The sequence below is a fragment of the Haliotis cracherodii genome, unplaced genomic scaffold (genome assembly GCF_022045235.1).
Source record: "Haliotis cracherodii isolate W230 unplaced genomic scaffold, xgHalCrac1.p SCAF_21, whole genome shotgun sequence".
Lineage (NCBI taxonomy): Eukaryota > Metazoa > Mollusca > Gastropoda > Lepetellida > Haliotidae > Haliotis > Haliotis cracherodii.
Window position 1 is genome coordinate 1,367,759 of NW_027266277.1, and position 272,242 is coordinate 1,640,000.

Below are 272,242 nucleotides of genomic sequence, written 5' to 3' on the forward strand. Positions count from 1 at the left end.
TCTAACTAGTATGTCTTTACGATTATTACCAGTAATGAAGTCTAAATATAGTCCATATTTTGAGCGATTATCTTCATAAATAGGTCAAACAAGAAAGAAATGAATTTCATTTCCAAGTGCCCTCAAATTACACAATGGACTAAACCGGAGTGTCTTATCGATGGTATCCCCCCTGCCTATAATATGCATAATTCCCAGTTCTCCAATACGTAAAAGGGTAAGCATACGCCGCTTTTCTTTTAATAATACATTGGATAGAGACGGTTCAAGTGATAATGATGTCTTAAATGATGAATACAGTTCTAATTTCGAGCATCCAGACACTTCAGAATACCATGTTTGTGCATGACAGTCCTTAACCCTCAGTATAAACTCACTTATAAAATATTCAGGATTATCAGCACCATGAAATACCTACACATGTCAGAAGCCATGAGAATATAACATATTCTTAATAGCAGAAACCCATGTATTCCTACCAACAGCATCATACATATCTAACATATCGTAACACCGTTTTAGAAAAACTATCTTGAGACATATTAAGAAGCTTAAACCAGTATCTTAATAATCTTGTGTAAGAATCAACATAAATACCATATCGACCACATTCTCCGATCACTGCAACATTTGTAGAATTGGAACTAATACCCAAAACAGATTTACAAAACTTGGCTTGGAAATGTTCGAGAAACAACTATTTATGAACACCCCATATCTCTGAGCTATATAAAATAATAGGTTTAATCAGAGAGTCGAACATTTTAAACAACACTTTAGGAGCGATATTTCGAAGTATATAAGTGAGCTGTTCGACCAACACAGCCTGTTTGAAAATGTAATACCCAAATCACTGTAATATGTAGAAACCTTGACAGGTATATGCCCGAGTTTCCATGTCTCGAAGTTCCTGAACTTACCACCATTACCAAGAACTAAGAAATCAGTTTCATCCATGTTAACTTTAAACCCCATTTGTGTAATACATCAATCTTTTTCTGCAGTTCAAGAACTGAAACTTCAAAAATACACAGGTCTTCCGGTATCATTACTACTATCATAAACTACGTTTATAACGAACACGCTTATAACGGACTTCTGAATATAACGAACTGTTTCTTGGTCCCGTCCATTTTGTGTGTATATGTTGTACATATGCTTATAACGAACTACGGTTATAACGAATTAAAATTAGTGGTCCCTTTGAGTTCGTTATAAACCATAGATTCATAAACACGTGCTTATTATTGTCGAGCCGTACAATGGATTTTTAGCAGATATTTTTTTTATGATAACGGAGGGGTTATAACCGCTTTTACTTACAATACTATATACTGCTTTAACCCTCTCATTAGAATCAGCCAATTTGTCTTTTAACTATTTTCTTTTCATGACTTTGATGAAGCCTAGAAGTCTTTGTGTTCTAAAATTTATTGACTTGCCGCACCCATACACACTCGCATTGGGAATATATCAATTTGAATTAATGGATACCTTATCTGTTCAAATCTATCCACTAATCGTAAGATCTGCCGGATCAGTAAGTGTCTTTGTACTGGATCAAGTCTTCATATATAATTAACTGCGTGGCAAGTCAACCCGTAGTGAAACAAATTTTCGTTTTTAAAAAAAAGAAAACAACCATGAAGCATTTTTCCATCTTGTGACTTCATCTTTGATGATTTCAAACACTATTTTCGCTAACTTGCGCACATATAAACGTAACAGTAATTGAGCCAATCAGGCTTTAGGTATAAATGTACGATGACATGCTCATCGTACAATAACAAGCTCATCGTATATTTTGTGGATCCTGAAAATTATTAGATCAAATATACGAGTTTTCGTATAATTTGTCGTTGTAGTATATGACAGAGACACAAAGAAGACGTTCATTACCCAGTATATTGTGGGGGCGGTCGGGTAGCCTAGTGGTTAAAGCGTTCGCTCGTCACGCCGATGACCCGGGTTCGATTCCCCACATGGGTGATATTGCTTGAATATTACTAAAAACGGCGTAAAACCATACTCACTCACTGTATATTGTGCAGAGACGTCATACGTTAAATACGTGCATCCCCAACACGTTTACCGGCTATTAATAGACTGATCCGAATACAATCAACAAAGGGAGGCAAACCACAGCAGGTGATATTCACACTCCCCCAAAGTCCGGCCTACCAAACATGTGTACATGCAATTTATACACCAAAAGACCAATTAAAAGAAATATAATACATTATATTATAACACATCTTATAGATTTCCATTGGTGGTATTCTATGCAGGAGGGGCGTAGGGGAAGACGAGTGGTTAAAGCGTTCGCTCGTCACGCAGAAGGCCCGGGTTCGATTCCCCACAGGTGTACAATGTGTAAAGCCCATTGGTGTCCCCCGCCGTGGTATTGCTGGAATAGTGCTAAAAGCGGCGTAAAACCACACTCACTCACTCACTCACTCACTCACTCACTCACTTATTGTATGCAGGAAATGGAGCCAAGGTGTTCGGAGTGCCAAGCCTTTAAACACAAGGCTACCTCCCAACCAAAGGAGAAGCTACTGTTACTCTTCAGCTCGTCATGCCGAAGACCCGGGTACAATCTCAACATGGGTACAATCGCGACAGCGTAATGTTGGATTAATGCTATTCCGAGAGCTTTGACAGGGTTCTGTTGTTCAAATCGCCAAGTGTTCCGATGGTCATGTCTTGACATAGACAGCATTGGGTTCCCACGGTTAGATATCGCAGATGTAATCGTAAACGAGACACGACACGAGACATAACAATTCAGTTGGAACGAGGACAAAACCACGATACATCACCTGCTCATATGACCTTAGTGATCGCGTCGTTTGATTTAAATAATCAATGAACCTACAAGTATCTGTCTATTGTGTGTTTGCTGTTAAGTGTGTGTACTGTACCGTTTCCGATGCATGATTCTTACCTACAGTGACGACGTTTAGATGAACATATGTTGCAAAGCTCTCCTGCGGTTAATGGGGATGGATCTCCGAAGACGCCTTCACATGTATTTCAAGACGGCGCTGAAGGATTTGGTAATCTTGCTGTTCCAGGTACTACCTCTGTGTGGTGGACATACTTGCACAGACATTAACAATATCAGTACTGTTCAGACAGACACTGCTCTCCTGGGCTCAACGTTTCTTACTATACCGAACATTGGTGTCATCGGCTGTGCAAGGCAGTGTCTGCTGAGAAGACGGTGTAAGTCCTTCAACGTCGCCCTAAGCAGTTCAGAATGTCAGCTGAATGAGTTGTCTACTTCCGGCAGTGTGGCCAGCAACATTGTCGGTGTTCAGAACAGCGTGGTCAGTGACATTGACCAATGGTCAAGAAGAATCGCCGGAGCCTGTCAGAACCACGCATGTCCAAACAACTCTGTGTGTAAGGTTTACGACAACGGAACTTTGTTTTGTCAATTTGAGTGTAGTGATCCGCCAAGATTAACTAATGGTGTCATCTCACCCAACACAACCCAATATGACATTGGGACAACTCTGAGCTACAGCTGCGCGGGTGGGTATCTAAGGAGCGGTGAAGCGGTCTGCCAGTCTGCAGGAACATGGTCCAACTTCAGCTGTCAGATCGGATGCCAGGGTCTCCCAAGAATCCTCAACTCCGTCACTGGATCAATCGGTAACCTTGACCTATGGCAAGTCGGCTCCAGTCCCGACATCACATGTTCACCTACTGAAGGACAGATCGGGAAGGTCAGGTGTCAAGCAGATGGGACATGGTCGACAATGAAATGTGTTCGGGTGCTGCGGTCTTGCTCCGAGGTCAGAAATTGCAGTTTGTTTTATGGTGACGGCGAGTACTGGCTATTTCCGGAGATATTCAACAACACGGCCGTCAAGATGTTTTGCAGCGGAATGAACTCTACGACTCCAAAACACTATGTTACATTACCTCGTGAAACGTTCTCCAATTATTCAGACACCAGCTGCCGAAGTGACCAGTTCGCATCATGTGTTTCTCTCCGTTACAACAAGATCCGAATTGACAATATTGACACAATGACAACTGGATACGAAGGACTCACGGACCATACGTTTGCTAACAGCAGTGACTGCGAAGTAGCCGAATACGCTGGGGCATTTGACTGTAGCTTAGACCCTTCCTGTACCGGAAACGAGGGGAGACAATTCAAAATAGACATTGGTCAAACCGGCCTAGTTATCTCCCCTGAAACACAATGGCTTGTGAAAAGTGGCTACGGTAATGTGACGATACAACGATCCGACAATAACCGAATCATCAACGGAAACTGCGTCACCAACTGCAGCTTCTGTTACGTGAAGGACGACAATTTATCCTACATCCTGGATGAATCCTTCACCCCGAGTCCGAGCAGCGCTCGTGTACCGGTCTGTCTGGCTTCCTCATTTTTGTAGATTTAAAATGGTGTGCCTACTTTCAGATAAGTGCCTAAATTCAAGGAGCTACTTCAGAAACGCCAGTCGTTCAAACTATCGTCAGAAGAAACGACACTGTAAAACTTAAAATAAATATCAAAAGATATTTTTGAAACAAAGAAATGAAGACTTTGAAAGTGCAGATGGACATCCCGCAGACATCGTCTAACTTAAGGAAATATCAAAGACTATTTAAAAGTAGGTCCTTTCTTGACCTCTGACTATTCGTTTACCTAAACTGTGTTTAAACCTATATCCGCTTGTTAGTATTGATCTCTGTCTCCTGAAACCAGGTTCAGTTTTGGCCTATATTTCGGAATAAGAAGAATTCACACACAGATATGAAAAGGGATTTAACTTTTCATGATGTGGAACTTCGATATTCGATATCCGATATTCGAAAAGGGCACGGTGGCCCAGTCGTCGAAGGCGCCGCAATTCTCTGCGCAGAGTTGCGTCCCTTGGGCACGCCAAAAGCCTGTGGTTGTGAGTTCGAATCCCGGTTCGCCCCGATTATGATCTAGGTTTGGCAGCAACGTACCCGTGCTCTTGGGTTACAATGACACAGTGGCTATGGCACCTGTGTACCCCTGGACTGTTCTCTTCATATTCAAGAGCATTAACATATAAATGGAATGCCTGCTATTAGCCAAGCAGCATGATCGACATTCGTTGGTCAAAGATGTGATGAATTGACGCTTATCAAATCTAGTCCCTCACACACTGGATACCTGTACATGTATGTATATATAACTCCAAGGTTTTCAAAATGTTACTTCTTGCATAAGTGTTATCTTTTATCTCAACTTTTGACTTTTACCTAACCACGTTAGGGATTCGCTTTCCTTTGTAAGAATTAAGACAATGGCGTAATTCTGCATAGCGAAATCCGACTCTTCAGACAACGTTGCTATGTTGTGTTGCCTCGAATCGTGTAAAGCCTCGCGGAATAAGAAACACATTATTCAAACTTTCATTGATAGTGTAGGTCACTGTAAATTGCGTGTAGGGGCAGAGTTACGCCAGTAAGGCGTGTCAGAAACCTGTGGGCGAAGGTCCTATTGACTTGGTTTGTCCGACAACAGTCGCATGTGGTCTCTACGACCTTCCAAAGAGGCTTTCTTCCTACGTCAAGCTGACACGCCGTGATATAACTGAAATTATGTTCAAGAAGCATTAATACAAAGTCATTCGCTCACTCACCCACTGAGCTAAGTGTGTTTCTCTTGTCTTGTTGGCTATGCAATACAATTTTATTAAATGTGTACACCTGTGTATATTATATTCTAATATTGCATCTTTAGGATCGTGGAGCCTAAAATACTTTGTTGAGGATATGTAGATAATTTGAATTGTAGGAGAAATACAGCCTTCGAGGGTTGCCACGTCTGTCAACTCTGGATGTAACGAAATCGGCTATGTAGCTAATAGTCTTTAATAACTGCACAATAATATCCCAAAAGCAGACAGTTCCCTCGCTGAATATCGGATCAAAAATCTTAAAATGTGGGCTGGTAGGTTAGGAGGTTTGTAAACTTTTGTAACAGCATAGTCAATATTCACTCCCTAAAATACAGTAAGTGACTGTGGTTTACGCCGCTTTAGCAATATCCCAGCAATATCACGGCGGGGGACATCAGAAATGGGCTTAACACAATGAACCCATGTGGGGGAATCGGCGTGGCGTGACGAACGAACGCTGTAACCACAAGGCGACCCCGGCGGACACCCCCCCCCCCCCCCCCCCCCTCCCCCTCCCCCCCCCTCCCCCCCCCCCTCCCCTCCCCCTCCCCTCCCCTCTGAAAATGAACAACATTCCTGTTGTAAATATAGCGCAAGGACAGCTCGTGCCAATTCGACAACAATTCATGCGTGGTGTTCGTTTAACGTGTTGCGCTGTGTATGCACTGGTAATATTACTTGTGCGATTTTCTTACCGAAATATCTTATCTCCGCACATGCTTGTTGTTCTTCGTCCATCAATCACCGTTAGCAGCATAGAGTTTAAGGAATACAATTTTCTTTTGTAATTTTGCGGGAGGGGTTAAGTGTAAGTGATACGTGTATATAGTAAATCAAACAGAATTATCGGAGTGTTAGTGTTGTGGTGGGAGGATCACGAAAAGGTCTGACACAGACACAGGAACAAGTGTTTGATATAGGGAGCAACATCCCTCAAGCCACCGACCGTTACAGTTTATCTCTATATATACTACTGATACAAATTAAGGGAAATAAAAATGTCCAATACCGTGGCGTTGCATCTGAAAACATCTGATCACAATAAAATTTCATTTCATGCATGAACAGCACGTGATACACGTGCACGGAAGCCAAAGTATGTGAGCCTTCAGGGGAACTTACAATCACTAATGTAATTGATTTTTTTTTTTTTGATTTAAACATATTTATTCACAAGGAGTGAGCGGGATTGGGGGACAAGTTCTTCCAACTTAGAATGCCCTCTCCCTGGTATTTACAAAATATTCACAATTTCAAATTCAATATATATGCATAAAACATAAAACACTATAGATGAGAGAGAGAGAGAGAGACAGACAGACAGACAGACAGACAGACAGACAGACATTGTTGAATGAACAGTTCTTTACACAAATCTTTTAGTTGTACATATATAATGTTGTACTGCCTTAAATATAGCTTCATTTTCTGTAACAACGTGATCTGCATTGCCGTGTAACAGTAAGTGTACATCAATAGGTATGTTATGAACAATATGTTTAAGGCTGTTTAACATAATTTCACGCTGATGACTAAAGAATGGACATTCCATGAGATAATGATATGCATTTTCACATGTATTCGAACATGTACAGTTCGGGTGATCTTTTATACCAATTCTATATAAATCATAATTCAATTGACTGCACATGTATCTCAGTTTTGTGTGTAAGATATTATATTTTCTTTTTCCATAAGCGAAGTACGCAGGTGACGTGGGGTGGTGCTTTTGTAGCGAATTTTTAAAACAAGAAATCGTAGAATTTCGATCTGATAACGGAATAGAGTTCCACAATCGGATAGACGATGGGTAAAAGGATTCACACGAATGTCTTAGTCTTGTGACAGGAACACTGATGTTTTCAGAGTTTCTGAGACTGTATGAGTTTTTTGCTGCAACCGTTTTGGGTAGAATATCTGTTAGATAGGAAGGGGCCATGTTATGATTAATTTTGAAGAAAAGACAAAGTTTACGTTTCTTTCTACGCTCAACTAAGGGTTCCCAACCGGTTTCGTAATATAATGAATGCCGGGGGGCATATTTAGGTAGACCAGTTACAATGCGTGCAGCTTCTAATTGTAATTGTTCTAATTTCTCACTTTGTCCTTCGGTGCAACCATCCCAAACCTCACATGCATATTCAAAGTGTGGTCTTATGAACATTTTATATATATTGTTAATAGTATTTCTGTGAAGTAGATGTTTGAGTTTTCTCATTGAGTAAATCATCTTGGAAGTTGTTTTAATTATGGTATCTATATGACAAGACCATTTGCCACTGGCTTCAAGTATAACACCCAAGTGCTTATGACTGTTTGCAGAGCTGATTTCTTTTCCGTTGAAATATAGTTTTAGACCTCCGTTGTTGTCTTTGCGAGAGAATAGAACCGATTTGGTCTTATCGGGATTGTAAGTTATGAGCCAAAGTTTCGCCCATTCACTTAAGATTGCTAAATTTGTGCTTAAGGAACGTTCCAGTACACTGTTATCATTGGATGACATGCCAATCGATGTATCGTCGGCAAACAGTCTTGTCATACAGTCTAATTTATCAGCAATGTCATTAACATAAACAATAAAGAGTAAAGGACCAAGCACGGACCCCTGTGGCACACCAGCCTTCATGTATCTTGGTTTGGATATTTCCCCATTCACAAATACGCTTTGGCTACGATTACTTATGTAACTGGTGATCCATTTTAACAATTGGCCTTTTATACCATACCTCTCTAATTTATACACAAGCCCACTGTGCCATACACGATCAAAGGCTTTTGATACATCACAGAATACAATACAATAGTTTTCTTTGTTATCTAACGCTGTACAAATTTGGTGGTAAAGTTCTATTAGTTGATGGACAGTTGAGTGACCAGCCTGAAACCCAGATTGGTACTTATACAACAATTTGTTCTCATGAAAATAATTATATAAATGTTTGAACACTACTCTCTCAAACAATTTTCCTAAACAACTAATGAGTGATATCGGTCTATAATTAGAAACGATAGTGTGATCACCTTTCTTAAATAATGGTATAACGTTTGCTTTTTTCCACACTGATGGAAATATACTTGATTGTAGTGACATATTGAACAGTAAACACAATGCTTCGCTTATAGAATATACAGTTTTCTTTAATAATTTATGACAAATTTTATCCGGTCCGGAGGCTTTATTAAGAGGCAAACATTGTATTATGTCTTCAATTTCCTTTTTAGATATGATTATGTTGTTTATCTCTGTCTCTGTACGAAATGTGAAGTCGGGCATAGTTGTTCTTGTATCGTGGACATCAGATATAGATTGAAAATATTTATTCAGTTTCTCTGCCTTTTCAATATCAGTAAAAATTGTCGGGTGTTCGTCCGTATCATACATTTTAAGAGCGGCTATGTTGTTAGCTGAGCCAGAGTTCTTCACAACATAACGTAAAACTTTCCAGTAAGAGGGTTTGTTTTCTGCATGCAATTCTGATAGCAATTCATCGAGGTTTGAGTAAAAATGTTCTTTAGCGTGACATTTCATGTTATTTACTTTGTTCCTCTGATTTTTATAGGCCCGAATGTCTTTTTCCTTTTTACTTTTTCTAGCCTTCTTTTTTAATCTATCTCTTTTCCTGGATTCTCGTCTTAAACTGAAGTCATACCAAGGTTTGTCATTTGGACGAATGGTTACTACTTTGGTTGGAATGCATATTTTAACATATTTATTCAAGTATTTATAGAACAGATTACATGCTTCATCAACATTTGAATTTTGACTAAATAATTCATTCCAGCAAGTATTTTCAATGAGCGAATTGAGCTTATCATAGTCACCGTTTTTGAAACATGAAATTTCTCTTTTATATGCTAATTTTGTTCGCAAACCAGTGTCTATTTCAATGTAAGTTCCCCTATGGTCGCTAATTTTACTATCAAAATCAATTACACCACTGTCGATGACTTTTATATCTTCACTGATAATAATAGGATCCAATAAACTACTGGTATGGTTCGTAATTCTGGTAGGCTCGGTTATGATATTTTGTAGATTTTTCCTATTTATTAATTCATTTACGTTTAAGCTCCTAGACAATAACATGTTTTCATTTATGTCACCAACAATAGTAATCTTGCACGAAATATCCAGGGCATTTTCAATGCTATCATCTAAGCGAGTCCAAAAGTTCACTGAATTATGTTCAGGTCTGTAGACAGAGCACAATAAAATTGAGCTTTGAGGTAAGCATATTTGAATCCATATCGATTCGTCTTGCATGTTTTCTAATTCGTGTCTTCTTTTAAAAGATAACAGCTTATTTACATATATCATAACACCACCACCGAACATATTTCTGTCTTTTCGTACCGGTTCGTAATGTAATTGAGCTCAGCACACGCTTAATATACCACCGAGATGGTATAAGATGTTTGTCGAGTCTTTCCACATTTATAAGTTGCAACCTGGAACCCCAAAAGAGGAAAGTAAAGAGTCAGATTCTAGTGTCCGTTTCTGTGAGAACACGCTTAGGATTGTATCAACTGCAATATCACGGCGGGGGACACCAGAAACGGGCTTCACACGAGTAAACGGTTTAACCACTAGGCTACCCTACCGCCCCTCAACTGCATCGAATGCAAAGCGCAAGAATAAAAATAATTTTGCCCAAGCTTGTCTAATGATTTTGGCTATTATTTGTGATGATTACGAATTCACATAACCCATACTTGTACAAGAGCACGTACAGAATTGAATGGAACTTGGTCAGATTTACCTAATTTTGTAATCATATAGAAAAGAAACTGTGGGGTTAGGGTATAGATAGACATTTTGTTCATATATGTAGATACTTTCTAACGGTAAATAAACTGACCGACTCAGTTTGGGATAAATCTTTCCATGAGAATTAATTTTATAACTCCCGATCCTTGGCGAGAGGCTTTCAATAGAAGTTGACAAGGCACAAGTTGCGAGTCGGTGAATTAGAGTTTCCCACTGTCTTTATTTTTAAAAAATGTAAAAGTTGATGATTTCAGGTGGAGATGTCTGCACAGTCAGTCATTTGTTGACGTCACATAAAAACTAATGTATGACGTCAAGTTCAATTATTTTCCAAATTGCGCTGATACGAAGCAATCAATGAAACAAGTCAATCAGTATACTCAGTAAAAATCTCTGAAACTACTTTCTCATATATCCATGCCTCTAACGGCAATATCACAATATCGTAATATCAGGTCTTCAGGAACCCATGATTGCCGTAAAAGGCGACTATGCTTGTAAGAGGCGACTAACGGGATCGGGTGGTCACGCTCGCTGACTTGGTTGATGCATGTCATCGACCCCAATTGCGTGGATCGATGCTCATGATATCAATCACTGGATTGTCTGGTCCAGACTCGATTATTTACAGACCGCCGTCATATAGCTGGTATATTGCTGAGTGCAGCATTAAACAACAAACAAACAAACAAAAATCATTCATACATTGTTTCACACTAAAACAACCTTTTTTTTGTACCGTTACCTTCTTGGTGTCTTCAAAGTGCTGATTGCCATATGTGATGTCATGTATCTCTGTAATAAATATGAATTGAAGCTTCTGAATTGTATTTGCGGAATTAAATAGCTTCATAAGATAACTAAGGTAAGTTCAGATCACGGACATTGGCTTATTTTGCCATATCTTTTCTTTGTTTGAAGTGCTGGTCTGTCAATTTGATGACTCTGTTTTGCCAAATGAGAGGCTCTATCTATACTTGGCAACAGTTGACAGAAGCCAGCGAGGAAATCTTGAGTATATACATGTACACTTAATAAAAGAGAAATTTTTTTGGATACTTTTTTGTAGCATTCCCTAACTCGCTTTGTTTAGCGTATGTAAACAAGATACAAAAATGTATTGTACGCAGTCATACAGCAAGCAGATTTGTTCCTTGGTGTGGTTGAAAAGGGCATACAAAATATTTCCAATTTATTTTTGCTGCAATATTTTTTGCCCGTTTTGATTTCTTTATTCTCAATAGACATACTTTGTTGCTTTGTTTGTTTCAACAACATTACTTTTTAAGAGCTAATGTAATAATGATATTTGTAATAACCGACTTTTGATAAAATCTATTATATCCTTCATCTTGTGCCCGATTAATTTGGTCACCAGCAAAGGTTCCCTGGAACCTGTATTCTAACCCAAAACCCCACGAAGCATTTGGCAAACAGGGGCACGTGTGGCTCCAAGGCGCCGCGATTCGCGGTGCAGAGTTGCATCCCTGCGGCACGCCAGAAACCTATGATAGAGGGTTCGAATCCCGGTTCGCCCCGATTATGTTTCTAGGTTTGTCAGCACTATACCCATGCTCGTGGGTTTCACTGAAGTGGTAAACGTCTGATACCTGCATCACTTCGGGCTTTCCTCCAACATTAAGCTGACACGCCGCGATGCAACTGGAATACTGTGAAAAGCGGCATTAAACCCAACTCACTCACTCATTCACTCACTCACTCAGTAGGCAAACATGCATGAATGGTCCTAAAATCTTTTGTTGGATCAAATCAGTAACGCCACCCGTCAACTCTATGATTTTGGAAATCTTTTTTAACATATTTTTCACACGCTGCTTTTCGAAAAAATCTAAAACTAAAAATTGTGAAAGTGATTTTTGATATTATTTTTAACAGCTTCCCTGCTTTTCATTAAACTTCTCATATCTATAGGGAAGCTTTGCAATTCCAGTCAGGCAGAGGTTTTCTGAAGCTACCCTGAAAATCATTCACGGTAGCTTTGAGGTCATCGTTGTCGTCATAGCGCTTTAAGAAGGTGTTCTTTCAGTTTAGGTAACAGGTGGAAATCACTTGTTGCCAGGTCTGGCGAGTATGGAGGGTGAGGAAGCTATTCGAACCCACATTGTCGCACAGCAGTCTTTGGAAGTCGAGAGGTGCAACAAGAGGCATTGTCATGAAGTAGTAGAAATCCAGCAGTCAGCATTCCTCACCGCTTTTCTCTGATAGAATCTCTCAGGCGATAAAGCAAATCAGCATAGTAGGTACCGACAGTCGTCTTTTGACTTTCTAAGTAATCAACAAGGTTCACACCCTTTGCATCCCAGAATACAGTGGCCATAACTTTCTTCACTGAACTAGAAGAATTTAATTTCTTTGGTGTCGGAGAAGTGGAATGGTGCCATTCCAAGGATTGAGGTTTTTACTCGGGATCATCGTGGTAGACCCAAGTTTTAATCTCTTTTTGAATTTGACGAAACCCTCCTCAGTTAGCTCTAAACTTTATCTGGCAATGTCAGTTCCTTTCTCCTTAAGATCAGAATTTAGAAACTTTGGCACCCAACGAGCAGATATCTTATTCATCTGTAAATATTCATGAATAATAGTTTCAATGGATCCATGGCTAAGACCTTCGTCTTCCTCGTCTTCCTCAAGTTCAGCAATGGTAATACGTCTTTCTGACAGTATAAATGTTTCTATCTCCTTGGTTGAATCTTCATTGATGGAAGTTGAGGGACGTCCAGACCTAGGGTCATCATCAAGGCTTGATCTACCAGCTTTAAACATTGCTGGCCAACGTGTGACATGCGGTCACGAATTTCTTGGGGAATACTTTTCTTTGAAGTAAAAAACCTCATGACTGCTCTGTACTCGTTCTTTTCCATTTCTATGACCATAAGGACCCCTAGCACGTTCAGTTGGCTGTCGCTAATATACAAACTGCCCCAACACACCAAATACATTAAGAATGAACTACTCAAACAATGTACTACATTGACTAGTTTACTTTGTTATGGCCCATAGTTCAAAGTTAGTCAGGCTTAGACAAACTGTTGTTTGAATCGGACATTGTACTTCTGCGAACAGTGCACTTCGACATGTTGCATGTGGAAGGTTTGTTTAAACAATGTACGACCTCGTGAAAATGTGTCTTATTTACTCATATACACCTGTCAATATACATGTAAACACAATTTATCATCCCAAAACTGGTTTGAACGAGAGATATTGCTCGGGTGAGATCCTTGGAGATGTCGCTGCAATGAAATTGTAGCACAATATTTTGCAGAACAGTGTGATGTCATCGGTTACCATGGCGTCAGAATCAAATGACATCACAAATCTCTCTGCCACTGAAGCTGGTTAGCTCTTTTTTTACACTTGTTGTTAATGTTTATAACCACAATAGTTGGGCTTATGATTTTGAATGATCAATAGAATCTCACTCTTGTGTCTTTTGATATCAAATATATCAACCGTCATCGACAAAAGATTAAACGATTTTACAATGTTATCGACTTGTGTTGATATATTTGACACCAAATGACACTCGGATGAGTTTATCTGTATATGGTCAGAAAACAAAGTAAAGTCAGCATACTGTGTCTGAGTGGGTTATTAATGTTAAACTGCGGCATGGTATATCACTGGACCAGCAATAAAATCGGCAATAGCCCCGAGGAGTACAAGCACCCAGGCACGCAGGCACTCGCGCACATGCATGTCGCTCTACAAGTACAGTAAACTACGGTTATAACGAGCAAATGCTCTATTCGTAATTATGATAAATGATTCTCTCCTGTGATTGTAGGCTCCTCATTGTTTAAACCATTTTACAGTAAATGTGTTTTAGCTGCCCATGTACATTCTATGATGATTTCATATTTTTCTCCTAGCCTTCTTGTCGGAATAACAACACTTAAGATCTAATGTTATAATGTTATTTGTAATAATCGATTTTTTTATTTTATAATATATCTTATACCCGATTCATTTGTCACCTTTAACGACCAGCTAAGGTTCCTTTGCATCTGTTTTCTAACCTGGAACCCCACGAAGCAGTAGGCAAAACTGCCAAAATGAGCTTATGATATTTTGTTGGATTAATTAAGTGTTGCACCCGTCAACTCTATAATTTTGGTAATCTTTTTTAACATATTTTTCACACGCTGCACATTGTGAGGACATAATCGTTGATGAGTTGGATAAACTGTTGTTTAATAAAAAAAAAAAAAAAAAAAAAAAAAAAAAAAAAACTTGTTTGAGTCGAACCTTGTACTTATGCAAACAATAACTTTGACATGGTGCAAGTGGAAGGTTCGTTTGAACAATGTTCGACAGCATGACAAATGTCGTTTCTACTCATATACGGTTCTCAATATATAAACCCAATTTATCATCCCAAAGCTTGCTTCTACGAGATATTGCTCGGGTGCGGTCAAGCGATATCTCCTAAGATTCTTTGCAGACCAGTGTGAAACAACCGGTTGCCATGACGTCAGAATCACATGACATCACTTATCTCTCTGCCACTGCAGCACTAGAATATCCATTTTGCAAGCGATATGATTGCGTTTTCACCAAGTTCGAGATACACGCACTGCTAATACAGCCTCTCGCAGTCACCTGTCTGTCGAGCCACACCCGGATTTTAACCATGTGGTCAAAATTCAATGGAAATTGTTTGCCATTAGCAAAACGGATATGTATTGAAAAGCGCACAAGTAATTTCATCACTGTAAGTAATATTCCTTATCTCCTGAACATTTGGTTTTCACTTTATAAGTGTTATCACACATGCATCTGTCCTCGTTAATTAATCATCGCAGTATTTTGTTTCAAGTGGAGTGGACTAATTGTTCCAACAATGCAAAATCCCCTTTTCCTTCTCAACAACATGTTAGGTCTTACTATTAATGTAAAACAATGACCAAGGAGGCTAACATTCTTTATTCTTTCCCCAGAACATTAAACTTTCAATGACAAAATGTTTAAAGTAACAATCAAAGTCAAATATTCGTTAAGAGACATACAGTTGACAAATTCAATTTTAGCTTTTTCAGGAACATGACAGTTTCAGTGATTTATTCTTTCTGTCTCTGATGATCAGGGTAATTTCGGTAAACATTGTGTATGTTCTTTTAGAAATGTACCAATCTAAGTGATATTACTAAATGCGGTTCATACAGTTGTGTTTAGCACAATTCTCAGATGTAATTATCCTTTAATAGTCATGTGTAACCCCTTTTTCATCGGAATCACGACAATCCCTTGATTTTTCATTTCAGTGAAATGACAATAACACATTTTGTGTCATCGTCACCAGGTTCACTTTCTCTTACATTGCCCTTTGTCACACGAATCTCCTTTCTGCTTGTTGAATCTGGGCCATTCGCCTTGGAGCCTTGCAATCCCGTCCACGTAACAGTGCTCTGTGCACTCCTGGCACGGGTCACGCACGTAGTTGTACGTCAGGGATCCGGTAGAGGCCTTTCTAATGTAATCATCGATGTCTTGATCTCCGGAGCAGTGATCTCTCAGACGTTTTCGAATATCTTTAGATCGCCCGACATAGATTACTTTTCCGCCCTCTTTGATTGCGTAGATTCCTTCCACTTCATCTCCTGGCCACTGAATCTCCCTCAGTGGGAGGAATGTACCTTCAAAGAGGGCTTTGCATTTCTCCATAGTTGAAGCCTGCAATGTATGAGAGAGAATCGTACATGAAATGCTTCGTTATTAAAGCGACAAAATATTTATGAGACCTAATTATGACATATTTGCTCGTATTTACACACGATTCATTTACATGTTCAAAATCCGTCATGTCGTTCAGAGTTATATAGATCGTTGTTCCGTGTTGTCGGTGTGGGATAATCAAATGCAATGTACTGAGCAATTTATGGCAAAATGTTTTTCTTTCACTAACGATTAATATTCGATATTTCGATCACATGGTTCAAGAACAGATACAAAAAGGTACATTGAGTCTTGGATGCTGTGATTAGTTTGCCACAAGTTTGATAACGTCATCCATGATACACTCCTCCCTTGTACTAATAATGAGTAAAAATGTAAGTTAAATAATAAGTTAAATGTAAATTCCCTTCAGCTTTCAAATTTAATAAAGGTAAAATGTAAACTTCCCTTGAAGTACTAATGAGTACATTGACTAACCTTTCACTAATATACCCTTAAAAATGCAGGGCATACTTGGAAATAACTTACGACTTCCAAAATTGTAAGAGATATTAGTTTTTAGTAATAGTTGTAAAATAATGAACGTATTGGGAACACATTACAACCGGCATTGAAGTGTGTAAGTAGATGACCGCCAAGCATCTTAAAGGACGATAGAGTTAAGATGGGAAATTTCAAAGTTGATTTTTTGTCAGTTGTGTGTAATACTGCCACGATTTGTCAAAAATGCATTCACTCGACGTCTCGAGTCTCCTAATGGCGATTTGGTGGAGTCCCACTCCTCTTGTTCAGGTTCAGCCACCGTGGTCGGAGGCCTATAACATTGACGCACACGTCATAGCAGACACGTGACCAAGATGGCAGCAGCAGGTCGGTTTTCAAACCCAGTGAAAAAAACTCTTTCATCAAACGCACTATAAATGGATACTAGGTCCCAAAATTCTCCCAACACCTCCCTGGTATGCAAGCCGAAATGTCTACGCAGCTGAATTCGAACCAGTGCCTCCGAAGAAGAAGTCAAAGCGTAAGAAGAAATCCTCGTCAACAGACTCTGACGCAGCGAGAGACGACACCCCACTACCGCTGCCACGCACAATGAATACAGACGAACTGGTAAGACAGTCGCTAGAAACAGTGTACACTCCTCAAGCTTACCCCCCCCCCCCCCCCCCCCCCCCCCATACACCCGCCTGCACTTCTGCCATATCCACCACAACACACGCCTCAGCAGTCTACCCCTGCCATGGAGATGGCGGCCATCATGGCTAAACTGGATAAACTTGACACGAAACTTTCTAAGCTAGATGTGATTGAAAAGGATGTGTCAGATGCAACGTGGCTAGACTTGAAATTAAAGTTCAAGAGCTTGACTCCTTAAGATCACGAGTTGATGAAATGGACAAATGCACTACATTTCTAAGCGGAACTTTCAATGAATTCAGAAGTGAGAAAATAAAGATGCAAAGTGACATAAAACTACTACAGGACCAGATGTCCAAATGTGCCCCTGTCCTACACGACATATAACAAGAAAAAATGAAGCTAAAAGAAACTGATTGATTTGAAATGTCGCTCCATGAGGGACAACCTCATTTTCTCAAATATTCCTGAAACAGAGGCGTCCCCTTCACTTGAAAACTGCGAAAAGGTGCTGAAGGACTTCATAAAAACAGAATTAGATATCAATAGTGATCGTCTACACTTCAAACGAGTGCATAGGATCGGCCGACCCAATCGACGCACAGAACACAACAGACCTCGCCCACTTATAGCAAAATTCATTTACACACAAGAGAGGGTGATAGGCGCCTGAAGGATAAACCCTTCTCTATATATGAACAGTTCCCTGATGAGGTAAACCAGTACAGGCGTGATGTATTGGTCCCTGCACTAAAAGATGCCAAGAAACAAAACAAGATGGCGTTCATCAGTGTTGACAAATTGTATGTCAACAAAGTTCTCCAAACATCGGTAGCCCCACCCCCATATCGCCCCACCCAGGGTAAAACAGGACCCCGCTGAGGACACGACGGTGGTGAAAAGGCTAATGATGGGATTATATTGGGCGGACCTGATCAGGGTGTTAATTCTGATAGCCCTGTTCCTAGTTACCAGACAGTTAATGATGTTGTCGATACTCCCTCCTGTGCACCTTATGCTACTAAGAGCCATACCTATTGCGATGACAAATATCTGTCTGAATATATTACTCTAAATAACATCAAGGAACTTACTGCTGTCTCAATCTGTGAAAACAATAACATTACGAAGGTTTCCAATCCTAAGAGCAAATGGGCTTATACTTATGATAATGTCCCATTCGATAATGTTGAACACATAATTGATACTGATGACAGTGATGATGATAGCGATGATGATGATAGCGATGTTGAAGACGATGTAGATGATAACGATGATGACAGTGACGATGATGATGATGATACTGATGACAATGATGATAGCAATGATGATGATGATGATGATGATATGGTAAATCCTTTTGACAATTATTCAGTCTCACAAGGTTTAAATAATTTAATCTCCTAAGTTTAAATGTTTGCGGGTTGAGAAAGCGACTATTCTACCCAGAATGTGTTGAACTGCTCCAGGGACAAGATATTTTTGGTTTACAAGAAACTAAAACAGGCTTTTTATACGATTTAGAGATAAAAGGTTACTTTCTATTTACTCAACATAGAGAAAATGCTAGAAGATCAGGCGGAATCGCCATTGCTGTCAAAAATTGCTATTCTAAGTACGTATAAGTACTTGACAAAAGAAATGAGTATATCCTGTGGGTTAAAATATCAAAAATATTGTTTAGTACAGACAAGGATTTCTTTCTTGAGGTTGTATGTATTCCCCCGGACGGTTCAAGGTATTATTCTTCCGACGCTTTTTATGAATGTGAAAAAGATATTCTGGATCTGCTTAGTGAAAGCAAAAATATTATTTTATTTGGAAATTTTAACGCAGAAACAGGTTCTTGGAATGATTTGATTAGTTTCGATGAAAAGCTTCTGAAAGAACTTGATACGGATCTGGTTGAATTGTCTAGTGAATTTACACCGGAATATGTTTTTGATGGAAATTTTCCAAAATTAAGAATATCTCAGGATTTAGGTAAAATTAATAATCATAGATACAAGTCATGTGTAAAAACCTGAATTTGTTTATTTGCAATGGAAGAATAGGTGATGACGGTTCGGAAGGCAGAGTAACATGTTGTGACAAAAGTACAGTTGATTATGTTTTGTGTAGTCAGTCATGCTTATCTTTACTTACAAACCTGAAAGTTTTAGACCATAACCCTTTGTACTCAGATGTTCATTGTCCCATACAATGTTACCTTAAATCTTCCACAATGAATCACGAAACCCCAGCTAACGATAATCAACATTCGGATCAACTTACAAATGCCCCAAATCGTTATAATACTGACAAAAAAGATGATTTCATCCATGATATTGACTAGACGGTAATTGATAAAATAACAAAAAGGGCAGAGTCAGCGCTAAAAGGTCACGGTGACCCGGACAAGAATGTGATCGCACACTATGCAATTCATCTGCTGTTGGAGACGAATTTCACTATCTTTTTAGGTGTGAAGCACTTCTCCAACAACGACTTCTTTACATCCCACAGAATTGTTATATCTGGCCAAATATGTGTAAATTGCGTAAAACGTTATCACCTAAAAATATATACACTTTGAAACATCTGTCAAGATTCATCGTACATTTGAACTCATTATTGCGTTAAGGTGTCTAATTTTATTTCTTTTGATTTTTATTATTATTATCATTATTATTATTATTATTATTATTATTATTATTATCATTGTTGTTGTTTAATTTTTATTTATTTATTTATTTTTTTATTTTAGGCTTGTTACCATCTTGATCTGCATTGTATATTATACGTTGTATATATATATATACTCTTGTACCACCGTTGGTGGTTTTTCAGAGAAATAAAACTGAACTGAACTGAACTGACACCGCGCACGTGCTTTGCGAGGCCGCACGCAATACTTTCCGTTTAACTTTAGACAACATGCCAAATCATACAAGAAAATTATCAACAAATCCAGAAATAAACAGAAACTACATCAAGTCAGGTGTTACGTGATCGTTCTAAACATTCCCCAAAAGAATATTGGAGTCTGTTAAACCCAAAATCTAACGAAGATACTGAAATGCAACCCAATGCAGACGTATTTTATGAATACTTCTCTAACTTGAATACTGATCTAGATGATACACAAAATGACTTTGAAAATGAAAATAATGATCATTTTCAGAACTATGATATCAGTACTGTCAAAGCGACTGATTTATGACTACCATTGTCTGAAGTACATTTGACTCCAAAGGCAAATTACCCTGTAGCCATGTCTCCATTACTTAATTGCCATTACGTTTTAGGCGCTAATCCCCGTTGTTAATGAAGAAGAAGAAGAAGAAAAATGGTTTATTTAAGTGTCCAGCGGTGTATACATAAAATTACATCAATTTATACAGGAAGTAAAATATATTAAAAGATATACATCGCTCGGCCAGCCTGGGCCTATTAGATACTAATGTTCTTAAAAGCACTGCAAGTGCTAAAATAGTTATAGTGGACAGTGATGAATTTATTAATGGTGCACAAAATATGTGATAAAAGTATAATACTCGTACATTTATAACAAGCATTGCTATATAATGACATGTTTTATAAAATATACAGAGGCATACAATACTAGAATGGGTTTATGAAACGTTGTTATATAACCTACTTTTGTACATTGATTTAATTAGTGCAGCCACAGAATAGGATAAATTATCGCACTTCATAAGGAATGTGGTTTGATCTATAGGGGTCATGAGACAAAAATTTGGGCAAAGAGACGAGGCATAACCCCAAACATATTCTCGTTGATCTCCATAAAGATTACACGTTGTTAAGAAATGAACCTCGTCTTCGATACTGTTTGTATTACAGTGTTTACAAATACGATTATGTTTTTTGGTTTCAAGAAACGACCGAGTTCAATTTCCAGAGGGAGGGTGCCACATCTAAATTTAGCAAATATACTACGATGTTCTCTGTTGGCTAAATTAATGACATATTTGGAGGTACTTACAGACTTTTTAAACAGTCGATATGTTCTTAACTTAATACCATTTGTTAATCCTCTGTCATCCCAGAGCTGTTCCAACCATAATTCCTTATCCTTATTGATGAGTATATTTCTAGCATGGTCGAAGTCACAAGATAATAGATTAGTTATAACAGAAGTAATTGATTTCACATCGAATAATTTCTTAACTGAATTATCCCATGACTTACGAAATTTAGATGACCATATTTGCACTATATGCATTAGCCTGTTTTCATCTACCAAACTCAGCCTTTTCCAGAAACGTACTATCTCAAGTTTTTGCTTTGTATAGTTAAATGACCAGCCCATTTCCCCTCTTACTGCCAAATTAGGTGTTTTGTTGCCTACTCCCAGGAAAAAGCGGCAAGCTCTATTTTGGATAGCGTTAATACAACTAAATTCTTTGGTGCCCCAAATAGCTGAACCATATGATAAAATTGGTTGAACTAGGTTATTGTATAAAGTAGTGAATACATCATAATCCATGCCGCCCACCGCTTTAAACTTACTGATAATTACCCCAAGTGCCCTACTGGCTGATTTAGATATTTCTTTTGCTGTATAATTCATATCTAAGTTTTCATGTAACCAAAGCCCAAGATACTTATATGAATGAACAATTTCTATATTTTCCGCACCACAAGTAAAGTGATAGGATGACTTAACAGAGGATATGTTACGATAATGAACAATTTTTGTTTTTTTGCTATTTATTTGAAGGCGCCATTTCTTGCACCAATTGCCGACACAGGTTAACATTGATTGTAATGACTTTTCATCGGGTGCTAAAAGAGCGATATCGTCAGCATACAATAAAATACTGATTATAGAATTATCAATCTTTATTCCGCATTTAAGATCATTAATTTCTTTAACTAAATCATTAATAAAAACAGAAAAGAGCATAGGCGACAGAACACAACCTTGTTTTACACCGCTAAATACAGCGAAGCTGTCAGTCATTTTACCATTTATAAAAACCCGAGAGCTATTATTTTCATATAGCGATTTAACTGATCGGAAGAACTTTCCGTTTATTCCCAATCTATGTAATTTATACCACAGACAGTCGCGGTTCACACGATCAAAGGCTTTCATGGCGTCGATACAACAGACGTAAGTTGGGAGTTTAACAGATTTACGGTTTTTGATCATGGAGAATAAAGTATAAATGTGTTCCGTTGTACTTCCTTTACTGCGGAAGCCGTTTTGCTCTTCTGCCAAAATATCATTAAATTCCAACCATCTAGAAAACCGAGTATTTGCATGGAGGACCTCCTCGCGTGTTATAGATGCATCTAAAGAGCCTGTGTCCACAGTGCTGGTACAAGTAACGGAATCAGAAGATACACACTCCACTACGTGATGGAAGTGGTTATCATCGAACTGATCATATATGTCGCCATTGTATAATTTACAATAATCAGATTTCCACTTATCCAAGACTTTGCCCTTATCAGAGACAACCGTCCCATTTTCCACAACTTCCCAGGGGATAGAAGTACTCCTATCATTAACTATTCAGATTTTCCCGATGGCCTTCCAAAATTCCCTGGAATCCTTATCCTTATATTTATTAAGAAGTGTTTGTTGTTGTTGTCTCTGGTAAGACCGCTTCCGAGCCCGGAGCATTTTGCCAAAAGTTTTACGTTTAGATAAATAGTCACTTTTGAGTGATTTTCTACGAAATGGCGATTTACATTTTAACCAATCACGTTCGGCAGTAGAGACTGTATCCCACTGAGCTTGTAAGGCGTCACAACAGTAAGGTTTGTAAACCGAGTTACCCTTTTTACAAAAAGGCTTATATCGGGACACTTCCCCAATCTTATCCAGCTCTGTATACATACAATTCAAAAACTCGTCATATGCAGCGTCAACATCACGCTGGTCACCAAGATGCGATTCAATCATAAAAATTGTATCATTTAGGCGTGAAACGCAATCTTCATTTAACAAAAAATCACCATGAATTTTGCATTGATCATAACGCTTATATTCTTGCTCACTGTAAACAGACAATGGCTCACCAATCATATCATCCCTGGCTGGCAAAGGTAAAGCTATTTCGGCCAACAGAACAGAATGGTCGGGTACAACGTCAGGCACATTCGGCCCGGTAATAAGTGATGACATCTTAATTACTTTAAAGTCTTTAAATCTGGCCAAGTCCTCGTGTGCTGTCACCATGTAGTCCACAACTGAGCATCCGTTTTTAATGTAGGTAAAATCCTGCTGACCCAGACGGCCATTAATCAAACATAAATTCGCGTCCACGAGAAAGTCTATGAAAGATGCGCCTTCAGCGTTCAGTGTAGTGTCAATTATATCACGTTCTTCAATATTGTCTACTCCTTCTATGTAGTCTTTCCCGGATCCAACACGAGCGTTGAAGTCGCCACATATACATGGTGTTCCATAGTTTTGATATAAGTAATATTTCTCAAGTAGGGTATTGAAGAAAGCTTCTGCATTGGTGGCTCGCGTAGAGCCGGCTGGAGGCAGATAACAAACGCACAACACAAGATTGACGTCTCTTGCCGAGTTAGATGAAATCTTGAACCATATCACCAACCTCACCAACATTTCATTGTATATTGACTGACAGCCAAACTGGGCTACTTTGTCACTTCCCGTTAATTACTGTTATTTATAGAATGACATTTATTGCCTTAATTGTTCATCCCCTGAGTTGTGTCGGTACGTCACCCCGGAAGTCCCATGTCCAGAGCAATGGCATTGTATTTCCATTGTTCAGTACTATATATGTGCTACCATTACACAGTTACCAAGGTGTTAGTCAGGCTTGGTATTCCGAGTGCTGGCATAGGGACGACCTCGAGCAGGATGTGCCGCTCGTAGGAAACGCCCTGAGGTGAGCTGGAGCTCCGCTCACCTCTTGTACGCCTGAGCTGGAAGGTCCGTTCATCGCTGTGTTTGTGTTGTCAGAGCAGGTATTCCGCTCATTGTGCAATTGTTGTTTATTGTTAACAAGTTGTGCATAAAGCGTTCCGGGACAGTAATATCGATTTTGTTCTTATTCCCCCCAAGAGCTAATTCCCCGTCAACACAAGCCCGTTGACAGTACGTTGAATAATGAAATGACATTGCATTAAAAAACTAAAAAGGAACAAAGCTACAGCTCTTGATTTCGTTGACAACAACTATCTGATCGATACTATAGATTCTTTGGGTCCTCTTTATGTCTTGAATTTTAACCATATATAAGAAAAAAGGAGATAGTTTGACCCAAACTTTTACCGTCCAATTACTATTCTCAGCTGTTTCGGGAAACTATTTACGAGCATACTTAATGAAAGACTTACTAAATTTATTGAAAACAATAGAATTCTAAGTCAAGCACAAGCCGGATTTCGTAAGGACCACTCAACCATGGATAATATATTCTTTTTACACATGCTGATAAATACACTTAAACAATCAAAGAAAAAGCTATTCTGCACATTTATCGACTTCTCAAAAGCGTTTGACAAAGTCTGGAGAGTCGGCCTATGGCATAAATTACAAAAACAAGGTGTAAGTGGAAAATGTTTGAATGTTATCAAAAATATGTTCCGAAATATTAAATCATGTGTTTGCTCAAAAAACAACTTGTCAGACTATTTTGTAACCGCTTCCGGTGTGCGACAAGATGAAAACTTATCAACACTTCTATTCTCGCTTTACCTGAACGACTTGGAAAATTACCTATCCGCGGATAATTGTAACGGTGTAAAGCTTGACATACCAGAAGAACATTTCGATATAATTTTACAATTCCTTATTATCCTGTACGCCGACGACACAGTCTTATTTGCCGACAACGCACCTGAACTTCAAAAGTCCCTTGATTCATTTCACAAATATTGCAAAAAATGGAAATTATAGGTAAACACCTGCAAAACTAAAATATTAATATTTGGATCAGGAAACAAAATACCCAAGAATTTGAAGTTTTATTTTAGCTCCGTTTATTTAGAAATTGTAAATAGTTATGTCTATCTTGGTATTTTATTCCATCGAAACCGTCGTTTTGTATGTGCAATTAAAAACCTCGCTGACAGAGCTACAAAAGCCATGTTCTGCTTATTAAAAAGAGCACGGGATTTAAATCTACCCGTTGATTGCCTTCTCAAAGCCTTTGATGTTCGAATCTTGCCTATTCTAACCTATGGTTGTGAAACTTGGGGATACGAAAACCATTCAGTATTGGAAAGAGCACATTTAAAATTCATTAAACTTGCCTTCAATCTTAGGAACTCAACACCCGATTATATGTTGTATGGTGAATTTGGGAGATTTCCAATAAGTATACTCATATATAAGAGAATGATCTCATTTTGGCACAACCATATAAGCAATAATCGACCTGTTATAAAATTTTCAACCCTAATATTTAAATACTACAGGGGCGGTCGGGTAGCCTAGTGGTTAAAGCGTTCGCTCGTCACGCCGAAAACCCGGGTTCGAATCCCGACATGGGCACAATGTGTGAAGTCCATTTCTGGTGTCCCCCGCCGTGATATTGCTGGAATATTGCTAAAAGCGGCGTAAAACCAAACTAACTCACTCACTCACTCTTTACTACAATTTTAAAATTAAGAACCCTAAATAATAATTTACCGATTGAGACTGGCCGCTGGGAGGGAATCCCACGCGAATATTGCACATGTAAGCTTTGTACCTCCCCTTCCATAGCCGACGAGTTCCACTACCTCTTTAGATGTGAATATTTTGACCAGCAAAGAAAAACATTAATTGATAATAGATATCTAAACTGGTCAAACATTATTTCCTTTAAGCATTTGATGTCAAATATGAGAACTTACAATCTTAAAAAACTTTTTAAATTGTATTTTTGTATATATGTATGCTATTATGTTGCTCATATACCACCGGTCGGCGGTTTGAGTTAATAAAGAACTTGAACTTGAACTTATCATGTCCCAGGCTGTTCAATCTTGGAAAGGTCTGAGCCCATTGCTGGCCATGCAATTTTATGGATGTCGTGCTGCTGGAGGTGAACATTGAGGATTCGTGAAAACGAACGTCGACCCATACGCCTTTCAAACGGGACAACAAAAGGTGTCAGTATGTTGAGCCTTCCTTCTACAATATGGAGTGGGGTTCGTTCAGTCATAGTGATTCCATCCCACATCATAACTGATCCAGCGTCAAATCTCCCCTGAGGTCTCGGGTTGACATTGGCATGACATTGATTTCGACGTCGCCAGACACGACCACGCCTGTCAAGGAGTATTATAGACGATGGGGGTACTTGGGCACCATACCGGGACCAGTTCCAGCTCCTCAAGATGCTTCTATGGAGGTATTTAGTCTACCAATTATGTGACGACGATCTAATTCGCTGTGATGAGATGCTTCCCTTTGACACGCCAGAAATCTATGATTGTGTGTTCGAATCCTGGTTCGCTCCGTTATGTTTCTTGTTTTGTGTTTAGTTTTGGCTTTCCAAAGTGGTGAACATCTGAGAACTGCATCATTTCGGCCTTTCCTGCCTCAGTAAGCTGTCACGCCGTGATATAATTGGAACACTATTAAAAGCGGCGTTAAACCCAACTCACTCACTCACCCACTCACTCACTCTGGTTCAGCTGGTACCCATTTCTAACAGTAACGCAAACAATAACATCAATTACATACGTTTCCTGATAAAAATGACATTGAGATTTTTTATATTAGTTTAATATTATGAATTGGGGGGCAAAAGAAAGTATACTGTGCTTATTTTCCTTCATTCCTGCAACAAGTTAAAAACAAATAAATCTGTGACTGGGTTAGATTGTGTTAATTTGCAGCCACATGAAGCCTACCATACCGTCTTCTATATTACACGATACCATCACTTTTCTTGGAAAAGTATAAACGTGTACACGTATATAAGTATATACCGTAAGCTGTCAACACCTCTTCGGCTGTTGTTAGGTTAAATGTAAATCCCTTTGATCTATTAATAACTTAAACCCGAATTTTTCAGCTATCAAGCGAAGCGGTAACATTTTTAACTTCCCTTCATATAAGTAAGTAAGGTGTCAATTCCTATTGAATTATAAATGAGTGGCATATACAGGGCTATTGGGAACAATGACGTATCGACTTCGGAAAAAACTCTCCGAATTATTGTATTATATATGTGCAAACGTCCTTCAGATAAAAATGATTCAGATACCTAGTTATGAGTAAAAATATAACTTCTCTGTCGCTGCTAATAAGTTAAGAGTAAACTTCTCTTCAACTTATATTGAGTAAAATATAAACTTCTCTTCAACTAATAATTAGCAAAATGTAAACTTCTCTTCAGCTGGAAATGAGTAAAATGTAAACTTCTCTCTAACTAATAATCAATAAAATGTTAACTTCTCTTCAGCTAATAATGAGTAAAATGTAAACTTCTCTTTGGCTAATAATGAGTAAAATGTAAACTTCTACCCATGTAATACGATGACGGGCAGTTTGATTGACCTTCACCGTGTTTCAAGTGATTCTCGTTAGCGCCCCTCAAAATATCAAGTGATTCACTCTCAACTCATCCATAGGGACGAACACTTGTGACTGTAGTTATACATTGATATCTTCTGTGAAAATCAGACTCAGCAGAGAGAGACAGAGAGGGGGAATGGTACAAGTGTTGCTTACATTACGTTTGTGAACCGATACATTTTAGACATATTCTTTACATGGGTAGTGCGTGCTCTGTTTTCTACTGAATAAGGGTGAAGGTCGTTCCGTCGTATAAAATGCGCGGCACTTTGCTGTACAGAATGCGTCCTACTGAACTTAGCTACATGAATGAATTTAAATGTTTAAGAAATCGTTATCGACGTATGTGCAGAATAAAGAAGGAAGCCTTGAAAGAACATCTCATATCAGATTTATCTTTGTCTGATAATGAGTAAAATATAAACTTCTCTTCAGTTGATAATTAATAAAATATAAACATATCTTCATCTGATAATGAGTAAAATGTAAACTTCACTGCAGCTTTCCTTGTTTGTTTTCTGTTTTACATATATACCACCACACACTATGTAAAATATAATACAACATATGAGAAATAAAGGTGTCAGTGTTATGCCGTGATCACAACAATAAATGTTTACCATTAATGTTTTATGTAAATCTGTTTTCTCCGTTGAAATATTTGTTGGTTGGTTGGTTGGTTTGTTGTTTAACGCCGCACTCAGCAATATTCCAGCTATATGACGACAGTCAGTAAATAATAGAATCTAGACCAGACAATCCAGTCGTTGACATCGTGAGAATCGATCCACGCAATTACTAATAGGTCTTTACTGGAGCTATTAATGAGTAAAATTTTAACTTCTCTTCAACTAATATTAAGTGAAATGTGAAATTATCTTTAGCTGGCAATGAGTATAATGTAAACTTCTCTTCCCTTGGGTTTCACCAGCAGGTTCAACACTCTGGCCTTGGGCCTTCCTCTCACATGAAAACCCCATGTAGTGATATGACTGAAGTACTGTTCAAAACGGAGTTGGCCTGACAAGCTGACTCACAGACCTGTTTCTTAAAGAAAATTCAAATGAAATATTGAATACTTACCGAACACTTATCAGACATTCTCGAAATATCAATGCAATGCAATGCAGGTATCTGGGAACGGAGCTTGAACACAGCAATGGCGCGCAGTCAGCTTCTTGGAAAGATGGACTTATATATCCACCACTTGTGGGAGGAGCGCTACTCATGCGCATGCCACAAGGCATTATCCAACAGTATGCAGAGTCATGTCACGTGATACCCATGTGATTGCGATGACGGCCAGTTTGATTGACAGGTCCTTGCAAAGAAATCCTTCCCCGAGTGTCATGTTATACTCGAAACCCTCCTCAAAATATCAAGTGATACACTCGTCAAGTCATCCATATGGATGAAGACTTGTGATTATAGTTATGCACTGTGCATGCACTGTTTAACAGGGGTGCGGGTGGATCCGTCGTATAAATGCGCGGCACTTTGCTGTGCAGATTTGCGTCCACTGACTGGTGAATTTAGATACATTAGTGAATTTAAATGTTTAAAAAATCGTTATCCTGCAGAATCAAGGAGTGCTAAAAAGAACATCTCAGATTTATCAAAGACATGTAATAATTCAAACTGTTCTGGAGAGAGTTAGAGGAACTTAATAGTACCTCCAGTACATCTGAAAATCTATATCAAGAAAAGAGTGGGTGTCATATTTTGAGAACATTTAAAATATTAATAACATTGACACAGATCAAGAACATTTAGTCTGTGTTGTATACATCATGTATCTGATCATGCTAAACATTTGTGTAATATGTGTAAGGATAATGAGATGAATGCTAGTTAAATAGTAATATATCGGGAATGAAATCCAGCATGCATTCGATAATCACAAAGCAGCAGGGTCGGATGGAATTACTCCTGAGATGATAAAGTGCCACAAAAATGATCTTCCTCCTGACCTTCATACTCTGTACAATACAGTCCCGCAGAGTGGTCACTTCTCAGAAGAATGGGCAAAGAGTTTACTTGCTCCACTTTATAAAAAAAGGTACTAAAACCGATGTTAATAATTACAGGGGTGTCATTCACTGAAAAGTATAACCTATAATCTGAATAAGAGGCTTTCTTTGTTCTTAGGTGTATATGATATAATTCCTGGCAGGTTTTAGGGCTGGTTACTGCACTATGGATAATATATTTATTTTAGGGTGAATGATACAAAAGTATTTATCAAAGTCTAACAGTAGATTTTAATGCGTATTTGTAGATTTCAGAAAAAGCATTTGATTGTGTAAATAAACACTCCTGTGGTATGTTATGTTAAAAATGATACACATAGTGAACTCTTCAACAGTTTGCAGAACATATATTCAAAAGGTAAGTCTGTTGTTAAAATCTGAAATTGTTCCATTTCTAATTACTTTAAAACATTAAGTGGAGTTAAACAGGGATGTTTTTTGAGTCATTATTATTATTATCCATGCTAATCGTAGAATTGGAAAATCTGCTGCAAGACATTAGTGCTTTGGGTATATTTATCAGTCAAGAATTTATAAATGCTATTTTAACAGGTGGTTATATATTTGACAAATATTACAAAAGTTTTCAACATTAAAATGTCCATAGTCTTGACTGGTTCAAAATAAGTGTTCGAAACAAGTCATAGTTTCTCAAAAAGAATTTGACAAATAACCCTTCAAATATAGTCCAAAGATATATGTTATAATTTCATCGCAACCTGTTGTGCACTGCTTGGACTAACCAAGTCATTTCTTTGAAATCGAATATGTCATTTTCCATTGTAGGGGTGACAGGTTGTGGAAATAGCTTTTAACATTCTAAACAAATATATTTCTCCAACAAACTTTATTAATTAACATTCTGCTATTTATTTTACATGTGTAAGTCTTATTAGTTGGTTAGCAATCACCATGGATAAAGTTTTCTCAAACACTTTTTATCATGTGATCTTTTACATTCAATGGAATATTGATACGTTTTACATATTCATGAATATATATGTTTGCTATCGATGTGTTCATAAGCATGGTTTTGTGTGAAAAGGTTAAATATATTTAAAAGGGGTTTCCGTAACCTTTCTACTAAAAGAATCTGTTGAAGTGAACTTGCGTCCGTTTGCCATATCAGCATATTGTGGTCGAGTGGTCGAATCCCGTATTTGCCTTGACAATGATCATTGCACTGTTAACACAATACCCTGCTCGTGGGTTTTACAAAAGTGGTAAATGTCTAAGGTACACATTACTTCAGGATTTCCTCCAACATCAATACAAATGTATTGACAAAGGATAATAGCAATTTCAATAACATATTCTTTCAGGGGTGTAACAAATGTTTCTATAGGATCGTTCAGAGCAGTGTTACGTTCTCACTGAGTTGTATTTAACACAAATATCAAATGTACATTTTATTCAAATGAGCTATAGGTGCGCCAGGAGAATATCCAACGGAGCCATGCCAGTCCCCTGATATTTCAGTCCAGAGAATCACACATTTGTTTCCTTGTCACCGAGTTCACTTTTTCTTACATTTGGGTTGTCACAGGTATTTCCTTTCTGCATGTTGTACTTTGGCCATTTACCTTGCAATTGACCAATGAGGTGTACGTAGCAGTGATCATTGCACGGCTGGAAGGCGTCATGCACGTAGTTGTATGTTAGGGTCCTGGGATTGGTACCACGAATGTGTCTGTCGATGCGTTGCCTTTTTCCGTAGCAGTGTGACTGCAGACGTTGTCGTATGTTGATAGACCTCCCAACGTAGATTACGAATCCGCCCTGTTTGATTACGTAGATCCCATTGATCTTTCCTTTTGGCCATTTCTTCCAGTGTAGGCCTTGAGTATGAGTATTGAGTAGAAGGTATTGGCAATTCGACCTTGTTGAAGGCTACAACAGAGATAGGGAGACCTTATAACGCTTAAAGTTCTTGGCATATTTGCTCCCTCTGTAATTACTTAGATTCCATTGATTTTTCCTTTGGCCATTTTTTCCATTTTTTGCCACGAGAACGAAGGAATTGACACATGGCCTTAGTTGACTTCTACAATATATGAAAGTGAGTCATCACATGAAATGGAATTTTTTAATAAAAGACAAAATATATGTCAGACCTTATACCACGTAACGTATCTGACGTGTCAGGATCTTCTGGTCATGGGTTCGAATCCAAGATTGGTCCTTTACCTGTCAGCGTCATAACCTTGCTTTCACAAAATGGTTTAACAGTCTGCCCTTGGGCCTTCCTCTCACACGAAGCTGCCACGCCGTGATATGACTGAAGTACTGTCCTAAACGGAGTTGGCAAATTTCAAATGAGCCATTGAATACTTACAGAACACTTAGACATTCTTGAAATATCAGTGCAAAGCAGGTAATTGTGAATGGACCTCGTACAGTGCAATGGCGCGCAGTCAACTTCAAATTTGGGTATTAGCGGGGTTACAGGTTATATACAAGTTGGGTGTTTTTGCAGGATGACAGTCCCTTTTTTCTGAAAAGCTCGCTCACAGACCTGTTCCTGACACACATTTCGATAGAGATATAGAACATACATACAGAACAGTTAGACATTCTAATTAAGTCAAAAGAAGCAAGTAATTTTGCAGGACCTCGTACCATGCATTGACACACGCTCAGTTTCCTAGAAAGAATACTATTCCGGGTATTACCTGGGTATTCCCAGTATAATTTAAACAATGATACTGTGGACGTATATAACGCTGACGTGTCTCAGCCTATTTTTCTGCACCCACTGAACTGTATCACTTGTCCAAAAAAGGACACATTTGATATCAGATTTGATCATATAGTGTCATACATGAGGTATTTTGCATGTGCGATTATCACGGGGTGTGTTGTAACCAGACCCGTATTACACACCCAGTCGAATCATGTCGGACTGACATGGCTTGTCAATGGATTTTGAATGTGCGATCAATATTAGCCCATGCAATTACACACGCTCAGTTTCCTAGAAATAATACCTTTCCAGGTATTACCTGGGTAATCCCAGTATAATTTAAACAATGATACTGTGGACGTATATAACGATGACGTGTCTCGGCCTATTTTTCTGGACCCACTGATCTGTATCACATTGTCCCAAAAAGGAAACATTGTTATCAGATTTAATCATATGACGAGGTATTTTGCATGTGTGATTGAGCTGACATGGAGACGGTCTATCACGGGGGGTTTTGTAACCAGACCCGTATTACACACCCAGTCTGATCCTGCCAGCTAATATGGCTTGTCAATGGATTTTGACTGGGCGATCGATATCAGCCCGGGTGGAAAGAAAATCAGCCCTCAGTGCGTCGTGTGCTCGGATAGTTGTCTTGTGACATCGCATTCACTTTCAAATAGAATTATGGAACTAGGTGCTATCTTGTACTAAACAGGGGAAGCGGAAGGTTTTGTGAACAAAATGAAAAGCAAAAGAAAGCAAGAACAAGACGTAAAAGAGACACGAGAGCCTGCAGAGGTGGTACCCATCCATCGATGTTTTATTAATGGATATATTTTTCAAAATATGTTATGGTGTACAGAAAGGTTATTATATGGCAGTTCATATACCCCCATCAGCCCTCTGATACGGGAGGACGTGTGTCGTACAAGGATGACCTCGTTCCATTTATTTTGATTGGACAGCCGTGACCTCGGTCAAACCGGAACTACTTTATTGATTATAAACAATAACGAGACGTCATTTATTTTCTAACATTTTACTTCAGCGAGACAGAACTTAAGGAATTTCATGAAAACGAGAGACATTTACAAACACAAAATTTAACCAAACAGGAAAGTCCCAGATATGAAATTCGCTTGGCATGGAGCTAATACATATAACATATCATCGACTGATCTTTTACCTGTCAGCGTCATACCCTTAAATTTCACAACGATAGTTAAACAATCTTGGGCCTTCCTCTCACATTAAGCTCCCACGTCGTGATATGACTGAAGTTATGTTCAAAACGGAGTCGGGCTGAGAAAATTCACGCACAGACCTGTTCCCAACTCAAATTTCAAATGAGCCATTGAATACTACAGAACACTTAGACATTCTTGAAATATCAAGGCAGGTAATTGTGAAAGGGCCTTGTACAGTGCAATGGCGCGCAATCAACTTCTTGGAAATAATGCAATTCCGGGTATTAGCGGGGTATACTTAGTCTAAAGTAAGCAATGACGCCGTGGACTGATACAACGCTGACGTGTCTCTACGAACACGTGTGATTATATTTACACCTTGACATATTTATATGCAAACAGAATTATCTCTACAAGGTCTTTTTTAAGGTTATCTTACATGTACAGGTAAAATACAAGTGGGGTGTTTTTGCAGGATGAAAGTCCCTTTTTTCTCAAAAGCTCTCTCACAGACCTGTTCCTGACACACATGTCGATAGAGATATAGAATATACATACAGAACAGTTAGACATTCTAATTAAGTCAATAGATGCAAGTAGTTGTGCACGGAGGCCATGCAATGACACACGCTCAGTTTCCTAGAAATAATTCATTTCCGGGTATTACCTGGGTATTCCCATGACACCGTGGACTAGAATATCGCTAACGTGTCTCCATGAACACGTGTGATTATATTTATTGATATGCAATCCAGAATTATCTTTACAAGGTCATTTTCAAGGTGAGTGCGTGAGTTGGGTTTTAACGCTGCTTTTAACAGTATTCCAGTTATATCGCGGCGTGTCAGCTTTATGTGAGATGAAAGCCCGAAGTGATGCGGTGAAACCCACGAGCACGGGTATGGTGCTGACAAACCTAGACACATGATCGGACCGAACTGGGATTCGACCCCACAATCATAGGTTTCTGGCGTACCGAAGGGACGCAACCCTGCACAGCGAATCGTGGCGCCTTAGACGACTGGGCCACCCGTGCCCCCCATTTTCTAGGTGATCTTACATGTGCAGGTACAAGTGGGGGTGTTTTTGCAGGAAGATAGGATAAGCCAAAAGGGACTACTCTCTCACATTTCGCCAATGTACATTTTAGAGTAACTTTGTTCATACACTAACAGAGGTGCGGTTGACATAGTCGCCAAAGGCGCCACAATTCACTGTGCAGAAAGGTGTCCCTTTCACGTGCTATGGTCCAGTGTTCGAATCCCATTTTCAACTTGATAACGATCATTGCTTTGTTAACACGTTCGAGGGTTTTTACAAAACGACTGGACCACCCGTGCCCCCCGTTTTCTAGGTGATCTTACACGTGCAGGTTATATACAAGTGGGGGTGTTTTTGCAGAATGATAGGATAAGCTAAAAGGGGACTACTTTCTTACATTTCGCCAATGTAATATTTAAGCAACTATGTTCATAGATAGTGCGTACACTAATAGAGGTGCGGTTGACGTAGTCGTCCAAGGCGCCACAATTCACTGTGCAGAAATGTGTCCCTTTGACGTGTTATGGACGAGTGTTCGAATCCAATATTCGCCTTGATGGCAATCATAGCTTTGTCAACACGGTCGAGGGCTTTGTAAAAGCGATATTGCCACAATATACCAATATTTTGAAGAGATGAAGGTTTATTTTACGTTACTTTGGTAACCATGTTAACTACAGCATGTTGATCCTTTGTCAGTAGAGATGATTTGTTTATGGAAACGTCGAATCCATTCATCAGCATTTTTCATTCTTTACCATTTTGTTATCATTTTCATGTTGTCTTTACTTCCTTGGCTTTACATCGGGAGTTCTTCACACATAAATATATTTTTATTGACTAAGGATCATGGCAATTTCATTGATATATTTAAAAAGATATATGATATTACTAAAATGCCGTCAGAGCTGTGTTATTCCACTTCACTTACAAAGTTGTGTTCAGCACAAATCTCAGATGTATATTTCATTCAAATTAGCTATAGGTGCGACAGGTGAATCTCCAACGGCAAGATGACACTCCCCTAATATTTCAGTCCAGAGAATCACACATTTGTTTCCTTGTCACTGGGTTCACTTTCTCTTACTTTGTTTCGGGCTGTCACATGTATTTCCTTTCTGCATGTTGTACTTTGGCCATTTACCTTGCAATTGACCGATCAGGTGTACGTAGCAGTGTTCATTGCACCTCTGGAAGGCGTCATGCACGTAGTTGTATGTTAGGCTCCAGGTATTGGTACGACGAATGAGTTTATCGATGCGTTGCTTTTTTCCGGAGCAGTGTGACTGCAGACGCTGTGGCATGTTTACGGACCGCCCCACATAGATGACGAATCCGCCCTGTTTTATTGTGTAGATTCCTTCGATCTTTCCTATTGGCCACATCTTCCAGTGTAATCCTTGAGTATTTAGAAGGTATTGGCAATTCGACCTTGTTGAAGGCTACAACAGAGATAGGGAGACCTAATAACACTTAAAGTTCATGCCATATTTACTCACATTTACTCCTATTTACACAGGATCCCTCGTCATACCTCAAACTTAAACATGTCACTCGGATTTACACACATCTTGTCACCACTTCCTCCAGTTAATAATAAATAAAATGTACACGCACTTCTGCTGATAAGGAACAAACGTGTACGCACCAAAGCTAATCGTGAGTAAAATGTAAACTATTCGTCAACAAATAATGAATGAGTTGGTGAGTGAGCGAGTTTGATTTTACGCCGCTTTTAGCAATATTCCAGCAATATCACGACGGGGACACCAGAAATGGGCCTCACACATTGTACCCATGTCGGGAATCAAACCCGGGTTTTCGGCGTGACGAACGAACGCTTTTTACCAAAAGGCTACCCGACCGCCCCGAATAAATTAGAATCAGATTTTAACATGACTGTGATATGACTGAAATACGGAGCTGACTTAACAAGCTCACCCACAGACCTTACAAAAATGTTAAATGAGATATCGAATACTTCCAGAACCGATTCATTCGGCCGATGTTCATTTCAAGCAAGTAGAGTCATAGGTAGTGAATTCCTGTTCCCTATCTTTTAGGGGCACAGGATGACGTTACAATTCGCTGTGCAGAGTTTCGTGCCTTTGGTGTGTCATGAACCTATGCTTTTTCATACATTGTGAGGTTTACAAAAGTTGTAAACGTCTATGGCATGCATTACTTCGGGATTTTCTCCCTCATTAAGCAGACTCATCGTGATTTGAAGATTGGTTCAGTTACATCATGCCATCTTCATAAAGACAGAAAAAATGTTCAACGTGGCGCAGGCCATAGATGATTGCCCGGACAATGGATATCGCGTTGACCAATCATGGCTCACTATTTAGTACAGAGCTTCATTTCATTGCTTGAACTGACGAAGTATATTACGCCGCATGCATGCACTTAATTTATTCTTGTGAGTACATTTGTTCATAATTTACTCACCTAAGTAATTTTATTTATTTTTCATGATTTTGCGTTGATTACAACAAATATGTATATATTATCAGTTATAAAGGCAATCATGTTCGTAAAATTTCTGATGTCTCTCTAGATTTCATGATCGAAGGTTGTTATCTTACAATTGAAAAGATAGAAGGTACCTGTTCTTATAAATATGTGTAACATGAAAATATTTGCTAAAACAACGGCAATCAATGTGGTCGGACCAGACCCATATTAAAAACCCAGTCGGATCCTGCCTGGCTGATATGGCTTGTCAATGGATTTTGAATGGGCGATCGATATCAGCCCGGGTGGAAAGAAAATCATCCCTCAGTGCGTCATGTGCTCGGCTAGGTGTCCTGTGACATCACATTCCAAACAAGATAATATGTATTGCATTCACTTGCAAATAGAATTATGGAACTAGGTGATATCTTGTACGAAAGAGAGGATAGCTAAACGGGCGCGGAAGGTTTTGTGAACAAAATGAAAAGCAAAACAAAGTAAGAACAAGACGTAAAAGAGACACGAGAGCCGGCAGAGGTGGTACCCATCCATCGATGTTTTATTAATGGATACATTTTTCAATTTGATGTTATGGTGTACAGAAAGGTTATTATATGGCAGTTCATATACCCCACATCAGCCCTCTGATACGGGAGGACGTGTGTCGTAAAGGCTGACCTCGTTCTATTTATTTTGATTCAAACAGCCGTGACCTCGGTCAAACCGGAACTACTTTATTGATTATAAACAATAACGAGACGTCATTTATTTTCTTCAGCGAGACAGAACTTAAGGAATTTCATGAAAACGAGAGACATTTACAAACACAACATTTAACCAAACAGGATAGTCACGGGAATCAAATTCGCTTGGCATGGAGCTAATACATACAACATATCATCGACTGATCTCTTATCTGTCAGCGTCATACCCTTGGATTTCACCACGATAGTTAAACAACCTGATCCTGGGCCTTCCTCTCACATTAAGCTGCCACGTGGTGATATGACTGAAGTTCTGTTCAAAACGGAGTCGGGCTGAGAAAACTCACGCACAGACCTGTTCCTAACTCAAATTTCAAATGAGCCATTGAATACTTACAGAACACTTAGACATTCTTGAATATCAAAGCAGGTAATTGTGAACGGACCTTGTACAGTGCAATGGCGCGCTATCAACTCCTTGGAAATAATGCAATATCCGGGTATCAGCGGGGTATACTTAGTCCAAAGTAAACAATGACACCATGGGCTAGACGGTGACGTGTCTCCATGAACACGTGTGATTATATTTGTACCGTGATATATTGATATGTGTCCAGAGTTATCTGTACAAGGTCATTTTCAAGGTGAGTGAGTGAGTTGGGTTTTTAACGCCGCTTTTAACAGTATTCCAGTTACATTGCGGCGTGTCAGCTCAATGTGGGAGGAAAGCCCGAAGTGATGCGGGTCTCAGACGTTTACCACTTCGGTGAAACCCACGAGCACCGTTATGGTGCTGACAAACCTAGACACGAAATCGGGGCGAACCGGGATTCGACCCCACAATCATAGGTTTCTGGCGTGCCCAAGGGACGCAACTCTGCACAGCGAATCGTGGTGCCTTAGACGACTGGACCACCCGTGCCCCCCGTTTTCTAGGTGATCTTACACGTGCAGGTTATATACAAGTGGGGGTGTTTTTGCAGAATGATAGGATAAGCTAAAAGGGGACTACTTTCTCACATTTCGCCAATGTAATATTTAAGCAACTATGTTCATAGATAGTGCATACACTAATAGAGGTGCGGTTGACGTAGTCGTCCAAGGCGCCACAATTCACTGTGCAGAAATGTGTCCCTTTGACGTGTTATGGACGAGTGTTCGAATCCAATATTCGCCTTGATGGCAATCATAGCTTTGTCAACACGGTCGAGGGCTTTGTAAAAGCGGTATTGCCAAAATATACCAATATTTTGAAGAGATGAAGGTTTGTTGTACGTTACATTGGTGACCATGTTAACTACAGCATGTTGATCCTTTGTCAGTAGAGATGATTTGTTTATTGAAACGTCGAATCCATTCATCAGTATTTTTCATTCTTTACCATTTTGTTATGTTCATGTTGTCTTTACTTCCTTGGCTTTACATCGGGAGTTCTTCACATATAAATTTTATTTTATTGACTAAGGATCATGGCAATTTCATTGATATATTTAAAAAATCATGTGATATTACTAAAATGCCGTCAGAGCTGTGTTATTCCACTTCACTTACAAAGTTGTGTTCAGCACAAATCAAAGATGTACATTTTATTCAAATGGGCTATAGGTGCGCCAGGTGTATCTCCAACGGCATCATCCCAATCCCCTAATATTTCAGTCCAGAGAATCACACATTTGTTTCCTTGTCACTGGGTTCACTTTTTCTTACACTGTTTTGGGTTGTCACATGTATTTCCTTTCTGCATGTTGTACTCCGGCCATTTACCTTGCAATTGACCAATCAGGTGTACGTAGCAGTGTTCATTGCACGACTGGAAGGCGTCACGCACGTAGTTGTATGTTAGGCTCCGGGGATTAGTACCACGAATGTGGTCATCGATGTGTTGCTTTTTTCCGGAGCAGTGTGACTGCAGACGTTGTGGTATGTTGATAGATCTCCCCACATAGATGACGAATCCGCCCTGTTTGATTGTGTATATTCCTTCGATCTTTTCTGTAGGCCACATCTTCCAGGGTAAGCCTTGAGATTTTAGAAGGCATTCGCAATTCAACCTTGTTGAAGGCTACAAGAGAGAGACGGAGACCTAATAACACTTAAAGTTCATGCCATATTTACTCACATTTGCTCCTATGTACACAGGATTCCCCGTCATACCTAAAACTCAAACTTGTCACTCAGATGTCCATATATCTTTGTCACCACTTCCTTCAGTTAATGATAAGTAAATGTACAAGCACTACTGCTAATAAGGAACAAACGTGTACGCACCAAAGCTCATAGTGAGTAAAATGTAAACTATTCGTCAACAAATCATGAATGAGTTAGTGAGTGAGCGAGTTTGATTTTACGCCGCTTTTAGCAATATTCCAACAAAATCACGGCGGTGACACCAGAAATGGGCATCACACATTGTACCCATGTCGGGAATCAAACCCGGGTTTTCGGCGTGACGAGTGAACGCTTTTACCACTAGGCTACCTGACCGCCCCGAATAAATTAGAATCAGATTTTGACATGACTGTGATATGACTGAAATACGGAGCTGACTTAACAAGCTCACTCACAGACCTTACAAAAATGTCAAATGAGATATCGAATACTTCCAGAACACTTAGACATTCTCGAAATGTCACAGGAAAGCAAATAATTGTGAACGGAGCAGGTAGAGTGCGATGGCACACAGTCCGCTTCCCAGAAATAATTCAGTTCTATTATCAGGGTATTACCAGTCTAAATTAAACAATGATACTGTATATATAACGCTGATACGTCTCTTTATCATCACTCTCCGTCAACACTTGTGGTTATATTTATACCTTGATATATTCGTACACAAATAAGGAGTGGCTTCCCTTTGAAGATACACTGCATTATTTTTTTACATATCCTAACTTCAATATTTTAAGAAACGAAACGTGTTTCTTTTTGAAAGGCTACAGTTTCAATTCAGTGATTTACTGGAATGGAAATTCGGTCCATAGGTACACCATGTGTTCTGAAAGAATTGGACTGATGTAATAACTTTAGATCTAATTAAGATTTTGATATAAGTACGAAGTATTAAATAGTTAAAGACTTGCTTTTCTTTATAATTGAACACCTTTCCATCAACTGCACTAAACTGAAGGTACCTGCCCTTATAAATATGTGTAAAATGAAAATATTATTTGCTAAAACCATACTCACTCACTAACAGCGCATGACTGATACATTGAACAGTAACGAAATTTTATTCCACACATCATCCTTCCACGAATTATTAGTCAACAGTTTTTTTTCAGTTATAGTATAATTGGTTGATCCCTTGGTGTTTGACTCTTGGGTCAGTCTGAGTCGGATTCACATGTTCGTCTGTGATTGACGGGTAATCTCCAATAGTTGCCCATCTTGTGTTTTCATGAATATGAGTACATCGCTGGTCCACGTACCTGGTATTTTACTCTCCAGTCTCAGCTGTAGAGCTGTGGCAGCTATGCTTGATCTGTCGTTAGTCAAATTGTCGTTGATGTATATTTTCCCTTCGACTGATTTGAGCTTGGATCGTTGCTTGACGAATTCCTTCTTGTTGCGCTAGGACAGGAACTGGAGAAGTATTGGCCTAGGTTTGCTGTCAGAGTAGAAGGCCGGACCACCTGACCTGTGACCCTTCTCTTTTTCTCTCAGGTCAAGACTTTCCTCTATCTATTCAGTCAAGTTTAGCACCAGGGAATCTGTATCCTCACCGTCCACGAAAGGGATACCAAAGATGCCGACGTTATTGCGTCTGTTATACTGTCTCATCTTATTAATCTCTATATGTTTGATCTCAGCTTCAGCTTCAACTCGGCGATGGCACTTTCATTCGCTTTAATATGGTGAGGTCGATATCGTTCTAAATACAGGTGAACTGTCAGGTTTACTTCTGCGCGGTTGTTGGGAAAAGATGTTTCGTTCATAATAATAAATGTTTAAATTCTATATTCAAGTATGATTTTGATGGAAACTTCAACGTTATGAATTAGATAATCACCTGGGTATGACGGGATATTCCTAGGTATTGCGGGGTATTCGTGGATATTGCTGAGTAGTCCTGAGTATGAAGTGGTATCCTGGATATTACGTGGAAAAGGGGGTATTCCTGAATATTGGGGGGTATTCATCGACATTGTGGGGTATCCCTGGATATTCCTGGGTATGAAGGGGTATTCCTGGGCACGACAGAGTATTCCTTGGTTTCACGGGGTATTCCTGGGTGTTGCGGGGTGTTCCTGGATATTGCGGGGAATTTCTGGGTATGACGGTGCATTTATGGATATGACGGGGTACTCCTGTGTATAACGGGGTATTCCTGGGCGTTGCGGGGTATACGAATTCCTGGATATTGCGGGGAATTTCTGGGTATGACGGTGCATTTATGGATATGACGGGGTATTCCTGTATATTGCGGGATATTCCTGAGTATGAAGGGTTATTCCTGGGCATGACAGAGTATTCCTTGATTTTGCGGGGTATTCCTATGTGTTGCGGGGTATTTCTGGACATTGCGGGGAATTTCTGGGTATGACAGGGTATTCCTGGGTATTCCTGTGTATAACGGGGTATTCCTGCATATTACGGGGTATTTATGGGTTTGACGGGATATTCCGGGGGTATTCCTGGGAATGGCGAGGTATTCCTGAGTATTACGGGCTATTCCTGTTTATTACGGGGTATTCCTGGCTATGACGGGGTATTCCTGGAGATAACGTGGTATTCCTGAGTATTGCGTGTTTTTTCACGGTAATTGCTGGATATTCCTTGATATTGCAGGGTATTCTTGGGTATAACGTGATATTTCTGGGTACAACTTGGCTGTTATGGGGTCATGAGCACTGGTATGTCAGAAAGGATATTGTTGGAATAGGGCTGACTGTGGTGTTCAAGATTCATTAACTGATTGATTACTCATTAAATAAATATCTCAAGGTTTTATGGCTGTTGATTCGGCAACGAGATGGAAGTCAAGCGATCAAACTTAGCTGCCTCTAAAAATGATTTACACGAACAAGAGTGAGTGAGATGGATGTAACGCCGCTGAGGCAATATTTCAGTTACTTGACGATGTGACAGAAGAAAGCCAGAAGTGATGCTGCTGTTTTACGTTTACCACTTTGGTGAAACCAAAGAACACAGGTATGGGTGCTGACAGACCAGGAAACAAAATCAGGGCAAACTAGGATTCGAACCCACTGATTCTGACTGCGACTGCACAGGGCTCAGTACCTACCTTGGCTGCCACGAAGAGATTATCTTTACCCGCGAAGGAACACGGTTGGTCTGCTCGTCTGAGGCACTGCAATGTGAAGAGTTGCATCCCTTGGGTATGCCGGACACCTTTGACGGTGTGTCAGCGTCATACCTGTGGATTTCACTTCTTATCAATGCCCAGACTTTGTAATAAGTAACTTGGGGGAAACTGAGAAAAACTATCTGTGTAATTAGAGTTATTGTTACCTGCCAGATATATATGTTTAATCAAATCTTCCTAAGCTGATACAGGCAGTCATGTTTCAAGGATGATAATTAATCACATTGGTCTTCAGCAACCCATGCTTTCGTGAGAGGCGACTAACGGGATCGGATGATCAGGTTCGCTGACTCGGTTGATGCATGTCGTCGTATCCCAACTGCATAGATCGATGCTCATGATGTCAATCACTGGAATTCCTGGTCGAGATTGATTATTTACAGTCCGCCGTCATATATGGCGTCAAACAACAAACATGATGTACAGTAGAACATGGAAAAGCGAGCTACAAGGGACCAGAGAAATCAGTTCGTTATACAGTAAAGTACGGTTATAACGAACTCAAAGGGACTTCTAAGTTTAGTTCGTTATAACCGTAGTTCGTTATAAGCATATATACAGCATAACTACAGCAAATAGTCGGGACCAAAAAGTAAGTTCGTTATATCCGTCAGTTCGTTATAAGCGTGTTCGTTATAACCGTAGTTTACTGTATACATTGTTCGTTATATACGTTGTACGTTATACACGTTTTCGCTCGGAAACGTCCGCCATCTTGGCTAAAGCAAAACACAATACACATACACGTTTATATACGCTTCCTCCCGCATCTACACGTGATTCAGTTAAAAAGGACCCAATGATACAACTTCAAAACATTTTGATCCAATTGTAGGATCAATGTTTGTTTTACAGACAAGATTGGTCCAAATTTCAAGATTGACATAATGCAAGTTTAACAAGAATCGTCACCAGTGACTATGTTGATTCGCCGCTGATTGCGTACAGCCAATAGTGAGTGACACTTGACACTGAGTGAGATTTCTCAGTTCGCTTTTCACGTCTGATCACCAATGTCATCTAATTATGTCAGAAACATTCCAACTGAGGTTAACTGGAAGTCTAGCAGACGAGAAGGGGGGGGGGCTAGGGGTGTAACAAGCTTACATTTCCGCATTAAGATGTCTGTGTCCATCTATTGTGTATGTAAACATTATGACAGGGTCACTTCAAATAAAGCTCTGTCCGTGGGCCACAGCACGTGACAAGATAGGCCAATCAGGGCCGAGTATGGTGAACGGGTCGTCCGCGCAGCATGTGCAGATCAGCCTTGTCTTCCGTCCTGTGTGGTCGATCTGAACAAATGTTTAGCGTGTCGTCTGGCAGCCTTCCTTTTCAACACTTACATTCGGTGACAGGTGAAGAATGTTTGAATATACAACAAATGAAAATCCAACTGTAAGTAAAAAAATGACTTTGTATTCCATTTTCATCACAGTTTTTGTTGAGTGTGTCACATTAGAGTCAGGCCAGCATGCCCGACGCAGAGTGAGAGAATTCGGGTGGCTCTGGGAACCCCAAAGAGTAAGCACTTTCGGGGCAGGTTTTAAAATGCAAGTTAAATACTCTGAGCAAATAACACTTTCTGCATACATCGATAACTTTTACGAAATTAAAGCCTTGGGATTTGGTTCGAGTTTAAAACGGAGCTTCGTGGTCTTGTACTTGTTTCACCGCCGACTGACTGTTAAGTGTTTTGGTCTATCTCCGTGAATCAAAGTCTGGCTTCGAAACTGTCAAGGAGTATTTGACAGAGGAAATTGACAGAACTACTGTACGTAAACAAAATGCAGCCACTGATTTCCATACTTTGGCTCAGAAAGCTTTTCAAATCATTGATAAATTTGCGCAAAAGTACAGGAGGCTTATCTTTCATTCGCGAAGTTAACTAAGGAAGAGCTTTGTGCTGAATGTTTCTATGTTCTGTATTTCAAATCTGTCAAAGATCATTCACAAGTCACGTCGTTGAATAAGTGCAATAATATTGGACGCGACGTTAAACCCAATATCACCTCACCTCACCTCACCTCACCTCGGCAGATCGATCATAACGGAATATATATTTACATCATTTATTACATGAGCGTATGAGGACGGATCGTCAGCCCAACTTCCAAAACTGGATGTATTACATATACAAATTACTTTCTTATGACGGCACGTCAGCCAAAGTAGACACACACGTATATCAACCAACCCGACAGGGGCGTTACTGCTCAATGAAAATTCGAACACTTCAAATCTTCCCCCCGATCACGCATTCCTCGTCAGAATTGAATCTGCAAACAGAAACATACAAAAATATTTTGGTAAATTATACATATTGATAATGGATTACAAGTGTTGCTGCCGTGCTGACTAGCGAGAGACGAGCTACTTTACACGCCCCTGATCTCAAGACCCTTAACACACCCAAGCTCATAACCGCAAAGGAGAAAGCTGTTTCTCTCTTTTTCATCACGAACCCAGCCGAGAGAAACATCATTGATGTATGTCTGTATTTATGGGGGGCACGGGTGTCACAGTCGTCTAAGGCTCCGCGACTCGCTGTGCAGAGTTGCGTCCCTTGGGCACGCCAGAAACCTATGATTGTGGGTTTGAATCGCGGTTCTCCCCAATTATGTTTCTAGGTTTGTCAGCACAATACCCGTGCTTGTGGGTTTCACCGAAGTGGTAAACGTCTGAGACCAGCATCACTTCGGGCTTTCCTCCCACATTAAGCTGACACGCCGTGATATAACTGGGATACTGTTAAAAGCGGTGTTAAACCCAACTCACTCACTCACTGTATTTATGATACCGTCTATGGTTGTATTTTCCATTGTATTGAGAATGTCCTGCTTGGTTATAATTTCTAATCAAACTTTGACAGTGTTTCTCTTTCCCTAAAGATGAAGTCAAATTGGGTAACAAGAGTCGGTTGACAGGGTTGCAACAGTACAATTGACTGAATCCGTTATGGCACCAATGTGTTGTGAAATGGTGTGGACGTCTGTCGGAAACTGTGATGAACGGAGTGGGTATTTTCAAACCAAGACAGATGTGTTTTGTTGCCAGGTTTGTCAGCTCAGGGTATCTGTGTGTTGGTGATGATCGAGTGTCAGGAATATCTATATTGAAATATACCTTCATTTTCATCCTTCCATGTTACATTAAGTCTTCAGCAACCCATGCTCGTCTTAAAAGGCAACCATGCATGTCGTAAAAGGCGACCATGCTTGTCGTAAAAGGCGACCATGCTTGTCGTAAAAGGCGACCATGCTTGTCGTAAAAGGCGACCATGCTTGTCGTAAAAGGAGACTACGGGATCGGGTGGGCAGGCTCGCAGACTTGGTTGATGCATGTCATCGATCCCATTTGTGTAGATCGATGCTCATGATGTCGATCACTGGATTGTCTGGCCCAGACGCGAGTCACAGACCGCCGTTCTTCTGCTTTTTAATACTCAAAGCAATGTATCTCATGTATTCAATTGTTACTGTAAATCCTCCACACTATATATATATATTTGTACCATGTTCATTTTTCAGCCCCATGACTTGAGCTCAGAGGCCAGTAAAACGGGTGTACCTTTGCAGAATGATCCTGTTTGTCATGTTTCAATAAAGTTGTCAATAATGAACCAAATTATTCCACTGAACATAGGAAAGCTTTCGCACTTTTCTGGGCAGTACAACTAGGAACTTTATAGTCAAAACAGATCACAGGCCTTTGACATCAAAATCTAAGTGCGCAAGATCAGTATATATTCCTGTGGGAAAGACAACATTCCAAGTGACATTCTGTCCAGATTTCCCGTCGAAGATGTACCTAGATTTTTGTTAACATTTTTATTTGATGTTGCTTTATTTACATTCAGATGGTTCACCGTGGCTATTACATACTTGGCGTATCTGAGGTCGTTGGGCTCGGTGCCACACACATGGTGTTATGCATTCAAATTCTGTCCTGTGGCTAAATGTAATCATGGTCAGTTTTATATCACCTGTGTGTGTCAGTACATATGAAAAATCGTGTGCATGGAGGCCGATGACCCTTAAACACGTCAGAAACCTTGAAAGTGGGTTCGAATCCCGATTGTATTTCCAGGTTTGTGGGCACCATACCTATGCTCGAGGGTTTCATCAAAGTGGTAAATGTCGGAAGAACTTCATCACTTCGGGCTTTCCTCCCACTTAAGCTGACACACCGTGAAATGACAGGAATACGGTTAAGGGGTTAAACCCAATTCACTCTGGTTGCCGGCATGTTGTTGATGGATCAACAGGCGGCTACACATGTTTAAAGGTGGCTAGATAAAAAAATAAAATAATAATAGTAATTATGTGATCAAAAAGGATTGTGATATTCTAAACATAATGCTGTATGCGTATGTTGTATAACTTAGCTCTGTAGGGCCTTTCATCAGTCTTCCGAGCTAACGCCATCACTATCATCTTAAGAACTTAAACCTGTGTTTTTTTGGGCGGTCGGGTAGCCTTGTGGTTAAAGCGTTCGCTCGTCACGCCGAAGACCCGGGTTAGATTCCCGACGTGGGTACAATGTGTGAAGCCCATTTCTGGTGTCCCCCGCCGTGAAAATTGCTGGAATATTGCTAAAAGCGGCGTAAACTAAACTCACTCACTCAACCTGCGTTTGCTATTCCATCAACCAACTACTCTGGTTACTTTAGATACACTGTACAGTTTTAGGCAAGATGCATGGCCATACATTCAGGCTTACGCTTAAACCGAATTTAGACTTGAGCAAGGTAACGTTGATTATGGCGTCTTTGGGTTGGTATATGGATATCGTAGGTATCGTATAGCGTTTCTCAGATGGCGTCGGTCGCCCACGGAAGTAAGGGTCCAGAATTATGCCCTTCCTGTGAGTAAGTTTGCTTTGGCGATGTTGCTTAGTAGTGTCCCCAGTGTTTCCGATTTGGCTTTGTCACGTGGTCGCATGGTTGAATCGCGCATGTGTGGTTGCCATGAAATTCTATACTCACTGAGGCGCAAGTGTTAGCACATCCTGACTTGAGCTCAGAGAGGCCAGTAAAACGGGTATTGTGGGTGTTCGTTTGCAGAATATCATCCTGTTTTGTTTGTCTTCAATAAAGTTGTACCAAATTATTCCACTGAACGTAGGGAAGTTTTGGCACTTATCTGGGCATTACGGAAATTTAGAGAGCTAAGCCTTTGACATAAAAAAATCTGTTAAGTGCGCAAGGTGGTATTTTGAGCTTTCATATGTTTGATGTGGAACATATACCTGTGGAAAAAACATTCCAAGTGACATTCTTACTTTGTTTTTTGCTTGGTAATATGGTTTCTCATAAGGACCGGCACCGAGCCTGATGATGGCAAGTTGTGCACCATGACTTTGTGCGACCTGCATGTTATATAATCTGACGCGTTTGGGGTTTCCTCGGTGTCTCAGACGTATGCACTAGAGAAACTGTTTTGTCTTTCGACCACCATATCTAACCCATCAGGATCTAAAGCCTCTCATGATTGTCGTAACAGGCAACAAACATGATTTCACATTGCACCGATTCTTCTTTGTAGTCTGCTGCATTTTAAGAATTCATGGATCATTGTGCTCAGTTAAAGGAGAAAGCTGTGTGGCTGTTACACACAGAGGAATATGGATAATTTAAATTTAGCAATATCTTGTGTAGCTGAGCAGAATAAATGTTGTGTGCCAGGGACCAGTCTTTGTTATCCATTACACACCTTTGGGATCCGGGTAAGAAGTGGTCTTCAGCCAACCGTGTTTGTCATAAGAGATTGGGTGTTCATGCATGTCATCGTATCCCAATTGCAAAGACCATGTTTCACTGGCGCAGGCTGCTGTCATAGCTGGAATATTGCTGAGCCAGACATCGTAGATGATTAAAACAGACACTGAAAGACCGCAAAAGCAATTTCAAGCTAGCAATAACTTGCTCCCCCAAAATCGGGTTCTGGGGTAGAATAGGTCTTCAGCAACCCATGCGACTAACGGGATCGGGTGGTCAGACTCACTGACTTGGTTGATGCATGTCATGGATCCCAATTGCGTGGATCGATGCTCATGATATCAATCACTGGATTGTCTGGTCCAGACTCGATTATTTACAGACCCCCGTCATATAGCTGGAATATTGCTGAGTGCGGTGTTAAACAACAAACAACATTAATTAATTATCCCATTGAAGCGAGAGACACCGTGATTTTGACGAATTCAGTCAAACCAACCAAAACCGGGATATGAGTCAACCATCTGATCCCAAACAGCACTTTCCAATAAGATCATAAATAAAAAAAGAACACATTGTTTTTGTATGACGGTTTATAAATGCATGGTCAATAAATGTCCATTATATTGGACTACATCCAGACAAAGCATCCAAGTACCACCATTGCTTTAGAATGAAGGGCGAATGTAAAGAATCTTCATTTTAAACCTGAAACAAGAACTGCGATAAAACAATACCACTGAGAATCGGCACAGAACAAGCGTTGGAACACCCCAAAATTGGTCAGACTAGCTACAAATGTTACAAATTGCTGCCATGTCGTCTAGGAACACAAATGATTGCTAGCTTGAAATTGCTTTTGCGGTCTTTCAGTGTCTGTTTTCAGCATCTACGATGTCTGAGTCAGCAATATTCCAGCTATGACAGCAGTCTTCACCAGACAATCCAGTGACAATGACATCCCGATCTGCACAGATGATGCACTATATGGTATCCGACCTTGTGTCCTGACGGTTTATCTTAACTCAGGATGACATCTGAAAATATGCCCCACCGCAGTATTGTGGGATCTTTTTTCACATTTGTACACTTATCCTGCATTGCTACGTCTAAGGGCCAACCTGTGGCCGACCTGTCTCCGGATGAAATTACGTGTGACGATTCTGTGACATCACTTCCGGTTTATCATGTGGCAGATGTGGGAGGTTGGCCTTGCAATTGGCTTCGATTTCTGTCAAAAGGAAAAATGCAGTTAAAAATGGGTCCATAACATGTTGAAACTGGAACTGCCGCGTGACTGCTGCCGTCTGTTTTGAATGTTTGTCTTCTGATCCAGTTGCCCACATTATTAAAGTAAAAATAAGTGTGTGATGTTTGTTTGTTGTTTAACGCTGCACTCGGCAATATCCCAGCTATGTGATGGCAGTCTGTAAATAATTGAGTCTGAACCAGACAATCCAGTGATTGACATTGGGATACGATGACATGCATCAACCAAGTCAGCAAGTCGGACCATTTGATCACATTAGCAATGGTTGCTGAAGACCTATTCTACTCCGGATCTGTATGAAAACCATAGGAAAGAAGAATTAATTCCACCAATGAGTTGGTTCCAATGCTGCTGTAGTCAAATCTTGTTGCTATTTCACTGATTTGTGCACCACTACTTTTCACCAACAAAACAAGCGATGGCCTGGTTCCAGACAAGGAAACCAGCACGAACTCACACCAATCAGCCATCGCATTACATCAAATCTTTAGTGGCTGCCAGCTCTCCTCACAGATGTGATGTCAGACAAGTGAAGGGTTTGTACAAAGTTCATGCACAGTTAGTGCAGTTGACATCCATGAGTTATGAATGCTTCATTTCATTAGTTTCCAAAAGTAGACATGCATCAGTATCACACCACATAGTCGCCATGTGTGTTCACGAGTGAGATAAATGCTTCATTTCATTAGTTTCCAAAAGTAGACATGCATCAGTATCACACAACATAGCGACCATGTGTGTTCACGAGTGAGTGAGTGAGATAAATGCTTCATTTCATTAGTTTCCAAAAGTAGACATGCATCAGTTTCACACAACATAGAGGCCATGTGTGTTCATGAGTGAGTGAGTGAGTGAGATAAATGCTTCATTTCATTAGTTTCCAAATGTAAACATGCATCGGTATCACACAACATAGCAGCTATGTGTGTTCACGAGTGAGTGAGATAAATGCTTCATTTCATTATTTTCCAAAAGTAGACATGCATCAGTATCACCAATATAGCAGCCATGTGTGTTCACGAGTGAGTGAGTGAGTGAGTGAGTGAGTGAGATAAATGCTTCATTTCATTAGTTTCCAAAAGTAAACATGCATCGGTATCACACAACATAGCAGCCATGTGTGTTCACGAGAGAATGAGTGAGTGAGTGAGTGAGATAAATGCTTCATTTCATTAGTTTCCAAAAGTACACATGCATCAGTATCACACAACATAGAGGCCATGTGTGTTCACGAGTGAGTGAGTGAGTGAGATAAAATGCTTCATTTCATTAGTTTCCAAAAGTCGACAAGCATCGGTATTACACAATATAGCGGCCATGTGTGTTCACGAGTGAGTGAGTGAGTGAGATAAATGCTTCATTTCATTAGTTTGTAAATGTAAACATGCATCGGTATCACACAACATAGCAGCCATGTGTGTTCATGAGAGAGTGAGTGAGTGAGATAAATGCTTCATTTCATTAGTTTCCAAAAGTAGACATGCATCAGTATCACACAACTAGCAGCCATGTGTGTTCACGAGTGAGTGAGATAAATGCTTCATTTCATTAGTTTCCAAATTATAAACATGCATCGGTATCACACAACATAGCGGCCATGTGTCTTCATGAGAGAGTGAGTGAGTGAGATAAATGCTTTATTTCATTAGTTTCCAAATGTAAACATGCATCGGTATCACACAACATAGCAGCCATGTGTGTTCACGAGTGAGTGAGTGAGATAAATGCTTCATTTCATTAGTTTCCAAAAGTCGACAAGCATCGGTATCACATAATATAGTGGCTATGTGTGTTCATGATTCAGTGAGTGAGATAAATATTTCATTTCATTAGTTTCCAAAAGTAAACATGTATCGGTATCACACAACATAGCGGCCATGTGTGTTCACGAGAGAGTGAGTGAGTGAGTGAGTGAGATAAATGCTTCATTTAATTAGTTTCCAAAAGTACACATGCATCAGTATCACACAACATAGAGGCCATGTGTGTTCACGACTGAGTGAGTGAGTGAGATAAATGCTTCATTTCATTAGTTTCCAAAAGTAGACATGCATCAGTATCACACAACTAGCAGCCATGTGTGTTCACGAGTGAGTGAGATAAATGCTTCATTTCATTATTTTCCAAAAGTAGACATGCATCAGTATCACACAACATAGCGACCATGTGTGTTCACGAGTGAGTGAGTGAGATAAATGCTTCATTTCATTAGTTTCCAAAAGTAGACATGCATCAGTATCACACAATATAGCAGCCATGTGTGTTCACGAGTGAGTGAGTGAGTGAGTGAGATAAATGCTTCATTTCATTAGTTTCCAAAAGTAAACATGCATCGGTATCACCCAACATAGCAGCCATGTGTATTCACGAGAGAATGAGTGAGTGAGTGAGTGAGATAAATGCTTCATTTCATTAGTTTCCAAAAGTATCACACAACATAGAGGCCATGTGTGTTCACGAGTGAGTGAGTGAGTGAGATAAATGCTTCATTTCATTATTTTCCAAAAGTAGACATGCATCAGTATCACACAACATAGCAGCCATGTGTGTTCACGAGTGAGTGAGTGACATAAATGCTTCATTTCATTATTTTCCAAAAGTAGACATGCATCAGTATCACACAACATAGCGGCCATGTGTGTTCACAAAAGAGTGAGTGAGTGAGATAAATGCTTCATTTAATTAGTTTCCAAATGTAAACATGCATCGGTATCACACACCATAGCAGCCATGTGTGTTCACGAGTGAGTGAGTGAGATAAATGCTTCATTTCATTAGTTTGCAAAAGTAGACATGCATTGGTATCACACAACATAGCTGCCATGTGTGTTCACGAGTGAGTGAGTGAAATAAATGCTTCATTTCATTAGTTTCCAAAAGTCGACATGCATCAGTATCACACAACATAGCAGTCATGTGTGTTCACGAGTGAGTGAGAAGGTGAGTGAGATACATGCTTCATTTCATTAGTTTCCAAAAGTAGACATGCATCGGTATCACACAATAAAGCAGCCATGTGTGTTCACGAGTGAGTGAGTGAGTGAGATAAATGCTTCATTTCATTAGTTTCCAAATGTAAACATGCATCGGTATCACACACCATAGCAGCCACGTGTATTCACGAGTGAGTGAGTGAGATAAATGCTTCATTTCATTAGTTTCCAAATGTAAACATGCATCGTTATCACACAACATAGCAGCCATGTGTGTTCACGAGTGAGTGAGTTAGATAAATGCTTTATTTCATTAGTTTCGAAAAGTAGACATGCATCAATATTACACAGCATAGAGGCCATGTGTGTTCATGCGTGAGTGAGTGAGTGAGATAAATGCTTCATTTAATTAGTTTTCAAAAGTAGACATGCATCGGTATCACACAACATAGCAGCCATGTGTATTCACGAGTGAGTGAGATAAATGCTTCATTTCATTAGTTTCCAAATGTAAACATGCATCGGTATCACACAACATAGCAGCCATGTGTGTTCACGAGTGAGTGAGTGAGATAAATGCTTCATTGAATTAGTTTCCGAAAGTAAACATGCATCAGTATCACACACCATAGCAGCCATGTGTGTTCACGAGTGAGTGAGGGCTCTGTCAAAAGTAAACATGCATCAGTGTTACACTGCATTGCGGCCATAAAACTATTCATGTGACAATACTTTATTAACTGCATTGCAGAAAGACAGTTTCGGGGGAATATCGGTGTTCATGCAAGTTTCCTGTAAGTGGTGCATTACAATCTGATCTCAGTGATATTTTATGCATTTAAATAATTTGTAAAGAAACTTTCAAAAATTGTAATTTGGGGAGAAGTGTAAAAGCATAATTTTAGGCTCAAATGCGTTTTTACGACAACAGCGTAATGGTTGGCATCCCTGCATTTGTGGCAATGCGAAATAACTTACTCTGTCATTTTAGTCTGTGACTTGTTGACCTGCTCAGTGTACTGCAGTGTGTGGTCCTTGTTGCTGGCTGCGCCATTGCTGTCTGCAACATCATCAAATGAGTTCTGAAACAACAAAACCTACATCACTCCGACTTCTTACATAGACTTGGAAATAAAAAGACTTCAAATTTCCAAATTAACAATGATAAATATCAGCTAAGTTGTCATATAATACTGAAACATTTTGTCACTGGGATCAGACATGTAAAGCCCCATTGGGAGCCTATGTCAGAACACATCCCCTGTGTCCCATGCTTGTTGATGTGTGGAATCATTTGCTGTGGGGAGTCCAGGTCAGAACATATCCCTTGTGTCCCATGATTATTGCTGTGGGGAGTCCAGGTCAGAACACATCCCCTGTGTCCCATGATTGTTGCTGTGGGGAGTCCAGGTCAGAACACATCCTCTGTGTCCCATGCTTGTTGCTGTGGGGAGTCCAGGTCAGAACACATCCTCTGTGTCCCACGCTTGTTGCTGTGGGGAGTCCAGGTCAGAACACATCCTCTGTGTCCCATGCTTGTTGCTTTGGGGAGTCTATGTCAGAACACATCCCCTGTGCCCCATGCTTGTTGCTGTGGGGAGTGTATGTCAGAACACATCCCCTGTGTCCCATACTTGTTGCTTTGGGGAGTCTATGTCAGAACACATCCCCTGTGCCCCATGCTTGTTGCTTTGGGGAGTCTATGTCAGAACACATCCCCTGTGCCCCATGCTTGTTGCTGTGGGGAGTGTATGCCAGAACACATCCCCTGTGCCCCATGCTTGTTGCTGTGGGGAGTGTATGTCAGAACACATCCCCTGTGCCCCATGCTTGTTGCTGTGGGGAGTGTATGTCAGAACACATCCCCTGTGCCCCATGCTTGTTGCTGTGGGGAATGTATGCCAGAACACATCCCCTGTGCCCCATGCTTGTTGCTGTGGGGAGTGTATGTCAGAACACATCCCCTGTGCCCCATGCTTGTTGCTGTGGGGAGTGTATGTCAGAACACATCCCCTGTGCCCCATGCTTGATGTGTGGAATCATTTCAGAAGAGGTGCCCTGTACCCCATTCTTGTCTCTGTGAGGAGTCCTGTTAGAACAAGTGTCCTGTACCCCATGCTTGTCTCTGTGGGGAGTATGGGTCAGAGCAGGTGCCCTGTGCCCCATGACTGTCTCTGCGGGGAGTCCTGTCAGAAGAGGTGTCCTGTGCCCCAAGATTGTCTCTGTGGGGAGTCTGGGTCAGAGCAGGTGCCCTGTGCCCCATGATTGTCTCTGTGGGGAGTCCTGTCAGAAGAGGTGCCCTGTGCCCCATGCTTGCTTCTGTTGGGAGTCATGGTTTCTATTGAACTTTGAAATATTGATGGAAACATTCACACAGTCAAGCGGGACATGCTTGACGATGATTCTTTCACCACAATGGATTCAGAATGGAAGATCCCTACATGATATTGCATTAATACCTCCCCAGATCAGGACTGACAACTGAAGTAGGTTTGACTGATAGTGATAATTGGTTTAATTTCATGTGATGTGGATGCAATAAACCATAAGATGTTATCATCCAGAAAGTTGTATGTTCTCTTATTATCTATCAAGACAAAGCTAAAACATCCCTGGTTGCATCATAAAACACTATTCAATCACGCACTCATTTGTCGCATCAATAAGCATTTACAAACTATTTGTTTAATTAGGAGATAAACATACTGTGTTTTCAATGTAGACCTGTAGATTTAACCCCGCTAAATTGAATTTGGAACTGAACGCGGAGCGTGAGGTTTCAAATGTTAAATTTAGCGTCGATCCAGGCAATTGGTATCGATGACATGCATCAACCAAGCCAGCGAGCCTGACCTCCCGATCCCTCGTTCGACAAGCATAGTCGCCTTTAACGGCAAGCATGGGTTGCTGAAGACCTATTCTGAACCGGGTCTTCATGGGTAAATTAGTGTGGTAGTTCATGATACTGTATAAAGGTGACCAGTAGGACATCGATCATATGTATGAGCACTTTGATATTAATATTGCTCAATTTCCATCCCCTCGCTCACCCGATACCTAACCCTACTCCTCCACACTATCCTATCCTCGCTCACTCTCTTTCCATCCCTACCTAATCATTATTCCTCTACATAGTTTACACATCCTCTCTCCCCCTCTCTCTCTCCGCCCACATCCATCCACATTGCTTCCACATTCGAAATCTTTGCATTCCTACCTCAGAGCTAATTTTCACTCTTCACCGCTTTCATTTCCCCAGGAATGGACCATCGACTTATGAAGATAACTAACAGATCAGGTTCAAACATATAGTGATAATAAAAGCTCAGGAGAAAAACAACAACATCTCTTAAAGCAGTGGATTCAAGAGAAATAATTATACTGTGTACATACTATGGGTAACTAGTTTATGAAACAAACAACAACTAGTGATGAAGTTGAAATCGGGATGATGGTGGTGCATTTCTTTATCGGTCATACTATTATTTAACATTCTAAAACTGCTTGTGTTGAGATTAAAGGCGCCAATTCCTAGTTATTACATAACAAAGAAAGAGCACATTGTGCAGACAGCATGAGAAGCCACAACGGCCAAGTTCGGGTGCATTTAAAGAATATGTAATTACTTCATCAAGTAATAATTAATTTGTGAGTGTGTTGAAAATGTGTAATGAAGTAGAATAATTTGAAAAAGAAACCAATACATCTTTAGAGGGGTAGTTTAATAAAGAAAAATCATGCCCGGAACTAGTGTTTCATCTTCCAAGATAAAGTGCTTGTGAGTGCGACTGAGGGTAGGTGGAGTTACTCCCCTTATATAACTTATTAACAATGGCATTTCCATCCACTATTTCACAATCAGTTGACGAAATATGAAATAGCCCAAGTGTCGTGTGTATAATAAGACTGCGTAGGAGAGAAATACTCCAAGGGAAGTAAACATGCTGACACTGTAATTCGTGTTCTGTGTATGCAAATAACTTGTACTTATGTGCTGTCTTTTATTTCTAACCCTCATATATAAACCTGGATCATGAGGAATATCTCGAGGTCCGGAGGGTTCTGGGTTATCGAATGTTTTTTACCTAATTCACCCATCCCGATATTAGACCTTTTTAAAAAAAACCCGATTCGAATCAATATATTTAATGAAATAGTATTTCAAAATAGTCACACATGCTTTATCTATTAGTAGTGATAATTTATATTATATGATTTTCTGAGACATTTTGATCGATTACATGTATCAGCAGTGTGATATTGATATCTCTCTTGCACTTTCCATCCCATCGTTCATCCCATACCTAACCCTACTCCTCCCCCTATCCTATCCTCGCTCACTCTTTCCATCCCTACCTAATCACTATCCCTCTACATAGTTGACACATCCTCTATCTCCCCCTCTCTCTCCATCCACATTCCTCCATATTGCTTCCACATTCGAAATCTTTGCATTCCTACCTCAGAGCTATCTTTCACTCTCTTCACCAATTACCTTTCCCAGGAATGGACCATCGACTTATGAAGATAACTAACAGATCAGGTTCAAAACATATAGTGATAAGTAACCTCAGGGGAGAAAAAACCAATACATCTTTAGAGGGGTAGTTTAATAAAGAAAAATCATGCCCGGAGCTGGTGTTTCATCTTCAAGATAAAGTGCTTGTGAGTGCGACTGAGGGTAGGTGGAGTTACTCCCCTTATATAACTTATTAACCAATGGCATTTCCATCCACTATTTCACAATCAATTGACGAAATGTGAAATAGCACAAGTGTCGTGTGTATAATAAGACTATGTAGGAGAGCAAAACTCCAAGGGAAGTAAACATGCTGACACTGTAATTCGTGTTCTGTGTATGCAAATTACTTGTACTTACGTCCTGTCTTTTATTTCTAACCCTCATATATAAACCTGGATCATGAGGAATATCTCGAGGTCCGGAGGGTTCTGGGTTATCGAATGTTTCTTACTTAAATCACCCATCCCGACATTCGACCTTTTTAAAAAAAAGATTCGAATCAATATATTTAATGAAATAGTATTTCAAAATAGTCACACATGCTTTATTTATTGGTAGTGATAACTTATATTACATGATTTTCTGAGACATTTTGATCGATTACATGTATCAGCAGTGTGATATTGATATCTCTCTTGCACTTTCCATCCCATCGTTCATCCCATACCTAACCCTACTCCTCCACACTATCCTATCCTCGCTCACTCTCTTTCCATCCCTACCTAAACCCTTTCCCTCTACATAGTTGACACATCCTCTCTCTCCCCCTCTCTCTCCATCCACATTCCTCCATATTGCTTCCACATTCGAAATCTTTGCATTCCTACCTCAGAGCTATCTTTCACTCTCTTCACCACTTACCTTTCCCCAGGAATGGACCATCGACTTATGAAGATAACTAACAGATCAGGTTCAAAACATATAGTGATAATAAACCTCAGGAGAGAAAAAACAACATCTCTTAAAGCAGTGGATTCAAGAGAAATAATTATACTGTGTACATACTATGGGTAACTAGTTTATGAAACAAACAACAACTAGTGATGAAGTTGAAATCGGGATGGTGGTGGTGCATTTCTTTATCGGTCATACTATTATTTAACATTCTAAAACTGCTTGTGTTGAGATTAAAGGCGCCAATTCCTAGTTATTACATAACAAAGAAAGAGCACATTGTGCAGACAGCATGAGAAGCCACAACGGCCAAGTTCGGGTGCATTTAAAGAATATGTAATTACTTCATCAAGTAATAATTAATTTGTGAGTGTGTTGAAAATGTGTAATGAAGTTGAATAATTTGAAAAAGAAACCAATACACCTTTAGAGGGGTAGTTTTGTAACCGGGTGTGTTCATGAATAACAGAGGTCGTTATTTGTCGTGAGGATTTATTATCAGAACAAACAAACGCCCTGAAACATATTAAATGTAAAGATATATATACACGTAAATATATATGTATGTTAATATACACAAACACAGATATATAAGAGCACATCACATTATATTCATTCACATCGTCACACCGACGACATCATAGAAATAGATAGAACTCTTGCTTTCAACAAATACATTGAAGGATGTGTTATAACTTACAATAACTATATATACATTTGGACCCCTATACATGTGTAATAATATGATAAAAACAATTAATTAATTTCATCAATACACAAGAAAATACAAGCATACCCTGTAGATGAAACTAGGGCGGGAACTGTGTTCACCAACGCAATTGACAGGAATTATGGTACCTGAATCTAAATACAAATACAAAGACAAATATACTTACTTAGGTAAAACGGGTTACCTTAGAAAACATGAATTATGTGTTACACATAATATACCAATGAATGCTTTACATTATACATAAATAACATTGTCATAAGCAAACACATACATCATAAATACATACCCACTCGCTCATTCATTCTCAAATGAAACATTTAGGAAATGTGAAGATATACAGTGCTAACCTAGTTTAAACATTTCCAAGGCTGCAATTATATGACTACATGTAATGACCTATCTAAATATGTATTAAGACTGTGCAATACTACAACTGATTACACAAATAGATGCAAGTACATTATAACAATACGTACAGAAACATAACTAACCTATTTGGACGGTCTGAGATGAAAATACTACACAGAGCAGATATCTGTTGTCCGCATGGCAAGGTGTAGTGGCTGGTGTGCTGGTTAAATGTTGGGTGTTAGTATTTGAAACAAGGCAAATCAGGCGCAAGCTGTACTAAACAAAGGACCGACCCAAGCTACCTACTCTACCCCACAACCAGTAGAAGTTAAAATAAAAGAAAACTCCTCGCAAAGAACAAGTCGTTATGCAGGGCTGTAGAATACAGCAGCCATACAGGTTTATTTAATTTAATTCAACATTATTAAAGGTTAAAACACAATTTCATTACAAAACATTATATGTATACAAATAGATAAAATACAGAAAATATGCATATATACACCACTGCCACAGTTTAATAAAGAAAAATCATGCCCGGAACTAGTGTTTCGTAAAAACAGTCGTAAGAAATCTGTGTCTATGTTAGGAGCTATTTCATCTTAAAGATAAAGTGCTTGTGAGTGCGACTGTGGGTAGGTGGAGTTACTCCCCTTATATAACCATTCATCCACTATTTCACAATCAATTGACGAAATATGAAATAGCACAAGTGTCGTGTGTATAATAAGACTATGTAGGAGAGCAAAACTCCAAGGGAAGTAAACATGCTGACACTGTAGATGGTGTTCTGTGTATGCAAATTACTTGTACTTACGTCCTGTCTTTTATTTCTCACCCTCATATATAAGCCTGGATCATCAGGTATATCTCGAGGTCCGGAGGGGTCTGGGTTATCGAATGTCTTTGAATTTAAATCACCCATCCCTACATTCGACCTTTTTTTAAAGGATTTGAATCGATATATTTAATGAAATAGTATCTTAACCCTGTCACACATATTTTATTTATCTGTAGTGGTTATTTATATTACATCATTTGCTGAGACATTTCGATCGATTACATGTATGAGCAGTTTTGATATTGATATCTCTCTTGTATTTTCCATCCCCTCGCTCACCCCATACCTTACCCTACTCCTCTCCCATATCCTATCCTCGCTCCCCCTCTTTCCATCCCTACCTAATCCCTTTCCCTCTACATATTTGACACTTTCTCTCTCCCTATCTCTCCGTCCACATCCCTCAATATCGCGTCCACATTCGAAATCTTTCCATTCCTACCTCAGAGCTATTTTTCACAATCTCCACCACTTACCTTCCAAAAGGAATGGACCATCGACTCATGAAGATAACTAACAGATCAGGTTCAAACATATTGTGATAATCGTGACCAGGAGAAAAAACAGCATCCCTTAAAGCAATGGATTCAAGAGAAATAATTAAACTGTGTACATACTATGTGTGATTAGTTCATAAAACAAACAACAACAACAACAACAACCAGTGATGAAGTTGAATTCGGGATGATGGTGGTGCATTTCTTTATCGGTCCTACTATTATTCAACATTCTAAAACTGCTTGTGCTAAGATTAAAGGAGGCAATTCTTAGTTATAACATAACAAAGAAAGAGCACATTGTGCAGACAGCATGAGAAGCCACAACTGGCAAGTTCCGGTGTATTAAAAGAATATGTAATAACTTCATCAAGTGATAATTAATTTGTCAGTGTGTTGAAAATGTGTAATGAAGTTGAATAGTTTGAAAAAGAAAACAATACACTTTTCGAGGGGTAGTTTAATACGGAAAACTTATGCCTTGAAGTAGTATTTCGGAAAAGCAGTCGTTAAAAGCTGTGTCTATGTCATCAGCTTATATGTCTTCAAGATACAGTGCTTGTGAGTGCGACTGTGGGTAGGTGGAGTTACTCCCCTTATATAACCATTCATCCACTATTTCACAATCAATTGACGAAATATGAAATAGCACAAGTGTCGTGTGTATAATAGTGAGTGAGTGAGTGAGTTGGGTTTAACGCCGCTTTTAACAGTATTCCAGGTATATCACGGCGTGTCAGCTTAATGTGGGAGGAAAGCCCGAAGTGATGCAGGTGTCAGACGTTTACCACTTCGGTGAAACCCACGAGCACGGGTATGGTGCTGACAAACCTAGAAACATAATCGGGGCAAACCGGGATTCGAACCCACAATCATAGGTTTCTGGCGTGGCCAAGGGACGCAACTCTGCACAGCGAATTGCGGCGCCTTAGACGACTGGGCCACCCGTGCCCCCCGTGTGTATAATAAGACTATGTGGGAGAGCAAAACTCCAAGGGAAGTAAACATGCTGACACTGTAGATGGTGTTCTGTGTATGCAAATTACTTGTACTTACGTCCTGTCTTTTATTTCTCACCCTCATATATAAGCCTGGATCATCAGGTATATCTCGAGGTCCGGAGGGGTCTGGGTTATCGAATGTCTTTGAATTTAAATCACCCATCCCTACATTCGACCTTTTTTAAAAGGATTTGAATCGATATATTTAATGAAATAGTATCTTAACCCTGTCACACATATTTTATTTATCTGTAGTGGTTATTTATATTACATCATTTGCTGAGACATTTCGATCGATTACATGTATGAGCAGTTTTGATATTGATATCTCTCTTGTATTTTCCATCCCCTCGCTCACCCCATACCTTACCCTACTCCTCTCCCATATCCTATCCTCGCTCCCCCTCTTTCCATCCCTACCTAATCCCTTTCCCTCTACATATTTGACACTTTCTCTCTCCCTATCTCTCCGTCCACATCCCTCAATATCGCGTCCACATTCGAAATCTTTCCATTCCTACCTCAGCGCTATTTTTCACAATCTCCACCACTTACCTTCCAAAAGGAATGGACCATCGACTCATGAAGATAACTAACACATCAGGTTCAAACATATTGTGATAATCGTGACCAGGAGAAAAAACAGCATCCCTTAAAGCAATGGATTCAAGAGAAATAATTAAACTGTGTACATACTATGTGTGATTAGTTCATAAAACAAACAACAACAACAACCAGTGATGTAGTTGAATTCGGGATGATGGTGGTGCATTTCTTTATCGGTCCTACTATTATTCAACATTCTAAAACTGCTTGTGCTAAGATTAAAGGAGGCAATTCTTAGTTATAACATAACAAAGAAAGAGCACATTGTGCAGACAGCATGAGAAGCCACAACTGGCAAGTTCCGGTGTATTAAAAGAATATGTAATAACTTCATCAAGTGATAATTAATTTGTCAGTGTGTTGAAAATGTGTAATGAAGTTGAATAGTTTGAAAAAGAAAACAATACACTTTTCGAGGGGTAGTTTAATACGGAAAACTTATGCCCTGAAGTAGTATTTCGGAAAAGCAGTCGTTAAAAAGCTGTGTCTATGTCATCAGCTTATATGTCTTCAAGATACAGTGCTTGTGAGTGCGACTGTGGGTAGGTGGAGTTACTCCCCTTATATAACCATTCATCCACTATTTCACAATCAATTGACGAAATATGAAATAGCACAAGTGTCGTGTGTATAATAAGACTATGTAGGAGAGCAAAACTCCAAGGGAAGTAAACATGCTGACACTGTAGATGGTGTTCTGTGTATGCAAATTACTTGTACTTACGTCCTGTCTTTTATTTCTCACACTCATTTATAAGCCTGGATCATCAGGTATATCTCGAGGTCCGGAGGGGTCTGGGTTATCGAATGTCTTTGAATTTAAATCACCCATCCCTACATTCGACCTTTTTTAAAAGGATTTGAATCGATATATTTAATGAAATAGTATCTTAACCCAGTCACACATGTTTTATTTATCTGTAGTGGTTATTTATATTACATCATTTGCTGAGACATTTTGATCGATTACATGTATGAGCAGTTTTGATATTGATATCTCTCTTGTATTTTCCATCCCCTCGCTCACCCCATACCTTACCCTACTCCTCTCCCATATCCTCGCACCCCCTCTTTCCATCCCTACCTAATCCCTTTCCCTCTACATATTTGACACTTTCTCTCTCCCTATCTCTCCGTCCACATCCCTCGATATCGCGTCCACATTCGAAATCTTTCCATTCCTACCTCAGCGCTATTTTTCACAATCTCCACCACTTACCTTCCAAAAGGAATGGACCATCGACTCATGAAGATAACTAACACATCAGGTTCAAACATATTGTGATAATCGTGACCAGGAGAAAAAACAGCATCCCTTAAAGCAATGGATTCAAGAGAAATAATTAAACTGTGTACATACTATGTGTGATTAGTTCATAAAACAAACAACAACAACAACAACAACCAGTGATGAAGTTGAATTCGGGATGATGGTGGTGCATTTCTTTATCGGTCCTACTATTATTCAACATTCTAAAACTGCTTGTGCTAAGATTAAAGGAGGCAATTCTTAGTTATAACATAACAAAGAAAGAGCACATTGTGCAGACAGCATGAGAAGCCACAACTGGCAAGTTCCGGTGTATTAAAAGAATATGTAATAACTTCATCAAGTGATAATTAATTTGTCAGTGTGTTGAAAATGTGTAATGAAGTTGAATAGTTTGAAAAAGAAAACAATACACTTTTCGAGGGGTAGTTTAATACGGAAAACTTATGCCTTGAAGTAGTATTTCGGAAAAGCAGTCGTTAAAAGCTGTGTCTATGTCATCAGCTTATATGTCTTCAAGATACAGTGCTTGTGAGTGCGACTGTGGGTAGGTGGAGTTACTCCCCTTATATAACCATTCATCCACTATTTCACAATCAATTGACGAAATATGAAATAGCACAAGTGTCGTGTGTATAATAAGACTATGTAGGAGAGCAAAACTCCAAGGGAAGTAAACATGCTGACACTGTAGATGGTGTTCTGTGTATGCAAATTACTTGTACTTACGTCCTGTCTTTTATTTCTCACCCTCATATATAAGCCTGGATCATCAGGTATATCTCGAGGTCCGGAGGGGTCTGGGTTATCGAATGTCTTTGAATTTAAATCACCCATCCCTACATTCGACCTTTTTTAAAAGGATTTGAATCGATATATTTAATGAAATAGTATCTTAACCCTGTCACACATATTTTATTTATCTGTAGTGGTTATTTATATTACATCATTTGCTGAGACATTTCGATCGATTACATGTATGAGCAGTTTTGATATTGATATCTCTCTTGTATTTTCCATCCCCTCGCTCACCCCATACCTTACCCTACTCCTCTCCCATATCCTATCCTCGCTCCCCCTCTTTCCATCCCTACCTAATCCCTTTCCCTCTACATATTTGACACTTTCTCTCTCCCTATCTCTCCGTCCACATCCCTCAATATCGCGTCCACATTCGAAATCTTTCCATTCCTACCTCAGCGCTATTTTTCACAATCTCCACCACTTACCTTCCAAAAGGAATGGACCATCGACTCATGAAGATAACTAACAGATCAGGTTCAAACATATTGTGATAATCGTGACCAGGAGAAAAAACAGCATCCCTTAAAGCAATGGATTCAAGAGAAATAATTAAACTGTGTACATACTATGTGTGATTAGTTCATAAAACAAACAACAACAACAACCAGTGATGAAGTTGAATTCGGGATGATGGTGGTGCATTTCTTTATCGGTCCTACTATTATTCAACATTCTAAAACTGCTTGTGCTAAGATTAAAGGAGGCAATTCTTAGTTATAACATAACAAAGAAAGAGCACATTGTGCAGACAGCATGAGAAGCCACAACTGGCAAGTTCCGGTGTATTAAAAGAATATGTAATAACTTCATCAAGTGATAATTAATTTGTCAGTGTGTTGAAAATGTGTAATGAAGTTGAATAGTTTGAAAAAGAAAACAATACACTTTTCGAGGGGTAGTTTAATACGGAAAACTTATGCCTTGAAGTAGTATTTCGGAAAAGCAGTCGTTAAAAGCTGTGTCTATGTCATCAGCTTATATGTCTTCAAGATACAGTGCTTGTGAGTGCGACTGTGGGTAGGTGGAGTTACTCCCCTTATATAACCATTCATCCACTATTTCACAATCAATTGACGAAATATGAAATAGCACAAGTGTCGTGTGTATAATAAGACTATGTAGGAGAGCAAAACTCCAAGGGAAGTAAACATGCTGACACTGTAGATGGTGTTCTGTGTATGCAAATTACTTGTACTTACGTCCTGTCTTTTATTTCTCACCCTCATATATAAGCCTGGATCATCAGGTATATCTCGAGGTCCGGAGGGGTCTGGGTTATCGAATGTCTTTGAATTTAAATCACCCATCCCTACATTCGACCTTTTTTAAAAGGATTTGAATCGATATATTTAATGAAATAGTATCTTAACCCTGTCACACATATTTTATTTATCTGTAGTGGTTATTTATATTACATCATTTGCTGAGACATTTCGATCGATTACATGTATGAGCAGTTTTGATATTGATATCTCTCTTGTATTTTCCATCCCCTCGCTCACCCCATACCTTACCCTACTCCTCTCCCATATCCTATCCTCGCTCCCCCTCTTTCCATCCCTACCTAATCCCTTTCCCTCTACATATTTGACACTTTCTCTCTCCCTATCTCTCCGTCCACATCCCTCAATATCGCGTCCACATTCGAAATCTTTCCATTCCTACCTCAGCGCTATTTTTCACAATCTCCACCACTTACCTTCCAAAAGGAATGGACCATCGACTCATGAAGATAACTAACAGATCAGGTTCAAACATATTGTGATAATCGTGACCAGGAGAAAAAACAGCATCCCTTAAAGCAATGGATTCAAGAGAAATAATTAAACTGTGTACATACTATGTGTGATTAGTTCATAAAACAAACAACAACAACAACCAGTGATGAAGTTGAATTCGGGATGATGGTGGTGCATTTCTTTATCGGTCCTACTATTATTCAACATTCTAAAACTGCTTGTGCTAAGATTAAAGGAGGCAATTCTTAGTTATAACATAACAAAGAAAGAGCACATTGTGCAGACAGCATGAGAAGCCACAACTGGCAAGTTCCGGTGTATTAAAAGAATATGTAATAACTTCATCAAGTGATAATTAATTTGTCAGTGTGTTGAAAATGTGTAATGAAGTTGAATAGTTTGAAAAAGAAAACAATACACTTTTCGAGGGGTAGTTTAATACGGAAAACTTATGCCCTGAAGTAGTATTTCGGAAAAGCAGTCGTTAAAAAGCTGTGTCTATGTCATCAGCTTATATGTCTTCAAGATACAGTGCTTGTGAGTGCGACTGTGGGTAGGTGGAGTTACTCCCCTTATATAACCATTCATCCACTATTTCACAATCAATTGACGAAATATGAAATAGCACAAGTGTCGTGTGTATAATAAGACTATGTAGGAGAGCAAAACTCCAAGGGAAGTAAACATGCTGACACTGTAGATGGTGTTCTGTGTATGCAAATTACTTGTACTTACGTCCTGTCTTTTATTTCTCACCCTCATATATAAGCCTGGATCATCAGGTATATCTCGAGGTCCGGAGGGGTCTGGGTTATCGAATGTCTTTGAATTTAAATCACCCATCCCTACATTCGACCTTTTTTAAAAGGATTTGAATCGATATATTTAATGAAATAGTATCTTAACCCAGTCACACATGTTTTATTTATCTGTAGTGGTTATTTATATTACATCATTTGCTGAGACATTTTGATCGATTACATGTATGAGCAGTTTTGATATTGATATCTCTCTTGTATTTTCCATCCCCTCGCTCACCCCATACCTTACCCTACTCCTCTCCCATATCCTCGCACCCCCTCTTTCCATCCCTACCTAATCCCTTTCCCTCTACATATTTGACACTTTCTCTCTGCCTATCTCTCCGTCCACATCCCTCGATATCGCGTCCACATTCGAAATCTTTCCATTCCTACCTCAGCGCTATTTTTCACAATCTCCACCACTTACCTTCCAAAAGGAATGGACCATCGACTCATGAAGATAACTAACACATCAGGTTCAAACATATTGTGATAATCGTGACCAGGAGAAAAAACAGCATCCCTTAAAGCAATGGATTCAAGAGAAATAATTAAACTGTGTACATACTATGTGTGATTAGTTCATAAAACAACAACAACAACAACAACCAGTGATGAAGTTGAATTCGGGATGATGGTGGTGCATTTCTTTATCGGTCCTACTATTATTCAACATTCTAAAACTGCTTGTGCTAAGATTAAAGGAGGCAATTCTTAGTTATAACATAACAAAGAAAGAGCACATTGTGCAGACAGCATGAGAAGCCACAACTGGCAAGTTCCGGTGTATTAAAAGAATATGTAATAACTTCATCAAGTGATAATTAATTTGTCAGTGTGTTGAAAATGTGTAATGAAGTTGAATAGTTTGAAAAAGACAACAATACACTTTTCGAGGGGTAGTTTAATACGGAAAACTTATGCCTTGAAGTAGTATTTCGGAAAAGCAGTCGTTAAAAGCTGTGTCTATGTCATCAGCTTATATGTCTTCAAGATACAGTGCTTGTGAGTGCGACTGTGGGTAGGTGGAGTTACTCCCCTTATATAACCATTCATCCACTATTTCACAATCAATTGACGAAATATGAAATAGCACAAGTGTCGTGTGTATAATAAGACTATGTAGGAGAGCAAAACTCCAAGGGAAGTAAACATGCTGACACTGTAGATGGTGTTCTGTGTATGCAAATTACTTGTACTTACGTCCTGTCTTTTATTTCTCACCCTCATATATAAGCCTGGATCATCAGGTATATCTCGAGGTCCGGAGGGGTCTGGGTTATCGAATGTCTTTGAATTTAAATCACCCATCCCTACATTCGACCTTTTTTAAAAGGATTTGAATCGATATATTTAATGAAATAGTATCTTAACCCTGTCACACATATTTTATTTATCTGTAGTGGTTATTTATATTACATCATTTGCTGAGACATTTCGATCGATTACATGTATGAGCAGTTTTGATATTGATATCTCTCTTGTATTTTCCATCCCCTCGCTCACCCCATACCTTACCCTACTCCTCTCCCATATCCTATCCTCGCTCCCCCTCTTTCCATCCCTACCTAATCCCTTTCCCTCTACATATTTGACACTTTCTCTCTCCCTATCTCTCCGTCCACATCCCTCAATATCGCGTCCACATTCGAAATCTTTCCATTCCTACCTCAGCGCTATTTTTCACAATCTCCACCACTTACCTTCCAAAAGGAATGGACCATCGACTCATGAAGATAATTAACAGATCAGGTTCAAACATATTGTGATAATCGTGACCAGGAGAAAAAACAGCATCCCTTAAAGCAATGGATTCAAGAGAAATAATTAAACTGTGTACATACTATGTGTGATTAGTTCATAAAACAAACAACAACCAGTGATGAAGTTGAATTCGGGATGATGGTGGTGCATTTCTTTATCGGTCCTACTATTATTCAACATTCTAAAACTGCTTGTGCTAAGATTAAAGGAGGCAATTCTTAGTTATAACATAACAAAGAAAGAGCACATTGTGCAGACAGCATGAGAAGCCACAACTGGCAAGTTCCGGTGTATTAAAAGAATATGTAATAACTTCATCAAGTGATAATTAATTTGTCAGTGTGTTGAAAATGTGTAATGAAGTTGAATAGTTTGAAAAAGACAACAATACACTTTTCGAGGGGTAGTTTAATACGGAAAACTTATGCCTTGAAGTAGTATTTCGGAAAAGCAGTCGTTAAAAGCTGTGTCTATGTCATCAGCTTATATGTCTTCAAGATACAGTGCTTGTGAGTGCGACTGTGGGTAGGTGGAGTTACTCCCCTTATATAACCATTCATCCACTATTTCACAATCAATTGACGAAATATGAAATAGCACAAGTGTCGTGTGTATAATAAGACTATGTAGGAGAGCAAAACTCCAAGGGAAGTAAACATGCTGACACTGTAGATGGTGTTCTGTGTATGCAAATTACTTGTACTTACGTCCTGTCTTTTATTTCTCACCCTCATATATAAGCCTGGATCATCAGGTATATCTCGAGGTCCGGAGGGGTCTGGGTTATCGAATGTCTTTGAATTTAAATCACCCATCCCTACATTCGACCTTTTTTAAAAGGATTTGAATCGATATATTTAATGAAATAGTATCTTAACCCTGTCACACATATTTTATTTATCTGTAGTGGTTATTTATATTACATCATTTGCTGAGACATTTCGATCGATTACATGTATGAGCAGTTTTGATATTGATATCTCTCTTGTATTTTCCATCCCCTCGCTCACCCCATACCTTACCCTACTCCTCTCCCATATCCTATCCTCGCTCCCCCTCTTTCCATCCCTACCTAATCCCTTTCCCTCTACATATTTGACACTTTCTCTCTCCCTATCTCTCCGTCCACATCCCTCAATATCGCGTCCACATTCGAAATCTTTCCATTCCTACCTCAGCGCTATTTTTCACAATCTCCACCACTTACCTTCCAAAAGGAATGGACCATCGACTCATGAAGATAATTAACAGATCAGGTTCAAACATATTGTGATAATCGTGACCAGGAGAAAAAACAGCATCCCTTAAAGCAATGGATTCAAGAGAAATAATTAAACTGTGTACATACTATGTGTGATTAGTTCATAAAACAAACAACAACCAGTGATGAAGTTGAATTCGGGATGATGGTGGTGCATTTCTTTATCGGTCCTACTATTATTCAACATTCTAAAACTGCTTGTGCTAAGATTAAAGGAGGCAATTCTTAGTTATAACATAACAAAGAAAGAGCACATTGTGCAGACAGCATGAGAAGCCACAACTGGCAAGTTCCGGTGTATTAAAAGAATATGTAATAACTTCATCAAGTGATAATTAATTTGTCAGTGTGTTGAAAATGTGTAATGAAGTTGAATAGTTTGAAAAAGAAAACAATACACTTTTCGAGGGGTAGTTTAATAAGGAAAACTTATGCCTTGAAGTAGTATTTCGGAAAAGCAGTCGTTAAAAGCTGTGTCTATGTCATCAGCTTATATGTCTTCAAGATACAGTGCTTGTGAGTGCGACTGTGGGTAGGTGGAGTTACTCCCCTTATATAACCATTCATCCACTATTTCACAATCAATTGACGAAATATGAAATAGCACAAGTGTCGTGTGTATAATAAGACTATGTAGGAGAGCAAAACTCCAAGGGAAGTAAACATGCTGACACTGTAGATGGTGTTCTGTGTATGCAAATTACTTGTACTTACGTCCTGTCTTTTATTTCTCACCCTCATATATAAGCCTGGATCATCAGGTATATCTCGAGGTCCGGAGGGGTCTGGGTTATCGAATGTCTTTGAATTTAAATCACCCATCCCTACATTCGACCTTTTTTAAAAGGATTTGAATCGATATATTTAATGAAATAGTATCTTAACCCTGTCACACATGTTTTATTTATCTGTAGTGGTTATTTATATTACATCATTTGCTGAGACATTTTGATCGATTACATGTATGAGCAGTTTTGATATTGATATCTCTCTTGTATTTTCCATCCCCTCGCTCACCCCATACCTTACCCTACTCCTCTCCCATATCCTCGCACCCCCTCTTTCCATCCCTACCTAATCCCTTTCCCTCTACATATTTGACACTTTCTCTCTGCCTATCTCTCCGTCCACATCCCTCGATATCGCGTCCACATTCGAAATCTTTCCATTCCTACCTCAGCGCTATTTTTCACAATTTCCACCACTTACCTTCCAAAAGGAATGGACCATCGACTCATGAAGATAACTAACAGATCAGGTTCAAACATATTGTGATAATCGTGACCAGGAGAAAAAACAGCATCCCTTAAAGCAATGGATTCAAGAGAAATAATTAAACTGTGTACATACTATGTGTGATTAGTTCATAAAACAAACAACAACAACCAGTGATGAAGTTGAATTCGGGATGATGGTGGTGCATTTCTTTATCGGTCCTACTATTATTCAACATTCTAAAACTGCTTGTGCTAAGATTAAAGGAGGCAATTCTTAGTTATAACATAACAAAGAAAGAGCACATTGTGCAGACAGCATGAGAAGCCACAACTGGCAAGTTCCGGTGTATTAAAAGAATATGTAATAACTTCATCAAGTGATAATTAATTTGTCAGTGTGTTGAAAATGTGTAATGAAGTTGAATAGTTTGAAAAAGAAAACAATACACTTTTCGAGGGGTAGTTTAATACGGAAAACTTATGCCCTGAAGTAGTATTTCGGAAAAGCAGTCGTTAAAAGCTGTGTCTATGTCATCAGCTTATTTGTCTTCAAGATACAGTGCTTGTGAGTGCGACTGTGGGTAGGTGGAGTTACTCCCCTTATATAACCATTCATCCACTATTTCACAATCAATTGACGAAATATGAAATAGCACAAGTGTCGTGTGTATAATAAGACTATGTAGGAGAGCAAAACTCCAAGGGAAGTAAACATGCTGACACTGTAGATGGTGTTCTGTGAATGCAAATTACTTGTACTTACGTCCTGTCTTTTATTTCTCACCCTCATATATAAGCCTGGATCATCAGGTATATCTCGAGGTCCGGAGGGGTCTGGGTTATCGAATGTCTTTGAATTTAAATCACCCATCCCTACATTCGACCTTTTTTTAAAGGATTTGAATCGATATATTTAATGAAATAGTATCTTAACCCTCTCACACATATTTTATTTATCTGTAGTGGTTATTTATATTACATCATTTGCTGAGACATTTCGATCGATTACATGTATGAGCAGTTTTGATATTGATATCTCTCTTGTATTTTCCATCCCCTCGCTCACCCCATACCTTACCCTACTCCTCTCCCATATCCTATCCTCGCTCCCCCTCTTTCCATCCCTACCTAATCCCTTTCCCTCTACATATTTGACACTTTCTCTCTCCTTATCTCTCCGTCCACATCCCTCAATATCGCGTCCACATTCGAAATCTTTCCATTCCTACCTCAGCGCTATTTTTCACAATCTCCACCACTTACCTTCCAAAAGGAATGGACCATCGACTCATGAAGATAACTAACAGATCAGGTTCAAACATATTGTGATAATCGTGACCAGGAGAAAAAACAGCATCCCTTAAAGCAATGGATTCAAGAGAAATAATTAAACTGTGTACATACTATGTGTGATTAGTTCATAAAACAAACAACAACCAGTGATGAAGTTGAATTCGGGATGATGGTGGTGCATTTCTTTATCGGTCCTACTATTATTCAACATTCTAAAACTGCTTGTGCTAAGATTAAAGGAGGCAATTCTTAGTTATAACATAACAAAGAAAGAGCACATTGTGCAGACAGCATGAGAAGCCACAACTGGCAAGTTCCGGTGTATTAAAAGAATATGTAATAACTTCATCAAGTGATAATTAATTTGTCAGTGTGTTGAAAATGTGTAATGAAGTTGAATAGTTTGAAAAAGAAAACAATACACTTTTCGAGGGGTAGTTTAATAAGGAAAACTTATGCCTTGAAGTAGTATTTCGGAAAAGCAGTCGTTAAAAGCTGTGTCTATGTCATCAGCTTATATGTCTTCAAGATACAGTGCTTGTGAGTGCGACTGTGGGTAGGTGGAGTTACTCCCCTTATATAACCATTCATCCACTATTTCACAATCAATTGACGAAATATGAAATAGCACAAGTGTCGTGTGTATAATAAGACTATGTAGGAGAGCAAAACTCCAAGGGAAGTAAACATGCTGACACTGTAGATGGTGTTCTGTGTATGCAAATTACTTGTACTTACGTCCTGTCTTTTATTTCTCACCCTCATATATAAGCCTGGATCATCAGGTATATCTCGAGGTCCGGAGGGGTCTGGGTTATCGAATGTCTTTGAATTTAAATCACCCATCCCTACATTCGACCTTTTTTAAAAGGATTTGAATCGATATATTTAATGAAATAGTATCTTAACCCAGTCACACATGTTTTATTTATCTGTAGTGGTTATTTATATTACATCATTTGCTGAGACATTTTGATCGATTACATGTATGAGCAGTTTTGATATTGATATCTCTCTTGTATTTTCCATCCCCTCGCTCACCCCATACCTTACCCTACTCCTCTCCCATATCCTCGCACCCCCTCTTTCCATCCCTACCTAATCCCTTTCCCTCTACATATTTGACACTTTCTCTCTCCCTATCTCTCCGTCCACATCCCTCGATATCGCGTCCACATTCGAAATCTTTCCATTCCTACCTCAGCGCTATTTTTCACAATCTCCACCACTTACCTTCCAAAAGGAATGGACCATCGACTCATGAAGATAACTAACAGATCAGGTTCAAACATATTGTGATAATCGTGACCAGGAGAAAAAACAGCATCCCTTAAAGCAATGGATTCAAGAGAAATAATTAAACTGTGTACATACTATGTGTGATTAGTTCATAAAACAAACAACAACAACAACAACAACCAGTGATGAAGTTGAATTCGGGATGATGGTGGTGCATTTCTTTATCGGTCCTACTATTATTCAACATTCTAAAACTGCTTGTGCTAAGATTAAAGGAGGCAATTCTTAGTTATAACATAACAAAGAAAGAGCACATTGTGCAGACAGCATGAGAAGCCACAACTGGCAAGTTCCGGTGTATTAAAAGAATATGTAATAACTTCATCAAGTGATAATTAATTTGTCAGTGTGTTGCAAATGTGTAATGAAGTTGAATAGTTTGAAAAAGAAAACAATACACTTTTCGAGGGGTAGTTTAATACGGAAAACTTATGCCTTGAAGTAGTATTTCGGAAAAGCAGTCGTTAAAAGCTGTGTCTATGTCATCAGCTTATATGTCTTCAAGATACAGTGCTTGTGAGTGCGACTGTGGGTAGGTGGAGTTACTCCCCTTATATAACCATTCATCCACTATTTCACAATCAATTGACGAAATATGAAATAGCACAAGTGTCGTGTGTATAATAAGACTATGTAGGAGAGCAAAACTCCAAGGGAAGTAAACATGCTGACACTGTAGATGGTGTTCTGTGTATGCAAATTACTTGTACTTACGTCCTGTCTTTTATTTCTCACCCTCATATATAAGCCTGGATCATCAGGTATATCTCGAGGTCCGGAGGGGTCTGGGTTATCGAATGTCTTTGAATTTAAATCACCCATCCCTACATTCGACCTTTTTTAAAAGGATTTGAATCGATATATTTAATGAAATAGTATCTTAACCCAGTCACACATGTTTTATTTATCTGTAGTGGTTATTTATATTACATCATTTGCTGAGACATTTCGATCGATTACATGTATGAGCAGTTTTGATATTGATATCTCTCTTGTATTTTCCATCCCCTCGCTCACCCCATACCTTACCCTACTCCTCTCCCATATCCTATCCTCGCTCCCCCTCTTTCCATCCCTACCTAATCCCTTTCCCTCTACATATTTGACACTTTCTCTCTCCCTATCTCTCCGTCCACATCCCTCAATATCGCGTCCACATTCGAAATCTTTCCATTCCTACCTCAGCGCTATTTTTCACAATCTCCACCACTTACCTTCCAAAAGGAATGGACCATCGACTCATGAAGATAACTAACAGATCAGGTTCAAACATATTGTGATAATCGTGACCAGGAGAAAAAACAGCATCCCTTAAAGCAATGGATTCAAGAGAAATAATTAAACTGTGTACATACTATGTGTGATTAGTTCATAAAACAAACAACAACCAGTGATGAAGTTGAATTCGGGATGATGGTGGTGCATTTCTTTATCGGTCCTACTATTATTCAACATTCTAAAACTGCTTGTGCTAAGATTAAAGGAGGCAATTCTTAGTTATAACATAACAAAGAAAGAGCACATTGTGCAGACAGCATGAGAAGCCACAACTGGCAAGTTCCGGTGTATTAAAAGAATATGTAATAACTTCATCAAGTGATAATTAATTTGTCAGTGTGTTGAAAATGTGTAATGAAGTTGAATAGTTTGAAAAAGAAAACAATACACTTTTCGAGGGGTAGTTTAATAAGGAAAACTTATGCCTTGAAGTAGTATTTCGGAAAAGCAGTCGTTAAAAGCTGTGTCTATGTCATCAGCTTATATGTCTTCAAGATACAGTGCTTGTGAGTGCGACTGTGGGTAGGTGGAGTTACTCCCCTTATATAACCATTCATCCACTATTTCACAATCAATTGACGAAATATGAAATAGCACAAGTGTCGTGTGTATAATAAGACTATGTAGGAGAGCAAAACTCCAAGGGAAGTAAACATGCTGACACTGTAGATGGTGTTCTGTGTATGCAAATTACTTGTACTTACGTCCTGTCTTTTATTTCTCACCCTCATATATAAGCCTGGATCATCAGGTATATCTCGAGGTCCGGAGGGGTCTGGGTTATCGAATGTCTTTGAATTTAAATCACCCATCCCTACATTCGACCTTTTTTAAAAGGATTTGAATCGATATATTTAATGAAATAGTATCTTAACCCAGTCACACATGTTTTATTTATCTGTAGTGGTTATTTATATTACATCATTTGCTGAGACATTTTGATCGATTACATGTATGAGCAGTTTTGATATTGATATCTCTCTTGTATTTTCCATCCCCTCGCTCACCCCATACCTTACCCTACTCCTCTCCCATATCCTCGCACCCCCTCTTTCCATCCCTACCTAATCCCTTTCCCTCTACATATTTGACACTTTCTCTCTCCCTATCTCTCCGTCCACATCCCTCGATATCGCGTCCACATTCGAAATCTTTCCATTCCTACCTCAGCGCTATTTTTCACAATCTCCACCACTTACCTTCCAAAAGGAATGGACCATCGACTCATGAAGATAACTAACACATCAGGTTCAAACATATTGTGATAATCGTGACCAGGAGAAAAAACAGCATCCCTTAAAGCAATGGATTCAAGAGAAATAATTAAACTGTGTACATACTATGTGTGATTAGTTCATAAAACAAACAACAACAACAACAACAACCAGTGATGAAGTTGAATTCGGGATGATGGTGGTGCATTTCTTTATCGGTCCTACTATTATTCAACATTCTAAAACTGCTTGTGCTAAGATTAAAGGAGGCAATTCTTAGTTATAACATAACAAAGAAAGAGCACATTGTGCAGACAGCATGAGAAGCCACAACTGGCAAGTTCCGGTGTATTAAAAGAATATGTAATAACTTCATCAAGTGATAATTAATTTGTCAGTGTGTTGAAAATGTGTAATGAAGTTGAATAGTTTGAAAAAGACAACAATACACTTTTCGAGGGGTAGTTTAATACGGAAAACTTATGCCTTGAAGTAGTATTTCGGAAAAGCAGTCGTTAAAAGCTGTGTCTATGTCATCAGCTTATATGTCTTCAAGATACAGTGCTTGTGAGTGCGACTGTGGGTAGGTGGAGTTACTCCCCTTATATAACCATTCATCCACTATTTCACAATCAATTGACGAAATATGAAATAGCACAAGTGTCGTGTGTATAATAAGACTATGTAGGAGAGCAAAACTCCAAGGGAAGTAAACATGCTGACACTGTAGATGGTGTTCTGTGTATGCAAATTACTTGTACTTACGTCCTGTCTTTTATTTCTCACCCTCATATATAAGCCTGGATCATCAGGTATATCTCGAGGTCCGGAGGGGTCTGGGTTATCGAATGTCTTTGAATTTAAATCACCCATCCCTACATTCGACCTTTTTTAAAAGGATTTGAATCGATATATTTAATGAAATAGTATCTTAACCCTGTCACACATATTTTATTTATCTGTAGTGGTTATTTATATTACATCATTTGCTGAGACATTTCGATCGATTACATGTATGAGCAGTTATGATATTGATATCTCTCTTGTATTTTCCATCCCCTCGCTCACCCCATACCTTACCCTACTCCTCTCCCATATCCTATCCTCGCTCCCCCTCTTTCCATCCCTACCTAATCCCTTTCCCTCTACATATTTGACACTTTCTCTCTCCCTATCTCTCCGTCCACATCCCTCGATATCGCGTCCACATTCGAAATCTTTCCATTCCTACCTCAGCGCTATTTTTCACAATCTCCACCACTTACCTTCCAAAAGGAATGGACCATCGACTCATGAAGATAACTAACAGATCAGGTTCAAACATATTGTGATAATCGTGACCAGGAGAAAAAACAGCATCCCTTAAAGCAATGGATTCAAGAGAAATAATTAAACTGTGTACATACTATGTGTGATTAGTTCATAAAACAAACAACAACAACAACAACAACAACCAGTGATGAAGTTGAATTCGGGATGATGGTGGTGCATTTCTTTATCGGTCCTACTATTATTCAACATTCTAAAACTGCTTGTGCTAAGATTAAAGGAGGCAATTCTTAGTTATAACATAACAAAGAAAGAGCACATTGTGCAGACAGCATGAGAAGCCACAACTGGCAAGTTCCGGTGTATTAAAAGAATATGTAATAACTTCATCAAGTGATAATTAATTTGTCAGTGTGTTGCAAATGTGTAATGAAGTTGAATAGTTTGAAAAAGAAAACAATACACTTTTCGAGGGGTAGTTTAATACGGAAAACTTATGCCTTGAAGTAGTATTTCGGAAAAGCAGTCGTTAAAAAGCTGTGTCTATGTCATAAGCTTATATGTCTTCAAGATACAGTGCTTGTGAGTGCGACTGTGGGTAGGTGGAGTTACTCCCCTTATATAACCATTCATCCACTATTTCACAATCAATTGACGAAATATGAAATAGCACAAGTGTCGTGTGTATAATAAGACTATGTAGGAGAGCAAAACTCCAAGGAAAGTAAACATGCTGACACTGTAGATGGTGTTCTGTGTATGCAAATTACTTGTACTTACGTCCTGTCTTTTATTTCTCACCCTCATATATAAGCCTGGATCATCAGGTATATCTCGAGGTCCGGAGGGGTCTGGGTTATCGAATGTCTTTGAATTTAAATCACCCATCCCTACATTCGACCTTTTTTAAAAGGATTTGAATCGATATATTTAATGAAATAGTATCTTAACCCTGTCACACATATTTTATTTATCTGTAGTGGTTATTTATATTACATCATTTGCTGAGACATTTCGATCGATTACATGTATGAGCAGTTTTGATATTGATATCTCTCTTGTATTTTCCATCCCCTCGCTCACCCCATACCTTACCCTACTCCTCTCCCATATCCTCGCACCCCCTCTTTCCATCCCTACCTAATCCCTTTCCCTCTACATATTTGACACTTTCTCTCTGCCTATCTCTCCGTCCACATCCCTCAATATCGCGTCCACATTCGAAATCTTTCCATTCCTACCTCAGCGCTATTTTTCACAATCTCCACCACTTACCTTCCAAAAGGAATGGACCATCGACTCATGAAGATAACTAACAGATCAGGTTCAAACATATTGTGATAATCGTGACCAGGAGAAAAAACAGCATCCCTTAAAGCAATGGATTCAAGAGAAATAATTAAACTGTGTACATACTATGTGTGATTAGTTCATAAAACAAACAACAACAACAACAACCAGTGATGAAGTTGAATTCGGGATGATGGTGGTGCATTTCTTTATCGGTCCTACTATTATTCAACATTCTAAAACTGCTTGTGCTAAGATTAAAGGAGGCAATTCTTAGTTATAACATAACAAAGAAAGAGCACATTGTGCAGACAGCATGAGAAGCCACAACTGGCAAGTTCCGGTGTATTAAAAGAATATGTAATAACTTCATCAAGTGATAATTAATTTGTCAGTGTGTTGAAAATGTGTAATGAAGTTGAATAGTTTGAAAAAGACAACAATACACTTTTCGAGGGGTAGTTTAATACGGAAAACTTATGCCTTGAAGTAGTATTTCGGAAAAGCAGTCGTTAAAAAGCTGTGTCTATGTCATCAGCTTATATGTCTTCAAGATACAGTGCTTGTGAGTGCGACTGTGGGTAGGTGGAGTTACTCCCCTTATATAACCATTCATCCACTATTTCACAATCAATTGACGAAATATGAAATAGCACAAGTGTCGTGTGTATAATAAGACTATGTAGGAGAGCAAAACTCCAAGGGAAGTAAACATGCTGACACTGTAGATGGTGTTCTGTGTATGCAAATTACTTGTACTTACGTCCTGTCTTTTATTTCTCACCCTCATATATAAGCCTGGATCATCAGGTATATCTCGAGGTCCGGAGGGGTCTGGGTTATCGAATGTCTTTGAATTTAAATCACCCATCCCTACATTCGACCTTTTTTAAAAGGATTTGAATCGATATATTTAATGAAATAGTATCTTAACCCTGTCACACATATTTTATTTATCTGTAGTGGTTATTTATATTACATCATTTGCTGAGACATTTCGATCGATTACATGTATGAGCAGTTTTGATATTGATATCTCTCTTGTATTTTCCATCCCCTCGCTCACCCCATACCTTACCCTACTCCTCGCTCCCCCTCTTTCCATCCCTACCTAATCCCTTTCCCTCTACATATTTGACACTTTCTCTCTCCCTATCTCTCCGTCCACATCGCTCAATATCGCGTCCACATTCGAAATCTTTCCATTCCTACCTCAGCGCTATTTTTCACAATCTCCACCACTTACCTTCCAAAAGGAATGGACCATCGACTCATGAAGATAACTAACAGATCAGGTTCAAACATATTGTGATAATCGTGACCAGGAGAAAAAACAGCATCCCTTAAAGCAATGGATTCAAGAGAAATAATTAAACTGTGTACATACTATGTGTGATTAGTTCATAAAACAAACAACAACCAGTGATGAAGTTGAATTCGGGATGATGGTGGTGCATTTCTTTATCGGTCCTACTATTATTCAACATTCTAAAACTGCTTGTGCTAAGATTAAAGGAGGCAATTCTTAGTTATAACATAACAAAGAAAGAGCACATTGTGCAGACAGCATGAGAAGCCACAACTGGCAAGTTCCGGTGTATTAAAAGAATATGTAATAACTTCATCAAGTGATAATTAATTTGTCAGTGTGTTGAAAATGTGTAATGAAGTTGAATAGTTTGAAAAAGAAAACAATACACTTTTCGAGGGGTAGTTTAATACGGAAAACTTATGCCTTGAAGTAGTATTTCGGAAAAGCAGTCGTTAAAAAGCTGTGTCTATGTCATAAGCTTATATGTCTTCAAGATACAGTGCTTGTGAGTGCGACTGTGGGTAGGTGGAGTTACTCCCCTTATATAACCATTCATCCACTATTTCACAATCAATTGACGAAATATGAAATAGCACAAGTGTCGTGTGTATGATAAGACTATGTAGGAGAGCAAAACTCCAAGGGAAGTAAACATGCTGACACTGTAGATGGTGTTCTGTGTATGCAAATTACTTGTACTTACGTCCTGTCTTTTATTTCTCACCCTCATATATAAGCCTGGATCATCAGGTATATCTCGAGGTCCGGAGGGGTCTGGGTTATCGAATGTCTTTGAATTTAAATCACCCATCCCTACATTCGACCTTTTTTAAAAGGATTTGAATCGATATATTTAATGAAATAGTATCTTAACCCTGTCACACATGTTTTATTTATCTGTAGTGGTTATTTATATTACATCATTTGCTGAGACATTTCGATCGATTACATGTGTGAGCAGTTTTGATATTGATATCTCTCTTGCATTTTCCATCCCCTCGCTCACCCCATACCTTACCCTACTCCTCTCCCATATCCTCGCTCCCCCTCTTTCCATCCCTACCTAATCCCTTTCCCTCTACATATTTGACACTTTCTCTCTGCCTATCTCTCCGTTCACATCCCTCAATATCGCGTCCACATTCGAAATCTTTCCATTCCTACCTCAGCGCTATTTTTCACAATCTCCACCACTTACCTTCCAAAAGGAATGGACTATCGACTCATGAAGATAACTAACAGATCAGGTTCAAACATATTGTGATAATCGTGACCAGGAGAAAAAACAGCATCCCTTAAAGCAATGGATTCAAGAGAAATAATTAAACTGTGTACATACTATGTGTGATTAGTTCATAAAACAAACAACAACAACAACAACCAGTGATGAAGTTGAATTCGGGATGATGGTGGTGCATTTCTTTATCGGTCCTACTATTATTCAACATTCTAAAACTGCTTGTGCTAAGATTAAAGGAGGCAATTCTTAGTTATAACATAACAAAGAAAGAGCACATTGTGCAGACAGCATGAGAAGCCACAACTGGCAAGTTCCGGTGTATTAAAAGAATATGTAATAACTTCATCAAGTGATAATTAATTTGTCAGTGTGTTGAAAATGTGTAATGAAGTTGAATAGTTTGAAAAAGACAACAATACGCTTTTCGAGGGGTAGTTTAATACGGAAACTTATGGCTTGAAGTAGTATTTCGGAAAAGCAGTCGTTAAAAAGCTGTGTCTATGTCATAAGCTTATATGTCTTCAAGATACAGTGCTTGTGAGTGCGACTGTGGGTAGGTGGAGTTACTCCCCTTATATAACCATTCATCCACTATTTCACAATCAATTGACGAAATATGAAATAGCACAAGTGTCGTGTGTATAATAAGACTATGTAGGAGAGCAAAACTCCAAGGGAAGTAAACATGCTGACACTGTAGATGGTGTTCTGTGTATGCAAATTACTTGTACTTACGTCCTGTCTTTTATTTCTCACCCTCATATATAAGCCTGGATCATCAGGTATATCTCGAGGTCCGGAGGGGTCTGGGTTATCGAATGTCTTTGAATTAAAATCACCCATCCCTACATTCGACCTTTTTTAAAAGGATTTGAATCGATATATTTAATGAAATAGTATCTTAACCCAGTCACACATGTTTTATTTATCTGTAGTGGTTATTTATATTACATCATTTGCTGAGACATTTTGATCGATTACATGTATGAGCAGTTTTGATATTGATATCTCTCTTGTATTTTCCATCCCCTCGCTCACCCCATACCTTACCCTACTCCTCTCCCATATCCTCGCCCCCCCTCTTTCCATCCCTACCTAATCCCTTTCCCTCTACATATTTGACACTTTCTCTCTGCCTATCTCTCCGTCCACATCCCTCAATATCGCGTCCACATTCGAAATCTTTCCATTCCTACCTCAGCGCTATTTTTCACAATCTCCACCACTTACCTTCCAAAAGGAATGGACCATCGACTCATGAAGATAGCTAACAGATCAGGTTCAAACATATTGTGATAATCGTGACCAGGAGAAAAAACAGCATCCCTTAAAGCAATGGATTCAAGAGAAATAATTAAACTGTGTACATACTATGTGTGATTAGTTCATAAAACAAACAACAACAACAACAACAACCAGTGATGAAGTTGAATTCGGGATGATGGTGGTGCATTTCTTTATCGGTCCTACTATTATTCAACATTCTAAAACTGCTTGTGCTAAGATTAAAGGAGGCAATTCTTAGTTATAACATAACAAAGAGAGAGCACATTGTGCAGACAGCATGAGAAGCCACAACTGGCAGGTTCCGGTGTATTAAAAGAATATGTAATAACTTCATCAAGTGATAATTAATTTGTCAGTGTGTTGAAAATGTGTAATGAAGTTGAATAGTTTGAAAAAGAAAACAATACACTTTTCGAGGGGTAGTTTAATAAGGAAAACTTATGGCTTGAAGTAGTATTTCGGAAAAGCAGTCGTTAAAAAGCTGTGTCTATGTCATCAGCTTATATGTCTTCAAGATACAGTGCTTGTGAGTGCGACTGTGGGTAGGTGGAGTTACTCCCCTTATATAACCATTCATCCACTATTTCACAATCAATTGACGAAATATGAAATAGCACAAGTGCCGTGTGTATAATAAGACTATGTAGGAGAGCAAAACTCCAAGGGAAGTAAACATGCTGACACTGTAGATGGTGTTCTGTGTATGCAAATTACTTGTACTTACGTCCTGTCTTTTATTTCTCACCCTCATATATAAGCCTGGATCATCAGGTATATCTCGAGGTCCGGAGGGGTCTGGGTTATCGAATGTCTTTGAATTTAAATCACCCATCCCTACATTCGACCTTTTTTAAAAGGATTTGAATCGATATATTTAATGAAATAGTATCTTAACCCTGTCACACATGTTTTATTTATCTGTAGTGGTTATTTATATTACATCATTTGCTGAGACATTTCGATCGATTACATGTATGAGCAGTTTTGATATTGATATCTCTCTTGTATTTTCCATCCCCTCGCTCACCCCATACCTTACCCTACTCCTCTCCCATATCCTCGCTCCCCCTCTTTCCATCCCTACCTAATCCCTTTCCCTCTACATATTTGACACTTTCTCTCTCCCTATCTCTCCGTCCACATCCCTCAATATCGCGTCCACATTCGAAATCTTTCCATTCCTACCTCAGCGCTATTTTTCACAATCTCTACCACTTACCTTCCAAAAGGAATGGACCATCGACTCATGAAGATAATTAACAGATCAGGTTCAAACATATTGTGATAATCGTGACCAGGAGAAAAAACAGCATCCCTTAAAGCAATGGATTCAAGAGAAATAATTAAACTGTGTACATACTATGTGTGATTAGTTCATAAAACAAACAACAACAACCAGTGATGAAGTTGAATTCGGGATGATGGTGGTGCATTTCTTTATCGGTCCTACTATTATTCAACATTCTAAAACTGCTTGTGCTAAGATTAAAGGAGGCAATTCTTAGTTATAACATAACAAAGAAAGAGCACATTGTGCAGACAGCATGAGAAGCCACAACTGGCAAGTTCCGGTGTATTAAAAGAATATGTAATAACTTCATCAAGTGATAATTAATTTGTCAGTGTGTTGCAAATGTGTAATGAAGTTGAATAGTTTGAAAAAGAAAACAATACACTTTTCGAGGGGTAGTTTAATACGGAAAACTTATGCCTTGAAGTAGTATTTCGGAAAAGCAGTCGTTAAAAAGCTGTGTCTATGTCATAAGCTTATATGTCTTCAAGATACAGTGCTTGTGAGTGCGACTGTGGGTAGGTGGAGTTACTCCCCTTTATATAACCATTCATCCACTATTTCACAATCAATTGACGAAATATGAAATAGCACAAGTGTCGTGTGTATAATAAGACTATGTAGGAGAGCAAAACTCCAAGGGAAGTAAACATGCTGACACTGTAGATGGTGTTCTGTGTATGCAAATTACTTGTACTTACGTCCTGTCTTTTATTTTCTCACCCTCATATATAAGCCTGGATCATCAGGTATATCTCGAGGTCCGGAGGGGTCTGGGTTATCGAATGTCTTTGAATTTAAATCACCCATCCCTACATTCGACCTTTTTTAAAAGGATTTGAATCGATATATTTAATGAAATAGTATCTTAACCCAGTCACACATGTTTTATTTATCTGTAGTGGTTATTTATATTACATCATTTGCTGAGACATTTTGATCGATTACATGTATGAGCAGTTTTGATATTGATATCTCTCTTGCATTTTCCATCCCCTCGCTCACCCCATACCTTACCCTACTCCTCTCCCATATCCTCGTTCCCCCTCTTTCCATCCCTACCTAATCCCTTTCCCTCTACATATTTGACACTTTCTCTCTCCCTATCTCTCCGTCCACATCCCTCAATATCGCGTCCACATTCGAAATCTTTCCATTCCTACCTCAGCGCTATTTTTCACAATCTCTACCACTTACCTTCCAAAAGGAATGGACCATCGACTCATGAAGATAGCTAACAGATCAGGTTCAAACATATTGTGATAATCGTGACCAGGAGAAAAAACAGCATCCCTTAAAGCAATGGATTCAAGAGAAATAATTAAACTGTGTACATACTATGTGTGATTAGTTCATAAAACAAACAACAACAACAACCAGTGATGAAGTTGAATTCGGGATGATGGTGGTGCATTTCTTTATCGGTCCTACTATTATTCAACATTCTAAAACATTCTAAAACTGCTTTAAAGGATTTGAATCGATATATTTAATGAAATAGTATCTTAACCAAGTCACACATGTTTTATTTATCTGTAGTGGTTATATTACATCATTTGCTGAGACATTTTGATCGATTACATGGATGAGCAGTTTTGATATTGATCTCTTGCATTTTCCATCCCCTCACTCACCCCATACCTTACCCTACTCCTCTCCCATATCATAACCTCGCTCGCTCACTTTCCATCCCAACCTAATAGATTCCTAACACAGTCACACGTGTTATATTTATCGGAAGTGTTTATTTCTATCACCTCAGTGTTCTTTTAATGTTTGATTTTTTTCAGCAAATACTTGGACTTAATCAAGTTGATTTTCAATATAGACAGGTCGTTTTTTTGTCGAAAAATAGTGGGTCCATGTAAGCCTCTTGAGCAAGTATAGATGTCATCGTGTGGAGTATTACATTTCTTTGTCAAACGGTATTTGAGCCTATTTTCTCAAGTTTGTTTGTTTGTTGTTTAACGCCACACTCAGAAATATCCCAGTTATATGACGTCGGTCTGGACCAGACAATTCAGTGATTGACATCGTGAGCATCGATCCACGCAACTGGGATACGATGACATGCATCAACCAAGTCAGAGAACCTGACCACCCGATCCCGTTAGTCGCCTCTAACGAGAAGCATGGGTTGCTGAAGACCTATTCTAACCCGACCTCTTTCACAAACACTTCTTGCAAAATGTACACGCGATAAACCAGCTTTCGTTGTTATAACTTGGTACTGTATATCCACCTGGCCGCAAATACTTCAAAACAATTAAGTACAATTCACATCACTTACAACTACCTATTGTTCACAGAGTTAGCAACCCTTGAAAGAACCCATGCTAATGAATATGACAACAGCGTGGCAACCTAGCAACTACGTGGCCATAGCAACTGGGATTGTTTGCAGTTGCTTAGCGGTACGCGTAAGTGACTTACAGTTACCCCTCGCTGTAACAGCAGTGAAGGCAATCACGGAAGTATTCGTGCAAAACCGGTTGAACTGTACCTGGGCAAGTTTGGACGACGTCAGGTGTGGAAAACACGCTGTTATTGAACAGACAGTGGTTGCGCTTGAGCATGTTGATAGAAGAGGGTTGTCCAAGCGCTATCTAAAGACATTTTTGAGTCAAAAGACTTGCTGAACAGACAGTCAAGGTACGTATTTCAAACCAGCTTCCATTTCCGCGTTGACAGGGATGTAGAATGCCCACGGTGTTTAATAATATATGGATAGTGTGAGGTTAACCCTTCCTGTACTATAAACAACATGTCATTTGTAATATCCAAACAACAGGTTCTACATTGACATCGGCATGTGATTGATTATCGACGCGCTGTACCTGAAAGCGAAGTCTTCACCCGTGCTCTATATACATGTATGTTTTCTTGTGTGCAATCAGGTTCGACTGAAATTATCCTTTCATTGTGCAGTTAAACTGTCCTACCGTATTTCATCCCTTAAAAGCTGGTCTGTATTGAGGGACATGTCTGGGTGTAAGTTTTTAAATAAGCGTCGGACGGAGTGATCTACATGTTTGTTTGTTTGTTGTTTAACGCCGCATTCAGCAATATTACAGCTTTAACGGCGGTCTGTAAATATCGCGATCAGACAATCAGACAATCCAGTGATTGAAATCGTGTGCATCGATCTACGCAACTGGGATACGATGACATGCATCAAACAAGTCAGCGAGTCTGACCACCCGATCCCGTTAGTCGCCTCCTACGACAAGCATAGTCGCCTCTCACAACAAGTATAGGTTGCTGAAGACCAGTTGTAACCCGGATCTTCAGCGTTGCAGCTACAGGCAATGACATATGATATCAGATAACGTTTACTAAACTGGCTGCTTCTAGGCGTCAGATATACCAACAAAAAAAGACCCCTGCTTGCACGACACAAACGCCCGCCCAAATTAATAAATAAGTAAATAAATAAATAAATTCCCCATTCGTGTAAGAAAAAGATAACTGATAAACTGATATATATTGTATTAGTATCACAGCTACAGTTTGCCTTCCAGCATATATTTACCAGGGCTTGTTCACCTGACGATGGTTGTGATTGTCACCCGATACAGTGACATTTCATAGAGTAGAGGAAACGTCTTTGACCCAGGCATGTTGCTCGTTGAAGGAGTTACGCATGAATGCGCAGTTTACGGTTATTTTAGTAAGGGGTAGTCGCTATTGTCGGCAAACGTGATCAACGGGTGGCCAGACGTCTCGGAAGCTGCGATTCACTGTGCAGAGTTGTGCCGCCTGTGTGTGCCAGAATTCTGCGATCGATTCTGTTTCAGTGTTTGTCATCACTATACCGCGCTCGTGGGTTTCACCAGATTGGTAAACGTGTAAGACCTGCATCACTTCGAACTTTCCCCCAACACTAAGCTGACACGTGTTCAATCACTCCGAACTTCATCGTTGTGTTATTATTGTTATATCATTACAAATATTCAACGGGGAGTGATTTTAGCTTAATGTTTAAAGCGTTTGCTAATCGCGCCGAAAAAAAACTGGCTTACAGTAGACAGACAGGATTACGGAGTAAAACATCTGGTTGGCGATTTCAGAGCGTTTACTTAGTCGTGTACACTCTACAAGGGGCAGTGTTGGAACATATGGAGCGTTTTGTCAGGATCTTAAAATATTATTAGAATGATTATTGAAAAACGGGGAACAGAGAGGGTCAAACAATGTTAATAACGTACATGAACATGCAGCCTTTACGTCGAAAATAAATCTAATGGCCAGACCTTTTTAATCAAATACCGACTCAAACAAAAATGAAAAATGAACAAGAAATGAAAAGTGGTAGTTTTTTTTATTTTCTTGAAAGGGGCAGTGGGCTAGCCTTGTGGTTAAAGCGTTCGCTCATCACCCCGAAGACCCGTGTTCGATTCCTCACATGGGTACAATACGCGAAGCCCATTTCTGGTGTCCCCCGCGTGATATTGTTGGAATAGTGCTGACACAATACTTACTCACTCCCCCACTTACCAGAATGCATTAAACACAAAAAGAACACAATCAGGACTAATGGAGTTGGACCACGAAAGACATTGAGAGTAATGCATATTACATGTCTTCTCCAGACACAGTAATTAACAGACGGGTGATGGGCTGTACATATTACCTTGCAAAAAGCTATACTAGGAACAGGAATTGAGCTACAACAAGACTGACATTATTTCGATGACCTGAGTGAGTGAGTGAGTGAGTGAGGGAGGAGCGAGTCAGTACTTTTTTTCTAATGTAGGCCTGTATACAAATAATCAATTATTAAAGTAGCAACATACATAATTTACAACATTGGTCAACACATAGAAAGCATAGTGATTTATTTCTTCTGTATCGCTTGTGACAATTTTCTTTTTAAATATATGCATATTTACATTAGTGATACATGTGTTTGGTAGATATTAATTAATAATACCATGAGAAGTCCCACAAGTAAAACATGATATTCATCCTCCATACCTAGTTCACAGAGAAGACCGTAATAGTTTCTCAACCGTAACAGTCCTTTACAACAAACTTCACTAAAATATTTCGAAGCTTTAAACATACTTTTCTGGATGTAACAACTTTTATGTTCTCTTTAAACTCTCTCCGAACTGACATTAATAGCAGATATTAATCCAGAAAATCCAATTTATTAAACATTTCCAACTGTTTGTGACTGCCAAACAAAACCAAAACCAGGAGACATTTAATATTAGAAACAAATTTTTTATACCCTCCATTATATAAATAAAGAAACGCTTACGCATTTTGGGAGGTGGTAATCGTGTTTTGACAATATTATACGCCAGTATCCAACACGACAACACGACATACAAGTGAGTTCATAGACTGGAAATCGGCCACATTCACCATACACTACAGCATTGGGTGTTCGTGGTCCTATTTGTGAGAAGTTTTTACAAGCCAGTAGGTGGATTTTCCCTATACTCTCAAATATATTGACCACTCGAATTTTAATGAGTTAGAATGGGTGAGCAAATATACCGCATCAACAGTATTGCATATATACGCGACTACCATTTTGTCCGTCCTAATACGTGTCAACAATATGAGCATATTCAAGTTGCATTTCATTTAAGCTATTCGCCTTTCTCTCTCTTGTACTGTTCAAACCGCCTCCGTTGTCTCGTGGATTGAGCGTCTGCCCGAAAAGCGGATGGTCGGTGGTTCGATCCCCTGCCGCGTCATACCACCCGCGCGTGTCGCTTACATTAGCGCATTAATCTTGGTTGGTTTGGTTTGGTTTGTTGTTTAACGCCGCACTCAGCAATATTCCAGCTATATGACAGCGATCTGTAAATAATCGAGTCTGGACCAGACAATCCAGTGATTAATATCATGAGCATCGATCCCACAACTGGGATTGATGACATGCATCAACCAAGTCAGCGAGCCTGACCACCCGATCCCGTTAGTCGCCTCTTACGACAAGCATAATCACCTTTTTCGGTAAGCATGGGTTGCTATTCTACCCCGGATCTCCACGGGTAGCATTAATCTTGTTTGCGACGTAAAACCCCATTTCACATCATTTTCAAACGTCTTCATCGTTCGTGCTTGGCATAAAGACTGGTTTGGTAGGCGACAGTAACCATGGCTTGTGTTGTAGCCCCGTCTGCAAAGTAACAGTCATGTCCGTGGTAAGGTACAGACAATGAAAATACATTACATTGAACAAACCAGCTCCTTCACGCTTCAAGTGTTTCTTGTCTGACGTTATTCTTGACTCCTGTGGCAGAGTGAGGGAGTTGGACAGTATTCTAGTAAAATCATGGCGTGTCAGCTTAATGTGATGCAGGTCTCAGACGTTTACCACTTTGGTGAAATCCACAAGCTATGGTGCTGACAAACCTGGAAACATAATCAGGGCGAATCGGGATTCAAACCCACAATCATGGGTTTATTATTATTATTATTATTATTATTATTGTGCAGGTATCCAGGAACTAGTATCTGCTGAAAGGCAGTTTAATTTGTTCCCTAACCAGTGGATCCGTTCGCATTCCAGTTAACGTTCTCAACTCCCTGGGGAGTATACAACCCAAGCTGCCTACGGGCGCTTGAGGGTTATTACATCCTCCTCACATATCGGGCACCCATTCCCTCCTGGGTGAACAGAGGCACATTTGAACTTAAGTCACTTGCCCAGGGTGACACCACACGTTTTGCCTCCATTAGGCAACCCACCATTTTGACAAACAATATTTGCCCTTTCAGATGCCGGGGACGGGGAAAGAGTACGCCTTCTACGACCGAACAGCCATGCTACGTCAGAAGTTCCCGCTGAGTGCGGCAATGATGGTGTGTTCGTGTATGACGTGGGTCTGTATCTTCGCGGGTATGTACTACTCCGTGACCTTCACCTTGATGTATTTCAAGGTCACAAAAGAAGCTGACACGGTGGGACCCTGCAAGGAGCCATTTAGTTCCGTGTCAAGCGAAAACTTTAAGAAAGTGGACAACTATCCCCGGGGCGTGGCTTTGCCGTATATCGTCCGGATGTCACCGGAGAAAGGACACACAGATGAAGTTCCCAAAGATTCCATTATCCCGACCATCATCACTGCTGTGTCGTCTGCTCAGTTCTACCAAGTTCAAGGACTAATAAAACACCTAAAGGCAATAGAAGGATACTACCCAGATATTAGCCTCGTCATTTATGATGTTGGCTTATATAAGAGAGAATATAAGTTGGTAAGTATGTGAACGAGGTTCTTTCGTACAAGTGATCGCATGGTTCTTTTTACTCCAATGAACTGGGTTTAACGCCGCTTTGAAACGTCAGGACTTCAATACACGCCGGCCTCTCATTGACGCCGGGGCCCACTTGCACAAAGCCATCTCAGCACTAAGATGATCTCCCATGCTCTAACATAGACTTAAGAGAGTTGTAGCGCTAAGATCGCTTTGTGCACGTGGGCCCTGGCCATGCGCTCTGTCCAAAAAATAGAAGCGAGCTCTGATACTGTGATATGTTGGTGTGATTAATATTGAGTGAGTGAGTGAGTTGGGTTTAACGCCGCTTTTAACATTATTCCAGTTATATCACGGCATGTCAGCTTTATGTGGGAGGAAAGCCCGAAGTGGTGCAGGTCTCAGACGTTTACCACCGCGGTGAAACCCACGAGCACGGGTATGGTGCTGACAAACCTAGAAACATAATCGGGGTGAACCGGGATTCGAACCCACAATCATAGGTTTCTGGCGTGTCCAAGGGACGCAACTCTGCACAGCGAATCGCGGCGCCTTAGACAACTGGGCCACCCGTGCCCCCTGATTAATATTGACCGTTTCCAGTAAATGTACTCTTTGTATCACTCAAGACTTTGGGATTCGGTAAGGTAGTGAGTTGCCACTGTGCCAGCTTTAAACAAAATACAAACCAATAGAAGCCGGCATTCGTGACCAACTCGTGTTAGTCCAGTCCAGGACAAGTCGAGCATTCGTGATTAATTCGTGTTATTCCGGGGAAAGCCGAGTAGCTACTCGTAACCACCCTCTCGTGCATTCGTGATCAACTCGTGTTCCTTGGGGAGAAGCCGAATAGCGCGCAGATGTCTAATGAGGAAATACGGTATTCAATTTAGGCAGGATATGAACAGGTACCATAAGGCGACTGTGCTTGTCGTAAGAGGTGACTAACGGGATCGGGTGATCAGGCTCCCTGACTTGGTTAATGCATGTCATCGTATCCCAATTGTGTGGATCGATGCTCATGATGTCAATCACCGGATTGTCTGGTCCAGACTCGATTATTCACAGACCGCCGTCATATAGCTGGAATATTGCTGGATGCGGCGGTAAACAACAAACAAACAAAAATCTTGTGGCGTCTTTTAGCATGACGCGGCCGGGCATAGAACCCCCGTCCTTCCGCTCCCCTGGCAGACACTTGACCACGGACACGGTCATCTGGAATGTAGATTAATACACAGGGTGATTGAATATTAGGTATACACTCGAATAAACTTAGTAACTCCTGGTGAGTTTTATCGAGAAAATACATTAATTTACAAACATTTTGAATGGCATTTTTCTTATTTCAGTTAGAAAAATACTGCAATTGTATCGTCAGAAAATTCATCACCAGCGCCTACCCCAACCATGTTGCCGACTTCAGCAACAATGCATGGAGACCAATCATATTGCAGGTATAGTCCACAATGACCATGTGCTATCGTTATTTGATAGGACTCGGGGAGACTATATGCCCCTCGTCACTGGCGACTAAATATGGAGGCTCGCCGCACTCGTTGTGAATGAGGCTGTGGGCTGGCCTCTTGGTTGAAGCGTTGGCTCGTCATGTCGCAGACACGGGTTCTCTTCCCGCATGAGTATGACCAAGATCTGGCTGTAATATTGCTGAAAGCATTGTGAAACCCACCACTCACTATGTGATACACGTTGATCAGTGACTATATGCACGAGAAAATAAAGTCTGCCGTGATCTTGATGTGATAGAGTGGCATCGTTCCCCGTTGAACTGGGCCCCGTTCCACGAAGAGATCTCAGCGTTACGACAGCTGTAAGCCTATGGTAAAGTATGGGGGTTACGCTTGTCTAAGCGTCACGGTAACTTTGTGGAAGTGGGCCCCGGACAAGACCTCCTACTGGCGTAAGTTGAATTAATGTGAAGCACTACACACAACACTGGAAAGTCTTGAACGTGGAAAATCATTCTCGGCTGGCCACAAGTCGATATTTGACAAGATGTTACTAACAGACCTGACCAGAGTGAGTGAGTGAGTGAGTTGGGTTTAACGTCGCTTTTAACAGTATTCCAGTTATATAGCGGCGTGTCAGCTTAATGTGCGAGGAAAGCCCGAAGTGATGCAGGTCTCAGACGTTTACCACTTCGGTGAAACCCACGGGCACGGGTATGGTGCTGACAAACCTAGAAACATAATTGGGGCGAACCAAGATTCGAACCCACAATCATAGGTTTCTGGCGCGTCCGAGGGACGCAACTCTGCACAGCGAATCACGGCGCCTTAGACGACTGGGCCACCCGTGCCCCCACCCGACCAGATCTCAAGTCTGCGACCGCTTTGTGGAGTGGGGCCCTGAACTCTTACTGGCGTGAGGTGTAATCTGAGTAAATACGCACAACACCAGCAATCTTAAACGTGAAAAATCATTCTCCACCTGATCATAAATCGATATTTGACAATAGGTAACACGAACAGGCATATTTATATCTCACCGTTTGATAATGTAACCATGATGTTCAGCGTTAACATGAAGTAACAATTCTCAACTGAATTATGATGTGAACCATTCGTAAATATTTTCAGGAAGCTCTAGACGAATTCGGGTCAATCATGTACTTGGACCCAACTGCCCGGTTTAAGGGCCCGGACTCCCTGAAAGTAATTCGGAACAGAGGATGGCGGGACTTTATGGTGTGGGACATGCAGGTCCACATGGACGTTGTGGCTTACACAGACCCGGAGATGTTCCGGTACCTTCAAGAGGACCGCTGTGCCTTTAAAGAAGCGGGCATGATTGACACGGAAATAATAGTTTTGTTCAAGTCAACGAACACTTGGAACCTGTTGATGAAGCCATGGTTGAAATGTGCCTTCAGTGCGGAGTGCATTGCTCCGTCCGGATCTCGACATGACGTTTGTTTTCATATACGTAAACCAAAGACAACAGGTTGTCATAGATACGACCAATCAGCTCTCAGTATAGTTTTGAATAGGGCGTTACAAATAACGATTGAGAGAAACCGGTATATCCCGCCAAGGATGACTTATTATTCTGAAGAGGAGGTGGTTTTATTCCCAGAGCAACCCTGGACAAATACTCAGTTATTAATTTTACTCGGCGTTCCATTGAGTATAGGTATTCTTTTGAAGTGTGTATGTTTCGGGGGTAAATTTAAGTTTAGGTGATGTTATGGAATCCGTTTTATCTCAGGTATTCGGAACAACGAGTAAATGCGATCTCTGGGGCCAAAGCTTTCCGAATAGGTACTGGTCGGCCGAAAACAAATTTTTCAGTCAAGTGATCATGGTATCTTAATCGAACACGAAGAAACCCGTGAAGATGCTTGTCGTTTGGGGCGACTAACGGGATCTGGTGGTCAGTCTCGCTGACTTGGTTGTTGCACGTCACCGTATCCATATTGCCCAGATCGATGCTCATGATGTCGATCACTGGATCGTGTGGTCCAGATTCGATTATTGACAGACCGCCCTTATATAGTTGGAATATTGCGGAATGCGGCCTTAAACAAAAAAACAACAACCTTACAATTACAAGTGAAGAATTCGCCCACAGCTAAAAGCAAACAGCAAAAGCCAGTGCAATACATCATCTCACCTCAAATAAGCAATCACTGGATTGTCTGGTCCAGACTCGATTATTTACAGACCCCGTCTTTTAGCTGGAATATTGCTGAGTGCATGTAAAACAACAAACAATCAATCAAATAAGCCTCCGTTGTTGGTATGAATTACATTGTTTCCATTGTTCCATGTACATGAGATGGACATATCTTCCAAGAAAATGAAGAATTGTTTTTTTTCCGGCACCCTTAACTGGGGGCGATTTAAAAAGTGCTTGGGAAAAGGAAACTATTTTAATACATTCAAGGGGTGCAAAATCCCAGTGCACTTCTTTGGACTTCAAGCATACGATAGCACTACTAATATAGACAGTATGCTCAGGGTTCTAAAATCTAGTATCCGGCATTTCCTGGTAAATTGTAGACAATTTGGTAGACATTAGAACCTGTGCGAGTTATATCTTTGCACTTATCTGGCAGTCCAGTACACCCCACATTTTACAAAATAGAAAGGTCACACAAATACCAGAGCCCGATTGCCATTATTTGGTTTCCTGGTATTTCTTCAAAAACTTTTCAAAAAGTTTAAAAAACGTTTCAATAAATCTCAAGACAAAATTCCTTTTCCTCCTTACCTACTTTGCTAAGCATCCTTTACCCGTCTTCAGGTACAAAATCAACATTCAGGCTGGTTCAGAAACAGTTCCACATGTGTTTAATTTTGGGCATCAGTAGGCCACATATTTAGTACCACCAAAACTGTTTGTTTTAGTATAAGTAAATTTCATGCTTATTTTAAATTGTGTGTAGGACAGTTTCATTTTTGTAGTGTAGTTCATGTTGTATGACTGAAGATCAACTTTGACAACAGATGTCTATTTGAGCCAAATCATCCACATTGTTGATTAGCCATTCAGGAGTTAGTTCCCTTTATACAGATATACTGCTTGTGTCTGTACATAAATTGAGATAAGGGCCTGATGTATCAGGGTCTATTTGATGTTTTGCCACTGTGCCCAACAAGTATTCTTCTTCTCTTTTGTTAGAGTGAAGTCATTCAGATGGGCACACAGGAACAGAATTGAATTCGTGTATTGTGAATACATCCATTGAAATTTTACCCAACATCAAAAGCAATACGCTTTGATTTGCCTCATATTTAAATAAACCATTACAATGACTAATGCATGTTCTGTTTCCGTTCTTATATACAAGCGCAAGATGGTTTGGGGCAGCAGATATTTCAGATTCATGGTAAGGTCATAGTTTATCAGTTTCATTTGAGAATGATAAAATACATGTCTGCAGCCAGTCACTCTTAAGGCCAGGATGACAGGAGTGCTGCTGACAAACCAAGAATATTAATCAGGGCAAATTTGTATTCACACAAACAATGGCATGTCCTGGCACTGCCAAGGGATGCAACTCTGCAGCACCTCATGCTTTTGGACCTCCCTGTCCCAAAGAACACAAGAATGTTTGTTCCTGTCCATACTTCAATAGACTTATGACTGTCGTCGTGCTAAAATCCCTTTGTGCCCTGCCATCTACCATTTGTCTACCAGAGCATGCATCAAACATCACAACCGCGTTATAAAGACATACAATTAACCAGTCTTAAATGGTTGTCACCTCAAGGTTAGTCATGACCATAACAACACATGGGCCAACAAGGATATCTTTTATTACACAGACCAATGTTAGTAGTACAGGTGCGAACTCGCTGCTTATACATCAGACAAAGGAAAAACAAAAGGAAAACTCCTGTATAAACTAGCACTTGTATCCTCCACAGTTTCTTATGGCACACCAAGTTCGTGGGAGCGATACCATCACAATCTCAGATCTTAAGCACCACTCTTAAGCTTTGAACATACTTGTATGAAAGGTTAACATTGCCAGACTAACAACGGTGTGTTAAATTGATGGTGATGTAATGACTCCTTTTTACCCTGCATAATGCTTACTTTTGGTTCAAGAAGCTTCAACACACACATAAATTGAGCCACTGGCAGGACAACTGAACAGAGAGGCAAGTTACCAGTATTGAATAATTAGGTAAAGTCTTGTTTTCTATTACTTAAACATGTTAAAAAAGTTTTTGGTGTTTATTGGCTAGACATGTACTGAATCAGTTGGACGACACGGTTGGAATAGCCGTACTCATTGTCATACCTGAAAAAAGAGAAACACAGTCTTTACAACAGGGTAACAAAATAACAAGAGGTGAATGGAGATTCATGTTGAGGTCAGCAATAGCACTTTATCTGAATACTCTGTATACAAGCCCAAACCAAGTTTTATTTGACCTTTTCAGCTATCATCAGTCGCAGACGTAACGCTCTGCCGACTCTTGTACGCGAGTCAGGTGCGGTCAGCAGTACTCAGTGATTATACTGTGACCATGTATTCAGTCTTATTAGGACAGGACTATTTTCATTAAATGATGCTGTACATTAGACAATTTGACTGAGCAAAAAATTAATTCAATTCTCACAATGAAACCATAGTGTGTGAATGTTGCTTTACACCTAACCAAGTCAGGGCTAAGCAACCCAAAGACTGAAATATTGAGCATTGACCCACACCATCAGGTTGCAATACAATGACACACATTCAGCCTTGTCATAGATCAAGTGATTAACCCAAAGAAAAAGTATCTTACCATGAAACAAGTTTGACAAAGTTATCGGTGAGAGCAATGCCAGCCTTGGCATCAAAGATGCTGCTCCTGGCATCACCGAGGAAGTCCTGTGATACAACATCTTCATCCGTGTATCCAAGAATTCCTTTCATCTCATTCTCAGAGGCTTTCTTGACAACCTCCTTGATCTTCTCATAAGATGCCTTAAAATGGGTAAAAATATATATTACAATTCAAGCATGTTTGGGTTAAAACTGATCAACACATAAACAATGAACATGACTTTTCTTCAACAAAAATAGCCTATTTACTAGTTACTGTTACTATAGTAACTGTAACTTTTCTTGACCTGATACCATTATTTACTTCTTCTAGTTTTAGTTCTTTACATAACTATGCAATTCTCATGTTGGAACTCTATACTCTAAGTTGTGTTTGGATGGACATGGGATTCCAACTGATTTAAAACTTGCTTGCTCCCAGGTGAGCCATAAATGGCATTCTAATTGCGAATTGTAATTTTCAATGCTTGGAACGAATACAGTAGTTTTAACAGTCAGCTTCAGCTGAGGTTTCCATAAACAAATGCAACTTCACGATGGTAGACCTGTGTTGAAATGCATCTCAGATTGTTGCTGCAAGACCAGCATTTAATGTTACAGGGGAAACACAAGGTAGTGAGGACCACTCTAAAATCCAGGTAATGTTCAGAATACTTACCCCTTTCTCCAGTCTGACTGTGAGATCAACCACAGATACATCAGGTACTGGGACACGGAAAGCCATTCCAGTCAACTTGCTGGAAGAAAATGTTTTCATTGCTTTACAAACACATCCAACTGTCTCAATGGGTAACATGGTAAAAACATTTATAACTAGAGTGACTATCTTCTTAACTGTTGCAATAGTAAGCTGATAGTTAAAAACACAATTACTCTACAATTACAAGGTAGCAACAACTATTGGATTAGTTCTGCGATCATGTCCTGATGAGACCTGTAAACCTTACATTCTACATGATGAAATAACAAGTCTTAGATTCATCAGTATTATTTGGGAAGATGCTTAGGAGCATTGTCTCATTCAACCTCATGATGTATTCTGCATATCAAAATAAATTGAAAGGCAGGGTTAGAACTAAACTGAAAGCCTTACTAGCCTGGGTAAAGAAAAATGCCCTTGCAATGTCTCCAAATGGAGAAATTTGGAAAATTGTACTCGCCCGCTGGAATAAGCCCCGGGTTAGCAGACAAGTGTTAATTTCTAACCCTGGAAAGGTACATTTTTAACAGATCTATTTTTAATTTTATTACATCGAATGATGCTGTTTATAATATAGCAGATAACTATTGTTCTCTAACTTGCTGTATTGCCATGGTCAATTACTACTGTGAACCTTCATAAATAAGCACTATCTCTTAGATAACCACAACAGAATTTAGTGAAGTGATTTTTATTGAGAACAATTCTTCTGACACATCAACAATGTAACACTGGATTATTTACCCTTGGAGCTCTGGGATCACTTTGCCCACAGCCTTAGCAGCTCCAGTAGATGAGGGGATGATGTTCTGGGCTGCACCACGGCCTCCACGCCAGTCCTAGGATAAGGTGTTACAGTCCATATAGTTTACATAGAAGAAACTTCGATCTTTAGGATTTTGAACTACACATACAGGGATAGAATTCAGAAACAAAATACGGTATTATTACTATGTCCCTGAATGGCCTACATCTTGTCACACGCCGCAATGCCTCTAGATTACTTAATATCCTTAATGTCCTTCGAATTTTGGAAAGCTTTCAACCAGACATGTCCCTGTTTCAAGTTAAATTTTAAAAGTCAGGTCTTATGTCACTTCTATCTGCTCAACCTGTTCATGAAAAAGACTTACTATGAAATTCTTTAAAGATTCCATATCGATTACTACAGTAGACTAGGTGACTGACAATAGTTTAACACTGCTTTTAGAAACACCGTGATTTTGGATTTTAAACTAAGTTCGCCCAGCAGGCAAATACGGAAAAAAAGGGGGGGATAGTTACAACATGTCTAAAATTAGGTGTAGTATTGTCCCCAGGTAGCAGCTAAAATTACTGCCCCATATATGTCATCATTCAAGGCTACACAAATCCATCAAAGTGGGAGGTACCTTTGAACTGGGGCCATCCACTGTCTTCTGTGTAGCGGTGTAAGCATGCACAGTTGTCATGAGGCCCTCAACAATGCCGAAGTTGTCGTTGATGACCTTGGCGAGAGGAGCCAGGCAGTTGGTTGTGCAGGAGGCATTGCTGACAACGTTGAGATCGGGTGTGTACTTAGTGTGGTTCACGCCCATCACAAACATTGGAGCATCAGCGGATGGGGCGGAGATGATGACCTTCTTGGCACCACCTTTGAAGTGAGCCTGGACCAAACAAAGAAACTGATAAACTCTTGGTTGACAAAAGCAATAAAACAAGTTGTGCCAATAAAGGTATGGTGGCCTTTAAATGAATAATCAAACAGTGTGCGAAATAGCCACATGCCCATGAGCCTATCAGTGATCTTTTTATGTTGACTAAAAATTTTAATAAAGTTTTCCCATTTCTATAGATCCCAATACAATAATTGATCATACAAATCAATATTACTTTCTGAAATGAATCAAGGCTGCAAGATCTGAGTTACCTCCCTTCTTATTGTCACTGTGTGTTTACAAATGTGTTTTATGTAACTTAAACAATCACAAGCTGTGTTACTCAACAAACATTGACTACCCATGACAAACATTGTGGGGCGAAAACTATTCCGTTGATATTAAACCTTGTGAAATTTGAAACTGGCTAGCAACTTTTAAGGCGAGCCAAGCCACCTGGCCAGCAAAACTTTGAGACAATTTCACATACTGTTATCAAGACGGGGCCAGGTAACCAAATTGATAATACCAAGAACATATCAAGCAAAATCATAACCCAACACTTGACAACATCAATGAGATCTGTAAAATGTACTAGAAATCTGAATTATCATTTTTGATCCATAGCATAATGGGAGGAGCAAGAAGGGGTAAGTTTGTATTTTCCATGTAAGCAATCAGACCAATGTGTTCGGCATGGTGAGAAATTGTCTAACCAGCTTGTATCATGATTAGGCCAGGAAACATTCCTGCCATGGAGTTATGATTTTTTTTAAATCAGTAAACTACCTGAAACATCACTCAACATATTCTGTGTTTTATGATCAATTGATTAATACTCTTCTGCAACATCCCTTCATTTTGTTTATCTGTCAGCTGTTCCAACATAAATATTGAATTAATGGCCTTTATTACAGAGAACAGATGGTAAAGGGAAAAAATTCCTTAGAAAACCACACAGCAGCAATATGTAGCCATCATACTGTGCAATAACAGCTGTTGTTAGCAGCTGAAAATACCAGTCCACGATCACAATCTTCAGGCCACAGACTTGCACACAAAACCATAATCAGAATGCATGTAGAGTGTCACAAATTCACAGATAATGTAGCTTTTGTTCGAACAGAATAACTGTGACAGTTCAGAAATGTTCAGAAAATCCTTGTATGGTGCTGACAAACCAAGGATCATAATCAAGTCAAAAACAGATCAGCACATCCTGGCACATCTAAGGGTAGAAACTTACAGAAGCCTTCTCAAGTGCTGTGAAGACTCCTGTTGACTCAACCACATATTCGGCACCACTGTCACTCCATGGGATCTCCTCAGGACCACGCCTACAAAAAGAAATTGCATCAGTGTTTGCATCAGTGTCTTCAGTGCTGTACCAGGGTTATCACCGAAGACAACACCATAGGGCTGTCATAGATTGGAAATTTCTGTACTGTTATGTCAAATTGTTTACCTGTCCCTCTGTTCATAAGTCTTCATATTCGAAGAGCAAATGTCTAATTTCATGATGAGGGTAAAATTTCAAACATGGAATGCAAGAGCATATTTTGAGTCCTGCTAGATCCAATGTATCAGATTTTAAAAACTTCTACGTCAATTATCTGCCTAATCATGCAAGTGGATACAAATGGGATGTCTCAGTTGAGATAGACAGCATATTGAAATTGGAAAATCATATTAGCCTTGTCTTTACCTGTTTACAAAGATAGTTTTGATGACATTAAACAAAATTTGCATGCTATTTACAACAGTAAGTGTAAACATGGTATATTGATCAAGAGTACCATATGGCATCCTATCAATAAATATCCACTATGCATGCAAGATGAAATGTATAACTTCATTTACTGTGATGACTCAACATCTACTCCACTGATCAATACCATTTAACATCAAAACATCATAAGACAGCGTTAGACATGTTAGAAATATTGGCACTAGCAGTGTCCGAAAATACTGCCTGCCCGCTTGCCAGTGGCTTGTAACTTTTCTGTTGGGCTGCCAGAAATTTTCCTCCACCAACCCTACTGTCTGGTAGATAATTTCAAGACCACTTACGTATTCGGTCTATTATAACTCCTTGTACATGTTGTAGATTCTCAAGTAATTGTACACATTATTTCAACTGAATCAAGATGAGATTTGTCTTAGTTTTTGTGATATTTCAATATTCATTATGTCTGAATGCAGGCTGGTAACTTTGAATATGGCAGGCAACACTTATGTGTCACCTGCCCGACTGTCTTGTTGGGTATTAAAATTATTTAAAATACAGGGCACAAGAAATTTGCCCTTTTCAAGGGTTTTTATGTTAAGATTATAAGGACTAGTGGACTAAAACTTTTAGTTTCTCTTACTGCATCATGGACATAACTTCGGGTCCAAGATTATTGCACTTATAATAGGGGTGTGCATGCACATGTGTGGCTGCTTGAATTATCCAGCAAATACAGATTTTATAGTACAATCCCACTGAGATACCATGCCACAGTTTAACATGAACACCCCACTCAGACACAGTATACTGACTAAGCTGGCCATATAAAACCCCTCAATGCAGAGCACTAGGCTGGGTAAAAACAATTATTACCTATTAACATCTTTTGCTATGACGCAACCAGGGATTGAATCTCTGACCTTCCGCTCTCCAGGCTGACGCTGTACAACTAGACCACCGAGGCTGTCCACATTACATTTAGAGACAGCACATCGAAAACGAAGCTACATCACATTGTGGAAGTGTCAGTATTTTGTTTAATACATTGCTGTATGTTCAAGTTAGAGTAGTAGTAACTTTTGGTTAATTCATAGAAGTTTTTCTGTTTTCTTACTTGCAGTAAACATCAATGGGACTGCCATTGACAATCAGTTTGCTTCCATCTGATGACACCTCTCCCTTGAAACGTCCATGTGTTGAGTCATATCTGAACATATACACCTGTTGAACAAATTAAATAGCAAATGTGAGAACTGTTTCTTACTATGATATTAACAAATCATCATAACATCCTCTGCATGATTAGAGCTTCAGATCACTTCATTTCTGACAATGACCAACTGTCACCCAAAATCATTTACCGTATTCGACATAATAAGCACCCAGGACGCTCTCAAAATTAGAAATAGGGGGGCTCTTATTAGAATATTATTTTGGGGAAAAAAACAGTTGAAAGATTAATTTTGTGGTTTCTGCTGACAGCCTGAAATGTTTATATACGACATATATATTTTTCCAGAATTTAACTGCCTATAATTAAGGGTGCATGTAACACCCGAGTGGGTATGTTGTAGATGTTATACGGCATTGAATAGCTGGAACAATCAGAAATAGAAATAAAGCAGCATGGGTCATTTTCCAAACCCAGCCCTCAAAGTTAGGTCGCCAATCATAGATTTAAGTCGCATTTGGCAACCAAAATAGTCGCTACTTAGAGGGCTGCACCCTGAAAATGATAACGAGGACCTGAGTGATTTCAATTACTGTTTTTTTCAACAAATGTTCCAAAGCCTCAAGTTGATGGGATGGTAAGCTTTTATCTGCATATTTGTTTAATGTATTACCATATATTCAAGAGAGATGAAAGGGTCATTGACTGCAACAACTGGTACCCCAGCATCAATGCATGAACGTAGAACGAGACGACCAATACGGCCAAATCTGAAAAAAAAATTTAAGCAAGTAAAGAAATGTGTATCAAGTGTGCCACGGGACATTCATAGAGAAGGTAAGGTGTTCCATTTGGTAGCAAAGAATACATTTGATCCATCTTCGAACTTGGAATGTGATTTCATCAAGAGTAGTAGTAGTATTACCTATACTACTTCAAGGCTTCCCTATGAGAAGATATATTTAAAAAAGATTGCCCACTTCTTGTGCACAAAGTTATTATTGGCATCATATTGTGCATTTAGCATGTTAAACACATTCATCATTTGCCATGTGGTTGTAATATATTTGTGCAAAAGTGCATTTATCACTGGTTTCACACTATAAACATATATTCTTGTTTAATAAAAATAATCAAACATAAGTATGCCCTTCAGGCATCGAGAACTTATTTTAAATGTGTCATCAGAACCTTTAGTTCTTTAAACAAAAAGTTTTATCAAAGTAATGAATGTGATAATTTATCAGTTATCATCTATACACATTGGAAAACCCACCAAAAGTAAAACTTTTCTTAATTATCTGTTCAACATTCTGACTCAACCCAAAACCAGAGGCTTACCAGCTGTTTTAATGGCTGTAACCATGGTAACCAAGTCGCATAACAGCTGTCTGTAATTATTTCCATGTTCGTCATAAATTTTTTTATAGTTATAGGCGAGACATATAATAAATCTAACGGAAAAAATGTACAAGACTAGCTTGTAGAGCCTGAGGCAGTGGTAAAATGATCTCACCCGTTGATTCCAACCTTGGGGACGCCCATTGTTTGTTTGGGGGATGAGTGAATTCAAGATCCTGCAATAGATGAAAACACATTAACCAACAAATGACATCATATGGTCAACAAATGTTCATAGTTCAAAATTCATAATATTCAGTTAGTGAGTTGGGTTTAATGCCGCTTTTAACAGTATTCCATTTATAATGCAGCGTGTCAGCTTAACGTAGGACGAAAGCCAGAAGTGATGCAGGTCTAAGACGTTTACCACTTCAATGAAACCCACAAGCACCGGTATGGTGCTGTCAAACCTAGAAACATAATTGGGGCAAACCAGGATTCGAACCCACAATCATAGGTTTCTGGCGTGCCCAAGGGACGCAACTGGGCTGGGCTACCAGTGCCCCCTCATAATATTCAGGCAAGTGATTGGTGATAATATGACTTAAAGCTGGGGTTCTGGAGGCTGCAAGCCAACAATCTGAACTAGAAGGAAATTGTGTTGAGTCGGGGGGTTGGGAATGGAGCTAGCAAATATTACATGCCATATTTTATGACCACTAAATGAGAATATTTTCTTTTTAACACCCTAAATCATTCAATAAGGGAATGTAATTGTACATATCAACAGAGACTGCTTCAAATATGCCGGTTTCTTGCATTGGGTCCAATCGTAACCCTGTGTCATCAGTCATGTTATATTTAGTCACTGAAATCTGGTACTATGAATCGTGCTAATGGGTGAACATCTCAATGTGATCCCACACTAGCAATATATGTCTGTCTCTACCTTTCCGTTAAGAAATTTGAACCAACACTACGGTGAATAAAGTAACATCTGATTTTGTGGATATTGACTTAATTGTTCCTGGGAAAGGATATTTGTCACATTTCATTCAGGTTGATTTAAGTTCTGCCCTCGTGAGCATGTAGGACATCAGAAAAAATAAATATAAAAAAATATATGTATTAATTTTGTTTTTAGCAAATTCATGTTGTCCCAATGACATCACTCAACTCCATTACAAGTTTTGTTTTGAATCAACCTGATCAAAGGGGAGTAATTATGTCAACTTCCTTCCAAAGAGGAAGTTAGTGCCAAGCCTTTTCAACAATAATCAAGGGTTGGAAGGACCTTTTTGAGGAAATTCCAACATCCAAAACAATCTAGATGTCAATGGTGAGTAGAATAAGTTTGTTAATATCAGTCAACACCGTTACCTAAATGTATTAAAGAAAGTACTACACCAAATGTTGTTTTGTTTTTTTCAAAATACTAACACTTATAATCACAAATACAGGTTCATGGACAAGTATGACTTTTTTCTATGTTATGGTCCATGTGGTAAAATACATATTAACATGGACACTCTGAAATGTCAATAATATCTAACCAACAATCTACAACTCAATGGATTTAAAGAATCAAAGAGCAGGGATTTATCTAGATCTGCTCAGAGGCTGATATTTGCCCCCAAATGTGCAGTAAATGGCAGCAAAAATGCCCACATAATGGAATTGAATCATTTCCCAACTCATGATGTTATACTGATGACACAGGTTTGTCTTTGTGATCATTCTCAACCTCTATGTGAACAGGATGCATATTTTGCTTATGGTAAACTAAGAATTATGCCACATTTATTTGTCAATGTTCAAAATAAAGGGGGTGAGGTAGATTTTGAATCGAGGGACTCCTAAATCTTCAAACATAGGGCAATCACTCATGACAAGGGGTGTTTGACTTTCATGCTTACATGCAAACATTGTGATATCACAACATTGACAAAGTCACAATCAACAACCAAGTACAGAAACCCAATTTATTATTTTTCACAAAGTCTGAAACATAATGAATAAAATAACTCCATTATTATCAGGCTATTTAACTAGCATCTGTATCCATGGTACCTAATCAGTCCCAGACAAATTCTGTGATTCCCCGCGATCATGGAAAAATTTGCAGAAAATTTAACTTACTACAAATTGCAGTAAAATCACAGAATTTGCCCTTTTTATCAATCATTACAATAATTTTCATTATTTTCAATAAAAACAATAATCCCTTGAATTACAACCAAACATTTAACATGCAATGCAAACAAACAACATGTACAAAGTATGAATCATACAATAAAGAAGAATTGGAAAACAAATAATTCTCACTTTAAAACGTTCATCTGATATAACTACATAAAACTAAGTTTACGTTGTTTACATCTAACCATAAATAAGCACCAGTGACACCACACATGAGTACTGTATGTATCAATTTTTTAGGGGAATATGGTTGTTTTACCTGCAGAATTTAGGTAATTTTACTTACTGTAGACCTTGCCTGGGAATGCCCAATTAACCTTTCATGTCACATTCAATGCCAACTAATATGATGAAAACTAACAATAGACTAGAGAAACACTGCAACACACACAACCCCATTGATCATGCATTTACTTGGTAAATATTTGAATAGCAACATCTTGCCCATCATAATTATCAGACCATCATGAAAACAAGTGTACATAATTGGAACAAGAACAAATTATCAATCACTGCTCTCTCATATTCAGGATGGATTCCTTGATTGGAGACAAAAGAACTAGTCAGCTCAGCAATTAACGCCAAATCTACTGAAATAGATAAGCCACGTTTGGTCTAGTAATACTCAACCAATCTGCTGATCATGTTCATTTATAATATGGAATGTTACATGAGCTCCAAAGAAGTGAACTGACCCTAATTTAGATGAGGTGAGGTGAAATGGGGTTAAACGTGAAGTTGCATTCAACTTTATTGCACTTATACAGCGACATTCATGCATGTGTGTGGCTGCTTGTACTAGTTCAGACTAATGTAAATTTAATGGTGCAAGCCAACAGAGATACCATGCTGTAATGAACATGACCATCCTACTCAACACCTACAGTGTTTAAAATCATTTTAAAACTCAACAAGACAGTCAGGGAGGTGACCCATAAGTGTTGCCTGCTCATATTTAAAGTCACCTGTAGCGTTCAGGCATGATAAATATTGAAAAATCGCAAAAACTAAGACAACTCATGTCTTGATTCAGTTGATATAATGCGAACAATTATTTGAGAATCTACAAGGAGTTAAAATAAAACCGAATACGTAAGTAGTCTTAAAATTATCTACCAGATAGTCGAACATGTGGATGAGAATTTCTTGCAGCCCAACAGAAAAGTTACAAGCCACTGGCAAGCCGTTATTCCAGACACTGCTTCTCAACACAGTATACTGACGGACACGACCACTCCTTGTTTTAACCAAGCACCAGACAGGGTAACAATAAGTACCATCTTAACGTTTTTCGCCATGATGAGGCTGGGGATCGACACTATCCACGAGACCATGGAGGCAGTTCCCAAATTTGGGAATACCTGCTTTTATTACATACTTCAGTGTGAAACTGAAAGACTAAGTATTTTGAAGTTGAGAAAATTGATATTTTAATTGCAGTGAACATGGTGAACCTAACACTTCATATTTCACTGCAGTGAACATAACACTCTGACAGAACTATTGCCATTCAAGCAAGTATTCTTTAGCTTCCAACAGCAGTCTCATAGATTTCAAGAAAATTGTGTGTATAATCATATCTAAATATATGATAAAGAATTTTCCCTAAATATGTTTTGTTCACTCTGTGCTATGGACGGGTCAAATTAATAATCAAGTTTGAAATTAAAATAATTCCAGGACTGGGATCACAATGAGTCAGATCTCAGTATTATGGCACAAAAATATGCAAAAGGCAGCTGTTGAAGTTACTTTCATATATCCGAGTTAAATCAGTGTATGAAGACAATTTAAATGACCTGACCTTGTTTACAAGCGAATAAACATGATAAGGTGACCTAAAGGTTGACCCATCAACAGGATCAAGGTCATGTTATGACAAACATGTTATTATCATAGAATTTTAGGTTGTTTCCCTCTATTTTCCTATGGCAGTCACACACACAACCTTACCACACAAATTTGGAGAGCAGTGATATCTATCATGATTTATTTGGAACACTTTTGATAGAATTACTGCATATAGACTGACCCTAAAAATAACACAACCTAAAGTAACCATGCTAACCGAAAGTCTGACACAGCAAATATGAGCTGAGATATTGAAGATAAAGTATTGTACAATTCTAAAACCAAATGATACTGACTGTAAATACTAAAATCCGCAAGAGGACCCATTTGTCTCGTAAAATGATACAGGCAACTGATGATAAAGACGGTAAAGCCAACCAATATGAGAAAAATGAGTCAGCAGGCAGCTATGTGCTGCACACTGCAGTGTGTAATTGTGCCCTTTACAAACGATTGAAAGGAAAATAAAATTCTATTGCAAACAGCTGAAATCTTACGCAATCACTGAACCATGGATGTCTACACGGGTGGCAGATGTACAAGTATTTTCTGAAGAGCAACACGTCAAATGGGTAATCAATCCCCAATAACAATTTCACTATAATGAAGATGACGCCTATGTGCTTCAGCTGACACGCAATCAACATGGACGCTTTGAAATCACATAGGTTTCTGTGGACATAATGAACTTGAATGACGCTTAGTCTCTGAAAGAATATAATTTTGATAACAAGAAGCGACTACATTTTAATTAAAGAGGAGCCCGAGCGAGATGGGATTACTTGCTTCATTTATAATTACTGTAAAACAACAAACTTCCGGAACTGGGACGACTGAACGTGCGAGCATACACGTAAAAATGAGCCTAAACGCGAGTGGGATGGGTGCTCTACCGATTACACAACTGCAGACTTCCCCAAGGTCAATGTCATTTTGCATTCGTCCTTGACAAGCCGGTATGTCTTCCAAGGTTAACGAACACAAAAGACCGCAAGATATGCAGTTCCATACAACTAAACAATATATGGTTTGGTACACTAAGACCGATTCTGCTTCACTGCTATTTTGACATGACCATATTCATGTAAAATTATCGACGGATTCTTGTCTGGTGTCGTCGATGCTTGTTGTTGTTCAGTGGACCGTATTTAATGTATATTAACAATGCTTTGCAAAAAAGAACGAAAACGTGATACAAGAAATGTTAAAACATGAACTACATTGTCAATGAAACACGTTATCTTAAGGAAAGAAATCAGCACGCTACCTGTCCGGTTCAGACGTCGGCGAAAGAAGGCTGACACAAACGCGCAGGTCCGGATGCAATATTTGTATGACCTTGTGTATGCGCACGCACCTGTCGTCTGCTCGTCTCTTCGAGCGAGTCCGTCTCAGGTTGGTGCTGACATGCCAAATATGCACAAACTGCAGTTCTTAGGATGGCATGCGTCGTGCTATACGCATGCCAAATATAAATTACCAGGTGAAACCGAATAAGTGTGGTCAATGTATTACGCATCGGGGCTAGAAAGTGGGAATTTGGCCTCATCAATAATAGCAGATGATGTTCCCAGCTGGTTAGCGTTATCACTATACTATTCAACATTTGTTAAGGACCACGCCTTACTGAAGATGACTATTTTGGACCTTAGCAAATGTTGAGTAGTATTGTTCGAACAATGACTTCAGTCTCTGTTTTGCTTTGTTTTTGTTGTTGTTTAACGCCCCACTCAGCAATATTCCAGCTATACGACAGCGGTCTGTAAATAATCGAATCTGGGCCAGACAATCCAGTGATTGACACTATGAGCATCGATCCACGCAACATTGTAGGGATAGGATGACGTGCATCAACTAAGTCAGAGAGCCTGACCACCCGATCCCGTTAGTCGCCCCTTACGACAAGCATAGTCGCCTTAGAGAACTACAGCAAGCATGGGTTGCTGAAGACTGGAAAAGGGTTTCGGGGTCTATCAAACTACGTATTTCAAATTTCAGTTATAATGCGGTATGCAAAAAAATTCTCAGGCTGCACCTAGAAAAGGCAAATCGCCGCTCCCATTTTATATATGAAGGCAGAACGTCCATTTTAACATTTTCACACATTGATCTCTTGTTAATAAATATCAGCTATCTAAGATACCACTGATGTCTGATGAAGAATTTATGAAGGAACACTAGGCCTATGTTATTCTAGATGGACACAAACAGTGTCTGAAATAATGTTCAACAGCACTATACTGCCGCTCAAGTAAGATATTCATTTACTATTAGCCTAATATAACCAATTTCAGATTTAACCCGGATATCGACAGAAGCCTGTAATCGCCCACTCGAAGAAACACTTATTTCTAGCCTGCCAATACGCAAAATTAACACGCACGCATAATCCTCATTCGGCCTTTGCCATTTAAAAATTCGTCTGCTAGAGGTACAATATGTAACTCAAAACAAACCGCCCAGTATCGGTTTTTCCAACTTGACTGCCACGCCCCATGTTTTTTTACGAAACCAAATACAAGGATAAATTCATCTGGTAGCAAATGTTGTTCAACAAGATTAAAACATTTTTTTAATGATTTTATTTCTTTTTGGAGTATACACAAACAATAAGTTTACAGAATATAGTTCACATGAAATCTTAAATACATAAAAGTTTCAAAGTACGTCTATGGATAATAAAAAACAAAACTATTCCAATGTCAGGATGCTTCGACACCTTTTTTGGATTGTGCAAGTTCGTGGGTTTAGACGAATGGATAGTGACAGAGTGAACAAAATGTCATGAACTGTGTGTATTTGTGAATATGATATATCTCTGTCGAGGTATAATATGAATCGGTTATTTCTTGTTTGATGTTTTGGAAATTTGGTATGGAGTCGGAAATGTTTGATTTGAATATGTTTTGCTTTGTTACAGTTATAATATGATTTAATACATCATTTCGTTTTTGTTGATATCCAAATAAAATTGTCAATTTTGAAAACCCTAGTTCAATACAAGTTTTGTCTTTGATCCATTTTGCAAGGTTGCTCAAGACATGTGTTACAATTTCACACTCAAAGAACATATGTGCACTATAAGGTTTGTTTTTCACGTTTACGACAATTGCAAAGAAATGATTCTCTATATCCCATTTTGTACAGTAACTCGTTTGTTGGTATAACTCTATGAATAATACTGTATTGGAACCATTTTTGTATTAAGGACACATTTTATCTGTGGGGGCTACGATTAATCGGTTGCCAATCTTTTTTCCGTCATGTTAAGGCCGAGGTCTGGTTCCCATCATTAGATGTATTTTTTGGATATCATATTGTTGGATACCGTATTTAATATATCATAAAATATTCTCCGACCCTCAACATTTGCACATAGTTTTATCAGAGAAGCGTTCTGAGCCTTTTCACAACACTTGCCTTTTGCTTGTGTTAATTTTTGTGTTAAGATTAGAGTGAGTGAGTATGGTTTTACGCCGCTTTTAGCAATATTCCAGCAATATCACGGCGGGGGACACCAGAAATGTGTTAAGATTAGAACTTCACTCCGAGTCAATATGATTAATTCGGCAGAGAGACAAGCCCATGGTCACGCGAAATACTGATTACAATGTGATGCATTTAGTCTTTTTTGTGAAGTGAACATTGTCTTTTTGAGCTGGAAGAGAAAGGATTAACGTTTGCAACTTGAGCCACTAGTCTGAAGCCCGAGTCTAGTAAAATCGTCTTGGAGCTAGTAAGCTCAGATTACAATAGTCAATATAATAACGCAAAGTTCTACTTAAAATGATACCAGGAGCCATGTTTGTCTAGTTTTGATGCAAATGTTTTTGGCAGACTGTTTGTAAGTTAAAGCTTATCAGATAGAATATTTAGTTAGCCAGTCGGGCTACCAAGATTTTATTCCGGTTTTAAAGAAAACAACATTATTCGTGTCATGGTCATCAGACCCGGCAGCATGGGAGGTTGATTGTGCAATGACCCACTGGGACACTAGGCCTAGGCCCAGTGGTGTTCAGGTTGCCATGATACAGTCCCATATCAAGAAAAAGAGATTAAAGCAGTGTATAAAAAATCACGAAAGTTTCAGTCGGACAACCGGACTGGCAACATTGCAAAGTTATCAGACAAGATAAAATGTTGCCAGTTCAGAATTTTCTACACTAACGAACAAAAGTAACAATAGGGTAAACATAAGAATAGTACTGTTTAATGTTAGTTCGCAGAAATATCAACAAACTGGTGGATTGTCAACATGGCAACTTTAACTCCTGACCGTGCAACTTTTCAAAACTGACCGTCCGTCAGCCAAATAGACCGTATCGGGCTGTCGGGAAGGCATCTAGAAACACTGATAAAAGGGTTTGGTTTGGTTTGTTTGTTGTTTAACGCCACACTCAGCAAATATCCAGCTATATGACGGCTGTATGTAAATAATCGAATCTGGACCAGACAATCCAATTATCAATATCATGAGCATCGATCCACCCAGTTGGGATCGATGACATGAAAAGGGTTTAAAGCACTCACTCATCATAGGCATAAACTGGGAATAATGAAAATGATAACAATTTTGATGAATAGATTATACATCTTTTAATACTTCTACTTTCTTATACGCTTACACAGTTTTGATGAGCCAGGTTTGATTAACCATATACCTCGTAGGCCTACAATTAAATACTGGTAATATTTTCATTAAATTGGGGAAATTGACATTTTATTAATGGAATAATCTTGATATCTTAAAACTATTGTTTAAACCATATACAAACTTGTACAAAGGTGAAGCGGGCCCTTCATCTTCCCATGAACGGTTTTTACTACATCATTTATCTACAACTGGTTTCCAATGGCAACAATATTGAAATAAGCCCATGGCAGCAATTTTGAAATAAGTATTTTGTATGTGACATCTGTGTGTGTAGATATTTCAATCAATATTAATGCATAGCTAGCGTGAATGTTTTTTTCTGTATTAATAGTTTATACTTTTTACATTATACTAGAAAAAACAGTTGAAATTGAACTTACGGAAACTGTTTGAAACAGAGCCACAAGGATCAAGCTGCCAAGACTTTTGAAAAAATATCCTCTGCATAAATACTGAGGAAACAATGTGTCCAAATCTGCAATAACGAATGCACTATTGAAAAAACATTATTGCTGTGCACAAAAGTTACATTTACTGTAAACGCCTTTTTGTAATGCCCTACTACGGAAGCGCCGAAAGGACATGAATAGGAGAAGAAGAAAAATTACTTTTCTTTCAGTAGTATAAACCTTACAAACACTACCAAAGTATTTAGCCAGTCACCGGCTGGTTCTGTTCCTGTCGTAGGTGTCGTCCCTTCTAATCGCGGACATGTTAATAGCCGGCCATGGCTGTGCAGCAATGTACGTTGTGCTGCCTAAAAAAGTCTGTTGTGTTCTCAGAGTGAACGGAATAGTATAATGTGAGCACGATGAGATATACAAGTATTATTAAACGCGTCTCGTGCGCAGGGTCAAGTTATTCATGTGCACGATATATTTTCAGTTTTCTCCTATTCATGTCCCATCAGCGCTTCCGTAGCTCTTCAGTTGTTTCACGAAAAAACACCCACATGGAAGAGTAGTACAGTTCATTAGGAGAAATGACTAAACATTAGTCATAAATAGTTTTTCTTAAATAGTTGCCATGGATGTAAGCCTCTTGAACAAATTCAGATGCCATTATAAGTGGGAGCTCATATTGAAAATCAGATTCAAACCTCTTGAATAAATAAGGGTGTCACGATTTATGGGAACAAGCATGTGAAGTTTCAGAATCATTGGTCCAGTGATCCAGATGTTGACCATGCACCATTGATGCAACAGGCTGAGGCAGCCCCCTCAGTTCGTTTTCTTCTAAGGGAGCCATGCGGCGAGCAGTAGATTAATTTAGGTCGCAAATCATAGATTTTAGTCGAATTGGCCACCAAAATGGTCGCTACTTAGAGGGCCTTGCGCCATGCTATAAGCACACTTGACGTTCATGCAGGTGGGCTAAAAAGATGGCCAAATTATAGTCATAAACGGATTTCATAATATGGCTGCCGCGGTGAGAGCAATGTTTAGAGACACCATTGCTAAGATCATCAAGGTCAAGTTCCAGCTTCTTTGGCCTTGTAGTTTCAGAAATGTCCACTGCGGAGAATCTGGGCTAGAAATGGCTCCCTACCACCTGGCTGGTCTTCTTGAGGGGAATCTCGGTTAGAATTGCCCCCTACAACCTCTAATGGTCTTCTTCAGGGGCATCTGGGTTAGAATTGGCCCCTACAACCTCTAATGGTCTTCTTCAGGGGCATCTGGGTTAGAATTGCCCCCTACAACCTCTACTGGTCTTCTTCAGGGGCATCTGGGTTAGAATTGCACCCTACAACCTCTACTGGTCTTCTTCAGGGGCATCTGGGTTAGAATTGCCCCCTACAACCTCTACTGGTCTTCTTCAGGGGCATCTGGGTTAGAATTGCCCCCTACAACCTCTACTGGTCTTCTTCAGGGGCATCTATGTTAGAATTGCCCCCTACAACCTCTACTGGTCTTCTTCAGGGGCATCTGGGTTAGTATTAGTCCCCAGCTACCTATGCTGGTCTTCTTGTGGGGAATCTGGGTTAGTATTAGTCCCCAGCTACCTATGCTGGTCTTCTTGTGGGGAATCTGGGTTAGTATTAGTCCCCAGCTACCTATGCTGGTCTTCTTGTGGGGAATCTAGGTTAGTATTAGTCCCCAGCTACCTATGCTGGTCTTCTTGTGGTGAATCTGGGTTAGTATTAGTCCCCAGCTACCTATGCTGGTCATAAGAGCTGACTTTGTGGATTGGGTGGTCAGACTTAGTAAGTTGGTTTATTGTGTGTCATCGTGTCCTGACGGCATGGATTGTTGCTTGCAATATCAATCATTGGATTGTTTGGTCCAGACTCAATTATTTACACAATGCCGTCATATAGCTGGAATATTACTGTGTGCAAACAAACAAACAAACATCAGAAGAGAATATTGAAAATGTAGTAACACTAAAACAACAGGTACAGGAAAGGGCATAGTTGAATCAGAAATCAAAATATGCCCAAAATTGTATTAAACGTTATTTTGAAAACCACATACTTGCTGCAAATCAAATTTCATCCTGGCATGTGAAAGGCATGCAACTCTGCACAGACAGTTTGTCTACTGGACCAGCATATACATGGAACTCTGCCTTAGACATGACAAACTTGTTGGTGTGCAATGATGTTAAGTCTCATCTCAGAATAGAGATTTGATATTTCCTCGTAGTTTAACAAAAGCATGCATAATTTCCATCTATTGCGTAACCCAACACCATTTAAGCTGACTCAATTGACTGTTGCTTGACTTCTGAGATGTTGGAGAGTCGTAAACGTAAATCAAGGCACAGAGTGACTACATTATGTCTTGGCAATGTTACCTTTAGTACATGAAGGAAAATATTCTGGGACAAAAACAAACAATCACATCAGCAATTCATGTATGTTTATTCATTTTTTTTATTTTAAAAAATCAACAATAATCATGTAAAATGATCTGGTGTATATACTAATTTCTGTTTATTTGTTATATATATATAGTTGTATTGGGTACTTAAACAAATCAAAATGCTAAATACAATGCCATTAATAGTTTTCGAAAATACCGAATATCATGGGATCCCTGTCAAAACCCAAATTTTGAAAAGAAAGATTTACAGAGTGTGTGTAGAATACAACTATGGCAGGGAAACCACAAAGATGGCCTTACATTTAAAAACAATATAATATCAGGACAGATAACACTGGCAACAAAGTTGTCTTGGCAGCATTATCCAGTAATATCAGGTGGACAGGTTTTCTTGAACTGTCCAAGCCGACTATTTGGAGCCTTTCATGGTTGGATGAGGGGATCTGGTAGTGGATCATGATAGGTGGTTTTGAGAAGGGAGCTAATTCTACAAAACTAATTGACAAATAATTCAGTAGGCCAAAATTTGAAACTACACATCACTGAAAGGAACTGTTACGACAGAAGCACCAATTGTATAGAGATTATCATACTCGCATGTGTGTCATACTGATTTTACGAAACGAGTGTCAGAAGTCTTGTATTTCCCGATTTCGTACACTCAGTATGACACACATGTGAGTGTAATAATTTCTCTATTACCCATTAATTCTTTATCCATTTGAGCTCCGCTTTTGAAAATTGATCATGACCGCTGTCCTAGAAAACAATTGTCGGATGATGTCAACATTCTTCAGCTCTGTTGTCATGTCTAGTGTGACACCATTCCGACCGTATCAAGATTTGAATAATGTGTACCATGCGAAAACAATACACTGGTGCGTGTGAAGTGATATTTGCACAAGTGCACATACCGTTTGTATGAATTAGGTAATTTCTAAACCTATGGGTGATAAAAACTCCTGAACACTCCTGACATCAGATTCCCGAGGCAAGGGCATTAACTGACGACAAAAGAAGACAGTCAGTTACCTCCCTTGCCTCGGGGAAGCTGCCCTGACATAGTCTCACACTGCCATTAACATGGTGATTCATTTAATCTGAGACCAGAGAATTACTGTAAGTTCTTCATGGATTAGATAACTTCGCTGAATAACTAGTTGCTGTGAAATCAAACACATATTATTAGTGTTGAACATCATGACCCTCCTTAAGTTCTAACATTGGAAGACACACCAATTCATCCAGCCGAATTCAGCAAGGGTTGAAATTGGACTTTTACAGTCAGTTAACTCCCTTGCCTCGGGAAGATGTGTCACACGGAGCAGACGCAATACACAGTCTTATGCTATTCTGCAGGCAGTACTTTATAAGGATTGAGGATAGCATTTGGATCAAGCCCCTTTTTCATCAACCTCATGATGTCCACAGCTGCCCTAGATTTCGTGTGGTAGATGTAGTTGCGTTTCCACAAGCCAAGGCCATGTTCTGCGCTGACACTGCCGCCATGCTGTGATACCCAGTCGTACACAAATGGCTCGATCAAATCCAGAATTTCTTTATTGAATTCTGAACATGTGATATTCAGGTGTAGGTTTCCTGGAAAAGTTAGTTTAGGTATGTTTGACAGATTTTCTTCATCAAAATGCCAAGAGATATTATAATAGTAACAAACAAGAGTTATCAGAGGATGACAATTCCCCCCAGCCCCCACAATAGCAAAATAGCACCGGAAACGAAATACGGACAGACACACAAGTGAACCAGATGATGACTATATCCCCCCGCATTATAAAAATGGAGCCACCAGACAATGTAGCTAACCTGATGTATTCTTGAAAATTGGCATACCATTTAAAAGGGTAAACAAGAATAAAATAAAATAGGTAACAGAAGGTTATAGAAAAAAACCAGCATGGATATTTCATAATGCTACACGTAGAAATGAATTCTGTGCAAAAATGACATTTTTAATATGGCAACCTTTTTTGAAAACAAGATTTTAAAGGCAACATTGACAAACATATGCAAACTTTGACAAAACAGTTATAACATATTCCCATCCCTTTCTGCATAATACATTTCATAATGCACACAAAAACTATCGTAATCAGCAAAAATATTCAATATGGTGGTCACGTTTATATGGTGGTATTAGCTACACTGAGCATTTTCTAAGACTCCATACATCAGATTATACTTGCAAAGTTTCAGCATAATGGGCCTTGTGGCTTTTAGGGAGATGTCGGAAATGGAAATGTTTATGACAGACAGATGAAACTTAGGATCTGATGAGCTACAAGCTCTTCATGTGAGGCATGAGTTTGAAAGACAGATTAATCAGGGCTCTAAAAATGAGCAAGTTCATGGCCAAAGATGAATCTTTAGATTGAATGGTTTTGTCCTGTCTTTGAAAATTAGCTAGGATCAAAGACTGATGTTGAAATATTTTTTTAAATGTCAGACATCCAAAATCATTGACACATTTTAGCTTGACCTCTACATTTGGTGTTGTCTGATGGTCCAAACATTCCTGTGGTAAGGAGAACGAGATCCATCGATCAGTGATATGAACAAAGTGATAACTGGGGCACAGCATAACAGACAAAAACCTGGGTTTGATTCTAACATGGATAAAATGTGTGAAGCCATCTGATGTCCCTTCAACAGACATGAGCAGACCATTCCTGAAAGCAGCTGAAAACCCAACTCATAACAGCTCCTTTTAGTTGTCCTCATTTCTTGAAGTAGGTAAATCTAGATGCCAATAAAAGGCCCTTATCAACACGATTAAATCCCTCATTTCTTTCTCCAATCCCATTAAAATCATAGCTTAGTGCTTGCCACATGGAGTGAATTAGTGAGTGAGTATGGTTTTACACTGCTTTTAGCAATGGGACACCAGAAATGGGCTTCACACATTGTACCCATGTCGGGAATCGAACCTGGGTCTTTGGCGTGACGAGCAAATGATTTAACCACTAGGCTACCCGACCGCCCTTCGCTACACGGACTTCTGAGGATATGCAATTACAAGTCAAGCCAGAACTACACATTTAATTAATTGGTAGTTGACATTACGCAATCAGAAAGCAGCCCTCAAGTTTTACGGAACTAGTTTCACAACGGTGGCCTCCTTTCCAGATTAGCTTTGAAAATTATTTTGACAAAGTTCTTGATTCAAAATTTGAAAACTGAACAATAAGAATTTCTAGAATGTCTAATGAATGGCCAAGATTGGGCGGTAGTACTTGGAATGGCAATGGAAAGTCTCTTCCATAATTTTTATCCCTTTGCAGTTAGTAACTGTCATTCGGATCGCCACAAAACTTTTTCAAGGTGGCATGATTAGAAAACACATTGAGACTTTCACAATATCCAAAGCTACGCTCTGATTGGTCAATCAAAGGTGGTTCTGATGTGACCTGGAATGGGATGTCCTCAGATCTTTGAGTAGCGCGAGGATCTGACTTTAATGAGATTCTTTCACTACACAACATGTCATCCAAACATTGACATACCATCACCAAGGTGGCCATAGCCAACAACCCTTCTCGCCTTAGCTCCGACCCTCTCTCTCACATCCTCCACCAGCGTGTAGAAGTCCGCCAGGTTCAGACTAAAGTCATACTTGTAGGTGTACCCATCCACCATCAGGGCCTCGGCACCACGTTCTCGCAGCTGCCAGATCGCCTGCAGACAACAATACAATGACTGTTATCGTGAGATTCTCTTTATAACTGGTTTGCCAACACTGCCAAACCTAAAAAAAACAAATTGGGAAAAATACTGAACAAAAAAGTATGTATATTATTTCATAAAAACATGTCCAAAAATAATCATATTCCCATACATTTTCTGTTCAGTTTGTTTGTTGGTTTGTTTGTTGTTTAACGCCGCTCTCAGCAATATTCCAGCTATATGACGGTGGTCTGAAAATGATCCAGTGATTGACATCATGAGCATTGATCCACGCAATTGGGACATGATGACATGCATCAACCAAGTCACCAAGACCACCCGATCCCACAAGTTGTCTCTTACGACAAGCACTGACACCATTTATGGCAAGCGTGGGTTGCTGAATACCTCTTCTACCCCGCATTTTCACAGGTCTTTTTTGTTCAGTATATAATCTGATAAACCTTATTTCTTATATTGTTAAAAAAAAATTCCCTTGTTCACCACCAATATCAGATCATTGTAAAAGTTCCAAAGCTGCATTAACAAGCACTATCCTTAAGGGCAAGTAAACTCAAAAAAGCAACTTTGCGGATTTTAATGCTTTAGGGCACTAAAGTATTAAAATCCGCAAAGTTGCTTTGCTTATTTCCGACCAAGAAGAAGAAGTATGGAAACCTGGGCCACGCCCGTGATGAGGAGAGACTGTAATTACAAATGCTGAAAATAAGGTAAAAAAGACTTTTAAAAAACGACAGGCGAAATCTCCCCCCTCAAAAAAAATAAAAGTGAGGGGATTCCCCTTTTCGTGCTGCCCAATTTCACCCAGTCTGCCTGTTTCCGCCTTGGATTTTGAATTAGTGGTTTATTGGGCGTCTTCCTACTTGTTCAGCACCTATTGTTATAGGTACAAGGGGCGGTCAGGTAGCCTAGGGGTTAAAGCGTTTTCTCATTATCCGCGCTGGTCAACAACAAATAGTAAATAGTTTGTTAATTAATGAAACATTACATATTTCTAACTGATTTTAACTTCAATGTTTTAAAAACTAACATTGAGTTCCAGTGACAATTTACACCCCCCAAATCTCCCATGTTACCAGTGTTCACTACGAGGAAGTAGATCACCATGAACACCTTTGAATAAAAATTTGATTGAGGAGTTACATAAGAAGAATTATCAAATGGACCAAAAATTGTTGATATAAGAACACATAAAAAATGGAACAATATCATTTAATAAAATCAATAAATTAATAATTTCCATCTAGCCTTAACAGATATGGTAAAGAATTCATAAATTGAAACTTACACAAAGCACAGATAGTTTTATGATGATCTACATGAGTGGAAACAATTTTGGAAAATATATTAGCTATACAAAACCAGTCATCAAAATTTCTAAATTCCATCATGTTTCCAAGAAAACAGCAAAAGAGAAAACATTCAGAATCTTATAAAAGATAAAAAACAATCATAGTGGTTAATGTAGCGGGTTTGCTGAAGCTAGGATACATAATATTATAAACATGGATCGTACAAAAACTCTACCCAAAATTTATGTTTCACCATGATTCCATGGAAACGGCAAAAATAAAAAAAATCAGAATCTTCAAACTAGCAAAAGGCACAAGTACTCATTGTGGTAAATGTGAGTAGCAAGTTTGGTGAAGCTAGGATGCATAGTTAAAAAGATATGGGCCGTACAAAACACCCACCTTAAAAGTTTAAGTTTCTTAATGTGTCCATGGAAACGGCAAAAATTCAAAAATTCAAAATCTTCAAACTAACAAAAGGCAAAAGTACTCATTGTGGTAAATGTTTGTAGCAAGTTTGGTGAAGCTAGGGAGCATGGTTAAAAAGTTATGGGCCGTACAAAAGCTTGGACGGAAGGACGGACAGACGGACGGATGAACGGAACACTATATACCCCCTATTTACTTCGTAAATGGGGGTATAATAACAGACAATAGACAGTATTCCACTGTTCTCAGTTTGAATTACAGTTTGTTCCCAGTTCTAAGATGTCCTTGAATTGTTTTTTTGCCAGATACAAGTTCATGGTTAAGACCTTCCATTGACTGGAAATGTTCCCAAAGAGGATGCCAACCACCATTAACACCAAAGATGACTTTGTCACGAAGCACAAGAATATGTCACTGAGCAGTGGGTTAATGCCAACAAATCTCCTCGAGAGGCTGCATCCAAATCTGTACAAATTCATCTAGATACTGCAGGTTGAGCAAGATGATACAGCGATCACAATCCAGGTAGTTCTGACAAGAAGAAGAAGTATGGAAACCTGGGCCATGCCCGTGATGGGGAGAGGCCACCTCTGGGTTCTAGTGGTAGAGCGCCTGCCTGGAGAGCGGAAGGGCCGGGGGTTCAATTCCCGGCTGCGTCATAACCAAAATCAACCTAGCCCATGCCAATTAGAGGCATCTTCCCAGGGCAAGAGAATTAACTGACTTTAATAGTCCAGTTTCCACCTTTGCCGAACTAGGCTGGAATTATGGAGTTACATTTTGGCTGGACTAACGAGTCTATGCATAGTCCAATTGTGCAGCGAAATTTAAATCTGGTTCGTAAACTGTCCATCAGATTTCGGTCGATTGCAGGATTTGCAAAGCATGTGCACCTCCAACTCATTGTCAACAGATATTTTCCAAATCTTTTCCTGTTTTTAATCAAGGTGCTCACGTGATTTGATGCATTTCGCGATGTAAGACCTGTTTCATCACAAAAAAATCTTGATTATCTTTCAGATCGTCTTGACCGGGCACCGCCATTTTGTTTGAAGCAAATGCAAGTGATGCGAGAGGTGGAACCTGATTTGTCCATAGGAGAGGCATAGAAAGGACATAACCCGTAATAGCCACTGGTGGCGCCACGATCGAGCCCAGGAATTCCAACCTAGTTCGGCAAGGTTGGAAACTGGACTTTAACTCTCTTGCCTCAGGAAGATGATTAGAGGGAGAAGAGACAACTTCTTGGCACCCAGAAACCAGGAAACAATTATCACAAAGCTGTTTCACTTTTAGCTGGACTGTGAAATATGTAAATTTGAGACATGAAGGAAACCTTATCTTTTGTGTAGTTTTTACTCCCAAATTGTCCCCGACAGTGCTTGATATGACCCCCTAAACTTAAAAACTTAAAAAACATTATCCCATGGCCAGATGAAAGGTGAATGAACAATGCATGTAATGTTGCTATTTTTGTAGGATTAACAAAAATGGCAGAAACAGTATAGCTGCTAAGAATCAGCCAATCAAAACTTTTGCCATGCCCCATAATATGTTTGTTATGGGAGCTGATTAGGGAGAGTGCGATTTCAACTCTTTCACTTGCACGTTTAAGTACATACGAGGGGTGTTCATTAAAGATTTCCCCTGACCCACTTCCGATGGACCTAGTGGAATGAAACTTGGCATAGGTATTAGTCTTTCTCCACATAGGAACCACCAAGAGTTACACACTTCTCCCATCGTTTTATGCAACTATGGAGACCTCGCTTGTAAAAGACCTCATTTTGCGTCTCAAACCAGGACTTGACTTCAGAAATCAGTGTTTCATCATCTGTGAAACGTTTTCCCTTCAAAAATGACTTCATGGTTGGAAAGAGGTGGAAGTCAGATGGTGCAAGGTCAGGAGAGTAAGGAGGATGTGGAAGGATTTCAAAGCCACAGGACCGCGCTTCTGTCTGGGCAACATGAGAGTTGTGAACTGGAGCATTGTCTTGCAGGAGACGGAACCCTTGGTCAGCATGCCACGCCTCTTAAGCTTGATAGCGCCCCGCAATTTCCGCAGCAGTGAAGCATAATAAGCTCCTGTAATTGTGGTACCCTTTGCCAAGAAATCCATCATCACTACTCCATGCTGGTCCCAAAACACCGTGAGCATGACCTTGCCTTTTTTGGGGGTGGTGACTCCACAGGCTCCCATTGCATCGACTGAACTTATGTCTCAGGATCATAGTGATGGACCCATGTTTCATCCTGTGTGATAAGTCTGTCAAAAAAGTTTGCCTGTTTTTTTTGGCACATGTCCAAAAGGTCCTTTGAGCAATTGACTCGTTTCTGCTTTTGGAATGGTGTGAGGAACCTCTGAATCCATCGTGCAGACACCTTATGCATGTTCAAATTGTCATTGATGATTTTTTCCACAGACCCTACACTGACCTTGACATCTTGTGCTAACTGGCGAACAGTAATACGATGGTCTGCCAAAATGGCGGTCTCCACTTGATGGATAGTGTCCTCATCAATGGCTAAATGGGGGCGACCAGGAATAGCAGCTGTTTCCACAGATGTCCGACCACACTTGAACTGGCGATGCCAGTGTTTAACAACGTCATATGAAGGGGCATCTTCCCCATAAGTTGCTTTCATTTCATCGAAAGTTTCTTTTGGTGTGCGACCTTTCAAATATAAAAACCTAATCACCTCTCGGTATTCTACTGGATCCATTGTCACGCCCTACTCAATCATAACACCTGTAAAAGTGGTAACATTAATAGTTCGGTGCTGCAAATTCAGACATAACCCATAGATGCATGTATCATTACACATGTGAAATTTCAACCAAATATGATAACCCTAAGTGGTTTAGGGGAAATCTTTAATAAACACCCCTCTCTCTATGAAAATCATGAAGTTTTCTCTCTCGGAAATTGACAGAGACAAATTGTATCAAGGAAAATTGATATTCCCAACAAAATCGCAATCATTTTTTTTCAGGTTACTTGCCCTTTAATTCATTCTGCATGTTTTCCTACATGTCCATGAGCAGTGTGTTGTCAAAACATGGGCTCCCTTCATACACAAAGTGTTCAGCCTGGACCATAAATATACTTAACTTTATGACATTTCAAATTAATGGATGTTTTGTGACGTATCAAGAATTATCTGGATGTAAGATCAACCATGAAGTCCTAACCAGTTCTTTGGACCGCTCTTGATTTCCAGACAAACCTGATACTATGGTGCCACTCAACATACTGACCCTTTTGGACTCCTCACAACCTAATGACCCCCTCTTTGACATGTCTGATACTTTCAACTCCTATCTACTTACAGTATATCACCATCTATCATGTCTATCATGGTATCTAGGATGAGGCACGTGAAGATTCAGCAACCCATGCTTGCCATAAAAGGCGACTATGCTTGTCGTAAGAGGCGACTAACGGGATCGGGTGGTCAGACTCGCTGACTTGGATGATGCTTGTCATCATATCCCATTTGCGTGGATCTATTGCTCATGATATCAATCACTGGATTGTCTGTCCCAGACTCGATTATTTACAGACTGCCATCATATAGCTGGAATATTGCTGTGTGTGTCGTTAAACAACAAAAAACAAACAAAAAGCCTAGGATGGAGGGATTAAAATGGGTTATACTTTGCACAAGGTAGATCGTACATATTTTTGTCAATGATGTCAACCAGAGTTTCGCCATAGACACTTGACAGTAAAGGCTGGGTTGGGACAAGTCCAAATTTACTACCAGGGTACCTGACTCCCTATTATCTGACCCTACCCGGGTACCCGCTGTATGTCTCAAGTGTTGGGTACAAAATGTCACATTGGGAATAATCGTTTTACCAGATCCCTGGCATAAGGTAGTGAGATACGTGTATAAAACGACATGGTCATGCAAACACTGAAGTTAACCACAGCCTTATCTTTACTCAAAACATAGCAGTTAATTTTTCTCAATGTACAATATATCATGTGACTAACAACGGGTCTAGGTAGTCCTGTGGGTACCTGGGTCCTACTCAGTACCAACCCGACCCGAGTACCCGAGTTACCCGACCCAGCCCTAGAACAAAGTCAGCCTACTGACCCTTATCTTGGACATATCCGTGGCAACCGTCCCATCAGATGTCATTCCCCCATCCATCAGTTTCTCCAGCACAGCGTTCAGCTTCTCCTGATCGTGGCTGGCGTTGGAGCCGCTTGTCTCGACGAGGGCGTAGAAGGGGTTGTTACTGATAGGGCATGTCAGGTTCAGATTGCCTGTCACAACCTCCATAGTAGCATTGTCCATCATCTCAAATGCTGAAAGAATCTCGCCAAGTTCGGTCTTGATTGTTTTCAACACTGACAGCAATGAGCTGAAGGAATCACAGCCTGCAACCCAGAAAATATCCAACTGTCACCGTCGTGGAGACACTGCCTATCTTACTCTTCTCCACATCTCAAATACTCTGCAATTTGTCATCACATCATAATTGACAAAAAAAACAACCCTTGCATCTGTGTACAATTAAAGGAAAACATAAGGAAAATAACCACATCATAATTTGTATTCAACACCATGCAAACATACAATCACTATGAAGTAATCTACAGGTCTCAAGAGTACTTTAAATTATTGTCTGTTGAATTTAACATCGCTCTTCCAATTTTCATAGAATCATGAATGCACTTTCAACATCCTTGGATTTTTGTGTGAATAAAATATATCGTATTCGACGTAATAAGCGCCCCGCTCTAATAAGCGCCCACGACGATATTTGCTAATATATTGGCAAGTGAACAATCCCAATTAGCCCCCCTTCCGACTTATCAATGTACATAAGACTTATTGATTCGTGTATAATATGCACTCGTGTGTTATATGCACCCTTAATTATGGGCAATTAAATTCTGGAAAAATGTATCTATCGTAAATAAACAGTTCAGACTGTCAGCATAAACCACAACATTTATCTTTCAACTCTGTTTTTTCCACCAAAGTAATATTCTAATAAGAGCCTCCTATTTCTAATTTTGAGAGCGCCCTGGGCGCTTATTACATCGAATACGGTATGCATAAAATCAGTGTTCTGCCGAGGCAGTGGCCTCTTTGGATTCTCGCAATATGTTATGGATTGCCACATGATATTTACTCTCAGTGGGACCGCGATTCTGGACCAATAACCTGCATACCATGGGGTTTTAAGTTTTATATGACCTCTCAGAGTGTGGCCCCATAAGCATTGATAAGTTTTGAAAATGACCCCATGTGTTTATGCTGAAGCGGTCCCTGTCCCCACTTGTTCAGTTGGGCGGTCGGGTATCCTAGTGGTTAAAGCGTTAGCTCGTCACACAGAAGACCCGGGTTCGATTCCCGACATGGTTACAATGTGTGAAGCCCATTTCTGGTGTCCCCCGCCGTGATATTGCTGGAATATTTCTAAAAGAGGTGTAAAACCAAACTCACTCACTCACTCACTCACTTGTTCAGTTACTTGGCAGAATGCTATTAAAATACAATTTACTGATTCTAAAAAAAAAAAATTCCCTTTGAGTCCTGGTGAGCTAATATGGGGAAATGGTTTATGACACCTGCCATCCGAATACTTCTCACTCAATATGTTAAATGAGCCGTGAATCTTTTCCCGAAGACCCACCTAACAAGGCCACATTAACAGCTTTAGGTCTCTGGGGACACAGAATGGATGCAGCCGTGATGAAGCCGAGGGTTCCCTCTGAGCCAATGAACAGCTGCTTGATGTCATAGCCTGTGTTGTCCTTGCGTAGTGATGACAGGCAGTCCACCACTTTGCCATTGGCCAAAACCTGGAATATCATCGACAAACAATGAACACAGGTGTTTTGTAAAATATAGGTGAGGTGAGGTGAAATGAAGTAACATGGCCTGAATGATTATTGCACATATATAGTGAAGTGCATGCATGTGTGTGTGGCTGCTTGTACTAGTCCAGACTAACATGATTTTACAGTGCTAGCCCACTGAAATACCACTCGCAGTTCAACATGAATACTCCACTCTGACACAGTATACTGACTCTGAGACACCTAGAACTTGTTTTAGCCCCTCTTGCCGAGCGCCAGGCAGGGTTAAGAACAAGTACCATCTTTTAACGTCTTTTGGTATGACGTGGCCGAGGATTGAACCCTGAACCTTCCGCTCTGCGAGCAGATGCTCCACTACTAGACCACGGAGGCGGTCTTGTAAACTATTGAAACTTAAAAACTTCCCATGTTGGTGGCCAAACATCCTTGAGTATCCAGTGCTTGACATTTCCATTCTGATATGAAAATCCCAGGAGTTCATCTGGACACATTAAAGGCCGATATTCAGCCAAAAATCTCCAGCAAATGTCGGTAACAAATTGAAACAAACAAGAATCCCGATTTCTGCTAATATACTTATACTACTGTCAAGGCTTTGTAGACCATCTTCCTGAGGCAAGGGAGTTAACTGACTAGAAAATCCAGTTTCCACCCTTGCTGAACAGGGCGGGTATTATGGAGTTATATTAAAGCTGTCAAGAGATATTTTCCAAATCTTTTCATCCTTTTAATCAAGGTGCGAACATGATTTGAAGCACTTCCCAAAGTAAGACACGTTTTATCACTAAGTAGATTTGGATTATCGATCAGATCGTTTGGAGTGGGCACCGCCATTTTGTTTGAAGCAAATGCAAATGATATGAGAGGTGGAATTTCATTGGTCAGTAGGAGGGATGTAGCAGGGACATAACTCATAATAGCCATGGGTGGCGCTTCGATAGAGCCCAGAAATTCAAGCCTAGTTCAGCAAGGGTGGAATTTGGACTTTTACAGTCAGTTAATTCCCTTACCTCAGGAAGATGTTTGTAGACATGGAAGAGGTGACTTGTATTTCACTCACAAAAGGACCAGTAAAAGAGTAGAGGTTTCAATTCTTTTAATGCATTGAATGAAAAAGGTTAAAAAAACATTTGAATTCCAGAAAACAAGATCTCCAAAAACAATTTTGAAAAATATGATGTTTATACCCAATTCACCTGCCAAAGGTAATTAGTTCCAAATTGTAGATAAATCCCTGAATGTAGTTTTCACTCTGTTATCCCCATTTTTATGAATCTGGTACCAATATTTATTTTAACGAAAGTCCCGAGGATTTGCAAACACATAGACCAAGGTAAGTCTCTGTATTCAAACATAAAACATCCATCTTTTACTTACAGCTTCCAAGCCTAACACACTCCCATGCAAAGATCCGTAACGGAGAAGTCTGATTCCTCCTGCATTGGTGGCGATGTTGCCGCCAATGTGGCAGCTTCCCTTAGCTCCAAGGTCAAGGGGCACAACAAGGTCATAGTCAGCGACATAGTTATCCAGAGTCTCCAGCACACAGCCAGACTGACACACCACAACACCTGAAACATGCAGAGGGGTTCTTAGTTCAGTGAATTCAGTCTAATGTTTGACTGACATCATATAAAACTGTGTGACATCATGAACCATGGCTGATGGCGTCTACAAATATGAGTGCCAATGCCTTGATATGACATCACATTACTATGGGCCTCTTTGTAAACATTTGAAAGCAATGGTGTGTGTGTGTGTGTGTGTGTGTGTGTGTGTGAGAGAGAGAGAGAGAGAGAGAGAGAGAGAGAGACAGAGAGAGAGAGAGAGAGAGAGAGAGAGAGAGTGTGTGTGTGTGTGTGTTTGTGTGTTTGTTTGTTTGCTGTTTATTGCTATATGACGGCAGCCTATAGGTAATCAATCTTATCAAAATCAGGACATCACATCTTTGGTCAGTTGAGAACGAACTTTTATCCGACAGCGTGACTTACCAGACCAGGAAAGTGACAGTCCAAATGTGTTTTCTAATCATGCAACATTGAGAAGGTTAATCAGGTGTATTCCCAATGACAGTTACGGGCTGAGGGCCTGAATCTGTCAAAATGATAATCCATCTCTCTTGCTACAATGGGATAAACATTTGAGTGGAAGAGACTTTGTTTAGCCTGTGGAAAGTACAGCCATACAATCAAGGCCATCTGTTATACATTCCAAAATGTTCTTTTGTTCAGTTTTGAGTTGATATTTTTAAAAGCGTAGTTTAGAAAGGAAGTTACCAGTTTGAAACAAGTGCTGTAAGGCTTGGCAAAGCTGCTTTCTGATTGGCTAATGTCATGTTCTTGTAAGTCATTTCATTGGTCGGTCAAAGATTGCAAAAGGTCGTTCTGAGACCTGTAATGGGATGTCCTTAGATCTTTGTTTGGCGGAAGTGAGAAGTAAGATCTAACTTTAATGAGACTGTTTTGGGATTAAAGCTGAGCATTAGGGCTTGGACGAGTCCAAATTTACTACCCGGGTACCCCTCCTCCTATTACCCGACCCTACCCTGGTACCCGCTGTAGGTCTCAAGAGATCGGTAAAACATATCCGATTGGGAATAGTTTGACCGTACTCCTGTCAAAATAAATCCAGATACACGTATAAACCGATCTTGTCATGCATACACTGAAGTTGACTGATGTTTTATTATTATGCAAACATATAAAGTCAGAAGGAATGTGTGCAAAGTCAGAAAGAAATGTGAACATTTATCACTTATAGTGTAGCCATAGAGCCATGGAACAATATATCATGTGACTAACCACGGGTCCGGGTAGTCCTGTGGTTACCAGGGTCCTACTTGGTACCCACCCGACCCGGGTACCCGATTTACCCGTCCCAGCCCTACTGAGCATAATACTTGCCTGAAACATCGTCCACAGATATAATCTTGTTCATAAGTTGTGAGGAAAGTATGATCTCATCAAACACTGGGGTACTGCCTCCGACAAGTCCGGTGTTTCCTCCCTGGGGTTGCACAGCCAACTTTCTCTCATTACAATGGGACAAGATGGCCGACACTTCTTCTGTTGATTTTGGTTTTAATACAACCTTGCTTGAACCTGTAAACATAGTAATGTTTGATTAATTAGTGCAACTTTCTGAATCAGACACTTAAATTGTGTCTTTTGGCATTACAACATGTACAATGAATAATTAACATCAAACTACAATCAGCCAAAATCATATCTGGCCCTCTAAAAAATTACCCCATTTTGAACAATAATGATTCACTGGTCTTATCATGTTCATAAGTACATGCATATCATAATGTGTTAATGTGTGTGAAACATGACCTGTCCCGTATCATACATGGACGTACCTGGCTTTTGAGGTTCTAAGGGACTCAGAGCCTTTTATTGAAGGGGGCCAAGGCAAAATAAAATGGGGGGGGGGGGCAAGTTACAAAAAGCTCAGATTGCCAGCTCTAGAAGATCCTTCAAGATCGTCAGCAGCTGGTTAACCCTCTGGATGCCGAGTTTTTTTTCTGACGCACATTTTCATAAGATCGGAAAAGTGAAGGTTGTGCGAGAATTGCGCTCACGCGGCACCCGATCTACCTCTGGCTATAAAATTATGCAGAGGTGGAGAATATTAAATTTCCTATTTGATGGTGTAAAGTTAACTGCAAATATTGAACCGGTTTTAAAAAAAAACACTTCTAAGTGTTGCCCGAGAATTTTTTCTACCTTGAAAAACAGTAAATTTCTCCGCTTTTTATCGTACACTGATAAAAGTACTGTGCGACGATTTTTTTTTATTTACAAGCTTTACGGAATCTGTGAGCGAACAAAATACTGTCTAATATCTGAACGACAAAACTATATACCAAATGCAGTTATATGCGTATGTATAATGACAAACATGCAATGCCAAAAATAGCTTGCCGTAAATGACGAAAACTGATTTTTCACTATGACGTCAAAAGACGACACAGAGGTTACACGCGCACAAAGAAAAGGGGCATAACTCCGCTAAGCTTAGCACTAGTTTATTGTAACTCAGGTCACTTTGTGAGAATTAGCTGTGGGTAAGGAAAATATATTTTCGTGGTGTTTTGTTCACGAGGAACCAAACTATTCCAACACAAATATCGATAAAGAAACTGTATACGTTTAGTTGTAAAAACAACAACATAAGAAATGATGAAATCGTGCCTCATAAAAAAAGTGGTAAAAGAGAAATGGATGGCCCTATCTAACCTATAACTTAGTCCTTAGATTCCAACATTCTCCTGAATGTGTAAGTGTAATTTGACTAATGTTGCACCGTTATTAATGGAGCACTAGCCTTATCATCAAATGTAATGAAATAACAAAAAACATAACACCGTTCTATTTGACGTCATGGCTGTTTTTATGTCTTTGATAACGTCGGAGAAAGATGACTCTGGTATTTTGATTAATATATATCTCCCCTAATTTTCGTTCATGATATGGAAAATCTCGATGTGTAAAACAGAATTTGGCGCTTTTTCGACACAACATAAAATGACTGCATTTACAATTAAATAATGTTTTGAATATGTAAACAATTAACTAGTTTATCGTGTGTCTTAATTTGACAAGACACGCACCTGTTTGGCATCAATTTACGTAATGAAATACACAAAATAATATTTCAAAACAACCAAATTATATTCAATATTGGACAGATATTGTTATTATTTCTCTTCATCTTGTCTCAGAATTACACACTAAAAGATGCGAAGAAAGCTCTATTGGTATAGAATTATCAGGATAATCGTATCCGGTTGAACCAACAGCTAGGGTACTTGGCATGGGTTTAATTTTATACATTTTACAATTCCTGGAGAAATAAAGTGAACAGTTTAATATCCTGTGATCACAATATTCAAAAAAGAATGAACCCATTGATTATATAATGCAAAACAAGAGGAATAATTCGTAAATTGTTTGTGGCTAACACGCACCTGGCGAATCATTAGCTATCACGGCTCTGTGTATCAAACGACAAAACTTTTTTTTAAAAATTCCAAGACCAAGACAATTTCAGAAATGTGTGCATATCTTTTTACGAAAAATATTATCCATTTTGTTAAAGTAACATAGAACTATTCATTTTTAGTTATAAAATAAAATGAAACAGCTATTCAATGACATTGGTTATATGAACTTATGATATTGACTATTACACATCCCAAGAAATACGTACATGCTGCAGTTACCTTTACGCTTCATCTTGTAAGGAAAGAAATATCGTATTCGACACTAAAAACCTATCAATTGTTATGTAAACAATGTTCAAACAAACAGGAGATTATCAAAGATTCGTTCATACATGTTGTGGCTTATATTTGCGTATGATATCATATTGAACATTGACAAATATCCAAAGGGAAATTAATTGTGTGAAAAAATGTATAAAACATATGCAAAATCTACATCATAACTGAAACTGTAAACAGCATGATATAATGATCGTGTGCACTCTCATCCAAGGACCTTCACCTCAAAGAAAATACCAAATATGTACAACAATGTTGACGTATGACATCACTAACTGTGACCGACTTTTACAAAATGGCGTGTTCACTGTCAACAGTACGCGGGATTTTACGAGGGGACTTTCGTTGATTCAGGGATCGCCTATACATAAATGTGACATGTAAGTAATCAGAAACATTCTGACAATCTATGTACTGTTATTTGTTCTTATAATCTTCATCGAAAAGAGCCGAAATAGGCAGAAATTCCGATACATACCATTGTCGTTGTGCGTGATTTTGCGTCAGTCATGGCGTCACACAGGACGGTAACTTTGACAATTTCTGTTGAAAATATCAAATCATTGCAATGTATCTATTTTAAATACCCTAATTTTTCCTACTATTCTCTTTCCGTGCATATTCTGAAAATGTTGAGCCAATGTCTTGAAAGATTAGACGAATGGATAGCTCTAAATTGGAGAAAATGCTACACTGTGTAAAATCTGTATTTTGCTTTGTTTACATTTCAAACAAGTGCAGTTTTTCGAGCACAGCGTTCGTTTTCACACCTGACATGTTTTGCTTGATTTCATCCAGCCACTTTGTATTGGTGACAAAGACCATTGGTCATTTGATTCTAAAATGTATGAGGAATTCAAGGATGTGTGTATGGCAGCTAAGTTTGAAATATACGCGATGTTACAGGCGCCTCATAACCGGTGTACCTGAAACGTGATTTTGTAAACACTAGCCAATATGGCGGAAAGTTCACTTCGGCGTTCGTGTTTGCGTATTTTCCAAAACATTCGAAACGATTCTCGGGTTATTGGAGATGTTTTGGAATGATCATTGGTGATTTCATAAAATACAGATACCCGTGATCACTAATATACTATTTTTGAAATTCATTTCTCCGAGTAAATATCCTAAATTTAGATTTCAAAACATGCTGTAAATAACGCCATGGGTGGTGATTTAGTAATGTGTAAAAAATGGCGACATTTACGATGTACCTAATTTTCAGAGGTCATTTTCAATAATTTTGCTTGGACTAAAATGGCAGTGGATGATATCACAGAACAGGGAATTTCCCTCCTTATTCAAAACTGTGAAGTGTATTTGTGTGGGTGATGTATTTTGAATTTTATTCGACTTCAAAGCGAGGGTTGTAGGGGAAGGACATATATGTCCCTCTGGCATCCAGGGGGTTAAGCATTCGACTGTTTATTGAAATGTTGTAAATGATTACGTACACAAGTATTTTTGAGTGGTGTCAATTTTTATAAGAGCAGCATTCATTCCGACAACATGCACACAATTCTTTTGCACATGTTTTTAAGATGTATTTAAGCTTCAAGGCTTTTGTGTCAGGTAAATTCAAGATCATGTTAATATATGCATCTTTATTTACATGCTCAAAAGTATCAAATCAACATAAAGCCTAGGTTTGTGGTGTGGTAAAATGGGGTTTAACGTTGTGTGTGTGTCTGCTTCAATACTTGTACAAGTCCTGACTTATGTTGGTTTTATAGTTGTAGTCTACTGAGATACCACACCACAGTTAACATGGATACCCTAAGCAGACACAGCTAGTATACTGACTCCGAGCCAACCAGTCCTTGTTTTACAGCGATAGTTAATGTTTTGGCCTTGTAATGTTGCAGATGTTATGACAAAGAGGATGAGGATTTGATGCTCAGTTTAACATTATGCACTGAACACAAAGCAATGAATTCAATGATAAAGCACAAAATTAATTTAAAAAAAAAAAAAAAAAATATTATTGAACAAAATATTAAATTTTTTCCGCATTTGCCTGGCAAGCATATAAGCTTGGAAATGTCTGTGTGTAATCAACTACATAAAGAAGATGTTATGATTTTTTTTTTTTTTGCATGGGTCAGCACAATTCTCACCTTTACAAGTTTTTATCCAGTCAATATTATAAGGAGCTACATCTGCTGGGTCTGTCAATACCCGTCCTGGCATCAGACTCTCAAAGAAACTAACATCGGCGTCAGTGACATCACTGTACGGACCACGAGCTATTTTTGGTTTTCTGTCAGTGTTCCCACTGTTGTTGTTGCATGACCTGTGAAATTGACGACTCCCTGGAACAAGCACAAGTGGTCTGGGATGACCGCCTTGACCCATATCACGTGCATGGTCATTTCGAACTGGCAAACTGAAACCAGAACATGACAGTCCTTGGCAATATGTCCTCTGTATCACTCGTCTTGCTAGACAAGCATGCATCTTGATTTGTCCTTTGACAAAACGTTTTTGATAACTAAATCATCCGATCGTCAGTAATCCCCTTGAACCGCCGTCCCATTTCATATCTAGAAGAGAGTTACCTACCCTGATTTTGACAAAATTTCTCCAAAGTACTATTTTACGAATACGGATTGTTATTCTCTCGTTATCCGGGGTGGTGAGAATATCCCGCCCGTTAAGTACAAAATATGTTATAGTTCATATCATTAAAGTTACACAATCGACAATCAAGCGACCTGGTGTTATATTCTTCCAAGAACAAAAAGAGCGCAAACACCTATTTCAAGTTTTACATAATCCAAAATGGCATCTACCGTGAAAAAGATGTGTGATAGTTCTGATTCGAAAAAACGCAAAATTGAAGATTCTCCGCCAGACTCAAAATCATTCAAGGGGTTTTCCATTGAAAGGGTATTGAGGGAAGACCAACGCACGAAATTTGTATGTTTGGAGGGTAAATTTAAAGGCAACGAAGATCTTGCCGTTGTGCTCCTGGAGAAAGAGCATTTTCCCACACAAAGTTTAGGAAGGCTTCTATCTAATGAAACGACATTAAAAGAGACGCTTAAGAATGATATTTACAGTACGTATGAAGCAACTCCACCGACAGACTTATCAGGTGATTACACGCTCTTTGGTAATTTTTTATAATGATTTCTTTATGTTCATTCTGATCAAAGTACTTGTGTGAAAGGGGAGACAAGTGTGTCCAGCGTAAGAATTACCTCCCCTGGATTTTTGCACTTCATCCGAGTTATCATGAGCTAAGTACACACGTAGTTCCCTGCTGAAACGCATCCACAGGTGCAAACCCTTGAAGATCTGGCAGCAATAAACAGTGTATAGTATTTTCTAAATGATTACGTAAGGAAAATCTTTTTAAATGGTACCATGTATGGAATAGCAATTGTTATTTCTATACATGCATTCACAGTTTCTGTGCCCTAGTGAATGAACTCTCTATCTTATCTATTTGTTTTGTGTTCATTTTCAATTTTTACGCATATAACATAGAGGAATTATTGTCCGGTAAATCCCAAGGTTTGCATTGTATTTAGTTTATGTTTATTATGTTGATTTGTAATACAATACACACTGCACAATTTGCAACACTTCCCATTATAATTGTTTTTCTTCTTGTGCAGGTTTTAAGACTACCTTGATATACCCAGCAACACAGAAGCATGTAGACAAATACTCTGAACAGGACCACTATATCATCCGAGAGACACCAGCTTTGTATGAGAAAATCACACTACCATGTCTTGAGAGTAGTAACTTCAGCATGAAGGTACAGTGTTAAACAATAAATAAATTGATAAACATTGATAAATACATCAGACACAGGTGATAAACAATGATAAATACATCATTTACAGGCGGTACACAATGATAAATACATCAGGTACAGGTGATCAGCAATGATAAATACATCAGGTACAGGTGGTAAACAATGATAAATACATCAGGTACAGGTGGTAAACAAGGATAAATACATCAGGTACAGGTGATAAGCAATGATAAATACATCAGGTACAGGTGGTAAACAATGATAAATACATCAGGTACAGGTGGTAAACAATGATAAATACATCAGGTACAGGTGATAAGCAATGATGAATACATCAGGTACAGGTGATAAGCAATGATAAATACATCAGGTACAGGTGATAAGCAATGATAAATATATCTGGTACAGGTGAGGGAATAAGTAAGTGTACCAGTAAATATATGCATGGAAGAAGATTGGTAAAATGTCACTTGGACTGGCAAATTTGAAGGCAGTCTTGCTGGTTGTTAATCTTGCAAACTAGTCTCAAAGCTCAGTGCTCCAGATTATTATTTCTTGTGTGAATATTTTGAAAAAGCAGTACAACTGGGTAACTCACGCAGGGGGAGGGGTGTTATCAACAGTTTTAAATTTTGACATTTCAAATTATTTGTTACCATGGTTACAGTGGGTATACAACATCCTAGACAAGAAGAGTGAAGCAGATCGGATCGTGATGGAGGATCCGGACCCAGACAGCGGGTTTGTGCTGCTGCCAGACATGAAGTGGGACGGGAAAGACGTTGACAGTCTCTACCTCATAGCCATTGTACACAGGCATGGGATCAAGTCACTGCGAGATCTGGGTCAACAACACCTCCCTTTGCTGAAAAACATACTAGAGAAGGGAACAGTAAGTCAGCTAAACCTGTTTGCTGTTTCCTGACTGACGATATTTTAGGGAGTGTTTATTAAATTAATTGATCTGTTCTTAACATTTCTTCTAAGGAGGGGCATTTTAGTCTTTATGTTTTATTTTTTTACACAAACTGTTTAAGGCATCTTCATTAACTGTCCAATGTGATTCACATGAAGCATGAATGTTTGGTGGGACGATGTATTAAGTGTGTTTCATCAAGTAAAGTAAGAAAGAAGGGAAGACAAGCAACGATTTTGTTTGTCTGTGATACTTGGGATCTTCCCATGAAGATTCATGTCGGAAAGGATTTTCAGCAACCCATACTTGCTGTAGGGGCGACGATTGGGATCAGGTGGTCAGGTTTGCTGACTTGGTTGATGCATGTCATCGTATCCCAATGGCGTAGATTGATGCTCATGATGTCAATCACTGGATTGTCCAGTCCAGACTCAGTTATTAACAGGCTGCCGTCATACAGCTGAAATATTGCTGAGTCCAGTGTTAAACAGAGCAGTAGAGATGTTATGTATTGATAGCTTGTCATTTCTGATAGCCATTTGTTCATGGACTTTAAAATGCATAAATGATTAGATCAGTTAGACAGCCCGGTATGAGATAAATGGATATTTGTGTTTGATTCAGAACACTATACAGGAGAAGTATTCCGTGGCCAAGTCCCAACTTCGTGTCTACTTCCACTACCAGCCCTCGTACTACCATCTACACGTTCACTTCACCCATCTACGCTTCGAGGCTCCAGGATTTGACGCCTTGCGGGCCCACCTGCTGGAGGACGTCATCGATAATATTGAGACATGCAACGACTTCTATCAGAACAAGTCCCTTATGTTCACAGTGAGAGAGAACCAGCAGTTGTACAAAGACTATAAGGAGAATGGCTACTTTAAATAATGGGTCAGGATTACACAATGTGTGGATTCAGGGGGCACTTATGGCCCAGTCTCCTAAGGCACTGCGATTCGCTGTGCAGGGTTGTGTCCCTTGGACACGCCAGAAACCTATGATTGTGGGTTCAAATCCCGGTTCGCCCCGATTATGTTTCTAGGTTTGTCAGCACCATATCCGTGCTCGTGGGTTTCACCAAAGTGGTAAACGTCTGGGACCTGCATCCCTTCGGGCTTTCCTCCCACATTAAGCTGACACGCCGTGATATAACTGGAATACTGTTAAAAGCGGCACTAACACAACTCGCTCACTCACTCACTGCGTGGATTCCAGATCAGAAAGTTTTCCCGGCCGCCTGTGTTGGTCATAAGAGGTTACTTTAAAGAGTCAGGTGGTCAGCCTCGGTTCGTTGGTTGATTGTGTCTCATCTTACCCAGACGATCACTGTTCAATATCAATCACTGGTATGTGTGGTCCTGCCTGCGGTCGTATAACTGGAATATTTTTGAGTGGGGCATTTAAACATTAAACCTCGCTGACTTGGTTTATGCATGTCATCGTAACCCAGTTGTGTAGATCGATGCGCATGATGTTAATCACTGGATTGTCTGGTCCAGACTCGTTATTTACATGAGGCCTCTGTCATATAGCTGGAATATTGCTGAGTGCAACAAACAAACAAACAAACAAACAAACAAATAAAACAACAAACAAACAAGGAATCGTTAATGTGCAACACATACTGGCTGCTGGATAAGTCAGCTTTGGGGAAACCCTGGGTATTGAGTGGTCACAATGGCTGCCGGATAAGGGAGACAATGGGAGACCAGCACTAGGTGTATCCTGATGCTGTATGACTGGTACTGTGAAGGCTTGACTTGACCTTACACTGGTTTGGAGGATGACACTGGCAGAAAAATGTCTCAGGACTGCAGGATTTATCTCGACCTGCTCAGAGGCCAATATTCCGCCCCAATTCTGCAGCAAATATCATTTAAAAGTCCTACATTGGAATTAAATATTGCCCAGTTCATGTAAATAGCTATAATTAATAACTACCGTATTCATTGAATCAGCGCCCTTCTCTTATAAGCCTCCACAGCGATATTTGCTAAAATATTTGCTAGTGAATAATCCTAATTAGCGCCCCTTCCGATTGATCAATGTACACAAGACTTATTTATTTGCGTATAATACGCACTCATGTGTTATATGCACACTTAATTATGGGCAATTAAATTCTGGAAAAAACATTGTTGTATATAAACATTTCAGGCTGTCAGCATAAACCACGAAAATTACGATCTTTCAACTGTTTTTTTCACCAAAAATATTCCATTAAGAGCCCCCGATTTCTAATTTTGAGAGCACCCTGGGTGCTTATTACGTCGAATATGGTAATGTTTTGTCGAGGTGACCTGTAGTTCACTGATAACAAGACCAATATAGAAGAGGTATGAATGCAATCTCAAAATACAGTGTTAAAGTCTAAATTTTGAACAAAATAACAATTTTTTCCCCAGTTTGCCTGCCAGGGGCCCTGAGTTTATATGTAACATTTTTTTATGTAAATCATGGAATTTGTCTTTGTAAAATGTAAAACCAATCTTTATAACATAGTTTTGTACCTAAATCATGACAATAAACAGATTATCACTCTATCCTCAACTGTTTGGTTGGATCTTCATTGTGGAGGGTCCTTGGTGGCCCATTCGTCTAAGGCTCCACAATTCACCATACATGCATTCCAGACCTCTATGATGGCTGGTTTGGATCACAGATGTGCCCTAATCATGTTTCTTGGTGTGTCAGCACCATGTCCGTGGGTTTCACCCAAGTGGCAAACATCTAAGACCTGCATCACTTTCTGCTTTCAGGGGCCACAGATGGCCCAGTCGCCTAAGGCGCTGCGATTTGCTGTACAGGGTACTCCTTGGGCATGCCAGAGACCTATGATTGTGGGTTTCGAATCCCGGTTCGCCCCGATTATGTTCCTATGTTTGTCAGCACCATACCCGTGGTTGTGGGTTTCACCGAAGTGGTAAACGTCTGAGACCTGCATCACTTCGGGCTTTCCTCCCACATTAAGCTGACATGCCACAATTTAACTTGAATACTGTTAAAAGCAGCGTTAAACCCAACTCACTCACACACTTACTGCATTCCTCACACATCAACTTTACATGACCAGATATAACTGAAATACTCAGACAGAGAGTGAGTGAGTTAATTAGTTAGTCAGCTGCACATACTTAGTTACAATTTAGTTTACTATATGTTAAAAGGTAGGCCATAAAGTAATGCTAAAGGTATCTGCTTTTTGAGGATTTTATGGCCTACTATTGATTTATTTGTTTGTTGTTTAACGCTGCACTCAGCAATATTCCAGCTATATGACGGCGGTCTGTAAATAATCGCATCTGGACCAGATGATGTCAATCACTGAATTGTCTGGTTATTTACAACTGCCGTCATTTCTGGTGTCCCCCACCATGATATTGCTGGAATATTGCTAAAACCTACGTAAAACCACACTCATTCACTCTGTGATTAAACAGTTCACCAGAGACCCAGGGTTGTCTGTGTCCCAAACACCCCATTGCAAGTTGTTGGAGGGAACTAATTTGGGAACCCGTGAAGGGGCTGCAAAGTTACAGCATTCAAGGCCTCAGCCAAGCTTTCAAAACGCTTTATGGTAGACATTTTAAGGACATTTCCAACTGACAAAAATGATGTCGGATGCAATTCCCTACTTTGACTGCTTCTATATGCTCCCTTGTTTTTTTCAGGTGAACAACTGACTTGCCTTTGCATGTGTTTGTGATGGGTGCCGCTGGTGGAGCAGGAAACGCTCAACTTTCGCGGACTCCTGATATGAGTAATTGTTAGTGATTCATAAACACATGCTTATGGTGTAGTCGCATTGATGTAATGATATGAATCATACAACAGACTGCCTGTAGCAGAGATTTCTTCTGATTCTTCAATTCTTATGATTCATGTGTTTTAATGAGCATTAGGTTTTGATGATATTCGTTTAAAATCATTATGATCAGCCATGAACTATGTATGGATGGATGGATGGATGCATGTATGTGTTAAAAAACGAAAACAGTTTGTGAAAGTTTAAAGTATTTATTTATTATCATTCAACTGGAAATCAACAACGTGGAACGTCACATTTCTGCCATCTTGGACGGACACTTGCAGTGTAGCACCACAGATAACCAGAAGGTCTCGCTCTTCCTCCCCAAGGATCTCGGCAGTAGTTGGAAGCGCCTGCGTAGCCAGCACAGGCATCTCCGTTGGTGACGGCGAAGTAGCTATCGAGGTATCCATTGGAGTTTGGAGACTTTGTTGACCAGTCCTGACAGGTTTGTCCACTTGAGGTGACAGACGTTGTACCGCTGTAGACGGCAGTGCCGCTCACAATGGTGTAGCAATCAGCAGTAAATGAAACAAAAACATTAAAATGTCCATCTGACAACAATTAGGGGGACAAGTTTTCTTTGATATGTTCACTTTTTTCAAAGCATTTAATAGGAACATTTGTCTATGTAAATCGCATAACTTCGGAAAATGAAAAAAATCAAATGCTTGAACCTTTTATGGTACATAATGGTTATTGCTCTGTCAATTTTTTAATCGAAAGGGGGTGGGGTGGGGTAGCCTAGCCTAGAGGTTAAAGCGTTCTCTCGTCACATCGAAGCCCGGGTTCGAATCCCAACATGGGCACAATGTGTAAAGCCCATTTCTGATGTACCCCGTCGTGATACTGCTGGAATATTGCTGAAAGCGGCGTAAAACCATAGGTATATTTTTCAAATTGTCAAAAAATAGATAAACATGTCACACAAGAGAAACTTGAGACAACACGTTAACACAGTTTTAAATAATGCCGACGCCCTAACATTCAACTTCAGTTTAACGACCTGTTACATTAGAAAACATCAGGATTCTGGGGTAGAATAGGTCTTCAGCAACCCATTCTTGCCGTAAAAGGCGACTATACTTGTCGTAAAAGGCGACTGAAGGGATCGGGTGGTCAGGCTCATCGATCCCAATTGCGTGGCACGATGCTCATGATGTCAATCACTGGATTGTCTGGTCCAGACTCGATTATGTACAGACCGCCATCATATAGCTGGAATATTGCTGAGTGCGGCGTTAAGCAACAAACAAAACATCAGGGTTATGATGAATCAAAGTCTGACCAAAAGTGATGGTGTAAATGATTGTTAAGTATTGAATACATCGATTGAACCGTTGACATTCTTTCGTAAATGATTTGGGGGTCGATCCGGCGACATAGAAGGCAGTTATGATAACGAGGTTAAACCTAGTCATGTCACAGATTTATTGATGTTGAGTGAAACAATCACAAATCAGCCCACGTTGTCGACAACCTATCCCTATTGTAACAAGCTTTAAGGCGAGTATGACTACCTTTGGCCTTTTTACCTACATTTCTAGAGATTTGGGAGAATAACTGAATCTTTTATGTCCCACGGGGGATATGTTGCTGGCAGCTCCTCCTGTATATCAATGACCTTGCATGCCCGATGTCTCCAAGTGACTATAAGCATCTCGTACCGTACATTATCCTTCAAACTCAACCTTTCAAAACATCACCACTTTTCATCCTAGAATAGGTATGCATAGGTTTGCATCTGTTATAATTATTTCTACATCTTAGCAGTTTTTTTTCTATGATGAAATAGAGGCATGCGTCCTGGAAATTTGGATAATATATCCAAGAGAATTAGGATTTGTTGATAAAACCAGCATTGAAATATAAGTGAGCAAATTGTTATCATTGGCTAACCAGATGCTGTTGTTGCGGCAGCAGTGGTTGTTGGTGCAGCCGTTGTTGCGGCAGCGGTTGTTCCTGCAGCGGTTGTTGCGGCAGCAGTTGTTGTTGCGGCAGCGGTTGTTGTTGCGGCAGCTGTTGTTGTTACTGCAGCGGTTGTTGTTGCGGCAGCGGTTGTTGTTGCGGCAGCCGTTGTTGCGACAGCTGTTGTTGTTACTGCAGCGGTTGTTGTTGCGGCAGCGGTTGTTGTTGCGGCAGCCGTTGTTGTTGCTGCAGCCGTTGTTGTTGCGGCAGAGGTTGTTGTCACGGCAGCCGTTGTTGTTACGGCAGCAGTGGTTGTTGCTGCAGCCGTTGTTGTTGCTGCAGCAGTGGTTGTGTCAGGACATTTAGCTACGTCACATTTCTCCCATCTTGGACGGCCACTAGCAGTGTAGCACCACAGAAAACCAGAAGGTCTCGTTCTTCCTCCCGAAGGATCTCGGCAGTAGTTGGAAGCGCCTGCGTAGCCAGCACCGGCGTCTCCATTGGTAACGGAGAAGTAGCTATCGAGGTATCCATTGGAGTTTGGAGACTTTGTTGACCAGTCCTGACAGGTTTGTCCACTTGAGGTGACAGACGTTGTACCGCTGTAGACGGCAGTGCCGCTCACAAGGGTGTAACAATCAGTAGCAGCTGAAATTGAATGTAATTGTTCATCTTTTTGCATGTAGTAGATTTCAGACATCTATTCTAGCTACAGTAACCGAAGGATTTAAAACTCGTTGATTATTTTGGTACGTGCTTGAGTACCTTTCAAGAAAACACATGGATCCTTGGTATCTACAAATCCCTGAAACCTCTTTCAAATGTTGCATTTCTTGAAGTGATCATGGGAGTACCCAATGATGCTATTTTATGATGATTACGAGTGGAAAGATGCTGACGGGTAAAAGTGTTTAACTTGTAATGCATCAAAGACCACAGTCGCTATACTTTTTGTTACCCTGCCTGAAAGGTGCTGATTTGTGTAAAAAGTTGTTAATTTGAGACACAACCAAATACCCCGCGTGTCCCTGGACAGGTCATACCAAGAGACGTTAAGAGATGGTACTTGTTGTTACCCAGCCTGAAATAAATGCTGATTTGTGTAAGAAGTTGTTAATTTGAGACACAACCTAAGACCCCGAGAGTCCCTGGACAGGTCATACCAAGAGACGTTAAGAGATGGTACTTGTTGTTACCCTGCCTGAAAAAATGCTGATTTGTGTAAGAAGTTAATTTGAGACACAACCAAAGACCCCGAGAGTCCCTGGACAGGTTATACCAGGAGACGTTAAAAGATGGTACTTGTTGTTACCCTGCCTGAAAAAATGCTGATTTGTGTGAGAAGTTGTTAATTTGAGACACAACCAAAGACCCCGGGAGTCACTGGACAGGTTATACCAGGAGACGTTAAAAGATGGTACTTGTTGTTACCCTGTCTGGCACTCGGCATTAAGGGGATTAAACAAGAACCGCACGGCTCATGCTCTCTGTGGTATATCCATGTTAAACTGCGCGGTGGTAATCCATTCGGTTTAAACTATAAAACCGGGATAAGTTCAGACTAGTTCAAGCTCTCGATCATTCCTCCCGCACCACGATGGCCTAAGTTATATATAAGAACGCAACGTTTAAAACTCATTATTCTATCTCGCCTACATGTATCGCCTATGTCTCTCTGTAAATGATAGCGGCCAAATCCCTATCATAACCATAGGAAATCTCTGCTAATAGCAGATCGATCCCCTGCCGCCCCATACCAAAAGACGTAAAAATGGTACTTGTTATTACCCTGTCTGGCGTTCGGCATTAAGGGGGCGACAACAAGGATTGGTCGGCTCGGAGTCAGTATACTGTGTCTGAGTAGGGTATTCATGTTAAACTGCGGCATCATGGTATCTCAGTGGGCTGGCACAATAAACTCGGCAAGCAGCGACGCACGCACACACACACACACACACACACACGTTCATGCACGCGCACGTCGTTAAGTAAAATAATTTTGAACGCAACGTTGAACACCATTCATCATTTCACCTTGAATTTCTAAATCGTGTAACACAGGATTAACTTGTGTAATTTCGTACAGAATTGTTGATGTGGTATTTCAGATGGTGTGAAGATGTGTGTTTGTGGGGGAAAATAAGGATTGCCTAATACAAACGATAACCCAGCGAATCCGTGGTATAACGACGGACTATTTAAGTTTCGTTTGTAAGTTGTTGGCACGGCGCTGTCTGTTAATGAAATGTTATTGTTTGAAGTTCAAGAATAAATTTTAAGGATGAAACGTTTCAATCAGCTGCAGTCATTTTTAAAGTTATATTGAATTTAGGACCCATTGCAAATATCACAGTCCCACATAGTACAATGAATGGCATATACTTTCAAAAAAGGGCTGTAAAACTTGTAAGGAGAGAACAGTGTTCTTTCCACTCACTTCAAATGCCCAAGTAATAAGTTACATTTGTCGCATGTCATAGTGGTGAAGTACAATAATCTTGAACGCAGCGTTAAAACCCCATTTCACCCCACGTGTACTGTTTTCATAAGAACACAATGGGAATTTTTCACGTATTTCTTGGACGTTTCGACATGTTGATGCCAAACGGACTTGTGTGAGGTGCTAAACGTGTCTTTGTGAAAATTTCTAGACAATATTATGGGGGCGGTCGGGTAGCCTTGTGGTTAAAGCCTTCACTCGTCACGCCGAAGACCAGGGTTCGATTCCCGACATCGGTACAATGTGTGAAGCCCATTTCTGGTGTCCCACGCCTGTTATTGCTGGAATATTGCTAAAGGCAGCGTAAAATCAAACACACTCACTCACTCGCTCTAGACAATATGGGCGAGAAGTGTTTGGGCTGACATACAGTGAATTCATGTCGTGGTACATATGAGAATAAAACCTGGGAAATTCGTAACTCGACCACATTTCACCTAATCGCCCACCCATCTTGTCACGATTGTCTGTTCTAGGTACAGCAAATATTGTGCGTTTCTGCTTTGTCTGAGGTGAGCTGATAGATTTGTCTATGCAAAATTGTAGAGACACTTTGGGCGATTATTTTTCGAGAGAGCATTCATTACATATCATTACCTGCCAAACTGTACTCTTTGATACGGATACGAATACGGATAAAGAAATTTGATAAAAGGATAAAACAAATCTTTCCTGTCACGAGAGAGACATCTGATGAAGACAACTTACCCTGGCAGGAGACCAAGAGGACAGCAAACGCCGTGAGGAGCAGGAGACGAGTCATGTTGGATGTTCTGTACCACTGATTCACTGACAGTAGCAACCCCGACGCGGGTATTTGTAAGCAACATCCGATGGCAGGCAAGCATTGATGATGTAGATATGATTTTTTCCCTCTACTTCATCACCATCTATGTCAACAGCATCTCGTGCTCCATTCGAGACAGCGTCCTTTGTTACAACACATGGTACCTGTATATCCTTATTTTTGACATGCTCGTCCTTTGTTTTAATATAAATGCATAGACCAAAACGTTGTCCCTGAAATGAAAATATTAAAAAAAACAACAGTTGTTAAATTATCTCAATGAAATAAAATAAAAAGGAGCCCAGAGACTCTCTTCAATTTTAGAGACACTGACACAATAGTAATTTAGACTTGCTATTATAGACTTGCATCAATGAATATACATTCAAACACCGCGGTGTCTGACTTTGATATGTCGAACATACGGATGTCTCGAAGTAAAAACTTGGTACCCGCGTATTTCTTTTATATTCATCATTTTCCGGTTGTGTCGAACCTCGGATAACTCGAAGTATTTACGTAGGTTCCTTTAACTTCGACACAACGGTGTTTGACTGTATTTATGTCACGTTCTGTATGGCAGACGTATGAAGGCACTATTCTAAGCAAAATCAAGGACAATGGGAGCATTATTTCGTTGTGTGAAGTTAATCAGAGGAACACGTGTTTTTATTGTGAGTGAGTGAGTTGGATTTAACGACGCTTTTAACAGTATTCCAGTTATATCACGGCGTGTCAGCTTAATATGGGAGGAAAGCCCGAAGTGATGCAGGTCTCAGACGTTTACCACTTCGGTGAAGCCCACGATCCCGGGTATGGTGCTAGAACCTAGAAACACAATTTGGGTGAACCGGGAGTCGAACCCACAATCATAGGTTTCTGGCGTGCATAAGGGACGCAACTCTGCACAGCGAATCTCGGCAACTTAGACGACTGGGCCACCGATGCCCCCTGTTTTTATTGTGACAGGAGAGGGTGGACGGGTGTGAATGAGTGAAGTCTTGCTAAGTGCTATAACCGCGTGCGTGAATGTTGTTTATCTCTGTCGTCAGCAATATTCTACCACTAGACAGTGGCCTGTAATCAGTCGACTCTGGACAAGACAAATCAATGGTTGATAATATCAGCAACGCTCCACATTGTCTGTTAACGATAACATACAATCATCTGAGTCACCCTATCTGATTTTGTCGGTTCTCACGAAAAGCATCAGTGATCCACTTAATCCTTAATTGCTTAAGGGGTATGACGTTACGCAATATGGTCCGAAATTCAAGAAAAGGATTATTTCTTTCAGTAACTTTAAAAGTTCCACCCATTCTAACCCAAACAGATTTTAAAAAGTGCAACACGTTACTTAGTACCTGTATACACACAAAAAACTCATCCCTGGAAAATGTTTTATAAACGTGACAGAAAGATGAAGGCGAGTTTGGGTCATATCAACTTCATTGAAAAAAATCTTTCATTCCACCTATATATTTTTAATACTTTAAGAGCCATACATACAAAGCCTTTCATTGTCCAGAATATGTTCATTGTATAATAACAATGCCGCTTTGAAACTATACAAGTAAAGACGACATGTTGCCATCCATGGAGATGCTGTTGATACAGATGGTGGTGAAGTAGGAGGAACAAAACACATCTATGTCGTCGGTGTTTGCCTGCCACCTGACGTTGACCATAAATACCCCGTCGGGTTTGCTACCGTCAGGGAATCTGCAGTAGTACAGAACATCCAACATGACTCGTCTCCTGCTCCTCACAGCGTTAGCTGTCCTCTCTGCCTCCTGTCAGGGTAAGTTGTCTTCATCAGATTTCTCTCTCTTAACTTATATATAGTTTAAGTCTGAAGGCCAAAAGCCAATTTTTAATATTCCATGGATATATAGTTCAAGAATGGTGTTTAATTGCTTTCATTGTTTCGTTTTCTTTTCTTTGTTTGGGGTTGGGGTGGGGAGGGTAGTTTGTCTACATGATAACTTTTAGCCAATATTTTTATTCGTATTTGCATCCGTATCAAATGATTACAACATGTTTTCGACAATATACATAGTTTGGCAGGTAATGATGTGCAACCCCTATTTTGAGTGCCAATTAGCACAATCAAAAGAAGAGACTTGGTTGGGAAGTTTAACTTAGGCTGGAGGTATGTCGATGATCTGATGTCTTTCAATAATGATCAAATAGCCGATTCTCTTTAACTTCCCTGAACTGGAAATACAAGAAACCATTAAAACAACCTCATCTATTTCATATTTAGATCTGTTCATAATTGAGTGAGTGAGTTGGGTTTAACGCCATTTTTAACAGTATTCCAGTTATATCGCTCCGTGTCAGCTTAATGTGGGAGGAAAGCCCGAAGTGATGCAGGTCTCGGACGTTTACCACTTCGGTGAATCCCACGATCCCGTGTATGGTGCTAACAAGCCTAGAAACATAATTGGGGCGAACCTGGATTCGAACCCACGATCATAGGTTTCTGGTGTGCCTGGGGGACGCAACTCTGCACGGCGAATCGCGGCGACTAAGACGACTGGGCCACCCGTGCCCCCTCTATGCATAAAGATTCAAGAAGAAAGAGTTGACATTCGAGGCCTTAGAAAATCTTTGGAAACCTTTGCTGGTAAAAAAAGGGACCCAGATAAAACCATTTCAACATCCATGAGAAATGTGAAGGACATATCCGTATTTGACGCATCAGTGACCAAAATAATGTCCGATGCAATTCCGTATTTTGACTTGCCCCACATGTTCCCGAGGTTTTCATATAAACAATTGACTTACCTTTGCATGTGTTTGTGACGGGTGTCACCGGTGGGGCAGGATATGCTCACCTTCTCGCGAACACCTTGTATCATCACAACTTGATAGTGATTCGTAAACACGTGCTTATGATACAGTCGGAATCATACAATCAACTCTGCTTGTAGCAGATATCTTTGGATTATGAACATATTTTGCCGACTTTATTAATAAAACGACGTTGGTGGTTGGTGAAGCAAAATAGTGCCGTGCGCAAGTACCATCTTTTAACGTCTTTTGCGATAACCTCTCGAGGGCAGATGCTCTATCCACTGAACCACAGAGGCGGTCTTCAATTGGATTACTATTTAACACTTGTACCAATCAGCATCTTTTCACTCGTAATCATCATAAAACTGCATCACTGGGTGCACTGACAACATAAACAGCACTCAACAAATGCACACACTTGCAAGTTTGATATACGAATGACCATGGGTTTTCTTGGAAGGCAATTGAGCACAAACATCAACTATCGACGAGTTCTATATCCTTTGGTTACTCTAGTAAGAATATATGTGTGAAATCTACTACCGACAAATGGATAAACAATTACCTTCAATTTCAGCTGCTACCGATCCTTACATGAAGGTCAGCGGCACCTGTCATCTGTCACCTCGACGGGACAAACTTGTCAGGACTGATCGCTGCAGTCTCCAAACTCCCATGGATACATTGATAGTATACCAGTGTAAAATACACTCAATATTGTTCCAATATGTTATGTAAATATTAGCGTTTTCTGATATAATTATTAGCCAAATATAAATGGAATTAAAATATTCCTAAAGGTTTCATTACCTACAACATATCAACAAGTAATTCAATCTTGTAGACGTTCACGTGTCACACTGAACACTGACAGCTACATAGCAGGCTACAGTGATGTAAGATGGACGTATCCATCAAACCCATCGCGCTGAGTGAATTCTATTGTCCAGAGGCCGTAGTCGCGCCGGCGTAGAAGTTATTATTATGTAATAATACAGCATCACTACCTCGTGACGTATCGTCCGTCGGTCAAGAACTACATGAAGACAATGCACAATTCATTGACTAGGGAATCACTCAAAGTCAAAATGTACGAGGCGATTACTATAAAAGTCAAGCATCTCCACTGGTCAGTACACAACACCACTGACAGTAAACTGCTTGACTGTAATCGTTCCTCTTCTTCTTATTAAGGTAAGAAACATTTTATTATTTGATACATATTGTGTTCTGATACCCTGTATATTCGGATATTGATAATGGAAAATCATATTCAATTAATAGGTAATTACTGCTCATTTACGGACACATGTGGTGCTAAACACATTTCATAAAACATACAAAGTATAGTAAACATCTATTCATAGTACATACAAGTTCTGGTAAACAAATATCTCAAACACGCAAGTTATTGTGTTTGATCTTTCATACGTACATAGGTAATAATGAACGCTTCATTATTTAAACATACAAGGGACCCTTGCACATGCACAGTGCAAATATGTCTCCACAATCTTACATTAGCTTGTTAGAGTTAACCATCTATAGAAACACAGACTATCTAGAATATATCACACACATATATATAATATAGGACCAAATGTATCAAATAATAAAATGTTTCTTACCTGGGGGGTGGGGGGCGTGGTCTCAAATAAATATTTAAAGGATGGAACGGTCGGATCTCCCAAGGCTTTGGCAGATGGAGTTTATGTAAACAGTATTATCATTGCTGTAAGAGCGCGCAATCTTAAAAACATCCAAAAACTGATAATGGATAATACACATACCATGAATAAGGAAGCATAGGAAATCATAGATTTACCATCTAACCATGACGTTTGTAAGTTTATTTGACCCTCCAATAAGGGTTCAGTAAGTGTTTGGAAAATGAGTTGGTCCTTTTTAGCGCTCTCAGCCATACGTTTGAGATTGAGGTGACTATTATGGTCATTAGCTATGATGTTCGAAAATTTGTGTGAATAAATGTGAAAGTCTGGAATTTCAACTTTGACAGGAGATAGGTAGGTGGTGGTTCCTGTAAGTGATTCTAATGTATTGTCCTCAAAGAAATGTTGTAGTAAGGCCAAATTGACTGGATGAGAAGGAGTAACAGTGTTACTTGCGTTAGTGCATGAATTAAGACTTGCAGGAATAAATAGTGATTGGGTAGATAGCGCACATCGACATGGAATGGACAATATGCAGAAATTACAACCTTTTTCCATTTTTAAACCTGACTCGCAGTCCAATGAAATTAGAGGAACATGATAAACTAGTACTTTGGAAGGGGATATTTGAATGAAATTAGACTGTTTGGCAGTGATGAGAAAACGGAAGTTGCAAAACTGTTTAACATCTTTTACTTTGTTATGAAATAAGGACATAACACAGGACGACTGGGTGTTAGGTATCAAGGCGAGTTTGAAAAGACATTGTAATTATTTGAATCCTTCACACTGGGAAAGATGTTTGTATGTTAAGGGAACATGATATTGACCATCTGAAGAAACAGCTAAATATTTGGGTAAATCTAAAAGTTGGGTAGCATGAGCTGAAGTGGAGTTAATGGGAACAGGAAGAGAAATAATTTCATAAAAAGACATTGGTAATTTCATAGCTGAGATGGGGAATTTAACAGAAACATATACGTTCTTGTGGTGTCGAGCAAAGATGAATTCAGCCTGTGAATAATAGTAATTTGTGTTTTGGTGCATCAGTGTAAACGTTTTGTATTTGTCATGTATAATGGCAGTTATTTGCCGAATACTGTGTCTCATGTCCTGTGGTTGTACAAGGAGTGGAGAAAGTTTTCCTTTTGCTAGATCTTGAACACCTGAACTAAGCTGGTAGAGTTGGTGTTTTAAATGTGATGATTGCATCATGTGTTTGGTAAGCAGAGAAGACAAGAATACGTTTTCAGCTTGAAGGATCGAAAGAGCTGCATTTACCGAATATGTGATATTAGATATATCGTGTTGGTTTTGTTTCATCCCACGAATAATATTTTGGAACCTGTTATCAACTGATGCCATAAACGATGAAAGATGTTCTGAATGTTGACTTAAAGCATTGGTGATACGAGAACGATCCTTTGTAAGGGCATTGATGTGTTCAACTAAAACCTTCACATCGTCAAGTGTGGCTGTGTTAAAAAGTGATCGAGACAGATCACCTATAAAAGAAAATATAGCACGTTTAGTTTTGCTTGGTGATTGAAAGGTTGTGTGTGGAACCAATGTATGCACAAGTTTGACTGTTTCATTGAGTGTTGTCATGACATCGGTTTGAATTGAGTGTAGAATCATGTTAACATTATTCAATGCAGTACATTTGTGTGATTCGGAATGGCATTTTGGACGCATTGGCATGTGAACATGTTCTGGGAGGGGCAGTTCAAAAGTATGAAGCCATTGTTCTGTACCCATTGTAACATATGGATGAGCAAGGACTGGTTTGAAGACAATTCAATAGTTCAGTCTCTGGACGAAACCTGGAGTTGAGGAAACCGCAAATGGGAGAAGCATACTCAACAGTAGCAAGAAGTAGATCCACAGTGGTCCTGGAAGTGCGAAAGAGAAAAAAAATGATGTAGCTGTCTCATGGGTAGGGGTGAGGTAAAGCGGCCAACAATACCTTCTAGCACTTTTATAGCAAGACAGAACTACAATAATTTTCCAGGACAAAAAGGGGAAGGGAGGGATGGAATGGAACTATGATGTATGTGCACATACAAAAAAATTAAAAATTAAAATGGTATACCAGGTGTGGAATACTATATCTCTGTGATCTATTTCTTTGTAAAGTATGATTTCCATGGTCATTTCCTCTTTCTACCTGACATGGTCTTTGAGCTGTGGAATTGTCGTTTGGCATACTCACCAACATGCGAATCTGGTTCCCATGAGGTGGTGCCATCCTCTTTCCACTTCACATGGTACATTCTTGTACCATTTACCCATTTCGATGACAAGATCTTATCGACTTCAAAATAGTCAGATGATTGAAATTGATCTTTTTCACCTGACCGTTGTTGTCCTTGATCTGTTTGGTTGGGTGCTTGGCTGGTTTCTTGCCTTTTCTGATTGTTGGTTTGGGTGTCTTGTTGTGGTTGAGATTTGTGTTGTTCGTTTTGTGCTTGTTCTTGGTAGTGATGTTCTAGGTGTGTTGATCTGTCTCTTGGATCATCATACAGGATCAATCTGTTTGCATTTATCATGCTTTTCATGGGTTTGTTTGTTCGGCAACACCGTAGCTTGTATGTATAATTGGCTCCTAATCCAACTATGTAGTAAGGTCCTATGTACTTGGGCTGTAGTTTTGCGGATAAGCCAGGCTGCTTCTTTTCATTCTTCAGCAAAACTCGATCTTGAAGTTTGAAGCTGGGTTATTTGGCCTTTCTGTCATAGTAATGTTTATTTCTCTCCTGGCTCTTTCTGATGTTTGTCGATGCAATTTTGTGTACCATCTTCAGATGTTCAATGGTTGATTTAAGATGGGCATCTGCATCTTGACTAAGAGTTTCTTTAGGGATCAATGATGTGTCAAAGGGCAAGATCATTTCTCTCCCAAACAAGAGATGAAAAGGTGAGAACCCAGACGATTCTGATTGTGTAGTCCTAAAGGTCATCATGATGCTTGGAATCAACTCAGGGCAGTTTTAATGTTTTTCATTGCAGTATGTTCTCAAGGCTTGCTCTATGACGGCGTTACGACGCTCACAAGAAGCATTTGACATGGGATGATATGAACTGGTGCTATGACGTGTGACCTGAAACAGTTCACAAATAGCTGAAACCAGTTTTGACATGAAGGCTGCTCCACGGTCAGACACAATGGTACGAGGTGCCCCATAACGTGTAAAGATCTCATTATACAATTTAGTAGCAACTTCCTTAGCATCTTGTGTCTTTGTTGGAAAGGCTTCACACCATCCACTGAACGCATCAACAATCAAAAGGATGTGTTTATATCCTTCCGGTGACTGTGTGATTGGACCTATGAAATCCATATGGAGGCGAGAGAAAGGTTCTTCAACTGGTAATGGTGTCAATGGTGCTGGTCTGTTGTGATATCTACGTTTTGATCGTTGACAAGCATCACAAGATCTGATGTAGTCTTCAACATCTTGAAAAAGATGAGGCCAGAAGTATTTCTGAATCAATGCAGCTCTTGTGGCATCACGACCCTTGTGACATCCACCAGCAAGCGAGTCATGGTACGACTTCAAGGCATCTGGTCTGAAGATCGTTGGTAAAGCAATCTGAGTGATATGTCTCTCAGACGAGGGAATGTTCTTACCTCTGATTTGATAGAAATAGTATAGTTCTCCATTTTTCAAGTCATACTCTACTGACTTGTGCACCAATCCTTTGCTTTTCTTGTCTGTAAAATGTGATGGTATCTCAGACGTTTCCAAGTAATGGATGATGTGTTTGAAGTCTGGACATTATACCAGTGTAAAATACACTCAATATTGTTCCAATATGTTATGTAAGTATTAGCGTTTTCTGATATAAGTATTAGCCAAATATAAATGGAATTAAAATATTCATAAAGGTTTCATTACCTACAACATATCAACAAGCAATTCAATCTTATAGACGTTCACGTGTCACACTGAACACTGACAGCTACATAGCAGGCTACAGTGATGTAAGATGGACGTATCCATCAAACCCATCGCGCTGAGTGAATTCTATTGTCCAGAGGCCGTAGTCGCGCCGGCGTAGAAGTTATTATTATGTAATAATACAGCATCACTACCTCGTGACGTATCGTCCGTCGGTCAAGAACTACATGAAGACAATGCACAATTCATTGACTAGGGAATCACTCAAAGTCAAAATGTACGAGGCGATTACTATAAAAGTCAAGCATCTCCACTGGTCAGTACACAACACCACTGACAGTAAACTGCTTGACTGTAATCGTTCCTCTTCTTCTTATTAAGGTAAGAAACATTTTATTATTTGATACATTTGGTCCTATATTATATATATGTGTGTGATATATTCTAGATAGTCTGTGTTTCTATAGATGGTTAACTCTAACAAGCTATTGTAAGATTGTGGAGACATATTTGCACTGTGCATGTGCAAGGGTCCCTTGTATGTTTAAATAATGAAGCGTTCATTATTACCTATGTACGTATGAAAGATCAAACACAAAAACGTGCGTGTTTGAGATATTTGTTTACCAGAACTTGTATGTACTATGAATAGATGTTTACTATACTTTGTATGTTTTATGAAATGTGTTTAGCACCACATGTGTCCGTAAATGAGCAGTAATTACCTATTAATTGAATATGATTTTCCATTATCAATATCCGAATATACAGGGTATCAGAACACAATATGTATCAAATAAATGTCATGAAAGTAACGTTAATCGGGCGGTATGTTGAACGATAAAGACACAGACAGTTAGTCTGTATATCTAATGTTCGGCCGTCACAGAAACTGTTACTTTATCATATTTTGATACAAACGATGACAAAGCATTGATGAACTTAGAAATCAAATCTAACATCGTGATAAGTCAACTCCATGCAAATAAAACTATTCTGATTATCAATATCGTTCATATCCTACATCTACATGTTTTATTATACTTGGTTTGAGGTTATTGTTATTATCGTTTATCGCGTATATGTCTATCTACATTTAGTAAATAGCGTGTCTCACTTCGGACGTAATAAGCCAAGCGTATTTATAGTGACGTTACTTACAAAGGCAGTCACAGGTCATAATGTTGGTGTCATGATGTAATGCTCTCTCTAGACATGAAAGTGTGCTTAGCTCTACCTATAGCTATATCCCCTACCTTTCCAGCTTTCCCCCTCAAGTATTATAACCTTTGCTTATTCGATCGTTCTATCATTATTCTATATGTTTCATGCATTCATGCTATTATCATTACATGTACCATGTATTGCTATTATGTCTCTTGTACTCTGTATTATAAGACACAACACCACTGACAGTAAACTGCTTGACTGTAATCGTTCCTCTTCTTCTTATTAAGGTATAATCAAGTTCCCAAACCCGGGACAAAATCTTGATTATAATAGCTACTATTCCATCACCAACGGAGACGCCGGTGATAGATACGCAGGCGCTTCCACTACTGCCGAGGTCCTTCGGGAAAGACCAAAGATACGTTCTGGTTACTCTAGTGGCAGAAATGTGACATTCCTAAATGTGCTGCCACAACTACCGCTGCTCCAACAGCTGCTCCCGCATAGCAATGGCTGCCGCAACAACAGGAGGTGCATCTGGTAAGCCAATGACTGAATTTGGTACCCTATAAATACAATCCTGGTTTTATTGGACTTAAGCAAGGGTACATTTCCATAAATCCTAAATTACCTAAGAAATATTGGCTGAACAGGTCAAACTCGTCTTACTCTTGGAACAGGTTGTCCACAGTGTCAACGCGGTATTAACATAGGCGGACTTGTCGACTTTCACACAGTACACATAATCTGTGACATGACTGGTTAAGTATAAACTCGTAAACAGTTGGTCAGATGAACTTTTTAAGTTATTGTTGTCATTTTCAGCTGATTGTTACAACATTGTGAGTGGCACTGCCGTCTACAGCGGTACAACATCTGTCACCTCAAGTGGACAAACCTGTCAGGACCGGTATTTGCATGGATACATCGATAGCTTCTTCTCCATCACCAACGGAGATGCCGGTCCTGGCCATGCAGCCGCTTCCAACTACTGCCGAGATCCTTGGGGAGCTGGCAAGAGACCTTCTGGTTATCTGTGGTGTTACACTGCTAGTGGCAGTCCAAGATGGCAGAAATGTGACGTTCCACGTTGTTGATTTCCTGTGGAATGATAGTCAGCAATAAATACTTGTAAGATTCCCACTGCATCATTAGCTTGTGTTTATGAATCACGTACAATTGGTGATGATATCAGGTGTTTGCGAAAAGGTGAGTGTATCCTGCGCCACCCGTGGCACCCGCCACAAACACATGCAAATGCAAATCAAGTGTTCACCTGAAGAAAAAAACAAAGGTACATAATAGGGAATTGCATCGGACATAGTTTTTGTCACTGACTGTCAAAATTGGAAACGGTCCTTAGCTCAGGCTTTGAATGATGCAACCTTAATCAAACAACGTATGGCACTCTTTGAAATCTACAAGAAAGACCATTCTCGATTGTACCTCAAAGTTGTGATTTGCAGACAGCAAAGACTTGACCTGTTGGAATATTGCTCGACATAAAGGGAAAGTTGACAATTGGAAAGTTGAAGTCATCCCTCTTGTCATGACTACTGTGTTGTAGAAAGTATTTTGCAAATCCGATCTAAATAAAAAACAGATTGCAAAGGAATTTATGACCCGGAATCCTCATAGGTTCCCAATGTAGTCGCCTTTCATGACTAGCAAGTGGGACGCCTGGGTTCTGGGAACAGAAACATATTGATATAGTTGTCCATGCTCGAGATACCCCTTTTTAAGCATGACGTGTAAAAAAACAAAGGTTCGGTAACATGGTACGATGTTAATGTGTGGGGTGCAATTCATCAATTGCTGCCATTGTGTAATAGGTCATTTTCATGATATCACAAGCCAAGAATCACCTAGTTCTTGCGTTCTCGGTAATCAGTATAAAGTTCATTCTCCCCTGAATGGGAATTTTCTTGACATTGTGTGCCTTTCGATTCCTTTACAAATGTTTACGTCTAATACGCGCAAAAGTGTTCCTTGACAATAGGAATGTTAGTTTGCTAGAATACTCACAGTTGTTGCATACTAAAGAATCGCAAAATGGTGACCATTGAGAAGGTGAACTACGGTTTTACAATGTAAAGCTTATGAAAGTAAATATTATTCGAGCAGAACAGGATACCTCGAAATTGAAAACACGTTCCACCATGACGCAGTGAAGATAAATGATCACACGTTCGAGAAAGCTTTTGTGTTGTGGCATAGGTTGAGTCTAACATTAATTTGGTTAAATGATAGAATTCAAGGATCATGTACAACTCTTTTTTTTCATGAATATTTTTAATAAAAATATCGTCATTATCAATCGATGAAGCCCAGAGTAATATACTATCGACAAATATTCGGTGTAATCTGCCAAACAAAAAGTGATTTAATTCTGTGGTGTCACAATCAATTAATGAAATGAAACTATCGTTTTTTATACTTAATCACATGATTCACTTTGATGTAAATGCTGCAAACAACGGGTGTTAAACTGTTTACTTATGATCATAAAATTGAAAAAAAAAGAAAAGAAACGTGACATGTACCGAAATCTGATGGAAGAATCTAATACGATTTATCCTGATAATTTCATACTAATTAACAATATATGTGTAAAGGTATGTAGTTATAGTATCGATATCTGTTAGAACAGTTTGTTTACTTATTATCATAAAATTGGAAAAAAGAAAAAGAAACGTGACACGTACCGAAATCTGATGGAAGAACCTAATACGACTTATCCTGATAATTTCATACCACTTAACAATATATTTGTAAAAGTATGTGGTTATAGTAACGATATGTGGTAGAACAGTTTGTTTACTTATATACCGAAAGAAACGTGACATATACCCAAATCGTATGGAAGAACCTGAAACGATTTATCGTGATAATTTCATACTAATTCACAATATGTATTTCTAAAATGTACTTTGGAAAAAATTGGTTACTCTTGAAAAACAGAATACACAATACACAATTATATTATCATAATCCATAGTAAGTTATCACCAGGACAAGTGAGTTACAATATCTACCAGTCTTATAGTTCCAGTGAAGTTTACACCCTAAGATAGGTTATGTCATATTCTACATCTCTGCATGTTTCTTTAGTCAATGGTATATCCAGTGCGACACGACCGCCATTACCACACACAGTTCACTTTCAAGAACCTAGAAACATGTGCGTCAAAAGTAATTGCTCTGCCTCCAGTGGTTTAGATTATGACGTCACTGTATTGTGAACGTATTGCGAGACGTCATGCAGCGGTGCATGATGTTTTCGCTCTCGTGTGGCTGTACGTTAGAAACAGAGAAAATATGCCATTATAAATACACACGCTCCATTTGCTAATGTTTTGTTTAGTTTATAAAAAGTATGACAGTTTCACAAATATGTTTATTCACGTGAGGTCAACCGATTTTAAAACTTAAATTTTACTAAGAACACTCTTTTATGCAAAACTGTTAAGGTGGTTTATAATTTCCGTATATACCTCTATTGTAAGGTACAAATAATGCGGAGAAGTTAAAACGTTCAGAACAGGAAAGACACAAACTCCTTCCTATTTTATTGTAGAAAGTTGATTAAAAAATCTTTGAAAAAGTAATATTGGAGAAGTGTACTCCCACAGTTGTACACTTGATAAGACTGTTGTCGAGGTGTGTGCGTGCGTGCGTGCGTTTGTATGTCTGTGTGTGTGTGCGTGCGTGCGTGCGTGTGTGCGTTTGTATGTCTCTGTGTGTGTGCGTTTGTATGTCTGTGTGTGCGCGTTTGTATGTCTGTATGAGTGCGTGCGTGTGTGCGCGTGTGCGTGCGTGCGTGCATGCGTGTGTGTGTGCGTGTGTGCGTGTGCGTGTGTGTGTGTGTGTGTGTGTGTGTGTGTGTGTGTGTGTGTGTGTGTGCGTTGATCGACCAGCCGACCTTCCACTCTCCGGGCAGACGCTCTCTGGCAACACCAATAACAACAACCACTGCAAAAGCTAGATCTCCTGGCAGGAGAAGAGACATACATTAACATTACAACCAAACCACAAGATAAATGTAACGAAGTAACAATGTAAAACAATGTAAAGCTCCACTACTCCCCGACAACAGTAAGTTTTTATAATCCACTTCAGATCTGTATCGTTATGCTCGGGTGTAGCAAAACCAATGCTCAGGAATTTGGCCATGAAGTTGAACTAAAGCTACAGGCATATCGATGATCAGATATAGTTCAATAATACCTAATAACAATTTGCTGACAACTGATTTACTGAACTTGAAATTGAATAGACCAATGGCACCACCATATCTGTTTAATATTTAGATCCATAAAGATTCAGAGAGACAAAAAATATCAAGGATTGTTTGACATTAAGGATGACTTCAACTTTCCCTTTACGTCCAGCAATACCTCAGCATCTCCAGCCTTTGGTGTCTACTTTACACAACCTTTACGTCAAGCAATACCTCAGCATCTCCAGCCTTTGGTGTCTACTTTACACAACCTTTACATCCAGCAATACCTCAGCATCTCCAGCCTTTGGTGTCTACTTTACACAACCTTTACGTCCAGCAATACCTCAGCATCTCCAGCCTTTGGTGTCTACTTTACACAACCTTTACGTCAAGCAATACCTCAGCATCTCCAGCCTTTGGTGTCTACTTTACACAACCTTTACGTCAAGCAATACCTCAGCATCTCCAGCCTTTGGTGTCTACTTTACACAACCTTTACGTCCAGCAATACCTCAGCATCTCCAGCCTTTGGTGTCTACTTTACACAACCTTTACGTCCAGCAATACCTCAGCATCTCCAGCCTTTGGTGTCTACTTTACACAACCTTTACGTCAAGCAATACCTCAGCATCTCCAGCCTTTGGTGTCTACTTTACACAACCTTTACGTCAAGCAATACCTCAGCATCTCCAGCCTTTGGTGTCTACTTTACACAACCTTTACGTCAAGCAATACCTCAGCATCTCCAGCCTTTGGTGTCTACTTTACACAACCTTTACATCCAGCAATACCTCAGCATCTCCAGCCTTTGGTGTCTACTTTACACAACCTTTACGTCCAGCAATACCTCAGCATCTCCAGCCTTTGGTGTCTACTTTACACAACCTTTACGTCAAGCAATACCTCAGCATCTCCAGCCTTTGGTGTCTACTTTACACAACCTTTACGTCAAGCAATACCTCAGCATCTCCAGCCTTTGGTGTCTACTTTACACAACCTTTACGTCCAGCAATACCTCAGCATCTCCAGCCTTTGGTGTCTACTTTACACAACCTTTACGTCCAGCAATACCTCAGCATCTCCAGCCTTTGGTGTCTACTTTACACAACCTTTACATCCAGCAATACCTCAGCATCTCTAGCCTTTGGTGTCTACTTTACACAACCTTTACGTCCAGCAATACCTCAGCATCTCCAGCCTTTGGTGTCTACTTTACACAACCTTTACGTCCAGCAATACCTCAGCATCTCCGGCCTTTGGTGTCTACTTTACACAACCTTTACGTCAAGCAATACCTCAGCATCTCCAGCCTTTGGTGTCTACTTTACACAACCTTTACGTCAAGCAATACCTCAGCATCTCCAGCCTTTGGTGTCTACTTTACACAACCTTTACGTCCAGCAATACCTCAGCATCTCCAGCCTTTGGTGTCTACTTTACACAACCTTTACGTCCAGCAATACCTCAGCATCTCCGGCCTTTGGTGTCTACTTTACACAACCTTTACGTCAAGCAATACCTCAGCATCTCCAGCCTTTGGTGTCTACTTTACACAACCTTTACGTCAAGCAATACCTCAGCATCTCCAGCCTTTGGTGTCTACTTTACACAACCTTTACGTCCAGCAATACCTCAGCATCTCCAGCCTTTGGTGTCTACTTTACACAACCTTTACGTCCAGCAATACCTCAGCATCTCCAGCCTTTGGTGTCTACTTTACACAACCTTTACGTCAAGCAATACCTCAGCATCTCCAGCCTTTGGTGTCTACTTTACACAACCTTTACGTCAAGCAATACCTCAGCATCTCCAGCCTTTGGTGTCTACTTTACACAACCTTTACGTCCAGCAATACCTCAGCATCTCCAGCCTTTGGTGTCTACTTTACACAACCTTTACGTCCAGCAATACCTCAGCATCTCCAGCCTTTGGTGTCTACTTTACACAACCTTTACATCCAGCAATACCTCAGCATCTCCAGCCTTTGGTGTCTACTTTACACAACCTTTACGTCCAGCAATACCTCAGCATCTCCAGCCTTTGGTGTCTACTTTACACAACCTTTACGTCCAGCAATACCTCAGCATCTCCAGCCTTTGGTGTCTACTTTACACAACCTTTACGTCCAGCAATACCTCAGCATCTCCAGCCTTTGGTGTCTACTTTACACAACCTTTACATCCAGCAATACCTCAGCATCTCCAGCCTTTGGTGTCTACTTTACACAACCTTTACGTCCAGCAATACCTCAGCATCTCCAGCCTTTGGTGTCTACTTTACACAACCTTTACGTCCAGCAATACCTCAGCATCTCCAGCCTTTGGTGTCTACTTTACACAACCTTTACGTCCAGCAATACCTCAGCATCTCCAACCTTTGGTGTCTACTTTACACAACCTTTACGTCAAGCAATACCTCAGCATCTCCAGCCTTTGGTGTCTACTTTACACAACCTTTACGTCCAGCAATACCTCAGCATCTCCAGCCTTTGGTGTCTACTTTACACAACCTTTACGTCCAGCAATACCTCAACATCTCCAGCCTTTGGTGTCTACTTTACACAACCTTTACGTCCAGCAATACCTCAGCATCTCCAGCCTTTGGTGTCTACTTTACACAACCTTTACGTCCAGCAATACCTCAGCATCTCCAGCCTTTGGTGTCTACTTTACACAACCTTTACGTCCAGCAATACCTCAGCATCTCCAGCCTTTGGTGTCTACTTTACACAACCTTTACGTCCAGCAATACCTCAGCATCTCCAGCCTTTGGTGTCTACTTTACACAACCTTTACGTCAAGCAATACCTCAGCATCTCCAGCCTTTGGTGTCTACTTTACACAACCTTTACGTCAAGCAATACCTCAGCATCTCCAGCCTTTGGTGTCTACTTTACACAACCTTTACGTCAAGCAATACCTCAGCATCTCCAGCCTTTGGTGTCTACTTTACACAACCTTTACGTCAAGCAATACCTCAGCATCTCCAGCCTTTGGTGTCTACTTTACACAACCTTTACGTTCAGCAATACCTCAGCATCTCCAGCCTTTGGTGTCTACTTTACACAACCTTTACGTCCAGCAATACCTTAGCATCTCCAGCCTTTGGTGTCTACTTTTCACAACCTTTGAGGTGCAATCGAGCATGTTTTTCTACCGCGTTTTCAAAGTGCGACACAGGAACATTGCATACAAGTTATTTGATTCAGGTTTCAACACTCAAGGCTGAAGGGTATTTCCATCAGCGGCGAGAAAATTATGCCTGATGCAATTCCCTAGTTAGGTTTGTATCATATGTTATTCTGTTTTGTTCATATGATCTTTGATTTGCCTTTGCATGTGTTTGTGACGAGTGCCACCAATGTGACAGGAGAAGTTCATCTTTTCGCGAACACCTGGTGTCATCCGTATTTTATAGCTATCCCAGGTGCCTGTTTATAACATAGTTTTGAAACATACAGTGGTGGAAACTGTGTTATTGTAGAAAGGATTTGGTCGATTTCATTTTCAGTTCCTCGACAGTTTATTCGTACTTTCATAAGTATTAATTGAAAACGGAATCGGATCTACTCATTTATTTGAATTATTAATCCCCTTTCTTTTCAGACTTCAATGGCAACAAATATTTCCCACATCGGACCGCTTTGTTTTCGAGTTTTGTGTACCTTAGATATATTGATTAATTATATTTTTTAAGAGCACTGAAGCAACCCCAACCATCAAACAAAACTGCATCAGATAGTTAACAAAATGATCCAGAGACCCCTGAGCTGCAAGCACTTAATATTGATGCCACTTGACTTATAAAGATTAAGTCACCGATGTGGCAGAGAAGAGGCAGAGAGGAAAGCTAACGCTGTGAGGAGCAGGAGACGAGTCATGTTGAATGTTCTGTACCACTGCAGATTTCCTGACGGTAGCAACCCCGACGGGGCTATTTATGGTCAACGTCAGATGAAAGGCAAACATCGACTACGTAGATGTGTTTTGTTCTTTCTACGTCACTACCATCTGTGTCAACATCATCTTCGTGGAAGGCAACATGTCGTCTTTTGTGTCTTTGGCAGTTATGACGTCCTTTTCCTTTGTCTTAATGAGTTTTAAAGTTTCCAAGCAACATTATAGATAGTGGTAGTTGTATTTCAGCATGTCCAACCCCTTGCAAGACAATGTCCTTTGTTGTATAGAATCCATGGCAGCCATTGTAACCAACACATCGACATTTATCGACATTTCGAAAGCGAGGTCCGCATATTTGCCATTTTTTTCCTGAATCTTTTTCAATCACATTAGTGTCAAAAGGGACAGGATATTCAATAATATAAATGATTTTATTGGATTTATCAAAAAGGACAAGTTCAGGTTTGTTGGCCTGGATACGTCTGAGGTTGTATACGGGCCTATTCCAAAGAATTGTGTATTTATCATTTTCCATGATACCCTCTACATATTCCGGGTCGTACCATGGGTGGACCTCTGTGTCAAAACCACAAAAATGGCGAGGACAGTAATAAAATGATCGAGCTACACCATCATGTCGCTTAAGATACTGTGTTTGTGCCAAAGTTGGGCATCCACTGACAATGTGTTGAACAATCTCATTAAATTCATTACATAATCTTCGTTTCATATTGACATTTTGATGCAAAATCACACACTGACGGTTTCGAGTGTGAAGTGACTGGTCCTGAGCAGCAAACAGAAAACCTTTTGTTTCCTTTTTCAGGCCAGACGACTTCATCCAAGCGAAGGACTCTGCAGGATTGCTGATCTTCTCAACACACTGCACATAAACTCGATGCATCGGTCGTTCAGATAGCCTCTCCTTGGTAGTGTAAAAATCATTCTAACATGAAGAGCCTCCACATTAATCAAACTACGCCCTCCCATCATAACTGGTAAATATAAGCGATTGTGGGAAGAGCGAGGGTGGTGGGATCTATTGTCTGTCATGATTCTTCGTGTTTGGGTGTCAGTACCGTGAATGTCTTGTTTCGTCCAATCAACAATACCGAAAGAATACGATTTTTTTTATTATTTACAGATTAAAATAAAAAAATCAGCAAAGAGGGTTTGGGTGATCCTGGCACAGTCAGGATGACTAGGCTCATCATCAGCTCAGGGCCCTTGGCCCTTCTACACGCAGCCTTGACAGCGAATGGGACTTCTCCGAGGAAGCGCTGCCTTGTCAAAGAATGGAGAATGTGAAGACTCCCCAACACTGCAGCCTTCTGCATTACCCAGATTGTCAAAAGGGCTGTATTCCTGATAGAAGGACAAGATCAGGTTTGTTGTCCTGGATACGTCTAAGGCTATAAATGGGCCTATTCCAAAGAATTTTGTATTTATCATTTTCCATGACGCTCTCTACATATTCCGGGTCGTACCACGGGTGGACCTCTGTGTCAAAACCACAAGCATGGCGAAGACGGTAATAAAATGATCGAGCTACACCATCATGTCACTTTAGACACTGTGTTTGTGCCAAAGCTGGGCATTCACTGACAATGTGTTGGACAGTCTTATCAAATTCATTACATAATCTAGATTTATCTTCTCCAGAGTCGGGGGCGGTCGGGTAGCCTAGTGGTTAAAGCGTTCGCTCGTCACGCCGAAGACCCGGGTTCGATTCCCGTCATGGGTACAATGTGTGAAGCCCATTTCTGGTGTCGCCCGCCGTGATATTGCTGGAATATTGCTAAAAGCGGCGTATAACCAAACTCACTCACTCACTCCTCCAGAGTCGACTAATTACAGGCCTCTGTCTAGTGGTGGAATATTGCTGACGGCAGAGATAAATAATAATAATAATAACAATAATAATTTCGTTTTTTCCAAAAAGAATACGAAATTATGATGATGATGATGATTATTATTATTATTATTTATCTGTGCCGTCAGCAATATTCCACTACTAGACAGAGGCCTGTAATCAGTCGACTGTGGACAAGACAAATCACTGGTTAATAATATCAGCAACGCCCCACAGCGTCTGTTTAACGATAACATACAATCATCCGAGTCACCCTATCTGATTTAGTCTGTTCTCACGAAAAGCATCAGTGATCCATTTGACCCCTAAAAGCTTCAGGGATCATATCGATATGACGTTATGAGCTGTGGTTAGAATAACAAGAATAGACATTACTTCTTTAAATATGTACATTGGAGAGCTCTCTGGAGATTGTTAATAAACGAGACAGAAAGATGAGGTTAGGTTGGGTCATAAACATTTCATCCTACCTATATATTGTTCTATATTGCCCTATACCTGAAAGCCATACGTGTACTTTCATTGTTCAGAATGTGTTCATTGTATAAGTAACAATGCCCACTTTGATACTCTACAAGTAAAGACGACATGTTGCAATCCATTGAGATGCTGTTGACACAGATGGTGGCGAAGTAGAAGGAACAAAACACATCTACGTAGTCGATGTTTGCCAGCCACCTGACGTTGACCATAAATAGCCCCGTCGGGGTTGCTACCGCCAGGAAATCTGCAGTGGTACAGAAGATCTAACATGACTCGTCTCCTGCTCCTCACAGCGTTAGCTTTCCTGTTTGCCTCCTGTCAGGGTAAGTTGTCTTCATGAAATGTCTCTACCTTGAAAGATATATTTTATGTCCAAAGGCCCAAAGATAACTTCAATGTTCAATGATCATATATTCCACGAATGGTGCTTGCCTTTATCCTGTTTGGGTTATGTGTCTACATGTTAACTCTGCTCAATCTCTTTATCCGTATTCGCATACTGAACAGCTCACCCTAGCCATCGAAATATATGCTGTACCAAACACAAACATTTTCGACATGACTATCATTAACAAACAACAGACGGACGCTGTGATAGACGCGAAAGCTTCGACAAAGGAGGATGGTGATGTTCACAGCGTTGGAGCGGGTGATGGCTTCATCACGTGACAAGATTGTTTGTGTTGGTTCTGTTAACATATCTCAATCAAAATGCCCAATCTTTTCGCAAACACCTGAATGCTGATTCTGAATGCGCATGATATATTCGGAATCGTACAATGCTGCAAAATGAAAACGTGTTAGTTGTTGAACGAACGATGCAGTTGGACATGGATACCCCTACTCAGACGCTTTATCCACTTGACCACGAAGGCATCCTGTGATTGTATCATAATTTGAACACTTAATATACCGATCAATACTTTTTCACTGGTTATCACCTTAAAACAGCATCATCGGGTACGCTGACAACATACACAGCACTCTAAGGTCACATCAACAATGCACACACTTGAAATGAAAGGGTTTTCCAGGGCTGTGGATATACGGGTGGTGTATGGCTTTGTTGGAGGGGAGTCAAGTACAAACACCAACGATCAAATAATTTTGTAAGTGTTTGCAGAAAATACTGTTCTGCGTTTCTGACATTTGTGCTATTGGTAGGACTAATATTATCAGGTTGTTTCATATCCTTTGGTTACTGTAGTTGGAATATATGTGTGAAATCTACTACCGACATATATATAGTAACATTTAATTTCAGCTGCTACTGATTGTTACACCATTGTGAGCGGCACTGCCGTCTACAGCGGTACAACATCTGTCACCAGAAATGGTCACACCTGTCAGGACTGGTCATCTCAGTCTCCAAACTCCCATGGATACATCGATAGCTTCTTCTCCATCACCAACGGAGATGCCGGTCCTGGACATGCAGCCGCTTCCAACTACTGCCGAGATCCTTGGGGAGCTGGCAAGAGACCATCTGGTTACCTGTGGTGCTACATTGCTAGTGGCAATCCAAGATGGGAGAGATGTGACGTACCTAAATGTGCTGCCACAACCACTGCTGCAGCAACAACAACGGCTGCAGCAACAACCACTGCTGCCGTAACAACAGCCGCAACTACAACAGCTGCCACAACCACTGCTGCTGCAACAACAACGGCTGCAGTAACAACAACTGCTGCGGCAACAACAACGGCTGCAGCAACAACCACTGCCGCTGCAACAACAACTGCTGCAGTAACAACAGCTGCTGCTGCAACAACAACGGCTGCAGTAACAACAACTGCTGCCGCAACAACAGCCGGTGCATCTGGTAAGCCAAGGATAGCAATGTGCCCCTATAGTTAACTTCATTTAACCAATGGTATCATGGTATCAATCCATAAAACTCTGGAATATATTTTACAATCAGTCTCTTTCTTTTTCAATTTAGAGAACTGTGCTAGGATGTACGAATGCAAAACTATACATACCAGTGTCCAAGGATAAATATCGATGATGTGTTAAATGGCTAAATTACATCAGTTATGTATACAGCCTCAGACGTATCCAGGCCAACAAACCTGATCTTGTCCTTTTTGGTAAATCCAATGAAATCATTTCTATTATTGAATTTTTCTGTCCCTTTTGACACTAATGTGATAGACAAGATTCAGGAAAAAACATGGCAAATATGCAGACCTCACTTTCGAAATGTCACGCTTGCATCCAGTATGAGATGCTGGGTCAATTGACGTTTGAGACATCCCACATACAATCTCAAATTTCTTTTAGAAATATAAACATCAAATGCTAAAGGCAGTCTTACCCGTCCTTAAAGCTTGCTACTTGTCCACTATGGCAATATGATATTAACACGGGTTGAGTTGGTGATTGTTTCACACGACATCAATAATCTGTGACATGACTAAGTAAGCTTAACCTCTTCATCAGATTTATGTAGGGAATGCTAGCATTATTTCTATTGGTTCGCCGAATCCAGACCTGAATCATTTATGAATCATGAATAAACGACTGGTATGTTTTGATCCAAGTCGCTTTGAAAATAGACTTGATGTGGTCAATAGTTTGTAGTCATTTAAACAATCGTCTACCGTTAGAATTTGGTTCATCCTTAACCTGATATTCTGTAATGTAACAGGTTGTTAATTCGAAGTTGCAGTCGCGACTCCATTTAGTTAATAAAACTGTGTTCACTTGCTGTTTCAAGTTTTTCTTGTTTGACATTTTGACCTATTCCTTTGACTCTTTAACATATAAACCTGTTCATAAGGTGTTCTTATGTGTACTGCAATCTGTAACACTTATGTGTTGTCTTCATCAGCTAGTAGTTATATAATGCAGGTTATTTTGTGCAAAGAATTATGCAGTTGAACATGGATACCCCACTCAGATGCTTTATCCAACAGACAACGAAGGCAACCTTTGATAAAATCCCAATTTGAACATTTATTTTAAGTTTGAATGTTATGTACTTAGACATGTACCTTGTAAAACGTTTTAAAAAGGAGGTGGACATATCAAAGAAAAGATGACCTCCTTCTTGTGGTCAGATGCATTTTTAAAGTTATGACTGTCACTTTCAGCTACTGATTGTTACACCATTGTGAGCCGCACTGCCGTCTACAGCGGTACAACATCTGTCACCAGAAATGGACACACCTGTCAGGACTGGTCATCTCAGTCTCCAAACTCCCATGGGTACATCGATAGCTTCTTCTCCATCACCAACGGAGATGCCGGTCCTGGACATGCAGCTGCTTCCAACTACTGCCGAGATCCTTGGGGAGCTGGCAAGAGGCCTTCTGGTTACCTGTGGTGCTACATTGCTAGTGGCAATCCAAGATGGGAGAGATGTGACGTACCTAAATGTGCTGCCACAACCACTGCTGCTGCCACAACAACGGCTGCTGCCACAACAACGGCTGCTGCCACAACTACTGCTCCTGCAACAACAACGGCTGCAATAACAACAACGGCTGCAGCAACAACCACTGCTGCTGCAACAACGAGTGGCACTACAACAACTGGCACTACAACTACTGGTACTACAACAACTTCTGCAACAACAACATCTGCTACGACAACTGCAGGTGTGTAGTGACTGTTCCAAAGGGAAGGGTTCCACGATTTCTTAAAGTGATCTTTAAAACGCCTTTTGACATTTCATTAAGGGGAAAGCTGTTTTATATATCTAATGTAATGTATGTTACATTTTGTAAATAATAAGTTATTTAGTTATTGATTCAAAACGCCACGTCTAGTCATGCAGTGAATATAAGCTGGTCCTATAAATATATGTGTTCATGTCCATGTCAGTCAAACCTAGGATTTCACTATATATCTCTGATTTATACAGTGGTTCCTGAAAGTAGTGTGTTAGTACAATAGTTTTAATAGCCTTTTACAATATCATAATACCATGCTGTTGTTCCTTACTGGAACTAGTTTATGTTCCATATAATGGATGTTGTGTACGTTGTTAGTATTAAAGCATGCATCTAAATGCACGCTTTTCACTTTCAGCTGATTGTTACACCATTGTCAGTGGCACTGCCGTCTACAGCGGTACAACATCTGTCACCTCAAGTGGACACACCTGTCAGGACTGGTCATCGCAGTCTCCAAACTCCCATGGATACATCGATAGCTTCTTCTCCATCACCAACGGAGATGCCGGTCCTGGCCATGCAGCCGCTTCCAACTACTGCCGAGATCCTTGGGGACCTGGCAAGAGACCTTCTGGTTATCTATGGTGCTACACTGCCAGTGGCAGTCCAAGATGGCAGAGATGTGACGTTCCACGTTGTTGATTTCCTGTTGAAAGATAATCAGCAATAAATACTTAAAGCTTTCACAAACTGGTTTTGTTTTTAACACATACATAGATTATGGCTGGCAGTAATGAGTTGAACCTGATATCAATAAACAGACTAATTAAGTGCTAATATTCATCCAAATAAATAAAAGCGACAAAGCCAATAATCATAAGAAATCTCTGCTTAAAGCAGAGCCCGTTGTACGATTCCGACTGAATCACAAGAATGTGTTCTGGGAGAGATGAGCGCATCCTGCCCCACCAGTGACCTTATCTTTATAAGTCGTTTCTGTCTCTCAGTTACGCTATGAGATTCCTTGAGGTTACAGTTAGGTATAAACGTATGTGATGCAGTTGGTTAATGATTGATCTGTTTAAAACATGCATTATTTGATTTTTCATAGTGTAATTCACTAATTTGCCACTAATATTTTATGTTTAATGAGTCTGATCTTTTAGTCATGTCAGTTAATTCTTTCAGGTTATTGCAACATATCTGGTTGTTTTCGGTATTGCGTCTGGTTCATTTTGGCAGCGTATCTGACATCATGATCTAAAAGCCAGAGGTTGTGGTCGATCTTTGAAATCGTTCCTTGCTTAATTCAGTTTTTATGTAAGTAACACATTACTCGTACACGAAAGCGGTCCAATGGCGGCCAGATATGTTACCATTGAAATTCTACATAGAGGATTAATAAATCAAACAAATAAATAGATCCGAGACCCTTTCCACTTGATACGAAAGGGAGATCCGTCAAGGATTTAAAATTAAAAGCGACAAAACCCTTGCCATAAATTTCAGCCATTGTACGATTTCAACTATATCATCAGCATCTGTCTAGAATATAGAAATATTATATAGCGCCACTAAATACAAGAAACCAAACCATTTCCATAATCATAAACAAAAATCGCTACCTATTATACGATTCCGACTACATAATAAGCGAGGCGGTCGGGTAGCCTAGTGGTTAAAGCGTTCGCTTGTCATGCCGAAGACCCGGGTTCGATTCCCGATATGGGTACAATGTGTGTCCCCCCCGCCGTGATATTGCTGGAATATTGCTAAAAGCGGCGTAAAACCATACCCACTCACATAATAAGCATGTGATGATACCAGGTGTTCGCGAAAATTATCATTACTATTATATTCAGATTAAAATAAATAAATGCAGCAAAGAGGGTTGGTTGATCCTGGCACAGTCAGGCTGGTTAGGTTCATCATCAGCTCAGGGCCCTTGTCCCATCTACTCGCAGTCCAGACAGCGAATGGGACTTCTCCCAGGAAGCGCTGCCTTGTCAAACCCACCTAAAACCTTTTGGAGAATGTGAAGACTCCCCAACACTGCATCCTTCTGCATTACCCAGATTGTCAAAAGGGCTGTATTCCTGGTAGCAAACCCGGGTACTCTCCCAATGGCATTCAACAGATTTGGAGGTACCAAAACTAAGGCACCGAAGACAATGGGGAGTCGGACAGCTTAGTACTTGGGATGCAAGCGTGACATTTCGAAAGCGAGGTCCGCATATTTGCCATCATCATCATGTTTTTCCTCAATCTTCACAATCACATAAGTGTCAGAGGGGACAAAAAAGTCAATGATATCAATGATTTCATTGGATTTATCACAAAGGACAAGATCAAGTTTGTTGGTCTGAATACGTCTGAGGCTGCATACAGGCTTATTCCATTGAGTTTTATATTTATCATATTCCATGACGCCCTCTTCATATTCCGGGTCGTACCTGGGTGGGTGGACCTCTGACCACAAGAATGACGAAGACGGTAATAAAAAAGATCGAGCCACTCAATCATGTCGCTAAAGATACTGTGTTTGTGCCAACGCTGGGCATCCAGTGACAATGTGTTGGAGAGTCTCATTTAATGCATGACAATCTACATTTCATATTTACATTTTGATGCAACATCCCACATTGACGGTTTCGAGTGGGAAGTTACTGGCTCCTCTAGCCTGACCAGTAGCCACCCTGCCGTAAATGTGAACATAGATGTTTGTTCGATGAGACATCTGGAGTACCTTTCAATTCAAGACCTGTTTTTTTTAAAAAAATTTCTTTGGTTAATTGTTCTTGAAAAGATTATGGTTTCAGTTCTGAATTAAACGTTACTTGCAATTTTTGCACCCATACGGAGATTCTTTCTAGGTCTATATAAAGTGACGTATCACCTGGAAAGAGACTTGTATTACTATCTATGAGAACAACCAGGTCATTTATAAAGATAAATATCAATAATAACCGATCCCTGTGAAATACCTGCTAAGATAGATTTTAATTGTGATTCTTCGCCGTTAACAACCACTTTTTGTATTCTATTTGAGAGAACATTTTTACAATTTACCTCGAATCCCACATGAAGATATATTTAAGATACTTATAAATATGAAGGACAAAACTATTTCCATATTCAAAGGAAATCTCTGCTTACAGCAGAGTCGATTGTACGATTCCGACTTTATCATGATCTGGTAGTGTCAGAGGGTCTTGATTTGGGCGGATGTCAGCACAGCAGTGTAACATAATCATTTGTAGGATAACATGGTGAAGAAACTGTGATCTATATGACATACATGCATTACAAAGGTGTGAACAATTATAGAACGTATGTGTGTTCTTTGGGTATATTGCGAATATGCCAAACACTGGCTGTAATGTACGATATCAACCTCAATCGTCGAAGTTCATTGCAAGCCAAGTATTACCTACAGACAATCCGCGATAGGCAATGCAAGTGTGACGACATATTCATAAATACACAAGGTAATATTTGCTCAGGAGGGACAGTAAAACACAAGGATTACTCGGGGAAATGTTAGTGATACCTTTTGGTAAACAAAACAATAAAAAGAGGAAAATAAATCTCCATTATTTAGTATAGGGTAATAAGAATGCAACTGAGAAACTAATTGATAGGGGAAATAATATAAGATAGGTTTTCACGATAGATTGTGTGAACAAAATAGTAAATAAATAGAGAAAATACCAATAATGATAAGATTATGTTGACAGTCATCAATAATGTGAGCTCACGCCTTGAGTAAGTCTAGGTCCTGACTTCTGTGCATCGCAACCTGGCTGAATTGCACGGACTCGGCACGTGCACATGAAATAAACAAGCAACACCTGGTGAAATCAAACTTTAACTTATAACAGGTTGGGATATACGTCGAATATCAAGGAATATGCAGTCACCAAATTCAGGATGAGATTAGTGTTGATGCAAGCCATTTCCAGGTAAGTTGAGAGATGTAATCTGTTTATATGAACGAATACTGGGATTCATGCTCTGCACTGTGTTTGAATATGCATGGCCATTGTTGTGTAATATGGTTGATGGCGCACGTTGTTTACAAAGTAAATCATGTTCAGGTATATCAGGTAAGACAGGCAAATGAAGGACAATCACGCGTCATACCGAAAGTAGCCTGCTTGTGTTACCGTAAGTCACGGTGTATCATGTGGGTGGGTTCCCTCCTCTCACAATGTTGACAGTATACTTTCATGTTCAATGGAAAGCTCCCAAAATATATTGTAATACACAAACATTGCTTATACAGGTTACAAGGTCACAATAATGCCTCTATGTAATACACAATAATTATATGTTCAATTGTAACCTCTTAATTTGTTGCATGAGGTCATCCCGTCATTTGCTAAATGCCACTCAATGTCACGCATTGTCACACATTATTAGCCGCATGTGTAAAAATATTGTTGTAGAAGGCACCCCGCGGGGATAGATGAGTATTTACACACCGTGACACCATGCCATGTCATAGGTGTGTCAGACCCCTGAAGATCCGGGTTAGAATAGGTCCTCAGCAACCCATGCTTGCTGTAACAGGCGACTAACGGGATCGGGTGGTCAGACTCACTGACTTAGTTGATGCATGTCATCGTATCCCGAATGCCTAGATCGATGCTCGTGATGTCAGTCACTGGATTGTCTGGTCGAGACTCGATTATTTACAGACCGCCGTCATATAGCTGGAATATTGAGCTCGGCGTTAAGAACAAAACAAACAACAAAGTATGTCAGAATCCGTGCATCATGAATTCAGTCACTTAATGACAAAAAATAATCAGTATTTACTCAGACACCATTTAAACCACTAACAGTGACAATGGTTACCAGTATTCATGCTTGGAAATGGACAGGGTGTGATTTGACAACTGGTAATCACATCAAAGAATCGTCATTGTCGTCGTCGTCATGGACATCGGATACTTCCCGTAAAAGGCGACTATGTTCTTGTAAAAGGCGACTAACGGGATCGGGTGGTCAGGCTCGCTGACTTGGTTGATAAATGTCATCGATCCCAATTGCGTGGATCGATGCTCAAGATATTAATCACTGGATTGTCTGGCCCAGACTCGATTATTTACAGACCGCCGTGATATAGCTGGAATATTGCTGAGTGCGGCGTTAACCAACCAACCAACGTGGACATCGGTGTCGTATTACGGTGGTCCTGTGTTTCCCTATGTGAATTTAAACCGAATTTTGAGTTTGTGTGATAGGGTAAACTTTGTGAGTTTGACCTCCTGGAGATGAGCACAACTTTATCGTCCAGTTTAGGTTAAACACCGCTATTATTATTCCAGTTATATCACGGCGTGTCGGCTTAAAGTGGGAGGAAAGCCCAAAGTGGTGCGAGTCTCAGACGTTTACCACTTCAGTGAAACCCACGAGCATGGGTATGGTGCTGACAAACCTAGAAACACTGAGCCACCCGTGCCCTTCGTTAATGATAACCTTTGGTTGGCTACTCTTCAGTTTAGTTAAGTTTTACAACACCTCGCGTTTTGTCCGATAAGAGAAACACTTGGCCAAGATAGAGCTGGACTTGCCCAGGAATTCGTCAGGGTCACAAAGAACGGTCGATGTCTCGAAGTTCGACTTTAACACCGACATCTCCGAATAAGTTCTGCACTATAGTGTCTGTATTTTCACCATGCTTTTTAGGTGCCAGACACTCTGATGTTGTTACGTCAGCCTTATTGGTACATCTCATCAATTTGAGTGTCTTTCGATGCCATACTTTGAGTTAAATCAGTTATCTTTTTCAAGATCTTAATTTTTCTTTCGCTCAGAATATATTTCTCACACTTTAACTGAAATTTGACGTCAAGACTTGTGTTAATCTTCGGTAACAGTTTGATGACTAAAGCTTTACCTTGCTTTGATAACAGTTCGGGTGAGCTTCAGCATCCAACTTCAATAGGAATGATTGCAGGTTCTAAAATTTAATAAGTTTATCCATCTCCTTAAGAAATATGCCCGTGAAGATCCGGGATAAAACAGGTCTTCAGCAACCCATGCTTGTCTTAAGAGGCGACTATCGGGATTGGGTGGTCAGTCTCGCTGACTTGTTTGATGTCAACTGCGTGGAGCGATGCCCATGATGTCAAACACAGGATTGTCTGGTCTAGACTCTAGACCACCATCATATGGCTGCAATATTGCTGAGTTCAGCGTTAAACAACAAACAAACAAATAACAACAGTTTGGGGAGAGTCGGGCGAAGTACGTCGTCGTTTTGTGAGGTATGTGGAGTCTGACATCAAAGTGATTATTCACACGTTTTCACAGTACCGTAGCGCGTAGATACTAAATTTGTTATTACCATCAGAACAAAGTTCAGTATGATCAAACATGAGTCACTTTGACGTATTTGATATGGCCTCCCATCCGTGTGTCACAATGACAAACAATGCATCCAAGTAAAGTGTGTCATCCAAGGAATATTCCATTTTTCATCCGATATTTATATCAATATTATCTCCGATTCTTGGTAGAGCGTCCGCCCGGGGAGCGGAAGGTTGGGCGTTCAATCCGCGGCCGCGTATTTCTATCCCACTGAGATACCATGCCACAGTTTAACATGCATACCCACTAAGACACAATATACCGACCCCGAGTGAACCATTTCTTGTTTTTTCCACTGAATGCCGAGCGCGAGGCAGGGCAAAACAAGTTCCATCTTTTAACGTCTTTTGGTATGACGCAGCTGGAGATCCAACCCGGACCTTCCGCTCTCCGGGCAAAGGCTCTCTCCACTAGACCACTGCAGATACATGTACCATAGTCTTTGCAAAGAATCATGAGAAAAGGTCAAGTGACATGTATTTAATGAATCCAGGTAGCTGCAGACAAGTAGCTGTAGAGTGAGTGAGTGAGTGAGCGAGTGAAGTTTAAGCAGCTTTGAACACTACATCACGGCGTGTCAGCGTAATGTGGTAGAAAAATCCCAAAGTGATGCTTGCCAAGGATTATACCTTTTTATTCTTTGATCAATCTCATTAAAATCAGACCTTATTTCTCGCTCCCGCTTAACAAAGATCTGAGGACATCCCATTACGGGTCACGTCTACGACCTTTCGTCCAACCAATCAGACCGTCGCTTACCAGATCCTGAAAGTGACAGTCAGAATGTGTTTTCTAATAATGCAACCTCGAAATATTTAACACGGAGTATTCCGAACCACAGTTACAGGTTTTATGATTATATCCATACAATCTAGGCCATCTATAAGCCATTCCAGAATGTTGTTTTGGTCAGTTTTAACTTTTGTAATCGAGAATACGTCAAAATATGTTTCGAAGCGTAGTCGCCAGTTTGAAACTAGTGCCGTAAAGCTCGAGAAAGCTGCCTTCTGAATGTCGATTTCTTGTCAGCCATTTCATTGGTCGGTCAATCTTCGCGACGGTCGTTCTAATAGGATGTCCTCAGATCTTTGTTTAGCGGTAGCGAGAACTAAGATCTGATTTGAATGAGATTGTTTCTTAGATATGACCCATCACTTCCCTCTACGACCCGTGAAGATCCGGGGTAGAATAGGGGTTCAGCAACCCATACTTGCCATAAAAGGCGACTATGCTTGTCGTAAAAGGTGACTAACGGAATCGGGTGGTCAGGCTCGCTGACTTGGTTGATGGTTGATCCCTATTGATCGATGTTCATGATGTTAATCATTGGATTGTCTGGTTCAGACTCGATTATTTACAGACCGCCGTCATATAGCTGGACTTTTGCTGAGTGCGGCGTAAAACAACAAACCAACCAAACAACCAACTTCCATCCACAAATCTGTATGTCTGGTAATGAGACGGGACCGTTAATACCACGTGACAGCGTGGACACTGACAATGAACTGATGAAGGATATTATATGATTATTCCCAATACAACATTAAACAAAATATCTGTAATACATACATGTATGATCATATTTACAAGGCAAAGAACGAATAAATTACACGGAGAGCAGATCAACATTGATTAACGCCACATTTCTCCCACCCGGATCCAGCAGAGTTGTAGCACCACACAAACCCGGCCGGGAGAACGCTCCCCCCTGAAGGGTCACGGCAGTAGTTGCTGGCGCCAGCGTACCCAGAGCCAGTGTCACCGTTGGTGATGTCGAAGTGGCTGGGTTGGTAGGCATGGTTGTTTGGGGACGTCATGCCCCATGCTTGACACGTGTTTCCAGACAAAGTGACCGATGTCTTTCCTGTGTAGACGGCCGTACCTCCTTGAAGGGTGTAACAATCGGCTGAAAAAGATAATCACTAGCGGTCAAGGGGATCAAAAGCTAGTAAAATAGTCCAGTTTCAAAAACGATTGTTCTGTCAAGTCAGTGATGTTTTGTTATACCCAGACCTTAAAGGTCCATCCGTCCACCCGAGGACATTTGAAACTTGACAACCACTGCATAGATTCTTTTAAAACTTGTGGGGCGGTCGGGTAGCCTAGTGGTTAAAGCGTTCGCTCATCACGCCGAAGACCCGGGTTCGATTTCCGACATGGGTACATTGTGCGAAGCCCATTTCTGGGCCCACTTGCACAAAGCGATCTTAGCACTACAACTAGTGTAAGCCTATGTCAAAGCTTGGGAGTTACGATCATCTTAGCGTTAAGATCGCTTTGTGCAAGTGGACCCCGGTGTCCCCCCGCCGTGATATTGCTGGAATATTGCTATAAACGGCGTAAAACCAAACTCGCTCGCTCACTCACTTCAAACTTGGTAAACACTTTTTATACCTATAGGAGAGGTGTAGAGCGAGGTTTGATTTCAATATCTGGATTTTCTTTTTCTTTTACTTATAATATTTTTACTGAAACATCTGTGCGACCGATAACTTGAAAACTACTGCATGGATTCTTTCAAAATTAGTGACCAGTTACCATACTAATAGAAGAGGGAAAATTTGAAAAATATGATGTGTTTCATTTTAGTCGTTTTTTAACAGAAACCTTTGCGCAACATATAACTTGAAAAGTACTTCATGGATTCTTTTCCAATTGGGGGTACATTTTCTATACCCAAAGGAGTGGTGCAGTGCGAAATTTGTTTTCGATAAGCGGATTTTCTGAGAAATATTGCTTCTTTCATGATTTGAACTTAGAAATATGTTGGAGTCGAAGTCGGGGGTATTAGTGAGTCCTGCTCTCTCTTTGTCTTCTTCATATGTTCATCCAGCAATCTCTTTGCCACATCAAAGCCTAGTTTATAGCGTTTGTTACAGACTAGAGGACACGCTTGCCTCGGGAAGATAACACTCATAATACAGCGAAGAAGGGTTTATTGATTTAGTTAGTGAGTTGTGTTTGACGCCGCTTTTAACAGTATTCAAGTTATATCACAGCTTACACCCGTGCAGCCAAACGAGGCAAGAGAGGAAGATGAGAACAGAAGTCGAGTAGAACACTAAAGGAATGATAGAGAGGGAAGGTGATGGAAGGAGAGGGAGGTGATGGAGGGAGAGGGAGGTGATGGAGGGAGAGGGAGGTGATGGAGAGAGAGGGAGGTGATGGAGGGAGGGAGAGGGAGAGGGAGGTGATGATGGAGGGAGAGAGAGGTGATGGAGGGAGGGAGAGGGAGAGGGAGGTGATGATGGAGGGAGAGAGAGGTGATGATGGAGGGAGAGAGAGGTGATGATGGAGGGAGAGGGAGGTGATGATGGAGGGAGAGAGAGGTGATGATGGAGGGAGAGGGAGGTGATGATGGAGGGAGAGGGAGGTGATGGAGGGAGAGGGAGGTGATGGAGGGAGAGGGAGGTGATGGAGAGAGAGGGAGGTGATGGAGGGAGGGAGAGGGAGAGGGAGGTGATGATGGAGGGAGAGAGAGGTGATGGAGGGAGGGAGAGGGAGAGGGAGGTGATGATGGAGGGAGAGAGAGGTGATGATGGAGGGAGAGAGAGGTGATGATGGAGGGAGAGGGAGGTGATGATGGAGGGACAGAGAGGTGATGGAGGGAGGGAGAGGGAGAGGGAGGTGATGATGGAGGGAGAGAGAGGTGATGGAGGGAGAGTGAGGTGATGATGGAGGGAGAGTGAGGTGATGATGGAGGGAGAGGGAGGTGATGGAGGTAGAGGGAGGTGATGGAGGGAGAGGGAGGTGATGGAGGGAGAGGGAGGTGATGGAGGGAGAGGGAGGTGATGGAGGGAGAGGGAGGTGATGGAGGGAGAGGGAGGGAGGTGATGGAGGGAGAGGGAGGTGATGGAGGGAGAGGGAGGTGATGGAGGGAGAGGGAGGTGATGGAGGTAGAGGGAGGTGATGGAGGGAGAGGGAGGGAGGTGATGGAGGGAGAGGGAGGTGATGGAGGTAGAGGGAGGTGATGGAGGTAGAGGGAGGTGATGGAGGGAGAGGGAGGTGATGGAGGGAGAGGGAGGGAGGTGATGGAGGGAGAGGGAGGTGATGGAGGTAGAGGGAGGTGATGGAGGTAGAGGGAGGTGATGGAGGGAGAGGGAGGTGATGGAGGTAGAGGGAGGTGATGGAGGGAGAGGGAGGTGATGGAGGGAGAGGGAGGGAGGTGATGGAGGGAGAGGGAGGTGATGGAGGGAGAGGGAGGTGATGGAGGTAGAGGGAGGTGATGGAGGGAGAGGGAGGGAGGTGATGGAGGGAGAGGGAGGTGATGGAGGTAGAGGGAGGTGATGGAGGTAGAGGGAGGTGATGGAGGGAGAGGGAGGTGATGGAGGGAGAGGGAGGGAGGTGATGGAGGGAGAGGGAGGTGATGGAGGTAGAGGGAGGTGATGGAGGTAGAGGGAGGTGATGGAGGGAGAGGGAGGTGATGGAGGTAGAGGGAGGTGATGGAGAGAGAGGGAGGTGATGGAGGGAGAGGGAGGTGATGGAGGTAGAGGGAGGTGATGGAGGGAGAGAGAGGTGATGGAGGGAGAGTGAGGTGATGATGGAGGGAGAGGGAGGTGATGGAGGTAGAGGGAGGTGATGGAGGGAGAGGGAGGTGATGGAGGGAGAGGGAGGTGATGGAGGTAGAGGGAGGTGATGGAGGTAGAGGGAGGTGATGGAGGGAGAGGGAGGTGATGGAGGGAGAGGGAGGTGATGATGGAGGGAGAGAGAGGTGACGGAGAGAGAGGGAGGTGATGATGGAGTGAGAGGGAGGTGATGATGGAGGGAGAGGGAGGTGATGGAGGGAGAGGGAGGTGATGGAGGGAGAGGGAGGTGATGATGGAGGGAGAGAGAGGTGACGGAGAGAGAGGGAGGTGATGATGGAGTGAGAGGGAGGTGATGGAGGGAGAGGGAGGTGATGATGGAGGGAGAGGGAGGTGATGGAGGGAGAGGGAGGTGATGGAGGTAGAGGGAGGTGATGATGGAGGGAGAGGGAGGTGATGGAGGGAGAGGGAGGTGATGATGGAGGGACAGAGAGGTGACGGAGAGAGAGGGAGGTGACGGAGGGAGGGGGAGGTGATGGAGAGAGAGGGAGGTGGTGGAGGTAGAGGGAGGTGATGGAGAGAGAGGGAGGTGATGGAGGTAGAGGGAGGTGATGGAGGGAGAGGGAGGTGATGGAGGGAGAGGGAGGTGATGGAGGTAGAGGGAGGTGATGGAGAGAGAGGGAGGTGATGGAGGTAGAGGGAGGTGATGGGGGGAGAGGGAGGTGATGATGGAGGGAGAGGGAGGTGATGGATGGAGAGGGAGGTGATGGAGGTAGAGGGAGGTGATTCAGGGAGAGGGAGGTGATGGAGGGAGAGGGAGGTGATGATGGAGGGAGAGAGAGGGGATGGAGGGAGAGGGAGGTGATGATGGAGGGAGAGGGAGGGAGGTGATGGAGGGAGAGGGAGGTGATGGAGGGAGAGGGAGGTGATGATGGAGGGAGGGAGAGGGAGGTGATGATGGAGGGAGAGGGAGGTGATGATGGAGGGAGAGGGAGGTGATGATGGAGGGAGAGAGAGGTGATGGAGGGAGAGGGAGGTGATGGAGGGAGAGGGAGGTGATGGAGGGAGAGGGAGGTGATGATGGAGGGAGGGAGAGGGAGGTGATGATGGAGGGAGAGAGAGGGGATGGAGGGAGAGGGAGGTGATGATGGAGGGAGAGAGAGGGAGGTGATGGAGGGAGAGGGAGGTGATGATGGAGAGAGAGGGAGGTGATGGAGGGAGAGAGAGGTGATGGAGGGAGAGTGAGGTGATGATGGAGGGAGAGGGAGGTGATGGAGGTAGAGGGAGGTGATTCAGGGAGAGGGAGGTGATGGAGGGAGAGGGAGGTGATGGAGGGAGAGGGAGGTGATGGAGGGAGAGGAGGTGATGGAGGGAGGTGATGGAGGGAGAGGGAGCTGACGGGGGTAGAGATTGCACAGCAGTCAAAGGAAAGAGAGAAGTCAGTGATGGAATGGTATCCAAGGAAAAGAAAGACGGATTGGAAGCGTGTTCAACCGAAGAGAAATGAGCTGATAAAAGTAACGTAAAAAAATAAAAATGAAAGGAAGAATTTACCAAGAAATAGAAAGGAAAGGAAAGGACAAAGCGACACAAATGATGGAGAGAAGTGAGTGACCAAGTATATGCAATTACTCCTCTTTTAGGAAATATTCCTATTCCCAGGAATATCACGGTGGGGGATCACTAGAAATGTACTTTACACATTGTACTCAAGACAATAATCGAATCCGGGTTTTCGGCGTTACGAGCGAACGCTTTAAACTCTTAGCTATACCGCCGTCCCTGATTTAGAGTAACATGGGAAGGTGAAATATAGGTGAGGTGGGGTGAAAAGGGGTTTAACGCCCCGTTCAAGATTGTTGCACTTATATAGCGACGTGCACGCACGTTTGTGTGTGTGGCAGCTTGCACTAGTCCTGACCAATGCTGAATTTTTAGTGCTAGCCCACTGAGATACCGTGTCGCAGTTTAACACGAATACCCAACTCACACACCGTATAGTGACTCCGAACCGACCAGTCCTTGTTTTAGCGCCTTAATGCCAAGCGCCAGGCAGGGTAACAACAAGTTCCATCTTTTAACGTCTTTTGGTGTAACGCGGCTGAGGATCGAACGGCCGACCTTCCGCTTTCCAGGCGGACGCTCCACCACAAGACCACGGAGGCGGTCCAGGAATATAGGGTTATGTTAGAGGTAGCCCCAGGTCGTATTCTTCAACCAACAAGAGCTATGTTATGCTGAAAGAGCAATAGTCCTGCAAGGCAGGAGGTCGCAACTCCCTACAGAAGAAGAGATCATGTATCATACATACGTGTTTGTGTCGTGCCAGGTCCACCAAGGCTGGAGCACAGAGGAACATTGCAATTCTCGAAGCCTCCAGTTGTCACAAAACACCATAGAGTCCCAGAAGGAGAGACAGGTCCACCTGAAGGATCGCGGCAGTAGTTCTTGGCAGCGTTGTAGCCAGATCCTGAGGCCCCGTTGGTTGTGTCGAAGTAACTTGAGTAGTAGGAGTGTTGGTTTGGGGTCTGGGATGACCATTGTTGACAGGTTTTACCAGTCTCGGACACACTTGCCGTTCCACTATAGACAGCTGTGCCCCCTTGAACGTTGTAACAACCGAGATCTGCAATGATGATGACACAGGGTGTGGAAGATACATGGTTGCTAAATACGAGTGAGCTGAATAGTTTATTGTGTACAACTCAGGATGAGTTTTTAAAACATCTGCAATATTATGTATATTATGCATACAAAAACAGACATGAAGTCGTAAAATCCATGTAATGTGCTTTACATTGTATTATTGGCATTGCATTTCTTGTATATGGGCCAAAAGCCTACATACAGATAAACTAATTTTGACTTTGACTTTGAATAGGTTTCAAGAATAGGTTTCAAGAATAGGTTTCAAGAATAGGTTTCAAGAATAGGTTTCAAGAAGAACAAGCTACAGTAAAATACGGTTATAACGAACACGCTTATAACGAACTGACGGATATAACGAACTTACTTTTTGGTCCCGACTACATGCTGTAGTCATGCTGTATATGTACTTATAACAAACTACGGTTATAACGAACTAAAATTAGTAGTCCCTTTGAGTTCGTTATAACCGTAGTTTACTGTACTTTGCTTTTCGATGTCTTAATAGTGTACCTCCCATACGGTTAAATTCCTTACATGTAAGCACCACCCATACAAGTACCACCCATACAAGTACCACCCATCCAAGCACCACCCATACAAGCACCACCATACAAGTACCACCCATACAAGCACCACCCATACAAGCACCACCAGTGCATGTTCCACCCTGACATGCTGTACCAGTAGCACGGGTGCAAGTTGCACTTATATTAATGTCTGTACCTCTGGTGCCAGTAGCACCTGGACCTTGGCAAGTACCACCCGTGCCTGTACCCCTTGTGCTAGTAGCACCTGGACCATGGCAAGTACCCCCGTGCCTGTACCCCTTGTGCTAGTAGTAGCACCTGGACCTTGGCAAGTACCACACGTGCCTGTACCCCTTGTGCTAGTAGTAGCACCTGGACCTTGGCAGGTACCACCCGTGCCTGTACCCCTTGTGCTAGTAGCACCTGGGCCATGGCAAGTACCCCCCCGTGCTGGTGACTTCCACACCACCTGTTTCAATACCATCCCGTGTAAGTATCCTCTGCGTTTGTGCCACCTGTGCTAGTACAACTGGTTACAGTACCAGTACCCTATGCCAATATCTCAAGTAATATTTGCAGTAACCTTACCAAGTACCACCTGTGCCGTTACACCTGTACCAGTGCCACCCTAACACATATCCCCGTGTACCCCACCCCCCTCAGTACCAGAACATCCAAGGCAACTACCAACCATGCTAGTACCTTCAAATAATCACTCGCGTCAGTACCACCTGTGTCGTTACACCCGAACCAGCGCCAACCGAACCAATACGCACCACGTAAGCCCTCCCCTCCACCACACACCAATCCACCCCCACCCCCTGTACCAATACATAAATAGCAAGTAACACCCATACCTTTACCACTCGTACCACTGTCACCCGAGCCATTAACCCCTGAACCAGTATCCCCGGTGCAAGTACCATCTTTAACCAGTACCACCTGTGTCATACCTCCTGCAGCTATAGCTCCTGTGGTTGTACCGCCTGTACCGGTACCACCTGTGCCGGTACCGCCTGTACCAGTACCGCCTGTTCCAGGACCACCGGCGCACAGAGGAACAGGGGTACATTTTTCCCAAATCCCATTTGGGACAAAACACCACAGAAACCCAGCTGGTGACACAGGTCCACCGGAAGGGTCGCGGCAGTAGTTGCTGGCAGCGCTGTAGCCAGATCCAGAGGCCCCGTTGGTTGTGCCGAAGTAACTTGAGTAGTAGGAGTGTTGGTTTGGGGTCTGGGATGACCATTGTTGACAGGTTTGGCCAGTCACCGACACATCCGCCGTGCCGCTGTAGACTGCCGTGCCGCTTTGAACGTAGTAGCAGCCTAAATCTGCAGGGATAAAGATGCTGAATGACTAAGATGAATGCACATGTGATGAGGTTCCGATTAGGGCAAGCTACTAAGAATATTATGGTTTGTATCATTAAAATGCCTAATAATCAGTGACGGATTGGGATATGATAGATCTGAAAGGGGTTTTGAAGGAGACGGTATGGGGGTTAGATGGGGTTTTGAAGGAGAGGGTATGGGAGTTTTAAATGGTTTTTGAAGGAGAGGGTATGGGAGTTAGATTGGGTTTTGAATGAGAGGATATAGGGGTAAGATGGGGTTTTGAAGGAGAGGGTATGTGGTTAGATGGGATTTTGAAGGAGAGGATATGGGATTTAGATGGGGGTTTTTTAAGGAGAGGGAATGGGGGTTAGATGGGGTTTTGAAGGGGATGGTTTGGGGGTTAGATGGTGTTTAGAAGGAGAGGGGTGCGCGGTTATGGTTAGCTGAAGGAGATGGTGAAGGTAGATGAAGGAATGAGTATGGTCTTACGCCGCTTTAAGCAATGTTCTAGCAATATCACAGCGGGGACACCAGAAATGGGCTTCACACATTGTGCCATGTGGAGATTTGAACCCGGGTCTACGGCGTAATGAGCGAACGCTTTAATCACTAGGCTACCCCACCACCCCGAATAGATGAAGGAGAGGTAGATTATATAATGGTCTTGGTTTGGAGAGCAGGAAGCGGGAGGAGGAAAAGTTGGGTATCCCTATGGATCATTGGGTGGAGTAGGGAAGGTGAAGACAGGAGAGACAGAAAAACAGCCTGAGAAGGTGGTGGTGGGGGATTGAGAGTGTTACCTTTAGTTGTAGTAGGTGTTGTCGTTGTAGTAGTTGTTGTCGTTGTAGTGGTTGTTGTGGTAGTTGTGGTAGTAGTTGGTGTTGTAGTGGTAGTTGGCGTTGTGGTCGTGGTTTCTGTTGTGGTGGTAGTTGGTGTTGTGGTAGTGGTTTCTGTTGTAGTCGGAGTTTCTTCTGTGGTAGTACTTTCTGTTGAAGTCAAAGTTGGTGTTGTGGTAGTGGTTTCTGTTGTAGTCGGAGTTTCTTCTGTGGTAGTACTTTCTGTTGAAGTCAAAGTTGGTGTTGTGGTAGGGGTTTCTGTTGTAGTCGGAGTTTCTTCTGTGGTAGTACTTTCTGTTGAAGTCAAAGTTGGTGTTGTGGTAGTGGTTTCTGTTGTAGTCGGAGTTTCTTCTGTGGTAGTACTTTCTGTTGAAGTCGAAGTTGGTGTTGTGGTAGTGGTTTCTGTTGTAGTCGGAGTTGGTGTTGTGGTAGTGGTTTCTGTTGTAGTCGGAGTTTCTTCTGTGGTAGTACTTTCTGTTGAAGTCGAAGTTGGTGTTGTGGTAGTAGTAGATGTTGTAGTCGTAGTCGGTGTTGTGGTAGTAGTCGGTGTTGTGGTAGTTGTTGGTGTTGTAGTAGTCGTCGGTGTTGTGGTAGTTGTTGGTGTCGTAGTAGTCGTCGGTGTTGTGGTAGTTGTTGGTGTTGTGGTCGTAGTCGGTGTTGTGGTAGTTGTTGTGGTAGTAGTTGTCGTGGTTGTTAAGGCACAGTTAGGAATATCGCATCTCCCCCAGCCAGGTCCGTCGTTATAGAAGCACCAGACGTACCCAGCGGCCCTGACGCTTCCGGCGGCCGGGTCACGGCAGTAGTTGTTGGCCCCGCCATAGCCTGCGGCGGCGTCTCCGTTTGTAACATCGAAGTAGTAAGAGTAATAAGCGTGGCCATTGGGGGACGACGTGCTCCATGTCTGACAGGGTCTGTTGCCTGTTGTCACGGCGGTGCTTCCACTGTACACAGCCTGGCCCCCTTGAAGGGTGAAGCATTCAGGAGCCTCTGAAACTAGAGGGAGTACATTTGTGAGTATGGTTTTCGCCGTTTATTGCAATATTCCAGCAATATCATGGCGGGGTACCCCAGAAATGGGACTGACATATTGCACCCTTGTCGGTTATCGAACCCTGCTTTCGGCGTGAGAAGCGAACGCTTTAACCACTAGACCACCTCACGATCCGTCTGCAGCAACATTGCATATGTTTGGTTTTTTGTTCGTTTGTTGTTTAACGCCGTATTCAGCAATATTCCAGCTATATGACGTCGGTCTGTAAGTAATTGAGTCTGGACCAGATAATCCAGTGATTGACATCATGAGCATCGATCAACGCAATTGGAATCGATGACATGCATCAACCAAGTCAGCGAGCTTGACCAGCCGATCCCGTTAGTCGCCTCTTACGACAAGCATTGTCGCCTTTTACGATAAGCATGGGTTGCTGAAGACCTATTCTACCCCGGAATCTTCACGGGTTTTTAGTGAATGGAATTTGCCCGATTATAAATACACATATCATATTGTATGAGTTGGTATCACTCTCAACAATGAAGTTCCAGATTGATCCCAATTTGATTATGTTTCTCATCGTTGATCAGAATGATTTATCGAAGTGTTTGTTATATACTGAATCACAAAAGAAACTTCACTTCATGCAAATATCTGATGAAAGATCAATGCATTTTTGGGAGGTTATCTCGTTTTTGACGTTTGTCTGTTTCCAAGTTTAATGTTCACGCCCTAAAAATTGATAGAAAGGGTCACCCAAACGCAGCCTAACAAACCACCGTGATTCAACGTCCCAAATCCTTTCCATGAAAAGTAAAATGCACTTGGGTTTCCTTGTGCCTTTTCTGAGTGAGTGAGTGAGTTTTATTACATCAATATCTCGGGTTGAATTTTGACACGTTTTACGTAAAACTGATATGGAACACATATGAATGCAATACATTGAAACCTCGTGAATCCGGACTGACAACTCGTCCAGATTAACAAATGTCCGGATTAACGAATCACTGAGACTGATTAACTGGCCAAGTTCCCTACAAGATCGTTCGGATGGCCGGACAAAAGAATTTTCAAAGTTTTTGTCTTAGTCCTCACAATAGTTTCTTTTGTTTGTTGTTTAACGCCGCACTCAGTAATATTCCAGCTGTATGGCGGCGGGGTGTAAATAACCTAGTTCTGACCAGAGAACCCAGTGAATGATATCATGAACATTGATATGCGCATTTGTGATACAATTACACGCAACAGCCATGATTGCGAGCATGACCACCCCATCCTGTTAGTTGTCTGTTACGACAAGCATGGATTGCTTTAGACCAATTTAACTCGGATCTTCACGAATCAGCGACAGTAATCTCTATCACAGTGTTGGATACATTACTAAACATTGCCAAGCGCGCATGAGATAATAATGTATCATCCGTCCTAAGCTTTCATGGGAAATATCGCTTGAGAAAGACATAGAGAATACTACACTTAATCTCCTTAGTGGTATTTTATTTATTACCCACGTTAAATATATATTCAAGTATCAATACATAACAACTTTTGCGCGTTGACAGACCAAACTGAAACCGGTTGCAAAATCTGGTTGTGCAGGAATATGTGCATTGTTGACATTTCTATGCATACGCATTAACAACATGCGCCTGTAGTTGTGTTTGAAATCAAAACGGCTCCGACGCTCAAGATTCATTTGGAAGAACTTCTTCAACTTATGGTAATTCAAGCGCCATGTTGTCAGTACGCAGGACAGGTAAAAGAAAATTTGAAAAGTCACATTAGCGCCGCGCTTTGAATATCACAGTGGGTCACTCGCACTGGGGTCCCGTCTGTGCAATCAAAATGGTTCGGTATCCTTGATCTATCAGCTGAATTTATATAATGTCCATACCATTTTGGAAGAGGGAAATCAGAGTGTTCGCCAAAAATATTCATGTTAACTGTACCACCCTATACTGAAGACGTGAACATCAACAAACTCAAGTCTGCTTCGCACGATCGAAGGGCAAGATCACCAACGGAATAAGAAAAGACAACCGTGATCTTCTCACAGCGTTTTACGCTTGAGATAAATGTTATTGTTCACATTTGGGATATTTTGGGCCACATAATCCGAAATCAGTCAATCGAATGATTTGTATCGGAAATGTTAACTTTGAGTGATATGATCGTGCAGTCATGAACAAACAATTCCCGAAACAGTGCCACAAAATATCTCTCGCTCTCATGAAATTGCTTCAGTTCTGCCTTGAAGTTGCAAAATGAATGACGTCTCGCGATTTTTTATGAATGAAAAAAGTAGTCCCGGTGTGACACGGTTATCCAATCAAAACGAATAAAACAAGGTCAACCTTGTACGACACACGTTTGACGTACGGATTTAGTGTCTTACCACCTGTATCTTCACCACGTGGGTAATAACAAGCGATATCACCCAGGCGATATTGCTACAATGAACTTGCGTCACAATGCTTTGCAGACCATTTTAACGTCATCGGTGACCATGAAGGCACAATCAAACAGCACTAATCTCTCCGTCACTGGAGCTGTATTTGAACTGTTCACACCCAAGACGCTGGGCCCCGTTCCACAAAGCGATCTTAATGCTACGTTGATCGTAAGCCTGTGATAAAGTATGGGAGTTACGACCAACTTTGCACCAAGTTCGCTTTGTGGAGCAGGTTCCTGGTTATTACAGTGAAGTACACTTTTTTATCCCCCGCCGGGCCAGAATGACCGAAGTTGGATTATGTCGTGGCGCAGTCCGTCCGTCTGTCTGTCCGTCCGTCTGTCCATCCCACAGAGGGTACTAAGCTTGTGAAATCAACCCCTCCTACAGTTTCTAGAGAATATCCCTGAAACCCTACACACAAAATCTCGACATGTTGATGATACGCATATCGCAGTCCCGTTTCATTTCGACTAATTTGACAGAGTTACTGCCCCTGTTTTACGGAGCTTCATTTGCCTAACTGTGAGAGAGGGCTTGTGAAATCAACTCCTCCTACAGTTTCCAGAGAATATCATAATATCTAACTATAACTATAGTTAGTTTCCTTGTATAAGCCTTTTGTGGGTGAGCTACATCCTTATGACATAAGCATTCAGACTGGATTACTCCAAACAAAATGTTCTGCACAATTTGTTTCAAATGCAGTGCCATCTACTGTTGTTATTTCATAAAACACAAAGAAAATATAAACTCGTTAAAAAAATTCATGCCGGGGATGTTGTGCTCTCAGAGCACTCTTGTACACTGTAGCCATGTGTTATAGGAATGGGTGCGATGAGATTTGGGGGTCGTCGGCAAAAGGCGAAGCAGTCCTGGGACCAATCTCGTCCGCCCCTTTACCCCACACTCCCCCCTTTTTAATATTTGACCAGCTCCTAACACTGGCGTGAATACTTGTGACTTGTCGAACCTACCTCCTGTTGTTCCGCACTTTGGAACATTGCATGACCCCCATCCAGCGCCGTCGGCGTAGTAGCACCAAAGATACCCTACCGCAAGGATAGAACCCCCTGAAGGGTCGCGGCAGTAGTTGGAAGCGCCTGCGTAGCCGACAAAGTTGTTACCGTTGGTTACGGAGAAATAGGAAGCAAAATACGGGTGGGCGTTCGGTGAAGTACTTTGCCACGCTTGACACGGTCGGCCCGATGCGGTGTATGACTGTGTTCCGCTGTAGACGGCCGTTAATCCTTGCAGTGTGTAGCAAGTCGAATCACCTGTGAAAATACTCATCAAATGAAATTATAATAAAACTACGTTCATAAAGAACACGCCAGTGTCCCGTTAAGCAGAAGCGTTAATCTGAATCAAAGAGGTGTCTTTAGATATATATTTTTGTATTTAGTAATTGCGTAAAACATCCACAAGCCACTGTCGTTCTCGTGTTTAATGAATAGAAATTGTACTCTTGGCCACGAGTCTCTCTCTCTCTCTCTCTCTCTCTCTCTCTCTCTCTCTCTCTCTCTCTCTCTCATTGTCTCTCTCTGTCTCTCGCTCTTTCACTCTCTCTCTGTCTCTCGCTCTTTCTCTCTCTCTGTGTCCCTCTCTCTGTCTCTCTCTCTCTCTCTCTCTCTCTCTCTCTCTCTCTCTCTCTCTCTCTCTCAACATGGTCATATGATAACGGAGTTGGATTTGCCGCCCCGGATTCCCGAAGGCGACTCACATACTTATAAAACCTACAAGAAATCGCAACTGTGTTAATATCTGACGGCCATAGCTAACAAGATGATAACGACAGCATACGAAACATCGTTCCGTCTTACCTTGTACTTTCGTCGTCATCATCAGCATCAGCAACATCAGCAGCAGAAAGCCATCCTCTGCAACCCGCATCGTGAAAGACACAGCCAGTTATCTTCTAACTGATATGCGGTACACAGCTTATAGAAATGTTAGTCCGAATTCCTCGGTGCACAACGACTTGTTCGGTTCACAGCTCTCTGTATGACTGTGCCTTTCTGGCAGAGCGAGATCAACCGTGTGAATCATGTAGTTTACAGGCTGTTTATGCCGCACAGAACATAAAGGACAGGGTGTGGGTATGTATGATATGTACTAAGTGTACTCTGGACAGAATAAAGCATTATCAATGGCTACTGATTTAATATGGAATCTAGGGCTACTAAACATATCAAGTGTAATAGGCGCACGCTTTTATTCAATGGTAACGATATGTATTTGACCGACGAGAAACGTTCTATAGTGGTATTAAAGTAGGGGTTATTGTAAGCAGTGTCACTCCTCAGTTATTGCCTTGGAAGTAGTTTGAAAACCCTGTTTGTGAGTCGCACGGAGTGGGTTAAAATGGACGCCGCTTCAAACATTTTTCAATCACTATCATGGGAAGATGTTAAAAGAGGTCGTTGCATGTTAGGAATCGAAACCGGTTTTTCCCTACCGCTCTTAGATGCGGATCCAGATCGGTGAGTGAAAGGGAGGGAGGGGGGTCCAAAATTGTTTTTTTGGGGGTGGGGGTGTATGTTATTCCTCTCCCCCCTCCGCTTTTAAAAATGCTGGATCCGCCTATGACAGTGGAGAGGTTATGTCTGAATACTTAAGGGGTATAATGTTTTATCCGACATCCTTTGAACTGTTCCCTAAATGATGTGACATTCGCTGTAACCAGTAAGAAGACAGATGACACCCGGTGTTGGAAATTGGTTATTGATTCCTTGGTGAGCACGTCAATAGAAACACTAATAAAAATAGATCAAATAAAAAATACAGTGAAACACTTTGAATCCCGACGGAAGTATTCCGTGGGAAATCATCCAGATAGACCAACTTCCAGAATAACGAAGTACGGGCATTGTACACAAACTCTAGAACAAAGGTTGTTGGAGTAGGTTAGTTGTTAAAGCGTTCGCTCACCACACCGAAGGCCCGGGTTCGATTCCCCGCATGGGTACAACGTGTGAAGCCCAGTTCTTGTGTCCCCCGCCGTGATATTCCTGAAGGGGCGGTCGGGTAGCCTAGTGGTTAAAGCGTTCGCTCGTCACGCCGAAAACCCGGGTTCGATTCCCGACATGGGTACAATGTGTGAAGCCCATTTCTGGTGTCCCCCGCCGTGATATTGCTGGAATATTGCTAAAAGCGGCGTAAAACCATACTCACTCACTCACTGATATTCCTGGAATATTGCTGAAAGGGGCGTGGCATCCACCTCACTCAGTCACTCGGTTGGAAACAAAGAATTTGAACTGCAATAATCTAAAGCGAACAATTGGTACAATCCAAGCCATGGTGATACTCTGTACACCGACAGTTAAGTTCCTGTACCTGGAACTGGTGACGCTTTAAAGACCAACGGCAGGAGGAGTTTGTGACGTTTCGACGTTGCCTGTACAACTTTCCCTGTCCCTGCTTTATGCCCATGAAGACCCAGGTTAGAATTGGTCTTCAGCAACCCATGCTTGTCCTAAGAGGCGACAGACGGGATATTACTGGTCAGGCTCGCTGACTTGGTTGAAGCATGTCATCGTATCCCAATTGCCTAGATCGATGCTCATGATATCAATCACTGAATTGCCTGGTACAAACCTGATTATTCACAGACCGCCGTCATATAACTGGAATATTGCTGAGTGCGGCGTTAAACAAACAAACAAACAAAAACAACAAAACACCTACATGATTGTAGAAGATCTGAATTAAATTAAAAAACACATTAAACTAGGATATGAATATATGCAAGTCTAAATAGCTGTATTCCACAGCGAATAGAAAAGAAAAGAGAAAAAGAAATGTATTATTCCGTGTAGTTAGAAATTGCATGGTCAATATGTAAATCTATTCCTTCATCTACTGTAGGTCTTCAGCAACTCATACTTGCCGTAAAAGGTGACGATGCTTGTCGTAAGAGGCGACTAACGGGATCGGGTGGTCAGGCTCGCTGACTTGGTTGATGCATGTCATCGATCCCAATTGCGTGAATCGATGCTCGTGATATTAATCACTAGATTGTCTGGTCCAGACTCGATTATTTACAGACCGCCTACATATAGCTGGTATATTGCTGGGTGCGGCGTTAAACAACCAACCAACCAACCAACCAACTTCATCTTCTGTCTGCCTGCTTCATCACTGATGACCTTTATCGTCAACACAGTAATTTCCCCACACTGGTTGTTGAGATTTCGATTTCCACTCCTTTCCGTCTAATTAAGCTTTCAGTACGGGCTAACTATCGATTCAGCACCTGTGTATATACCTACAGTAGCAATAATATACAGTATTACCCCACATTTTCCTAGTGTAACGGGGGGCACGGGGGGCCCAGTAGTCTAAGGCGCCGCGATTCGCTGTGCAGAGTTGCGTCCCTTGGACATGCCAGAAACCTATGTGTGTGTGTGTTCGAATCCCGTTTCGCCCCAATTATATTTCTAGGTTTGTCAGAAACTTACCCGTGCTCGTTGGTATCACCGAAGTGGTAAACGTCTGAGACCTGCATCACTTCGGGTTTTCCTCCCACATTAAGGTGACACGCCGCGATATAACTCGAATACTGTTACAAGCGGCGTTAAAACCCTACTCACTCGCTCACCCAGTGTAACGGTTGTATTGGTGAAGAGTGTATGTGTTACAGTCAATGTGTAAAATCAGTCAGTGTGTAATATGACTGAAATATTCACAAAATGCCAAAATATTTAAGTTTTTTTTACAATAATATTTCCATCTATTATGTTCTGATAATGAACTTTTATGCTCTTTTTCATTACCCGGTGACTGAAAATGACAGGATTAAAAGAAAGGGAAAGTAAATGTATGTGACCAACCATGATATTTTATGTTTACTTTTTATTATATTTTAAAACTGTGTTCTCCGGAATACAAAAATACAATTCATAAGCTTCAATTCATATTTATTACAGAGATACATGACATCACACATGGCGATCTACACTGAAGTAAGTTGACGTCAAACGTCTTAATGACGTCATGGCACAATTGTATCCAAGCGGCCATAAGGTCCCTTTTCTCATGGTGGGTCACATTTATTAATCTTTCTTGCTTCTAATCCCAGGATATTAAGTCTATTGTTGTGTTTTAAGCCCATTTGAACTTCTTAATAACTGTTAGTCAATCAGAAGAAAAAATACCAGTAACAAGACTAATTTTTTTTAAATTGCCTTCGTGAAAATTACGCTCAAACAAATAGAGAATATCCCCCGAGTGTCTTTTGATATCAAATATATCAACATGAGTTGATAAAAGTGGGAAAACTCCGAGGCTCGCCGAGGATCTTTCCCACTTTTATCAACGAGTGTTGATATATTTGATATCAAAAGACACGAGGGTGAGATTTCATTTATCATCCAACATCATTCTTCCAACTTTTTCAGTTTTTAGACAGTAATTAGCAGTGTCTTAAGTGTAAAAAGTACTGCTTACAACTTCAGTAGCAGAGCCATTAGTGATGTCATATGATTGTGACGTCTTGGTAACCAATGGTCATCTGTGGGAGCCAGTTTTGGATGATCAAAGGCAGTTCACGATTGGAACTCATCATGATTTAATTCTTCTCCGTCCATCTGTAGTTTGATGTCCATGCAAATAATAAGTATCTATTGTTGTTCACTTGACTTTCATTTAACTACATAATATGATTGTTTTTGGGAAGGATACCGAGGGACGTTTTGGTGTTTTGAGTACATTGTCACAATAAATATATTGTTAAATGCATGCTATAAACCTGTCAGCATGAAACATGTTTACGCAATTTAAATAGAATATTAACCTGCTACATATATGGTATTATAATATCCGTATCATACAAGTATCAAATAAACAATAGTACAGTTACTTATTCACTATTACCTCTATCGTGTTTGAAGGAAAAGACAATACCCCGATTGTACATATTTTCAAATTCAGCGTGGGTGTTTAAAAGTTGCCTAAATATAATATGAGTTTCTTTGATTGATTTTAATGATTAAAAACATAATTTATTTTAAAACACAAGTGTCAACATCAAAACATTCTATTGATATAGTTTTGCACGGTACACGTAAATAAGATAGGGCACAGGATTGAACCTTGGCGAGAACCTGCTTTATAGACCTGCCAGTTGGCCATACAACTAGAGTTGAAAAGAAGGCCCCGCAGCGATTTGCTATGACCAGTCTTCCTTTCTTCCTTAGCTTTTCAATGTGTACACACACCCCACCTGACACAGGCAATCAAGGCTTTAGAAATACCGCATGCTATTGAACATATCATTTGAAGCTGTGGAAATGACTGCTATTTAGTAGATACGATAACTTGTCTTGTTTTTCTTGCTTGTTTATAGCGCTCAATAGAAGGTAAACTTCAAAAGGGATTTCAACAATTGCTTTGATTTGCTTTGGCATATAAACAAGACTGCGGCTGTTTTTTTGTGCAACATTTTATGTTCACTGCGGTTATAGGCGTGAGAAGGGAACAAGGGTGTACGGAATAAACAGTTCTGCGAAGTTTATGTCAGTCCTCATTGACATGCTATTTATCTAAACAGTCTACTTGGCAATCAAAGTCATGTGTTCAGATGTGTTCATGCGAGTATGTTCCTGTTGGTGTGAACATACGATGAGAGTAGAAATGAGGTTTGGTGTCGCGTTTAAGGTTATTTTACTTATATAGCAACGCGCATGCACGCGTGTGTGGTTGTTTGTACTCGTCCGGACTGTTGGCTGTTATAGTATAATGATGATGGTACTTGTTTTTACCCTGCCTGGCGCTCAGCATCCGGGTGCTGAAACAAGGACCGTCAACTTGGAAATCGGCATTAGTCTGGACTACAACAAGCAGCCACACACACACACACACACACACACACACACACACACACACACACACACGTACACGTGCATGTGGGCTGTATAAGTGCAAAAATTTAAGTGCGACTTTAAACCCCATTTCACCCCACATCACCTCACCTCTTCCCTCAATCGCTTTAATTTACCAATTTAAATTTGAGGACGTGGTTTGATTAACGTGGCGACTCTTCATGACAAACTTGTCGATTGCATTTTTGCACACATATAAACTGTCTGATGATCCTCTTGGGAAACAAGACTCATGATGAAAACAAGGCATTCCACAGTTTTCTTGAACGTGCCAAGGATGAGGGATATAGCCTCAATGTCAATGTTGATTTTGTTGATGGTTTTGTACTGACGGATGAAACAAAAATGAGTTTCAACCACGCGAAGTGCCATATGAAATCGGCACAGACTTGGTTTTTCAAGGGAAGGCTCTCTAAACGACCATGACATCAAAGCCTTAACGGGGTTGCGATGAAGTCGGCTGGTCTGAAAAATGAAACAGAAGGCTTTCTATTCGCTGCTCAGGACCAGTCACTTCTAACTCGAAACCGTCAGTGCGTAATTTTGCATTAGTGTGTAAATATGAAATGTTGATAATGCGATGAATTTAATGAGACATATTGTCAGTGGATGCCCAGCTTTGGCACAAAACAGTATCTTAAACGAAATTAAGGCGTGGCCCTGTCCAATTACCGTCTTCGCCATGCTTGTCGTTTTGACTAAGGGTCCATACATGGTACGACCCGGAATATGTCATGGGCAATGATAATTAAACATTTCTTGGAATAGGCCCGTACACAGCCTCAGACGTTTTAAGGCCAACAAACAAAGAAATCGTTTATATCATTGAATTCTCTGACCCTTTTGACCTTAATGTGATTGATTCAGGAAAAACATAACAAATATGCAGACCTCGCTTACGAAATGTTACGCTTGCATCCAAGTACCAAGTTGTCCGACTCCCCATTGTTGTCGGTGCCTTAGGTTTGGTACCTCCCAATCTGTTGAATGACATTGGGAGAGTACCCGGGTTTGCTACCAGAAATACAGTCCTTCTGACAATCTGGGTAATGCAGAAGGCAGCAGTGTTGGGGAGTCTTCACATTCTCCGAAATAATTCTGCGAAAGGAATCAATGTTCCTTTCCTTCTAAATGACAACTGACAATTGGTGGGAAAATTAAGGACAGAAACCCTATGTTTGCAACTATTTATTTATTCATTAATTGAATGTGTATTTATATGCATGAATATGAAGATTAGCATTGAGGAATAGCGCATGTATCCCATCCCGAGTAATCGGCAAGATAACACCACAGATAGCCAAAAGGAAGAATGCTCCCCCCTGAGGGGTCGCGGCAGTAGTTGTTGGCACCACCGTAGCCGCCGCCTGAGATGCCGTTGGTGATGTCGAAGTAGCTGGCGATGTAGGCGTGGTTGTTTGGTGACTTGGACTGCCACGACTGACATCGTTTTCCAGATGCGGTTGTGGACACTGTCCCACTATAGACGGCCGTTGTTCCTTGTTTAGTAAAACAGGCGCCTGGAAGACGAATGATGACTTTCATTAATATCATGCCGTACGTATCAACATTGGAGTGAGTGAGTGAGTGAGTGAGTGAGTGAGTTAGTGTGTGAGTGAGTGATGACCGGTTTGCCTACCTTCGTATAATAATAACGACCTACGACCTCTGTCAGAGCACGTGCGCATTTTACATTGAGTCGCCTCATCCCCGCAAACCGTTTGGACCGTGAGACTCCCTAATTTAGGGGCCCGAAGTAGGTATCGTAATCTTTCCTGTTTGTACCTGGAGAGGACCATTATTTATTTTAATTGTTACGTTCATACCCTAATGTTTGGCTTGGGTCATTGTTTGCCTTGTGGTAAAAACGTTCGCTCGTCACGCCTAAGACCCTGGTTCGATTCCCTACATGGGACCAAAGGTTGAAGCCCATTTCTGGTTTTCACCTCGCTCACTCAGTGATTGGCTCATTGTCTTTCTTTAACCCTACAGACATTTTCTTGAAATGTTTTCGTGACGTTGCTCGCCTGGACACAATACCGTAAAGCCCTCTCAAATGAAGCCCCGCAAATACGAACTCGTTCGGGTTTACAACAGTCCGCAGTAGTAAATTTCCAGGATGTCTGTACTGATGAGATATAGGACGTCGTTGATGGCATAAAGATGGTATAAATGAGTGAGTGGGTGCGTTGGGTTTAACGCCTATTTTAACAGTATTCCAGTTACATCACGGAGGAAATCCCGAAGTGATGCCTCAGATGTGTACCATTTTTGTGAAACCCACAAGCATGGGTATGATGCTTACAAACCTAGAAACATATTAAACAGGGCGAACCGGGATTCGAACCCACAATCATAGGTTTCTGGTGTGCCCAAGGGACGCAACTCCTTACACGACTGGACCACACGTGTCCCCAAAGGTAATATAAAATAAAACCCGTTTGGTGCCTATACATTATATCAATATACATTATCAAACCTTGTGTTGTTGTTGGTGTGGTGGTGGTAGTGGTAGTTGTTGTTCCTGTTGGTGCAGCGGTCGTTGTAGTCGTTGTGGTTGTCGTTGAACATTTCTGAATAGCGCATTGCTCCCATCCCGAGAAATTAGCAAGATAGCACCACACATAGCCCGACGGGAGAATGTTCCCCCCTGAAGGGTCGCGGCAGTAGTTGCTGGCCCCGACGTAGCCGGAGCCTGAGACGCCGTTGGTGATGTCAAAGTAGCTTGACAAAAAGGCGTGGTTGTTTGGTGACTTGGACTGCCACGACTGACATGTTTTTCCAGATGAGGTTTTGTACACTGTCCCACTGTAGACGGCCGTGGTTCCTTGCAGTGTGAAGCAGGGGGCTGAAATGAAAATTTTTGGTACGGCATTGACAGACCACGGTTCATAGTCGTCACTAATATTGGATTCGAAAGTAAACTCAGCGGATCCTGATAGCTGTGGATGAAAATAATTGATTAGTATCGCCATGAGGACCATGAGTGAGTGAGTGGGTGAGTGAGTATGGTTTTACGCCGCTTTTAGCAATATTCCAGCAACATCACGGCGGGGGACACCCGAGATTGGCTTCACACATTGTACCCATGTCGGGAATCGAACCCGGGTCATCGGCGTGATGAGCGAACGCTTTAACCACAAGGCTACCCGACCGCCCCTACCATGAGGAACATGAAGCTATGGATGAAAATAATCGATTAGTATCGCCATGTGGACCATAAATTTATGGATGAAAAAAATCGATTAGAATCGTCACGTGGACCATGAAGCTTTGGATGGAAATAATCGATTGGTATCGTTATGTGGACCATGAAGCTATTGATGAAAATAATCGATTATTATCGTTATGTGGACCATGACTCTATGGATGAAAATAATCGATTGATATCGTTATGTGGACCATGACTCTATGGATGAATATAATCGATTGATATCGTTATGTGGATCATTAAGGACAGAAATTACATTGATCGTCATCGTGGAACGGTGCATATACGTCATGAAGTATAGTATCATAAACGAACAAAAATGCGAACAGTGATTTTCCGAAACGAAAATTGAAGCCTGGAATTATGGCCTTAATACCAAAACATGACGTTGTCAAGAAATACATTTTTGCAAAATAGTTTTTCTCGGGTTTTGGCACAAAAACACTAGTTTTTTAAAATAATGAGTTGTGAGTCCGAAAAGAATTGTATGCTCCCCTTTTTTAAAAACAGACACACGAGCTTTTTAATTTTATTTTCGGATACCTGCTGTTGTAGTAGTGGTGGTCGTTGTAGTTGTTGTCGTAGTCGTTGTTGTTGGCGTTGTGGTAGTTGTTGGAGTGGTGGTGGTGGTCGTTGGCGTTGTGGTAGTGGTAGTAGATGTGGTGGTTGTAGTCATTGTAGTAGTTGTCGTTGAGGTTGTTGTAGTTGTTGGTTCAGTGGTTGTCGTCGTTGCAATGGTTGTCGTTTGAGTTGTTGTTTCAGCTGTTGTTGTTTCAGCTGTTGTTGGCTCAGTCGTGGTTGGCTCCGTCGTGGTTGGCTCCGTCGTGGTTGGCTCCGTCGTGGTTGGCTCCGTCGTGGTTGGCTCCGTCGTGGTTGACTCTGTCGTGGTTGGCTCAGTCGTGGTTGACTCTGTCGTGGTTGGCTCAGTCGTGGTTGGCTCTGTCGTCGTTGGCTCAGTCGTCGTTGGCTCAGTCGTCGTTGCTTCCGTCGATGCAGTCGTTACGTCACAGTTTGGAATATCGCAAGTTCCCCACACAAAGCTGCCATCGGAAATATAACACCACAATTGTCCCATGGGGGTGATAGCTCCCCCTGAAGGATCTCGACAATAGTCCATAGCTCCTGCGAAGCCTGGGCCAGCCGCCCCGTTAGTTATAGTGAAGTAGTTAGGGTCTGTGTATAAGTGGAAGACTGGACTTGTAACTTGCCACGCCTGGCATGGCTTTCCGCTAGTGGTGGTGGACGTTTTACCCCCGTAGACAGCCGTGCCTGTCTGCAGTGTGTAGCACTCAGGGGCAACTGAAATAAAACAAGCATATATGATTAAGAGGGAACCCGTTTAACCGGGCGGTAGTGTTCCCAGTGTTCGGTTCAACTAGTATCCATTGGCCTCCATAGCACGGCATCTGTTATGTGTCTGCGAAACCACCCTCGATTATCCAGTGTTTATTTATATCCATTCTATTTTGATAAGTACCCTGGAAGTGACGTCACTTGCTCTTATCTCTAACTTTGAGTATTATTTCTGTCAGGGGCGGTCGGGTGGCCTCGTGGTTACAGCGTTGGCTCGTCACGTTGAAGACACGGGTTCGATTCCGGAAATAGGTACAATGTGTGAAGCCCATTTCTGGTGTCCCCCGCCGTGAAATTGCTGAAATATTGCTTAAAGCGGCGTAAAACCAAACTCACTCACTCACTAATTTCTGTTACCCAGTAGAGTAATTTGATTGGACGGCGAGTTTTAATGCCGTACCATCTGAATCGAGCTATACAACGAGGACCTTTGCTGGTCCAGAATGGGTACAAAGAAGGATGAAGGATAGTGACCCCGAATAAAACCAATATTGGACCAGTACAAAAAAAGGTTTATTTTTTGTATGTTTGTTGTTTAACATCTCACTCAGCAATGTTACAGCTATATGACGGCGGTCTGTAAATTATCGAGTCTGGACCAGAGAGTCCAGTGATTGACACCACGAGCATCGATCTAATCTATTGGGATACGATGACAGCCTTCAAACAAGTTAGCGAGCCTGACCACGCGATCCCGTTAGTCGCATGTAACGACAAGCATAGTCGCCTTTTATGGCAATCATGGGTTGCTGAAGACCTATTCTACCCCGGAATCTTCACGGGTTCTTAGTGAATGGAATTTGCCCGATTATAAATACACATATTATATTGTATGAGTTGGTATCACTCTCAACAACGAAGTTCCAGATTGATTCCAATTTGATTATGTTTCTCATCGTTGATCAGAATGACTTATCGAAGTGTTTGTTATGTACTAAATCACAAAAGAAACTTCACTTCATGTAAATAACTCATGAAAGATCAATGCATTTTTTAAGGTTATCTCGTTTTTGACGTTTGTCTGTTTCCAAATTTAATGTTCACGGCCTAAAAGTGGATAGAAAGGGTTGCCCAAACGCAGCCTAACAAACCACCGTGATTCAACGTCCCAAATCCTTTCCATGAAAAGCAAAATGCACTTGGGTTTCCTTGTGCCTTTTCTGAGTGAGTGAGTGAGTTTGGTTCAACGCCGCTTTAAACACGGCGCGTCAGCTTAATGTGGGAGGAAATCCCGAAGTGATGCAGGTCTAAGACATTTACCACTTCGGTGAACCCACGATCTCTCTCTCACACACGCACGCACGCACGCACGCACGCACGCACGCACGCACGCACACACACACACACACACTGGTTCCTCGTAAGTCTTGGCATGGCGCTAGTATCGTTACAAAAATGTTGGATCCACATATTGGGGTATCGTTATCGGAAAAGGCATTTGATTTTCATGGAAAGGATTGGGGACTTTGTACCATGGTCTTTTCATGAAGTGACGTTTCTTTTGCGGGTTCAGTATATCATAGGTATTAATTATAGACTTCATATACCATACCTGTTGTCGTTGTAGTCGTTGTCGTAGTGAGGGCGCAGTCAGGAATATCGCAGTTTTCAAATACTCCCATACCGTCGCCACGAAAACACCATGGTACCCCCCTTGGGGTAAACGTTCCCCCTGACGGATCACGGCAGTAGTCCATAGCTCCGGCAAATCCAAGCCCGGCAGCGCCGTTGGTAACGTCGAAATAAGCAGGGACGTCGTATTCATGATAGGTAGGAAATCGGTTTTGCCATAGCTGACAGCCACTTCCACTGAGGGTTGTCGACGTCTTGCCGCTGTAGACGGCTGTGCCACCGACCAGGTTGAAACACTCGGGGGCACCTGGAAAAGCAGTATGTGGGTTTAACGCCACTTTGAACAGTAATTCAGTCAAGTCGAGGTGTGTCAGTTTGATGTTGAAGCAAAGCCCGAAATGATGCAGCTCTTCGACGTTCCACTTTGGGGAAACCCACGAGCAGGGTATGGTGCTGACAAACCTAGAAACAGGGTGAGTGGTTATTCGAACCCACGATCGTAAGTTTCTGGCACACCTAAGGGACGCAACTCTGCACAGCTGATTGTGGCGCCTTAAATCTCCCTGACACAGCAAAGTAACAATAAACATAACATCATATACTGCTTTTTAACGACTGCAGGTGTCGTGTTAATAACGCTTGAGACGCGCACACTAGGATCTTATGAATGATATTTTTTTTTTTAATCATGAATTAAATAATTTCAAATCCAAATTCTGCCTGTCAATGTATGTGCTTTTCACACATTATGCAGTGAGATGCCATATTATTTTCAACCCCTCCACTATAAATGTAGTTTGACAGGGACAGAGACCAATGGTGGTGTCATTCTTATTGACCAAACTAAGATCAAACTAAGCCCAGTATTCTAAGGCGCCGCGATTCGCTTTGCAGAGTTGCGTTCCTTGTGGACGCCAGAAACCTGTGATTGTGGGATCGAATCCCGGTTCGCCCCGATGTTTGTTTCTAGGTTTGTCAGCACCATACCCGAGCTCTTGGGTTTCACCGAAGTGGTCAACGCCTGAGACCTGCATTACTTCGGGCTTTTCTCCCACATTAAGCTGACACGCCGTGATATAACTGGAGTACTGTTAAAAGCGGCGTTAAACACAACTCACTCACTGTAATCTTTAAAGTGATATGATGACAGTAGCTTGTTGGGTGTATGTGGATGCAGGGTAACATCTTTACATTAGATCCAGTACGAAAGAAGCTCCCCCTAGCTAAGATTACGGATTACACGAACACACGTGGAGTGCATTTCCTTTGTATACACTTCGTTCGTACTCTATGGTGGCGGGTCGTCATAGTAGACGTCAAGGGAGATAAAACAATGAATAAAATGAAACAAAACCAACAAAACAATATAATAAAATAAAATAAAATTCAACAGCCATTATTCCATCTTTTACTGTTACAATAAAAAGTTTCATGTTCTCATACCTGTTGTGGTTGGTGAATCTGTTGTTGTTGCTTCAGCAGTCGTTGAGTCTGTGTTTGAGTCTGTGGTTGAGCCTGTGGTTGAGTCCGTGGATGAGTCTGTGGATGAGTCTGTGGTTGATTCTGTTGCTGAGTCTGTTGTTGAGTCTGTGGTTGAGTCCGTGGTTGAGTCCGTGGTTGAGTCTGTGGATGAGTCTGTGGTTGATTCTGTTGCTGAGTCTGTTGTTGAGTCTGTGGATGAGTCTGTGGTTGATTCTGTTGCTGAGTCTGTTGTTGAGTCTGTGGTTGAGTCCGTGGTTGAATCTGTTGTCGAGTCCGTGGTTGAGTCTGTTGCTGAGTCTGTTGTTGAGTCTGTGGTTGAATCTGTTGTTGAGTCTGTTGTTGAGTCCGTGGTTGAGTCTGTTGTTGAGTCTGTGGTTGAATCCGTGGTTGAGTCTGTGGTTGAATCCGTGGTTGAGTCTGTTGTTGAGTCTGTGGTTGAATCCGTGGTTGAGTCTGTGGTTGAGTCTGTGGTTGAATCCGTGGTTGAGTCTGTTGTTGAGTCTGTGGTTGAATCCGTGGTTGAGTCTGTTGTTGAGTCTGTTGTTGAGTCCGTGGTTGAGTCTGTTGTTGAGTCTGTGGTTGAATCCGTGGTTGAGTCTGTGGTTGAGTCTGTGGTTGAATCCGTGGTTGAATCTGTGGTTGAATCCGTGGTTGAATCTGTGGTTGAGTCTGTGGTTGAGTCTGTTGTTGAGTCTGTGGTTGAGTCTGTGGTCGAGTCCGTGGTTGAGTCCGTGGTTGAGTCTGTTGTTGAGTCTGTGGTTGAATACGTGGTTGAGTCCGTGGTTGAGTCTGTTGTTGAGTCTGTGGTTGAATCCGTGGTTGAGTCTGTGGTTGAATCTGTGGTTGAGTCTGTGGTTGAGTCTGTGGTCGAGTCTGTTGTTGAGTCGGTGGTTGAATCTGTGGTTGAGTCTGTGGTTGAGTCGGTGGTTGAGTCGGTGGTTGAGTCTGTGGTTGAGTCGGTGGTTGAGTCTGTGGTTGAGTCGGTGGTTGAGTCTGTGGTTGAGTCTGTGGTCGAGTCTGTGGTTGAGTCCGTGGTTGAGTCCGTGGTTGAATCTGTGGTTGTTTCGGTTGTGGTGGGAGTCGTGGTTGGGGTCGTGGTTGGGGTCGTGGTTGGGGTCGTCGTTGGGGTCGTCGTTGGGGTTGTCGTTGGGGTCGTCGTGGGGGTCGTCGTGGTGGTAGTAGTCGTCGTAGTGGTCGTTGGTGTCGTTGTAGTCGTTAAAGCACAGTTCTGAATGTTGCAAACTTCCCATATTCCAGTGCCATCGCTGATGAAGCACCACACATACCCTACAGCACCAATAAACCCTCCCGAAGGATCTCGACAGTAGTTGACGGCGCCGCCATACCCAGAACCAGGGCTACCGTTGGTAACGTCAAAGTAGCTAGACTGGTAACCATGAGGGATTGGAGACTGGCTCTGCCAAAATTGACATGGCTTTCCACTGATGGTCGTCGACGTTGAACCGCTGTAGACGGCAGTGCCCGCCTGTATTATATAACATTCGGGAGACGCTGGAACATACACATTGAGAAAGATACATTCAGGATCAGGCAATGGAATCCAGGTAAACATGTCCTATAAATCGGGGCGGTGGGGTAGTCTAGTAGTTAAAGCGTTTGGTCGTCACGCCTTAGGTTCGATTCCCCGCATCTGTCATGCATGGAGCCAATTTCTGGTGTCATCCACCGCTATATTGCTGATTTATAGCTAAAACTGGCTTAAAATCTACTCACTGACTCACTCTACCATAAATTCTTGAAGATGCGCCGGAGAAGGACGCAAGACCCCCTGTTTTAACAAGACCGATGTGTTGTTGGGGGGGCTGGGTTGCATGAAGTGTCTTGGTTATTCTAGGCATGTGTTTGACCGTCTCCATGGTCTAGTGGTAGAGCGTTCGCCCGGAGAGCTGAAGGTCCGGGGTTTCGATCCCCGGCGGCGTCATACCAAAAGGCGTTAAAAGATGGTACTTGTTGTTACCCTGTCTGGCAATCGGCATTAAAGGGCTAAAACAAGGACTGGTCGGCTCGGAGTCAGTATACTGTGTCTGAGTTGGGTATTCATGTTAAACTGCGGCATGGTATCTCAGTGTGCTAGCACTATAAATCGGCATCATTCCGGACTAGTACAAGCAGCCACACACACACGTGCATGCACGTCGCTATATAAGTGCAATAATCTTGGTCGCGACCTCATCTCACCTCACCTAGGCATGTGTGTTTATTTATTTCTGTGCGTCGGTTGACACGACGTGTATTCAAAGTAAGCGTATATTCAAGGCCAATGCGTGTTTCTTCTAGTATTGCAATTGCCACTGTCCCAAAACTCTTCTTGATCATGGCGCTTTGTACAATTCGATCAGATTTAGCCTCTTCTGATACACATTGTGCTTTATATACTGTAACATTACCAAAGACCTTGCAGAGTGACACATATAACAAAGGGGCGATTAAACTTACTACAGTAAACTACGGTTATAACGAACTAAAATTAGTGGTCCATTTACGTTCGTTATAACCGTAGTTCGTATAAGCATATATACAATATCTATACAGAAAATGGCCGGGACCAAAAATTTAGTTCGTTATAAGCGTGTCCGTTATAAACGTATTTTACCGTAATGTGTCAAGTGAATGTTAGTCGCTACACTCTACCCGTATCGTTGGACGAGTTCGTTGTACATACTGACTTTAATTGACACTACATCCAGGATATAGAATGCTCTTTACTTATTTGAAAACATAATGTAGTTGATCAGCAGAGGGAGGTTAAAGAAGTGACAGCAAGCATCAATCATGTTCGGTGCTGAAAAAACAGAACACATCAGCATTCTCAGATGAATGTTTACAATCACATCACGCCATCTGCCTTGACTGTGAATGGAAGGACCGGTCATTTGATTTTCTGGGGAGAGCCAAGATGTTGTATGAAGACTGGATATGTTTTAAATTACAGTTTCAAAATCAAGGACCTAAATATTTTTTAAAATTCCTCCAACAGAAGGCTTTTTATGTTTGTCAGACATGTTTTGTTCAACAACCTGAAGCATTTATAATGATTCTTTGGTACAGAATGTATCGATAAAATCCCAGAGCCCTCCCCCAGAATATCAATGGCCGGTCTCTTAGAGCTAACGTCAAAGTGAATTGACGTCGACTAAATATCTTACGCGTGGCTCCGGGGACGGGTGCTGGTGTACTAGGCAGGCAGAATGGGATGTTGCATTTCTCCCATATTCCGCTGCCGTCGCTGATGAAGCACCACACATATCCAGCAGCCCTGATGCCCCCTCCTGAAGGATCACGGCAGTAGTTGAGGGCTCCGCCAAAGCCCGGCCCCGCGGCCCCATTGGTGACATCGAACTGGCTGGAGTAGTAGCCGTGGGCAATGGGTGTTTGGCTCGACCAAGCCTGGCATGGTTTGTTGCTCTGGGTAACGGCCACGCTGCCGCTGTAGACGGCGGAACCGTCACTGAAGGTGTAGCAGTCCGTCGCACCTGTCACTGATATAAAGGAGACACGGTCATTATCTGAATCAACACTCTATGAGTGTCTTACTCGTTTGTGTAACTGAAGTCAGGTTATAATGCCTTCAGCTGTAGCAGCATCAATAGCAGCATCTGTATCATCAACAAGAATAACAATGAGTAGTAAATGTGGGGGACGTTTACTGGCTTGACGCGTCGGTGGCGTCGATGGCGTCGTTGGCAGGAGTGGTGTACAGTTCCGTGTTTTGGCTTGTACCATACCTTTCCGTGCTCTTTCGGGTGAACAATTGACTTATCTTTGCATGTGTTTGTGACGGGTGCCACCTGCCGGACAGGATGCGCTCATTTTTTCGCGAAAACCTGGTATCATCACCCTTTTGATAGTGATTCATAAACACGTGCTTATGGTATGGTCGGAATTGTACAATCGACTCTTTTGTGGCAGAGGTTTCTCCTGAATATGGAAAGGGTTTTGTCCTTTAAATAATCACGCCACATTGGTTCATCTGGCACGTAAGTTTGCTACGAGTATTATACATGAATCTAATCGTAATCTCGAGGAGCTTCTGAAACGTCAGTAGCGTGAATCAGAGGCAGTTGTGAAGCTTGGTTTAAAGAACTTACCATCATCATCTGCAGCAAGAAGCGCCTGAACCCTAATAATAATATTAATTAATCTAGTATACGTAACGTGGGTCTGGGTATGATGGACGGGCCATCTTCATCAGCATAAACTCAACCGTCATCAACGAATAGAGCGTGTACAGGTGCTTAACATCATGTATCCTGCATCTTAATTAAACATGTTGACACCATGACATATCGACCCTTGAAGGTTCCGGGGTAGAAAATGTCTTCAGCAACCCATGCTTGCCGTAAAAGGTGAATATGCTTGTCGTAATGGGCGACTAACGGGATCGGGTGGTCAGGCTCGCTGATTTGGTTGATGCATGTCATCGATCCCAATTGCGTGGATCGATGCTCATGATATTACTCACTGGATTGTTTGGTCCAGACTCGATTATTTACAGACCGCCGTCATATAGCTGGAATATTACTGAGTGCGGCGTTAAACAACAAACTAACCAACCATGACATATCCCACAAACAAACGGAACTCGTCATTAAGATCACCCGAAGATTAAATGTTTAATGGTAACGCGACGGTTACCATGACATCCAAAGCAAATGATTACTAATTTCTGTGCCACTGATGCTGGTCAGCTGTATTTGTTACACTCAAGACACTTGTTATTACTGTACACAAACTTAAACAAGAATAATTTAGATGATGAATAGAATCTCGTCCTCGTATCGTTTGATATCAAATATAAATATAACACTCGTCAATAAATTTTAGTGACTCTCGTTGATATATTTAATATTAAAAGCCACTTGGCTTATATTCACTATACATTCAAATTCTGCATGACATATTTTATGCTGTTTACACACGGTATGGGAAAAATGCTTGCTTACTTTGATTGCCTATTAAAGATTACGGTAGTATATAAAGTCGGGCGGTTGGGTAAGTAGCCTGGTGGTAAAAGCGTTCGCTCGTCACGCCAAAGACCCGGGTTCGATTCCCCACATGGGTACAATGTGTGAAGCCCATTTCTGGTGTCCCACGCCGTGACATTATTAGTATATTGCTAAAAGTGACGTAAAACAATACTCACTCACTGAAGAATGAAGCAACGTGATGGGGTGGACTTATTGATCCAACTACTCATAAAAACATCAAGCTTCGGACGTTGTAAATAATATCAATTGCTAGTTTGATTTGTCCAGAATTGATTATTTAAAGACAGTCACTTAAAGCTGGAGTACATGTATTGCTAACTGCGGCGTAAGTCAGCAATCAAACTAAACCAAGCCAGAGCAACACGCCAGCAGGAAGCTCACAGACAAGGGATCTTAATAGGTTGTGGACAAGTCTGGGATTCAAACCCTCGTTCCGGGTAGCCACTACACGCTGTACACACAATATTAAACGTCAACGCCAGAGAACAACCAGCCTGGATTATCCGCCGAAACAGATACCATTGAGCGTAAAATAGTGGTGAAAATGTTATGAATAGATCACTGAAAATCAGTGATGACACCAGGTGTTCGTGAAAACGGTAAACTTGTCCCGCCCTACCGGAAGCACCCGCCACCGTTTGCCTATAAAGGTATCGTCACGATATGGCTGAAATATTGCCGATGTGACGTTAAATATTAACTCACTCACTCATAAAAAAGTAAGTGTTTGTTAGTAAAGTAAAGAAACACTCAGATCCATGTTTGACGTCATCAGGTTTTCTGCTGATACAAAGTATTATCAAAAAGCACGGGAAAGGTAAGAGAACCATTGCTTCGCGTATGTTGTTTACATATAATACTGTCACAGGGTTGAAAGCTTTTTCCAACCTTGGACATTTGTGAATAATTGCGATCACAATTCTCACCTTTCGTCGACGTTAACATCATCATCACCAACAGTACGACATCATCTACTGTAACCATCTTGACAGACAACGCTGTACCAGTCTGTTGGTAGTGTTGTCCTCACTACAGTTGCAAGTCACCGACAGCTTCAAGATCTATAACAGAGTAGCTGATGTGTTAGGTCTCCAATACATGCTGTAGGAACGAGTGCAGGCATTGAAAGCCGTTGAAGCGTGACGTCTGTCGAATGACCTTCATAAAAGGAAAGATCATTCTTGAAGAGACTGAACGTATCTATTGATAGGTTAAAAGACATGGCCAGTTGACTTGTGCGTCTGTGGTGTGTATACAATTGCCGAATGGATTCCTGTCGACCGAATTAATAGCCAATTGTAAACGAGTAATAAGTAGTGTTGGCGTGAAAGGTAGAATACTATTAAACAAATCGTTGTGAATGTGGACAGTCATTGGATATGAGTTTTACTGGCCATTTGATATCAAAAGCATTTAAACCATTTCAAAGGAAGACAAAATTCAATGAAGTTAAGGCATTTGTTAGAAATGAAATATTAATAAGAAACATTTGTCCAAAGAACATTAGGTGGGTTTGAAATTAAGATATTTACAGTAGTCAAGCTATCAGGGCGTGGCAGTTTAATCTGGCTGGGAAGTTTTATGTGACGTCATACGCGTTTTCTACTTTGGTGGCACCCATAAACGCTAATAGAGTGTTGACAGATCACGGGTTCTAATATGATATTGGAACTCACGACAAGATTGATATTGCATCTAAGGGACAGAATTCTGCACAAACATCTTATAGGCATTTAGAGTGAGTGAGTGAGTTGGATTTAACGTAGCTTATTTGCAATATTCCAGCTAACTCACGGCAGGGGACACCGAAAATGGACTTCATACATCGTCATGCCGAAGACCCGAGTTCGATTCCCGACATTGGTACAATGTGTAAACCCATTTTGTGGTTCCCCCGCCGAGATATTGTTGGAATATTGCTAAAAAGCGGCGCAAAACCTCACTCACCCACTCACTATCTCATGGTTGGTCACACTTTATATACAAAGTCAGACACCTCACACGACAAGGTATCTTGCGTACACAGAATATGAAAGGTACTGGATGAAAAACAGTTTGTTTGCACAGTTTGACGCAGACACTGTTGTTTGACTTTGTTTACAATGCGTGTGACATACCAGCACTTGGCAAATAGTATTTCCCCATTGTACACTTTGCTTTTCACATTTATCCATTGACTGTAATGGTTGTACGTCATACAATGCTTATTCTTAACTTCATACAAAGTACTCATATACAACACACGCCCAGTCGTCTAAGGCGGCGCGATTCGCTGTGCAGAGTTGCGTCCCTTGGGCACGCCAGAAACCTATGATTGTGGGTTCGAATCCCGGTTCGCCCCAATTATGTTTCTAGGTTTGTCAGCACCATACCCGTGCTCGTGGGTTTCACCGAAGTGGTAAACGTCTGAGACCTGCATCACTTCGGGCTTTTCTCCCACATTAAGCTGACACGCCGATATATAACTGGAATAATGTTAAAAGCGGCGTTAAACACAACTCACACACTCACTCACTAACACACGTCAATGCACAAGAACAGGTCCAAGCGACTACCGTTATTTCTTACATGGTTGTGCCAAGGTATAGTCTATTTCACTGATTGCTTATCATCGCAACCCTTTACAATATAACCTCTTTACTCTAGAGTACTCTACCCGTAGAGATCAAGGTTAGTACTTGTCTTCGGCAGCTCGTGCTTGCCGTAAGAGGCGACTAACGGGATCGGGTGGTCAGGTTCGTTGACTTGTTGATGCATGTGTTTCAATTGCGTAGATCGATGCTCATGATGTCAATCCCTGGTTGGTCCAGACTCGAGTATTTATTTTTTGGAATAGATTTAAGCGCGGCGTTAAACAACAAACAAAACAAAAAAACACTGGTATTTAAGAAACAAATCTAAAACAAATATAATAAATCAATATAAAAAAAAATAATTAAATGGACAAATAAGAAAAATCACGACTAATTCAGGCAGTCAAGAGGGGAAACATGTTGATGATAGCAGGGCCATTGATGCAGGAAACTCTGACTCACTGATTCATGAAACTGATTCAGAAATAAAGGCCAAATGCTCGTATCGTACGTACCACAAATCTCTGAATCAGTTGGACATTTGACGTAATCGATCACCACTCACACACACAGCTATGCATTGCTGTGATTTACCGGAATCCCAAGAACCAATTCGATATCTGACGTAATCGATCACCGCCTAAATATGCATTGCTGTGATTTGCCCGTAGTTTTGCAGATCCACCGGCAGGCTTCACGTTGCAGGGCAACACAACTGTCTACAGCGGCACAACGGCCGTCACTGGATTATCTGGTCCAGACTCGATTATTTTCAGACCGCCGTCATATAGCTGGGATATTGCTGAGTGCGGCGTTAAACAAACAAACAAACTTTACTGATGGCCCAAAAAAGACTAATCAAAAGGCCTTGTCTTTACCATCTTCGACCCGTGAAGATTCCGGGGTAGAATAGGTCTTCAGCAACCCATGCTTGCCGTAAAAGGTGACTATGCTTGTCGTAAAAGGCGACTAATCGGGTGGTCAGGCTCGCTGACTTGGTTTGATGCATGTCATCGATATCAATTGCGTGGATCGATGCTCATGATATTAATCACTGGATTGTCTGGTCCAGATTCGATTATTTACAAACCGCCGTCATATAGCTGGAATATTGCCGAGTGCGGCGATGTATTACGTACGCCAGTCAGAGCTTAATCCTTCAAGGCTCATGTTGGATAATTCAGATGTGAGAGCTAACTTGTATACTCTGATGTGTTGTGTTACGTAAATAGCAAATACTATTTAGCGGGCTGCCCAATTTAAACGAGTTGGGATTTACCCCACTTGATCTATCCTCATGATGACCACTCCTCCATTTGGTAAATTGTGTGTGAGACTGCTGTCATTGTTTGTCTGTAAATACATGTAAAACACGAACCATTTTGAAAATTTGCTGAAAGTTGGGCGATCCTTCTATTTATGACAGATAGCTTTAATTTAACGCAGTAATAACAGCTGTCCCTGTTGAGGGTGACAGCATTTTCCCCCTCCGAGAATTGCAACTGTGCATCATGGCGGTCTTTTGGCACATCTTCAATGTTAAGAATACGGTAGCCTATGGTAGCTGTTCCCTAAAACTCCGTCAAGCATTCCGAGAGACCATAACCCATAACCCCTAAAGAAAAATAGACCATGCCACTTATTCCAGTTCACAGGCGTCATCGGAGTCGACCAGTCAAGCTGAGTTTGAATTATCCCAAATAAGCCCTGAAGGACCCAGTTCATATTGGTAAGCTCAGACAAGTCTGGCCTGATGTGATGACAAGGTTTGTATCCCTTACTAAATGGTCTTTTTTGTAAGTTCATTTAATTGCAATGTTACCTGTTCACAAATGTTTAACACTTAGTGTCAGTTTTGTGAAAATATTGCTGCTTGTAAATGTGTAAGATTGTGTGCTTGTGTGTTTGTGTGTGGGTGTGCTTGTGCGTGCGCTTGTCCGGACTTGTGCCGGTTTTGTAGTGCTAGCCCAATGGGATATCATGCTGCAGTTTAACATGGACACCCCACCCAGACACAGTATAGGGACGCTGAGCCTCCCAGTCCTAGTTTTATCCTAGCGCCAGGCAGGGAAACAACAAATACCATCTTTTGGTATGACGCGGTCGGGGATCGACAACCAACCTCCTGCTCTGAGGGCAGACAAATTACAAAAGAAATGCACGATGTCCTTGTAGGAGTAGGCAACAATTTCATTGACACATGAGTAACACACACCACAAAGAAAACGTATGCTAGCATGTACACGCATTTATTGCAAAAAAGGCCCAGTTAACAATTAGCATTCAGGAATAGCGCATGTCTCCCATCCCGAGTAATCGGCAAGATAACACCACAGATAGCCAAAAGGAAGAATGCTCCCTCCTGAAGGGTCGCGGCAGTAGTTGCCGGCACCACTGTAGCCGGTGCCTGAGATGCCGTTGGTGATGTCGAAATAGCTGTTGTAGTAGGCGTGGTTGTTTGGCGACGTGGACTGCCACGACTGACATTGTTTTCCAGATGAGGTTATAGACACTGTCCCACTGTAGACGGCCGTTGTTCCTTGTTTGGTGAAACAGGCGGCTGAAAAGTGAGTGAGTGAGTGAGTGAGTTGGTGGGTGAGTGAGTGAGTGAGTGAGTGAGTTGGTGGGTGGGTGGGTGGGTGGGTTGAGCGGTTTGGTAAAACAAGCGGCTGACAGAACGTAGGGGATGTGAAGGGTGTACTTACGAGACTGAGTAAAGTTCGAACATTTTATTATAATAAAAACAGGATAAAAAAGACAGAAAAGGGAAGTTTCAACATTAATCAAAACCCACATATGAAGACGAACGTTTTCCTAATGAAATATGTAATTAATGCCACATCTTACAAATTACGACGTCCTACTGTTTTCTATGGCGTGGGAATACCAATATTGAATCAGAACACACATTTCCCATTTAGTCAAATGCAGACAAATGCCGGTTTCAGCTCACTGAGATACCATGCCACAGTTTAACAGACCCCACTCGTTTATTTCCATACCTTGTGTTACTGGGGGTGTTGTGGTAGTGGTAGTGATGGTTGTCCCTGTTGGTGTTGCAGTCGTTGTTGTCGTCGTCGTACACTCGTTTATATTGCATTGTTCCCAACCACTGCTATCAGCAAGATAGCACCACACATAACCCGACGGGAGAATGTTCCCCCCTGAAGGATCGCGGCAGTAGTTGCTGGCCCCGACGTGGCCGGAGCCCGAGACGCCGTTGGTGATGTCGAAGTAGCTTGAAAAAAAGGCGTGGTTGTTTGGAGACGTGGCCTGCCACGACTGACATGTTTTTCCAGATGAGGTTATGGACACTGTCCCACTGTAGACGGCCGTGGTTCCTTGCAGTGTGAAGCAGGGGGCTGAAATGAGAGTGAGCGAGTTTTCTGGTGTCATGACGCTTTAAGAATATTTCAGAAACACTAAAACACCGTTGTGTGTCGAACTTAAGGTTGTCTCGAAGTTAAGGCTTGGTTCCTGCGTTTTCCTTCTTTTCATTAATTTCTTCAGGATAAAATTCCGATTTCCTTTAATCTCATGTTGTTATATGAGTCCGTAAAGCGGAAGTTGGAGGTGAGATGAAATGGGGTTTAACGTCGCGTCCAAGATTATTGCACTTATATAGCGACGTGCATGCACGTGTGTGTGTGTGGCTGCTTGTACAAGTCCGGACTGATGCCGATTTATAGTGCTAGCACACTGAGATACCATGCCACAGTTTAACATGAATACCCCACTCAGACACAGTATACTGACTCCGAGCCGACCAGTCCTTGTTTTAGCCCCTTAATGCCGAGCGCCAGGCAGGGTAACAACAAGTACCATCTGTTAACGTCTTTTAGTATGACGCGGGCGGACGCTCTACCACTAGACCACGGAGGGGGTAGTCAATGTTGGACATTTGGGAGGGGTCCAAAATATCGAAATCCTCTTTGACAATTTTACTGCCTACATAACACAACATTCGGTTTACAAAAGGGTGGGTGGGGGTTCGGACTGTCTGTCAAATTTGAAAAAAGCGGAAACATTTCCATACTCAGCAGAATCCGTTGTACGGTTCTGACAATATCATGAACATGTGTTTATTTATCAAATGGGTATGACACCAGGTGTTGGTGAAAAGGTGAAGGTGTCCTGACCCAACAGCCAGTCCGTGTCTACTTGCAATACTGGATGTTCGACTTCATTCGGTGATCACAGGACACAGGACATGCTAGAGGACAAAATGGTTACTGTCAAACCCAGAGTCGAGCATGTCAAAGTGACATATCTATAACTCCCGATTACCAGCTGGTTATACTGATAATGGGAGGAAAGCTGTGTGCAGAAGTGTCTTTTACCGGGTCTGATACAGGATGGCGGCCATTGTGTAAGGATGGCGTGTCCTGTGTCACGTGGTCATGTCAAAATCGCGCGAGATCTCCTGGACTGGAATATTGACTATACGGCGAGTAATATTTCAAGAATTGACAACCTTAAATCACAGCCTATAAATGACTCGATGATTTTAGTTATTACCTATTGTTGTTGTAGTCGTAGTCGTAGTAGTAGTTGTTGTTGTTGTCGTAGGCGTGGTTGTGGTCGTCGATGCAGTAGTAGTTGTTGATGTAGTAGTTGTGATTGTTGTCGTGAGAGTGGGTGTAGTGGCTGTCGAAGGTGTAGTGGTGGTCGTGGGTGTAGTGGCTGTCGTAGGTGCAGTGGTAGCCGTGGGTGTAGGGGCTGTAGTAGGTGTCGTGGCTGTCGTAGGTATAGTGGGTGTAGTGGCTGTAGTAGGTATCGTCGGTGTCGTAGGTGTAGTGGTTGTCAATGGTGTAGTGGCTGTCGGAGGTGTGATGGTAATCGTGGGTGTAGTGGCTGTCGTAGGTGTAGTGGTAGTCGTGGGTGTAGTGGCTGTAGTAGGTATCGTGGGTGTCGTAGGTGTAGTGGTTGTCAATGGTGTAATGGCTGTCGTAGGTGTGATGGTAATCGTGAGTGTAGTGGCTGTCGTAGGTGTAGTGGTAGTCGGTGTAGTGGTTGTCGTAGGTGTAGTGGTTGTTGTGGGTGTAGTGGTTGTTGTGGGTGTAGTGGTTGTCGTTGGTGTAGTGGTTGTTGTCAATGCACAGTTTAGAATGTCACACATTTCCCAAATCGCGCTTCCATCGGCGACATAACACCACAAGAAACCAGCAGCGACAGCGCTACTTGCTGAGGGATCGCGGCAGTAGTTGCTGGCCCCTCCGTACCCCATGCCGGCCGCACCGTTGGTGACGTCAAAGTTCCTGGCGACGTAGTTATGGGGTATAGGGTATGTGCTTTGCCATGTCTGACAGGGCTTCCCGCTGAGGGTGACGGCCGTTGTGCCGCTGTAGACGGCTGTGCTTCCCTGCAACGTGAAGCATTCGAGTGGATCTGCAAAAATACGGGGAAATCACAGCGATGCATATTTGGGCGGTGATCGATTACGGCAGATACCGCATTGGTTCTTGGGATTCGTACGATCTGAGCATATCGCCTTTAATTCAGTTGAATAATTCAGTGTGTCAATTTCCAGCATCGGTGGTCATACCATCATCAACATGTTTTTCTCTTGACTTCTTGAAACATCCGTGATAAAGTTATTTATTTATTTTTTGGTTTAGTTTTTAAAATAGTCATTTAGTTGTATATACGTGTTTTAGTTATTGCCAGTCGGCAATATCGAGTCTGGACCAGAAATTCCAGTGATTAACATCTCGACCATCGTTCATGACCATGATGCATCAACCAAGTCAGCCAGCCTGACCACCCAATCCCTTCAGTCGTCTCTTACGACAATCTTGGCTTGCTGAAGACCAATTCTAACCCGGATCATCACGGGACACTTGTCTTCCAGCATACCAGATGATACACAGGAAATATACCCATGACTCCAGTAAGGACTGCACGCCTAAACTCACATTGCTGAGTTGAGTTAAACGCCGCTTTGAACGTTATTTTAGTGCCGCAGATTTCAGATGTCTTCCACTTTTATGAAAGCAGTGAGCACAGTTACAATGATGACGAAACAAGGATCATTGTCAAGACTTATCTTGAATTCCAACTGTCCTGGATCCTGTCATTCTAAAGGGACGCAATTTCGCAAAACATACGACGTCAACACGCAACTTACTCATCACTCATCACTTTGTACTCATCCTACCTGGAGCCCCCGGGATTGGGGTAGGTGTTACAGGGGGGCACAGGGGGACGCTGCATCTTTCCCAGACACCGCTGCCGTCGGCGATGTAGCACCATAAAAATCCGGCGGGCTGTGCCGCTCCTCCTGAAGGATCTCGACAGTAGTTGTTGGCGACGTCGATGCCGGGGCCGGCTACTCCATTAGTGACGTCGAAGCTGGTGGAGGTGTACGAATGTGGGATTGGGGACTGGTCTATCCACTTCTGACACCCTCGACCGTACTGGTCGACTGCAGTTGTGCCGCTGTAGACAGCGGTGCCGTCTTGTACAGTGTAGCAGTCAGTCGTACCTGTGGGTGAAACAACAGTATAGAAAATGATGTCAACGTTAAATATCTAAAAAAGAGTTTTAGCGTCACTTGGTATGTTTTACGCCCTAACTGGCAGTTGAGTTGGAAAAGGTCTTCAGCAACCCATGCTTGTCATTAGAGGCGACTATGCTAACGTGATCGGGTGGTCGGAATCGATGACATGGTTGATGCATTTCATAGTATCCCAATTGCGTAAATCGATGTTCATGGTGTCAACACTTGAAGTACAGGCCGCCGTCATGTGACTGGAATATTGCGGCGTTAAAGTGAGTGAGTTTGGTTTTACGCCGCTTTTAGCAATATTCCAGCAATATCACGGCCGGGGACACCAGAAATGGGCTTCACACATTGTACCCATGTCATGGAATCGAACCCGGGTCTTTGGCGTGACGAGCAAACGCTTTAACCACGAGGCTAGCCGACCGCCCCTCGCGGCGTTAAACAAACAAACAGAACTGTTAGGTTTAACACTGGTGTCGTGAGCAGCAAGGGGATTCCACTGTGACGTATGTGGGACATGCGTGACTTGAGGTCTTCTAGCCTTAGAGTACTGCTCAATGGCTACCTCTAACTTACGCTAATCACATTACCATTATGATCCAGAGGTCATTTGTGAGAAAGCTGTAATTAATAACGCAAAATTTCAAACCAAAGACCATTCCAAAATTAATTTTATCAACATGAGGTAGAAACGTTTGTAAATATTAGTTTGCGCTTCCTTTCAATGTGCATGTCGTTAGCTACATCGTTTAGACACATGTTCTTGGCGATGTTCTTAACGTGTTCTTCGATCCCCGGCTGCGTCATACCAAAACATGTTGAAGATGGTACTTTTTGTTACTCTGCATTAAGGGGCTGAAACAGGCCTGGTCAGTATCCAGCGTCTGAGTGAGGGTATTCATGTCAAACTGCGGCATAGTATCTCAACGGGCTAGCACTATAAAATCGACATTAGTCTGGACAAGTAAAAGCGCGCGCGCACGCACGCACGCACGCACGCACGCACCCACATACACACATCACATCACATCACACCACACCACTCACGTCGCAATATAAGTGCAATGATCTTGAACGCAACGTTAAACCCCATTTCACCTCACCCCAAATGCACTGTGCAAAGGACATTGTGTAACCGGAATACTTTTTGTTAATACTAATAACTATGACAGACTTAGGGTCTGTATTTGTCTTGTGAAACTTGGCATGGATGAACGCTCCTGGCTAAGCTTACTCACCTTCTATTGCTCTCGACATCATCAACATCAGCAGCAGCAGCAGTACGACATCCTTGCCAACCCACATCGTGAGTGATACTACTTTCCCAAAACTGTCTGTACTATTTTCCCCAAAACTGATGCATAGTATTCTGTTCTTCGACCTATAGGTTATTCAACATATAGGGAGATCGTGTTGAACCAGATTCACAAGACGCCATTAGATCTATTGACATGACCGTGGTCGCTGAATTATGCATACGGGGATCTCTGGGCGAATGCTTCATGACGTATGAAGAGCGGTTTTCAAAAGAAAAAAAACTATTATTGCTTCTGATCTATGCCAGAATCGTCAACTACCATACAAGTTCTCGTTTCGTTGTTCTGTGATTGTACAAGCGTTCACATGACGGATCGTAAATCATTGTCGACAAAAGCAATGACATATGGGCGATATCAATTTGTCTGAAGTGATTGGTGAAATATTGAACTGTGTCGATATTGGTAAGTGTAAAGCTTTTGACGACTGCTTATACGTCAGCAATATAGAATCTATCTCAATGTCAAATTGGTTCATACAGATTAGTTCTAAGGAGCTGCCAAATATTAGGGATAATCTGTTGCCAGAAAATAAGGATTATCTCCATCCAGGTAGTGTCAGATGTTCAGAGCCTTGACGAGCAATGTTCTGTTTATTGTTATGATTAATGATTATTGCTACGTCTACATCTTCCACCGACCGCCTCTGTGGTCTAGTGGTAGAGTGTCCGCCCGGAGAGCGGAAGGTCAGGGATTCGATCCCCTGCCGCGTCATACCAAAAGACGTTAAAAGATTGAACCTGTTGTTACCCTGTCTGGCGCTCGGCATTAAAGTGCTAAAACAAGGACTTGGTCGGCTCGGAGTCAGTATACTGTGTCTGAGTGGGGTATTCATGTTAAACTGCGGCACTATAAATCGCCATCAGTCCGGACTAGTACAAGCAGCCATATACACACGTGCATGCACGTCGCTATATAAGTGCAATAATCTTGGACGCGACGTTAAACCCAATTTCACCTCACCTCACATCTTCCACCAGTTGTTTGGCCTTGACAATGGGTCACACAAGGACGTCAGCTTGTGACGTCGCAATGGTACTACGTCACCTTTAAATAATTTCGACAAGACTGCACAACGTAATGTTTTGTATTATATGTTCCCGTGCTTTGTCAGGTGAATAATTGACTTGCCTTTGCATGTGTTTTTGACGGATGCGACCGGTGGGCAGGCTATGCTCACCTTTTCTCGAACAACTGGTATCATCACTTTGTGATAGTGATTCATCACATCCTTTTTTCATGCAGTCGAAATCGTAAAACGGACACTGGTTTCAGCAGACATATCGTATGGTTATGGTAATTGAATTGTTTTGTTTACTTTTTTTCTACAATCAGTTCAATAGGCTTTCATGTCACACCCTCCCTCTCTTCTGGGTCGTGTGTACCAATATTTTTCTTTTAGTAGATTTAGTAACGTCCCTAGGTTTCTGTATTCAATGGGATTTTTAATTCCAAATAACTGTCAACCATTATCGGAACATGTTAAATCAAACAGACCCGTGAAGATCCGGGTAGGAATAAGTCTTCAGCAACCCATGTTTGCCGTAAAAGGTCACTATGCTTGTCGTAAAAGGCGACTAACGGGATCGGGTGGTCAGGCTCGCTGACTTGGTTGATGCATGTCATCGTATTCCAACAGCGTAGATCGATGCTCATGATGTCATTCACTGGATTGTCTGGTTCAGACTCGATTATTGACAGACCGCCGTCATATAGCTGGAATATTGCTGAGTGCGGCGTTAACCATCACACAAAAATCAAACAAACCCCTCTTCTCTAATTTTTCCCGTGCTGCCCAGATCACCAAGGGGTTCTAATCAAACTTGGAAATGTCTTGTAGTTCACAGGGCGCAACACGATAACAGATGAGATTAATTAAATAGGGGTGGGGTGTTCTTTTGATGATAGTTGTTGCAGTGTATGTTGTGCATGCTTTACCTTATGCGTTTATATGCGTTGAGGTGCATTGCGGATACATTGTGATGCGTTGTTGTGTAAGTTGTCCATGATCCCATCATGCGTTTATCTGAAGATGCCCTCACCCACCAGGGCTTTCTGTCTTATAGTAGTGGTCTCTCATATGTACACGATGTGGTTGAGTGAGTGTGGTTTTAGGCTGCTTTTAGAAATATTCTAGCAATATCACGGCGGGGGACGCCAGAAATGTATTGTACTCATGTGGGAATCGAACCCGGGTCTTCGGCGTGACGAGCGAACACTTTAACCGCTAGGCCACCCCGACTCCTACATGATGCTGAGGGAACCCCTTGTGGGTCACAACGTACATATCGATTTACAGTTATCATTGATTAGATAAGCTGGCTTAAAGGTACATTAGGTCTACTTTCAATGTAACTGTTCAATTTGCACTATTTGAAGGACTCCACAATGAATACACCTTAAACGCCTTTGTGCACCCATGGACGTGAATGCTTCAATTAATCCAAGTCATGAATAACTATGAAAAGGTTTGCTCCAGATATTAGGCGTGTGAGGTAAACAAACGTGTTTACTGACAGTATTCGGTTGGTGTATATGACGACCTCCTGTCCTTGTATTCGTGTTTAAAAGGATACGTACTTAGCGCCTACCAGAGAACCAGAATTGTCTGTGTGTAAGTTACGAACAATGTGCTACGGTGTGTTGAACTGTGTTGACGCTGTGATACGTTGCTTTGCGCTGAGTTTCTGATCCATTTGTGACCAACTCGTGTTTTTCCGGGACAGCTACTCGTGGCCATTTGTGCGACTGGGTTCCGTCTAAGCATAAACGGGCAAAGTTAAGAGAATTGTCAACTCGTTGCGAAATGATTCACGTATGTTTTCATCTCGGAAGAAATACCAAAAAGACGCATGCACTAGACTTATACCACAGCTAACGTGGTGATGATAGTGATAATTAATATTCCTTGTCCTTCATAATTTCGGGCTCCCTTCCGACATTTATGCTGAAAAACCTCGATATTACTGAAATACTGAATTGATATATTCACCCATGTGCTCCCATAAATTAATAATCTACATGCATTTGATCGATACATTTCTTAAACCTCAAGGCGGTACATTTATTTCCTGTTTGCGTGAAACAAGGGTGTAGCCTCTGGTCTGGATTGTCACCAAATACTTCAAGACAAGCAAGAAACGCGGAGGTGCCAGTTTAAGCGCAAATGAGGCGAACAAAGGATAGCGTTCTGAACAGAATGGTCATTTTGTTCCTCGCCGGGAGCGGTTTGAGAAGGTTGTTTGTCTGAGGTCGGTAGGGGTATTACGAGCACCTCTTTCAATTGCCGACTTCGGTTCTTTCATTTTCCGGAATGAGATATTTCGCACGCCACTGTTCTCAAAGCCCAATACCAAATACCACTTGGCACCATCTAAACTACCACACACCAATCTTTCAAACGACAAACACCAAAGCCAAGCAGTCATTCGGTCCACCCTTTAATGGACCCCGACCCGTGAAGATAGGGGTTAGAATTGGTCTTCAGTGACCCATTCTTGTCTTCAGCGACCCATGCTTGTCGTAAGAGGCGACAAACGGGATCGGGTGGTAAGGCTCGCTGACTTGGCTGAAGCATATTATCGTACGCCGACGCCTTGGATCGTTGTTCACACAATCATGACTGGATTGTCTGGTCCAGACTCGATTATTTACAGGTCGCCGTCATATAGCTGAAATATTGCTGCGTGGAACAACAAATAAAACACTATTAAAGTCTTAATCATAATGTGAACACGTCCTTCAGTGTGTGGTGGACCTTGTCAGTTAACCAGAAGGGGTACCATTGTTTGTTTGTTGTTTTACGCCGCACTCAGCAATATTCCAGCTATATGACGGTGACCTGTAGATAATCGCGTCAAGGCCAAATACACCAGTGATTCTAATAATAAGCAACGTCCCACGTCGTTGGGGACGATGACATTCAGCCAAGTCAGCGAGGTATGGCATCCAAGGCCAAGCATTAGCTGCTGGGAACCGGTTCTATCCCAGAATCCCGATGAGTGAGTGAGTGAGTATGGTTTTACGCCGCTTTTAGCAATATTCCAGCAATATCACGGCGGGGGACACCAGAAATGGGCTTCACACATTGTACCCATGTCGGGAATCGAATCCGGGTCTTCGGCGTGACGAGCGAACGCTTTAATCACTAGACTACCCGACCGCCCCAGAATCCCAATGCCAAGGGTGTATGCAGCATTACACCAACTAGAGCGAGAACAACTTAACCTTGTCTCTCCTGTAGTGTGATGGTAATATAAATGTAACTTGATTAAATAAGACGTTTTGACGTCACGACGTTTATACATTCACAATACAAACCACGCGATCCCTTCGTCCGTGCCCAGAGGCTGACGTAATGAAATAAAAACAAATTCGTTTTTAATAAAAAATATAGCAAATCTTTATTTTTGAGGTAAAAGGAAATACGAATCACAAACATCCAAAGGCATTCAGGCTTTAGTGCCAACAAACATAACCACCAACAAAGGTAGAATATACGCAAACAGTCCTAAATACCTTCACTGGTCTCTGTACAAAGTCATCTCATCAATGTAGACAACGATTTGAGGACCGAAATGAGTTTGATATATATCATCTTACTGCTTCCCTGTCGGATGTGCAAAATGAGAATAATGAAAGCACGAATGTTATTCATACTGTAAATGCTAGTCAAAACACCACTGCCACATGAACCGACTACTTCCAGATCCCTTACAAGTCAAAACACGATTACATCACATTATCAGAAATAAACAGAATCTGATTATTTTCGATAAAAAGATCCACTGAACCCCCAAAGAACCAGATTCACTAAAAAAACGTCAACTGTCACTGATCGTATGTAAGCCTACCCGTCAGGACGCTTTCATGCGAAAAGTGTTTATATTAATTCAAGTTAAACTACGGTTATAACGAACTCAAAGGGACTACTATTTTTAGTTCGTTATAAGCATATATACAGCACAACCACAGCAAATTGTCGGGACTAAAAAGTAAGTTCGTTATATCCGTCAGTTCGTAATAAGCGTGTTCGTTATAACCGTAGTTTACTGTAATTTGAAAGCTAGCGTTTTCGGAAGAAGGGGAGAAATGATTTATTTGGGAAATTATCAAATACACTAAGTCTTGAATTACGGATGATATTTCCCTCTTGAAATATACGTTTTATCCGTATCTCTGATAACCTGGCCCTGAGCGGGAATTCGGAGTCACTTTTGATCACTGCAAAATGATCATGTCCACCGAAATTTGATGCTTTTCCTGAAGGTGTGACATTAACCTTCAATCTTTGCCAGTCAGATGCAAAACTATTTCTGGTTGGTGGTCATGCACATTTAAAGCCAAACCATTCTGACTGATGACATTTGGTTTATTTTGCTTAAGTTTGAAACCGATTTTTCTTGAGGTTGTGATATAATTAATAACGCGACCTCTGATATGACCTTGACCTCATATGTAGGTCACACATAGCCCGAATCTCACACCAGAGATCAGAAAATTACATTTCGTCAAATTCGTATAATTAATATTCAATAACTTTCGTACAAAGCCTTCTTCAGATCTTGACCTACAATGTCACAATCATACATGAGAACAATTCCTTGGTTATGTGAATACAGAAGGTCATGTATGATGTCTCTGAAGTATGATGTGACCTCGTGTTTCAGAAAACGAAATGAGACGCATGCGATAGAGACACAATGAGGTGAGGTGAAATGGGGCTCAACGTCGCGTCCAAGATTATTGCACTTATATAGCGACGTGCATGTACGTGTGTGTGTGTCTGTGTGTGTGCGTGCGTGCGTGCGTGCGTGTGTGGCGGCTTGCACTAGTCCGGACTAATGCCGATTTATAGGGCTACCTCACTGAGATACCATGTCGCAGTTTAACATGAATACCCCACTCAGACACAATATACTGACTCCGAGCCGACCAGTCCTTGTTTTAGCCCCTTAATGCCGAGCGCCAGGCAGGGTAACAATAAGTTCCATCTTTTAACGTCTTTTTGTATGACGCGGCCGGGGATCTAACCCCGGACCTTCCGCTCTCCGGGCGGACGCTCTACCACTAGACCACGGAGGCGGTCCAGACACAATGAAGCAAACACATTATACAGCCTGCCTACATTATACTTCTTATTGCCACTAAATGGATATTGTAATGACGTAAAGCGTCACCAGTACCACCTGAAATTGAGTTATATGGGAATGGTCAGTAATGTTGTGTTTATGGGTGATATTTTTTTGTGTTTATGGGTGATATTTTGAACCTGATTTCTAGTCGGTTATACACATTGATAAGAATGGTTCATCACTTTGTGACGAAGTCAGAGCTGAGTTGAAATATCAGCCGTTTCCAAGTCAGGGCCGCCATTTTGTCCATCACTAGTTTTGCCTGACGCAACCTTGACCTCCTGTCCTTCTTCCACAAGTATCTCCACCTGGCCCACAGCCCAGGGCTGCAGCTCGCCTTGAGCCAGGGAGCCGAACACCACCATCCCCAGGACGCAGAACCCCCCACACACGTACAACATGTTCCTCCATTCTTCCTGAGTTTTCTGTGGCAAGAGGCGAAAGGAATGCGTGAGATATACCTTATATAGTAGTGAGTGAGTGAGAGAGAGTCGACCTCGGGTCTTCGGCGTGAATAGCAAACACTTTAACCACTAGGCTACCCCACCGCCCCACCTTATATAGTGAGCAATGTAACAGTGTAATGTAGTAGGCTCCGCGGGCCTTGTCGTCTTAGGCATTGTGCAGAGTTACGCCCCACAGGCACGCCAGAAAACTATGATTGTGAGTTCGAATCCCGGTTCGCCCCAATTATGTTTCTCGGTTTGTCAGCACCATACCCGTGCTCGTTGGTTTCACCGAAGTGGTAAACGTTTGAGACCTGCATCACTTCGGGCTTTCCTACCACATGATGTTGATACGCCGTGATATAACTGGAATAATGCTAACAGCGACGTTAAACCCAACTCACTCACTCACTCACTCACTCACTCACTCACTCACTCACTCACTCACTCACTCACTATAGTGACATATGAGGAACATGTATCTCGGCTGAATCATGGTATATAAAGTACAACATAGTATAACAAAAAGATTCTACGGTAAAAGTAACACGCCATTTATGTGTTATGACGTAGTATCACAGCTATATAACGGATACCATCTATATCAAGGGTAGTCAGCAATAGCTCCACTATATCAAGGGTAGTCAGCAATAGCTCCACTATATCAAGGGCAGTCAGCAAGAGCTCCACTATATCAAGGGTAGTCAGCAATAGCTCCACTGTATCAAGGCCTGTCAGCAATAGCTCCACTATATCAAGGCTAGTCAGCAATAGCTCCACTATATCAAGGGTAGTCAGCAATAGCTCCATTATATCAAGGGTAATCGGCAATAGCTCCACTATATCAAGGCCAGTCAGCAATAGCTCCACTGTATCAAGGGTAATCGGCAATAGCTCCACTATATCAAGGCCAGTCAGCAATAGCTCCACTGTAACAAGGGTAATCGGCAATAGCTCCACTATATCAAGGGCAGTCAGCAATAGCTCCACTATATCAAGGGTAATCGGCAATAGCTCTACTATATCAAGGGTAATCGGCAATAGCTCCACTATATCAAGGCCAGTAGGCAAGAGCTCCACTATATCAAGGGTAATCGGCAATAGCCCCACTATATCAAGGATAATCGGCAATAGCTCCACTATATCAAGGCAAGTCAGCAATAGCTCCACTACATCAAGGGTAATCGGCAATAGCTCCACTATATCAAGGCTGGTCAGCAAGAGCTCCACTATATCAAGGGCAGTCAGCAAGAGCTCCACTATATCAAGGGCAGTCAGCAATAGCTCCACTATATCAAGGGCAGTCAGCAATAGCTCAACAATATCAAGGGTAATCGGCAATAGCTCCACTATATCAAGGCCAGTCAGCAATAGCTCCACTATATCAAGGGTAATCGGCAATAGCTCCACTATATCAAGGGTAGACAGCAAGAGCTCCACTTTATCAAGGCCAGTCAGCAAGAGCTCCACTATATCAAGGGTAATCGGCAATAGCTCCACTATATCAAGGGTAATCGGTAAGAGCTCCACTTTATCAAGGGTAGGCAGCAATAGCTCCACTATATCAAAGCCAGTCTGCAAGAGCTCCACTATATGAAGGGTAATCGGCAATAGCTCCACTGTATCAAGGCCTGTCAGCAAGAGCTCCACTATATCAAGGCTAGTCAGCAATAGCTCCACTATATCAAGGGTAGTCAGCAATAGCTCCATTATATCAAGGGTAATCGGCAATAGCTCCACTATATCAAGGCCAGTCAGCAATAGCTCCACTGTATCAAGGGTAATCGGCAATAGCTCCACTATATCAAGGCCAGTCAGCAATAGCTCCACTGTATCAAGGGTAATCGGCAATAGCTCCACTATATCAAGGGCAGTCAGCAATAGCTCCACTATATCAAGGGTAATCGGCAATAGCTCTACTATATCAAGGGTAATCGGCAATAGCTCCACTATATCAAGGCCAGTAGGCAAGAGCTCCACTATATCAAGGGTAATCGGCAATAGCTCCACTATATCAAGGCAAGTCAGCAATAGCTCCACTACATCAAGGGTAATCGGCAATAGCTCCACTATATCAAGGGTAGTCAGCAATAGCTCCACTATATCAAGGCCAGTCAGCAATAGCTCCACTTTATCAAGGGTAATCGGCAATAGCTCCACTATATCAAGGCCAGTCAGCAATAGCTCCACTATATCAAGGGTAATCGGCAATAGCTCCACTATATCAAGGGTAATCGGCAAGAGCTCCACTATATCAAGGGTATTCGGCAATAGCTCCACTATATCAAGGGTAATCGGCAATAGCTCCACTATATCAAGGCCAGTCAGCAATAGCTCCACTATATCAAGGGTAATCGGCAATAGCTCCACTATATCAAGGATAATCGGCAATAGCTCCACTATATCAAGGCCAGTCAGCAATAGCTCCACTATATCAAGGGTAATCGGCAATAGCTCCACTATATCAAGGGTAATCGGCAATAGCTGCACTATATCAAAGCCAGTCAGCAATAGCTCCACTATATCAAAGCCAGTCAGCAATAGCTCCACTATATCAAGGGTAATCGGCAATAGCTGCACTATATCAAGGCCAGTCAGCAATAGCTCCACTATATCAAAGCCAGTCAGCAATAGCTCCACTATATCAAAGCCAGTCAGCAATAGCTCCACTGTATCAAGGGTAATTGGCAATAGCTCCACTATATCAAGGGTAATCGGCAATAGCTCCACTATATCAAGGGTAATCGGCAATAGCTCCACTATATCAAGGGTAATCGGCAATAGCTCCACTATATCAAGGCCAGTCAGCAAGAGCTCCACTATATCAAGGGTAATCGGCAATAGCTCCACTATATCAAGGCCAGTCAGCAAAAGCTCCACTGTATCAAGGGTAATCGGCAATAGCTCCACTATATCAAGGGCAGTCAGCAATAGCTCCACTATATCAAGGGTAATCGGCAATAGCTCCACTATATCAAGGGTAATCGGCAATAGCTCCACTGTATCAATGGTAATCGGCAATAGCTCCACTATATCAAGGGTAATCGGCAATAGCTCCACTATATCAAGGGTAATCGGCAATAGCTCTACTATATCAAGGGTAATCGGCAATAGCTCCACTGTATCAATGGTATTCGGCAATAGCTCCACTATATCAAGGGTAATCGGCAATAGCTCTACTATATCAAGGGTAATCGGCAATAGCTCCACTGTATCAATGGTATTCGGCAATAGCTCCACTATATCAAGGCTAGTCAGCAATAGCTCCACTATATCAAGGGTAATCGGCAATAGCTCCACTATATCAAGGCCAGTCAGCAATAGCTTCACTGTATCAAGGGTAATCGGCAATAGCTCCACTATATCAAGGGCAGTCAGCAATAGCTCCACTATATCAAGGGTAATCGGCAATAGCTCCACTATATCAAGGATAATCGGCAATAGCTCCACTATATCAAGGCAAGTCAGCAATAGCTCCACTACATCAAGGGTAATCGGCAATAGCTCCACTATATCAAGGCTGGTCAGCAATAGCTCCACTATATCAAGGCCAGTCAGCAATAGCTCCACTTTATCAAGGGTAATCGGCAATAGCTCCACTATATCAAGGCCAGTCAGCAATAGCTCCACTATATCAAGGGTAATCGGCAATAGCTCCACTATATCAAGGGTAATCGGCAAGAGCTCCACTATATCAAGGGTATTCGGCAATAGCTCCACTATATCAAGGGTAATCGGCAATAGCTCCACTATATCAAGGCCAGTCAGCAATAGCTCCACTATATCAAGGGTAATCGGCAATAGCTCCACTATATCAAGGATAATCGGCAATAGCTCCACTATATCAAGGCCAGTCAGCAATAGCTCCACTATATCAAGGGTAATCGGCAATAGCTCCATTATATCAAGGGTAATCGGCAATAGCTCCACTATATCAAGGCCAGTCAGCAATAGCTCCACTATATCAAGGGTAATCGGCAATAGCTCCACTATATCAAGGGTAATCGGCAATAGCTGCACTATATCAAGGCCAGTCAGCAATAGCTTCACTGTATCAAGGGTAATCGGCAATAGCTCCACTATATCAAGGGCAGTCAGCAATAGCTCCACTATATCAAGGGTAATCGGCAATAGCTCCACTATATCAAGGGTAATCGGCAATAGCTCCACTATATCAAGGCCAGTCAGCAAGAGCTCCACTATATCAAGGGTAATCGGCAATAGCTCCACTATATCAAGGGTAATCGGCAATCGCTCCACTATATCTAGGCAAGTCAGCAATAGCTCCACTGTATCAAGGGTAATCGGCAATAGCTCCACTATATCAAGGCTGGTCAGCAATAGCTCCACTATATCAAGGCCAGTCAGCAATAGCTCCACTATATCAAAGCCAGTCAGCAATAGCTCCATTATATCAAGGGTAATCGGCAATAGCTCCACTATATCAAGGGTAATCGGCAATATCTCCACTATATCAAGGCCAGTCAGCAATAGCTCCACTTTATCAAAGCCAGTCAGCAATAGCTCCACTGTATCAAGGGTAATTGGCAATAGCTCCACTATATCAAGGGTAATCGGCAATAGCTCCACTATATCAAGGGTAATCGGCAATATCTCCACTATATCAAGGCCAGTCAGCAATAGCTCCACTATATCAAGGGTAATTGGCAATAGCTCCACTATATCAAGGGTAATCGGCAATAGCTCCACTATATCAAGGGTAATCGGCAATAGCTGCACTATATCAAGGGTAGTCAGCAATAGCTCCACTATATCAAGGGTAATTGGCAATAGCTCCACTATATCAAGGCCAGTCAGCAATAGCTCCACTATATCAAGGGTAATCGGCAATAGCTCCACTATATCAAGGGCAGTCAGCAATAGCTCCACTATATCAAGGGTAATCGGCAATAGCTCCACTATATCAAGGGCAGTCAGCAAGAGCTCCACTATATCAAGGGTAATCGGCAATCGCTCCACTATATCAAGGCCAGTCAGCAATAGCTCCACTATATCAAGGGTAATCGGCAATAGCTCCACTATATCAAGGGTAATCGGCAATAGCTCCACCATATCGAGGGCAGTCAGCAATAGTTCCACTATATCAAGGGTAGTCAGCAATAGCTCCACTGTATCAAGGGTAATCGGCAATTGCTCCACTATATCAAGGCTGGTCAGCAATAGCTCCACTATATCAAGGGTAATCGGCAATAGCTCCACTATATCAAGGCTAGTCAGCAATAGCTCGACTGTAGTAGCTCAAGGGTAGTGAAACACTTGATTACACTTACATTAGGCGTGATAGCACCAGCGAGGAGAGGTGATATGATCCCTGGTATTGTTGCAACAGAGTTAGAAATACCAAACAGTACACCGGCATGTCTGGAACAAATAATAGATATTGTTCAAGTTGATCATATTTGCTGAAGACATTTGTACGGAGCATTGCTGAGTGCGGCGTCAAACAATGTGTATCCCAGATGGGTGACTGTTGGATTAATCATGCGCCGAAAGTTCAACATATTTGAAAAATCTTTGAATGATAAAATAATTGAACGGATCAACGATTGATGGTCTTTCTCCGTTTAATATGGCCGTTTCGAAACAATCATCTATGCTAAATTATGTCAACCACATTTATACGCTACAACCTGTCATTGTATGCAGTACAAAATCAATTAGTACAATATGATTCATTCCACGTTGACAACCTGCCTACCTCGGAGCGAAGTCGACAGCGTTGACGATGAACCCAGCCGATGACATCCCCAAAAACCACAGGCCTATAGTTATCAGGGCAATAGCTGTATAGCGATGCGCCACGTCCACAAACCCCGCTCCTATTAGACACGCCCCTGTTCCCACAAACGCTGACAATGCAAAAAAGGGACAATGGTATTCTCACATTGTCTTGTCGAAAACAATTGTTATAATATTTTAAATAATCACCAAACATAATCAATGAAAGTATTTTGAGTTTCTCAAAATATGTTAATATAATAATGTTATATTGAGCAGTTTTGTTATATATCAGTACAGTGTATACCGGTGAGTGAGTTGTATTTTACGCCGCTTTTAGCAATATTCCATCAACACCATGACGGGGAACCAGAAATTGGCTTCATACTTTGTACCCATGTGGGGAATCAAACCCGGGTCTTCGGCGCGATGAGCGAACGCTTTAACCACAAGGCTACCCCACCGCCCCTAAATGTATTTTGAGTTTATATGCATGAATTATAAAACGAAGAAACGCTACCACTCGTTGCAGAACTGAAAGATCCATTAAAACAACACGTTGTATTCATGAAAGAATCTCCAATTTTTGTTTATTCTGAAAAACATTAAAGAATACAGACAGAGCATTCCCGATCATCCAGTGAATTGTATCTCCATTTTGTTTTTTTATTTAAAACAACATGCCATATTTGTAATAATAGCTTCGCTTTGGAAGTGACGTCACCGTCACCATCTGACGGTACAGGCCGCAGCCGCGCCGCATGGCAGGAGTGCTGTTGAACTCTGTCAGGCAACACACAATCACTTACCGTATTCGACGTAATAAGCGCCCCGCTCTAATAAGCGCCCACGGCAATATTTGCTAATATATTGGCATGTGAACAATCCCAATTAGCACCCCTTCCGATTGATCAATGTTCTCAAGACTTATTTATTCGCGTATAATACGCACTCGTGTGCTATATGCACCCTTAATTATGGGCAATTAAATTCTGGAAATATCTGTCGTATATAAACATTTCAGGCTGTCAGCATAAACCACGAAATTAAATTTATCTTTCAATTCTGTTTTTTTTCCACCAAAATAATATTTTGATAAGAGCCCCCTATCTCCGACTTTTATCTTGTGTAATCTGTCCAGATGGCTAATTTTCTTTCTTTCTTTGTCGTTTAACACCGCACTCAGCCAAAATCCAGCTGTATGACGGCGGTCTGTAAGTTATCGAATCTGGACCAGACAATCCACGTATTGACATCATGAGCATCGATCCACGCAATTTGGATACGATGACGTGCATCAACCAAGTCAGCGAGCATGGGTTGATGAAGACCAATTCTAACCCAGATCTTCACTGGTGCGGCTTTCTTTAGCGTTGTGTGTTTCTTATCAGAAAAGCGAATGGGTCCAGAGTATACATCATAACAGAATGAATATATTATACACTTGATTATCGAAGATGAGTTGTGTAAACCACTTCTCTTTCTAAATCCATCTATAAGAAAACAGCTTTCAGTTTTGAATTCATTTTCTCAGTTGCCAAATTGAGAATCTTCTTTTGCAATTTCAGAAGGAATTTGTTGTCATGTTTTAAGAGAATTCCTCGACGTTCCTTATATCACCAGACATACACAATGTATACCGCAACAAAACAACAAGCACGCCTGTGTATGAGTGTTGTACTCTGCAGAAAGTAGGGCATCTTCCCGAGGCAAGAGAGTTAACTGACTATAAAAGTCCATTTTCCACCCTTGCCAGACTAGGCTGGTATTGAGGAGTTTCATTTTAGCTGGACTAACGAGTCTATGCATATCAAAATCGCGCACCGAAATCGGAATCCGGTTCGTAAACTATCGTGCAGATTTCGATCGATTGCAGGATTTCCAAAGCATGTGCACCGCCAACTCGTTGTCAGCAGATATTTTCCAAATCTTTTCATGTTTGTGATCTAGGTGCTCGCGTGATTTGATGCATTTCGCGATGTAAGACCCGTTTTATCGGAATAATATATTTTGATTATCGATCAGATTGTCATGACTTGGCGCCACCATTTTGTGTGAAGCAAACGCAAATGATACGAGAGGTGGAATCTGATTGGTCCATAGGAGAGGCTTATAAGGGACATAACTGGTAATGGCCACTGGTGGCGCTACGATCGAGCCCAGTAATTCCAGCCTAGTTCGGCAAGGGTGGAAACTGGACTTTGAATGTCAGTAAACTCCCTTGACTCGGGAAAATGAAGGTACAGAGTAATCCGCACTTTGCAATATATTGACCGTTAACATGAAAGGGTACGAGCTCGTATTGTTGTTTGTTTGTTGTTTTACGCCGCACTCAAAATATATAACTATAAATAAAATATAAATACTCGATTCTGGAGCAAACAAACCAGTGATTAATACAATGAGCAACGATCAAACGCCGTCGGGGTACGATGACATCCAGGTAACCGAGCCTGGCCACCCGACCAATAACGCCGACTCTCGAGACAAGTACAGGTTACTGGGACCTATATATCCCGACCCGGAATTCCTAGGGGTATGAGTGTGTGAGAGTGTGTGGACATTTTATTTTGACTGATTCTCACATATTATCTGGAATATCCTCCTCGTGACCGTAGTGGTGAGGTATTTTCTTGACCGCAAGTAGTCAGCCAGCTGACCAGTGACCATTCCGGACACAGTCTGGCTTGCAAAGGCGACTGAGGAAAGCAGTCCGTTCTGGAAGGAGAGCATAATACAATCAGCCCTGGTTATAATGCCCAGCAATAAATATGGCATTGTACATCACTAGGGTGGCATTATAATCAGGGAGGACTGTATATCCATTTCCAAAATAATGTTGTGATGAAATGAATGACACAGCCGGGATTGAGGATATTATAACAGGAAAGGATATTAGCATTAACAGTAAACGAATTTGTTTGTTTTTTTAAGAAAGTGTGAGTATTAGCTGTGAAATCAATAAAATTAGTTGATAGATTAAGAAGAGGGAATTGTTTCCAAAAAATTATCTACATTGACAAGTATATGTAAAAAAATATATAAATAATGTCATTGTAACAAAGGAACAAGAAAGTTTGTTCTGAAATACATTGGAATTGGCATTATGACCAGGATGGCCTTATTACCAGGGTGGCATAACCAGGGGCATTATGACCAGGGTAGCATTATAACCAGGATTGCATTATAACCAGGGTGGCATTATAACAAGGATGACATTATAACCAGGATGGCCTTATTACCAGGCTGGCATAACCAGGGGCATTATGACCAGGGTAGCATTATAACCAGGATTGCATTATACCCAGGATGGCATTATAACCAGGATGACATTATACCCAGGATGACATTATACCCAGGATGGCATTATAACCAGGATGACATTATACCCAGGATGACATTATAACCAGGATGACATTATACCCAGGATGACATTATAACTAGGATGACATTATAACCGGGATGACATTATACCCAGGATGGCATTATAACCAGGATGACATTATACCCAGGATGACATTATACCCAGGATGATATTATAACCAGGATGACATTATACCCAGGATGGCATTATAACCAGGATGGCATTATACCCAGGCTGACATTATACCCAGGCTGACATTATACCCAAGATGACATTATACCCAGGATGACATTATAACCAGGCTGACATTATAACCAGGCTGACATTATAACCAGGCTGACATTATAACCAGGCTGACATTATACCCAGGATGGCATTATACCCAGGATGGCATTATAACCAGGATGACATTATAACCAGGATGGCATTATTCTCTGCAGAAATTCGTTCTGAAAAAAACATGGCATAATCATGGACGACTACATGTGTAGCTATTTAGCGTGATATCTTCACGCAGACACGACTAAATAAGCATTGCAGGAGATGCACACGCGGTTTCTTCGACTCATAACTTCCCGTTGTACTTTTATACTGCAAATATAGCTGGAATATTGCTGAGTGCGGCTTTAAACAACAAACCAACCAACCAACCAACCCCGACCACGGATGTGGTGCAGACAAATAGTGAAACATAATCAGGGCAGAATTTGTTGGTTTGTTTGTTGTTTAGCGCCGCACTCAGCAATATTACAGCTATACGACGGCGGTCGGTAAATAATCGAGTCTGGACCAGACAATCCAGTGATTGATATCATGAGCATCGATCCACCCAATTGGGATCAATGACATGCATCAACCAAATCAGCGAGCCTGACCACCCGATCCCGTTAGTCGCCTCTTACGACGAGCATTGTCGCCTTTTACGGCAAGCATGGGTTGCTGAAGACCTATTCTACCCCGGAACTTCACGGGAAGAGTAACAACAATAGCTAAATTGTGAAAGTAAATGGTACATACCTCCGTTATGCCGAAGTTCAACACTTCTTTAAGATATATAGGGATGTTAGTCGTCAGTGTGTATGCGATCCAATTGTAACATCCGTGCCCAGTAATGAACGCCCAAGATGCTGGAGACGTCATCATGGCTTTCCATGGCGTTCGATGTTTCTGTAAACAAAACCCGACAATTACATAATTCTGATATTGAGAAAGAAGGTGAGATGAAATGGGACTTAACGTTGCGTTCAAGATTATTGCACTTGTATAGAGACATGCATGTAGGTGTGTCGGACTTTATAGTGCTAGGCCACAGTTTAACATGAATATCCCGCTCAGACACAGTATACTGACTTTGAACCGACCAGTCCGTGGTTTAGCCCCTTAATCCCGAGGGCTAGACAGGGTAACAACAAGTACCATCTTTTCACGTGTTTTGGTATGACGCGTCCGGGGTTCGAACCTCCGAACTTCCGCGTTCCGTGCTGGCGCTCAGACACTAGACCACGGAGGCAGTCGTTAAAACATGAGGAAAGGCTCTTTCGTATGTATAAGAAAGAAACATGAGATGTGAAGAAACACATCCGAGAGAAGTACACAAACTGAGATTTGAAATGACTTAATATTACACATTAATACGTACAGCAGTTAACATGTCATCTTATTCACACGTACTATTTCGTGTTTCCTTGCTTCTTTCCACATGACGCTATATGACATTGAAATGAAGTATATAGAACTGCCAAATTTCGTTTCATTTTTGAAGCCATGAAGACCCGGGGTAGAATAGGTCTTCTGCAACCCATGCTTGCCGTAAAAGGCGACAATGCTCGTCGTAAGAGGCGACTAATGGGATCAGGTGGTCAGGCTCGCTGATGCATGTCATCGTATCCCAAATGCGTAGATAAATGCTCATGATGTTAATCACTGGATTATCTGGTCCAGACTCGATTATTTACAGACCGCCGTCTTATGGCTGGAATATTGCTGAGTGCGGCGTTAAACAGCAAACATTTTATTTTTGAACTTTGCGCAAAATACTAAGACGACAGTTAACGTTAAAACATTACGTCTTTGATAGACATTTGGAAGTTGGAAGAATATGAAAAAATGGAACATTGATGGATTACTTTCTTTCATAAAGTCGATTTTGCACGATTCCGACTATATCATGAGCATGTATTTATGAATCACCATCAAATTGTGGTGGCACCCGTCACAAACACATGGAACGACGTTTCATGGCTACTTTTTCCCTTTCATCAGAGTCGTCGTTACAGGGTGTCAGGGGTGGCCTGGTCGTCTAAGGCGCCGCGATTTGCTGTGCAGAATTGCGTCCCTTGGGCACGGCAGGAACCTATGATTGTGGGTTCGAATCCCGGTTCGCCCCTATTATGTTTCTAGGTTTGTCAGCACCATACCTGTGCTCGTGGGTTTCACCGAAGTGGTAAACATCAGAGACCTGCATCACTTCAGGCTTTCCTCCCACATTAAGCTGACACGCCGCGATATAACTGGAATACTGTTAAAAGTGGCGATAAGCCCAACTCACTCACTCACTCACTCACCCACTCGTCGTTACAAACAGTAAAGAAGTTGTTTTTCGTAAAGATTTATGTCTTCGCGATATTAAAGACCTTAAGAATATCAAAATTTATAAACAAGTACCTGTTCTGTTTCTCCGATACTGTTGATGATGTAGTTCCTCTCCGCTTTCGAGATGCGAGGATGTTGGGCCGGTGTGCTTGCCACCGTGTAATACCACAACAAGCACCAAAACACTGATATAGCACCTGGAGACATAGGAGATATATTCGTCAGACAAACCATCAGAGCCTCGTCCGCATCATCTTACATGGATGCTGTCTAATTAGACAGAGACACATACATCTTGGGGCACGGGTGGCCCAGTCGTCTAAGGCGCCGAAATTCGCTTTGCAGAGTACCGCCCCTTGGACACCCCAGGAACCTGTGATTGAGGGTTCAAATCCCAGATCGTCCCGATTATGTTTCTAGGTTTGTCAGCACCATACCCATGCTCGTGGGTTTCACCAAAGTGGTAAACGTCTGAGACCTGCATCACTTCGGGCTTTCCTCCCACATTTCGCTGATATGCCGTGATATAACTGGAATACTTTTAAAAGCTGCGTTAAACCCAACTCACACACATGTACTTTTAAATAGACGATTTAGTACCCAATGTATTCACCCCGAATAAGGCTCGGAATGTAGAGTGTCTGGATAAACGGGGTACACATTACCATAAACCTATAATTAACTCTAATGATTTCAAAAAATGCGTCAAGGATAGAACACTTATATTCATTTTTAATGTTTGTTTTTGTAATTGTATAAATTGTAAATGACAAAACAACCTAAAATATTTAAGAAGAATAGTATTTATATAACATGGTTAGCCAAGAATCAATTTCTTTTCTATATAAACTGATATGGAAACGAAAAAGGAAACAATAATTGAGATAGGGAATAAGTTTTACTGTCAGAGCATTTGAAATACCACGCTAACAAATTCAACACACGTCAGACTCAAATGTTGAGATGTGCTTGTGTGCTTTCCTAACGCGTATTTGGAACGAAAGGCTGGGAATTTATGATAGCATATAATTCCCAGATTCTTTTCCATCAGTATGTATTTAACGTATAGTTCATATTTAAAGTTATTTACCTGTAATGTAGAAGATCGACCCCCAACCATTATCGAATCCGTAAACACACAGCAGCCCTGATATGGCGAATGTTGCTATCCCACCAAACATTGTACCTGGAAGTAGAATATGTAAAATTTTGTTTTACGCCGCAGTAAGCAATAATATAGATACATAACGATAACGTATAAGATGCAAGACTGAATAAACACCGAGCCACAGGTCGGGACAAGACGGTACAGAAATAGCACGGTCACTCTGTGTAGCCAGTCCATCCTCGCTTGTCGGCCTTACGGTGCTGAGACCGAAGAAGAATAATAATATTCATTTATTCTTTATCTTGTGAAGGGTTCTTGAAGACCTACATCTAATTACAACAAATATGCGCAATTGACCCGAGTGAAATTTCAGAGTTTTGTTGGCCCAGCAATTCAAATATAAGTCGCCAGAGACCCGTGAAGATCCGGGGTAGAATGGGTCTTCAGCAACCCATGATGGCCGTAAAAGGCGACTGTGCTTGTCGTAAGAGGCGACTAACGGGATCAGGTGGTCAGGCTCGCTGACTTGGTTGATGCATGTCATCGTATCCCAATTGCGTGGATCGATGCTCATGATGTCAATCACTTGATTGTCTGGTCCAGACTCGATTATTTACAGACCCCCGTCATATAGCTGGAATATTGCTGATTGCGGCGTTAAACAACAAACCAACCAACCAACCAACCAACCAACCAGCATCGCATTGGATCAATGGATGAAGTTTTGTCAATAGTTTGTCGTGTGGGATAGCTGTGTAAGGCGTGGAAAAGTCAAATGAATTGACAAAATTGTACTTGGTACTTCCCTGAGATTGCAAAAGATTCAAGCAAATCCTTTGACATTAGGAGAATCCACATGGTATAAATTCCACCTGTCTCAATACCTTCTGAGAAGTAAAATTCTTCTTCGTTTAGAGATGGTTTTGGGGGTACATTTGCTGAACCCTTCCTATACATGTCTCTCTCGTTGCCCGAACTTTTATGGGGTTTTGGAATCTAGTACAAAAGAGGAATGGGCATGGCTTCAGCTTTTAAAATCAAGCTAAAAGTCAACACTTCTGTAATTATTTGTTCTAAAGAAAACCCCAGAGTTTTGCTCAGAAATGTGTAAGTATTCCATCAGTGTTTACGTCATTTTAAGACTAGCCGAAGTATAAACTTTTGACAAATGTTTTATGCATTTGACGATGCTATTGACTCTTACCTGAATAACAGATAGCAGTGAGCTTTGTTCTCTCCAAGGGCGGCGCCCATCTTCCCCACATAGCCTGCGAAGCCGGGAAATACACGGCCTGAAGAAACAGATGATGGCGTTAACTTAGCAAGAGCTTGTTACAATGTTCAATACCACTGAATGTTTATCAGCGAGATAGATAGGCATAGTTAGACCAGGAGAGCCCCGACTAACCGTATGTGAACAATAGCATGCGACTGGCCGAATACCCTCACAAATATTATCAACTGATTTTATTATTTATCCGCCAATTCCCAGAATTGATTTCGATCATCACTTCCCAACCTATGACCCACACCCAACATCTTCTCATTCACCTTCAAATACAGAAGATACACAGCGCAGGAAAGTTATGTTATGTTCTCTAAATTATGATTTGCTCTCTGATATTCTGTTCGATTGTGATCCTGTTTGTTGCTCGATTGTGATCCTATTTGTGATCTTATTTCGTTAATGCTCATTTAACAGTTTACTGGTACAAACGTGAAAATTGTTTCTGGTTTTCAAGATATTATTATTCTGAACATGAATTACGCTTTGTATCACGCTTTATATCAATGTGGACCTCGTGTGTGTGTGTTAAATATTTTTCTCGACAATATTGATATCGTCATTAAATGTTCACAAAGAAATATTACAGTTAAGAAATATTAAAAACTGATATTGGATGAGAAAATGTTTATTTAATTTAAAAGTGAACTCTCTTTGGATTGATTTAGAAAACTGGACATTAAATAAAATGCAGGGCAAAATAAAAAATTACTAGAGACGTTGTCTTAATAGGTTATCCAACACAGTATTACAACCCAATAAATGCACTAATCTTTGTATCAAAGTACATGACTACATTTAACCAGCATAAAGAGGAGCTCACACAACATTACTTTACGACCAGATACACTGCATCAGTATATGCTACCAAGAACCTCTTTAACAAATTTTGGTCAAATTCTAACTCATTATTCAGTTGCTAACTGTTTAGTTTTGTGTAGTTTGCATACATATCACTGTATATTGTGTTTAGTTATAGAATCGTGATATATTAGTTTGTAATATGCAACAGAAAAGAAATAAATTATAAAAAAAGAAGAAGAAATGGATCTTTCTTTGTGCCTTTGGATATGAATTATAGGTGGATACTATCCATATAACCCTACCTCCAGTTTGGTTCTATCAATGTTACCCTCCATAGGGGTGCATCTATCTCTATACCTGGGACACGCCGAGAAGCACCCGGAGGACGTAGGCCATGTAGATAGAAGTTCGGGCGCCGATTGGTAAAAGCAGCGAGCTGATCGAGCCAATCAGCATCCCGACAAACATGACGTTCTTCCCACCAAATTTGTTTGCCAAGATGCCTGAAGGAACTTGTGTCATAAAGTAACCATAGAAGTAGGAGCTGAGGAGCCCGGCCTGCTCTGTCTTGGACCAGTAGAATTCAGCAGTCTGTCAAATAGGCAAGGTTGGTTGTTTGGTTTGTTGTTTAACGCCGCACTCAGCAATATTCCAGCTATATGACGGCGGCCTGTGCAGTGATTAATATCATTAGCATCGATTCACTCAATTGGGATACGATGACATGCATCAACCAATTCAGCAAGACTGACCACCCGATCCCGTCAATCGCCTCTAACCACAAGCATAGTCGCCTTTTACGGCCATCATGGGTTTCTGAAGGCCTATTCTAACCCGGATCTTCAGGTATGTTATCAGCCAAGGGAATCTATATAAATCAAACAACGGGATAAAGTGGCACATGCCTAAAACTGCTTTGAACAATATTTAAGTTATTCCTAGGGTATGATCTCTTTGTTGGAAGAAAGTCCGAATTATAGTGCTGACAACCTCGAGGCGAATCAGCGGATCCTGATATGGCGAAAGGAAGTATCTCTGCAAAGTGAACTGTGGCGCTTTGGATCTGGTGAAACCAACTTGAGAGTTAGTCTTTTGCAATGCATTGTAAAACAATGCTTCAGTCTTGAAAAATAGTTTTTCACTAACAATGACACGATATAAACTCTTGTGACAGTGTACCTCAGGTGCTGGTTCTGTAGGCTCGGTAATGTTGATGCTGCTGTCGGTGGCGTTTACCATGCACACGATGGCCACGCTCAAGTTAGACCTATTTGCTTCAAGTATGATTCCCTGGAAACAGCCCATGAATGCCAGAAGCATTCGTTGTGAAAAGAAGGTGGAATCTGAAATGAGTGACGTACTGCACCCTATATATACATCTGAAAGACTTGATCTGTGGTGATTTATTTATCAATGATCACTTTATTTTGGTCGGCATGGTAGGAATTACTTTGTATTTTCATCCCCAAATCGCTTATCTTTGAAGGCTGAACTGAAACTACTCTTATTATGTTTTAGGTTGAAATTCTGTACTTGTTTTTAAAAAATCAATATCTCAATTAAGTGAAATGATATCTTATTTCTTTGGTGACAATGGCCACAGCAAACTCAAAACAAGAAATGTATACTGTAATTTGAGCAGTAGATCTGCTGGTGAGGCTGCGCTTGACTGGTGTGATATACAGAATGTTTCATACTCGTTGCCCAACTGGTTGTAAGTTACTACTTCATACAACGTAGCCTACCCCACTCCACCACCCGTTCCGCGGGTCATTTACAACTACAGATTTCACTGGATTTGTCATATTATCGTACGTTGATACAGTTAATTGTTACGTTTTCTTGGGACGGACAACGGTTGCTTTGCCATTGTATCAGTTCTGTCTTCCCTTTCTTGAATACGTTGCCCTTACTCCAGGAATCTAGCCAGATATGAAAAACAACTCAACGGTTCTTTAAAGAAGGAAAAAGAAGTTATCGGTACGATCTCAAAGCTATTTCACTGAGTCAATTTACACAAGATGATCTTAGTGCTATATGATCATAAAATATATGAGAGCGAAGCCTTTGCGCTGGACTCTAAGGAAGACTCGCCTCCGAATGAATGACCATCTGTGCTTACTTTGCCATGTCAATGTTGAACTAATTCAAAACATCTTCCCGAGGCAAAAGAGTCAACTGACTATAAAAGTCCAGTTTCCACCCTTGCCGAACTGGGCTGGTTTATGGAGTTACATTTTGGCTGGACTAACGAAATCGAAATCCGGTGAGTAAACTGTCGTGCAGATTTCGGTCGATTGTCAACATATATTTTCCAAGGCTTTTCATCTTCTTAAGGAGGGTGCTCACGTGATTGGGTGCACTTCGCGATGTAAGACCCGTTTTATCACAATATAGATCTTGATTATCGATCAGATCGCCATTTTGTTTGGTCGAGAGGAGAGGCTTAGAAGGGACATTACTCGTTATTACCACTGGTGGCGCTACGATCGAGCCCAGGAATTCCAGCCTAGTTCGGAAAGGTTGGAAACTTGACTTTTAAAGTATATTAAATCCCTTGCCTCGGGAAGATGCCGGATGAGGGAAAAGACGAAACATCACTTGACTTACTGTGAGATTGAGCGTCTTCATCAGTGATTGGTTGTGGTTTTTCACATCCACCGTTAACAGTGTCCCTTGTGTCCATGACGTCGCCTTTAGAACTTATCTCCTTACACTGTGTGTCTCTGCTGAAATGATACTTAAACTAAAGAGCCTGTTCATTCAGCAAATACTGTGGGCAAGTTTGAAACGGTTTCTACCATGAATTTAGAATGGGTCAATCAGCGGTTTCAAAGCACAGTACCCACCTTTGATTTGAAACATCTGATTTGTATTGTAGTACATGTATGGAATCAAGTCACAAAAACGCAACTGCTACAGAAAAGCATGCATTCCATGCAAAAGTTTACTTTTATGCAAGCCCCATGCATTTCACTACCGAAGAATGGGTATAAAAACATGTGCGTTAACGGGATTCCATATGCATTGGGGCTTGCAACCACTCAGAAAAACAACAAAATTACGCAATTATTCAACATTACGAAATGCCACGCCTGTCCGAAAATGAGCGTCTGTGAGCCATTGGTATGCTTGAAGCGGGATCGAGTCAACGTGATGTTGCAAGACAATTTAACGTCCACAGAAACACCATTCGGTGTTTATGGCAACGTTGGCAACAGACGAATGCAGTCAGAGACCCCCCTCGGAGTGGCAGGCCACTCGTAACCAATAATCGACAAGACAACTGGATTCGAACAACACACCTACGAAATCGATTCCAGCTAGCAACAGTGACTGCAAGAAGCAACCCTGGCCTTCGACGAATATCTTCACACACCGTACGTCGCCGCCTCAGATGTGCAGGGATTGTCGCCAGAAGACCCGCCAGACGTCCCATTTTGACAGGATATTACCGTCAAGCACGTCTACACTGATGCAGGCAGCGTCTACGCTGGACGGCCATGCAGTGGGGACAAGTTCTATTCACTGACGAGTCTCGATTTCAACTCAGCCACAGCGATGGACGGATTCGGGTGTACCGACGTCGAGGTGAACGGCGAAATCATCGGCCCTGTTGTTCTACCGTTTTTGCGTCGTCATTGCCCAGGCATTATCTTTCAACATGACAACGCCCGGCCTCATACTGCTCGACATGTTCAGGATTCGCTTCAACAAAACAACGTGAATGTCATCCCCTTGCCGGCTCGCTCCTCTGATCTCTCACCAATCGAGCACATGCGGGATGAGATGGCTCGGCGTCCGACGTCAACCACGTGTTCCACGGGCACTCCAGGAACTTCGAAACATGCTCCAGCAGATATGGACAGATCCCACAGGACTTTGTGCGACGCCTAGTCCATTCCATGAGACGAAGATGTGTTGCTTGCATCGCAACCAGAGGTGGACACACACGCTATTGATTTGTATATTGACATTTTGGCATGTTCATGTTTTTGTTCAGGCATTTTCTGAAGTCAGTATGGTAAATAAAACCATTTGAACACTTACAGGAGTCATTTATCTGTTGCAAACCGAAATTGTTCCGGATTTGTTAAAAAAAATAACTTTGCATTATTCAATGTCACAGGAACTTTTGTTGTTCAGTATATATCTCCCAAATATAACCGTCACCAAACGTAGCCATTTATTTTGGCGGTTCAAGTTTTCACTGAATTTATCCAGCACGCCATCCCGATAATATTCATGTCTGAAATATAGTAATGAAAGTGTATATGATTATACTGACACATTTTGATAACGAATGTTCGATTTTGTTTGACTATTTTGAAAAATTGCCGCAAAATCAAATTAAGTTTCTATGGGTATTTAAGCAAGATGCAATCAAACACAACAATGTCGTCCTACGGGTTCGAATCTCGTTCGATGTGTTTGGAGATTGACTTTAGTACAAAAAGACATCTTTTCTGATTTCAAGTTGATTGGAGTTTTCATTGTGTTCTAGTATATTTGTGTTTAAAGTAAGAAATAGGTTACAGTTATTTCAGTTATGTTATAAAAAGAAGTTATTCAGAAACATACGTTTACATAACATACCTTTACATAACATACCTTTACATAACATACGTTTACATAACATACGTTTATCATATAATGGGTAGGTTTCTCGGCAGGATAAAGCCAACGGATAAAAACGATATCCGTTGGGGTCATATGCGGATAGAGATGCAAATATCACAGGTCAAGTAGGGACTACTTTCACTGTTTATAAACAAACATGGCGTCGCACTCGTCATTCGGCGATCGAGTCAGAATTAACCATCGGGAATCTGGATAAACTACAGAGATAATTGCTATCATTATCAAAAGAACAGTCTAATATACTGAAAATCTGTGTCTAACTGTGACGCAGCTAAGGCATTTTATAAGTTTTGGCAACTTTGGAGATATAAATTTCGAAACAATTTGGCGAGGGCACGAGGGCTAGCCAAGCGGGATCAGTAGCCATATCTGTGCTTGTAGACCTCTGCGGCTTGAAACCTTCTCCACAAATTAAAATAGTTGGATTTGACGGAAATATGTTTGAATTGTTACCTGGTTTCGTTTTGTCGCTATGTGAACATATGAGTACACTTCTTATCGTTATGACAGGACAGACCGACTGTCAACAACGTTTGACCGTGGCCGTGACGTCTCATAGACTAGGGTTAGAGTAGCTTCCCTTTGACAAAGGACAGTTACTCTAGCGGACAGACCAATGGATTGCTGCGAAAGGCAATTAAAAACAATTGTTGTTTTGCGTATATGTTGTATCGCCACTGTATAAGAAACAGATTTCAGTTGGAACTATATTGGATACTGTCACTGTCCGAATGACACATCACTTACCCTGTGACGTAATAAATATTAATGCGCGCATTGCAGGAAAACTCGCAATGTTTCGGTAATATTTGTGAGAGAGGGAAAGCGATTTTGAAGCACAGAACATTAAAGAATGACATTATACGATAAAGAGGTTATCACGCTTGTACAATGTTTATTCCTAATGCAGGATATTTACAATCCCCAAACACACTCGCGTGATAACCTCTATTTACATAACATACGTTTACATAACTTAATCGACCCGTGAAGACCCGGGGTAGAATAGGTCTTCAGCAACCCATGCTTGCCGTAACATGCGACTGTGCTTGTGGTAAGAGGAGACTAACAGGATCGGGTGGTCAGACTCGATGACTTGGTTGATGCATGTTATTGTATCCCAAATGTGTGGATCGATGCTCATGATGTCAAACACTGGATTGTCTGTTCCAGACTCGATTATTTACAGAGCGCCGTCATACAGCTGGAATATTGATGAGTGCGGCGTTAAACAATAAACAAACAAACAACATTAATTAATCAAAGTGTTCATGTGTTAATGTCTGCGACAACATACGTGGTAATAGAGAAAAATCAGACCAATTAAACAAATTACCTTTGTATGGTTGTTTTTTCTGACATGGATGTAAACGGCGTTGCAAGAATCGCTTGTGAACTAGATATAGTATTTCTCCTCGGGGCTTTCCTAGATCGGGAACCTGGCGTTTGGTTTAGGAGTGAGCAGTGATTGTACAGTGAACGTACAGAAGCCTTTTATAGGAGAAAACCCAAATGATAAAACCGTGTGATGTATGAATCTTGATGATATGGTTCATTAATGAGTGGATTCTTTTGCCGACTCATTAACACATATATGCCTGCCCAGGCGCTACATTAGTCACTGTAGCATTTTTTAAACTGAAGTCAGCCAGTTAAGTGTGTTGCAATCTGAGTTTGTTTTCGAAACGTTTTATAGGCGCGTCCAATCAATTTGAAAGTACGTGTCTCCTTAGTTAAGTATAGTAAAGATAAGATGAGATAGGGTAGGTGTTGTTGTGAAGATACAATAATATGATATGAATAAGGTAGTGAAATTTAAGTACGATACAAAAGGAAGATATTAGATAAGGTTACAAGATACAAGAAGATGCTATGAGATAAGTTAATTGCAGTTTTGTACAGACAAGATACAATATCATAAGAGATAAGGTATGCAGTTAAGTACAGATAAAATACAATAAGAAGATATGAGATAAAGTACAGTGTATGTGCACTAAGTAGCGATAAGATACAATAATATGATATGAGTGAGTGAGTTGGGTTTAGTACCGCTTTTAAAAGTATTCCAGTTATATCACGGCGTGTAAGCTTAATGTGGGAGGAAAGCCTGAAGTGATGCAGGTCTCAGACGTTTACCACTTCGGTGAAACCCACAAGCACGGGTATGGTGCTGACAAACCTAGAAACATAATCGGAGCGAACCGGGATCCGAACCCACAATCATAGATTTCTGGCGTGCTCAAAGACGCAAGGGACGCCTTAGACGACTGGGCCACCCGTGCCCCAAATATGAATTGATGTATGGTAAGATGATATTCAATAAGAAGATATGAGGTAGGGTAAGGGCAGGTAAGTACAAATAAGATACAGAGAGAATCTATGAGAAACGAATGAGTGCAGTTAAGTACAGATACGACACAATAAGCTGATATTAGATGAGGTAAGAGCAGGAAAAACATAAGGTGAGGTGAAATGAGGTGAAATTGGTTATTTTGTCGCGATCAAGATTATTGGGTGCTTGCGTGTGGCTGCTTGTACTGGTCCGGACTAATGCCGATTTTAAAGTGCTAGCACACTGAGATACCTTGCCGCAGTTTAACATGAATACCGCACTCAGACACAGTATACTGACTCCGAGCCAACCAGTCCTTGTTTTAGCCCCTTAATGCTGATCGCCAGGCAGGGTAACAACATGTACCATCTTTTAACGTCATTTTGTTTATTTGCTGTTTAAGGCCACACTCAGCAATATGCCAGCTTTATGACGCCGGCCTGTAAATAATCGAGTCAGACAATCCAGTGAATGACATCATGAGCATTTATCCACGCAATTTGGATACGATGACATGCATCAACCAAGTCAGCGAGTCTGACCATCCGATCCCATTAGTCGCCTCTTACGACATGCATAGTCACCTTCTACGGCAAGCATGGGTTACTGAAGACCTATTCTATCCCGGATCTTCACGGGTCAGTAAAAAGCAAGTACCATCTTTCAACGTATTTTGGTATAACGCGGCCGAGGGGTCGAATCCGTGGTCTAGTGGTAGAGCGTCCGCCCGGAGAGCGGAAGGTTTGGGGTTCGATCCCCGGCCGCGTCATACCAAAAGACGTTAAAAGATAGTACTTGTTGTTACCCTGTCTGGCGCTCGGCATTAAGGGGCTAAAACAAGGCCTGGTCGGCTCGGAGTCAGTATACTGTGTCTGAGTGGGGTATTCATGTTAAACTGCAGCATGGCATCTCAGTGAGCTAGCACTATAAATCGGCATCAGTCCGGACTAGTACAAGCAGCCACACAAACACACACACGTACATGCACGTCGCTATATAAGTGCAATAATTTTGGACGCGACGTTAAACCCCATTTCACCTCACCACCAACAGATAAGGTGCAATAAGTTGATATGAGATAGGGTAAGTGTAGTTAAGTACAGGTACTATACGATGAGATGATATGAGATAGGGTAAGTGTAGTTAAGTACAGGTACTATACGATGAGATGATATGAGATAGGGTAAGTGTAGTTAAGTACAGGTACTATACGATGAGATGATATGAGATAGGGTAAGTGTAGTTAAGTACAGGTACTATACGATGAGATGATATGAGATAAGGTAAGTGTAGTTAAGTACAGGTACTATACGATGAGATAGGGTAAGTGTAGTTAAGTACAGGTACTATACGATGAGATTATATGAGATAGGGTAAGTGCAGTTAAGTCAAGATGAGATACAGGTAGATGATATGAGATAAGGTATGCAGTTAAGTACAGATGAGAATACGATGGCGAGATAAGAGGAGACGAGATAAGTAATGTGAGAAGTCCTTTCTGACTTCTTGGCGCAATGAACGCGACGTAAAACCCGCCTCAGTCATTCAACTGCGGGCGGTTCTACTGTGGTAGATATGATTCTTAGAGCCGAACATTAAAGTGGAAAGGTTTTCAGTGACTTTTATTGAGGTAAAGGTCACAGTGAAGTCATTTCTCAAAAGGCAGCTATTTGAATAATTGCGCAATTAGGCAATCGTACAATCGACGCTGCTTTTAGAAGAGATTTCTTGTGATGTTTCATGTGTGTAAGGTCACTTAGTATGTGATATGCATCAAAACCGCCTTACCACAAGAAAGGTTTGACATAACGACCACAAGGGCATGTTTATGGTGTTTGGCTGAAATCCATAAACGACCAAGCCTATTTGACCATGTCAAGCCTTATGTTAGGTTTTAATACCAGAGAATACATTGTTCAATCAATGATAAAAACAAATACCATTCACATGCCAAAATCATTTACGTGAAACGTTACCTTTGTGCTCGCATGTTGAACATTAAAGGTCAAAGTCATTATCACTGATCATGATATTTGACCCGTCATATGACGTGTATGTATGGCAACATGTTGGCATATATATGTTTAAGGTCAAGGTTATAAAGGGTCAAACACATAATAATAAGTCAAATCAGAAATATCAGAGATTCTACCGTGGATTTGAAAATTACACGATATTGATTTGTCAATCAGAAGTATCAAATCACATTATCTACCTCTGATTAAAACAGCTGATGTGACAGTTGCATCACCGCGGGAGCTTATACTGTACTTTTTTTTTCTCCGTCAATGTCGTTAAGCAGTTATTAACTTAATATACGTATAATTACAGGTCATAATATGCAAATATGCTGTTACTACAATACATGTGTGGCGCGCTGAATTTAATATTTGGAATTTCACGCGTTCGGGTCATAATTCAGTTGAGCGCGGTTACATCTACAGCTCAACATTATGCTTTGGCAGGCCCTGTGTTAGTCACCAGTGAGCAGTTCACAGCCAGTTACTGCCGCTTTCAACCAGACCTGATAATATAAGTTTATCTGTTGATACACACGACTACTAGGTCAGTAGTTAGGACGGGTGGCCCAGTCGTCTAAGGCGCCGCGATTTGCTGCGCAGGATTGCGTCCCATGGGCACGCTAGAAACCTATGATTGTGGGTTCGAGTCCCGGTTCGCCCGATTATGTTTCTAGGTTTGTCAGCACCATACCCGTGCCCGTGGGTTTCACCGAAGTGATAACTGTCTGAGACCTGCATCACCTCCGGCTTTCCTCCCACATCAAGCTGACACGCCATGATATAACTGGAATACTGTTGAAAAGCGGCGTTAAACCAAACTCACTCACTCACTCACTCACTCAGTACTTAGGTCATTTCTATGTTTTGTGTGCTTCTGAGGCTGTATAGTGTGTTTATTTGAAATAACGATGTGAATGACAGTAGGTCATTGTGTCAACAGACCGGAAGTGCATACAGTTTATAAAACTTATAAAACTTAACGTTTGGTTTGGTGTGTAGCACGTCATTGATAAATAAATAGATTCATTTAGTTGTCCTATTTTCGAAAAGTTAAAAACATTAAAAAGTAGGAGACCCGTGAAGATCCGGGGTAGAATAGATCTTCAGCAACCCATGCTTGGCGCAAAAGGCGACTATGCTTGTCGTATGAGGCGACTAACGGGATCAGGTGGTCAGACTCGCTGACTTGGTTGACGCATGTCATCGATCCCAAATGCGTGAATCGATGCACATGATATCAATCAGTGAATTGTCTGATCAAGACTCGATTTTTTACAAACCGCTGGAATATTGCTGTGTGCGGCGTAAAACAACAACCAACCACGTAACTAACCAATATGTTCAAGGCTACCCTTCCTGGAAACCCAAACGGGTTGATATTTTCTGTAAGGTATTGTCATTCGGATCAACTATTGACTTTGCTAACGACATTACAAAATATTGTGATAATATGTACATTGTACAAAACAGGATAGGTTCTATTATTTTGTGCACTCGTATGTTTCGAGCTTCAGAAGGAGATTAAAATACCAGATCAAGCCCTGGAGATGTTTGAGTGATGAGGTAATCCTCTGCTCTGGTGCTGCTGTGATGTGCGTACCGGATGAACACGCCAAGGTCATTGAGAGGCAAACGCTATCCACAAACAGTATGACAAGAGAGATCACTTTAACTTTGCAATAGCCAACTTTCACTATAGCAATATTTCAGCAGCTCCAGCCTTTGGTCTTTACATTTGAGGTACCATCGAGCTTGCTCTTTCTATCAAGATTTCAAGCATCATACATCTCTTTCTCAGAAGTTGTTTGATCAACGTTCCAACATCCAAGGCCTCAGAAAAGCTTTCAAAAAGTTTTCGTTCCAAATCTGACGCTTCAGTGACAAATATGACCGATGGTTGTCCCTATTTGACATGTACCGTATGTTCCTGAGGTTGTTTTTTTTTTAATCAGGTGAACAGTTGACTTGCTTGTGCATGTGTTTGTGAGGGGTGGCAGGGGTGGGGCAGGTTACCTTCACCTTTTCGCGAACACCTGGTATCACCACAAATGGATTGTGATTCATAGACACATGATCATCATAGAGTCGTTAATCATACAAATGACTCCGCTTTTAGCAGAAATTTCTTATGAATATAGAAAGGGGTTTGTCACTTTTATTTATATACATTGTTATTTGGCAGTGTATTGTGTAGTGTAGTGTAGTGTTTGACAGTGGTTTTAACCGTGTTAAGGGGGCGGTGGGGTAGCCTAGTGGTTAAAGCGTTCGCTCGTCAACAATATGTTAAAATACGCTCGTGGTCACGCGACTAGGACGCTGTTACGTGTCGATTCCCAAATTGAAACAATATGTCAATTCAGAATCTGTTCGTAAAAGAACTCAGCGTGAGACCAACATACAACGAGCAATGACGAGCGAACGCTTTAACCTCTAGGCTACCCGACATGGGTACAATGTGTGAAGCCCATTTCTTTTGTCCCCCGCGTGTAATATTGCTTAAAGCGGCGTTAAACCATACTCACTCACACTCACTCTGTATTAGGAGTAGGAGCTTTTCATAAAAAAGGTGCTGGGTACCCTTTTCCGGGCATATCATTAAGACTTGATGTTCGTCTTCTGTAACATGGTTGCAGTTTTAACATTTTTTTATTTTCTGTTTCAGGTGTTCCGGGAAATCCGAAAGCTCTCATATGCGAATCATGACAATTACATGAGGACGTTGTTGGTGCTTGACATACATCAGTGTAAACTGTCGTGGTTAGAAGGTTGAAATCTGAAAAGTATTAGTAAGTTCACGATTTCGACTCTCTGATATCGTTGTACCACTCTTGTTGGTACATGCCTTTACATCTTGTTTAAACAAACACATGAATAGATCTTATTTCCGACATCATGGAAAATCCAAACATGTCTAAACCCAGGCTGGAATAAGGTAGTTCGCACAAATGAAACCTAATTAACATCATCGGATTGTAACATCGTTTAGAATATCTCTCTTGTGACTCTTTTCCAGCAGGTTATAACTCTAGGTCGAACATTAATTGAGGTTTCGCGCGTTGTTCGTTTTAAATTAAAGCGAGAAACCCGTTTCCATAATCAGAAAAAATCTCTGCTAAAAGTAGAGTCCACTTTTCGCTTCCACATACAGGAAACTACGATTATAACGAACTAAACTGGACCACTAATTTTAGTTTGTGATACCAGTAGTTCGTTATAAGCATATATACAGCCTCTACACAGCAAATGAACAGGCCACAAAAACAGTTCGTTTTTAACGTGTTTGTTATTAACGCAGTTTACTGTATATCATAAACATCTGTTATGAATCCCTGTCAATTAGAGGTGATATCAAGCGTTGCCCTACTTGTGGCAACTGCAACAAACACATGCAAAGGCAAGTCGTGTGTTTACATGATAAAAGGAACAAATGATACAAGCCAAACAATGTAATTGTATCAGACATCACTTTGTCACTTTTGCCGAAAATTTGTAAATGTCCCAAAGATGTCCACCATAAAACGTTTGAAAGTTTTACTTTTGTTTGTTGTTTAACACCGCACTCAGCAATAGTCAAGCTATGTGACGGTGGTGAGTAAATAATCGAGTCTGGACCAGACAATCCAGTGATTGATATCATGAGCATCGATCCATCGATCGCAATTGGGATCGATGACATGCATCAACCAAGTCAGCGAGCCGGACCACCCGATCCCGTTAGTCGCCTCTTACGACAAGCATGGGGAAAGCTTTACTGATCCCTTAAATACTGAAACCCTGATCAAGCAGCTTTTGAGTAAGCGTCGTGTGACACTTTCTGGAAGAGTAAGCTCATTTCTTCCTCAAAAGTTTTGAAATGTGGACACTAAAGGCTGGAAGCGCTGGAATGCTGCTCGACATGACGGAATCTTTCTTGCCATTCAGCCTTGTGGATATTGTATTGTCAGACTGATGCCTTTATGCATTGATCTATAAATGAATCAGATGAGGCGATTCACTGGTATCTTTTATGTCTAGCTGAGGTGGGTAATTCATATACCTTCGAATTACCTATGCTCAGTTAAACTTCTTTCGATGGTTTTGATTTTGCTAATCAGAGCAAAAATTCCGAGTCGCGTGCATAAAGAAACAGATCAGCCAGTTGGGGAGCACAATCGGTGCCCATGGGGATTTTACTAAAGCCTTAAATGCCTCGGACGTCATTTTTCAAATTAAGCAAAGATGCTGTCGTAAACCTTGATTAAAGTGGAGCTCAACTTAACTAAGAAACATGTCCATTGCACCTTCAGTAGGCCACAATACATTCAGCACTACGTTATTTCTTCTGAGAACTATCTATAACAACGTGGGGTTCCAAGTGGAGGAGTATGTATTGTATACATTCAGCTAGTTTAGCAGACCTCAAATCAGATTTACCATACGTGAGGTACTCTGATTTTACTTAACACTCATTGAACCTTTTAGAATGAAAGCATGAAGAAATATACTGTTTCTATGTTGAGAACCTTTGCCATCATAGGGAGAAAGGGCCTATGTAATGATTTACTTGCTTGATTAGTTGCTGCAAATATGGCTGAGGACCGTGTTAACGTGACTTGTGTCGATCATAGTACCGCATTGTATCCTTGCAGTGCTACGATAGAATCGTGTCGACAAACCATAAATCGTCACCAGGGTGAATCAGGGATTCGAACCCACGATCACATCCTGACACGGCTAATGCATCAGCCGATTGCGGTGCCTCAAACCAATATTCCTAATTGCCCTTGTTACGGTGACAACATAACACAATATTGTTCATTTAATTTTTTTATTAAAAATATTTTCCAATAAGTATGAACAAAGACAATGAATACACATATTTACACAAACGTTGCTCTCAGTCAGGTTTGTAATAACAGGGTGAGTATACAATCATCAAGTTGAGATGGAGGCATTGTACAGAGAATATACATCTTAGGGGATAAGGCCGCTTTTAGCAGTATATAAATCCATCTAAACACCATGGAGGACGTCGTGAATGTGGGGACCGAACAGTGGTCTTAGGCTTAGTTGGTTTGTTGTTAACATGTGTGAATTGTTATAATATATGAAATACAATCATCACTATAATCAATATTAGTATCCCTTGTTTTGGTATTTACACTGACAGTGGTAGAATATGACCCGGACATGTAAAAGACCGCTTGCCTACAAAATCATTAACACTATATGAATCAATTTTTATGTATAATATCCACAGTTTCTACTCTATATCTCACTTGAACAGCTGTCATGTTGGTGCCTGCATTTAATTGATATTCGTCCGTCCACTACCCAACAAAACTTCAAAGAGGGTTGCACACACACATGTGAATTGATCGGTATGTTATGGAAGTTTTTGAATAAATTCTTAGATTAACCAAATACTGTCTATACTCCTACTTTGAAGAATCCTAGGCTTTTTTAGAAGGTATCAAATGAATACATCCAGAGCAGCATGGCTCAACCACATCTGTATATATCCATTCTCCTGAACTGTAAAGACTACTAACATCGCGGAACCCAACGTTGACCCACAGCAACAAAGAACTGAGCCTTGAAATTCAAAACAATTAGTGAAATTCAAATATTTACGTTTGCTTTCATTTTTAAATATGCTGATTTAGAATGTCACTTGGCTGAACATATCCAGGGTAGCATGGCTCAACTACGCCTGTATATAGCCACCCTCCTGACAGACCGAAAGAAAATGTTTATATGACATGTTTCAGAATCCAATGATTATTTTCCTAGCAGTTATGATGTGGTAATGGCGTTATGTGATACTGTCCATCCTAATACCACCCAACATAAGATTTGAATTGACGAAAGAGAAGGCCCACTACCTGGTTGTAGAATAAATTCAGTTACCAAGGATGGGTGTCAGTGATATTATACCAGTTATACAACAGCACTGACAATGATGATACTGATAGATGTGATGCAACCTGGTCCTTAGTCCACTCCAGTCTTTGAGTATGTATACAATGCAATATGTCTACCATTCTGATGCAGTCTAGTAATTAATTAATTTTGTTTGATGTTTAACGCCGCACTCAGCAATATTCCAGCTATATGACGACGGTCTGTCAATAATCGAGTCTGGACCAGACAATCCAGTGATTGACATAATGAGCAACCAAGTCAGCGAGCCTGACCACCCGTTACTCGCCTCTTATGACAAGCATAGCCGCCTTATAAGGCAAGCATGGGTTGCTGAAGACCTATTTTACTCCGTATCTTCACGGGTTAGTCCTTGAGATTACGCGGAGTAAGGAAGGGGACCAAGACTAGTCCAATCCAGTCCTTGAGTTCCGATACATCGCGGAGGAAGAAGTCCATTACGACAAGTCCAATCTGGTCGTTGAGGGTTCGTATACATATACGGAGGTAGGCCTAGGAAGCTTGACCTTGAGACTTGGAGGAAAAGCCTGTTGGACAAAGTTTGCTTGATATTAATTCCGAGGATGGCTGTTTGAACATACTTGTATGAAGTCACGTTTCTGTTATATACATGGGGACATTTTGCACATTATTTGAGCAAGACAGTATAAAGGTGAAGAATAATTTGTGTGTTATACTATCCCGCTATGCCTATATACATTTTTGACAACTGTTGTTAGTATACACTGTTAGTATAGTGATGTTCTTTTCCCATTTTCAACAGATTCTTGTATATTCTATAGATGTTTGTATCGATTCATTGTTTGCATAACTCAGTATTCAGATACTCACAATTGTCCATAAGCATTTGTGTAGTTGACAGGAGAGTCAGGTGTGGGAGTCACGAGTAGGTTACAGCTGCGGTAATGGGACCTGTGCACATACAAATTCTGATTAGATGTTGAGTCATATGGAATGAAAAGGAATAGAATGGAAACTACAGGTGAGATGTCTTTTTTCTTCGAATAGCCTACAGAGATACAATTAAGATGAATGAAGAACGAGGCGTGATTTATTTCACAATAAATCATTGTTCTATCATGACGTCATTTCTGGAGATTCGAACATGACCTCGCAACATGACGACGTCGTAAATTGGACGTCGTTATTGTTTACAGGGAAGTATCCAGTTAGTTGTTTCCAATACGCTGGGCAAAGTCGATAAGCGCGATGGCCGAAGAATCGCATCCAAAAGTTGGCGAGATATGACAATCGACACTGTGAGAAAAGGTTAATATAATCGAGAATTGTGAGAATATCAATAAAAAAAAAAAATTAACCCCCTTTTCATAAATAAACTTGTTCGACATGGCTGAGGTCGGATTGTATTCAGGGAGTCATTATTCAAATACGGGTAAATATTTGTAAAGCTTGTACATCGTATTAACGTCTTTCAAAAGGCTGTTCATAATGTTGATATCTCATATAAGAAAATAAAGTATATAATTTGAAACTCACCTTACGAATTTGTTGTGTTGAAAATACATCCATCTTAATGGAATAGGAATCTGTGTGTCCATCACGTGGTATCTGATGCAATCAATGGCAGTGGCATCGGTCTGTGGTAATGCGACCTGTACATGAAGACATTGTGATGAGATCTAATTTCATATACACCAGGAACAGTCATTTAGAATAGTGTAGACCAGAGGAATGTTCTGGAAAAGAAAATACAGATGGCATGCCCTGTATCTACGAATAAATATAAGATATAATTAGGATACATGCCTTTCAAACATCAAATACAGTATATAGTTTGAAACTCACCCTGTGAATTTGTTGTGCTGCAGATGCCTCCATCTTTGTAGTTGACTTGAGATCACGTGGTATGTGGTGTGATCAGGGGCGATGGCATCAGGCGAGGACCGTTCTCCAGTTCAGACATACAATGTATCCAGCAGCAGGTCCACTGGGGGAGTATTGCTCATATAGCACATCATGACGTCATTCACAGACGGACAAACGACGCTGCCCCTCATAATGCCAATAGCATCGAACATGGTTAGGAATGTACTTCGTCTTTAATTTCAAGTTTCAAGAATACTATTTGAAATAAATCGATTCCATAGCCAAGGGTAAATAATACTATACAAGAAATACTCGTGTGATAAGAGCTACTCGTTTTAAAGTATGTACAACATTTCTGCTTTATAATCCTTCGAAAACGTCACTGTCTAAAGACGCTAACTAGGTGAGGTGAGGTGAAAAGGGGTTTAACGTTGCGTCTAAGATTATTGCACTTATATAGTGACGTGCATGCACGTGTATGTGTGTGTGGCTGCTTGTACTAGTCCGGACTAATGCCGATTTTTAGTGCTAGCACACAGATACCATGCCGCAGTTTAACATGAATACCCCACTCAGACACAGTATACTGACTCCGAACAGACCAGCCCTTGTTTTAGCCCCTTAATGCCGATCGCCAGACAGGGTAACAACAAGTACCATCTTTTAACGTCTTTTGGTATGACCAACCCCGCTCTCCGGGCGGACGCTCTACCATTAGACCACGGAGGCGGTCTAGACGCTAACTAAATACCACTACCCGAGAAGATGCTTGTGAATACAACCGAGTCACCGTTCAACTAGAAGGTGTTGGCGTGTGTTTCAGGTAGGAGAACGAGCCATGAAACATAAAACACCCCTCAACACCTTAAAGCCGCCGAGTCATCAGGAAGTACACATGACCATCCAGGTGTTGTAAGTGGACGATCGTCCAGAAAATCATGACTGTATGTAACGCTTATGGGCGATGTATCTGGTCAGTGAGCAATAGTGGCATACGAAATAACCACTATGTGCGTTGCCCCAGTGGGCAGTAGTGACATAAGACGAGCACGAGTACAATAGCTGCTATTAACAGTAAACCATTGATTCCAGGGTATTGCTGTGTAGGTAGAACGTATACGTTGTACATTGAGGCACCAACATGTTAAGGTGAAACTGAATTAAACACGAAGATTTGTACATACGGCCAAAATACGGTACATTATAGGAAGCAATGTCCACTTGGTTAAAAAATTCCAACAGAAAAATAACCTCTGTAGGCTGCCCTTAGTCGGAACATGGGTATAGAAATGAAGTATAATTCCTGCACATGAAGCGATGTAATTGACAGGTGTTAGGGAATATAACATTGACTGTACCAAACCTGAAGAAGAAAGAGTTGCAAAATAGTTTCGATAATGGACGAACGGATACTATCGACACTTGTTCAACAAAGATATACATAGAAATAACGTCATTTATATCTTGAACTAAAATTAAATGAAGTTCTACTTACCGTATGTAGCGGAGAAACACCTAGTTGACGTGGTTGCTGAGGCTGGTTGGCTGGCAACAGAAGGGCGACTCTGGCTGGTTGGCTGACAACAGAGTAGGGCGACTCGGGCTGGCTGACAACAGAGTAGGGCGACTCGGGCTGACAATAGAGTAGGGCGCCTCAGGCTGGCTGACAATAGAGTAGGGCGACTCAGGCTGGCTGACAACAGAGTAGGGCGACTTGGGCTGGCTGACAACAGAGTAGGGCGACTTGGGCTGGCTGGCTGACAACAGAGTAGGGCGCCTCAGGCTGGCTGACAACAGGGTAGGGCGACTCGGGCTGACAATAGAGTAGGGCGACTCAGGCTGGTTTGCTGGCAACAGTAGGGCAACTGAGGCTGCATAGCAATAGAGTACTGCGACTGAGGCTGCCTAGGGTAACAGTAGGGAAACCGAGACTGGTTGGGTGGCTGGCAGCAGAGTAGGGCTAATGAGCTAATGAGGATATCTGGCAACAGAGTAGAACGACTGAGGATGTCTGGCAACAGAAGGGCGACTGAGGATTATTCTTAAGCTGAACAGGACTGGGGATGACTGTCAACTGTCTAACGCCTGTCTGATGAAATCATCTTGATACTTTGTGACGACACCTGGAGTGAACAGAAAAGTGTTTCGTTAACATTCATAAAATAACAGCTGTTACAGTTATTCATTAATACTAATTTTAGAAAAAATAGCATCTGTCTAGTTAATACTCCGACAATTCTACGTGAAACGACTGCAGATTAGCACGTGTCCTGCTAACAAGCTATTCAAAGCATTTAATTGTTAGAATAAACACACATAGACTATATGAAACTCACGGAAGTCCTCTGTGCTTCGTCCAGAAGACGTAGCAACTCCTCGTATGACTGTTTGTTGCCCTCGTTGCTGTTGGCGCTGTTGGCGCTGTTGTCGTTGCCTTTTCCGCCTGACCTGGCGTTGGTTTCTCCGTTCTGTTCTTGGCCTGGCCTCGTCAGGTGTATAGTTCTGAGTGAGAAAAGTCATTGAAAATATAAATGAACAACATTTCATGACTGCGTATAATTATATGTTGTATTAATAGCTGCTCATGACATAAGATTAATTAATAGTTGTGATAAGGGATAGTGTGTGGCAAGTTATGCAATAAAAAAACTATTTTCAGTTTCAAGTGAAACCTATCTGATCCGTTTTCCCCTTAAATATTTATAAGAAGTGATATTGACCTTTAAATTATTATATTGTATTCAACTTTCTCTAGCAATTACAATTTTCTTTTATCTATTTTAAAATGTAAATGCAACTTTCTTATTTTATTTATTCTTATTACATTATTATATATATTCATATATATAAAAGTTCATGTGTGAGTGTGTGAATGTTGTTTAACGCCGCAGACAGCAATATTCCAGCTCTATCCCGGCTGCCTGTCATCCGGACCAGTGACAAACGAGCAACCAGCATGAGGTAGCAAATTACTCACAAGGGGAACTATTTTAGAAAAAGTATTATGATATGTCAAGAAGCCTTAAAACATTGACAATTCAGGTTTATGGTTTAATCTTTAATGACTGTCAGTAATGTTAAGTAGTTGAATAGCATACTTACTGATGGCACCGTCTGGGTCGCCAATGTAACCGTGGTTCATGCTGTTGCCGATGTTGATGCAGGTGCGGTTGTTGTTGCGGATGGCGATGCCGAGGCGGATGACGATGCCATCGTCGATGTCATCAGCGGCAACCTTAACAAAGGGAATGCGTGTTATATTGCGTTATATATGTATGCATAAGGGATCAGATTGACGGCAATCACAGCTGTTATAAACCCATGGGACATGTTTTATTGTCATGGAGATTGATCTTTACCATATTATAAAACAGCATATCCCCCTCCCCACACACGTCCATACCTATGGCTCAAGAAGACAAAACAACGCCAAGGTAGTAATGTTAAACCTAAACATATTCATTGTGGTTGACTTACATTTCCTTTCAGACGCCGGTTTTCTTCTTTTAGTTCCCTGATATCCTTTTGTAATTTCCGCGGATTCAGAAACCTGTCAAACATAAACAAATGTCAAATATTGCCAAAACAATGAACTTACACATACTCCGGGGAAAGGAAAGTAGACAACCATGCTAACAATGAAACAGTAGACTTCATTACTATTAATAATCGTAAAGACACACTGGTTAGAATGTTAAACTCTTCTGATGTAAACCGCCTTGAGAACTTAGCCAATTATGTTAAAAATGCTATCTGTCTTCGTTCTTCTTACCTGTAAATATTATTTCATGCAGCACTTGATGTGAAACTAATTTGTATATACATGTACGTGGGCCTGAGGCCTTATTACCGAATAAACTGATTGATTGATGAAACAATCAAGGAATGGTTTATTCCATGGTGATGTTGTTGATATAGCTGTCACAGTTGTGTTCATGACCAGAACTGTAGAAAACCCCGTGACTATGACAGTACATCAAACTACCATTTCACTTTCAACGCGACGTTTTGGTGTATAAGTTGGTACATTTTACAAGCAAGTTAAACAATAACTGGATAGGACATGGTCATGTATATATTGCTACAAAAACAAAGAGTTAAACCAAATCAATATATAGTGACAGTAACAAAATATTGCCCAGTAGCCCTGATGTCATACACCATACCATTGATGGTACAAGATAACTGAATCACAGACTTTGGAACGCTGGGGTAGCGTAACGAGTAGAGTGTTCGCCTGACACGCAAAACGACTTAGGTTAGATCCTTCCCCGCCGTGATATTGCTGGAAACAGCTCACTCAGAAACGTAACAAAAATAAATAGATTCAGACATGAACGATAGCATTAATGACAGTAAGCATGTCAAGTAGAACGGGAATCGAGACGTTAGTTGAAGAGGATGAACTTTATAAAGTTAATGTGTTTACTTACATCCACTGGAGTCGCCCCCGCCTACTCTCGGATGGTGTGACGAATGGTATGGTGTATGACATCAGGGCTACTGGTCACCATTGGGATGGCAAAAGGCGCTGACGACGATGATGTTACCCTGGAGGAAGCCGGAGTAGTGTCCTGTTGGACCTGAGGAGTTGCTTGTGGAGTGGCCTGTCGAGACGGAGGCGCCTGGGCTGAAGGCTGTACAAAAGTCCGCAGAACGTTCAACAAGATGGAAAGCGAGTAAATGTAGCGAGGAGAATGATGCGATGACCGACAACCGTGATGCATCCTGGGAAGTATCCGTGGTATACACTGGCCCATTTACACCAATTAAGCCAACAAGCCCGTGTCCGCGGCCTTATGGGTATTCAGTATCAATCAACTGAGAGAGAATATATGGGCTATCCTTTTGTCAAATCGCAACCCTTAAAACAATGGAATCTGTAGATGGACATGTCGAGCACGGACTTCTCGTGAAACACACCATGCTCTTGATATGGAACACATCGGGACACATTTCTATACACTGGAAACCAAATTCAACCCCAGCGCATAACTATATTTTCCTCAATGTGTGTATATCTTCTCATTTTCTATAAACGTTCATTGTCAACAGGGTGATTCTGCATGATTAACAAAAGCCATGTTGGTCTTAAATGTTACGTCTCACTGTTGGTGTGCAATGATTTCTCTTACTAGACGTACATTATGGTACATTATTCAATGTTGACAACCTAACTACAAAGTCAGTTAAATCCGACTTGGTGTTGATGGAACATTTGTTTTATCATATAATTTACAGACAAAACAAAAATGACGAAAAACGTCAGACACAAGCAGGGTCCGATCCTGTGCAGAAGGTTCAGAAGGCTCACGAATATGTTCTACTGCAACTGTGACATGGACACAACTTTGATAAGAAGACAAATTTTGTATTGTATACGAGTGATTTGGTAGCTTTTCGTTAAAAAATACGTATAGAACTAAAAGTACTTTTGTTCTTGACCAGGGCGATGTTTGTTCATAACTGGCCGTCAACATAGACATTAAGTGTATTATGATCGATAATGTGTTCGATTTTGTTTTATATGAATTGTCTCAAGACCTAAGAACTTGCATTCCACAACCCGAGTCGACAAACTACATGTTAACTTGATGACCTAGATACGCATAAACAATGTATTACCTTGATGAGATACACCGTGCGGAGACCACGTGTATATATACAACAACATGAAGCTCTGATGGTATACTCCCTACCTAGACTTGTATACAACAACATGAAGCTCTGATGGTATACACCCTACCTAGACTTGTATACAACAACATGAAGCTCTGATGGTATACTCCCTATATACACTTGTATACAACAACATGAAGCTCTGATGGTATACTCCCTACCTAGACTTGTATACAACAACATGAAGCTCTGATGGTATACTCCCTACCTAGACTTGTATACAACAACATGTAGCACTGATGGTATACGCCCTACCTAGACTTGAATACAACAACATGTAGCTCATATTGGTATACTCCCTACCTAGACCTGCATACAACAACATGTAGCTCTGATGGTATACACCCTACCTAGACTTCCATACAACAACATGTAGCTCTGATGTACACCCTACCTAGACTTGCATACAACAACATGTAGCACTGATGGCATACACCCTACCTAGACCAGCATACAACAACATGTAGCTCTGAAGTAAACCCTACCTAGACCTATATACAACAACATGTAGCTCTGATGGTATACTCCCTACCTAGACCTGCATACAACAATATGTAGCACTGATGGTGTACACCCTACCTAGACTTGTATACAACATGTAGCTCTGATGGTATACACCCTACCTAGACTTGTATACAACAACATGTAGCTCTGATGGTGTACACCCTACCAAGACTTGCATAAAACAACATGTAGCTCTGATGGTATACACCCTACCTAGACTTGTATACAACCACATGTAGCTCTGATGGTGTACACCATACGAAGACTTGCATACAACAACATGTAGCTGTGATGGTGTACGCCATACCTAGACTTGTATACAACAAAATGTAGCTCTGATGGTGTAAACCCTACCAAGACTTGCATACAACAACATGTAGCTCTGATGGTATACGCCCTACATAGACTTGTATACAACAACATGTAGCTCTGATGGTATACACCCTACCTAGACTTGTATACAACAACATGTAGCCCTGATGGTATACATCCTACCTACACTTGTATACAACAACATGGAGCTCTGATGGTATATACCCTACCTAGACTTGTATACAACAACATGTAGCTCTGATGGTATACACCCTACCTAGACTTGTATACAACAACATGTAGCTCTGATGGTATACACCATACCTAGACTTGTATGCAACAACATGTAGCACTGATCGTATACACCCTACCAAGACTTGCATACAACAACATGTAGCCCTGATGGTATACACCCTACCTGGACTCGTATACAACAACATGTAGCCATTATAGTACACCCTACCTAGACTTGTATACAACAACATGTAGCTCTGATGGTATACACCCTACCTAGACTTGTATACAACAACATGTAGCACTGATGGTGTACACCATACCTAGACTTCTATACAAAAACATGGAGCTCTGATGGTATACATCCTTCAAGACTTGCATACAACAACATGTAGCTCTGATGGTATACACCCCACCTAGACTTGTATACAACAACATGTAGCCCTGATGGTATACACCCTACCTAGACTTGTATACAACAACATGTAGCCATTATAGTACACCCTACCTAGACTTGTATGGATCAACATGTAGCTCTGATGGAATATACCCTACCAAGATTTGTATACAACAACATGTAGCACTGATGGTGTGCACTCAACCTAGACTTGTATATAACAACATGTAGCTCTGATGGTATACACACTACCTAGACTTGTATACAACAACATGTAGCTCTGATGGTATACACCCAACCTAGACTTGTATACAACAAGATGTTGCTCTGATGGTATACACTCTACATTCACGTCTTTGCAACAACATGTAGCTCTGATGGTATACATCCTACATAGACTTCTATGCAAGAACATGTAGCTCTGATGGCATACACCCTACCTAGACTTGTATGCAACAACAAGTAGCTCTGATGGCATACATCCTACCTAGACTTGTATACAACAACATGTAGCACTGATGGCAAACGCCCTGCCTAGCCCTGTATACAGCAACACGTAGCTCTGATGCTATACACTCAGACTAGACTTAAATACAACAATATGTAGCTATGATGGTGTACACCCAACCTAGACTTGTATACAACAACATGTAGCACTGATGGTATACACCCTACATAGACCTATATACAACAACATGTAGCTCTGAGGGTATAACCCTACCAAGACTTGTATACAACATGTAGCTCTGATGTACACCCTACCTAGACCTGTATACAACAACATGTAGCTCTGATGGTATACTCCCTACCTAGACCTGCATACAACAACATGTAGCACTGATGGTATAAACCCTTCAAGACTTGCATACAACAACATGTAGCTCTGATGGTGTACACCATACCTAGACCTGCATACAACAACATGTAGCTCTGATGGTGTACACCCTACCAAGACTTGTATACAACATGTATCTCTGATGATATACACACTACCTAAGCTTGTATACAACAACATGTAGCTCTGATGGTAAACACCCTACCAAGACTTGCATACAACAACATGTTGCTCTGATGGTATACACCCTAACTACACTTGTATGCAATAAAATGTAGCACTGATGGCATACACCCTACATAGACTTGTATGCAACAACATATAGCTCTGAGAGTATACACTCTACCTAGACTTGTATACAACAACATGTAGCACTGATGATATACACCCTACCTGGACTCGTATACAACAACATGTAGCACTGATGGTGTGCACTCAACCTAGACTTGTATATAACAACATGTAGCTCTGATGGTATACACCCTACCTACACGTGTATACAACAACATGTAGCACTGATGGTATACACCCTACCTAGACTTGCATACAACAAAATGTAGCTCTGATGGTATACATCCTACCTGGACTCGTATACAACAACATGTAGCCATTATAGTACACCCTACCTAGACTTGTATACAACAACATGTAGCTCTGATGGTGTACACCATACCTAGACTTGTATACAACAACATGGAGCTCTGATGGTATACACCCTTCAAGACTTGCATACAACAACATGTAGCTCTGATGGTATACACCCTACCTAGACTTGTATACAACAAAATGGAGCTCTGATGGTATACACCCTTCAAGACTTGCATACAACAAAATGTAGCTATGATGGTATACATCCTACCTGGACTCGTATACAACAACATGTAGCCATTATAGTACACCCTACCTAGACTTGTATACAACAACCTGTAGCACTGATGATATACATCCTACCTAGACTTGTATACAACAACATGTAGCTCTGATGGTATACACCCTACCTACACTTGTATGCAACAACATGTAGCACTGATGATATATATCCTACCTAGACTTGTATACAACAACATGTAGGACTGATGATATACATCCTACCTAGACTTGTATACAACAACTTGTAGCACTGATGGTATACACCCTACTTAGAATTGTATATAACAACATGTAGCTTTGATGGTATACACCCGACCTAGACTTGTATACAACAACATGTAGCTCTGATGGTATACACACTACCTACACTTGTATACAACAACATGTAGCACTGATGGTATACACCCTACCTACACTTGTATACAACAACATGTAGCACGGATGGTATACACCCTACCTAGACTTGTATACAACAACATGTAGCTCTGATGGTATACACCCTTCAAGACTTGCATACAACAACATGTAGCTCTGATGGTATACACCCTACCTGGACTCGTATACAACAACATGTAGCACTAATGGTATACACCCTACCTAGACTTGTATGCATGAACCCGTACCTCTCATGGTATACACCCTACCAAGACTTGCATTCAACACCATGTAGCCCTGATGGTATACACCCTACCTAGACTTGTATACACCAACATGTAGCCATTATAGTACACCCTACCTAGACTTGTATGCATCAACATGTAGCTCTGATGGAATATACCCTACCAAGATTTGTATACAACAACATGTAGCACTGATGGTGTGCACTCAACCTAGACTTGTATATAACAACATGTAGCTCTGATGGTATACACACTACCTAGACTTGTATACAACAACATGTAGCTCTGATGGTATACACCCAACCTAGACTTGTATACAACAAGATGTTGCTCTGATGGTATACACTCTACATTCACGTCTTTGCAACAACATGTAGCTCTGATGGTATACATCCTACATAGACTTCTATGCAAGAACATGTAGCTCTGATGGCATACACCCTACCTAGACTTGTATGCAACAACAAGTAGCTCTGATGGCATACATCCTACCTAGACTTGTATACAACAACATGTAGCACTGATGGCAAACGCCCTGCCTAGCCCTGTATACAGCAACACGTAGCTCTGATGCTATACACTCAGACTAGACTTAAATACAACAATATGTAGCTATGATGGTGTACACCCAACCTAGACTTGTATACAACAACATGTAGCACTGATGGTATACACCCTACATAGACCTATATACAACAACATGTAGCTCTGAGGGTATAACCCTACCAAGACTTGTATACAACATGTAGCTCTGATGTACACCCTACCTAGACCTGTATACAACAACATGTAGCTCTGATGGTATACTCCCTACCTAGATCTGCATACAACAACATGTAGCACTGATGGTATAAACCCTTCAAGACTTGCATACAACAACATGTAGCTCTGATGGTGTACACCATACCTAGACCTGCATACAACAACATGTAGCTCTGATGGTGTACACCCTACCAAGACTTGTATACAACATGTATCTCTGATGATATACACACTACCTAAGCTTGTATACAACAACATGTAGCTCTGATGGTAAACACCCTACCAAGACTTGCATACAACAACATGTTGCTCTGATGGTATACACCCTAACTACACTTGTATGCAATAAAATGTAGCACTGATGGCATACACCCTACATAGACTTGTATGCAACAACATATAGCTCTGAGAGTATACACTCTACCTAGACTTGTATACAACAACATGTAGCACTGATGATATACACCCTACCTGGACTCGTATACAACAACATGTAGCACTGATGGTGTGCACTCAACCTAGACTTGTATATAACAACATGTAGCTCTGATGGTATACACCCTACCTACACGTGTATACAACAACATGTAGCACTGATGGTATACACCCTACCTAGACTTGCATACAACAAAATGTAGCTCTGATGGTATACATCCTACCTGGACTCGTATACAACAACATGTAGCCATTATAGTACACCCTACCTAGACTTGTATACAACAACATGTAGCTCTGATGGTGTACACCATACCTAGACTTGTATACAACAACATGGAGCTCTGATGGTATACACCCTTCAAGACTTGCATACAACAACATGTAGCTCTGATGGTATACACCCTACCTAGACTTGTATACAACAAAATGGAGCTCTGATGGTATACACCCTTCAAGACTTGCATACAACAAAATGTAGCTATGATGGTATACATCCTACCTGGACTCGTATACAACAACATGTAGCCATTATAGTACACCCTACCTAGACTTGTATACAACAACCTGTAGCACTGATGATATACATCCTACCTAGACTTGTATACAACAACATGTAGCTCTGATGGTATACACCCTACCTACACTTGTATGCAACAACATGTAGCACTGATGATATATATCCTACCTAGACTTGTATACAACAACATGTAGGACTGATGATATACATCCTACCTAGACTTGTATACAACAACATGTAGCTCTGATGGTATACACACTACCTAGACTTGTATACAACAACATGTAGCACTGATGGTATACATCCTACCTAGACTTGTATGCAACAACATGTAGCTCTGATAGTATACACCCTATCTAAACTTGTATACAAAAACATGTAGCACTGATGATATACATCCTACCTAGACTTGTATACAACAACATGTAGCTCTGATGGTATACACACTACCTACACTTGTATGCATCAACATGTTGCAATGATGATATACATGCTACCTAGACTTGTATACAACAACATGTAGCACTGATGATATACATCCTACCTAGACTTGTATACAACAACATGTAGCACTGATGATATACATCCTACCTAGACTTGTATACAACAACATGTAGGTCTGATGGTATACACCCTACCTAGACTTGTATATAACAACATGTAGCTTTGGTGGTATACACCCGACCTAGACTTGTATACAACAACATGTAGCTCTGATGGTATACACCCTACCTAGACTTGTATACAACAACATGTAGCTCTGATGGTATACACCCTACCTAGACTTGTATACAACAACATGTAGCACTGATGGTATACACCCTACCTAGACTTGTTTACAACAACATGTAGCTCTGATGGTATACACCCTTCAAGATTTGCATACAACAACATGTAGCTCTGATGGTATACACCCTACCTGGACTCGTATACAACAACATGTAGCACTAATGGTATACACCCAACCTAGACTTGTATGCATTAACCCGTACCTCTCATGGTATACACCCTACCAAGACTTGCATTCAACACCATGTAGCCCTGATGGTATACACTCTACCTAGACTTGTATACAACAACATGTAGCCATTATAGTACACCCTACCTAGACTTGTATGCATCAACATGTAGCTCTGATGGAATATACCCTACAAAGATTTGTATACAACAACATGTAGCACTGATGGTGTGCACTCAACCTAGACTTGTATATAACAACATGTAGCTCTGGTGGTATACACCATACCTAGACTTGTATACAACAACATGTAGCACTGATGGTATACATCCTACCTAGACTTGTATGCAACAACATGTAGCTCTGATAGTATACACCCTACCTAAACTTGTATACAAAAACATGTAGCACTGATGATATACATCCTACCTAGACTTGTATACAACAACATGTAGCTCTGATGGTATACACACTACCTAGACTTGTATACAACAACATGTAGCACTGATGGTGTACACCATACCTAGACTTGTATATAACAACATGTAGCTTTGATGGTATACACCCGACCTAGACTTGTATACAACAACATGTAGCTCTGAGGGTATACACCCTACCTAGACTTGTATAAAACAACATGTAGCTCTGATGGTATACACCCTACCTAGACTTGTATACAACAACATATAGCACTGATGGTATACACCCTACCTAGACTTGTATACAACAACATGTAGCTCTGATGGTATACACTCTTCAAGACTTGCATACAACAACATGTAGCTCTGATGGTATACACCCTACCTGGACTCGTATACAACAACATATAGCACTAATGGTATACACCCAAACTAGACTTGTATGCATTAACCCGTACCTCTCATGGTATACACCCTACCAAGACTTGCATTCAACACCATGTAGCCCTGATGGTATACACCCTACTTAGACTTGTATACAACAACATGTAGCCATTATAGTACACTCTACCTAGACTTATATGCATCAAAATGTAGCTCTGATGGAATATACCCTACCAAGATTTGTATACAACAACATGTAGCACTGATGGTGTGCACTCAACCTAGACTTGTATATAACAACATGTAGCTCTGATGGTATACACACTACCTAGACTTGTATACAACAACATGTAGCACTGATGGTATACACCCTACCTAGACTTGTATGCAACAACATGTAGCTCTGATAGTATACACCCTACCTAAACTTGTATACAAAAACATGTACCACTGATGATATACATCCTACCTAGACTTGTATACAACAACATGTAGCTCTGATGGTATACACCCTACCTACACTTGTATGCAACAACATGTTGCAATGATGATATACATCCTACCTAGACTTGTATACAACAAAATGTAGCACTGATGATATACATCCTACCTAGACTTGTATACAACACCATGTAGCTATGATGTTGTACACCCAACCTAAACTTGTATACAACAAGATGTAGCTCTGATGGTATACACCCTATATACACTTGTATGCAACAACATATAGCTCTGATGGTATACTCCCTACCTAGACTTGTATACTACAACATGTAGCTCTGATGGTATACACCCTTCAAGACTTGCATACAACAACATGTAGCACTGATGGTATACACCCTACCTGGACTCGTATACAACAACATGTAGCACTAATGGTATACACCCAACCTAGACTTGTATGCAACAACCTGTACCTCTCATGGTATACACCCTACCAAGACTTGCATTCAACACCATGTAGCCCTGATGGTATACACCCTACCTAGACTTGTATACAACAACATGTAGCCATTATAGTACACCCTACCTAGACTTGTATGCATCAACATGTAGCTCTGATGGAATATACCCTACAAAGATTTGTATACAACAACATGTAGCACTGATGGTGTGCACTCAACCTAAACTTGTATATAACAACATGTAGCTCTGATGGTATACACACTACCTAGACTTGTATACAACAACATGTAGCACTGATGGTATACATCCTACCTAGACTTGTATACAAAAACATGTAGCTCTGATGGTATACACCCTACCTACACTTGTATGCAACAACACGTTGCAATGATGATATACATCCTACCTAGACTTGTATACAACAACATGTAGCACTGATGATATACATCCTACCTAGACTTGTATACAACACCATGTAGCTATGATGTTGTACACCCAACCTAGACTTGTATACAACAAGATGTAGCTCTGATAATATACACCCTACATACACTTGTATGCAACAACATATAGCTCTGATGGTATACACCCTACCTAGACTTGTTTGCAACAACATGTAGCTCTGATGGTATACATCCTACCTAGAGTTCTATGTAAGAACATGTAGCTCTGATGGCATACACCCTACCTAGACTTGTATGCAACAACAAGTAGCTCTGATGGTATACACCCTACCTAGACTTGTATACAACAACATGTAGCACTGATGGCAAACGCCCTGCCTAGCCCTGTATACAGCAACACCTAGCTCTGATGCTATACACTCAGACTAGACTTAAATACAACAATATG

The 272,242-nt window shown here is 40.9% G+C and overlaps 8 protein-coding genes and 2 pseudogenes across 8 annotated transcripts; 4 read left to right on the plus strand and 6 right to left on the minus strand.

Annotated features, from left to right (window-relative positions):
* Window positions 1–2,936: 2,936 nt before the first annotated feature.
* Window positions 2,937–4,418, plus strand: LOC139470991 (uncharacterized; annotated as a pseudogene).
* Window positions 4,419–15,412: 10,994 nt separating this feature from the next.
* Window positions 15,413–29,040, minus strand: LOC139471021 (uncharacterized; annotated as a pseudogene).
* Window positions 29,041–86,748: 57,708 nt separating this feature from the next.
* Window positions 86,749–95,216, plus strand: LOC139470685 (uncharacterized). The gene is made up of 4 exons (XM_071252926.1): window positions 86,749–86,877; window positions 90,967–91,443; window positions 92,796–92,900; window positions 94,044–95,216. The coding sequence occupies exons 2-4, from the start codon at window positions 90,967–90,969 to the stop codon at window positions 94,644–94,646; spliced, it is 1,185 nt and encodes a 394-aa protein (XP_071109027.1). The 5' UTR covers window positions 86,749–86,877; the 3' UTR covers window positions 94,647–95,216.
* Window positions 95,217–96,708: 1,492 nt separating this feature from the next.
* LOC139470686 (uncharacterized) lies at window positions 96,709–109,709 on the minus strand. Its single transcript, XM_071252927.1, has 10 exons — window positions 109,643–109,709; window positions 104,501–104,561; window positions 103,658–103,754; window positions 102,928–103,034; window positions 101,331–101,421; window positions 99,839–100,093; window positions 99,192–99,286; window positions 98,406–98,484; window positions 97,707–97,888; window positions 96,709–97,216 (listed from the first exon to the last, which is right to left on the minus strand). Exons 2-10 carry the CDS (start codon window positions 104,527–104,529, stop codon window positions 97,150–97,152), a joined length of 1,002 nt encoding a protein of 333 aa, XP_071109028.1. The 5' UTR covers window positions 104,530–104,561; window positions 109,643–109,709; the 3' UTR covers window positions 96,709–97,149.
* A 6,240-nt stretch (window positions 109,710–115,949) lies between these two features.
* LOC139470681 (D-2-hydroxyglutarate dehydrogenase, mitochondrial-like) lies at window positions 115,950–134,940 on the minus strand. The gene is made up of 7 exons (XM_071252923.1): window positions 134,528–134,940; window positions 130,027–130,224; window positions 128,501–128,694; window positions 126,937–127,105; window positions 125,385–125,671; window positions 119,376–119,547; window positions 115,950–117,453 (listed from the first exon to the last, which is right to left on the minus strand). Exons 1-7 carry the CDS (start codon window positions 134,865–134,867, stop codon window positions 117,203–117,205), a joined length of 1,611 nt encoding a protein of 536 aa, XP_071109024.1. The 5' UTR covers window positions 134,868–134,940; the 3' UTR covers window positions 115,950–117,202.
* A 251-nt stretch (window positions 134,941–135,191) lies between these two features.
* Window positions 135,192–139,554, plus strand: LOC139470687 (m7GpppX diphosphatase-like). The gene is made up of 4 exons (XM_071252928.1): window positions 135,192–135,507; window positions 136,034–136,179; window positions 136,847–137,071; window positions 137,720–139,554. Exons 1-4 carry the CDS (start codon window positions 135,192–135,194, stop codon window positions 137,987–137,989), a joined length of 957 nt encoding a protein of 318 aa, XP_071109029.1. The 3' UTR covers window positions 137,990–139,554.
* Window positions 139,555–141,143: 1,589 nt separating this feature from the next.
* Window positions 141,144–146,080, minus strand: LOC139471022 (plasminogen-like). The gene is made up of 4 exons (XM_071253324.1): window positions 146,026–146,080; window positions 143,231–143,465; window positions 142,809–143,153; window positions 141,144–141,408 (listed from the first exon to the last, which is right to left on the minus strand). The coding sequence occupies exons 1-4, from the start codon at window positions 146,078–146,080 to the stop codon at window positions 141,144–141,146; spliced, it is 900 nt and encodes a 299-aa protein (XP_071109425.1).
* Window positions 146,081–147,844: 1,764 nt separating this feature from the next.
* LOC139470683 (plasminogen-like) lies at window positions 147,845–170,461 on the plus strand. The gene is made up of 4 exons (XM_071252924.1): window positions 147,845–147,905; window positions 167,387–167,944; window positions 169,218–169,724; window positions 170,158–170,461. The coding sequence occupies exons 1-4, from the start codon at window positions 147,851–147,853 to the stop codon at window positions 170,442–170,444; spliced, it is 1,407 nt and encodes a 468-aa protein (XP_071109025.1). The 5' UTR covers window positions 147,845–147,850; the 3' UTR covers window positions 170,445–170,461.
* A 7,221-nt stretch (window positions 170,462–177,682) lies between these two features.
* LOC139471023 (mucin-2-like) lies at window positions 177,683–219,471 on the minus strand. The gene is made up of 20 exons (XM_071253326.1): window positions 219,263–219,471; window positions 217,677–218,003; window positions 216,038–216,907; window positions 214,522–214,881; window positions 213,801–214,079; window positions 213,126–213,134; window positions 209,873–209,971; window positions 207,105–207,437; window positions 203,899–205,449; window positions 202,436–202,762; window positions 200,074–200,829; window positions 198,799–199,167; window positions 197,561–197,839; window positions 197,292–197,361; window positions 191,259–191,347; window positions 190,413–190,712; window positions 185,957–186,985; window positions 184,773–185,153; window positions 182,955–183,269; window positions 177,683–178,026 (listed from the first exon to the last, which is right to left on the minus strand). Exons 1-20 carry the CDS (start codon window positions 219,327–219,329, stop codon window positions 177,743–177,745), a joined length of 8,094 nt encoding a protein of 2,697 aa, XP_071109427.1. The 5' UTR covers window positions 219,330–219,471; the 3' UTR covers window positions 177,683–177,742.
* Window positions 219,472–225,668: 6,197 nt separating this feature from the next.
* On the minus strand, window positions 225,669–243,498 carry LOC139470684 (uncharacterized transporter slc-17.2-like). The gene is made up of 11 exons (XM_071252925.1): window positions 243,423–243,498; window positions 241,992–242,155; window positions 241,170–241,403; window positions 239,928–240,015; window positions 238,706–238,801; window positions 237,688–237,812; window positions 236,041–236,190; window positions 234,245–234,377; window positions 231,640–231,790; window positions 231,212–231,302; window positions 225,669–225,899 (listed from the first exon to the last, which is right to left on the minus strand). The coding sequence occupies exons 1-11, from the start codon at window positions 243,496–243,498 to the stop codon at window positions 225,669–225,671; spliced, it is 1,539 nt and encodes a 512-aa protein (XP_071109026.1).
* Between the last annotated feature and the right edge of the window lie 28,744 nt (window positions 243,499–272,242).

Excerpts from the sequence above, each read along its gene's own strand:
- LOC139470687 (XM_071252928.1), top strand. The coding sequence starts at position 135,192 with ATGGCATCTACCGTGAAAAAGATGTGTGATAGTTCTGATTCGAAAAAA. Across the intron at positions 135,508-136,033 it reads TCCACCGACAGACTTATCAG|GTTTTAAGACTACCTTGATA; the intron begins GTGATTACACGC and ends CTTCTTGTGCAG. Across the intron at positions 136,180-136,846 it reads GTAGTAACTTCAGCATGAAG|TGGGTATACAACATCCTAGA; the intron begins GTACAGTGTTAA and ends CCATGGTTACAG.
- LOC139471022 (XM_071253324.1), bottom strand. The coding sequence starts at position 146,080 with ATGACTCGTCTCCTGCTCCTCACGGCGTTTGCTGTCCTCTTGGTCTCC. Across the intron at positions 143,466-146,025 it reads CCTCTTGGTCTCCTGCCAGG|CTGCTACTGATTGTTACACC; the intron begins GTAAGTTGTCTT and ends ATTCAATTTCAG. Across the intron at positions 141,409-142,808 it reads TGCCGCAACAACAGCATCTG|CGGCACTGCCGTCTACAGCG; the intron begins GTTAGCCAATGA and ends CACCATTGTGAG.
- LOC139470685 (XM_071252926.1), top strand. The coding sequence starts at position 90,967 with ATGCCGGGGACGGGGAAAGAGTACGCCTTCTACGACCGAACAGCCATG. Across the intron at positions 91,444-92,795 it reads ATAAGAGAGAATATAAGTTG|TTAGAAAAATACTGCAATTG; the intron begins GTAAGTATGTGA and ends TTCTTATTTCAG. Across the intron at positions 92,901-94,043 it reads GGAGACCAATCATATTGCAG|GAAGCTCTAGACGAATTCGG; the intron begins GTATAGTCCACA and ends AAATATTTTCAG.
- LOC139470683 (XM_071252924.1), top strand. The coding sequence starts at position 147,851 with ATGACTCGTCTCCTGCTCCTCACAGCGTTAGCTGTCCTCTCTGCCTCC. Across the intron at positions 167,945-169,217 it reads AACAACAGCCGGTGCATCTG|CTACTGATTGTTACACCATT; the intron begins GTAAGCCAAGGA and ends TGTCACTTTCAG. Across the intron at positions 169,725-170,157 it reads ATCTGCTACGACAACTGCAG|CTGATTGTTACACCATTGTC; the intron begins GTGTGTAGTGAC and ends TTTCACTTTCAG.
- LOC139470681 (XM_071252923.1), bottom strand. The coding sequence starts at position 134,867 with ATGCATGCTTGTCTAGCAAGACGAGTGATACAGAGGACATATTGCCAA. Across the intron at positions 127,106-128,500 it reads GTGTGTTAGGCTTGGAAGCT|GTTTTGGCCAATGGCAAAGT; the intron begins GTAAGTAAAAGA and ends ATGATATTCCAG. Across the intron at positions 119,548-125,384 it reads CGGATATGTCCAAGATAAGG|GCGATCTGGCAGCTGCGAGA; the intron begins GTCAGTAGGCTG and ends TGTTGTCTGCAG.
- LOC139470684 (XM_071252925.1), bottom strand. The coding sequence starts at position 243,498 with ATGGACACAAGGGACACTGTTAACGGTGGATGTGAAAAACCACAACCA. Across the intron at positions 237,813-238,705 it reads GTCGATCTTCTACATTACAG|GTGCTATATCAGTGTTTTGG; the intron begins GTAAATAACTTT and ends CTATGTCTCCAG. Across the intron at positions 236,191-237,687 it reads GTATCGGAGAAACAGAACAG|AAACATCGAACGCCATGGAA; the intron begins GTACTTGTTTAT and ends TTTTGTTTACAG.
- LOC139470686 (XM_071252927.1), bottom strand. The coding sequence starts at position 104,529 with ATGGGCGTCCCCAAGGTTGGAATCAACGG. Across the intron at positions 100,094-101,330 it reads CAGCACTTGAGAAGGCTTCT|GCTCACTTCAAAGGTGGTGC; the intron begins GTAAGTTTCTAC and ends TGTTTGGTCCAG. Across the intron at positions 98,485-99,191 it reads GTGATCCCAGAGCTCCAAGG|CAAGTTGACTGGAATGGCTT; the intron begins GTAAATAATCCA and ends ATTTTCTTCCAG.
- LOC139471023 (XM_071253326.1), bottom strand. The coding sequence starts at position 219,329 with ATGTGGGTTGGCAAGGATGTCGTACTGCTGCTGCTGCTGATGTTGATG. Across the intron at positions 214,882-216,037 it reads TACGACTACAACAACAATAG|CCCCCTGCTTCACACTGCAA; the intron begins GTAATAACTAAA and ends CTCTCATTTCAG. Across the intron at positions 214,080-214,521 it reads AACACCCCCAGTAACACAAG|CCGCCTGTTTCACCAAACAA; the intron begins GTATGGAAATAA and ends CTCACTTTTCAG.